At 31.2% G+C, this 285067-nt stretch overlaps 27 protein-coding genes across 42 annotated transcripts; 16 read left to right on the top strand and 11 right to left on the bottom strand.

The window, feature by feature from the left end:
- Window positions 1-300: 300 nt before the first annotated feature.
- LOC131852262 (large ribosomal subunit protein bL20m-like) lies at window positions 301-8220 on the bottom strand. 3 transcript variants are annotated; one of them, XM_059202921.1, is made up of 5 exons: window positions 7476-8220; window positions 6658-6782; window positions 3325-3478; window positions 2637-2909; window positions 744-832 (listed from the first exon to the last, which is right to left on the bottom strand). In XM_059202921.1, the coding sequence occupies exons 1-4, from the start codon at window positions 7620-7622 to the stop codon at window positions 2703-2705; spliced, it is 633 nt and encodes a 210-aa protein (XP_059058904.1). In that variant the 5' UTR covers window positions 7623-8220; the 3' UTR covers window positions 744-832; window positions 2637-2702. The 3 variants fall into 3 exon arrangements, with proteins under 3 accessions (XP_059058921.1, XP_059058913.1, XP_059058904.1); XM_059202938.1 differs by lacking the exons at window positions 3325-3478; window positions 6658-6782; window positions 7476-8220 and having other exon boundaries at window positions 301-832; window positions 2637-2725; XM_059202930.1 differs by lacking the exons at window positions 2637-2909; window positions 3325-3478; window positions 6658-6782; window positions 7476-8220 and adding an exon at window positions 935-1035 and having other exon boundaries at window positions 302-832.
- A 466-nt stretch (window positions 8221-8686) lies between these two features.
- On the bottom strand, window positions 8687-15185 carry LOC131852244 (succinyl-CoA:3-ketoacid coenzyme A transferase 1, mitochondrial). Of its 4 annotated transcripts, none has more exons than XR_009357916.1 (11): window positions 14809-15185; window positions 14527-14725; window positions 14220-14338; window positions 13722-13862; window positions 12754-13174; window positions 12442-12597; window positions 12103-12224; window positions 11761-11931; window positions 11036-11316; window positions 9969-10270; window positions 8687-9017 (listed from the first exon to the last, which is right to left on the bottom strand). XR_009357916.1 is itself a non-coding variant. In XM_059202900.1 (9 exons), the coding sequence occupies exons 1-9, from the start codon at window positions 14866-14868 to the stop codon at window positions 11155-11157; spliced, it is 1551 nt and encodes a 516-aa protein (XP_059058883.1). In that variant the 5' UTR covers window positions 14869-15185; the 3' UTR covers window positions 10405-11154. The 4 variants fall into 4 exon arrangements, 1 of the variants encoding a protein (XP_059058883.1); XR_009357917.1 differs by having other exon boundaries at window positions 8689-9017; window positions 10182-10270; XR_009357918.1 differs by lacking the exon at window positions 9969-10270 and having other exon boundaries at window positions 8690-9017.
- A 3279-nt stretch (window positions 15186-18464) lies between these two features.
- On the bottom strand, window positions 18465-36368 carry LOC131852981 (PDZ domain-containing protein GIPC3). Its single transcript, XM_059203757.1, has 4 exons — window positions 35789-36368; window positions 20492-20722; window positions 19997-20251; window positions 18465-19081 (listed from the first exon to the last, which is right to left on the bottom strand). The coding sequence occupies exons 1-4, from the start codon at window positions 36026-36028 to the stop codon at window positions 18842-18844; spliced, it is 966 nt and encodes a 321-aa protein (XP_059059740.1). The 5' UTR covers window positions 36029-36368; the 3' UTR covers window positions 18465-18841.
- A 2120-nt stretch (window positions 36369-38488) lies between these two features.
- On the bottom strand, window positions 38489-41245 carry LOC131852810 (large ribosomal subunit protein eL37). Its single transcript, XM_059203547.1, has 3 exons — window positions 41179-41245; window positions 40865-41000; window positions 38489-38664 (listed from the first exon to the last, which is right to left on the bottom strand). Exons 1-3 carry the CDS (start codon window positions 41179-41181, stop codon window positions 38525-38527), a joined length of 279 nt encoding a protein of 92 aa, XP_059059530.1. The 5' UTR covers window positions 41182-41245; the 3' UTR covers window positions 38489-38524.
- Window positions 41246-42998: 1753 nt separating this feature from the next.
- Window positions 42999-49391, top strand: LOC131853342 (GPN-loop GTPase 2). Of its 5 annotated transcripts, none has more exons than XR_009357985.1 (3): window positions 42999-43079; window positions 44600-46041; window positions 49154-49391. XR_009357985.1 is itself a non-coding variant. In XM_059204218.1 (2 exons), exon 2 carries the CDS (start codon window positions 45029-45031, stop codon window positions 45929-45931), a length of 903 nt encoding a protein of 300 aa, XP_059060201.1. In that variant the 5' UTR covers window positions 42999-43079; window positions 44873-45028; the 3' UTR covers window positions 45932-49138. The 5 variants fall into 5 exon arrangements, 2 of the variants coding, with proteins under 2 accessions (XP_059060201.1, XP_059060193.1); XR_009357983.1 differs by having other exon boundaries at window positions 44600-46737; XR_009357984.1 differs by lacking the exon at window positions 49154-49391 and adding an exon at window positions 46547-49137.
- LOC131852703 (proteasome assembly chaperone 3-like) lies at window positions 44611-45027 on the top strand. Its single transcript, XM_059203424.1, has one exon. It carries the CDS (start codon window positions 44611-44613, stop codon window positions 45025-45027), a length of 417 nt encoding a protein of 138 aa, XP_059059407.1.
- Window positions 49392-51913: 2522 nt separating the features above from the next.
- On the bottom strand, window positions 51914-65106 carry LOC131853369 (constitutive coactivator of PPAR-gamma-like protein 1). Its single transcript, XM_059204239.1, has 20 exons — window positions 64995-65106; window positions 64503-64723; window positions 62679-62857; window positions 62281-62394; window positions 62006-62152; window positions 61501-61659; window positions 61381-61419; window positions 61103-61298; window positions 60869-60975; window positions 60355-60552; window positions 59043-59325; window positions 58391-58550; window positions 56538-56663; window positions 55968-56079; window positions 55188-55409; window positions 54377-54586; window positions 53465-53670; window positions 53091-53179; window positions 52590-52720; window positions 51914-52436 (listed from the first exon to the last, which is right to left on the bottom strand). Exons 2-20 carry the CDS (start codon window positions 64648-64650, stop codon window positions 52362-52364), a joined length of 2901 nt encoding a protein of 966 aa, XP_059060222.1. The 5' UTR covers window positions 64651-64723; window positions 64995-65106; the 3' UTR covers window positions 51914-52361.
- A 344-nt stretch (window positions 65107-65450) lies between these two features.
- On the top strand, window positions 65451-72596 carry LOC131853359 (GTP-binding protein Di-Ras2). The gene is made up of 4 exons (XM_059204230.1): window positions 65451-65854; window positions 67495-67590; window positions 67889-68149; window positions 68401-72596. Exons 1-4 carry the CDS (start codon window positions 65717-65719, stop codon window positions 68533-68535), a joined length of 630 nt encoding a protein of 209 aa, XP_059060213.1. The 5' UTR covers window positions 65451-65716; the 3' UTR covers window positions 68536-72596.
- Window positions 72597-75236: 2640 nt separating this feature from the next.
- Window positions 75237-76787, top strand: LOC131853051 (integrator complex subunit 12). Its single transcript, XM_059203847.1, has 2 exons — window positions 75237-75994; window positions 76407-76787. The coding sequence occupies exons 1-2, from the start codon at window positions 75569-75571 to the stop codon at window positions 76704-76706; spliced, it is 726 nt and encodes a 241-aa protein (XP_059059830.1). The 5' UTR covers window positions 75237-75568; the 3' UTR covers window positions 76707-76787.
- Window positions 76788-80767: 3980 nt separating this feature from the next.
- LOC131853071 (doublesex- and mab-3-related transcription factor dmd-4) lies at window positions 80768-88497 on the top strand. The gene is made up of 6 exons (XM_059203870.1): window positions 80768-80953; window positions 83415-83586; window positions 86008-86181; window positions 86597-86691; window positions 87477-87645; window positions 88032-88497. Exons 2-6 carry the CDS (start codon window positions 83428-83430, stop codon window positions 88326-88328), a joined length of 894 nt encoding a protein of 297 aa, XP_059059853.1. The 5' UTR covers window positions 80768-80953; window positions 83415-83427; the 3' UTR covers window positions 88329-88497.
- A 908-nt stretch (window positions 88498-89405) lies between these two features.
- Window positions 89406-92134, top strand: LOC131852392 (protein THEM6-like). Of its 3 annotated transcripts, none has more exons than XM_059203073.1 (4): window positions 89406-89579; window positions 90432-90646; window positions 91212-91456; window positions 92020-92134. In XM_059203073.1, the coding sequence occupies exons 1-4, from the start codon at window positions 89432-89434 to the stop codon at window positions 92048-92050; spliced, it is 639 nt and encodes a 212-aa protein (XP_059059056.1). In that variant the 5' UTR covers window positions 89406-89431; the 3' UTR covers window positions 92051-92134. The 3 variants fall into 3 exon arrangements, with proteins under 3 accessions (XP_059059056.1, XP_059059064.1, XP_059059052.1); XM_059203081.1 differs by having other exon boundaries at window positions 92041-92129; XM_059203069.1 differs by lacking the exon at window positions 92020-92134 and adding an exon at window positions 91897-91986.
- LOC131852411 (protein THEM6-like) lies at window positions 92047-94530 on the top strand. The gene is made up of 3 exons (XM_059203093.1): window positions 92047-92276; window positions 93413-93627; window positions 94187-94530. Exons 1-3 carry the CDS (start codon window positions 92135-92137, stop codon window positions 94415-94417), a joined length of 588 nt encoding a protein of 195 aa, XP_059059076.1. The 5' UTR covers window positions 92047-92134; the 3' UTR covers window positions 94418-94530.
- Window positions 94531-96717: 2187 nt separating this feature from the next.
- On the top strand, window positions 96718-101352 carry LOC131853447 (glutamate receptor-like). The gene is made up of 9 exons (XM_059204342.1): window positions 96718-97415; window positions 97520-97644; window positions 97765-97858; window positions 98019-98178; window positions 98546-98770; window positions 99002-99110; window positions 99266-99450; window positions 99967-100071; window positions 100683-101352. The coding sequence occupies exons 1-9, from the start codon at window positions 96721-96723 to the stop codon at window positions 100788-100790; spliced, it is 1806 nt and encodes a 601-aa protein (XP_059060325.1). The 5' UTR covers window positions 96718-96720; the 3' UTR covers window positions 100791-101352.
- A 591-nt stretch (window positions 101353-101943) lies between these two features.
- LOC131852802 (carboxypeptidase E-like) lies at window positions 101944-111816 on the top strand. The gene is made up of 8 exons (XM_059203540.1): window positions 101944-102354; window positions 102455-102651; window positions 102731-102886; window positions 103239-103405; window positions 104724-104875; window positions 105625-105885; window positions 107759-107901; window positions 110613-111816. The coding sequence occupies exons 1-8, from the start codon at window positions 102135-102137 to the stop codon at window positions 110757-110759; spliced, it is 1443 nt and encodes a 480-aa protein (XP_059059523.1). The 5' UTR covers window positions 101944-102134; the 3' UTR covers window positions 110760-111816.
- A 2567-nt stretch (window positions 111817-114383) lies between these two features.
- LOC131852989 (uncharacterized) lies at window positions 114384-135664 on the bottom strand. 2 transcript variants are annotated; one of them, XM_059203778.1, is made up of 11 exons: window positions 135475-135664; window positions 120728-120849; window positions 120344-120452; window positions 119074-119186; window positions 118237-118349; window positions 117973-118051; window positions 117477-117607; window positions 116900-117013; window positions 116362-116501; window positions 115729-115805; window positions 114384-114569 (listed from the first exon to the last, which is right to left on the bottom strand). In XM_059203778.1, the coding sequence occupies exons 1-11, from the start codon at window positions 135529-135531 to the stop codon at window positions 114482-114484; spliced, it is 1143 nt and encodes a 380-aa protein (XP_059059761.1). In that variant the 5' UTR covers window positions 135532-135664; the 3' UTR covers window positions 114384-114481. The 2 variants fall into 2 exon arrangements, with proteins under 2 accessions (XP_059059761.1, XP_059059752.1); XM_059203769.1 differs by having other exon boundaries at window positions 115699-115805; window positions 135475-135662.
- LOC131852693 (synapsin) lies at window positions 135533-206850 on the top strand. Its single transcript, XM_059203411.1, has 15 exons — window positions 135533-135734; window positions 145057-145183; window positions 146232-146274; window positions 146653-146725; window positions 147831-148034; window positions 148611-148771; window positions 149561-149646; window positions 149910-150036; window positions 150562-150666; window positions 202908-203000; window positions 203243-203355; window positions 203699-203795; window positions 204132-204299; window positions 204818-205049; window positions 205659-206850. Exons 1-15 carry the CDS (start codon window positions 135533-135535, stop codon window positions 205874-205876), a joined length of 2049 nt encoding a protein of 682 aa, XP_059059394.1. The 3' UTR covers window positions 205877-206850.
- On the bottom strand, window positions 150768-193511 carry LOC131852372 (tissue inhibitor of metalloproteinase). The gene is made up of 7 exons (XM_059203048.1): window positions 193301-193511; window positions 155570-155696; window positions 154798-154880; window positions 153982-154090; window positions 153502-153623; window positions 152991-153109; window positions 150768-151886 (listed from the first exon to the last, which is right to left on the bottom strand). Exons 2-7 carry the CDS (start codon window positions 155679-155681, stop codon window positions 151823-151825), a joined length of 609 nt encoding a protein of 202 aa, XP_059059031.1. The 5' UTR covers window positions 155682-155696; window positions 193301-193511; the 3' UTR covers window positions 150768-151822.
- A 2099-nt stretch (window positions 206851-208949) lies between the features above and the next one.
- Window positions 208950-215311, bottom strand: LOC131852381 (piercer of microtubule wall 1 protein). The gene is made up of 3 exons (XM_059203060.1): window positions 215093-215311; window positions 213299-213385; window positions 208950-209301 (listed from the first exon to the last, which is right to left on the bottom strand). The coding sequence occupies exons 1-3, from the start codon at window positions 215253-215255 to the stop codon at window positions 209180-209182; spliced, it is 372 nt and encodes a 123-aa protein (XP_059059043.1). The 5' UTR covers window positions 215256-215311; the 3' UTR covers window positions 208950-209179.
- A 2347-nt stretch (window positions 215312-217658) lies between these two features.
- On the top strand, window positions 217659-228273 carry LOC131852526 (uncharacterized). Of its 2 annotated transcripts, XM_059203205.1 has the most exons (14): window positions 217659-217853; window positions 218723-218820; window positions 218903-218979; window positions 219308-219460; window positions 221495-221637; window positions 222302-222427; window positions 222729-222820; window positions 222911-223004; window positions 223079-223235; window positions 223451-223622; window positions 223961-224177; window positions 224322-224414; window positions 224863-225010; window positions 225359-228273. In XM_059203205.1, the coding sequence occupies exons 1-14, from the start codon at window positions 217659-217661 to the stop codon at window positions 228166-228168; spliced, it is 4575 nt and encodes a 1524-aa protein (XP_059059188.1). In that variant the 3' UTR covers window positions 228169-228273. The 2 variants fall into 2 exon arrangements, with proteins under 2 accessions (XP_059059188.1, XP_059059195.1); XM_059203212.1 differs by lacking the exons at window positions 217659-217853; window positions 218723-218820; window positions 218903-218979; window positions 219308-219460 and adding an exon at window positions 220364-220672 and having other exon boundaries at window positions 225359-228269.
- A 414-nt stretch (window positions 228274-228687) lies between these two features.
- On the bottom strand, window positions 228688-235455 carry LOC131852542 (glycine dehydrogenase (decarboxylating), mitochondrial). The gene is made up of 18 exons (XM_059203224.1): window positions 235164-235455; window positions 234802-234880; window positions 234583-234718; window positions 234256-234420; window positions 233946-234174; window positions 233549-233772; window positions 233288-233463; window positions 232753-232982; window positions 232501-232677; window positions 232193-232377; window positions 231659-231860; window positions 231248-231397; window positions 231028-231140; window positions 230372-230519; window positions 230019-230226; window positions 229253-229425; window positions 229083-229163; window positions 228688-229003 (listed from the first exon to the last, which is right to left on the bottom strand). The coding sequence occupies exons 1-18, from the start codon at window positions 235386-235388 to the stop codon at window positions 228893-228895; spliced, it is 3012 nt and encodes a 1003-aa protein (XP_059059207.1). The 5' UTR covers window positions 235389-235455; the 3' UTR covers window positions 228688-228892.
- Window positions 235456-240379: 4924 nt separating this feature from the next.
- On the top strand, window positions 240380-241183 carry LOC131852685 (uncharacterized). The gene has a single exon (XM_059203401.1). The coding sequence runs from the start codon at window positions 240380-240382 to the stop codon at window positions 241181-241183; it is 804 nt and encodes a 267-aa protein (XP_059059384.1).
- Window positions 241184-241365: 182 nt separating this feature from the next.
- On the top strand, window positions 241366-242804 carry LOC131852674 (uncharacterized). Its single transcript, XM_059203390.1, has 2 exons — window positions 241366-242215; window positions 242329-242804. Exons 1-2 carry the CDS (start codon window positions 241366-241368, stop codon window positions 242802-242804), a joined length of 1326 nt encoding a protein of 441 aa, XP_059059373.1.
- A 3924-nt stretch (window positions 242805-246728) lies between these two features.
- Window positions 246729-248471, top strand: LOC131853077 (uncharacterized). The gene is made up of 2 exons (XM_059203884.1): window positions 246729-247166; window positions 247433-248471. The coding sequence occupies exons 1-2, from the start codon at window positions 246845-246847 to the stop codon at window positions 247780-247782; spliced, it is 672 nt and encodes a 223-aa protein (XP_059059867.1). The 5' UTR covers window positions 246729-246844; the 3' UTR covers window positions 247783-248471.
- Window positions 248472-250902: 2431 nt separating this feature from the next.
- LOC131852338 (phosphoribosylformylglycinamidine synthase) lies at window positions 250903-265098 on the top strand. The gene is made up of 24 exons (XM_059203007.1): window positions 250903-251023; window positions 251140-251556; window positions 251659-251972; window positions 253808-253944; window positions 254133-254245; window positions 254325-254578; window positions 255143-255274; window positions 255394-255522; window positions 256311-256439; window positions 256750-256824; window positions 257046-257237; window positions 257736-257909; window positions 258431-258579; window positions 258744-258947; window positions 259327-259522; window positions 260127-260256; window positions 260907-261022; window positions 261109-261377; window positions 261655-261787; window positions 262126-262227; window positions 262528-262674; window positions 263192-263408; window positions 263715-263956; window positions 264421-265098. Exons 2-24 carry the CDS (start codon window positions 251279-251281, stop codon window positions 264615-264617), a joined length of 4029 nt encoding a protein of 1342 aa, XP_059058990.1. The 5' UTR covers window positions 250903-251023; window positions 251140-251278; the 3' UTR covers window positions 264618-265098.
- Window positions 265099-266303: 1205 nt separating this feature from the next.
- On the bottom strand, window positions 266304-268200 carry LOC131853022 (uncharacterized). The gene is made up of 2 exons (XM_059203816.1): window positions 267670-268200; window positions 266304-267459 (listed from the first exon to the last, which is right to left on the bottom strand). Exons 1-2 carry the CDS (start codon window positions 267980-267982, stop codon window positions 267086-267088), a joined length of 687 nt encoding a protein of 228 aa, XP_059059799.1. The 5' UTR covers window positions 267983-268200; the 3' UTR covers window positions 266304-267085.
- Window positions 268201-270496: 2296 nt separating this feature from the next.
- LOC131852866 (peptidyl-prolyl cis-trans isomerase G-like) lies at window positions 270497-279907 on the top strand. 3 transcript variants are annotated; one of them, XM_059203605.1, is made up of 14 exons: window positions 270497-270747; window positions 271601-271690; window positions 272677-272799; window positions 273743-273913; window positions 273993-274117; window positions 274507-274613; window positions 275049-275211; window positions 275584-275675; window positions 275763-275865; window positions 276235-276366; window positions 276701-276775; window positions 277583-277711; window positions 277864-277988; window positions 278364-279907. In XM_059203605.1, the coding sequence occupies exons 1-14, from the start codon at window positions 270733-270735 to the stop codon at window positions 279731-279733; spliced, it is 2820 nt and encodes a 939-aa protein (XP_059059588.1). In that variant the 5' UTR covers window positions 270497-270732; the 3' UTR covers window positions 279734-279907. The 3 variants fall into 3 exon arrangements, with proteins under 3 accessions (XP_059059588.1, XP_059059595.1, XP_059059603.1); XM_059203612.1 differs by lacking the exon at window positions 276701-276775; XM_059203620.1 differs by lacking the exons at window positions 270497-270747; window positions 271601-271690; window positions 272677-272799 and adding an exon at window positions 272991-273081.
- A 223-nt stretch (window positions 279908-280130) lies between these two features.
- Window positions 280131-284249, bottom strand: LOC131853297 (uncharacterized). Its single transcript, XM_059204157.1, has 3 exons — window positions 283886-284249; window positions 281433-281568; window positions 280131-280940 (listed from the first exon to the last, which is right to left on the bottom strand). The coding sequence occupies exons 2-3, from the start codon at window positions 281566-281568 to the stop codon at window positions 280498-280500; spliced, it is 579 nt and encodes a 192-aa protein (XP_059060140.1). The 5' UTR covers window positions 283886-284249; the 3' UTR covers window positions 280131-280497.
- Window positions 284250-285067: the final 818 nt, after the last annotated feature.

The following is a 285067-nucleotide window of genomic DNA, read 5'->3' as shown; positions in this document are numbered from 1 at the left end:
ACTTAAATAGGGAACAGCATTACTTAACTATTTCAGTTTATTTAAACATATTCTGAGGTATATTATACTGTTGTGCTTTCATCTGATATAAAATATAAAGAAATTAAGTATTAATTCATTGAAATGAATACCTATTATATTATTACATTTTACCATGTTTTAGAGATAAAATGCATGAAGGTGTCATTAGAGATATTGAACGTCAGCAACGAAGAAAAATAGAAAACTTATACTTATTACAAAAGCAAAATGACTTAACAAAACAAATAAAGAAGGAACTGGGGAATTCATAGACTACAAAGTTAACTATATACTATTTATTAATGTTATTAAAAACAATACAACACTATTTTTTGTTTTCTTTAAGCCATACATCTAACATTACATCTTTGAGGTTCAAATTTACACCAGTAGGTGCATTCTTATCTGTACCATCTATAAAGCCATCTAGATTTAATTTTTGCTTAGCCACTGCTGCTAAACATTCGAATGTTCGTGGTTCCCATGATGCCAAATCTGATATCGTTTTACGGTCAAGCATGATATTTGCCCGATCTAAACCTTCCTTAAGAGTGAAATATGTCATATTGTGTTGCTCGCAGGCGGCAGTGATTCGAGTCTCCCACAATGCTTTCATATCTGCTTTCTTTAGTTTCCTTGCTTTTGTTGCATAAACTAAAGCTCGATGGACATTTCGAACAGCTACTGAATAACAGTTTCTTCGACGACCGATGTAATGGGCAGATAGACGAAAAATTTTCCTTTTTCTCCAATATTCATCAGGGCCTCGACTTCTCACCCAATTTATTACTGACAAAAATACCATGTTAATCTAAAATGAACAGAACATAGAGGTTATGTCAATATATTCATTACACATATAATTCATGGAAAAATATAAAAAAAATATAATTCATATATTAATAAACATTACATTTTAAATAAATAAATATGTCTTAACAGTATATTTCTATCACATAATAATATAAAGAAAAGCAAGAAAGAAGAATAACACAGATATAGGTTACTTTTAAATTAGAGTTGTCCAAAAAATATCGATTAACCCATCGATATAAAATGTCAGAGCCGCAGACTTACCAACAATATTTCTTAGTACCATCAACCGCAGTCAATAACGATCAGCGAAATGAAATTCACAGAAAACTGATGGAATTCTAGATTAAACAGTAAAATAATACGTATATATGACATTCTAGATTTTAAGAGATACAATGTTGCTGCTGTTTTTGAGATTCTTTTAAATTGAATGTATTTTATTAATCTTTAATTTAATTATTGCTAAATACATAATTAACTTATAAAAAAGCTTTCCTTTGAATATGTCCCCAATAACAACTCTTGAGCTATTTTGTGTGCTAGCTATCAATGTTAAATACTCGATACAGTAACCGATACTTACAGGCCATATCAGATAATACACGTTTAATTATTAAATCTAGCAACACATATTTCCACTATTTTGTCGAATTAATCGAATGAATGATTGATACTATCAATCATTTATATATTATTTACCGCTTATTGAGAGAGAATTAGATATTATTACCATTTAAAAATTTTGCTTTTAGCTGTGAACCGAAACTAGTGATTCGGTTACATGTCGCGTACATACAATAATTCCTATAGTTATTATTGTTAACGTGATTGTTGTGTGTGTGTGGTCGGGTCAAGCGCACAGTGGTATATTTTTCTTTCGCTTCGTCTTTACTGGCCGGCCAAGCGAGCGAGATGGCAGATAGAAAATTTCCGAGTAAATTAGAGCGGGTGACACGAATAAATCCCGAAATAATCCGAACGGACACATGCCGTGGTATACAACAAAAACAAAAAAACGTAACAGTATCAATATATATACGTTTAATTTTCACACTTAATGTTATAGACAGACGTAGATCATAAAATAGAGCGATCGATCACTAATTTGGAGTCACAGGTACAAGCAGTGATTTTTGTAAATGCGTTATTTATTGGTAATAACGCATAGTATTAGACAAACAAAAATGATTGTACAGTGTAAATAAAAGTGCAAAAACGTTGGCAAAGCGTAAATAAACTATGAATATCAATCCTCATTTTATATACAATCAAATTAACTTTTAAATTCGCATATTAATAATTTTATTGAAATTATAGTTTCATAGTAAACACTAATCACTCATACATAAATACATTTAATGCAATTAGTTCTAAGCTTGAATAACTATAAGAAGAAGTTAATTTATTAATTTAACTGTATACAAACACTTAGTGGTCTAATTTATTTTCGTTTCGTATGTAACGGTATAGTTGGTGGAGATACACAAGTCACTGGTTTCGTTACTTTTCTTGAAAATCACGTAACCACCCACACCTACATTTGATAGAACTTTAAATGTCTTCTACAAACATAGGTTTGTAATTATCTTGTTCCCCATTGATAGGCAAATCAATAACGAAAAACAAAGCCCGCTATTTTATTCCGCTACCGATTACAATCATTCAATTTTTATACTGTTTTTGTGAAAATTAATCCAGATTAAACCAAATATAGTTTTTTTCCTTGAATACGAAACATGAAATTAATACGTTGCTAGTGTACTATTAAAAAATATTAAAAGGAGGCGCAATCTACTCACATTGTATCGGATTTGGTATCCAGATCATAAACTGGAATTAGATAGGTATCTAATAGGTATTGTAATTTATTTGAAAACATCCATTTTTAAATTTTCGACAATGTTCATGGATGCTTCTTCGTCATCACTTTCTTCGGGATCTAATTGACATGAACCGCTGGATGCATCAAATTTGTCGTTTACCGACATTATGTGCCTAACTTCTGCTTTTTTTTCAGATCGACGATATACAGAACGATTACTCTGTTTGTTTATAAACCTCAGAATCAACATCTATAACAAAAAGTACAGTATAGTAGCAGTCTTCGTAAAGTCTTTTGCGTGGGTGTCTCAGTCTATCTCAATCGCCAAGCTTCTTGCACTATAGGCCTTTTCGGTTAATGTGAAAAGATAGGGCAGGATAAGAAGCATGACATAACATTTTAGCACTCTAGAATGGGAACGTATAAGTCGTATTAGAGCCATAACATGACGTGAGCCTATATTGTGCTATTTATGTAGTAATAAATATAAACGACGGTTACCGTTTACCATCATGAGGACCGTCAGCTTATTCTTCATTCCATTTTATTTATTATTTATTACTATGAATACATCGATGCGATTTAGAAATTTGGTATGGCTTTGGTTCGTAGGGCATAAATACCAGGTACCTACAGAAAGAAAGTTTCCATTAAGAAATACTTACCTCAATAATTATTATTGCAAGGAACAATACTAGATATGCCGACATTAATACCATAATACATTGACGTACACGTTCACCGCAGCCTTTAGTATTTATTGAGTATGTGCCAAGCTCTGTTAGATAATTGGATATGCAGGAGCCACTTTTGCAGCAGCTGAGAATAAAGTATATGTTAGATTCTTATATACATATTCCTACAGTACCGTCTAGTTCCAAATCAACTAGAATTTGTATTATAATAGAGACTAGATTACTGATATAAATACTTAATACATGTTTGATGTTAATACATGCACATGAAAATACTCAGACTTAAGGAATAGGTGTAGATGTTTGTATAGTGCGAGAAATCCAACTCATGACCATCGGAAGTAAAACTGTGCATTAAACGGCTAGACTGCCAAGGAGGTCAATAGGCAAGTATATACAAAGCTAGTAGCTAATCATAAAGATACAAATACTACTACTACTAAAATCTCATCATCATCATCATCGCAGCCCGGAAGACGACCACTGCTGGACATAGCCCCCAAAGATCTCCACGACGATCGGTCCTGCGCTGCTCGTATCCAATGCCTTCCAGCGATCTTACCAGATCGTCGGTCCACCTTGCTGGAGGCCTTCCCACGCTGTGTCTTCCGGTTCGTGGTCGCCACTCGAGGACTTTACTGCTCCAACGGCCATCTGTCCTACGAGCTATGTGTCCTGCCCATTGCCACTTCAGAGTCGCAATTCTTCGGGCTATGTCGGTCACTCTGGTTCTTCTGCGGATCTCCTCATTTCTGATTCGATCACGCAGAGTAACTCCGAGCATAGCCCTCTCCATTGCCCTCTGAGTGACTCTGAGCTTGTTGATGGAGCCCATAGTTAGCGACCACGTCTCTGTTCCGTAAGTCATCACTGGCAACACACATTGGTCGTAAACCTTCGTCTTGAGACACTGCGGAAATTTGGACGAAAAGATATAACGGAGCTTCCCGAACGCTGCCCATCCGAGTTGGATTCGACGATTGACCTCTTTCTCGAAATTGGATCTACCTAACTGGATAGTTTGCCCTAAGTATACGTAGTGATTGACAATTTCGAGTGTAGAATCTCCGATTTTTACGGGAGCAGGTACGACATGGACGTTTGACATAATTTTCGTCTTGTCCATGTTCATTTTAAGACCCACTCCTTGTGAGACTCTACTAAGGTCTTCGAGCATTTTGCTAAGGTCTTCCAGGGTCTCAGCCATGACCACGATATCGTCGGCAAATCGAAGGTGATTGATGTACTCGCCGTTAATGTTGATGCCAAGCCCGCTCCAATCCAGAAGCTTGAAGACATCTTCCAACGCAGCAGTAAACAGCTTTGGCGATATGACATCGCCTTGTCTGACACCTCGCTGCAGTTGGATAGGCTTCGAATTCTGGTCGTGGAGGCGAACTGACATAGTGGCGTTTTCATACAAACATTTCAACGCTTCAATAAATCGATAGTCAATTTTGGCACCGCTGGAGAGACTGTAGCACAGCCCACGTCTCGATCGAATCAAAGGCTTTTTCATAGTCCACAAACGCCAAGCAAAGTGGCAGGTTGTATTCTTCGGTCTTCTGAATTACCTGCCGCAGCGTATGAATGTGGTCTATGGTACTGAAGCCTTTTCGGAACCCGGCTTGTTCGGGAGACTGGAAGTCGTCAAACCTGCGCGCTAGACGATTCGTGATGACTCTCTAAAACAACTTATAAACATGGCTCAGCAGTGTTACGAATCTGAAATTCGTCAGAAGCGATTTGTCTCCCTTCTTGAAGAACAGAACCACCACACCCCTTTGCCATGCTTGAGGCGTTCTGCCCTCGAGGATGACGGAGTTGAATAGCTTCTGGAGGATTCGTAAAACAGGTCTACCTCCAGCCCTCAGAAGCTCAGCAGTAACTCCATCATCGCCCGGCGCCTTGTTGTTTTTAAGTTGTTTAAGAGCCATACCAATCTCGTACAGGCTGACGTCCGGGATATCTTCGGTATAGTGTCGGGTTAATTTGGCTCTAGGGTCTTTCGCCGTGTTGTTAACAGGTGCCCGTGTTGTCGTGTATAACTGTCCATAGAACTTCTCAATTTCCCTCAAAAGTTCGGGTTTAGACGATACGATACTGCCGTCATCCGTCTTAAGTCGCGTCAGCTGGCTCTGTCCGGCAGCCAGATCCTTGTTAAAGACTTTTGAGCCCTTGTTTCTCTCAATAGCCTCCTTTACACAATATGTGTTTAAAGTGGCGTAAGTCACGAGTCAAGGACTTAGAGATCTGCCTGCTAAGTTGCCGATACTGGGAAGCGTCAGTCGGAGACTGCAGGACCATACTTCGCCTTTCATCCATCAGTTTGAGGGTAGAGATAGATATTTTCCGGTTCTTTCTGCGCGGCGGGTTTTGAAGTGCTTGGACCCAGCCGCACGGATAGTTTCTACGAACCTGTTGTTGTAATTGTCCACGTCAACGCAGTCACCAAGGCATTCGAAACGGTTTTGCAATTCTAGCTGAAAGCTTTCGGGGTTTTGTATCTGTATAGGTGTAGGGCGGAGCGTAGATTTCATCAGTCGGGATCGTTCGAGTTTCAGATTCAGATTCAATGTGCCTCTTACAATCCGATGATCACTTCCAATTTTGACGGCATTGATCACAGAGACATCATTGAAAATCTGTCTTCTCGTTGACAAGATGAAATCTATCTCGTTTTTGGTGGCACCATCGGGACTAATCCACGTCCATTTCCGGTGTTCCGGCTTCCTGAAGAAGGAGTTTATCATAAGTCGGCCAGCATTTGACCTCGGAAGTTCCGATCACCGATACCAAATTGCCCCACTCTCAGCTCATCACCGTTTCGTTTGCCCAATTTTGCGTTAGTCCCCCATGAAAACTAAAATCTACTACACTGTAACAAAACTAACGTGCTTATTCCCTGAAAGTACTTACTAACTTTTGAATTATCGAATATACCTACCTATTTAGCTACCTTGAATACCCTACCCCTAACCTAAAATTTTAACGGAATGAATAAACCCAATGCAAAAATTTGTGAGCTAAACTACTATAGACAGAATAGAATGTGCCAATGTACCAAATTGTACAGTATATCTGTGTACCAAATTTTATTTTACTTCATATTCTATTATAAATTAACACATACGATACAGGTCGAGTAGAAAAATAAGCCCTGAACATCAAGTGCCTTTTTCAGTTTACATAAGTAGGTACAGCTCACATAATACTAAGCATAAAATATATTTAATTCTCTAATGGCATGTTAACATGAATAGAAATAATAATGGTATGTCAGTATATAATAGATTAAAATACCTCAAAGGTACACTGTCAGTTAAAAATGATTCTTGTTTATTACGTCTACTTGTGGATGGATCCCACTCATAATCTTTTATTTGGTCATACCAATTATGATTGAACCAATCTTTGTATGAGTTGAACTAAAAATAATGTAACAACGTCATTAGTTTTGAAGTAGGCAAGAAATACACTGGCCTTCCTACTTTTATTTTGATCCGTCACACAGTATTATATACAGAATATCGATATTAATAATCCCCAGAACATTTCACACAGCGCCATCTAGTCTTAGCTAGCTTATGTTATGGCTCTCGCATAGTGCAAACATTTGTATCTATGAGTATGAGTTAAGGATATTTAAATATTTATATCAGTTGTCTAGTACCCATAACATAATGATTCTAACCCTCAACCATCGGAAGTAAGGTGGTGTGCTAAACTATGACCGCGAATAAAGGAAACAATGTTCCGGAGGATAAACGACAACAGACAACGCAGTAGCAATTTTATTTTATATTTTATAGCCATTTTTATGAAAAAAATAGTATCATTCTATATATAAAAATAGTATAGGTAAAAGTAGATACTGTTTAAATAGTAAGACTTCATATATATATATATATACAGTAAATACTGTTTATAAGATATAGTTACATAACTACAATTACATGAGTATTTATCTATAACGTGACGGCCTCGGTGGTCTAGTGGTTATCTAGTATCCATAACACAAGCTTTAGTTATCTTAACTTGGGTCTAGATGGCGCTGTGTGAATTGTCCTGAGATTATTATATATTGTTATTATTATTATAAAATGTTTCGCTCTACATACCCCACAGCATTTTAATGACCATTGTAAATTGTCAATAAACCGTTTATATTTTGAAAAATTTCTGTAGTTTTTCATACTGGCAGTCATGTACTTTGAAGTAGATGCTTCGCAAGAATAAATCCGATAAGCGCATATAATTCCAGACATAACGGCTATGATTATGATCCAACTTATAGATAACCATAATGGACAACAGAGGACTTTTGATTTGTGGCTAAAATACAATAATACTTATAAGAAGTGATAATTGTTACTAACTTATGGTACCTACAGTCCGTTTCATTAAGTTTTTTGGACTGATTGAAATGGCAAACAAGCTGTCGGCCCACCTTATGGTAAGCAATAACTGTCGTCTATACATGAACAGTACTACAGACATCACGTCATTATATGACACTCATGATTCATGCGTTTCTATTTTAGAGGACAAAAATACCACTGAACCTCTTATACTGTAATTTTGCTGCATAATCTGCATCATACATCCGAAATAAAGCTTACACACCAAACTGCTTGGCGTCTGAAATAGGTAAGACTGAGAAACGCAAACGAACTTTTACAGTCTATATCTGGCATCTATGTATCTGTGTCTGGTATGATAGATTAGTTTAGCGGATATAAATTCATTACCTTTTATATCACTACGCTCTGAAAACAATTACTACAATTCTAAACATCCAAAGTGATCAATCTTAATTATTAAAAATATAGTTTTCTTAGAATTAATCATTATTTTTGTGTAATCGGTGACTTTAAAGGTAAAGAAGAATAATTTCGTAGTTGTTTACAATATATTGATAATCTTATAAAATATTATACTCGCTATCAAAAATGATTAATTATACTGCCGGCCGGGACATACTGATATCACTTAATATAATTAATGTACGTATATACATATATAGGTATAGACAAATTTTCTTGAATCTTACAACCACGAATACTATCATTTATGTATGTATTCTAAAAAACTGCGTAGGTAAATATTTTATCATTACATTTATTCATTGACCTAATGGCTAACTAATCTGGTATTGAACTAATCGTACTGTACTGTACTCAACAAATAGGTACGTCACTATCTACGATAACTTATGACATGCATTTGTGTATGATATGATAATATCCATGGGTAACGTCATGCACTGTCTTATTGCTTGGCCAATTCGTGGCTAGTAAGCCACGAATTGGGCTTCATAAGGATATATGGTGTATATGACGGAGGTAGTAGATTTAATTATTATAAAACTAAACCTTTCGAAATAGGAGTGAAGTATGTTATTAAAAGAAATATAGTCACTCTCCGTGTCTATTAAATATGTAAATAAGTATTGTATCTACATACATGTATTAACAAACATGATACGTATTTTGCAAATAAAAAGAAATTTATCAATTATAAAAATAAACTACACTCAATTTTTTTTCCATTGGCAATAGAATACAACAAGTGAATATTAGTAGGAAGCATTATGATTCCTGAAAGTAGTAGAAACGCGTTGATCAAATCTGTACCAGTTATCCATAGCATGTCTCCAACGCCTGAAATAATATGAAGTTTCGTATACCAGAACGTATGATGAATTTAAAGAATAGTAATTTATATTTGTATGTAGGTACAGAGAATATCTGAATATATATTTATTATTAATTAAAAATACTTTTAATTAAAACAATAAAAAAATCTATTTTCTTTCATTTTAATATTATTATATTTAAAAAAACCTCAGTTATAAGTAATCTATCAAACCGATTTAAAAAATAGTATGCTGTTATTTTTTTATATAATTTCGCCCACGAGGATTTGGGATGGATTGGATAGAATGTCTTAATGCATTCCGAGTATTATTACTGTTTCAATCCAATTTAATTTAAAAAAACTTTTGAAATCAATTTACCGAATCTTGTACTTTGTAAAAAGATTATAATATCTAAATGCTACCAGTAGCATAACTAGCTGTTTAATCATGTCATATATATAGAACAAACAATGCTTGATAAACTTATTTATCGTCAGTCTTATTGTCTTTCTAAATACCTAAGATAAAATCTGTATTAATTATCAACGAAAAGCAATTAAAATCTATGTGTGTTATCATCGCTTGCGTTAGCTACAATATAGATAAGTTTTGTAAAAAAACGTAGATACTTGTGTACTAGTTCGGAGATCTAACTCTTTTGTTGGTTTTGTTTTATAAAATACTACAGAGGTGTAAAATCAAATATAAGGCAAAAACGCAAGAATACATCGCAAAAAGTAAAAGAACATTAGAATAGCCTAGAATTTGTCCTGACCAGGCGACTGCATTCATCTGACAGGAGTCTGAAGCGAATGAACTACTTCGCAAAAGAGCCGCGAAATAAATTAATCGCTTGGAATTGCGAGACAACAAATAGTTCTTTTATGTGTCAAATAATTGTAGTACAACCATATGTAGATGCCGTGCCATGATAGATTAAAAATTATAGTAATAGATATCTGTGTAAACTTACAAAAAAACAAGAGTAAAGACCATATTATAGCAAAAATGGATGTTAACCACAAAAAACATGAACCCCATATGACGATAGAATGATTTTGTTCCTTGTCTTTCATTGTATGTTTAATTAGTAATTACCCAATACAATTAAACTATTATAAATAGACGTCGCTTCTGACAACTAATGAATAAAAATGACAATGTGTATAATATGAAATCAACCTACTTGCATAATAAAAATATTAAATCACCGGACGTATACTGAATCTAAGGTCTTAAGGTATATCTTCTGCCCTTGTGGTCTTATGAGCATTCCTGTAATCGATAATTTACCAATGGTGCGATTAAACAACACATCATATTTACCAATTTAATAAATGTCGGTACAGAAATTAACTCGTCATTTGCTCCGCGAAATAAAATATACCTATATCAGTTACAAATAATACAAATTATATTTTATTATTCAAATGTAGTAACAAACAGTTAAATCTTGTGATATGTATCTAATTATAATACAACTTGCATATACATTTACTTACCTATTCCTACAGATATCACTTACATTTAATAAATTCGTTTATTGGTTGTTATTATAATTAATAATATTATTAAAATATATTATTTTAAAATAATTTTTAAATCCGAAAAATATCAAAAAATTATAATAATTACTGTTTAGATAGATATACTCAGATATATATGAAGATATTTAATTAGATTAATTATTTTGATATCGAAGCCAATTAACAATTATTTAATTAAATAATACGGAATAAAAATATAATTTAATAATTACTCATATACCTACATTGGATAAAAATGTATAGACGATGGCACAGCCCTGGTCTCAAAATCTACATTCCTTATATGTATTTGAATGTGGCTAGTCTTATCGAAAAACATCATATTAAGTTATCTGAATAGCGTCATAAAATATTTATATTTACACTAAAAGTTATGCGATAGTATACTTCTTATTTTATTATTACATGTATTAATCATTTTCGTACTCTAGATCATTATAAATTAAACCATAACACTATATAAGAGAAACACATAGTAAAAATTTCAACAGACCAGTCCCCAGAATTTTCCGCTTTATATTTAGGATAGGTATCCATTGTTAATTTTTTTCTGGTCAAGAATAAATCAGTCTATGTTCAGAAATTACATCCAATCAAATGTTGTTTGCATTATCATTCGACAAACGTCTCTGGACGGGTCACATCGCCCATTTTCTTTAAATTAGGTGAGACGTTGAATTCGCTGCCGGTGCTCACCAACACGTCTTCTACAGTAACGCCATCAGCGAGTTCAGATAGCGTTAGACCTTTCTCCTTATCCACTAAAAACACGCACTGGAAAACAAATTATTATGTATTGATTGTTTTTGTATTGTTTTACCATTTATTAGTCAATTGCAGTACTCCCATGTATTGAGAAATTTCAGGGATTTTTAGTGGAGTAAAACATAACTGACTTGAATAAAACTTTAAACTTTAAACATAAATCATGTGTAACATTTTATTGATTTAATAGATCTTTTTTACGTTATTCATGTGGAAAACACGTACACGGCCCACCTGTGGTAACCCTCTATGAACATCACATTATCTTACTATTAAGCGTATTAAAACTTTTATCCTGTAATTTAATTGCCTTATTACACCCTTCAACAAAAGCACATCTTGAAAAGCAGTTGCGGTGGCGGATGTAATACGTAAAATTGAGGTATCCAAGCAGACAATTTTTTATGAAGTCTGCTTATAAATAAACCTATAATTTTATACTACATTACTCACCTTTTCTGTTATGATCATATCAACACAGTTTTTTCCAGTGAGCGGCAATGTACATTCGGGTACAATTTTATGGCCGCCATTTTTAGCAGCATGTTCCATGGTAACTACAACTTTTGTTCTTGGGGCAGAAACCAAGTCCATGGCACCACCCATTCCCTTTACCATTTTACCCTGGTCGAAATAATTTACTTATTTAATCAAGTAGTATGTAAGTACTAAAGATGATATTGCAATAAATTCTTAGTTAACAAATAAATTCATACGAAATTCGTAGATAATTGAAAATTCAGTCTCTAATCTACAAGTTTCAATAGATATGTTTACTTATTATAATTAACTTACAGGTATCATCCAATTAGCTAAATCGCCGTACTGAGAAACTTGCATAGCACCCAAAATAGTCAAATCAATATGCCCACCTCGTATCATTGCAAAGCTATCATCGGACGAAAAGAATGATGCTCCTAAAAATATAAAAATATCGAAATAATACGGCGGCAAATTATAATTATAATAAGAGCATTTTAATTATTAACATAATTTTTTCACTCTCAGATATTGAAAGACATAGGGCTGTTTACAGTGGATACTAATAGGTGTGTATAATAGCATCCTGGGGTCACTAAAAAAATCTATTACAGTGTTCTATTTACTTCATAATATATCATAACAAATGCTCACCAGGAAGGACTGTCACAGTTTCTTTTCCAGCATTGATGAGATCAGCATCGACCTCTTGCTCTGATGGAAATGGTCCGAGACCGAGAATTCCATTCTCTGATTGTAACAGTACATTTACATTCTTTGGAATATAATTACTGGCTAGCATAGGCATTCCTAAAAAAAATTTTTTTAGTCATATGTTTATAAAAATATATACCTATAAAATATAAAAATAAAAACTACAATATTCTATTTTTCAAATAATTTTTTTTCAAAGATGTATAATAATATATATAAAAGTCCCTAGATAAATTTATAAATACAATATACCTATTCCTAGATTTGCATGCATTCCGTCTTTGAATTCTAAAGCTGCTCTCTTAATTATTCTTTCTCGTATTACATCTGATGCTTTTTTCTCTTTTTGTATTGCTGGTTTAGTTAAAGTTCTTTTTTCAATCCTCTTTTCATAATTTTCGCCTTTTATAATCCTATGTACATATATAGAGGGTACATGTACAAAATCAGGTTCAATTTCATCAACTATTTCTTCTACTTCAACTATGGTTATGCGTGCAGCTTTACACATAGCTGGATTAAAGTTTCTGGCACTTTTTCTAAATATTAAATTACCATATTTATCTGCTTTCCAAGCCTTTATAAGAGCAAAGTCACCAGTGATAGATTCTTCTAATATATAGTTATTACCACCAAACTGTAGCTCTTTCCTAGCAGTACTAGGTATATCAATCTAAAATTTCAGAATAAAATCAAATATTCAGAATAAATTAAAATCAATTATTTTACTATTTATTAATAAATATATTATTACTTAAATTTAATATTATTATAATTGTGGCATGTCATGTCATTTCTAGACCAACATGAACTTTCATATGCATGAAAAAAATGTTAAATAAAAGTACTAAAGTAAGAAGAAAGAAGATTTTGCCAAATAGAAGAGAAACATCACTATACATTCTATGTGGTTATGGCCCTCTCATGCATAAACGAAATATCTCCTTTAAAAAGTATACACTATATCCTAAGCAGTTAAAAACCATTGTTCCTAAAAGTATTCTTCAATTCTTGTCCCTTAATGGTCTAGGTAGCAAACTTTGATTAAGGGCGAGCACAATAGCTCTTCACAGGTCGCAGTGTTTTAGTCTCTTTTCCATAGCTCAAACCCCCTCAATAAAAAAATAAAGGTATCTGATGTTAGAGATGTGGTAAAATTATGAGAAAATATAAATAATTGTCTACTTAAACTAACAAAAACAAAATAAATTAAAACTTACTTTTCCCTCTTTAGTGTACTTAATAGGTGATCCACCTTCATGTATTAATGTACCAAAACCTGTTGGTGTAAAAAAAGCTGGTATTCCAGCACCACCCGCTCGAATTTTTTCTGCTAAGGTTCCTTGTGGGGTCAACTCTACCTAAAAAATAAGGCATATAAGGCTCAATAATTTTAACTCCAACTGACCAACCTTCATTAGAATACTCAAAATTAAAAGTATATAAGGAATCAGTCACTATTACACTTTGCAATATAAATAATTAACACTATGATTTAATTATGAACAGTTGTAAAACTATTTTCTAAGTTAATACATTATTTTTTAAAAGGAAGTTTTTAAATATAATTTCTATGACAATTTGGATAGGCAGTTTTTAAATATAATGTCTATGAAATTGAATATTTTTTACAGGATTTAACTTCTGTTTCATATTAATTTTGATGGAATTAATGTCTGTTTTTAAGCTTATTCATTTTATATATTATAATTACATACCTCTAGTTCCCCATTTAAAAACTGTCTCTCAAATTCAGCATTTTCTCCAACATAGGAAGCAATCATTCGTTTAATCTGTTTACTTTTCAGTAAAAGACCCAATCCGAAATTGTCAACACCTGTTAAAGACAAGCAAGTATGTTTCTTTAATACAAACAAAAGACAAAGAAGCTATGTCCTGCGTTTAACATCTGTATATCCCGTAATTTCAATGTATTTATCAGAATTTTTTTGATGACCAGACTTTTTTCATTATATTTTTATATATTAATCAAACTATTGAATTAAATCTCTAATATAAACTTACCAGCATTGTTAGAAACCACAGTGAGCCTGGACACATTACTTGCGTTCAGGGCTTTTATTAAATTCTCAGGAATACCACATAATCCAAATCCACCGACCAGAAGCTTTGATCCATCTTTAATATCAGCAATCACCTCTTTGGCATCCGTAAAGATTTTGTTGGTACTTTTTAATGTGCTATAATTCGCACATGATAATATCTGGGAATGATTAGGGTTCAGGGTTATGACTTATAATTTTATATGCTTATATGTAAAATGTTACGAGTATTTCAAAAACATACCTTTTTGTAGCAAAACTTGGTTTGTGAATAACAATACATTTTTACTATTTTTGAAATCATTGTGCTAAGTTTTTAGTGCGTTGTCCTTTTTAATTTTTGTATAGTTACTTGGTTATTCACAATTTTTTAGCAACTATAAGACATTCTAATTATATATTTAATGACGAAATAAAAATTTCAAAACATTGCAAACAAATATCTGTCAGATTATATGTCAATAGATCAGCTGTTTATTACTCAATATTGTAAACAAAATTAGGTCGCGTTCCCGTATACTCCGATTAAATAAATTAACAGAAAATATAACTGACAAGTATTTGCATTGTTACGAGCAACGTTAAAATGATAAGAATGAGATTTTGTTGTTTGTGCCGCGATTCACGAGGTCGACTAGGTCTCCGCTATTTACATAGCAACTTTATTTTATTTACGTTACAATTGGGTAAACACCCCAAATACCGTCATAATTATGTTTTAAATTCCTTTTTCATTACAAGCCATATATACAGTTTTTTAACATTTTTTTAAACTTATTATTTTGTTGTTCTCTACTAAAAGCACTCCTTCCTAATATTACGCAATCAATTTCACTTCTAAGCCTCCTTCTATTGAATTCCATTGCCTGAGGAGAAGGGGATTGTCAGTAATGTGGACTCTTGACCCCATTGCTAGCAATGTACTATGTCAGGTTGACCTCCACGCGGTTCCCCCTGGAAACTATCGTCATAAATTCTTGGTGAATTTATCACGGTGGGCTAACTGACCTGACCTCATGCTCATCTTATCATCCTCCACTGGTGCCCCGCCAGTGTAAACCGTTAGCACAGGCGGGTGCATCATTTCATTATCACATACAAAAAAAAACCCATTGACTTCACAGAACAGAGGATTTTTCTTGTTCTGCCATGGACTCGCTACATTCGTCAAAACGTCTCGTCACTCAATGCCCTGTTATATTTTTGGTGGTGGATGATAACTGAATGCGCTACAGGGTGCCAGTGAAATATGCAGAGATGATAATAAAATGTAATAACTAATTTTGTAAATAAATATTAACAAATTGTAGTGATTCTGCGAGAAATTAACCATAAGTATTTTTAAAAAACTCATGCCCGATTTACAATAAAGTAATTTAATGTAGGTAGGTATATTATACAGACATAATAGCTTTTGTTACATATATGGCTATTATATAAAAACTAGCTGTCCCGACAAACGTTGTTTTGCCTTAAAATAAAAAATAATAATTTAGGGGTGGACTACCCCTAACATTTAGGGGGATGAAAAATAGATGTTGGCCGATTCTCAGACCTACTCAATACGCTCACAAAATTTCATGAGAATCGGTCAAGCCGTGTCGGCTATGTGTTTCGGTATGGGAACGAAAACTGTGATACGAGAATTTTATATATAAGAATATCATTTTTTCAACAAGTTGCTGTGAGAGCCAACCAACCCAACTTTAATTATTCATCGGTACACTGACTGACATTAATCAGCACATCTACCCTAGAAGAAACTTGTTATAAATAAGTCACAATAACAACGTAACGCAATATCCATTAATTAATTATTATACCAACATATAACTACTTACCTAACATGACACAATCTTTGTTTATATTTCCAGATATAAATTGTTAATATTTTCATCAAAGGAATAAGCTGGTACTTTAAACACCTAAGGAAAATTGTGTTATATCTAAGTTTATTATGTCTTCTTATTATTTTACAGCAATAGCAACCTAGTTATATATAATATTTTATTATTTACCTCTTTTCTAAATGAAATCCTAATACCTAGAACCCATACAACCATACAGGTAAATTTAATAAAAAAATATAAATTTTCCATTTTCAGCGTCGGGTAAATAATACTGCTTTATTTATTAGGTGTAACTTTCCAGGGAGAACCGCGTAGAGATCAACCTGACGTATTCCAAATTACTAACAATTCAGTGTTTAGTGTGCTCATTTACGGCGACAATCACTTACCATCAGGTGTGCTCCAACTCGTTTGTCCCTATGCTATAAAAAAAATGTACGTTTTAATACCGATATGGTGGAGGTTATGAATAAAAATAAATACATGTATTGCAATATATAAATACATGATAGGCGTCCTGCGTGCGAGAATTGTTTTTAGAGCTAATTCTCTCGCCTGCGCTAACGGTTTACGCTGTCAGGGCACCAATGGAGCACGATAAGATGAGGTCAGTTTATCACGATGCTTTCCACAGGTTAACATGACGTAGTACATTGGTAGCATTGGAGCATCAGTCAATATTAGGTACTAACAATCCTCTTTCCCCCTAGGAGAGCTGATTGGAACAAAGTTTGTTGTGATATGTGTAATTATATTAACCGGCACAATTAAATAAATTACGTTTGACGGATCCAATAGTATAATGGAAGCAAGCACTACTCATAAACGAAATAGATGATATAGAGTTTGACTAATAATGCCAATAATGGCACATACTATTAGCTCTTCGACTGCTATGTTATGATGTAGGTACTCTTACTATGCTCTTCTACTGTTTGAGACACCGTAGTTTTGTAGTAAAATTATATATAATCGTAATTCGTCTTTGTGATTGTCACCTAACTCTAAATTTTATACGCACTATTCAAAGATTTACTAGATGGTTTGAAAACACAATTGAATCCAGTGGGTGTCGCTAGCTTTTCGGGCAGTCTGCTGAACTCACCAGTATAGAATAAAATATTATTTTAATCTCCAGTAAGCCTTCTTGGTTATGTTTTTACCTATTTATTGGCGGCACGCCATAATATTAATAGTAGATATCTATTAGTAAGCCGAAGTGATTACACATCGACTGCAGCATCAGACGGCGTATCAAGAGTATCATGATTCCTACGTATGAAATTAGTTCAAATGTAAATGGAAAATAATAACGCCCATATATATCTTAAACATACAATATATTTACATAATTTTTATTCAATACATACACAAGTAGGTATATCGAATTATTTACATTTAACATAAGCTATGTTTATAAGCAATTGTAACAATTTTATTCATTACAGCCAGACTAATAATTTATTAATTACATAAAACAAAATGTGTAACGGTTATATGACATTTCATAAATAACCCAAAAGACAGATCAGGTACCTACTTAGAAAGTGTAAGTTTTGTGTAGGTAAATACCAAAAAGCGAAATCATTTCGCGTAATCGAAAAGACGCCGCTTTTTGGTATTTACCATGAGATGAAATAACCACAAAAACAATGTTTTTTCATCATTATTACGCTACGTTTACGAAATGCTTATGCCACCTCGGACATATTTGATTTAAATGTAAAACAGTACCAACAGAAATTTGATCATTGCACCGATACTGCAAAACAAGAGATTTTCTTTAATGATTATTATTAAAATGTAATCCTATAAACTTAAAAAGAAAATTAAATAGGTACCTAAATTATTCACTGAAATGTTAATTAATACAATATGTTTCATTCAGTTCATTTCACAAATAGATTTGTACTATGGTTTAATTTTCGAGGTTTTAACCAGTTACAAAAGTATTACATAAATTATTAGGATATTGTATAGCTAATGGTTGTATTTGCGATAAATCTATTGTTTTGTACCCATATGCACAGAAAGTTTAGGAACACATATAAACTACACTCATTACACTTATAAAAATGTTTCAAAACCATACGCAACAATTTAAATTATTAATAGATGCGGCCAAATGTATACCCACTATCTTTATAATGAATCTTAAAGGAGTTCAATTCGCAATATTACAAAAATGAATTGAAAAGAATTTCCTAATAAATGCTACTTAAATTGAATATTGAATAATAAATAATACTATCTACGAAATTATCTACCTAATCTCATTGAATTATTTATGAAACATTAATTAATACGTCGCGTCTCATTTTTAGATCGAATCACGTGGAGCTTACAACATATTCATGTGTATAAAAGTTCCAACATCAATATGGCCGCTTCCTTGTTAAATATAATAAATTACTAGAAGTATAAATTCTATCTTAGTCTCCCCGATCTAGCGTCAGTGATAACGCCCCACAGCTCGATGATAAATTCATCAGTGAATCCAAATTCCTGAAGATCACTATTGTCGATGGCTTCTGCTAGTTGCATAGAATTAGTCTTGCCTTCAGCGAGATCCCACATTTGTGTTGCTAGTTCGGAGTCGTTAATTCCCATGAATGACTCCAATAGATGATTAATTTTTTCAATCCCGACCTTCGATCTTTCATCGTGCTGAAAATAAAGAATTTAATATTATGAATACTTATTACAGAAAATTATTTTAGTTAAATCTAATTTTTTTATTGACGGCCTCGGTAGTCTAGGATTGGCACACCGTCATACTTTCCTATAGTCGCGGATTCCATTCCTTGCACAGTACAATCATGAGAATGATTGTTTATGGGTATGTCTCTGGGTGTTTCCTATTTATATTAGATATGTATGTATTTACAAAAATGCTGCATAACACAAGCTCTGTTTACTTTGAGATTAGATGGCGCTAAATAATAGTACCTAGATAGACAACTTTCTAATAAGTCTTACTTTTTATAATTTAAATACTCATAATGTATCCAGTATCCACCACCATGAGCCCAAATAAGCAATAATTGCCATTAAATCACATATATAATAAATAATACTAGCTGTTACCTGAAAAATTTGTTCGCGTGTATGTTAAAAAATAAACTTATAAAGTTACTTCTTGTACCTATATAACATTAACTGTGAGTGAAAGTCCCGTCAAAATAATTTCTGACTGACAAGTACTTAGATACATATGTAGACAGATAGCCAAAATTTTTTTTCTTTTCGTTAAGTAACTTTATATACTTCCATATGTATATTGTGAAAATATTAAATTGAATTCTATTAATTTGAAATTACAAACAGACAGACCTTTTACTCACATTGACGATTGTTAATATTACAAAATTCATACATGTATTGCCAACATGTATGAATTTTGTAATATTAACAATAAATATTGTGTCCATATTAAATTACAAAATTATGATAAAAATTTAATTTATTTACATAATTTAGTTGTACTACTAAGAATAATAATTTTGTAATATTATATAACTTTTTGTAAATTTTGGTAATATATAACAAAATTTCTAATAATAATATTGCGTATACATTTACCTCATTTTCGATGGTAGCTGGTCCATTAGCCTTAAACCTGAGAGTTTCTTTCCCGGATCCATAGTTTTGCTTTTTACTAGATTTAGCTCCACCTCTGTTCGGGGGACCTATGGACGCAAATCCACTCTTAAGCGGTGCTACTAGTCGAATTATAAATGTTGTTCCTTTAGGAATGTCTTTTAATATTTTCGCAACTTCATAATGTCTCTTTCCAACCATGTTCTCTCCATTCAGCTTCTCTATGTGATCGCCGACCTGCATTAAAATGAACGATTTAATCATGTAATGGTTTGCTTCCGGTTTAAATTTATTTTCTCGACGAGGTGAATAACCCGATTGGAGTAAGTACCTAGTTACCTTCAACTCTTGAACTTTGACTGCTTATAGATCATCCAAAGGTTACATTTAACTTACAATTATGATCATATTACTTTCATTACTATAATATAATACATGCCTATATGTATTTATATATTTTAAATATAACCGGCTTACCTCGATATGGCTTATTTGAGCAGCTATTGAACCTTCTTTAATTTTTTTAATAAATGCATATCCTGCAGCGTTGTCAGTGATAGTTAATCCAAGGGCATCTTCTGTTTTGACAATCTCTATTTCTTTTGGTCTTCCTTTTCTATGTGCAAATATAAAATCTTCTAATCCTATTTGTCCTCCAAGAAGCTTTTTCATATCAACTTTGTGAGTATTCAGGGTACAAAATAGTATCTGTAACCATAAAAGAAAATCGACTAAATTGTGAGTAAGTCGGGACTACAGGCAGGCAGACTGCCATCGGAATAAGTCGGTTAGTATGCCTATCTAATTAACTGTCATAAATCTAATTAACTGACTACACCCAAACATTGCGTGTCTAAAGATATATTTCCTTACTAGTCAACAATCTCTTTTCTTCATTACCATTAAGGTCCAATTGATGACGCGTCCTATTATCCAAAGGGCGAGGCCGCATATCGAAAACTTTCCATGAATATTGAATACGCATCTATACTATTTCTAGAACGGTACGAACTCGTAGAATTCGAAATGGTTTAAAATCTACCATGCCACGCTGATTGGATAAATAAAAATCTAGTTGATGTACCTATACGGTCGAATTACTAGAGCGCTATAATATTGGAAGCCGTTGCTTTGAATTAATCATTGTGGTACGCTTGTTTGTTTGGATGCATCAATTCTGGACTTTATATCTAATTTGATAACGAAATTGAATATTATAGATTACCTAAATATTGCCTTCATTTGTGGCAAAACGGTTATCAGTGTATATTTGATATTTAGTTTGAATTAAATGGCGCTGTGTACAATATCGAGGGTTTTATTACAAGTATTGTATTATTAATCTTGTGACCACTTATAGCTCCATCATCAGAATATCTCCAGTGATACCTTGCATGCATATCATTCCGATATGTAGCTACTGTATCGTAATTACAACTCAATTCAATTAAATTACATATTAAGCAAAAATATGTATTTATGTATATTTAGAAACACTGACTACCTAGTTTAATATTGATATATATTTCAACTATATGACGTGACATATTTTACACCGTAAAATTTAAAATAATGTAGATATCGTACGTACTTACTCTGCTAAAAATAAAACTAAGCAAGTATGTTGTCTTACGTAATTTAATTAGTTAGGAGTTAGTTTCCATTTATTATTCGTACACATAGGCACGTACACACACAGAAAAAATAATAAAGAAACCACAACATTTTGAGGATTTTCGACTTTGTACCTAATAATAATAGCAAAACAAGTTATGTTAATTTAAAATTCGTTAAGTGATGTGTACGTATTGAGATACGTAAGTGCAGTAAGTACGTTCTTTAAAATAAGTAAAGAAGAAAATAACTGGTACAAATTATATTATCTATCTATACAAATTATATATCTTGAATCTCTTCATCAAATAACTATTATTTGATGAACTTCTGGTCCTTGACAAACATTTAATATCATGTAACTCAGCAGATTCCAGTGGTACTAATAACTCAGTAGATTAGATGAGTCAAAAATAATACGTAACCTACCTACAATTTACCTATCGACAAAGTTAATAAAAATCGAGATGTATTGCGAATATAATATTATACCGGTTAAAATTTTTTGCTTATTTTAATTAGGACCATAGAACACAAAGATTTTAGTTATTTTTATATATTCTTTATATTCGTCAATATTACATTATCTACTGATTTAAAATAACCATAGAAAAACCAAGGTTCCTAAAATAATATTTTAGATTGCATTAATTAAAAACACAGTCCTTATTTAAATAATGTAAAATAATAATAAATATAGTTTTCTTAATTATTATTTCAGGTAGTATTCGGGCATTGCTGTCTATGTATTTAACGAGAATCTTAAATACATACTACTGAATAGATTTTCATCCCTTGAGAAGGCAAAACTGGTAGCTAGTAGTGTCTAATTATAGAAATGTATGTTACATTGTACCACAGGTAAGAGAATACCTATATATTGCACCATCCCTATAACTCTCATGAAAGCGCGAGCAATTGCAATAGTTTGTCAAAATATTAAATCTGTCAATAAGATGTACGATATGGCGCTGTAGAAAATATTAACATGCAAATATTATTTTTTTATATATAAGGTTAGGAATACCACGTAGGAAGCCAGGTAACTAAACTTATTTTACGAAAATATAGAATGGAAAACTTAAATTGATCACGTGACTATGCAGTTTGTACGAAGGTTTTCAAAATAACAGGAAATTGAATAACTTTCCCATTGATAATAATATAATCAATGGGAAAATTATTCAGTTTACTGAATCACTATCATTTGTTTCAGTATGCATACAAGTAGTATGCACATTTATTACACAGAATTATAGATATGTATTTACGGCCTTAAGACCTATACACGTATATTAAGCATTATTATAATTAACACCAAAATATTACTTTGGAAAACTGTACAGAAAAAAATTAAGTTGAAGATATGTAGATTTACAATACAAACTATATTTGCTATTGTTCAGTGCGCTATCGCTATCCGGTCCTTGACCTATGCGTATTCTGGGTCATCGTACAGGCACACATGGCGGAGCATACCTGCCATGACAATTGAAGAAACAAAACGAGACCGTACTTGAATTAAAATCGAAAAATCACAATAATAATAAGTTTTAGTAACGAAATTGATTTTATTTCAACTTTGCTTTCTTCAAAGTCATTAAAAAGTCTTTTCCGTTCATTCAATGGCTTTACTACAGGACCTCAAGTTACACAAGTCCCAGTTTTTTTTATAATTTACTAGCGACTGGCTTGTTTCATACTATATCACGCATGTACATAACGCATGTATATAAAGCTTCCTATTAAATCAATCTATCTATTGCCGAAAACTGCATTAAATTCGTTGCTCAATTTAAAATATATATATATGTATATTAATTAAATTAAAATATGTATATCTATATCCGGACCAAAATTAATATTGAGGGTGACGCAGCTGTAATCGAGTCACAACGCGAGCTTCAAAGCGTTCGTGGCCCGGGTCCCAACACCTTCATGAAGGAGGACTACTGGTTGAAGGGGGTGGTCTATCGGCGCTACCGAGGCAAATTGCCTTCATCAGTGCCGTAACCATAGAGATCATTTTATTTACCATAGAGATTCTTTTTATTATTATTTCTTATGTACCTATGTTAGTCTATAAGGTATGTATAATATGGGCCATATAGCCTGTATTAAATTAATAAATAAAAAAAATAGACTACGGCGACGACTTTGTTTTATACTATGAAAAGATTTGTTCCAAAGACTCATATTGATGAAGAACATTATGATTAATTTTCACATTAACCTCTTACATCTTCATTTAAAACTTCCTAAAAATTAGATTTATTATGTAATTATGATTACATGGTGCTCTGAGGTCTAGATGGATTTCAGTCTGAGGACTAGACAGCCAGACTTGTGATCTGAACTCAGTTACAGCGCCCCTCGCTGTAACTGAGTTCAAATCACAACACGAGACAAGACAAGTATTGCTGTATTGCTAGTTTTTATACTAAAAATCGTATTGTGAACATATATTTATACATACAGAATTTTGTTCAGGGTTAAGAGATGTTACGGATGAAACCACAATAAAATCTCTTTCATTACATACAATATATAATACTCGTACATATAACTAGAAATCGGGTAAAAATATTCTATCTATCTGTACTTACGAGTACCAAATTTAAATTAAATCCTTCAAGTAATTCTCATTTGAGAGCATAACAAACATCCATACGTCGTTACAAACTTCTGCGTTTGAAATATTTGTAGGATAATGTATTATGTATAATCTAATATATGATTATATGATTCGCGCAATATTTTGCCTGGGTGGTCCAGTACATGAGAACGAGACTGCGCCCCTGGCCCAATCCACTTCCTGGCCGTTCAGCCGTGCGCGCTTCCGCACATGCTGACATTATAATCTCGCTTACATAAAATCAACATGACAATGAAGCGTATACTTTTTATAAACGATCTTTCAAAATGTAGTTTATAATAATGTCATCTCTATTTTTTACTTTTTGGTATTAAAAACATGGCAAATAGACATGATTCGCTACGTCACGTATCGTCCCAAGATAAACAGAGTTTTATGGGTACTAGATAACTGATATAAATATTTAGATATTTTTTGTTTAAAATAGACCACTAAGGCTGGCGAATTGTTGATATATATAGGTATACATATACCTAATGGCTCGGAAGGCAGGCAATCAAGGTCAATTAACATATCATTGTGAATTTATCAGGATTTAATCACAATAGTTTCCAGGTGTAACCACATTGAAGTATATAACGTGAATTATTTAATAAGGCCTTCATTACATACTAATATTTTTTTCCCTCAGACATATATTTGGCCGTAAAAAGTTCTCATGTTTGTCCTGCTTGAATGCTATGCTATGAAAGTACTAATTTATGCTGTAATTTAATACAAAATATAATAAATTTAAGCAATGCCCAAAGTTCTACGATTATAGCCTAGCCCAAGGTAGGTATGGATTGATAGATTGTGTGTTAAAATATTCTAGATATTTCTATACTTATCTAATTATATATAAAAAATATCTAAAATGGCCACATCATAATGTGTGACGAGAGGCATTTAAAACAAATGGTAGGTATATTTGGTCAACAGAGAAACTATAAAAAATATTGTTGAAAGCGAATAAAAACATTCACGTGTAACACCTAAGGTAAGTGCCTAATTATTTATTAATGTCTATTACTCGTATACAAGAGCAATGAAACTAATTAAAGAAATCGAGTTACGGGTATAACTAAAAACATACTTAATGGTACATTATTACATAACTAAGTATCATATCATAGATTTCTGAGACACGTATTCTACACACTACGTAATAATAGCAAACATTTTAGTTGCATATTTATACACAAAAAAGAAGAGTAAATAATTTCATTCCGATAAAAGAACTCAAGAAAAGATCAAATAATAATAAAAGAACCTTGACCTCAGCTATTGTACCTACCTACACCCAAAGCATTTTCACAAGCTGTGAAATATCAGGAAATTTGTCCGTGCCATTTTCGTCAGTGACCTTTTCGACATGGGCGCCTGTAGCGATCGTCCAAATAGTTTCGGGACAAGCATTGTAAGGCGAAGACTACATGTTTAGTAAATATTGTGAACCAGAGTATATATGTAGTTGTCCAGGTGTATACACACATGCATTTATGACTATCAATATGAATCGCGCGGTATTCCAATCTGTAATATATTGTAATGTACATAGACTACCTAATTAAAATAGGTAATCTTCTAAACAAAATAAAAAAAAAACACGAAAGGTATATTTCAAAATTTAAAAACCATACAAGCGTGGATATTTCATTTATTTTATTCATGACATTGAATGATAAATCTGTCTGCATCACAGTATACGCTGTATACGCGTACGAGTGGAGGATAATAGGTGAACATAAGTCAGAGTAGTTTACCTATAGAGGCGATTCACCAAGAATTGTTTCCAAGGGGACGTGGACGTGGGGGTCGACGGAACCTGGGAGATTGCTAGCAACGGCGCTGTTATCCTCAACCACTAAACTAACAATCCCCTCCTGCCCTTAAAACGCTGGGTTATAAAGGCTTTTAGTTACTTTTTTCAGTTGACAACAAGCCAAATTAGTGTTATATTATTGTGGCACCAGGTAATAAAAAAATGAAGGGCGCCTTTTTTGTGCAGAATTTTTTTCTATAACTTTTATTTGAAACATTATGTCATATTTCTTACCGTTATCGAGTTATTTTGAAAAAAGGAGTCTACGCATTTTTTCTTATTCCATTCCTTTCCCGTCAATTAAAATTAAAAATTCATTCTGAATTTTATTATTCGCGTATTTGCAGTCTTATTTTTATATATTGCGCCAAAACTGGTCACATCATGGTTTAAATCAAAATTATCTTGGACTATTATTATTATTAGATATTATTTGTAGAAATTTTTAGTGAGTATTAATGATTATCATTCGATGAATTTGATAATTATTGCTACTACTAATACTAAAATAATTCAATTATACAGTCTAAAAATATTACAAGACAAGAAGAGTGCCAGTAAATTAGTGCTATCAGTACTACTGGAAAATAATTGGTATTATTTTAAAGTGTTTGGAGTAATTTGTTAACACTAAGGCTATTATTATTATTAATTGAAAGTTTGCAGTTTCAATTGTTTTTTCTCGTAACATAAACTGATCAAGTCCTTCCAATCAATATCATTGTTCGTTTGGACATAACATTAATGCCACGAGTGTGATTCAAGCATACGTATACTTGCTCGAGTCGATCGAGTAATTATAATTTTCTTTGTTCAACCTGTTCTGAAAGAACTCAGGAAATTTAAAACAATTAAAATATATTTTATTCCATCTATTCATATATATTACCTAGTTACACGTCAGTACATATATCTCTAGATGATGGGTTATCATCTATAGTTAAATATAATTCTAAAAATTGTAATTAAATTATTGTTCACAGCCATTGTTCACAGAAGATATTCACGATCGAAGCCAAATTCTACATTTAATTGATACTGAAGTATGTCAAAGTCAATGTCAATGTCAATGTGTGATGTTGATTAATCTAAATAATGTTACTCTCTCTCTTGTTAATTATCTGTCATTGTGTAAGTTTATAAGCTTCCTAATAAATATTAAATATAAAATAAAGACTGCATATTATTTTAAAATATCATATAAAACATGGCGCAGTGGTATTTACTGTAAGTCTAAACAGTGTATTTCGGCTATAACGATATCAAATCTGAAGCTTACCACGGATTAAAATTTCAAACAACATGGAGCGTAGCTGGGTGAAATTGCCCCCAAACTTCGACATTCGAGCTCAATCTGCAGCAACTGAATGGAGAGCTTGGAAAAGCATGTTTATAGATTATCTAGTGGCTGTCGGTAGTGACAAGGCTACAGACCAAATTAAATTATCTCTGCTGAGGAACATGATGGGTCCTGAGTCGACGAAAATCATATTATCGTTTAAGTTATCAAAGGAAGATAGTGAAAACTACAATAAAGTGTTACAAGAAATTGAGAATTATGTCAAGCCTAAATCTAACGACGTTTTTGAAAGGTACAAGTTTAATGAAAGAAAACAATTGGAAGGTGAAAATTTTGAAAGTTTTTACACTAATTTAAGGTTACTGATTGTAAATTGTAATTATATAGAGTCTATAGAGGATGATTTACTAAGAGATCGTATCGTTCAAGGCATTTTCGATAAACAATTACAAGAAAGTTTACTCCGAGTCGAGAACTTGACGTTGGACAAAGCTACAAGTAGATGCAGAGCAGCAGAAGCTAGCCGTTCTCAAGTAATGGAAATGAATCCAACCTGTATTGAAGTAGATAGAGTAAAGAGTTACGGAAATAAAAGAACTGAGAAGAAGTTTCAAAGAAAAATAAATAATAAATTTGATTGTCGTCGTTGTAAAAGTCAGCATGGTCCGAGAGAGTGTCCTGCATATGGAAAAAAATGTGCAAAATGTGGTATGTTAAATCACTTCGCAGTGAGCTGTAAAGTAAAGAAAATAAGTGAAGCTGTGTGTAATAAATCGAATTCATCAAATGAAGAGTTATTTTGTGGAGTAGTGTTGTCAAATATAAAAAAGAATAGAAGTGAGTGGGAAGAAAATATACAAATAGAGGACAAAATTTTTAAGTGCAAGCTAGACACAGGAGCGGATGTGAGTATTCTGCCAAAGAGTGTATTTGATAAATTAAATTATAAGTTAAATTGTAAAATTCAGAAGACAGAGTTAACAGTACAATCTTTTACTGGAGAAAATATTAAGCCAATAGGCATTGTAAATCTTAAATGCAAGTATAAAAATAAAATATGTAATGAGAATTTTGTCATAGCTGAAGCAAGTAACATACTTTTAGGTTTGCCGGCATGTGTCTCATTAAATTTGGTGAAACGAATTCATAGTGTCCAGGTGACAAATAATGACAAAGATAAATTTGTAAATAATAATATAGTAGTTTTTGAAGGAATAGGAAGGTTGCCAGGAAAAGTTGAAATTCCTACCAGAGCTACAGAAGAATATATTTGTCATCCTTCTCCGAGATTACCATCTTGTTTGCTTGAACCTTTAAAAGCAGAACTAAATATATTAGTAGAGAGAAAATCAATTGTTAAAGTTAATAATATTAGTGAAAATGCATATATAAACAGAATGGTAATAGTAGAGAAACCAAATCGTAAAGTTAGGTTATGTCTCGATCCATTAGACTTAAATAAAATTATTGTAAAAAAACCTAAATGTTTACCCACATTGGAGGATTTAAGTTTTAAATTACAGGGTAAGAAGTTTTTCTCTGTTTTAGACTTAACTGAAGGCTTTCATCATCTAAGTTTGTCTGAGTCATCTTGGAAGTGTTGTTTTGCTACACCTTATGGAGTTTATAGATATCTTGTTTTACCATATGGTTTAATGAATGCACCAGAATTATTTCAGGATGTACTTGAAAGTCATTTTTCAGAGTTGTCAAATGTTATTATTTGGGCTGATGATATTTTAGTAATGGGAAACACTGAAAAAGAGCATGATTTAGCATTGCAGAGTGTAATCCAGAAAGCAAAGAAATTAGGTATTGTTTTCAATAAAAATAAATTTCAATATAAACAAAGAGAGGTTAAATATGTAGGCCAAGTTTTTAATGAATATGGAATGTCACTTGATCAGGATAGAGTTGAGTCATTAGTTAATTTAAAAGAACCAAGTAATAGAGATGAGTTGAGACAAATATTAGGATCTTTCAATTATGTACGAAGGTATGTGCCTGACATGGCAAATATAATGGCACCACTTTTCAATTTATTAAAGAAAAATTCTGAGTTTACATGGTTACCTGCTCATAGTCTTACTTTTACTGAGCTGAAAAGAAAAATATGTTCAGCACCATCTTTGACACCTTTTGACCCCAAAAAGAAAATTATTTTACAATGTGATGCAAGTAAAAGTGGATTAGGTTGTTGTCTATTTCAGAATAATGATCAAAATATATTAAAGTTAGTAGCATGTGCATCTAGATCTATGAATGATTCAGAGCTTAATTATAGTCAGACAGAAAAAGAATTATTATCAATATGTTTTGGTATAAAAAAGTTTCATAGATATGTTTATGGTTGTAATGTTGATGTTCAAACAGACCACAAACCAATTGTATCAATTATGTCAAAACCAGTTTGTAAAATAGGATCTCCTCGTTTGAAACGCTTAAGATTAAAATTATTTACATATAATTTGAATGTATATTATGTACCAGGAAAGTTATTACATTTCGCTGACATGTTATCAAGAAATTGTCTAAGTATTACAGAAAATGATAATCAAATGTCACAAATAGTACACTCTGTTACTGTACACTTGCCTATGTCAAAAGAAAAGTTTGTTAAGAAAAAGGAAATGGAATATAAAATAGGAGATAAGATAGTTCATAAGACTGATAAACACAAATTTTGGAGAAAAGGTATTATTGTGGGAAAATGTAAAGAACCTAGATCTTATTGGATACAAAAGGAGGGAGAAGATAGGAAAATAAGAAGGAATATTAAACATATAAAGAAATCTTTTTCAGATTATAAAAGTGCAAAGAAACTCAATCCTTTTTTATCTAATTATGATGAACATTTTGATCAGGAATCTGATATAAATCTAAATGTTCCCATTTCACCTAGACCTGTAACAACCTGTAGGAATCAAGTACCACTAAGTGTAACTACTAGATATGGTAGAACTACTAAGCCTAGAAGGGTGTTAGATCTGTAAGCTAAAGGGGAAGGTGAAGTATGTCAAAGTCAATGTCAATGTCAATGTGTGATGTTGATTAATCTAAATAATGTTACTCTCTCTCTTGTTAATTATCTGTCATTGTGTAAGTTTATAAGCTTCCTAATAAATATTAAATATAAAATAAAGACTGCATATTATTTTAAAATATCATATAAAACAGATACATTGTTTGTATTATTACCTTAGCCAGTTAATTAGTAGATTATATACAGATCCCCATGTATGTTTTTGTACTCAACGTAGAGTCGAAACTACTGAAGGTAGAGTCGTGTTCGGAAATCTAGTTCTTTGTCCTGTATAATCATACCTATATTTATCTTTACAATGATGTACATTAAAACTGATATCTACACGTATTACGAGTATGTTTGTATTTGGTTTTAGACCGTCATGGTTACATCTTTTTTCGAAGCATCTAATGGTGTTGGCTGTACTTGGCATTTACAGCTTCGCCGGACAAAAATGAGGGCGAGTGCAGAAAGCATTTCAAACCTGATGTATTGGAATTTATTATTTTTAGGCACCACAAAGGGTTCTAAGCTAGACTTAGGTCGTCGTAATTTCGATCCGACGGAAAAAAAGACAGTGGACAGGGATATATCTTTTTGACTCCAAAAGAAATCAATAACTCAAAAAATATACAACGTTACCTACGTTATTGTTACCGAAGTATAAAATAATTTGTCTTTTATAGTATCTTGACATTTCATTTTTAGTAGTAATGTGGTTGGACCGCGTCACGAGCTTTGAACAAAAGGTTAAAAGTATAAAAGTATATCTATTACTTAGACTGCTTCGACATAGTACCTACTACTACAACATTACCCTTTAGGACTGCATACGTATGCAGAAAACAATATTAACACATAAGTAAGCAATGAAATATTGATAGCTAATAAGGTAGCGGAAATCCTGATAAATACCTAACATAACAAATGACGTGTACGGAATGTACGGAATGTCTTTATATACGTATGTATTCATTTAATTACTTTTATAACAAAACCATTACACTATTAAAGTAGGTACAAGTACCTATATATCGTCTTTATGTTTGGATACTTGATTGTATGTGGCAGGAGCACTTAATAATCACCGTAGATACCATACAACAGATGTTTATTTATTTTTATATTCAAGAATTAAAAGAAATAGCGTATATATAACAAGCTACTCGCCCCGGCTTCACACGGGTGTACGTGTATTATAAATATAAACTTTCCTCTTGAATCACTGTATCTATTAAAAAAATCGCTTCATAATCCGTTGCGTAGTTTTAAAGATTTAAGCATATATAGGGACCGCGAGAGCGACTTTGTTTTATACTATGTAGTTATGGTGCAGCATTATTTTTATATTAATATATGCAGCATTACTTTAAAGACAAGCAAACTGACTGTCCACCTGGTGATAAACATGGCGACGGTGTACCGCGGACATCACGTCATATAACGTCCGTGATACCCCCCATGCATTGCCATGATTGCCATCAGAGTACTAAGATATTTCTAAACAATGTAACTTTATTGCTATATTGCACACTCTCAGCACCTGAAACATACACATGAGCACAACTTACAAACGTTGGTCCTGTGTGTTTTTAGCAAGCTGCTTTTGTCAACTAAAATAGGTGAAGAAGATGTAAATTAACAAAGGAGTGGTTAGTTAATATAAAATAAAAACTAAATTTGATTTAATTATTATAAATTCAACAAAGTTAAATTATTGTAGAATCTTCAATTAATATATATTATACCTTTTAGAAAATTAGTTTAGACTGTTATAGAAAGATATTACAATAGAAAGACCGAAATCTATAAAAATACAAATCGATATTGATCTATTTGCTGATAAGTCATAAACTATCAATAGCTCGTGATAACAATACATTTATTTAAATTACAATACACAATTAAAACTATGTAATATAGCAGATCTCAGGTACATCAGGTATAGTTATTTTAGTTAGTTTACATAAACTAATTAAATAACTAAGGCGGTGTGAGAAAAAGAGATGGGAAACCTCGGTGCAGGTATGTAAGTATTTACTGAATTTCCCGTGGAGACTATAATAACGGATTCCGAGAAAGTAGGGTAATCAACATGAAAACTGTGAACTTAAGGATTTGTATATATAAGTTATAAGAATAATTTCCCAAACTTCTAAACTTTTTGGTGAGCACTGTATAAACAAATATGTACACTTATAATAGACCAACGTTAGATCTATTTACTAATACTTGATGCATTTTTATATCACTGACCGGATAGTGAGATATATTGTCGGTATTGTACAGGGGTTTATCGTAAAGGTTAGGCTCAGGATTAACAGAGTAAGATTCTTTCGTTTCCATCTAGGTCATCACCATCATCAAATTGGAGTAATTTATAAATCTAATATTTGGATCATATGTTTGACAATGTAAACTAACACTGTATACTAATTATAAATGGCGCACCATATACTATTTTTCTTAATTTAACCCAAAGGCAAAAGAAGCAGGGAAGAAATCCTGAGGAAAGTCTAGAAAATACCCACATTCCACGTGATGAATGATGTAATTACATCTAGTATTTATTTAATAGTAATTGTGTTTGATAATGTGTATTTGTACATCCATCAACATATTAAAGACCCAAAACACCAAGAAATGACAAGCATAATCATAATAATCGCCGATGTACCTCGTATAAGTTCTACCTTGGGCACAATATAGGCTATTACTACTCAGATTATTGTTACTAGGTATTATTCCAGGTTTCTAATAAAAAAAAGTCAGTGGTAGTGTCAACTGTCGACCTCGTGATGAACGCAACACTTTACATGTTCACAAGATATATTTGAATTCAACATGACAGAGGGCGAACCCACCACCGACTTCTTGATGTAACAAGTACCAAAGGCCTAATACTAATAGGCCTCAACGCAAATAAATAAACAAAAGAAAATACACCTATCTACCGAAATACATGACTATAAGTATATATGAAATCATAAGGTCATTACTCAATTCATTGTGCACTATCGTAATGGATTTTGCCTGTAATGATAGTTCTAATCAAGGTATAAATAATTTTTGTTACTAATGATCATTAATCTAATTTGCTCCAATAACTGGTAAGTACATAATAGTATATATACAGTCATATACATGTATATAATATAAATTATAATCACTAGCAGATTTAATATAATATAGGTGCTAAAAACATAAAAGTAGGTACCTATCTAACAGATAGATATATAAAATTATATATTTGCATAATTTATATATATGTTGCTTCTCTGTGGTTTCAAAATATTAATAATAGATATTTGTACAGTATCCGTCCGTTCTCCTAGAATAATTTAGTATATCAGAAATATTTCTATAATTAGAGTTCTGACAATTTCCTCATAATACATAGACACATAAAGTAGAGCTCCATTTTGAAGCTAATTCTTCTAAAAGACACGCATTTAGTGTATTAGTAGATGTCAATAGCATTTATTAAATAACACGTACAAGTATGCTAGGATAATAAGGGCTGAACAAACCTTAATAAAACATTCTACCTACTCGTAAATCATATGTTACCTGGATACTTTTTATGTCTAGTAATGAATGCAAAGAAACCCATTAGATATAATTAGTACGTATTAATATAATTTCTAAAAACCTTTTTCTCAATTATTAGCATATCAAAAAATTTCAATAGCTCTTATACCTATACATACGATTGTAATCGTCAATACCTACTATAAATACTAATAGTGTCTAGGAATTCATTTGTAATCAATAAGAATAAAAATGAACTTCAAGCACTTCAAACTTGTGTAATAATAATAAAATTAAACCTCATCTTTAAACGTTAATTACGTAATTACTTTAAGTATATATTAGATAGCAATTTTATTTGTTTCAAGATCGTTGGTCGGTATTTTGTCAATGCTATTCAATAAACGCTCACGAATTCTTGAGAGAAGTGTATATAATAATCTAAATAAAATAACAATTGGTAAACGGAAATAAAATCACGACCAACAACTGTTATATTTTACCACCACCGAAGGCTTCATAAGTTTTATTAGCTCCAATAGTTTTAGTACCAAATTAAATAACACAATGGTTAGTCCTCTTTCAAGTTGTAAAATTTGCCGTAATTTTTAGAATTTACCAAATGTAATTTACAAATGGAATGTGTGGTTTTTCTCACTGTTGAATCACTTTTAGACCGATTTAGCTCAAATTTTACTGCATTGCGTCACTCAATGTGTCATCTATCATTGGTGAAAGTTTCAGTTCTGTAGCGGTACCGTATCAGTATTTTTTGAATTAACTGGATAAAAGTAGGCTATAAGAGTGGACTCCAATTCTGTATATAAATTTATTAGTATGATAATGAACTTCAAGCTTATGTACATATATTCAATGCATTACAGACATGTTTTAGTTTCAATGTTCAAATTCATCACGTAAATCTAAATTACCAAATTTGTAATAGGTAGGTAGTTGTAATATATTATATTTGGCAGTTTACGATTTATTGACGCGCCGAATAGATAAGTAATAATTTAATTGTGTAATATAAAAAATGCATAACTATTATTTATTAATTGAAGAATATAAAATGAAGACTGTGAATGAATCATTAATTTTTAGTAATTATTTACTATATAGATGTTTATTGCATTGCGGACAGTATTTTGTACAAGTGTTTAAACTGATCAACTGAAAATCACGAACCTAATATTTCTATCGTATGTCCAGTTACCTGAAAAAATATGTTTGTTCGGGCCTATTCTACTAATTCTTAACTCTGCTAGGACAACTTTGTTAATACATATTACGTATAGGTATATATATATACATAACAGACACAAAACATCGAAAGAATGTTTCAAGGCTAAATTATCTCATTCATTCATAATTGTATGTACTAAAGTTTATCTAAATGATTGAGTATACCAGTTTAAAAAGTACATGAAGTACTTATAATGGAAGATAGCACTATTTACTCTAAGATGGTAGAGTCACGTATAGAGAATTTCTCTTCGTCTTTTGTGGAAAAAAAATCCATATTTTAATAGACAGTACATTATGCATACTTTATTTAATTGATAAATTTATAAAAAGGATTTTTTTTAAGGTGTTTAGATATTGGGACTCATTATATTATCAATTACATTGCATCCAAACATATCATTAGGTATAAACTTGTTCAATGTCTTGCCAGCCTGAGGTATCTAATCCTAATGCTGCAACAAAAAGTATCTAGAAATATCTACCCTCATGTTTCTAGATACCTACTTTTTATTGCAACAATATTAATAACCTGCGTATAAGTATCTATAAAACGTTATCTAAAGATTATAATATGTATAAAGTAATTAGATCCTTACGTCTTCGGGTGGAAAATCGTAACATTCTGCTATCTTCTGGTAGAGCTCCTTTATATTTGAGAATCCGGAAATAAGACCCAGTGGACTACCGTGCGCCTGCTGACAGTGAAACACAAGCTGAGACTTCGGTGACCCATTGTTGTTATCCACACCATTAGGTTGAGTCTGTGGCTCTTCAACTGGTGCAGTAGGCGCCGGCAAAGGCGGATGCTTCGGTGTCTTTTTCTTAAATAACGACATTTCAATGAACACTTTGTAACGGTATTAAGATTTTCGTTTGAGAACGTCAGTGCGCGCACATTATACACCCGTTCACTGTAAAAATTTAATCACCACAGTCTCTTATCTTATGAAAACTTTAAAATGTACCGTCGCGTCATAGTACTCGATTATGTTATCACCCAATGGCGATGTTGGATAAGATTGTACAGTTGTTGAAGGTAACGCTGCAATAGCAGCGAGACGAAAAGGCCAGAGCGCGCAAGCGACGACCAACAACGAGTGAATTGAACTGAATGGTTTCATTTTATGGTATAGAATATAGAATGCGAGAATGGCGCGCTCTCGCTTCGACGCACCTCTCGTGACGCTGCCTTAGCTGACTAAGCGTCATCGATGGTAACACGACCAAAGGTGAATAATGGCATCACGACGAGTTAATAAAATATTACAAGATCATCGTCATTCTTTCTGTTAATAAACCAAAATAGTATTTAAGAAGAACAATGTAAATAAAAACAAAGCAAAAAAATTAGAAGATGCACTATTTGTACAAATAGGATTGCGAACATGCAATGTAAATATGAAATAGGTTTCTAGGTATTTAGGGTATTTTCTTTGATTTAGTAATGCAAATATTTATGCATTTAAGGATTTATGACTTCTCAAAAACTTGATTGTCAGCTGCAGAGGCACTGGATATCGTTGCATTGCGGAACCAGTGCTTCTGGACGTGGACACAGATAATTATATGAATTATGTGTATATCTCTGTATATTATAATTTACTAACATAGTTTATAAGTTGTTTACTAACACAATATGGATGTAATCCGAATTAAATAAATAAATAACAACAAAAATATAAGGTAACCTTAAATAAAGTTGCAAGTCTTTCATGTTGAAAAAAAATGCGTCAATTTATATTTGTAACTCTCTGATATATCAATCGGAAATATCAATTATAATATTATATCAAGTTGCCATTCATTTTATTTCAAATTTATTCTTCAGATTCAGATTATGATTCAAATATTTCACGGCGTAGGAGTGTATTAATAATGGAGAGAAATGGTCCACTGTACTCTATCCAGATCTCCATTCAATCACTTCTAGAAAGCGTCGTGGTCAATTCCTTGTGAATTCGACAAGATACGCACCCCTAAAAAGCAATAATAGGATAAAGAACAGATAGATTATAAAGTACAAAATTAAAAAAAAATATATTCAAATTAAAAAATCATTTATTCATGTAGGACCTTTTAGCCGCTTATGAACTTCAAATTTTTGTTATACCCAAATATATGTAGAGTGCTCCCTTCGCCGTCCGTCAGACATTATTATTGATGCCTCCGATTACCTCATTTGGGATATTAGGCATGAAGGCATATTATTTAAAATTAAAGATTTTTACTAATTTCTAACTGTCAACATATTTCCGAAGTAATACTCACACACTTATTTTTTGTGTATAATAAATGAATACCATTTATTATACACAAAAAATAAGTGTTATAATACTTTTTTTAAATTCCTCTGTAGGTATCGCTGTGAGAGCGCTGTCAATAGGACAACCTCGGTGGTTTAGTGGTTCAGTACACCGCTTTACTTCCTATACTTAGGTCGCGGTTTCGACTACTCGTACGTTACTAACAATTATATTAATGAACAATCATACTGGTTCTATGAGTGTGTTTTTTTGTACTATGTATTTTCTCAATAATTGAGTGAAATACCCGTCTGCTCCTCGGTTTACGCTGGAGTAGCACCAACAAAAGACGATAAAATGAGCATGAAATCAGTTCAATCCATTTTGGCTAATGGCAATTTTCCATGATGGTTCATCAGACATCATACATCGTACATTGCTAGCAATGGGGTTAATATGTAGGTATACTATGTATTTATAAAGACAACCATAACACAAGCTCTATAAACTAAACTACTAAATAAACTACATACTTGGGATTTAATCCAGTTGTGCAACCAGTATATGCATTATTATGAATAATCTATACATATAAATAAAATTGGTCTGTTTGTAATATTGAAATAACCAATTTTTACTTCATGCATATGAATATAAATACGATACATACACCCAAATTACCATTTTTTGTGTCCGTTTGGTCCCGCTAATCTCTGAAATGACTGGACCGATTTTGACGGCAGGTAGCTGATGTAATAAGGAGTAAACTATGTTACTTTTATTTTAGAAAAAATCTCTTATTTATCTTTACGCTAAGACTAAGCGTGATATAGTGAACAAAAAATGGATTGAACTGATTATTTTTGCGAACCTGATATATGAAGCTAACAGTTCTTACGAACATTAAGCTCTTAAAACGAGCATAGTCATGAGTAAAATAAGGGTGAATAATGTACCAGAGTGTGTAAGGTAAGTAACATGGTTTATACATTTTAATTGTCGCGCGTAATGTAGGGATGCGGATATAATATAGTCAAGCACAAAAAAAAGCAGTAATTTTTTTTCTTTTATTTGGGTTTAATAATAGGTCTAGGATGAAGCAACTGCCTTTTTGGGAGTAGGTCTGCCTTCCTTGAAGCCATTGCGGAAACGTCTCCTGACAATCTTGAGGTGACGCATGCGGCCTGTTCCAGTGGTCTTCCTACGTTTGGCTTTCACTGACCAATGATCTGCAACAAAAATATGCACATATTTAAATTTAGTGGTAAAACTTGAAATTGGTGGTGGTACCTATATAGAAATATATTGGTTGCAGTTTCAATTGTTATAAGCTCCCAATAGCCCTATTGATAAAAATATTTAAAGATAATTCTAAATATTCTTATGATTCACTCAACAAAATATGTTGGGCAAACTATATGCTCAACTACGAAACTTTATTGAACACTTGGAATAGTTAAAATTAATTTTCTTAAATAATAATGTAACAAAAAAAAATGTCTAAAAATATGTATTGTAATTACTTTTGTTTCTTCATCATAATGTCTAAATCTAAACATAAAACAGAAGCCAGTATTGGATATGGGAAATAATGGGTAAGTCAGCCTTTATGAAGAGGTATTGTGTAATGCTCAGAGCCATTTCTATATTATTGTTTTGTTTGAATAGAAACATAAAAAATTGAACAAAATAAAGTTCTCCTTTTTATATTTAATTTCAATTTCTGTACCTACATTAACAAGGGAATACATCATATACATATATCCCCTCAGTCACTGTAGGATCATTTTGAATATATAATATAATGACATATTATTCTTATTCTTCTTTTTTAATATTCTTTTTCATAAAATTTTAAATATAATAATAATAATAATACCTGTAAAAATACCAGCTTAAGATATCATTCTAGCATCCAAACAGGAGGAATAAATTTCAAACATTTCATTTATTTATAAAGCTTTAAATAAATTTTAAATATGAAAACTGAATAGGTTTATTATAGTAGTTTAAAAAGTGGCTTTGTTTTAAATACCAATAGTCAGTCAAGACTAAGTTTGTGATAGCTATAATGACACATTCTATCTCCTGTTTCTGGTTAATCATCAACTTTTGGGACAGTCTGTATAAAAACCCATGATGGGTACCATGGGTGTCACTTGATGTGAAGTCTGTGATGCTGATTATACCGTGATTTACTTAGGTAATAGATTCAAATTACCTCTTATGTGATGGCAAACAAACTTATAGTCATAAGTCAGTTTGCCATTCAAGTTACATACACTATTAAATTATATTTGGTATTTACTTGTGGTATGAATCACCTATTCCAGTACCCTATAACCTGAATAGCATTACAGATACCATATTATCAGTTGACGCCTAAGTACACATGGTACATTTAAATTTCAGTGGACTAAGGTGTCATCCCTTCACACTATGTAAACCATGTAAAGGCTTTGAACCAAACCACAGCTTACAAAGCAAGCTGCTTGGTAGTTTAAATAAGTTAGAAATAAATCCCTATGCAGACAACTCTAAATAGTTTGCTTCAGTAAAATGACCAAACCGAAAAGCATGCATACATTAAATAAACAATAATATAAATGATATTAGAAACATTCATTAAAAAATTGTGATTAATGTAAAGACATAAAGATGCTTTGTCCACCAGTCCTTATTCCGCAAATAACATTTACTTGGATGTTATATCTAATACCATTAATGAAGCAACATAATAATAGTATATGAAAATAAAATAGGAAATAAAACTTTAGTTCAAAAGGTTCTTCAAAAATTTGTTGAGGAATGTATTATTAAAGAATATTATTATTTATCAATATATTGAATAACTTATAAAATGTGTAAAAACTCACAGATTTTGAAAAAAAAAAAATTATTTTCTCCATATAATAGAATACCAAATATACAGTATTGAAATAATTAAATTTATTATTTGAATCAATTTGCTGTGAGGAGCTGGTGTCTGAGATAGGCATAACCTGTAATACAGATCACCAAAACAATAACAATGTATAGAATTAGGCCACAGAGATAAAAATTTGTACACCATTTTTAATAATCTCTAAAACTTGGCTAGTTTAATACATCATACTATTTTTACTCTATAAACTATAAACTCTATAAATTACTGTATTAATTATTAGTGGGTTCAGAAATATAAATGCGACAGTCAGCTAGGACGGCTTTGTTCTAAAGTTTTTCAGAATACTAGAAACAGGTTATACTATGCTTACAGATATAAAAAAAAGGTACAGCAAGCTTCATTCATTTATAATTTAAGAGGCATGTTATTGTCGGTCAAGCTCTTGCTAATTTCCATAATTTTGCATGGTTCTGTTTAAATGTTGATATGCATCAATCTTAATAGGTTATAATAGTAATATTGTAATCACAAATATTACTTACAAGATCGCAATTTGGCTGCAGGGTATCCACACTGAGCGCATTTTGATTTCTGGATGTGATATGATGATCTGCCACATCTTCTACATAATGTGTGTGTCTTATTACGGCGCTTGCCGAAGCTTGAAGTACCCTTCGTCTGAAATAAACATTGTCTAGGTTATATTACACTGAAGTTATACATATTCCAAAATACTACTTAATTCGGTTTTATAAATTGTATTATTTTTCATATACAATAAAACTTTAAGGAATAAATTATATTTAGAAAAGATTTTAATAGATTTAAACTAACTAAAAAATATATGACATATTACCATTTCGACGGGATTGAAGACGAAATGAAAGAGAAAAAAAAAAACAGTATTGCCAACACGACTAATACATTATGCTAATTGTTATAAAATATGTATTGCTAAAAAATATGCTAACTACTTTTAATATGCCAATGCTTTATCAATATCAAATAAAAGTCAATTAATTTTAAACCTTTAATAATATTTATTTTCTGTTATAATCAATTATGTTATCATGTAACAAAATTTATATTTTGGACCTTAGCCGATACTTCAGATAGTGTAGCTAAGGCAAATTGATTTGGTGAGGTAATAATTTTTGGTATAATGGGACTGGCATGTACTTTTACAAAAGTACATGAATAAAAAAAAAATATATTGGTCTTCATCGGACAGTCGATGCAGATCGACAGATTGCCAACAATGACAAAGTGAAATTACTCTGACAAGAGTGTTTTCCCTTCATACCAACTTGCAAGTGTGATAGGGGCGAACTTTTATCAGAGAAATTATTTCAGATCGTTTATTTCACTTATAAAATAATTTTATGGTATTTGCTAATCAACGAATAAATATGCTAAACAACGTAAAATATACCAAATCTAGTATAAAATAGGGTACACTAAAAGTCCTTTTTAGCCCAACATAAAATACAAAACCTAAAAAAAATTATAATTTCTTCCCAGTGTTAGAAATAAATTTATATAAAATCTTGAATAGTGCAGGCCTTGATAAGATCTCTTCTAGAGACTTCGGTACTTCATAAATCACAGATGTTGCCAGATGACTATTTACTACAATTTAACATTTTTGCACAGTTCACCATTATAATACAAAGTTTAAAATTTTAGGATTGGCTGTCTTAAGAAAATGTGAATTTACGGAGGGTAATCGAGAAACGACTATCGTTAAACTTATTGAGTAAATAGTGCTAAAACTAATTTTTTGTGAAGTACGAAGCTTTTTTTCGTGGAAGTACTATTAGGTATTTTATAAAATTTCCTTTAAAGTATATTTTAAATCACATAAATCATTACTTTAATTTATACATGAAACAATTTTTGACGGCTTTGGTGAACTAATGGTTTACAGATCACCGTACTGTTGTACTGATGTTGACCAACACAACTGTATTTAGGAGTATGATTGTTTGCATGCGTATGGGTACTTTCTATGTATATATGTTGTGTATATATTTACAAAAAAAGGTATTCATATCCAGTTATCTAGTATAACACAATCTTTAGCGTAGAAATAGATGCCGCTGTCTGAATTGTTCAGGGTTATTATTCTTATTATTTGAGTACATGTTTTATGACATCATAATCACAAATAATTATTATATTTTTTATGTATATATATATATATACTTAAATAATTTGTATAATTTTATATTTTACAATTTACTATATTTATTGCGAGCTTTGTTGCCGTTTCAATTTTCTAATAGTTGCATGTAGAACTTATATTTGTATAAAAATACAGATTTTGATTAAAAACGCTTCTTTTGGTTGGGTCCCGCGATTCGTTGCCATTTATTTAGCTAGTTTTTAGACGATATCGTAGGGATGTAAGTAACATTATGGAGAAGAAATCTGTTGTTTGTTTTAGCATATTAGAAAATATTTTTTTTATTGCATTATGTTTGCACGTATATAGTACACTTACTATTACTTTTGATTTTGTTTTTAAGAGTATTTAAATTTAAAAAAATGTATTAAAATTAAAAAAAAATATTTGAAGTATCCTTTTAAGTTATCGTTTTTTTTTAATTTTTGACATTACTAGTTGTTTGTATTGACAGTCCTACTGTAATGTATTTCTGTATTCTCATGTTGTCTAAATAATTATATTGATTGATTCCATCTTATTTTCAATTATAAATTTTATTGGATTATAGTTATTGTATAATATCACGAAATGTGAGTATTTATTTCCATATTTATTATCCAATACCAATTAGGGTCCAACGTAAATTTGTCATTCCTTATTTATCCGGATACCAAAATGTTTATTTTATTCTCGAAAAAAACCAGTATATATTTAGTATTTAAAATTATAACCTTGTGATAATGTTCTCCATTATTAACATACCCTTCTTAATAAATTGTACTCACTCTTGATATGAATTTGATATCACATGGGAGGAAAATAGGGGTGGTGTCATCTCCCTTATTACAAAGGAAATACTAAAAAATGTTGTACAGATTTTTTTATAATATATTAAGATTTATTTACTTTAATTTATATGATTAAATAAAACTGAAGTGTCTGTTTGTAATATCATATTAACAGGTTGTCACTAAATGCATATAAAAGTATATATGGTACATACACCAAAAATAATTACATTTATGGTGTTTGATTTTGTGACCCTTTTTGGAATGGATTTTCATTCGCATATAGCTCACATTATAAAGACTAATTTAGGTTACCTTTATATTTTTACTATGGCCTTCTACACCTATCTTCATTTAGAGAATAGAGGACAGATCTGAGATATACAATCTGTTAATAATACATTTTATGTATGCAAATTGTTATTTGCCAGTTCCTATATACTTTATTTACTTTTTTTAAATTTATTGTTTTACTATAGTTTTTCTACTGTCTGTAAATATTGTGATTAGGCACTCATTATTTGCAACATATCAATAAATTAAGTGCTTTGATTTCCTAACAAGTTATAATAATTTGGAAAGACACTTAGCTTTTTACCTAAAATAAAACAAATATTAAAGTCACCCATTTTAAGCTTATTTTGTACTCTCACTAAGTGCATTTTAATTATGTGCATATAATTTAGGAAGATGTTATAGTCTTAAAATAGACTTAAATAAAAATCTATCCTGGTGACAGGTCCAGTTTAACCATTAGTAATAAATAAACCAATAGTTCAACCTAGGACCTCTACCTAGCCAATGCAAAGGAACTCCCATTAAAAAAAGAATTGAAAAGAGTGTTCAGTGCTATATTATGTATACAAATATATTGATAGAATATAATTAAATAAGGCTTTGCAGCCATTTGGTGACACTACTCACACAGTAAAAGTCAAAAGTGTTGTATATTATTAATTACAACTCGATAGTAAAATATTATTTCTGTAAGTGTGAAGAATTTCAATCCAATCATGTCATAATGCTATAAAAGTTTTATGTTATGTAATATTATAAAACTTAAAAGGGAAGATCTACTTTCATGATAAGTTTCAAATAAAGCAACCACTTAAATGTACATTTTATTTTTTGATATCTCTGAAATAGGTAATTATGAAGTAAAATGTTAAGTAATATATACTCAAAGATATGAGTGAAATGTTTAGTTTCATATTAATTAATGTAAGATTTGTATCATACTTCTATTAGTTCCATCAGAATTTAATTATAAAAAGTATGCTTCCCATCTTATTAACATTAAATATTATTATCTCTTTTTTTAGATAACTGTGAAATGGAACTTCTAGATGTTATGAAAAATTTAAGTATAAAACATAGTTCAAATGAAAGTGAACAACAAATCTTTAAGTCAGTAGCTGCAGATATTGATGATCTTCCTACTGAAATAGTTTTTGCTGAGTATTCGGATAGAATATTAATTATTTTATCTCAGTATCAGAAAATTGGAAGTATGTTGTTGGTTCATAAGGATCAAGTTCCCAGTCCCCTAGGTACAAATGATATTTATACAACAAAAGTTATTTTTGGTGCCACAGGAGAAGAGCAGCAGGTTGCAGCAAGATATTTAGCTGAAGCAATCAACATTACAAAACCACTTTGCATATTCATAAATCTAAAATCCTATGATATTGAAACAGTCAAAGCTTGCAAAGACATAATATTAGATCTTAAGCAAGAAGAATCAAATTAATATGTCTGCAACAAGTGTTAAAAAGTTTAAACCCGCACATAAATACTATGGTCAACTGGTTCTTGGACCGCCTGGTGCAGGAAAAACAACATACTGTTCAAAAATGGGAGAATTGTTGAAGAAGTCAGGAAGGAAAATTGTTATTGTAAATTTAGATCCAGCCAATGATATGATGTCTTATACACCAGATATAGATGTCAGAAAATTAATTGATTTCAGAAAAGTAATGGATCAGAATAGTTTGGGTCCCAACGGAGCACTGATATATTGCATGGAATATTTAGAGAAAAATATAGACTGGCTTTTAGATCAAATTGAAAATGATAACTTTACAAATTTTCTATTTGATTTGCCTGGTCAAGTAGAACTTTACAGCCATCATGAAAGTCTCAGTAAAATATTTTTTAAACTAACAAATGAGAAAAATATTCAGTGTTGTGTAGTTCACCTGGTTGATTCTCATCACTGTTCTGATCCTGGCAAATTTATAGCAGCTTTAATGTTGTCACTGAATGCCATGCTAAAAATTGGTTTACCACATATAAATTTGCTAACAAAGGTAGATTTGCTTAAGAAACATAAGGACAAATTACATTTTGGGATTGATTTCTATACTGAAGTATTACACCTTGATTATTTGTTGGATTGCTTGGATACTGATATGTTCACTAGTAAATATAAAAAGCTTAATAGTGCCATTGTGTCAATTATTGAAGACTACAGTTTAGTTAGTTTCCATCTGATTAACATGATGAATGAAGTAAATTTGCTGGAAATTAAGAACTTAGTTGATAAAACTAATGGATATGTGTTTAAAGCAGAAGAAGGCAGACATATTAATAGTATGTTAGCATGTGCTATGGGGGTGGGAAAGCAAGTTAACAATGACCTTAAAGAATTGTAATAGTATAAGCAAATTTTTTAAAAGTATTTCAATTAGTAACAATTTTCATATCTAAACTTTTGAAATCAATGTCACCAACTGATAATATTGACAAAATGATAATGAAAAATGTAAGTTTGTTAAAGTGTTGAATATTATTGAATAGATATTAATTATATACGTAATTAAGTAATAATTTGATATGTATGTGTGAACTAGAATATGTACAAAGATACAAAATATTAAATAATATTCAGAAACGAGACTATCCTCTTTAAGTAAATATTCTTATTTACTTAAGCATCTACACCTATTTTTACATATAAATTTTCATAATCACTTCACAACATTAAGTATTTATTTAAAAAGTGGTCTTGTAGAGAACTAAAAATCATTTTAGTGTAGTTGTGTATAGTGGTTAGGATTTGGTAAGTTGAATAACATCCTAGATATAGTACTAAGTTTCTTAATATTTTGTTACTGTTTATTAAACACAGATTCACGTGATTATCATTCTAGTCTCATACATTATCATGTTTAAAATAAGCATTCTGAAATATTTTGGAACTCTATTGCACCAAATATTGTAATGAAATCTTAAAAATGATTCAATTACAAAAGATCATTATATTTCAGTATTCCTGGAACCCATGCCCTTATCAATTATAATTTCCACGTTTCAATATTAGCTTATAACATAAAACACTTCGGTGGAAATGAAGGCAGAAAAGGGTGCGTCAATATTGTTTCGTTAGGACAGGTTTTGATTTTTAAACTCTGATACAATATCATATTTTTAAATAACAGTTAATGAATTTATTTGACTGGTACGTATGAGTTTAAATGTAATAAAAGTATTACAGGTTAGTTGTAAATGAAATTAAGGTAGAAGTAAAGGTTAGTCGTAAAACGTATATATTAGGTGTACAACTTTGCTTCCGCCGTTTTTTTCCGAAATTCGAGGCTTTATTGTAAAAAACTGGTTATATATTTATAATTCAAAGTATTGTCCATCGCTGGCTACTACTTTCTCCCATCTTTCAGGCAGCGTACGAATCCCGAGAAGAAAAAAACTGGTCATCTTTTGAAGCGATCCACGAATCGATCGAATTTTATACTTTTTCATAAGAATGGAAGTGCTGGTCAGCCAGGCCGGGTGCCATTGATCAAAGCAAGTGATAGTCTGAGGGAGCAAGGTCTGGAGAATACGGCGGGTGGGGTAGGATTTCCCATTTCAACGTTTCTAAGTATGTCTTGACCAATTCGCAACATGGGGTCGAGTATTGTCAGGTTGTAAAATCACTTTATCATGTCTCTGGTTGTATTGCGGCCGTTTGTCTTCAATGCTCGGCTAAAACGCATTAATTGCATTCGATAACTATCGCCTGTGATCGTTGTAGTCGGTTCTAACAACTCATAATGCACTACGCCGAGCTGATCCCATCAAATACTGAGCATAGCCTTGGAACCGTAAATATTCGGTTTGGCCGTCGACCTGGAAGCATGGCCGGGATATCCCCATGATTTTCTGTGCTTGGGATTATCGTAATGAACCCATTTTTCGTCCCCAGTCACAATGCGATGCAGAAATCCCTTCCGTCTTTGCCTTGCAAGCAGCTGTTCACATGCAAACAAACGCCGTTCAACATCTCTCGGCTTCAATTCGTACGGCACCCAATATCTTTGTTTTTGACTCATTCCCATGACTTTCAGGCGTTTTAAAATGGCTTGTTGATCACTTCCAATGATCCTGCCACTTCTTTTTGCGTTTGACACGAGTCTTGATCAAGTAATGCCTCCAATTCTGCAACTTCGAAAACCTTCTCTCTTCCACCGCCATGCTGGTCTTCGACGTCAAAATCATCGTTCTTGAAGCATTGAAACCACTCTCGGCACGTTCTTTCACTAATAGCTGCCTCATTATAGGCATTTGAGAGCATATTAAAGCAAAAAATTAAAACCTCCCGCAAATGACGAGAATTTGGCTGGTAAGCTGACATGTTTTGTAGAGAATAATTTTGTGATGCAGACGCAAATCGACTAATATTTCGATGGCGTTATGTTTACAAATACATTAAAATTTGACGTTCATAAGCGGCTAAAATGTCCTACATGAATAAATGATTTTTGAATTTGAATACCTAAGCTTATTGTATGACATCTACGATCTATTTATTTCGACTACCATTTACCGCTACAGCCATCTATTTCAAAACGGCGGAAGCAAAGTTGTACACCTAATATTTTTAAACCTTCATATATAAACATAGATATTAGATCAATATATTATAACAAGTTTATTTTAGACAACTTTATTTCTGATTTTTTACTTTGTTTCTCAGTGAATCTCGATTAGTTTCCTGATTAATTTATCTCAGCATTTCGGTTTGATATACCCGTTGACTAACTTTGTATATTTGAATAAGGGGCGTCATTGTCGCTAGGCAACATCATGTTATGACGCTCGGTACGCAACTTTATAAAAGCGACATAAGCAGTTTATACACCAGCCTGCCTTCAACTATAATTGTATCTAACATAGACTTACCATCAAATGCTTAAGAGACAACACCTATTACCGTAAAAATTCCTTAGCGACACTTATTGATGACCACAATGATTGGCGTGGCTTATTAGTATACTAAAAAACGCTGTTCAAATAGATAAGCCAACAAAATGTGACAGACAGAAGTAATTTTAATAATGGCAATTTTAATTCTATGTCAAATATACGAAGTAATGCGCCTGAAATGTAGATTTTCAGTCTGCTGAAATTCCACATTTCTTCTACATTATGAGTATCTTGTTCGAATACCATTAAACACATATTTAAACATAATGAACACACAGGAAAATTTATTGTTGCGGATGCACAATAAAATTTTGGAAAACAAAAGGATGAAAGTTAATAACAGGTGGATTTTTCTGGTATGGTCATAGTATACTGGGAATAAAGCTTGTTCCTACCTCTATACAGGTACAAAGAGGATTGTTTGTTTGACTTCATTCATACGAATGCGTCAGCATCGAGAACGAAGCGTCAATTAGTTGTAGATAATGTATAATTTTTGCATGTATGTAACCACATTTGTCACCTCTTCGCTGTGTATACCAAAATCACTCTACAGATTTGAATAAAACTGTTGTAAGCCCATTGTTAAGATTCTACTTTTAAGATAATTTTAGGAATCCTACTAATAAATTATGAATTAAGTTTGAAAGAGCATTTTGATTTCTTTTCAGATGCCTAAAAATTTAAAAGCTGTGTATGACAACCTTTTGGAGACAGAAAAAGCTATTGATCACGTACTAGATGGTGATAATAAAGCAATTAGGTTATTGCTTCTGCATCAATACAACGATATTAAGGATGCAACACAGATTGTAATTAATCATATTGCAAATATTGAGGATACTACGGTAACAAAAGTACATGAGAGGTTACAACTCCACAAATAAAATAAACGGGTTTATATAATGATGGAACGTTTTATTTGAAGACAAATACAACTGTTTACAATTTAAAATTCATCAAATATTTTTTGTGTTCATAAACTGAAATAGTAATGAACATTTTAAAATTTTTATTTGCAGGTTTACATACACAAGTTATAAGTGTTTTCAAAAAAGCCACAGTTCCATGTTTGCTACTTCAATTACGAAAAATGTTATGTGTTACATGACAAATATTCTAATATATTTGGATTACATTATGTTGACAACAATTACGATTGTCAGCAAACAAGTTTATAAAATGTAGTAAAGGTATACTGTTGAATAATCTAAAACTATAGCGCATATTGGATTCAAAAGAAAACATAAATTCTAACCTCCCTTAAATCACGACTAACGTAACATTTTAAAACGTGAAATATCAAACAATTATTTCGAACAATTTGAAACAAAGGCCAAAATTACAGACAATAATGAATTATGTAAATAGTGCCTTGTAATTAAAAAATAACTTGATATACTGGAAAACATTAACTCCTTGTAAGATTACAATGAACCTTCTAACATGCTTTTTATTATTACACATAATTCTTAAACAAATCAAAATACATTGAAGTTAAAACTCTAAACTACATATTGTGTTTATTTTAATAAGCAAGCAATAATATACGTTAAAATGTTTAATATAATGTGCATGCCGCGCTAAGCGACAGCTAGCGAATACTTAGCAATGTGAGTGTTCTCTTGCAATGAGAATGCACTCTGGTATGAGGTGGCGGTCATCTAGCACCGTTGTTCAGTAACCGCCACCTATTTCCACCTAGGGTGGTCGTGTTACGAAGTCAGATGCTTATACTTTATTTGGCAATTAGTCACTGGAATTGCGCTGCCACATATGTGTGCAATGCGCTCATGTTCTGATCACATTTGATTATTAAAATCAATTATATGTTAATGTAGCAACATAGATCATCTATGTTCTGGCCTGGGTATAGGTAAGCGTTCCAAAAATTGTAAAGTCTTCATTTATGTAGTTCCATTCTCGACTGTCGTGAACTGTCCAATTACAAAAGAAAAGATCTTGTGCTCGTAATGGAATGTAACTGGTATTTTTATAATTGTGACAGTTTAACCATCAACCGAGTATCTGAGCAAGATTTATCTTGATTATTCTCATTAGTCATTCCAGCTAAATTTAAGTATAACAATATAACAAATTTACAAAAATACATATAAATGAAGAACATTCGCGGTCATGACTTTCCAAAAATGCATATAAATATATCACTAACAAATCTAAGATTTCCTATCGAAATAATACCCTATAGGATATAGAAACATCAATACGCGAATGTTCATTCACTTTTATTAAACGTCTATCGTTAGACTTAAATCTATGAGTTTCAGACTCGTTTCAGGCAGTCCTATAGATTTTAAAGCACCATCAATCATTCATTTAATGAGATTACTATACATATTTTACCATTCCTTCCACAATTACATGCTAACATTTATTGACTCGAATTCACATTCATAAATACACCACACTCACTGGGCGGGATTCAAATTGTTACAATCATTACTAACATGCTATAAGCTCACTATGACAAGCAATTAAGCCTGTATTAAAACACCAATGATGTAAACAGAAAAAAAAAATAATTGTGATGTATCGTATTGTGTATTTACCCAACTTATAATAATATTTATTGCTTTACATTTGGGTAAACACAGATTGGCTCCGAATATTCGGATGGGTTAACTTATCAATCAATCGATAAGACAATTCATTTTAAAACGAATATTAAAAATAATGTTGTTACGATCGGACTACTCGTGTCCCTCTCGGTGTAAGGCCCCGTGACTTCATTTTTGAAGTAACTCTCATAACAGACTGTCTGTATTAAATACTCGACTCCTATGCTTAAATAATATCAAGAAATCCCGAAAACAAGTCTGAAAACATTTGGTTTAATCTATGAGATCAAAAATGATTCGAATTATCCGTCATTGGCTTTCATATTACAATGACTTTGAAATGTTCGTTATTTTAATAGTATATTTCGAACAGGAATCTAATAGACCTCATAAACCAGACCAATCTTAAAATAAAAAATAATAATTTGGTAAATTGTAAATATACTATGTGTAAATAAATAATGTTGACTCAGTACCTCATATGTCTAAGAACAAAACATATTATATACTAAGTCATCTCACTTTTCAATTAAACATGACTTAACAATCAACATTAATTTATTAATATATATTTTCTAATTATCACTTGTCCAAAAAAGGGTGCTGTTGGGTTCTTACGTTTCTAAGAGATATAGTACAATACTACCTCAAGTCACAGAACCTATCCCTTTGTCAATGTTGATATTTGCTATAGATACATAAGATTTAGTAAGTATAACAGGACAACATTTTATGAGTTTGTCTCTTAAGCATATACCAATACATCCAAAGGGTATTTATTATGTCTCATTAGGGATTATGGAGACATTTAAATTCGTCTCAGTTGTTTGTCTTTAATATTATTATTAATTGAACACTGAATGTGCCAATTAAAGTAATATAAAATCAGTCTCAAAATTGGGAAGTCTTTTAGATCTTCAGGCACGTATACTTAATGTCAGATGGAAAATACCCACCTTACAGATAATAACTAATCTCTGATTGGATTGGTTATTTTTCCGTTTACAAATTTATTATGCAACCCAAGTACGTGCAAAAGTAATGGTATTCTGGTGTCATATATTACAAATTGGTGTTTATTTACTTCAATAAACGCTAGTGAATATTTGCAAATGTTGCTATTTATTTTATTACAAATCACGTAGCATATTGGAATTATTCTGTAGTCACTAGCAAATTAAGTAATATTAATCATGTTGTTTAACAAACTTTCCTCAAATAAAATAAAATTACTGGTAATTTAAATGAAGTTTTCGTATATAATTTATATACTAACTACAAATAAAAATGCGAGTTACCTTTAGGGTAAATTAGTAACAGGCGCGTCGCCTTGCCCGATTTGCTCCGTATCAGATTTGTGGCTTTGCTCCGCCACCTAAAATATATAGCAACGTTATAACTAAATATAAAAAGAGAAATTCTAACAGACATGGCGTAATCAGTTAACGTCGAGGAAAGCTTTACGTAGAGTCCTGTGGTTGCTGTTGCTGTTGTTGATATTTAGCGTACAAACTTATTCAGATGTCACCTTATTATTGTCATATAGCTCCAACGTTTGGGCACCATTCGCTTTTTGGTTGGGGCCTGCAGCCTTCTTTTTTCCTTTACCAACATTCTTTTTTAAATTTTTTGCAGTCTTTATTTTCTGACCCTGTGAACCTGTAAATATTCGACATATAGTTAATAAAATATATTTGTCGAGAATTTGATATATCTCACCAGATCATAGGGGCTTTTACAATTATGTAACTATAATAGGTATCATATCAACATTTTTGCATACACATACAGTTAAACAAAGAACAATAAAATTGTTTTACAGATGGCATTTTATCGCTATAAGGAATCTCTTACAGACAACTTGGTATTGACAGATAGTACTTACATAGTGTGTGTGTGAAAGAGACAGAAACAGAAAGAAGGTACGAGGCACACACTATTGTACAGTGCTACTCCAAAATGCAACGAATATATTCCATTTGGGAAAAAACTATAACAATGAATAATGTAATATGACTTAATATTTTACCATCTGCTTCATTGTCAACAGCGCCATTGTCCTCCTGTGGGCTTCCTTCGGCAACCTGTGAGGTCATCTCGTCTGGTCTCACAGTTTTACTGTTAAAATTAGATAGATTTATTCTTTCTGTCACCTGAAATAGTGTCACGTGCGCGCTGGCAGCAGTTAAGAAATCTTATAAGAAAAAATGACCCCAAGTATGGCACTATTTCATAAGTTATTTTAGATATCCTAAGAGGCTTAAATCCAGCCACCCGGTGATCGTGGCTCCGGAGTCGATGCCGGGGCAAAGGGGTTCGACCCGAAGCCTCGACCTCACCTTCACCTCACCAGCGGGTAGGGATGGTCAGTCATTAATTCGTAATTAGTGAGCGAGTACGTACCCGTTGAGCGTGAGCGTGGCGGGCTTGGCGGGCTCGTCGGCGGGGTCGCGGCGCGGGCGGCGGGGCGCGCGGGGCGCGGGCCCGGCCGGCCGCCCGCGGGGCCCTCGCGCCGCGCCCCGCGCCCCGCGGGCCCCGCGCCCGCCGCGCCATCCGCCGCGCGCGCCGTACGAGTTGCGCGGCGGCGGCGTGTACCCCACATAGCTCACCTGTACTCACACATCCACACTTACTTTATCCTTAATGCATCTCGATAATCGTTACTCAAATTTAAGTGTGAATCTTCATTGAGTCTTTTTTAATGTATAATTATGGAATGTATCACCCGCTAACGCTACCGGTCTACGCTGTAGGGGCACCAGTGGAGGATAATAATGTGAGCATGATGAGGTCAGATCAGTTGACCCATCGTGACAAATTCAACCGCAATTTATCATATGGTCTCCAGGGGGAAACAGCGTGAAGGTTAACCTAATATGGTACATTGCTAACAATGGGATTATTAGTCCACATTATTAGCAATACCCTTCCCCCTCTTTATTGGTTCTATACCCAATCCTCAAGAACCACTACAATTACTGTATACATGTTCTTCATGCATTCCTAAATCTGACAACGAAAAATGAATAAAATCTTAGTCATTCACTGGTGTCATTCTGCACTGGCGAAGTTTAATGGCAAAAAAGTACGTTATGCAGTCACAAATAATTAGAAATCGACTGTGAAAAATCTATAAAAATAATTGCACTACAGCCAAAGAAGGGGCAGATCGCTAGTGAATATTTTTCAAAATCATATTTAACAAAATCTTATGCAATTTTTGGTAAATAAAATAAATATAAATTGAACCGCCCTTCAAAAGGAACAGTGTTGTGATCGGATGTGTATTACTCGGGGTTATTAGTTTGGCCGTACCTGCGGGTAGCGCGCGTGTCTGGCGGGCGGGTAGCTGCCGCCGCCCCACTGGCCGACGACGACGCCGGCGATCTCGAGCCGCGCGGGCCGGCCGCGGCCGCGCGCCCACCCGCCCAGCGGGCCGCCCACCACGCCCGCCACCAGCGGCAGCGGCGGCATCGCGAACTCCACCTCCAGCCCCTCCAGGATCGCCTTGCGCATGCGCTCCACCTGTACGCGCGCGTCACAATATGCTATATACGCTAATATACTGATGTATATGTACTTATAGACTGCCGGTCTGAGAGTTTATCGGAGTAGTAGCGGATTGGACACACCGATTAATTGATTTGACAGACCATCATATGTGCAGTACTACTAAGTAACATATTAACGATAATGGACTATGTAGGTAATAATAATCTTAGGAAGATTCACACAGCGAGCACCAAGATCTATCTATACACAAGTTCAGCTAGCTAGAGGTTATGTTATGGGTACTAGACAATTGATACATATACATAGAAAGCACCCATACCGATATGATCATACTCATGGATACAAATGTTTGTGCCGTGCGAGGAATCGAATCCGCGACCGTTGAAACTAAGGTGGTGTGCTAACAGCTAGGCCACCGAGGCCGTCAAAAAATGTATGTAGTATTTTCAAACATACTACTTAGTTAAGGTGTGGTGTTTGTCGAAATAGCGCGGCACAGTGCAGGTCGCGCTGCAGAGGTCACAGTTCGCTGTACCTGGACGACGATGTCGAGGTTGTCACAGAGCTGCTCTAGAAGCAGGATCGCTGCAGCAGCTCGCAGCGAGTTGCGTACCTTCACGACGATGTCGAGGTTGTCGCAGAGCTGCGCGAGGTGCTTGCAGTGCGCGGCGCGGTGCAGGTTGCGCTGCAGCAGCTTCCCGTCGCAGTAGAGCCAGGGCGCGGCCACCAGCCAGGGCACGGGCGCGCCGCACGCGTCGTTGGCCAGCAGAGCCGCCTCCGCGCCCGCCATCACCAACGCAGCCAGCTGAACTCCGCGGGAGTTTATGCCGTTCACCTGCCGCACAGTATTCATTGGTTTCAGTCATGTTTTTAATATTGCAATAAATTTAACTAATTAATTATTATTATTTATTTTTTAGGGTTGTCCTAGACCTAGTCCTAAGATAGTTTTTTGTTATAAACATTAAAGATATAAGAAATTAAATTACTTGTAACTATATGTAATCATATATATGCACTCTTTACATACTATTCTAATGCTGTTAGCCGCAGCTGGCCTTTATAGCTTCACGGAATGATAGGTGATACGGATATATGGTGAGTAGATAGCACTCTCATGCAGGAATTTATGGTGTGGCTAGAGGCCAAGTCCTGCTTAATAATTGACTTTAGTCTAAATACTATGACTTTAGACAAATAAGTATGAAAGAGCCATATTTGTTACGTTTCTTACAAATGGGATTTCTTCACCTAAAGAGGGCCAAAGAATAATGAAAAAACATGTAAGTGTATGATTTAGATAACGGCATGATGTTCTGAGGAAAATTTGATGGTGCTATCATTTAGAATATTATATTTTTATACGACAATTAGTCCATAATTAACGACTTACGGTCATTTCCTGCAAATGAAGGGCATTCATGAGATCATTGGAAAAAGCTGTAGCCAAAAACGCATCCAACTCTTGTCGCCTCAAAATCTGAATTTGCGATGTCATTATGAACCTAAAGACAGATTATACAATTATTATTTACTAAGTTATAATAAATTAATAATATGAAAACTCCTTACTCCTCTGTTAGAAAAAGTATTATATAAGTAATAATAAGATAGTGAAGAAAATAATAATGTAGTAAAATATTTATAGTATTTATAGGTAATTGTTCATTGTTGCTTGTGGAGGAGTATATAATTTATTCTTTGGATTTTTTTTTCGTTTATCAATTTAATAGCGTGTGGGAGGTTATGGAAAACAAACCAACGAAACTATATAATAATAAATTATACTAGATAGAAAATAAATATAGTCCCTATCAACCTTTATCACATATCTTTTTTCCATGGACGTCATATTATGATATGATGTTTGTGGTGTTGTTCATATTTATAAGTGACGGACAAGTACATTCTACGATTGGGTGGACCGTCATATAGTTTCTAGTTTTATAAAAAATAAAATTACCTCATTACAGTTGCTAATATTAGCAAATGTTGAGGCACATAAGAAGTGTTCAACATCAGTGGCGTGTCGGATCGCATACAAGACAGAAAAGCACGCATACGTCGGCATTTATCATCCTGCGCCGTTCTGTAAAATATGTTTCAGAAATTAGTGCCCATATGCAATTCTTCAATGCTCCAAAGTCAGATCAGTGGTGTTATGATTGTCAGGTATCACATTTTATATTAAAAATATATTCATATTATATTAATTTTTAAATATATGTAAAATAAGTGTTGGAAAATGTTTAGTGTATATTCAAAATACTTGTTTGTTTTCGTAGAGTATCTTGAAAACTCCGGAGCACTGGTCAATAGTTATTTTAACCCAGCAATATCACTCCTATAGTAAATATAAAAAATAGTGAAAGTTTATTTACAAGTTTGATACTGCAGACACAAAGCTACTTTAAAAGATAACAAACGTACATAACTACATATAAGAAAACAAATTTTAGAACTTATATAATAATAATAATATTTATTTCAAGAAAAGACACTTCACATGAGACACAACTTCACAAATATAGATCTTAACTTAACTTAACCTATGACAGTTAAACAAAGTGGTCAGTTGTATTTATTTACAACGCTCTCTACACTAAGCATAGCTTTTATCACAGGGGTCAGACTATGTTTTACTTATTTAGTTTGTTTTAGGATAGTCAGTTCTAATACAGAATCTATATAAAATTTAAGATTATAAGGTAATTTATTAATTAAAATAAAAATTAAGTGTGTGTGTCTGTGTGCGTTTGGATGTGTTTGTTTATGTCTTTGGAGTTATTTATTTTGTGGGAATGGGGATGTTTAGTTTTGTCACTCAATAATGTTCTCCGTTTGCGAGTAGTCAAGTTTTAGAAGCCAGATCTCTGCAGTTTCCTTAGCCTGCCTTAAAGTTAGTTCTCTTATATCTATAAAACGACAGGCAGTATTATATATTTGTGGAAGAAGGGAAGTAGGGTGACGCTTGGCAAATTTTGTATGTACAAATGGGATAGGGAGCTTATATAACCATTTCTTTAATAATTGTTCAACTACGAACAATTATTAAAGAAGTGGATCTGAGGGCATAACTGTGCATACTTATTACAGCTTTCCGAATGAACAATTGTCGTACACGTAGGACTTTACATTCCTTGTATAAAAAATCTGTGGTGTATCGGAATGGTTTTCGTAACATTGTTTTCAGTACTGCTCGTTGAGCCCTTTCTGGGGTGGGACTGGGAAAACTTCTATGATGGAACTATCATAGAAGTTTTCCCAGCCCCACCCCAGACTCTAATACAATAGGTAAGTTGTGACTGGCAGAGTGCCTTGTAAACTAATAACAGTACCTTATTTGGGGCAGAATGTCGAAGTCCTCTCATGATGTAAACGATTTTCCTAATTCTTGCCGAGAGTTTAGATTGAGAGTAGATAGAGAGTTTATAGTATTTGATATAAAGTTTTAGAATAATCTAATAAATATATATATATGTGTGTGTGTGTGTGTGTGTGTAAACAGCTGTTTGTTGTATTTCAAAAATTGAAACATTGAATGGATATTAACATAATTTGAAGATAGATTATCATGAGGATGAACATAGATATCTGGAAGGAAGTGAAATAAGACTTGGAAGTTTGTGCAGACAAGGTCGCGGGTAACACGTAAAAATACTGACTTTCAAATGGCCTTAATTAGATGGGCCATTAGTTTGTTTACCAACACAATATAAAAAATAATAATCTAAAAGGGGATTATTTACTAATTTCATTACGATTAAAAAGTATTTTGGGGAATTAACACTTAAGTCTGAATGTTATAAAGCTCACCCGAACCAAAGCCGCTGAACCGTGGGTACTGGCCAATCAAGGACAACTCCAGGCACCATCTCAGGGCTCTTGCCAGGATTCACTCGGGAATAAATCCATTCAGCCACTTGTACGGTACAGACACGGTCGACGGTAGTAGAAGTACTGGTTGTGCCCTCCTCTGAAATAGTAGGCAGATAAAGATTGTTAGTGGATTTACACACGACACCTTTATAATACAAATAATATTTTTTCAGTATTAAGTTTATCTGACCAAAAAATACGTGATAACCAACGCTCATAAATATGAATAGCACCAATGTGAAAAGACGGCTACGTCTAAGATCGATTTCATGCATTGCCATTCCTATCGAGTAAGATGTAATGCCTATGCTGTTACCCGCGCATTTGCCTGCCTTTTAAGATAAAAGTATCCTATATCTGTTTTTGTGAAGCAATTTATTTTATTTATAACTCTAGTTGTGAAATAGTGATAAATAAACATACAGACAAGACACACTTTCACATTTATAAAATAAATCATAGCAGAAAATTGCAGTGGTAAGATTTGGCTAATTTACAACATACATAGTTCAGGAATCAGTGTCAACTATTGTACAATGCTGATACGACGATATTTTGTAAGTGTAATACTTTTATCATACATTATTACCTTTAGCCCTTTGGGCCATAAAGCGATGATGATGCATGTTGTATAGAATAGCATACACATTTTGCCTTATTGGTCTGTAGAAATGATGAATAGATGGTATTTCACGGTGGTTGTCGTCTTCCAATACAACATTGAGAGTGATATGGCGGTGCGTGAGAATTGAAAGCATGCTCGGATGCATAAGGCCGCGTGCATGTCTTTCTGCACATGTTCGCAACACTTCGGCTGGAGCTGAAGGACAGTTGTCGTCGTTTTGAATTTGTTTATTCACAGTCGGTCGGTTCTGAAATTAGTATTGGTACTTTTTAAACTTCTAATATATTAGAAATGTTATAATCACTTGGCTCAGTAATTCAAGGCCTGTAACAATGTCTACATCACATATCCATAAATTATGTCACACCAATTTATAGTATACATGTCAAACAACATTTTTTTTACTAACATTGTAATTTGATGTCACAAAATTTACCCCTCTTAGAAAGATGCAAGGGGTTCTTAATTTTCAACCAACTTAACTCCTTGTCATACAATTCCACACTTTGTCGATCCCCACCCCTACACCTAAACTAGTTAAGCACAATTAGCAGCCCATTTCACCGACGTAGATTGAATAATATAGATAGAGATAGGGGGGATTGTTACTAATGGGTACTAGCAGTCCCATTGTGCGAAAAAACAACTGGTGGTTAATTTATAAAAAAATATGAATACATATAATATTTTCAAGTAGGTGCGACGGTCCTCAACTAAGATGAATTTTGGGATTCTTTTTATAACTTTTCTTTTTATACATTAAAAATATAAAAATACAGGAAAAATGAATTTCTATTTTTTATTAAGTGGCTTGTCTAACTTACGAGATTATGGGTATAAAATTGGTGCAAAAATTATTTTTTCAGAAATTTTGACTCGTCTTCATTTTCCTTGACAGTATAGATGTAACCCTACATCAGAAATTATCAGTCACAATGACAAACAAGTTCAGTTGACATAGTTAGATTGCAATTGTCAATAGTGTAAACCAGAAAATATTAAAAAAAAATGCTTAATATAATAAAACAGTAAGATCCGAAAAATTTTACCAAAACATGCATTTTATAAAAAAAATTGCCTGGTGCGTGAAGATAGTTTTTTACAAATTTATTTTCCATAGTTGTCACATAGTCCAACAAAATACTGATATAATTTTGAATACAGGTTGGGGCAGCCTAACAGTAAAAAAAAACTAAATATAAAGGTTATTTTTGGTTTCTAAAAGTAAATCTAAATGATTAATGACGGTAATGACTAAATTCAGTTACATTCACACCTCTTTCATAGCAGGTTGTTTTTCAGTTTTATTAGCTTGTTTCTCCGGCTGCTGGGTGGTCGCAGTGTTCGCGTCGCCGCCGTCCAAAGAAAGCGCCGCTAAACCATGATTCACGTCGACATTCTGGTCTTCGATGCTAAAGTCCGCATTTATTGACGCATTTGCTGTTGCCAATTTGTAATCTTCCAAGCCTTTTTGCTGTAATTTATTGAGTTTGAAGAGTTTCTACAATCTCGAGTGCTTCGTGATATAAAATAAAATAAAAACAATAAAGTATAAAAAGAAAATAGTGAAATAATTAAATTGTGAATTATTAAAACCAATATAACCAAATGAACAAGTAAAACTCATAAAATACACTCCGCACTTGTGAAAAAATTTGTGTTTTTTTTACATCATGCAAGATGATATTTCTTTGTCTGCCAATTGGTGCCAATTATGATAATGAGGGTTTAAAAGGCGTGGATGACTAGTACAATGATATTAAAATTATATTATCATGAAATGCAAAAACCTCATGTTCAGTTGATTCAGTCGCCAGCTTAGAAGTATCCAAGTCCATAGATGTTGATTGTGGACTAATTTCTGGTTTATTCTTTTTGGTTGTCTTAGGGCGGCGACCTGGAATTTTAAAAATTTCTAAGAAATTAATGACATTCAATATACTAGAAATGTCTTCTAAATACAGTAATCAATTTAATATTCAGTAAATAAAACAAATTTCTAACAGGAAATATATTGTTCTTACCAGATGCAGTTCTGTATTTCAAAAAGCCATCTTTAGTTCCATTTAAGTAATATTGTACTGCTTGTTTAAGTTTGGCAGCACGAAGATCATTGAGATCACCGAAGATCTCAATACAAGCAGTATCAATATCTGATGAAGGCAGTTGGCACACAAATTGACACACACTCTTGACTAATGTCTCAGGAGACACTTGTTGCTACAATAAACAATATAAATGTAATAAAAATTAATTTGAAAAATACTATTAAATCGTTAGTAACATAGATATGTATACATACATCGGTATTATCCGTTGTGGTTAATTGCTCATTTCCAGGCTATTTTGAAAAAAGACCGGATTTAAGTCTGGTACATTAGTAGAAAATAATTAATTAGTAAAATAAGATACACTTATATACCTTTTTTTGTATTCCCAAGCGTTTGTAGAAATCTGTGAGACTGTGTTCGGAAAGTATTGTGCCGCCTAGAAGAGCCGCCATGAGACAGAGACGATCTTGTGGTACATCCAGCACTTGTGGCAAGTCATGCACCATGTACTCTTTTGTTTCTAGGGATGACTGAATAAACAAGAATATTATGTCAATAATATATGTAATAATATTTTTAAACTTTACTTATATTACTCCCTAGAAACTGAGAAGGATCTGCAATAAATATTTAGCATTTTATTGTCAATTACCAGACGATTTAATTAATACACTATTTATTAATTCAGCTAATTGACCATAAATGAAGAAAAATCACTTGTTTAAAAAATATAATTTAGTTAATGTAGTTCTTACAAAATGATGTACCTAATACTTTTATTTACTTGAAATTGAAATTATTTAGAGTACTCTGTATTTGCTTTTGGTGATGTTTTGACTAAATTAGAAAAAGAAGAGTATTATAAAACTAATTTACCCTGTATGTAAGTTTCAACAGTGATGAGCTAAAATATCTTGGAGGTTGAAATACTAAATATTCCCCGGAACACCCTATAAGGCCAGCATAAGTTTTCTCACGGCATAAACCAACGACTTCTTGACAATGATCATCTGAAGATACCATCTATATAAAAAATATATAAATTTAGTACCTATTGCCATTGATTATAATTTAATATATACAATGTGTATTTAGTAATGATACAAATCTTTTTCAAGAGATGTTCAAAGCTCCATTAGACCACTACTTACAATAGGAATATTGAGGTAACGCAAGGCAGTTCTTAGACAGGAGTGTAGACCTGTTGGTGGGACCCACCAAACCTTAGGTGGAGGCGTTCCCTTAGTTGCAATATGACGAAGCACCTATAAACAATAAAAATAAAACTTAATATAACTGAAATAAAATATGTAAAAATAATTTTGAAATTATGAAATTATATAATTCATGGGTTATCACAGATACAAGATGTACAAAATACAGTAGTTTATTACTGACTATGCCTCAATATATCAATCTATCAATTATAGGATATACAGAACCAATAATGCGAGATATTATATGAACATAGGATCAGCTGATAATATTATTGTCATACAAGTAAAATAAATTTAAACATTTATAACAAGGGAATAGAATCAATACTAACAAAATTGACTCTTTGTCTATACATTGCTTGAACTTGGATCCATTGTTGAGGAGTTGCTGGAGGTGTTGGATGAGCGCCATTAAAGCAAACACAGAGGGACACTTGGTGCTCAGCAAGAGCCTGTGCCAAGGTTGTCAAAAATTGAACACATCGGGCCCATTGGCCTCCACACGCCCAATCTGTGAAATACAGTGCATGTATTAATTATATACTTTAGCAGATATTTTAAAATTAGTATAGTAATAGGTATACATATATTGAATATGCCCCACTCAATAAAATAGAAAAATGTAAGGTTGTTTATTCAAGTAAAATCAAATTAAAGCATCGAAAAGTACTATTTTGTCATCTACATTAATTAATAAGTGAATTTATATCTATTCTTATTATCTCTGTGATCAATCATCATGAATTTGGTATAGATATGCCAGTTTATGGAATAGTCAATTTTGTTCCATAGAACTTTAGAAAAAGATAAACAAACTCCATCATAAATTCTCTAGTATTGACCAAAAGCAGTGTGAACAAAAATCAATAATTGTATTGGATATTTCAATTAATCTAGATTGGTAATTTTGATGGATATCTCTAATGGTTCTATAAACTAGCTATACTGTTTTTCGCAGTGGCATAGCACACTCATCTCAGATTATTAAATTACTTAATTTGGTTGTGTACGAAGCTGTATAGTTACTATAGATTTTTTACCTAAATGTTGTTTAACTAAAGTTAGTAATTTGTTTTATGGCAATTGTGTAAGGTTTTATAATAAAGTACCAGTCTGTTCTGAAAACAGATTTAAATGTCATATAAAACACTTACTTTGTAAAAAGCATATTATAAAATTAAAGAGTTTGTTAACAATAATGTTTTTTTAGAAAAACTTAAAATTCATAGAGCTGAATATATTTTCTGATTGCACTAAGAATATGTGTATAGCTGTTTTTATGTTGATTATTGTATATTTCTTTCTTGTTATTGTGTAAATATTTTTATATATTAAAAAAGACATCTATTCAAAAGAGCAACACACAAGTTTTTTGCTCATTCTTCTTGTGATGAATCTGCATTCTGAATCAGTGGTAGAATAAAAATATGACTATGCAAACATGCTTGTATCGAGTTTATTTCTCTAACTTTTTAATTATCCATAATTAAAAGTATCTAAAATTTTGAACAGGGATGTAGGGTAGGTATGGTGGTACCATGCAAAACTGCATTGAACATTGGTTCAACAGTTTCATACATTTATTTAGACAAACAGACTGAGAAAGAAAAAAGAAAAAAAAATGTGGATGGATGTATTTCATTTCTAACATCACCTCAACTCAGTTTTTGGTATATTTTTACATAGTGTACAGACATTGGATTATATTATCATTTTATATATGTATAGATGATATTCTTCAAAGCATGAACAGAATTTGAACACCTTCAAAATATATCCACAGTATTTGATTGATATTTATTATTATTATTTATATAAAATACATTTTTACATATTTATATATTTGACCCTTATAATTTGTATTGAATACATAAATAATTTTTTACTCTACTTTACATCCCCAAATGACCACAGACAAATAGTTAATAAAATTGTATTTATCCATTTTTGTCCCAAATTTTTAATTACATTTACGACACAATAAAAAAAACAATAAAATAACAATTTTTATGACACAACTAACGGAAATTTGAGTAATAATTGACATGAAGTAGTTACTAGAAGTGTAGTAGAATTATATTGGTTACAAACCAATATAATGCTTCTAATTTATTGTGAGCATATAACCGAGTGTTTAAAACCTGTGTCAATTGTACCTGAAAAATATCCTCCATAAAGCCGGTCTAGGCAGCCTTCAGCATCCAAAACTAGGCGGAAACCACCAGGTTGACTTCTGGCAATTCGAAAAAGATCAACACCTACTCCTTCTTTTTCTAAAAATGTTTGTAAGTCTTGAATGCCCATGACTAATCAAACACGATAGCGAAATAGCGACTCGATCTAATCGAACACGTTCGTCTCGACAATGTCTGATGGTCTGGAATTTAGAAAAAAAAACATTATCCTACCTATCGATCGAATATTCTATAAAATAATATGTAATGTACGGCATCATTATTTATTTAAACAATTTAATACTATTTAATATTTCTGATATTACAAATAAATTAAACTAATTTTAAATCTATAGGAATTCACCGGCATGAATTTCCAATGCAAAAAATATTAGCTGCATCTAGGGTAAAAACAATCAACTAAGAAGTGCGTAAGTACTATGATACGTTTCAGATGTAATAAACGCAACAAACCTTATTTAGAAAACCATTCCAACAGAGAATTATGATACTTTAAAAATTGAAAACGGAAGCCATTTGTAATTTTCACCCTTCCTCAACCGTATTGCTTTTGCTCGTCTTTAGAATACACCACAGATCTGTAAGATTATAGAATGGAAGAGGCTTAATGGCTGTTATTTGCAACACAGATAAAAAATAATTTATCACATCATGTGATAGTTCAGCAAATAATTTTATTCGATAGCATTATTTATAAATAAATAACTTATGTACCAGTTTCGTTATTCCATTGCAATAATAATTTAATAGTATATTAATTCCTAGAACAAGCATCATTTTGTTATTATATCAATAAAAATAATAAGTAGTTCCACTCAGTCTAACCTTTAGCCTTAGTCAACGCTTTAGCATAAATCAAGTTTAAATGTGGTCACACTGGTGACTTCATTCATGATTGGTTTTCGTTTTACAAAGTATCTATTTGCAATTACATACCTATTTATTTCAATTTCATAAATAACTTATTAATTATTTCTCTTGATATAACTGTAGTGATAGTCCATTTTGTTTTCAGTTTATTGTTGTTTGGATTGCTTTATACATCAAAATGATTTTGTATCTGCCTAAAACATGATAGCATTATATTTTAACTTCAAAATGTTATCTATAAAATGTTAAGTGACTTAATTATAGAATAAATGTGAATTTGATTTTATCAAGTCCAAGAATACGTTATGCCGGAACAAAGTAATGATTATCGTGTCGTAGTTTTTGGAGCTGGTGGCGTGGGTAAAAGCTCCCTTGTTCTTCGTTTCGTAAAAGGCACTTTTAGAGAATCATACATTCCAACGATCGAAGATACATACAGACAAGTAAGCTTATTTTTTAGAAACTTTTTCTCCGCCTTAAGAAACATTCGCATAATAAATTATAATATTCATAAATACAATTGTAATTCAAGATAGGATTAACAACTGTCAACGTTGTGGTTATTATTAATATTATTATAATTATTTTTTAAATTTTTTCTGCAATGAAAGAATAAGTGTCCTGTTACTAGTTTAGTTACAACCTATATGTATGTTTTGATATATTTGTAACTTACCTAATCTTTTATCAAATTGAAATAAAATTAGATATATAGATAGATTAAGAAAATGAGACATTCAGAATGGCAGTAAAGAAAATTTCGCTGATTCATAATTTTAGTAATCTTTCTTTAGTATAATTCTTTAGTACAATTTTTACTTTGTTATTCTTTAAAAACTGATAGATACCTAAATACCTAAAAGTTACATATGTAAATAAATACTCCTTATTTAACTAGTCAGGTATTAGATTTAGTTAATCAGAATAAGTGAGATACAAGCTAAGAAACTAACTTATCAAACTACCTACTTCCTTGACTTCTGTTGACTGTTATCAACATTTCATAGGTTTTAATAATCCTGTCCTGAAAGATTTAATAATAGTACTGTAAATGTTATGTGCCGCAATAACAATTAAATAAATATGTTAACAAGTAAGAATATTGACCAGGCTGCATTAACAAGCTTGGAGCCCCTAGGCAATACAAATCTTGGAGCCTCTCATTGTTTAAACGTTGGTATTGAAAAGATGGAGTTCAATCCTATTTTATATCTATATTATATTAGGTGTTTGTTTAATATATGGATTTAAGTAAAAGTTAAAAGTTTTGTTTGTCCTGAAATTCACGATATAAACCATTTTATTTAAAAAAATACAAATGTCCATGCAATTTGCATTCAGAAAAGTACTTTTTAATCTAACTCTTGATACTCTATTAGTTGGTATTATATATTTAAATTATATGTTTTGTTACATTAGAATCCAATTATAATTACAAAATACAGTGTATCCCTAAAGATTTTATTCCCAAATAATAATTTAAAATGCATTAACATAGAATATAACATGGCACTAATGTCCTTGCACTTATTGGTGGGATGCCAAAAGCCTTCACATGTCCATTTGGCTCAATGCCAAAATGAACCTTATGTTTCTACAAATAAAATATCCTAATGATACACAACTTCCAATTTTCTTTATCTTAAATATGGACTAAACACATTAATCTGGATTTTTCTGTGTATAATTTAATTTCTTTACAAATGTACAGCTTCATTAATTGATGATAATCAAAGTACAAGTATAAATAAAGCATGTCTATGACATCATCTACTATGAGGTTATTTCATTAATTGCAATTACAATGGCAGGTAACATTTAGAATTGAAATTTTTACAAAATTAATTCTTTGGTGCTGTATTTTTCATCATCCTAATTTAATTGTTCATACCCTTACAAGCTTTGATATACTCTCAATTTAATTGATTATAAAGAGGGGATGACATTAATTTTATAGTAGAATATATTTATTTTTTTATTGTATTCTGATATTAAATTACAACTAAGGATGGTTTTTTGTAACAAAAATAGCAAGGAGATTTTTTTACAGTTTCTTATTTGAGATTAATTTTTCTCTTTATAGGTAATAAGTAGCAACAAAACAATATGTACACTACAAATTACCGACACAACAGGATCTCATCAATTTCCAGCAATGCAAAGACTGTCAATAAGCAAGGTATTTATTAATTTATACAAAATTGGTACCCATATTAAATAATATAATATAATGTAATATATATATATGTATATACAACATATTTGCAAAGGCCAGAGCACAGTTATGCACAGATAGTTGTAGAATTTATTTTTATTCTACTGTGTGTACAGACTGTACACAAAAAATCACATTCTGGTGTTTTGTTTATCCTTTGTTAAATTTGTTATATTTAACTGTTGTATATATCATATAAGATTTTTTAAGTTTACAGATACCATATTAGATAATAATTTTAGTAATGTATTGTACTTTATAGGGCCATGCTTTTATATTGGTATATTCTGTCAGTAGTAGACAGTCTTTAGAAGAGTTAAAACCCATATGGCAGACGATAAAGGAAATAAAAGGTGCAGATTTGCCAAATATACCAGTAATGTTAGCAGGTAACAAATGTGATGAAAGTCCCGAAATCAGAGAGGTATCTGCGACAGAGGGCCAGGGACAAGCACAGGCATGGGGGGTATCATTTATGGAAACATCAGCGAAAACAAACCACAATGTTACACAATTATTCCAGGTATATATGCAATTCATTTGTTATTTGCAATTGTTTCTTTAGATTGATTCATTACTTCTTTTTTTTTTTTTTTAAATAGTGTAATTAAAATTCATTTTCTAAATTTAACGTCATTATTAGAATTTAATATTAAATATTTTCTATTTTATAAGGGCTATTTCATAAACAAAAAAAGAACATAAATTATCAAAATGTAATGTAAGTAGGCAACTATTTATTCTGTAATATTCATGACACAATTTTATTTCCAGGAACTTTTAAATATGGAGAAAAACAGAAATGTCTCTCTTCAAGTAGATGGCAAAGGTAAGAAAAAGAAAGACAAAGTGGTGAAGGATGGTGGTGAAGCGTCAGCCAGTGGGAGAGAAAAATGTCTTGTTATGTAATATGGTACTAATTAGTTGTGTGAGTTACCTGCAAATGTAAATCCAATACAATCATTTTGATCTAGTCATTAAATGCATCTCGTAAATTAAAGCACCGATATAGGATAAGTATTTTAATGCATTTAAATTAACGAAACTGTAGTACCTAATATTATTATGCCTTTTAAATAACTTTAATTTCCATTACAATGGAGCTTGAAATCATCAAATTGCATATTTAGCTATATATATTAAAATCTAAGTTATTTACACTAGTTACGTAATAAATAATGACTGACAATGTAATAGAGGTGAGGCAATTCCATATAATTGTTAGTGTGAAAATACAACGAAATAAAGTCATTCGGTGACTAAGTGTTAATCAATTTTGTGGTATTAATAAATCAACAATTATACAAGTTCATTTATTACTAGATTGATAAATTTAATAATTAAAAATATGTAATATTTTACATGTATTTATAAATTATTGAATTTCTCAAAGTTATTAATGTTATTTTGTAATCTACATTTTTGTTAGAAATGACGTCATGGTGGGAAATATTAATTGTGCCAAATTGTAGCCTTTGAATTATTATGGTAGCTGAAATTAGACATGTCAATGGCTATCTCAATGTAAAAAAACCGGTCAAGCGCGAGTCGGACAAATCAACGAAAAAACACTGTTAAGAGATTTCAATTATGTTAATATAATCTATAGGAAATCGACGATAGGAATTAATGTCATTATAAGTAGTGCAGTACCTGCCTACTTTAAAGTTACGGGTCCGCTTGCAAAGAAATTGATTAGATAAATTCTATTTTTTTTTTGTGAAAGACTTCGTTTCTGAATTCCTAACACCAACAAACATACCGATTTCCAAAATCCGTAGTAAGGGATTTTGGTACCCAAAAGAAACAGATTAATTATAATTTTAACCTTTGCTTTCAATATATTTAGGATCTCGATATGCAAATGATAATCATGGTGATGTTTTGACTCGGACAGGGCTTAATTCATTAAAATGTATATTATTATACAAACTCATATTTCAATCGATTGTAGGTACTTTTAAATCGAACTATAATATATCTCGCGATGACGTTATACATTTTTGTTGTGATTTTCAAACACGTATATATTATACGAGTGACATCGTAAATATTGTAAATTAATGTAGTCATTATTATAAAGTAGTGGTCGCTAGTTAAAATGCACTTTATTTAAATAATATCATTCACGACATATCCAATTAGATTTGTCCATATAATTATAATATAAACTCTTATCTAGTCTATATAACATTATTACGTCATGTATCTCATAGTGAGGTAATGTTAATAATTCGAGTTATGGCGCCACTTAGTTCATATTATAAGAAATAGTTTGAGACATTTATTACGAATATCAACAATATTGTTTTCGTTATATGTAATATGTCTACACAATATCGTAAAGGACATGGTAGACTGAGAATGTTTAAACGAATAAAATGGCCTTATTTTTATTTGGTCATATCTATTTTGGCGTATTTAATTTCCAGTTATTGAATATTAGAGAAACTTTATTTTGTAGTGTATTATATTAACTTATTTGCTTGTTAGCTGAATTTGTAATTATAATAAAAATTGTTAAACACTGAACTGTTATAGCTGGACCAAAGTTGTTTGATGTTAATTGATGTAAATTTACTGTGGTTATATTTTGTTTTGTGCCTGTTGTTATACTTTTCTAACCTATATTATTTTAGTCTATATCTATTCGAAACTATATATAATTGATTATTTACTAACTGTGTATTTGTACAGGCTTTTTAGAAAAACTACTACAGTCCTCTGAACTAGATATGTCATTAACAGAATAAAAGCAACTATAAATAAAATAATATTTATTGATTAAAGGAAGACCAAGGCTTAACTATGTACATGTTGAATTGATATAAAAATACACTAAGCCACTGACAGGCTTTCACGAATAACAACAGATTATTTGTATTATATTTGACTACAACACTAAATATAAAGGCAACAAGACATTATAAAATTATGTTTACAAATGCGCGATATAATTTATTTTTTATGTATTATTAATAATTTAATATCTCACAAAAATCTGTTTCTATCTGTAAATCATGCAGCTATGTAGTGTGAGTTACCACACAAGTTCATATTATTGATATGTTTAAGCATAATATACCATGTCACAAGAGGGATGTAGTGATTTCTTTAAAGCCAGTAAACTCAAGGCCCACTGATATTACTTTAATTTAAATCACGACCAAATTGTATGGAATCAGTTTGTTTGTTAACATATTTGGGAGTATTACCACAACTTTAGTTGGCCCAGCAACATAGTAGTTGTATTTTTTTTTTTGTTATTAAATTTGCAATAAATTATATATGATATTTTTTATACAATCCAATGACTTTGAAACTAAGGTTTATTTCAATTATTACATACATGTACAATCCTGTGGCAATTTCCTACAATAAGAACTGTAACGGCATACACGAAACTCTTTGAGCAAGGGTACAGGGTAGCGTTGCGAATTTTCCAAGTGATTATTACTATGAAAATTCGTAATACTGTTGTATTGTACCTACTGAAGGATCATCATATTTTAATAAATTTAAATTATTTCCTAATTATATCTTTTTAAATAAGAATGAACTTTATTATAATCGCACTAATTATATAACAGTTATATATAATGTATCACATATTAGGGGGCCTTGATCACTTCAATTGTCAAAACTGTTTATAAAATATTCAAATTATCTCTTGCTCTTTAACATGTTGAAATGGCGTGTCTTTCTAATAATTAATTATCCTTTGATATGGTGCCCATTATATTACATGGCAATAATATAGTAGATACTAGATTTCATCATAGCGGTCGAATGTTGTAGTTACCATGATAACTAATAATAGAAACGTTAAAGTTATACAATATTAAAATTTTGCTATTGTTAAGTAATGTTAATAATACCAAAATTGCGCGGGTAAAATAACAAATGTATTGTTTTGTCCATAATTTATTGAATAAGGTACTATACAAGTCATGTCCAGAAAATAGATGAAAAATCTTATAAGAGGTCCTTCCAAAATGAATGAATACCTTATGATTATACATTATTTATGACCACATATATAACGATTCTTGTATACAGTAGACTTCAGACAGTGTACTAAGAGAAATCTGTTCTGGATATATATTGTTAACAGTAACTACAGCGCATTCTGTGATACTGCAATATTTCTCATAAATGTTTAAAGCAGAGTTTTCTAGATCTACTATAGCTACACTTTAACTACTGGTACATACTACATCTGTTTCACGACCCTATCATTTCTGTTTAAAACAGAGACAATAGCGTCGTTCAAAAATTGTCGTTTTCATTAATATATCATAGACACGAAACTGCAGAAGTTATATAATCCAAACGGGCGCAGTAGAAATAGAAATTTGCCTTTGTATAGAAAACATATTAGATATAATTATTTTATTGATCCCCTACAGGGCTAAGATTTCTTTATACAAAATGTCGTTAATTTTAACTTATTAACGTATTATTATAAATTTGAACCAGTGTTTCACCATTTTTGAAAAATCATGGCGGAAGTTTTTTAATTTTTACTATAATAATTAAATACTGCAAAAGTTGATAGGTTGCGACGTCATTCTGTTTGGAAGGATCTCGATGCTCAATTGTAATAATTAGTTACTATGAAACGGTTCATATATTTTTCGTAAAGGTTATTTTACGCCTCACTTTACTGAACTCTTGTGTAAAATTGTTTATTGAATAATGTGCTTTAGAGTCAATCCGCTTTGCGAATTTACTTCGTGTTCATTAAGGTCGTGGTGAAAATCGCGCAGTTATACCATTTTTATTATATTCCCCACATTCCTTGACTGCTGTTTAGAACGCAACGGTGTGTAGAAATCAGAAAATATAAATTCGCAATTACCCCCATAGTATATTTCTGGACTGCATTGTACAGAAATATACTATGGGTAATTGCTAAACAGTAGAGAAGTTCATATAGATCTCTATAAATAATTTTGCACATGAGTTCTTTATTTGTGTAACGTACCAAAGAGCATAACTGAAATCAATGGGCGAAGCCGCAGGCACTGGCTAGTAATGTCTAATCTTGTATTAATTCACGCCTGTGTAGGTTGATTAGATTATGATAATATGTCATGCATGCAGTCCTATCTAAATTAATTGTGAAAATAGGATTAATACAGCTTCCCTTGGCAGGGCTAATAATAAGCAAGGGCATTTACAGTCTGCTTCATATAGACCGTAGCGTAAAGAATGAAACTATTTTTGCATACAGAGGTTTGCAACCTGTGTATGCAAAAATAGTTTCTTATATAAACACAAACAAAAGGTGACACTAATATCTTGCAATATAGGCTTTATATCAGTTTCAAAGGTATGGTGACATGGTAAAGAAATTAAATTGCATTTTCATTACCTACCACATAATAGCCAGGCATCTTAGTCTTCAAAAATGTAAGACGTGATAGATACCAGGAGGAATTCTTGTTACAAATACAAACAGAAAACATTCAACTTTAGAATCATTGATATCTCTGCAAAAAATTTTAAGTATTTCAAAGCACTAGAATGAAAGCTTGTTTGGTCTTAAGTGATTATCTTTAAATGCTAAGATACATTTCAAATTTCACTCCTATCACGAATCTTTATGAAGCTAACTGTATCTACAATAGTTCTAGTCATATATAAAAAAATGTTTTATCACGGCGTTGTGCTAACGTGCCTGCTTATTGCCTTTTTGTTGATCAATAAGAGTGCAAATACCCAAAACGTATTACGAAATTAAATTTCAAATAGAAATTGCTTGTAATCACAGCTGGTTCATGTTTTAAAATACTTATTGCTTAGAATTTTGAACTGAGGTTTTTGAATTATTGTATTTCCAAATCGATTTGTGACTACAGAATTAAAAGAAATTAAATAAGACTGGATTTTTATTTATTTCAATCTTAATATCCATACTAATGACTTTTAATGTGATGTAATGACCAATAAATATAGTGTCCATTGCCCGATTCCATCATAGAAATAATCTTTCTTAAAGAAATATACCTAAGCACTTTTTATTAGTCATATTTTTTATTATACCACTCATTCATTAGTTATAAAGTAGTTTTTACATATGTACTCATGAATACAAATGTTTGTACCATGCGATAAATCAAATTGAAATTCAAAAATCATTTATTCATGTAGGACATTTCAGCCGCTTATGAACATAAAATTTTACATTCAAATTTTAATTGTTTCCCTACCGTCCAGTTCGGTATATAGATCCAATTGATAAGAACTGGCAAGGAACTCATTTGAACTACCTTTTTTTTTAAAAGTCAGTTTATTTACAATGTATATTTATAGAGGTGTCTATGTCTAACACTAAATGAAAATCCAGTGCATGAACAACTGTTGCCCACACACATGCACACTCGTCATTCAAGTAATCGTTTAGCGTGTAATAGGCTTTGCTCAATAAATGATGATTTAACAGGTGTTAGGTATCTTATTGTAAATTTTTATACCTATTCCCATAAAAGACCTATTAACTTTTCTATACAATACTGGGGGACAGCAAGTTTGTCTTTAAATCTAGAATTAATATTATGAACATTGCTATTTTTTGGAAATAAGTCAAGATTTTTGTGAACATATAGGATATTTGAATTTATAAATTGAGAAGCAACGGTGAGAATATTTGCCTCTTTGCATTTCTATCTTAATGAGTCACGACTCTTCATACAGTAGATCGCTTCAATGGCACGTTTTTGTAATTTGTATATATTTTTAATATCTGCCGCTTTTCCCCATAATAATATTCCATAAGAGAGTAAACTATGAAAATAGACTAATCTAGCAGTATCAGTATCAGTGTACTGTCTAACCTTACGCACGGCAAAAGGTGCTGAACTCAGTTTCGCTGCAAGGCTTTGAATTTGTGCACCCCATTGTGTTTTATTATCTAGTGTGAATCCTAGAAAGACAGTAAATTCTATAAATTCAAGAGATTCCTCATTTACTTTTATGTTGCATTTAGTATTAAAACTATTAGACAGAAAAATGAACACATTTGGTTTTATTAGCGTTTAACATAAGATTGTTAGTTGTAAACCAGTACAAGAGACGCCGCAAAGCACTATTTACATATCAAACCCGCGACCATGTAAAACGTTGTGCTAAATCGCTAGACCACCGAATCACAGTTTCAATTGCAATACATGGCAATGACATTAAAAAATTTTAAAGGATGTACCTAGGCCGTTGTAATAATATGTCTAGTGAAATAAATACTTAATATATACTATTAATTTACACAGTCTCTACGTAAAATAAAAACCGATAAGGATTTTTAATGATATTAAAAGTCGTGTTCAACAACTAGTAAAAAAGATGGTGGAACTATGCAGGTTAATCTATATGGCGATAAGTATGCAATATGGATAATTAAATAATAGTTCCCTCTCCAATTATTTTTTTAAAGCGTAGTAATTTGCTTTTTGTTTTTTTTTAACTTCTCTAAAACTGAGAAATGATTTTATATTCCTATGTTCAAAACCGTAATTTTATACTAGAAACGCCGTAAAATTTACTTCAAGTTGGAAACATTGGTACTTAATATTGATCTGTGGTAACCATACTTACTCTGTTCTGTCTGTCTGTCTTTGTCATAGTACCGGGATTGGTTGTCGTAGTTCTCTTCTCTACCTACAAACTTCTCTGAATTATTATTGATATTTGTTCATTGATTGTCTTATTAATTTAATTTATTTTTTATATTTTTTGCTACATATATATGTGTTTTCATCCTAATTTTATCTTAATTGTTATATACAAATCCAAGTTTTTTTTTCTTTTATTGAAGCGTAATCTGAAAACTACTACAACTTAATAAACTTGTTGCTTTCGAAACATTTAATTAAGAAAAAATATCTATCAGAAAATAAATTAATGACTTTCATCACGTAAGTGCATCGTGTATATATCTGAAATGTCTTCAATTGATTTTGATCCTGCAATTAAGCTCTGCCTTAAGTACTTGCATTCAAGTTCTCCAGATTCTACGGAACAGTTAAGGTTAACTCTAGATGACTGTATTCGTCAAACATATGGTAGCGCTAAAACTCTCGGCAATGTGCTGCCTAAAAAATACCTGGCTGAAGAGAAAATGGAATCCACTAGGTCAAAGCATAAGAGTGATAAGAGTACCAGTAGTAAAACTATACCAATCCCACAACAAAGTCCACAACAGATACAAATACCTGAGCGGGAGAATGATGATGGGACAGTAATGGATGGCGAGTTGGCCTTTGATTTGTTGGAGGAGGATTTAACTTGTGTGGTGTGTAGACAAATAGCTGTACAGGCTGGAAATCGTTTAGTGGAGTGTGATGCTTGCCATTCTTTATATCACCAGGTACTTATGATTATTATCTACTACATTATTGCATCTGTGAGTGTCTTTACAATATAGGCTTTTCGTAAATGTTATATTTCAAAGTATGTTATGATAGTAAAATAAGACTTCTCTCTTTAACCTTAGTAAATAATGCCATTTTTATGCCTATTGTATTTTACACATGTACATGTAAACTATGCTGGTTGGAGACTATTTTTAATTATATTTGATTACATATACTAGCAGATCTGCTAGATGTTGTCCTGCTTGGTTCATTCTATTCTTTCTATTTATATAATATTGGGAATTGTTCAGCAAATAATGATATACCGTCTGCAGCACAAACTGTAGCACTACACGAACAAAATTCAAGTGTCTTTTTAAAACATTGAAATAAAAACAATTAATATAAAGTATTATTTGTCCACAGGATTGTCACAAACCTGTTATTAGTGATAATGATATGAGTGTTGGATGGCAGTGTGCTTCATGTTTAACATCTCAAAGTTTTGCAGTTGGATTTCCAACTAAAACAACATCAACCTCTAAGTCACCAACAAGAATATCTGGTTCTACTACACCAGTAAAAATATCTTCTTCAAGTTCATCATCGTCTTCACCTTCTAAAGTTGTCACACCCAGTATTAACATTATATCTGCTGATAAACGCTTGCAAATTATGAAAAAGAAAGCAGCCAAACAGCATGAAAAGAAGAAAAGCTCAAAATAAATGCTGTTGTTATGAAACAACAACAATATTTGTATTTTCAAATAATTTCAATTTCAAAGAAATAAATTGTGATATGTAATATAACTGTATATTTTATGCTTTTAATTTATTGATATAATTGCCTTATAAAACATATTTAGATTCTCTTTTGTATATATGCAAGAGTGACTTCATACTTTCACTAATTATTCTCTATAATCTATCTTTTTTTATAAGACTAGAATGGCAAACAAATTGACAACCCACCTGGTGGTAAGGTCAAAACTTCGCGTCAGCGTGTAGTACACTATGTGATAGGTACACCTAATTCTTTAATTCCAAGTGAATTTCCCACGAGGGGCAAAGTGACCCGAGTTCGTATTCATCTTGTCATCCTCTACAGAAGCCTCGCCAGCGTATACCGATGTCGGTATAGGCGGGTGCATTAGGTGCGAGAATATTTGTATGGATGATTATGATAATCAGCCATACAAATATTTTCGCATTCGTCGCTACTTTGAATGTTATTTTTAGTAATATACTGTGTTTTTGTTCCTCCTAATTTAGTTTCCATATCTCAACTATCTACCGAAATAGATACCAAAACAGACAGACAACAAAGAAAGTCACCGGACGGAAGAAATAGGTGACTGTTACCAACCCGGTACACACGCGACTTTGTACAAAATCTAAATATAAAATTGATTAATTTTTATTTTATACCACATAGGTGGCAAACAAGCATACATCCTATCTGATGGTAAACGGATACCGTAGACTAAGGACCTATAAGAGTCACACATCATCATCGAATAAAACAACTTTGCAGCTGAAGTCAATATTTTAATAATGTAAGTGAAACAAATAAAATGAAAAAAAGAATAAAACAATAGGAACTTTCTACTATTTATCCTTTTTGCTTTCAGTGAAAATCAGTGTGGAATATAATATAAGTAGTCATATTATTTATTTGAACTGACATAAAAAACCGAACTGAATAGATTTTAATAATTCTGGTTCCAAGCAGGCAAATAACTTTTACGGAATGAGATGTCAATTCATCTGCCTCAGATCACAATGATACATTATCTACTATATTGCAATAAAATAAATATTGTCCATAAGTTTGAATTAACTACTACGGTTTTTAGATAAAAATCATCGTGGTTAATCCTATAAAATTAGTCTCCAGATTAACAGTCTTACTATGTTCTTATTGTCATGTCGCGCCCTGGTACCTATACCAACCGTCAGAGCACCCGGAAACATGTTGTTATTTATAGTATGACAAAATCTTCATAGATATATTATGACATCTTACAATACTTATAATATTCACTACGATTTCTTTGAAAATTTATACTACACTTATGGCCTAATATTTTAGTCAATTTAAATAAAAAATACAAATTTTTCATAAGTCCTGACTTGATTAATAGCTATAAGATGACAATACCCATCTAATTTATTAGATTGGTTGTTCCTGGCATACTATATTTTTTTCATCACAATCCTATTAAATTAAAAGCCAGCCGCCCCTTACTGATTTTGATGATTCTGTTATAATTGGTAAGTCTGTTTTATGGATATTGAATAAAACTTTTTTTTATTTATGAATATACGGAATTCACCATTCTATGATGGTGAACTCCAAAGTCTATCGTCTGAGCGAGCGCTGTAACGGTTTTCCGTAGTGAGAACCCTGTTGAAGTAAATCTGTCGACTGTCGTAGGACACTGCTATCACTGGGACCACTAGTCCCCAGTATTTTAAAATAGCCTCCGTCCTTGTTAGGTATATATTGAATCACTTTGATCATCGTCTGTCTGTGGAAAACTGAATAATCAAAATAGGATTACTTCCTACCTTCCAAAAATAGATTGATTTGCACATTTTTGCAGATGTAAGGCTTGTTGTAGAATGATGCGGGGTACAGATAATATTTTGTCAGTTTTTACTGAAAAAGAACTGTATTGAGACTTTTGGAGGCAAATTCAATACAATTTCAAGACATAGTTCTCACATTTTATTATTTTACGAATACTATAAAATATATTGGCATATCTTATCGTACCTAATACCTATACTAATATTATAAACACGAAGATTTGTGAGTATAGATGGATGTTTGTAAAACTAACTAATATATATAGTATACCTAATATAATATAATATCTCAAGACAATTCACACAGCGCCATCTAGTCCCAAGATAAGCAGAGCTTGTGTTATGGGTACTAGACAACTGATGTAAATACATGGATACATTTTTTTAAATTAAATACATATTATACATAGAAAACACCAAGACCGATACAAACAATCATACTCATGAATACAAATGTTTGTACCGTGCGAGGAATCGAACCCACGACCATCGGACAGTAAAGCGGTGTACCTACTAAACCACTAGACCACCGAGGCTGTCAATATTGATTAAACTTTCCAGGAATAAAGCTCCTACATCCGAATAACACATAGGCAACACATATAAATTTCATGAGGGTGTATCCGCGGGCACAGCTTGTAGGTACCTAAATATACTACACAATAGAAGTGTTGCTCGTTTAAATAATCCTTGTAAGTACACATTTACAAGTCGAAACGTGTGAATACAAACTACCAACCAGCACTAATTTATTAGGGTCAAATATAAATATATAATACGATTAAATCAGTCGTAGTGATAAGAGCAGACCAGTCCCTACAAGTAGCACTCGTTCACGAGTATGACGGATGAACCAGCCAGCAATAACCCGGCCCACCACGCCACATGTCTGGACATTTTAGTGAGCAGAATGAGTAGTCATTCCACTGAAATGTAGACAATTCAAGAATGTTGTTTACATTGCAAAAACACAACTACTTATCTACAGGCAAGATATTAAAAATGAAATACTGTACCTACCTACAATAGCAGAAAACTATGATCAGCAATGACATGACAGTAGATTGCTTTATAAAGGGAATAATTTATTATATATCTCAAGAGTTACTCGTTTTCCTAGCGAATGGCGAAATTAAAGCTGGAATAACTTTATATGTTAGTTCACGTTCAGTTCACCAACCATTGTATTAAGCATAGCAAATATAAGTATATATATAATATGCATATTGTGGAATAATTAATAATAATAAAATAATTAATCGTCTGCTAGACATTACATATCTTTCAGCTAGAGTAGATATACGTCATCCTTTATTACTATTACGATATGATCTTCAATGACTGCAGGGTGTAAACAAAAGTAAACAGAAATAAAAAAAATAAGGGTGGGGATACGACTTGGTGGGAAATGGTGATGGTACGATTAGATACTTAATACCTCAATGTGATATATCTGAATGTCAACGTCTATTTATTCGTATTAAATATTATAAATATTTTTTATTTATTAGTTTCAGATCAAAATAATAGGACGTAAATCAAAATAAAAAGGATTCATCATCATATAAAGAATTTAACTTTTGGTCTTGTTTGTTATAAATATAATTACAATTCTAATAAAATAGTGTCTAATTTGCAGCAGCATTGCGGGAAAATTAAGGTCATCGTTCTAGACATCGTTTATTTTACTTCAGGATGGTACGTAATGTAAGACAATTAAAAATTCTACTTTTATACAAAAACATATAAATTAATAAATACCTACTAAATTCGCATTTGCTTCTGTTAATATTGAGGATAAATATGATAGGTATTTAACCTGATCAGACATATTATCCTATCTGTAAATGTAGCTTATATGACAGAAGACGTATACTGCTAACTGATTACTACGTAACGTTTTCGCGAAAAGAAACTATATTCAGCAAAAAAGCTTCCTGCTGAAATCTAATGTAACCAATCCCGAGAGTCTGATGTTACTATTGGCGGACTTCCATGGAAGGGCGTTTCGGTACAGCCCGGATGCTGCATCGTAATGTAGCAAGATAAATCTAAAGTGACATTTAACTGTATGGATATGAAGGTTAGTTTCGCATATAGGTCTCGCGTATTGAGGGTGGATTTTTTACGCCTTCCATCTTAACATTTTTTTTATCAACTCCGCTTTCATGATACTAGTTTCAGGGCGGAGAGATGCGTGGGCGGTATTATATAGTGTTGCAGTAATTTTAAAAGTGAAGTGACATAGTGCCATTGTATATTTTAAATGTATACCTACGTATAATATATATATGGACACATTGACGATTCGATATTTGAGTTGTACTGGAAGACTTGGACTTTCGTCATAATATTAATCGCCTCTGTTGTTTATGTATAAGGTAAGCCACTAAAGCATCTGCACTAATGCACTGTTTAATATTAAAAACTCTAATTATTGACGGCCTCGGTAGTTTAGCGGTTTAGAACACCGCCTAATTCCGATGGTCGCTGGTTTGATTCCTCGCGCGGCACAAACATTTGTATTCATACATATGAGTATGATTGTTTGTATCGGTCTGGGTGTTTTCTATGTATAATAAATCTCTGTATTTGTATCAGTTATTCCGTACCCTTAACACAAGCTTTAGCTAGCTTAAATTCGGTTAGATGGCACTGTGAGAATCGTCGCCTGAGATTATGTATGATTATTATTATAGAGCGCCGTCACCAAGTAATGGGCTAAGGGCAAGGCAATGATGATATATCTTTTAACGTTAACCACGACTTCATGTACATTTTCATTTACCTAAATGTAACATTGACCTTTATCACAATACCGACTAATTTGTTTTTCATTAGGATCCGATCAGCTGTTGTGACAAAGTGACAAATTTGGAATATGTACTTAGTCAAAATAAAACATTACAGGTATTTCGTGTTTCTACACTAAGGCCATGCAAAAAGATTCAAAATAAGAGAATAGTGCATAATTAAGGTATCTAACAATATTTCATGTGTACATTTCAAAATTGTTTAAAAAAATCTATTCAGCTTTGTTACAACAATACAAGTACTGAGTTATAGTAATAGGTAGGTAGGTACTGTTGTAATAAATTCTACCTTTAAATTTAAAATAATGTTATAGTTTCTGGAATACATTTACAGAACTATAAAAAAGATATTTGTAGCTATGTACTAGCTACAAATATCTTTTCAATACCTAAGTCATAAAAATCCTTCATACATTAGACCTATACCAACTTACCTTTACTTACTATATTATAAAATATTCTGAAACTACTTTTGTTGTCTTTAGGCAATTGTTAGGTACCACTTACTATAAAATGGGCTGCTAAATTGTTTTATTACAGACTTTTAAAAATACAATTGGTATCTACAAGGTACTAAGTCGCCTCTGTCTCGCCTATTTCAGCCGCCAAGCTGTTTACTGCCTAAAGTTATTCCCTAAGTAGTTGCAGTCAGGAATGTGCAAAATAGTTTACAAAATGATTTAAATAGAAAACAGCAATCATTCTTGTATTTTGCATTTTAATTGCAAAAAACATATTTTTTTATATAAAATACTAAATACTTAATCCGTATTTTCAAAATCCTTTATTAAAATAAAATACTTTTATAATATTGAACTTCCCTTATTTAAACGTATAATTAGTAAAAATCACGGGATCTTACCACGTTTTATATTTATTTGCTGTGTTCCCGATATTAAATGAAACGTGGTAAGATCCCGTGATTTTTACTAATTATACGTAGATATAAATAATGACCGCACAGAAAACAGTATATTCCCTTATTTAACTCTTAGTTTTTTTTACTAAAATATTTATATGTATCTAATAATTTCAACCAGCCGGTAATTTATGTAGGATGGTTGTCAGCCAATTTGAATTACAATAAAATGACATAATGTAGTGACAAAATGTTCCAATATAGTTTATCCTTTTTGACTATCTACTTATTTGTGAAGTTTTGGTAAACTGTTTTGATAAATAAATAGACGATTTAAGATTTTGTTACCTACTTGTAAGTTTTACAATATGTTCACTATAATTTTTTTTATATAATAATACACAGTTGATTATGAATTTTGACAAAATTAAAGTTGGATGAGGATAGTAAAGGAGATAAATTAGTGTTAAAACCAAAGCTTGTACGGCTTAATATAAGCTAGCCACTTTAAAAATTCTTATAAATGTCATATTCGAAGCCCGGTCTTCTTACAACATATTTTTACCATACGATCATTTTTACTGACATTAAATTTTTAACTGACTTTTTTAATTTTGTTTATATAGTCAAAAAGGTAGTAATAGAGAGACTGTTCCAAAGCGTTGGTTCAAATTTGTATAGATCACACAAAATTCGTTATTTGTTGTAAAACGATTCATAGAAATTGGATTAGTGTTATTAAAGATAACGCAATTGAATTAAGCATTTTGGAAGCCAATTAAACAATAGTAGATATACAAAAGAATAAATGATACTTTACGGAACATATAAAAACTGAGTCGAATTTAAGGTTGGTAAATAGGTACTACCCTTCCGCTTTCCGCTAGATAATGGAAAACGGTAATCATCGCCTATAAACATATATAGGTAAATCACGGATATCACAAATTTATTTTGTGATGCCCGTCGTACTCCTCTTGGCCGAGGTATGAATTCATATGATTGTAGTTGGTTTCTTAATGAATTAATTTTAAATTATGAGTGTTCTTAATAAAGTTCAAAAAGTAATTCGGAAATACAAAAGGAAACCGGGTCCATATACTCTGGATGATCTGCCCATTAGGGTTTTGGTATGAATTTCATTTAACACTAGATATTTATTATATTTAGGTGGCTAAATATTATGAACAACGGACGTGCACGAGTTCCGAAATGTGCACGATGCCGCAACCACGGTCTCATATCAAGCCTTCGTGGACATAAGAAGGCTTGCAGCTATAGACTGTGCCAGTGTCCAAAATGTGGACTCATTAAGGAAAGACAACGCATTATGGCCGCTCAGGTATGTATCAATTACCTATTTGATTCTCATAGTATCCATAATCGGTAAATATATATGTGTCAGGTACCTAAATCCCTATAGATATCTGTATAATATAAATATGTTATACATAGATATATAGGGATTTAGGTACCTGATTAATAATTTCAAAAAGTCGGAATGAAGCAAAAAATAAAGTTAATGTTTTGAACACTTTCTGACTATATCACGATTGATATCATGAACGCAACACTTGTCATATATCTCTGTAATTATTAGAATAGAGATACACTCTTCACCGAAATCTGTCATGCATTCATAAATTATTCCATCGTCACATCACAGTCTTATTTTAGACAAAATAATGATATTTGTTATAGTTTTTTTTGACTACTCTAATGTTGCTGGTCTACACTAATGCTCTACAGCTTTACTGGACGATAGGGGGCGAGTGCAAATGGCATTCCAAACTCGCAGAAGGACTTGTGGAGCAAATATATATTATAAGGATTTTTTATCGCCTAGATTTGAATTCGAGACCTACTACTAGGTCACTGTGCTATCGAATACTTTTTGAACAATACGTTCATAGTGACCATTGATGTTGACGTTTTTTTTATACAACTGTGATGGCAAACAAGCATACGACCCCATGTTGAGGGCTATGATAACGAGGATATAAGTGCTCTTTGAAATGGCAACGGATGTTATCATAAATTGTAAACTTACAGCAATTTTTTTTAATGGTAACGCCTATGTTCTATTTTTGTCCTTTTACAAAAGCCGACTTTGTAGAGATGAAAAATCCCAATATGGACTCTTACCTACCGCATAATAAAGACAGCGATTAAAATACGGAAAACTAATTCTAAAATAACATGCAATTTAGAGGCGTTAATGTGTTCTAATGTAGTGAAATCGAGAACAGCTAATGCGGCGTCTCAGTTTATTTAAACAAGTGGCACGTGTTTACCGTAGACGCCGGATGAAGCATCGATCGGTTTACACTGTAATGCATCGCTGTCGATGTCCCAGCACTTTTATCCCGAATTTTAAACGAATTATTAAATTATGCCCTTATATCTCATATAATATCTTATAAATAGCGAACAAATTCGTTGAATCAAAAAAGTAAACAGTATTTTTAATGCAGTTAATCAGTAAAATTGCATGTCTGCATTATGATACTGTAAATGATACCTAATTATCATGTCTAGTGCATATTATCTTTAAAAATACTATCTATAATAAAACAACAGGTACTACATAATATTTACATATAGTCTATTGATTCTTATATATACCTATACATATTGTATTATATATATGTACCTATATCTTATATTGATAGACTCTTTTTATTACCATTGGATTATCGTAGTACATAGATTGTAATTTGTAGGTATGATTTTAATTTATGACTTAAATGTACTATATACTATTTATCAAAGTATGGTAAAATAGTGAGTGTAATACTAAAGGAAAATATAGATACAAAAAGTAAACATTTATTTTGATTATAAGTAGGTAAGTAGTCAATTAATTTATAATTAGTAATAACTTTTGTAAATGAATTATATATAACATTTATATGGAGTATTTTAACCATAAGCACCTAAGTAAAATAAATATGCTATTCAGTATTTTGTGAACTGGTATACAGTTGTTATTTATTGTGTACGCGGATCGAGTTCTGTTTGTGTTATCAATGAAACGGGCGCGACGATCTCGCCTGGGGACCTAACAGAGTCCAACGTGGAGGCCGGAGGCTATCTAGGGGTGGCTGCTCAGCGCAAATACAATTACAACCAATGTTTGTCATTGATTTTCCACTAAATTAATTTATCAAGAGTATACTATTCCATACAGAATTAAGTAGGTACCTATAATATATTAAAAGAAAATACCTACGTCTCTTAAAGTAGATATCAAGTAAAGACAGAAAAACTTTATTCAGTTTAAAGTTTTATTAAGTAATAGAAAACGTACCCCGTTTTCTAAACCTTAACTTTATAAACGTATTCCTAGGAAATATTATGTAGATATATTTACTACTCGTAACCTTCAAACATATAGATATATATATGTTGGGGCACATGCTCGGCAAGTAGAGTCTTGTCTTATATTTATTGTAATAAACGTACGTCCATAGTTAATTACTGTAATAGGTAGTTTCATATAGGCACATTTTTTATGGATAGTGGTGAAAAAGTTATTTCCTTGAGTAAGTCGTTGGTGTAGCAGGACTTCAGTAAAGAATGAGTAGATAACATATTGAATCAGTTGAATGGATCAATTAGCTATCGTGGCGAATTATTATGAATTATCCACTCTCGATTCCAAGGAGAATGCCGTGGAAGTTATCCTAGCAATAGCCATTAATGTCCAAGTAGTACCTATTATTTAGAGTAGTTTCATGTAAACTATTTATTTTATGATTAGGTGGCATTAAAAAGACAACAAGCGGCTGAAGATAAAATTGCCCTACACTTAGCTTCTGTTGAAAGTGGGACTCCATTGGAAGCACTGCCTCCTGGCCGTATATATGGAATGCGCGTGACTGCGCCATGCCCTAGCCCTGGTCCTGAGCCTGACTCCGCTGCTGATGATCAGACGGTATTATTATTAAACATATAGTATATATAGTATCTGTACATATAGGACAAACTTATTTTGGTTCTCATAATTTGTTGTATTCACATGATTATGCGTTAGATTTACTGCCACAGATGAGTACAATAAATATATCTAGGAAGGAAGTTGTGTATTTCATATTTGAATATAACGGAAGCGCAATTTTTATTTTTTTTACTTAGCGTGTAAAAAAATAAAAATAAATTGACGGAGTGCTTAAATTCAAAGTTAATGTTTCAAACTAAGATATTTTACTGGTTAAAACCATGTTTAATAATTTAGTAGGTTATGGTAAATGTCGCCAATATCTGTATTATGCAATAACATATGTAGCAATATCTCGCAATCGTATTCTAATATAATATGAATATTGTATTTTTTTCTTCTTTTCCAATAGCCAATACATATAGATAGCGAGACAAGCGACTCTCTACCCGATTGTTGCAGTACGTCTCCAGATTCCGCGGGAAATTCTTCTGCAACTATACGAAGGTATGTTATATATTTTTAAGTTTACAAACTGTGTTCTGTTTTATAGGATGAAAATTGGTAGTAGTGACTTTATAGGGTACAGATATATTATTGTATAGGAATAGCAAGTTATGAGAGATATCTACCGCAGGCTAGTCTATACACTGTTTTGTGATGTCTGTGATGATGTACGACGTTGTATAGGCGACGCCGCGCCGCGAAGGTGTAGGTGTAGGTGTATCATACGCGAAACCAATAACTGTTCGTTATGTCAGTTGTATCAAAAACATGATATTATGTATGATGCGAAGAATAAACTCAGAATCTTTTTTTATGAATATCTTAAGATCAAAATGAATCTTGCCTCCTAGCTGTATACTGTGTTGTTGTCGGAGTGGTTTTTAGTCTTTGTTACACGCTGTCAATGAAAGAATACAATCAGTCTCAGTAGGTACTTTTTAGTTTCATTAATTTTATAATTCTACTTCATTGCAATAGCAAAAATGCTGACGACCCTCCTGATAGTAAGAGGTAACCGTCGCCTATATACTTACACGATTAGCATTACAACATTATGTTATCATATGACGCCTGTGACATCATTCATGCGTTGCCGTTCCAGAGCCTTATCTTACCTTTCAACCAAAACACAGCTTTCATAGCAATACTTTTTACAACGTGTACCTACCTCGATGAATAAACAAGGCCATTACAAAAAAAAATATAATATAATAAATCATTTCTCTTTACAATATTAGTAGACATGGATATAAGGAGTCGCTATATAAAGTATTTAATGTAAATAGGCCTGGTGAAAGTGAAGAGATTGCTGAAGCTGAAGGAGCGGTAAGCACTGCCGGTCTTGAAATGTTAAGGAAGCTGTTTCCGGGTAAAAAGAGGTCCGTCCTCGAATTAGTGCTGCGCCGCTGCAACCACGACTTACTTCGCGCCGTCGAACATTTCAATGCGACCCATGTAAGCACTACATTAAAATAATTTATAACAAGTATTTATACGTAATATATATATTAATTATTAGTGAAATTAATAAAGAAGGGGCTTCTTTGCAATATATATTTATGTCTATTTTAAGTAGAAAACGTCTGAATGAATAATGTACCTATACGGAAATAGCGAGGACATAATTATTAAATTTAAATTTAGATTAGATTATGATTAGATTAGAGTTCAATTCTGTAATAATCCTTTGTTAATTTCAGTATTTATGAAATAGTTTTTATGTCGAACATAGTTGTATATTACACTCATATCTATTATTACTTATTATTTATATCTCATATTATAAAATATAATAAAAAAATAACGTTTAAAATTAACTACAACTATGTGCATTGTTATAGGCACATAGAGAGAAACCACCGACACCGTTCGGCACAAGTACAAGCTTCGATGCTTCAGTGTCAAGTACTGAAGAAGTAGAATCTAGGTGGTCTGCATTCCGTCCTGTGGGGCCTCGTGCTCCTCTATTACCCGCCCTAGTTATGGGACGAGTATGCGGCTCTGAATGGCTTGTACCATTGCCAGCACTACCAGCCTTATCCGCGCCGTTACTGTTGCCACTGCAGCATCCACACCAGGCTCCAGCGCCGTGTAACCCTTGCACACCCGATTGTCGCCAATGTAATTCACATCACTAATTTAAAAAATTATAAGCATAGTATTTTATGTGTTCACCGATATGAACGTTTTTGTTCTGCAATAAGTATATGTAGCTTATATGTACATGTAATACTTATATGTACCTTATTATTTAATTGTATTCGTCCAAATCGAAATAAAATTATCTTTAATATCAAATGCTTTGCAATCGCGTCTTTATATTGTTGATTTTAAGTTAATAAAATTTAGAGCACAATGTCATTTTTTATTCATATTTCCTTCACTATATTCATCTAAAAATACAATGTACTCGTAAGTGTCGAAATTACTTAGAGACTGAAAATGTATTTAATTCTTTCCTACGTGAAAAAAGTTCAAGTAGAGAGCTACAGCGACAAGTTTGTTAAAATAAGTTCTATATGAGTTAATCAAACAAACATCATGACCCCTGCAGCTATTATCACAGACAGTTACAAATCCGTGACAATACTCTAAATTAGGATCGAGTGGATCGTATTATATGTTTTCTCATTATGAAAGGAGATTCCATCCCCCACCCAATTCTTATATTAGATTAGAATTTATGAGCTACTACTGCTCTGGATATCTTTGGAATGTCAGTGTAAAAAAATGATGCATTATATTGCAAGACAAAAAAAAAATATTCAATATATTTTGTTTTTAAGTTGTACAAATGTACCACTACATCGATTCTACATTTTTTTTGCGAAGAAGAGAGTGTTTAAAATAGGTAAACATTAAAAATAAATAGTATTAAATATAAATAGTATAATAGAATATTTTTTTAAATATTCTTTTCAACAAAATCATCCTTAAAAATTTGTTTTAACAGAGACAAAAATAAACATAGTGTTATATAATAAACAAAAATAAACATTAAGTACTTAAAGGTAAAAAATACCATTAAGCATTTCTGTACTAAGCTACTTAATAGTGGCTTTATGTTACAATATGCTGTATTCAATTTGGATGGATTGCTATTCAGTAAGTGTAATTGTACTCGATATACATAAAATTTGAATTCACAGGTACTATGCTGTTGGCCATACTTACTGACTACTCAAATCAGTACCTGTTTGCTTAATGAAGTAAGTACATTTACTTACACTATAATAACACTATGGACTGTTTTATTGTTATTCTATATTTTTTTATAGTTATAATTAATATTTTTGACGTCAATTATTTTGTGCGTACATATTTCACAGTGTTAAGTGGTAGAATATATCAAAAGACAATATCTTTAAATGAGGTTACGACCATTTATGGTAAGACATAAAAATAACTTTACCTTTTTAGTTCTTTATTAATTACTAGATGTTGCTCGCAACTTCGTTTGTGTTTTTCATATTAAAGACATCCTATGTTCGCCTTCGAGGTGCTATCTATTTTCTCGCCAAAGTTTATTAAGTTCAGATCAGCTGTGCAGTCGTGAAAGGGTAACAGACATATAGGTAACATACAGAAAAGGTATACACACACACTTCTGAATTTATATTACACGATGAGGATATTAGGATAGATTAGTTTCATTTTTCATGGCTGGGCAATGTGAATATTTAAGATATATACTGCTTCAACGTTATATTATGAGGATATTAAAAATTCGACCGTGTGTGCTCAATTAGTTTGAACATTTAATTAACAGAGATATATTCCGTGGGAATTTAGGAAACTTTTGTCATTAAATATTTATATGATAAAAACACAATAAAAAATCTCACAATCTACATCTGGGTATTTAGCTTAGCGTATTCGACGGACATTGGTCCAAATTGGTTGGACAAATTCGTCACTGAGGACAAGTATGTATTATGTAATATTATTTTATCTGTGTCTATGAAGAAATAGATAGATTTTTTTATTGAGGGGTTTGGGCTATTGTCACGTGCTTAGATTTATACGTACATAGATCTACTGTGGGCGAGCATCTTACAATTTGCTACCTAGACCCGTCAGATAGATAGCTACCCACCTATAGACAGACCTTGATAGAATAAATAATTAAGCGAACTTCGTTAATTAAAAATATCTTTATTCAACCGATTTTATTAAAAATATCAATTAAATCGTATTTTTTGTGAAGGAATGTCACACATTAAGGTAACTTTATTTTCCAGGTTTTTGTAGTTTTCACGACTGCGATATAAGATTTCAGAATCTTCGTTTGGCCAGAATACTTCGCGAGATAGATTTTGCGAGATATCATTTTTATGACCGTACTGGTATATATCGTAAAAGTAGGAGCTTGAAAATAAAGTCTCTACAAGGTTGTACCCACACAATATGCATGGACCCAGTGAACTTATTGGCTTTTTATAAAATAAATACAAAGGTAAGATTGGAGATATGAACTGTCGCCAATAATTGTATTGAAAGTAATAAAATCTATGCCAAGCATTTCATTACAATCTCTCTAAATAGACGTTAGTTTCGAACTGTGAAGAAATACGTTTTAATTACTAATGTTTTAAGATATGCGGTTGCAAAATTGCAATATTTTTAATTTGGTGCTCTAGAAAATTAGGCATGGCTTATACCTGTATGTGCTATACTACAATAGCATAAATATATAGTATTGGTATACATATTCTTATATATAAAAAATACGTGTCACGTTGTTTGTCCACGATGGACTCCTAAACTACTGAACCGATTGCAAACTTGATTTGCACATTGTGTGCAATTTGATTTAACTTGAAAGATTATCCTATCTTTCACTCGCAATATTATTTTATGTAAGAACCTTAACCACAGCAACTCGTGGCAGGGTCTGCTAGTATATATATATATATAGATGATACATATACAGTATGTATGTATACAATGATGAAATATTGTTAAAAATAAGCAATTGCTTATAATTGATGAACAGAATTTGAGAGATGGTGATGTTACAGCTTGTTTATTGGGACGAACGATCATTATTTCTTGAACATGAATTGGCGACAATATCCGACAACAAAATACGATACTCAATAATATCTCGTCAGCATGCTATTGGAGAAAACGGGGAATCTTGTGAATATCTTCTGGAAAGCTTGCCTGGCTTCAATAAAAAACCCAACTGTCCAGACTACATAAAGATCTGGCTTCACAGTATGAATATAACAAGCATTAAATTAAATAACAAGAAGAGGGATAGGTATACATTTTAAATGTTAATTACTACGTATAGGTCTATATGACTTTTTACAATTAGCTGTAATTTTTTCCAGTTCGTAACAATTATATAAGCTATATCTATTTCCTCTGTTCATTATTACCTTATAATACACTACACATAATTAGTATAATTAACTAACTTATAAGTTAATGAAAAAATAAACACAGAATGTATTATTTCCAAAAAAAGCAGTTTGGAGAATGTCTGTGTAGAAAAATTTAGTACTAGTTACCCCGTCACTCGCATCGCAAGAATACTGAATGCATTTACAGTAGATATTTTACAGTAGGTACTTTTTGATATAATATTATACGATCTTGCATTCAAATAAATATAATATTTACAATTGGTTAGCTTAGTAAGTAGATACAGTGGACAATGATATAAAACAAAGATAGTTATAATTATTCTATCCTCAGGTGCGTAGGTAGGGTCGAGGTTAATGTTTAAACTTGAACTTGAATTTTGATTCGAATTGTTTAATGCTGCTATTGTAACAGACTTCAAGGCAGTAAACCGGTTCAGTGACACCTTACTTACAGCAACATTCATTGCATTCATAGTGAATATTGAAGGCAACAGACGAGTCAAGTGGCAGTCACTTACTAATACTCGTATTAGACATAATAAACAAATTTATATAAATACAGAGAAGAAATGTATTGCATAGTTGCGACAATCATTGCTATCTTGTACATACTATGGGATGTGAATTATTTTCTACGCATCCTCTTTACGATAGGAATCGGAAGACTGTTTTCAAAGAAGTGTGGTGTTAATGACACTACAACCATTTACGGTAAGTTTCCATTTTATTAATGTTCATATTATACACACTAATCCATATACATAGATATATTTAAGAAATGTAGGTATCTCCTGTATTATTTTGACAATCTTAGCTATCTCGTATCTGTTAGAATATACCTATATATAAACAAATTTATATACATCGCTTTATACTACTCTAAATTAATATAAGGTTTAATAGACTACAATTACTAATACATATTATGTTATCTGTGCTAATACTGTACAACTTTTTGATACAATATTAAGTCTAATAAAAACAAGTTGCTACCCACAATTTCGTACCACCTATCTTTAAGTTAAATTTCACTGGATTCGGTTCAGCCATATACCCGTGAACATATAACAAACAAATAGATATTTAGACAAATTAACATAGTTTCAGATTTATAATAGAAGTATTGGTAATAATTAGAGGAATGTCCGTGTATTACATAGGATGATTTCTCTGAGTGCTGACGGACTATTATTATATTTATTACAAACTACAAAAAAATACTATAAATCTTCCATGGAATTTTGTTACCCTATTAATGAGGTTTACATCTATAAATAATTATATAGCGAGTCATAGCATTCTCTTCGTACAATGTTAGTGGAAAATTAAACTAGGTAATTAGCATTATTGAATGTAAACAATAAAATTATGAATTATGCAATCAACGTCCTACAAGTGATAGACACAAAATGTAGGTACCTACATATAAGTTGCTAATGTATTTTATTTAATTTGTTTTGATCGTAAGTTAATATATTTTCACCCGATTATATTGTTCAGAAATTATAATTTTAATAATTCTAATTTTAAATAGAGTTCGGTCAATATTCTTTACAATAGATAGGATCTAGACCCATATTCAATATTTATTAAATACTTGCAATATTTACAATAATTTAATTTATGAAGTACCGTATTAATTCAAGCATCAATTCTGTTGTTTTATTTTATGAATAAAGTTTATTAAATTGAATATAATGAAATAAGATATATTATATAATATATTGATCGGTGTGTTAAACAATTTTTTTCTAATGTAACTTGTAACTTAAGTAATATGTAAGGTCATAAGGAGGCAAAGTTGTTGCTGACTAAATTAACTTTTAAATTAAAATATAATATTCCAGGTTTCTGCACAACACAGGATGTAGACATATTCCTCAGGCACATGAATAATGCTCGGTATGTACGCGAGCTGGACTTTGCAAGATTTCATTTTTACGACCGCACAGGCATCTATGCCAATATAAAGGCGGTCGATGGACACGCACTTCAAGGAGCCTCGAGTATTCGATACCGAAGAACTATTCCTATTTTTACAGCGTACAAGGTGGAAACAAAGGTATCCATATATTTCTTTAATGGACAATAATGATATGGTGTATCCTCCTGCGCTAAACACGTGGAAGTCGATAGGAGTCAGATCAGGCAGCCCATCGTAGCGAATTTCTATAGGAAACCGCGAAGTGATCCCAAACATTGGCACTAGTCCCAATTATAAATCGTGACCTACCCCTAGTTACCGTGGATGAAGTAAGAGTTTATGATGATATAACTAAATGTCTTTGACGCTTTTTTATTAACCTCATACAGTATGGAGGCATGAAGTGCAGTAATTAATAAATAGCAAATTTGATCATATTGTTAAGGTTTAAGTTTGATATTTTATATCATAGTTAATGATGAGACTGAGGAAGGTTTATATACATATATAATACTTATACACTCGTGTGAAGCCGGGGCGAGTAACTAGTTAGATATAAACCTGATATTTTGTACGTCAATACAAATATTGTACCTGTACAAATCTTACCTTACCTACACACAGTATAGTGACTTAGAGAAATAGTACTTCGTATAAAGTAAATATGTATATATATATATATGTATTTTATTTTCAGTTAGCCTACTGGGAAGATAAAACATTGTTCATCGAACAGAAGTTTATAACATTAAGCGACGGTTTTGTGCGGGCCATCGTTCTCTCTAGACAAAATCTTATTAACGTAGATTCAGCTACACTCTTCAAAGGTATACCAGGAGCAGATAAAAAACCACAATGTCCTGAAGAAATTAAGCATTGGCTTCAATCCATCGAAGTGTCAAGTGCCAGACTTAGGAAGACAGATTAACTATACATATACTTACCCATAAGTATGATACAGTTAATGTATTGTATATGAAAATTAAAATTGACATTGTACTTAATTATGAATAAATAAAGGTTGCGGCTTTACCATTGGCATTACTTATTTTGTTACATAAGACCTAATTAAAAATCTTCTGTATACACATACATATGTTTGAAATGTTCAAAGTGATATTATGTCTCGTATTACGCTTCGTTGCAGCACTCTCCCTTGACACTGCCACGACTAATGTTACTGTTTACACAACCTGCACATTAAGAGTAGGGTATGGGTTTATAAACTCTGCATTTTTTGTATATATATTATATTATTTGACGATTATAATATTTATCTAATTATATTGCTAAACATACGGATAAAATATTAATTGTAGTAATAATTTCATGTTCAAGTGTAGCAAATAAATGAAAAAACAATTTATTACATATGTTATAAGCAACATTTCTCATTATCGATTTACTATAATTAATAATAGATGTGACAATATAATTAAAGTGTATGAGGCTACACACAAATTCATTTTGTGATGTTCATGGTGATTTTTTCTACTCTTCGTCAGGTACGCCATCAGCTTATTTGCTATTCTACTTAAAAATAAAATAATATATAAAATAATTAAAGACATAATACTACTTACTTAATATTTGTTTACGAAATCACAGATAGAAGATCAATATATAATATGTGACACAGATAAGAAAATATACTGCCGTGATTAAATTACCAATGTTCATCCCTTATGGATTGTTAGGTATCTATAGAATACCTATCTATAGTATAATATCTTGCAATGGGCACTGACAAATATCCAAAACGGAATCCATTGTAAAACCAGTAATACAGAATTTATTATATTAATCACACCTCGATAAGAATCTGTAATTTATACAAATATAGATTAACCTTCTAAATTGCACCGGTGCCGTATGGGCGACGAGGAGTCGGAATGCGTGTGAAGTAGCTACAGATTTTTTTAACGCTCCTTTATTAACCGTCTGTGAGGAAGCCCGGCGACCACACACAATATTCAAATAGCGCGGTTATATTGACTGAACAGTCTTGATTTCTTACTTTTGACGAAGTTAGATATCACGGGTCATTTAACTTAATTTCATTTACTTATATGAACAGTACGTTTAAAATATCTTAGATTAATACTAATGTAATCTACAAGAAATATTTTATATTTATAATATATAAACATTGTTATGTATACCTAGTACAGATACTGTTTTGTATCTTTTTTATTAAAAGTATTGGGTCTTTTCAGCACATATCATCGCCATCATATCTTAACGTTAGTCTAATTTAATAATAATAATCAGAAATGTGAAAGTATCTAGATTTTGTAAAATAAATGGTTGAATATACTCAATACTCAATTTAGTTGAGATGATACTATATATGATGATATCATATAAAATATGCACTATATAATAAAATTAAAAAATAATGAGCTATAATATTAAATAAGGAGCAAAATTTATAATTGATAATAATTCAAGTATCAAGATTACGAACTGAAAGTAGAGACTGGTGGTGGCGCTAACCGCGTGTGTCTTGTCGTGCAACAATAACAAAATATCCATTAACTGTAGTGTTTTCTGTTCTACTATCGTCCCGGAGAAAGCATCAATAAAAAATAAATATTTACCAATGTTAATTTCGATGTGACACAGACCTGTGGCACAGATAACATAATATTACATACCTGTGGTTAAAAATATATATATTAAATTAATTCCGAAGTTATTTATCAGCGTAAATACAATTCATTTAAATTACAGTGTAAACTTGGTTAAATTACCTAATTGTAGCTGGGTTATAATTTTTTCAATAAACTATTATAATCAATTGAATATATACCTATACGCTGATACCGTAATTACTAAAAACCTTTGATATACCTACTACTTGAACAAACTATAGTTATCCGTTATTTAATCAAACAACTTTTTGAATACGTAATGCTAGCATAATTTATGTGCCAACATAATTATTTGAATGATCTTTATGCATTTATCAAAGAAAAAACTACGTCAGTAAACACTTTTATACTATTTGAAAGGCTTTTCAACATTACATGTTTCCGTTATATGATAGATATCTAATAATCAGAAATTATATAGGTAAATATGCACATCGTTGATGTTTATAAGATAATAAGACGGTGACTAAAGTCATTGCAGTTATTGTCGTGATGATACTCATAAAGGATTAACAGATAAAAATCCAAAGTTTCTATGTATTTTTCTATTTTATAATAATTTAGTGTAAACAAAGACATGATGTTGCAAATGGTAACAAATATGCTGCCAATCGAAATCTTGTTACAAACAATTATTAATGAATATCTGAAAAAATCATACTGCTTGACTCTTGTCTCTGAAACACCTATCGATATAAGTTTGCCCATGACCATTACATCCATTACTCCATATGAAAACCTGACGAATCAAATTCTGCAAGTATCGGAAATGGGCTGTTCAGATTATGTAGTAAGAATGCGAGAACCACGAGATTTTATGATATCTTTTGACGAAGTTAACCATTTAGGAAACACAAGAAGAAGCGACAAGAGAGTGATATTTTTACCATATAATGAAAATCAAGTTGGCTTGGAAAACCTATTAGATATTTTAAACATGAAACCGACTAAATTCCTCGCGAATTTACTATTGGTTCTTCCTGTTTTAAACAGCATATCAGACTGCATATTCTATGATCTAGTATCGCATAAATTCATTGGTCCTGATCACGAATCTAATCAACCGTTATACATAGATCGCTGGAACTCTTGCACGAGTAGTTTTGATAACAATTATAATTTGTTTCCTCACGACATGTCTAATCTATTTGGTAAAACATTAAAAGTTGCTTGTTTTACATATAAACCCTATGTTCTATTAGATCTAGATCCCATCATAGAATCTCGAGGACGTGATGGGACTGAAACTAGAATTGTAGAAGAGTTTTGCAGGTATTCTACATAAATATGATATTTAAATTTAAATTCATAAAGAAGCAATTGATATTATGCAGCAGAGATAATAACAAATAATTTTATTTCAAATTTCTCCTTAGGTGGTTGAACTGTACAATTGAATTAGTAAGGGATGATGAACACCAGTGGGGAGAAATATATGAAAATAGTACTGGAGTAGGTGTAATAGGAAGTCTTGTCGAGGACCGTGCGGATGTTGGCATCAGTATGTCCTTAGTATACATTTGTACATTAATATTTTACAGACCTGTACCTACTCTTATATTTAATACCTTTAAACAGATATTTGTTTATGATTGTAAAGCTATTTACTTTTGTTTTCTAGCTGCCTTATATTCTTGGTACGAAGAATATGTAGCACTAGATTTTTCTACTCCGTGCATTAGGACGGCAGTAACCTGTGTTGCGCCTTCACCCAGGTAACTTATTTAAATGACTTAGATAAAAGTATATTGTTACTACCCATACTCTTTAAGAATATATGCATATAATTTATACATTTCAATCGTCAACCAATTTCTCTTCTTTTTCGTACTTTTATATGGATGTTTTTATAATAAGTTTACAATTTATAATCAGGATATTAGCTAGTTGGGAGATGCCGCTTTTGCCTTTCACCTTGTATATGTGGTTGGCACTTTTGTTCACTCTAATTTACGCATCTATGGCTCTGACAATAGCACAGGGATGTTCATCAGATAGAGTCTTGCTAACCACGTTTGGAATGATGATTACACAGGTGGGTGTGTAGGTTATTTCGAATTTATTTGAAAACTCATCTTTAAGTATCTACTTAAGTACTTTCAATCTTTTTTTAGTAGGTAAGTATCTAATTAATTCATGATTGTCTGTCTATGATGATGACCTACGAGTCCACAATCGGTTAATACTTTAGAGCTTTAGGTTTTCTTTCTAAAAGGTTTGTTACATTTTTATATATTCTCTGATTATAAACAATTCTCTGATTATAGTGATTGCCTTAGTCCAGAAATATTTAACGGTAAAAATATATGACATGAATTTAATGGCAATTGTATGTCATATGAAATAAATCTTTTTATAAATTCACTTTGTTTGATTTATCACAGCCGTTTTCTTTCTTTTAGACTCAGCATTCAGCTGGCTCAACATGGCGTATTCGAAGTGTTACGGGTTGGCTTTTAATATCAGGACTGGTATTGGACAATGCATATGGCGGTGGTCTCGCTTCTGTGTTCACAGTGCCCAAGTATGAGCCATCAGTTGACACTATACAAGACCTAGTGGACCGACAGTTGGAATGGGGCGCGACACATGATGCTTGGATATTCTCAATCTCACACTCTCAAGAGGTAATAAGATATACGTAATAGGGGCCTTACATATCTACGACCTGGCACGAAACTATTACTAAGTATAACTACTACTTAAGTATGCGTATGATTATAATTTTCAAGATATTAAATTCACGCTACTCAAAATTGGTACTGCTTGCATAGATAGATACAATATTTACGTACTCATTGTTATTGTAGAATCTGTTAAGCAGATAAATTTTCTATATTGATAGTACTCCTTTTCAGCCTTTGGTCAAGCAGTTGATAAGTCTGTTCAAAGTAAAACCAGCAGCGGAGCTAAGGCGAAATAGTGTTACAAGAAGTATTGCGCTTTCTATCGAACGATTACCTGCAGGTAGAATTTATTGTTTTAAACTATCTTTGATTTCATAGTTGAATTAGTCGTCATTTCAATTTAACTACATACTGATGTGTGGACATCCACGCACACAATTATTGCGAAATAAGTAGATAAATGTTTGAATAAATTCTATAAAAGTATTTTTACAGGTTATTTTGCAGTTGGTGATTATATTACAAAGGAAGCAATGCTAGATTTGACAGTGATGCAGGAGGATTTCTACTATGAACAATGCGTTGCTATGTTGAGGAAGAGCTCACCGTATACTGAAAAACTAAGTCAATTGGTGGGACGATTGCATGAATCAGGTCTTATGATAGCTTGGGAGACTCAGGTTTATACTTATACATAACATACACACACAATTAATTAAGATATATTGTTATTTGGTGATGATAATGTTTATATATAGGTACAACGATACATAACTATGCAACAACAATTACTGTTAAAATGTTGTTCTGAAAAAATGCTTCTATTGTTTCTTATAAAACATATTTTAGCTTAAGAGGTTGAAATATACAAAATAAACAATAAATGCAAAATAAACAAAAAAAAATTTTCAAATACGCTATTATATCTTTTATTTAAAGCTATAGATATGCGACATAATGATCTGTATGTAGCAGGCATTGTGACTGGTTGACTTCTAAAATAGAATGAATATTATTTATTTCAATACTTTTTCAGTGCTAGGGGGTAAACCTTGATAAATTCTTCCTGCGTCCGAGATTTAACTATAATAAACAGAAATTAATACCCGAAAGTTTTTATTAAATACAAATTATTAATTAAATATAATTATTTAATAAATACTCACTATTGATAAAACCGATTTTTATGCACACAGGTGTCGTTGAAATATTTGAACTTCGAAGTGCAACTAGAAGTTCGATTGTCACGTTCTAAAAGAGATATTGAAACTATAGAGCAGCTTAGTTTTCGACACGTTGTGGTAAGATTGATTACCTACAAAAATAAATGTAGTCCTTATATATTTATGTTGATGTATTAGCATTTTCAGTTCACTTAGCCCATCATGGCGAATACGATTAGGTTAGAAAATAAGCTTAATTGTTAGCTATTAATGAGTTGGGGTAGTTTAATCGGTTTTACAGAAAATATATTATTAGTAGTGGTTACTGACAATCCCCTTATTATAATCTATCTAAATTCCTAGTGGTCATTGCCATAATAAGATATATCTAAATTTTCATCTTATTGTCCACTGGTTCATCATCATCGATTAGAGTGTAGCCACATTATAAAAAAGGTATCAAAATGCACATATTTCGATAAAATGTATTTAAATATATTTTATCGAATTTGGTATTTTTAGCGGAAGTACATTTTATTAATTCTTAGTACTCTTAGTGCTATTAGTATTATTTTGTTTAAGTCTGCTACCATTCGGCGCCCAAACTGCGACTCTGCCGAGCAGTCAACAATAGGCTTTCAATTAGCTTTAATGGAATTTTATACAAAACAGATGATGCCACGTTAAGTAGCGTAGCGGAATTAAACAAAATATTATAAATTCATTAAGTAATCTATTTACCATTTCAGGGAGTCTTCATTATATACGTCACAGGAGTAATACTTTCAGTTTTAACTTTTACTATGGAAATATTCCTAAAAAAGAAGGAGTGTAGAGGAGAATCTAATGTAGAATAAATTTCTGGATACGTATCAACACGATTATTATTTTTACTCAACAAATAATTATTATGACTATTTAGGCATTTTCATTTCTTTAATCAAGCATTATAAAAACAAATGAAATTTCGATTACCTACTATAAAAATAATTTTCAAGATATTAATTTCGATTCTATATTTACGCTGTTTATAATTTTGTGTTACTAATAACGTTTATCTATTGTTTTATAATAAATAGCAAATAAAATCTACATACAATACCGTTGCAAAAATAGTACGTGTTCTTAGTTATTTTTCCGAGATTCTGAATTTCGGTATTGTTAAATTTTGTAAATAATCATATTTCTAGTTTATAATGTATAATAATAGCTATCTTGCAGTAAATATTCCGTCAATCCCTTTCAGAGATTACCAAGAACAACAGGCAGAAACAGATTTTTTCATTTAAATTTTTGGTGTAATTATCGTATTTATTTTCATGTACATTAATTTGAAATTACAGACAAATAGTTCAATTTCATTTATTTGTATAGATTTTTAATACATGAACTGTAAGATACGTTATAAGAAAGTGGAGCCACCTGCACAAATTTTTATTAAAGTCTTCCAAAAACTTTATTGAAAAATAAACGATTGGCTTCAAATGTTTCAGGTTTTTATTCATTTATGCGTTTCAAAATATATGTTAATTTTTGATCATGTAAACTATAAAAAAAAAAAAATTATTTATAGTTTTCGAAATATAGACAATTTTGATCATATAAAATATGTGAAATTTTCTTTACGTGAACTGCACTTTACATTATAGCATAGTGGCGCCACCTACTTTAATTTTTCGTATGCTTTTCAAAATAGCTTTTGAGAAGCTTCTACTTAAAATGGTTATTGCGTAAATAAAATGTACTCGCTTTAAAATATTTTAAGTTAATATTTATCCAAAATTAACTTAATTTTTGAAACGTATGAACGTTTCAAAAGTTAAGTTAAACTTTGGATTATAAATAAATCCCACATATTTATTCAATAACCATACTAAGTAAAAGTTATTATTTATTCTAAACATAATTGAATAAAACAATAATGTTGGTAATATTTTGCTTACAGGAAAATGTTACACATTGTGTTAACATTTTTTTGTAACTGTTTTAAAATGTACAGTATTATTTTAGTATCTCCGTAATTTTGAAACAAGAGTTGTAAACACTGAAGTTACGTCAATAAACCTACGTACGACGCGCCGCGGGAAAATCGATCGATATTTTGATCTTTCAAGACGTGTTCTTTGTTATATAGCATTTGTGCTTACAGATAAAATTAGTAATGCGAATTTATATATAAGTAAAATCCTGAAAGTGCAAATATGGTTCCATTAATAGTTTTGTGGTTGCCTTTAATTTTAACAACATCAGCTGAATTTGTATGGAGGCATCATAACAATGAAGAACTAATTCAAATATTGGAAGAAGTTCATGAAAAATGCCCGAATATTACAAGAGTATACTCTTTATCCGAACCTTCTGTCCGCAACGTTCCTTTGTATGTTATAGAATTTTCCGACAATCCAGGATTTCATCAAGCATGTGAGTAATAATACCCTCAAATAAATATTTAATGTATCTTTTAAAGAACAGTTGTTGTATGTCGTGATTTGTGTTTGCTTACTTTATATATGTTCTGCAGACAAACCTGAAGTAAAATACATTGGAAATATTCACGGAAATGAAGTATTAGGTCGGGAATTATTATTGGGTCTTGCAAATTATTTATGTGACCAATATCTGCGAGATGACCGCAATATCAGAGCTCTTATACATAGCACACGAATCCATTTATTACCAGCAATGAATCCAGATGGATGGCAACTATCAACAGATACAGTAAATAAATTAATTACTTTATTAAATAAATAGTTTCAACATTAAGGACATTAATTTTAAAAAACTTCTTATTTTTTAGGGCGGCCAAGACTATCTTATTGGTCGTAATAATAACCATTCAGTTGATTTAAATAGGAATTTCCCTGATTTGGATGCAATAACATTTGAGTTTGAGCGTCAAGGTGTAAATCATAACAACCATTTGTTAAAAGATTTGGCTCGACTCGCAGAACCAGTAAGTTCCCATTATGTCATTATTTTTCTACTACTTAAATAATGTAGGAGGATCCATATTTAAATATTAATTTTTATATTCTGTATATCTTTGTGGTTTGAACCGGTTTTTTTAATTATTTATTTTGGTCATGTACAATCTTCTAATAAAATAATTATTTTTAAGTATTTAAATAGTACTTGCTGGTTGATTCAGTTAATTTTTATATTGCTCAATTAAATTTTTATATTATATATATAAAATTATCATAAGCTAAGCTGTAATAGTACAAATTAAAAAATGAACAATCTTGTTATCATGTTAGTGCATGCTTAATATAATTTATAATTTAAAAAATACTCATATATAATAGTTGGAACCTGAAACACGGGCAGTAATGAGATGGATCATGTCGGTACCATTTGTACTGAGCGCAGCAATGCATGGTGGAGATCTTGTCGCCAACTACCCTTATGATGCAAGTAGGAGTGGAGCACCAGTGTCTGAGTATTCAGCAAGTCCTGACGATGATACTTTTAAGTATGAATAACTCTCTACTTTGAACATATATACATATTGTCATGCCTGTCTGCCATTGGAGTAGCTAGATACTACAGAATGCCAAATACTAAATACCACTTTTATTTTTCAATATCTTCTATTTATTCATACAATTTCACCAGTTACGGGGTTATTAGGTATTTGGTCTTTTTGTAATGATAATAATATTGCAGGACGATTCACACAGCGTCATCTAGGTCAAAGCTAAGCGGAGCTTGTGTTAGGGTACTAGACATCTGATATAAATACATAGCTATACATTTTTTAAATAAATACATAATACACATAGAGACCTACATTCATACTCTTAAATACAAATGTTTGCATTGTACGAGGAATCGAACCCGCGACCATTGGAATTCAGGCAGTTTGCTAAAATGCTAGACTACCGAGTCCGTCAGATTACATCGCCCATATCGTTGATGTTTGTCCGGGCGTCCCCTAGTATTTGCATTTATGTTTTATTTATGATTACATTACTGCTTAAATATATACTTATATCTAATGCAATTTATTATATTTTACTGAATTCGGAGAATAAAGTACTTGCACTGAATAAAATTTTATTTATTAAATATTTATCTAGAAAATTTGGTTTCGTAACTAAAAATGTATCCCTTACAAAGGGACAATACAAATGTACTTAGTCATTTGTTTAAGTTTAAAATTTTTTAGTACTTCTTGTTTCCGACTTTCGATATTCACAAAAAATACTATTTTTTTTTCTATTTTTGTATTAAATATTCCTAATTACTTATCTTATACATAATATAACGAATAAAGTAGGTGTGTAGTGATATAGTGTAATGTATACACCAGGAATTTTTGCCACATGGTCGTGTTTTAAACACTGCACGTGCTTATTTTATGCGGATAGGATTTTTGTTTAAAGCTCGCAATATCCTCAATTTTGTTAATGATATTATTTTCACATATTTCATAAACACGTTGTAGAAATCAGTTTTGTAATAAAACCCGTAATATTAGCAACAAATTGCTCAAGTCTTACTTTGGTGTTTAATTTATTATATATAATAAATAGTAAAAATCACTGCTACATTAGTATAATTCCAATTTACTAATATAATATTCTTTATATTCAGTATAAGACTCGAATATCTTCTTTGTTTTAATTTAATTTAGGGTGGTTTTTGGGTTGAGGTTGAGTTGGTTCAGACTCGTATCAGAATGATTTATTGATCTGCATCTTTATTGAGACCGGTCAAGGTCACGAAGGCCAAGTGGGTTGACAACCCACATTTGAAGTTTAAAAGATTAATGTAATAATTTTATTTAGGGAACTGGCTTTGTCATATTCTTTCGCTCATGCTGATATGGCATCGGTGAATAGAAGAGGTTGTCACTCTACCAACCCGGATGGAGAGGCATATAATTTTGGAAAACAAGGTGGCGTAACTAATGGAGCGGCTTGGTATAGCTTGAAAGGAGGTAAATGCTTCTGTTGTATTTATGAGGGCTCAGACAAGTTTTACACGAATTTATCGATAACGATTGGTTAACTGTAGTTACGCATGACAAAAACCAAGTCGATAGATGTTGACATTTGCCATATCGTTCTATCTCATGCGTGTGTTAATCGATTAGCGATCTATAGATTTGTTTGTGACTTAATCGTTGATTGTTATGTTGTGTTATAAAAAAATCACATGTAGGTAGTTCTATTTTTATACCGTAATTACATAGGTATATACCTACATGTGTGTTGGTTAAGGAAGTACTCAAAGCAGGAAGCGTCAGGAGTAAGTGATTTGCCTTCCATTGTGCTCTGGCATTTACGTATAAGTTATGACCGTGAGCATGAACTGGCTTAGTGATGCTAATTACAGTAAGACTTGTCCACTGTTGTGTCCAATATTTTTTGTGCAATCAAGTAGATGGACATTCGTTCATTTGTAAAATTATATGCACCATAATAATGTTTGAAACATTATAAAACTTTAATTTATATTTATCGACAAGAGGACGAGAGAACTCTTAAAAGTTGCTATATGGTTCATGAAAAGACCTATTGAAAAGTAATACTTTAATAATAACTTATTTCCCGGCAACACTGTTAATTCAAAAGACGCCCGTAGGCTAACCAACCGGCTTTGTGTAGTATTGTCAATAAAATGTGTGAGTTTATAATAATAATAGTAAAATATAATAAATAATTTAATAGCCTTACGGTTTTACAGGAATGCAAGATTTCAATTATTTAGCAACGAACGCTTTTGAAATAACATTGGAATTGGGCTGCGACAAGTACCCACCGGAGAGAGAATTGGCTAGAGAATGGGAGAGAAACCGCGCTGCTTTACTAGCTTACTTGTGGAAGGCGCACATCGGAGTGAAGGGAATAGTGAGCGACGACTCTGGTTTCATTCAAAACGCCGTCATATCCGTAGTGAATATAACCGGACATGTGCCACGACCCATCCGACACGATGTTACCACAGGTTGACATTTATATCTATATCATATCATGAATATTAAGTACGACTCATCTGAGCGTGTTTTTTTAATATTTCACACATAATTTATGCTAGATTACAATAAATGGTTGACCAATACCGGGATATGGTTTACGATGCTATGTGGTTTGATTTTGGGGTTCCGAACACAAAGGTAAAATTAAACCCTTGTATAGAATTTTCTCTCTACTCAGGTAGTACTAGGAATGTTATCGATTTAACATACTCGTAGGTAGTTACCAATCTAAGGTATAATATTTTTAGTTGTTTTACTGTTGGTCCAATCATAATGTAAATTAAAACTTAAAAAATACATTGGTTTTTCAAGATAGTACGAAAAAGCAACTCGAAAATTTATCTCATACCCATATTCTAAGTGGGAGATTATATTAAAAAATAAGCACCATTTTAAAATCGGACATTGATAATTAAGAATAATAGTATAAGAATAGTTTATTTCAATGAAAATTAACAATAATCAGAAAGGTGTATACATAAAGTATAACGTGTTTACATTAAGTATTTGTTCGGAACCTTGGGTGTGCGACTCTGGCTTATATTTTACCTGTTTATAGTCACAACTTAAGTAAGATATAGATCGAATTCCATTCAATTTTTATAGTTGAGAATTTTGTTACATATTTCAATTTTATAATATTTCAAACAAGTTCTAAGGTCCTGTCATAAAAATATGTTATTCACATGTACATTGCTTACATTATTGTTTCTAAGTAGGTATATATATGTACGCAGTTATATAAAGTAGGTAAGTCATCTAGAGTTAGCAGTTTGTTGATATTTAACGACGATTAAAGAAATTCTGAACATTAAAAATAATGAGCCTGGGAAGCAGTAAATGGTCTTCAAGACAATTACGTGACCCTGTTCCTTTATGTATTGGGACGTAATCCTGTATTCTATGTTGCTTTTTTACTCGTGTGTTTGATATATATGGTGACCAAATTTTTCTGTTATTTTATCGATTAATTTAATGAAATTATTCGAAGTAGTAAACACGTTAAAGACACAGCTGATGCCTAACTACAATGTTTTCTATTGAAATTTCATCTAAGTTCTCTAAATTGGCAACGCAAGAATGGTATCATTAGCGTGACATGATAAATTGATGTTCCTAGTCCTGTTCGTAAATGATAGTTACCGGTTACCATGAAGCGGACTGTCAGCTTGTTTGTCATTCAAATTATATAAATAAATATATATGAAGGATAATATACGAGATGAAGATTACTCTCAGATACCTACTACCACACAGCATTATAATTTAAATATATCTTGTCTCAGACTCTTCAGTATCTATTATAATATTCTGTGATTGGAAATAGATTCACGGTTCGGCCTATTCGGCTACTGATTTTTGTTGTAGTGATATCTGTCGCTTTCCTTGTAGCGACATCCTTTTGGCATATGTTTATTCCTGTATGTGTATTCATCAGTTGTCTTTTTTTACCTTTTTTATTATTTTAATTTTATTTATTTTTTTAATAAATATATTTTTTTACTCTACTTATTGTTGGATATACATTGCACGCTTAAAAATTTTGCTGTATTGTCACTCTTTTTAAAATATTTGTCATTCTCACCATTATAATTTTTATCAACTGTATGAATGACTTCTTTTTCTTATAAAAGCATCGTTAGTCTGAATTTCCAATCAACGAATGAATCGCCCTCCCGCAGAATCGGCAACAATTTTTCAATTTTATTTCAATTTAATTATTTTATTATATTTACTTTTATTTTATCATAATTGGTTGGCTACGCAGTGGAAGCGTGCTATTGGGATTTTTTATATCCAACACTTATTATACATTACAGATTATAATATATATTTTTATAGGCATGTACGGCGACTACTACCGTTTGTTGACACCGGGCCATTACGAATTAACTGCGAGTCACCCCGGCTATTTCCCCGTGTCACGTGTCATTACAGTTCCGCATTTTCAAAATACCGCAACAGTATTGAATTTTAGATTAGAGGTAAGCATTCTTTATATATTAATAGATATCCAGACACGACTCTTGGTTTACTTTTCAGGATAATTCACAGATTACTGTCTAGTACCAAGCTGAGCAGAGCTTGTGTTATGTGTACTAGACAACTGATACAAGTACACAGTTATTTAGTTAATGGTTTAGTATATATAAATCAAATTGGTATTATTAATTAACAGATATGGTAATTTAGTAGTTAATTATTAGTATAGAATTTAACAATCAGTAAAATTATTATGCTGTTTATTTGGGCTTTATTTTTAATAAGCATCCCCAATCATTCATTGTCATTCTGGGTAACGCAAAAAAATGATAATATTACTTTAACAAATATAATAAACTTTAACAAAGATAACGGCTTAAACTACTTAATTAACTTGTCAATTTTACGAAACTACTAATTCAATGTTAATACTAACATTAAGTCTTACAATATCTTTCTTAACTTCGTAATTATTTAGTGTCATCATTTATCTCTTTTGCCGCGTATTTAGAGCACCTCAATATAAATCCATTATCAGTTTTGATACATGACATATTGCTTAGATACCTTTGTGCTGTTATTAGGTATGTATATTTTTTTTTATTTAGGATAGAATAAATTGTATAAACTAAGTGTTGAAATTGCTATAACATGTGTTTATAACTTGATTTTACGTGTACCAATGCTTGTGTAAGTTTGCTTTACCTAACTTACTAATTTTGTATACGAAAAACGTTCGGTCGCAATCATCTGTGTTAAGATTTACATAATGTTGCTTGACTTTGACCCTATCTTGCGCGAAGAGGGGGAGGAAGATTGTTAATAATATCAAGTATTTCGACCCATTGCCATGTCAAGTTGATCTTCAAGCGACAGAGGGCCCCCTGGTAACATGAAATTCTTAGTCAATTCTTGGTGTATTCGCCACTATTGGCTAACTGACTTGATTTCATCCCCACTCAGACATTCACAGATCACCCTTCGGTCATACCGTTAGCGCATTCATATATTCAAAATAAAACCTCTATTGTACCCATATTTTATTGCAGTAATGGCATAAAATACTCCGGAATTCCAATTACAAAAAAAATACATATTATATTTACGAGAACTACTGCCGTATACAAACTTAGAGAAACCTTTCGTTCAGTATGTGGAAATTTAATTTCCAAACGGTTACTAGACCATTTGATATATCAATGTGACGTAGGAAATAAATTTTACATTTCGTAACTTTAGAACAGTTTGCGTCAAATGTTTTTTTGGTGTCGTCATGCAGACTAACTAAATACATAGAGCCGATTTTAGAAAGAAAGCATATAAGAATGAACATACAGACGTTCAAAACATATTATTCATATTTCTAATATACTTTAAGTAGACTTTTCAAGAAAAAAAAAATAACTTATGCACAGAATAAAATCTATCTAGATTTTTAATAAACTATCAGATTATAAAATTAAAACAAGACATGTAATAAGGAATCTAGTCTCACACGGCGCTCTAATAATATTTTTAAATAGGTGCAGTCTTATTTTTAATAATCGGCACGACCCTGTGCATAATGTTGAGATTGTACTATTGGAATATTTTAATAGTTAATGAGAAGATTAAAACACGTTTGTGACAAGCAGTTCAATCGTGTATAATTTGTCTGGTGATGGGTTTGCATTTTGTCTTTTGTGAAAGGAATTAAATTGCTCCGTGAAGGTACTATGACATCACTTAATGCATATATTGCTGATAAGTTTAGCTTATCACGCTGTTGGCTTGACGTAAAACGCCCACGGATTTTCGCTCACGCACGTTGGCGGAGGGTGTAATTTACGTATGCAAACACCTATAGCTTTATGAATACTATAGTTATAGGTACCTATGACATTAATGATTTTTATTCTTTCCTGTGTGTTTGTGTTTATTTACTTCATCCCATGGATGGACTTTCTTGCGTAAGGAAATAAATTTTGCAACATTTCTCTTAACCACACTATTAAGTTTGGCATTTATGAAATGAAAATGGATATACAATATTTTTTATTCAAATACACTTAACATAAACATTTTTTAATAGCCATTTTTTTTATTTTACCACTCATTCGGAACACAGACTCACTGATGTACATATCAGTATCAGTACCATTTGATGTTATCAGTAAAAATGCCACTTATTTGACTATATACACTGGTGAGATCAAACAGTATTACAACTTAACTCTGCTGCACCCATGGTTGACTAGTACTTGTCGTAGTTGACCCATGGTAGAATATGCCACTAGATGTTAAATCTGCCATATTTTAACTTTGATAAATACTCGAAATACTTAAATAAAAATAAAAAATATTACAGCAATTTATGAAATCGATTCTGATAAAACATACATACTTATGTACGTTGGGTTTTAGTGATATTTTTAGAAGTTAATTTCATGTATATCATCGATTTATGTCTATTACTTATGACTCGGTTATTACTGATGGCCTCGGTGGTCTCGCGGTTTTTAGCAAGCCCTTCCAAAAGTCATGGGTTCTATTCTTCGCACGGAACACGTATTTGTATTCCGGAGTATGATTGATTGATTATCACAAGCTTTGCTTAACTTGGTACTAGATGGCGCTATGTGAATTGCCCAGAGTTATTACTATTATTACTAATTATTTATACTAATTACTTTCATAACTAATGACTTAATAATATGTGTAATTATTATTTCAGCCGACGACAAGCTGGTTTGATGACTTGACAAACTTCGGTCAGTATCCGCACGGAGTACCCAGTCAAGACACTCGCATTTTCAAGAGATCTCTCTATAAACAGGTCATAAACACTATGCTAGAAAAGAAAGAGTCCGATAAACAATAAACAAATATTGCCAATCACATTTACCGATGACTAAATTGTAGTTCGTTCGTATAGTTTACCTGCAAATATTTACATATCTAATGCAGATTTACTCACGACGCGAATCGTATTTGCCACGCACATGGTTAATAGTAATGACATTCGATTATTCGTTATACTTACCCTAGTACTTAGTACCTAATAAGAAAATCATAATATGTTATCTCTTATAGGTCTGTAAAATATTATAATTAAATTGAGAAAGTACCAAACTGAAAAACAATCATATTAACCGAAATAATTTTATACATATATTATAAAATATTTTATAATAGTACAATTTATTTCATATTAATATTGTTGATTTAGTCGTCAGGCTTATGTGGTGAGAAAATTATATAATATGGTATGAGTAAAAAAGTGTTAGTAAAATTTTGTTTAGATAGTTACGATTTTATTTTTTGTTTTTGTCATCAGTGCCATGGAAACAGATTACAATTATTTTTGGTTATTGTCTATTAAAATTATTATAATTGAAGAAAATAATATTTCTCTCAGAATTGTAATTAAAGAAATCTTTGAATTTGTTGTTGGTATGATGTTGTAACATGGTCACATTTTTCTAGTCCAACTTTACCTGTTTACCATGTAGACTGCACTATCTGTATATATGTCATAGTGTGTAGTCATATCAAATGTTTTTACTAAATTAAGATTATTGTTCACAAATCTAGTTAAATACTTCATTTAAAAATTTTAAGACTCAAGACTTAGACTAAAATATTAATAAACGCGGGTAAATTAATTGAAGTAATTCCAGGACCCGCTATAATAGATTATTACTTGATGGATACTTGCATGTTATTATGATTTTTTAAGGAAGTATTAAATTAAATGTTTAGAGGCAGTGCCCATAAATATAGTGGAATTTTAGTTTTGGTTATACATAGATATGATTGTAAAATTATATATCAATAGAATATAAGTAATGCCAATATTATTATTATCTACTGTAATTAACGAGTGTATAACACTAATAATAAAGTATTGTGGTTTGTGTGCATTGAATTTATTTTTATTTTCCAATCATATAATGAGCTACACACTATTTCAAATCTACTTCTTTATCAATATTATCACAGATAACATAATATTAAATAATTTTAATAAAAAAATGTGTAACGGGTTAACATCGCAGATTTTTTAAAAAATATATGAATTTCATATAATACATAAAGTTAGTATTTTTTAATAAAAAATATAGAAAATTTCATTCAATCTTAAATAAAATAAAACATCAATTTCATATTTTTTTCTTTGTATATATTATTTTAGTTTGTATTTTATTCTACCAATAAAATTTGGTACATGACGTGATTGAACAAGTTATCATTACTATAGAATGTCTTATGTTGGAAAGCAAAATATTGTTTAATCCGATGGGTACGCATTCGTAAGAATTTAAAAAAAATACCAATTGTTGAGTTAAATAGTTTATTGATATCAGTCACACGTCTATTTAAATAAATGACCACAGATATATCTATGTAAAGTTATCCCATAATGGTAAATAAGCCAATCCTACATCGGCTACTGAACTATTTTGTCCTTGTTTTGTGAATTTTCATATCTTAAAGCTGAAGAAATGCGACAAAATGTATAAGTTTCAGTTTCTATTAACAAGCCAGTTAAAATAAGCCTATTAAGTCATTATATATTTATATTAATTTGACTTTTATTAAGTTTATTTCAAATTACATATATTTTATCTCAGTATTGGTTTACTGGGTTTTTTTAGCAATGTGATTAAACATGTTAATTTAATATTGATTATTGCAATACACACTTTCGTATTATAACGTTATATTCTCAAAAATAACTATATATATAACATATAATAGCAATGAAGTTAGAACCCTCAGTTGTTAATATCTAACTATAGGGTAAGTACTTAATACAAACTAATTGTGATTTCACAGTTGTGATGCGGTATAAGAGTTTTTACATATTAATTGGCAGTCGTCAAAAGTTCCACATGTTCAAATCTATACAATATATACCTACGACATATAAAATATTAATACTACTAATATACACAAAATATGTAGATAGGTATAAGACAGTGTATCACAATGGGAGATATTTCTTATAATTAATATGATCAAAGGAACTTTTGCAACAAATAGGTACATTGCTAATAATGATGTCACGGCCAGTTTAGATATCTTGTACTTTATATATAAGTATTTTTCCCTGTTGTTTACCTACTTCAGACTGCTTGATAAGAAATGTGAGATATTTAGTATAATTTTAAAATTCGTGTAAGTCTAATATTTACTTCTACAATTTTAGAGCCATTCTGTAGGTAAAGTGAACTGATCACCGAGATCACCGATTTTATCAGATTTGAATTTGGCCAGTAGTAGGTCTCTGGCTGTCTAATAAAACTTTTATTTGAAGTATATCCTAAACAACTATAATTATAGCTACTAAGTTTTAACTATAGTATATGAGCAACTTAATATCTTAAATAGGAATACACGATCTCTTGGACACTTATGACATTCCGCGCCTACCTATTCTTAAGTAGGAGTAGTTTTAATGCCAATCTTTAGATCATGTAAGTGCTGTAGTATTACTATTTCATTCTATCAGTAAAATTGGTACCAGCTAATTCATACACGTGACGCAGAATGTGTTATGTGACACATTTATTCTAGTATCTTTTTTATCACAATGGATTCTGTATTTAAGTTAGTAAAACTTAATAAACACGGTTTTACCATGGACATTGCGGTCTGTCTACAATTGCTCTTTTGCTTACAACTAATTTATCTGTATAGGTATATATATGTATATACTAACAATTTCGTAGTAAGTATAAGGTAAGTATGTATTGTTCATATTATTGTTTGATTAATCTATGTTTAAAATAATACAAAAAAGACTACGTATTTGATCACTCATTTCTTCTTACTCTGTTTGGTAGAATAATATCCTATTAACTTTTTAATTAAAAGTATCAATTTAATATACTTCACATATTCCTTTTAAAGTGTAATATAACAAACTTTATATATACTTATATCTAAATTAAATAGGTAAGTACCAACACTAAAATTGGACGGTTTCGTTGCAATAGTCAGGTATTTGTATACAAATATTATCTAAAAGGCATAGAAGCCACTAAGGTACGTAGAATCATAATGGCACTTCTTAAATTCATTATGCGGTTTACTGGTGCATGCATCTACATATTACAATGTTGTAATATATTATAATATAACATATTAACATAATTTATTAACTTAGAGTTTACAGCACCATTCGGTTGTAGTTTGTGTTCATTATAAGATATAGGTAATTAAGTAATCGTACGAATTCTGTGATGCCTAACACCGTCATAGGTAGACACTATTTACACAAACTAACTTAATTTTTACAGGCATCAGTTTTTTTGAAGTGAAAACTTCTTTAGGCACGTTAATAATTTTTGAGTTAGGACACTGAATTCATTTGAAAATAACACTCAGATACGATATACAAAGAGCACAAGAGAGATACAAAAACTTAAAAAATATTTCTCACAACTCAAAAATAATGTTTACAAGTTCGTGAAGGTAAGAAGTTTTCAGTTCTGACGTGTAATCCGCAACTGACAGTTTTATTCGTTCGTAGTTATAATTGATAAGGGCAATATTGTAGTGTCCCACTTTTAAAGTACCTTAATCGTTACCTGTTGTTCAATGTCTATTTCGATGCATGCCAGAGTGACGGCTGCCAGGCCTTGATTGCACTATCGCGTAGTGATCGCTGTTGTCCGATACGGATCTGGTAATTCATATACAATACAAGGAATAAATAAGAATGTTTTTTCTTAGTTAATTTTCATGCATATGTGTAGTTAATAAGTTAGAGGTTGATCAAAAAAGCTTCAATTAATTATTTTATTTGTTAATAAGTTAAACTATGATCAAAAACAAAATTTTGATTTATTTTAAAGTACGTAATAAATAATGAAAGTCATTTTTCATTATTCTTATTTCTTCAACTGAGGATCCCGAATTATATAATATAATGCTAGTAATGTCCCAGTCATTTACAAAGAACTCCGAATGTCGAAGACTCTTAACTCTTAAAATATTTATTTATTTATATATCTTCTATGCACAAAATACCAAGGTAAAAGTACATATGGCGGACTTAACGCCTTATGGCATTTTCTACAATGTGCATCCATTTTGTACAAATATGTGTTTTTATAAACTATTGTTAAAAGTTTTAGATTTTGCTTAAGATTCATGAATGACTTTTTTGATCTTCCCCTGTATGACCATAAAGCATTGCGGAGCGTATTATTAAAATGTTTTGCATGAATTATTTTGTTTATTATTAGATATTATGTGGTGAGTAGATAGTAGTATTGTATTTTAAGACACTTTTTCATTGAGTATTGTTATAATTTCATTATACATCAATAGAACATCCGAATATAAAGGAAAACTCTTTTATCAGAAACGTATCCTGTATATATAATAAAATTTGAAAGAATTATTTCGAAGATTTTTTAATAACGCGGTTCATTAAAATATCTAGCACTGAGCAACTATGCATAAGGTGTCATAGCAATTTGTAGTGCTATTCTCTAAAACTAAAAAAATATTAGTTTCGGTGTAAATAGATAATGGTACACCGTAAACTAAATTAATGCAGTCAGTTACATTGTTTTAATTAGAACATCTAGTTAATACTAGTTCTTACAAGGAAATGTAAAATTTTAGTTTTAGAAACAGGTTTAGAGGCTCTTGAGAATCGATTTTCCTGTCAAAGTTACAAAGATTTCAAGGTTTACAAACCATTATACAGCGTGCTCTTTGTGTATGTGTATACTGTATATTAATACATACATAGGTATGTCGATTAGTATACGGTTATGTAATGCATGGCGTATGAATGTTACCTCGCAGAATGTATAGTTGATGACGGATACCTGCCGCCGTACTGGCTGCCGTGCCAGCTGCGGTACGGGTCGTAGTCCTCCACCACCGACGGGTCCTTCTCGATCACCTGCCAAGTTAATTTATGAGTGATACCATCATTATTTTAATATTATGTTATTCTGATGTTATATTATTGTAAAGTTTCATTAAAATACATTTAATAGTTTTGTGCGATAGAGTAATAAACAGCTATCCATCCACATTTTTATAACTTATAGTAATAGTAAAATCAAGATCAAGATCTAGTTAGTTTGTATAATGTGTCTATAAATACATTATATGTATTTATAAATATGACAACAGCCTCAAAAACTTCATATTAATTAAAAATAATTTGCTGTTGATGGAAAAGGCATCAGCTACTGCTTTTAGTTCTCTTTATATTTTTAGTGCGCAATAAAGAATTATATTAATAAGTTAATTATAATAATTATATCATTATAATTATTATAGTATGGACGGAATAAGACATGTGTGTAAAGGCAACATATCTGTTTTTAATGCTGTTATTTCTGTCATGCAACTGGTAATAGTCTTTATACCCCGTTGACTGTCAATTAAAAGATGTACGATGGTCACTATCAGTAATTGCAACTGATTGTTTTTAAATAATTAACACTTACGTCAGTTCTCGCGCAGGAACAAGTCATGGCGGTACAGAGGAAGCAGTTGATAAGTAGCATCACGAGGAACATGACCCCAAGAGCGATTGCCAAGTAAAGCAGCCACAATGGACGTACGCCTGTCTCTGAGCACATGACAACTGTAAACATATGATTTGAAATAGTAACTATTTAGAATTAACAAGATAGTGTAGAGTCGCGATCCTCTGTAGTGAGGGAATGATTAAGAAGAAGAAAGAATTAGGATTAATGGAAATTAAATTAAATTACTAAGTATGCATTCATATTAGGTATCACATAGATATATTCGGTTATATAATATCGGAGTAGTAATTCATAGATACGAGTTTAGTTTCAAATTGGTGTATTCAGTTAAATATAATAATACATTTATATAAATGTGAAGGAAAGAAAGTAGCATAATATGTATATACTACTATATATTATGGCTTATGGGTTTTCTTCTGTACTTTATTACCTCTCAAAAATTGTAAAAAGTGATTAAGTTTATGTTTGAATGATATACAGGCTTTCTTACCAGCATTATCATTAGGATCTAGAACAAATACACCAGTGGACGCTGTCACAGTGCCTTCTTCATCTCCTGGGTCTGGGCGGCCGTCTGTTGTGCAGTCTATTGCGTTACATTTTCCTGTAATTTAAATAGTCTATGTTGACACACGTATATTTGTATTTATTTAGGTTATAATGTAAAAACAGAAGTATTCCATCATCAGTACATATTAAACTATATTAATATATGATACATGTTAAAAAAATGTCCTGACTGACTATCTCTTAACAAACAGCCAAAATTACAATTTTTATTTATTAGTAGATATAATTACTTTAAAAAAATTTGGAACAAAGTTTAGTAGTAATTAGTAGCTAAGAAGTATTGTTAAAAATAGGTACTTATGGAAACGAAAAATAAAAGGTGCCGTGCATGTAAGCCTGAAAAAGAGTTATAATTTGTGTGTGTGTGTGTGTATTCTACAGTATTTCAGGCGGCACTTGGAACTATGGGGAAGTAGATGTAAGTAGGTACTATTGGTTAAGTACCTATTTATTTATACATTTCTATATATTTATTGAGATCTGTAGAATAGAAATACCTGAACAGATGGCGATGTCACATTGAAAGTTGACTTGAGACGAATCAGGAAACCGGATCATTTGTGGTAAAGTGAGCTCTGCTACGTCGTTTTCAGACTTCGTTACAATTGTATCATGTTTCAGTGGGCATCTATATAAAAGATATGGTATTAAATTAATTTAAATCAATAACTTACGTTTTTTTTTACTAAAAGAGTATCTATACTCTTATCTAATATATCGTGGCATTAGTAATAATTAATTTCTTAAAAGATTTTATTAAAATTTTATTAGGATTTACATTTCATTTTATTAGGATAATACAAATTTATTATAGTACAAAATATTTTAATCTATTATATATTTGATATAAATTATTATCATATCAAGTCCTACAAATTCAGATTAAAATTATAATTTTTTCGTTATTGTATAAATATTTAAATGAGTTGTGTCTTAAATGTAATATAAAATTATAATCTCGTATAAATTTAATGCAATTGTCTACATATTTACCCTCTACTATCCAGCAGCTCTACAGTGATGTTACGCATATTAAATGCAAAACAATTCTTTAACCTGATTCCATGAGTTCCTGTAATAACAATAATAAAGAATTAATCTTTATAAATACCTTAATAATAACGTAACTAATATATTTCTTCCTGTCGTCAACGTTAGAACTGATAACAGACGATAAACATTAAAATAAATATTATGAATAAATCTATAGAATTTGGTGGTGAGGCCGAGGCCGATAAAGACTTGTGTATATAATACCATCTGATTTGCTCAGTTCAGCACGCAGCGTGTATGGAAGCCCGAATGCAGCGTTCAATACTTTAGCCCCTTGTGGATTCAAGATTCTTAGTGACACCAGTGACGTTTCGTTTCTGGAAGAGACAATTAAATATCTATTTTAATACTATAGTCTCTAAAGTCATTAAGGGAGAATTATCTATGCCATCCGATCATCTCAGTTTTCAATCATTTACATTGATGTGTAAAGATATTTACCACTAATTTTAATTTGACCGTAGATGCCAACTGATATATATATATATATGTTCATTTTGTAGGCCTAGTACTATAGTTATAAATAGAATAGAAATGAATATAGCATAGTAATATGACATTATGATTGTAACAAATAAAATTAAACACCATACTAAATCCTTATAAGAATTGTGATGATATTTTACTTTCATTAATTAATATCATAGAACAAAACTGTTACACTCGATAGAGCAATATATAAATATAAACACTCCATTTGGTTATTCTTCACCTGTATAAGTTTGTGGATAAATTATATAAAGACATAATGCTTGCGAGTGCATCTGCCTAGATTTAGTATTTCGGGCAGTGTATTTTTTATTTTTACAAAGATTTTTATTAAAATCCCATACTTAAGAAGTGATTGATTCGCCATACAAACTTTCATTCCTTATTTCACCTCATCAAGTTTTATTTTCGTGACACAAAATAGGTAAGTTCTACCTGTACTTAAAGTAAAATTCATCGAAATCGATTTAGTGGTCTGGCCATGAAAATTTAATAGAAATATTGACGGTTACTAATACATTTATAATATTAGAGTACGTTGTACTATAGTACCTTGAATTTCTGAATCCCGCTTTGCCGCATGTAATAACGAAGAATTTGTCATCAGCCAGCTCTAGAGTCCGGTGCACGCGAACCGCCAGAGGCAGGGATCGCTCGTCCGTACGCTGAAGAATAAAAATAAACGAAGATATTTTCATATTTAGAAACCTATAGTTTAATAAATTATTTAATAAAAGTTTTGACTGAATTATCACTGGTCCTTTAATTTTATACTTTTTAAAATATATTCCAATAATTAGGAAATAGATTAAATTTTATTTGACAAAATAAATATTTCGTTCATCATACTATACGTAACAATATATATATGTATGCCTGTATATGCATGTAGCATATACGTTATAGGCATTGCAAAAAATTAAACCTTTCTCCTATTTCTAATACTCGTAAAAACAATGATGTTGAAATTTTATAAATAATTTATTACAACTAATCTGATTAAAAAACGGACGTTCCGTAATAATTTTGGTTAATATTTCCGATATAAAATTATTATCTTGATTTAGTTGACCTCGGTAGAGTCGGATTCACTAAGTACTTAATAGAATATTGTTAATGGGCAATTTACCCATATAATAATAGTAGTCTAATTGTCTAGAGAATATTGCATGATTATTAGTTAATCTGATAAGTTTGAAACTGATTGTGTGAAAGTACTAAATATGTATCAGTACTTCTTAACTGAAGTAGCTATCCGAACTGAAGAGATAGTGATAAAAAATTATGCCATTCATAAGATACCAAAATTCCTACACGAATAAATATTTTGTATTTGATGATATAATATTGGAATTAAACATTAAGTAACTTGAAGTTAACAATATTACTGGATGAATTTGTTTTATTATCCTTATAACTATTAAATTAAAAGAGTTTTATTGTTACTTATTCATTAAAATAAAAATAGGTGACATACTGAAAAAGGGCAATCTAATAGCTCAAAAAAACACTCTATCGTAACTGTCCTGTATGAATGTATTTAGATTTTAAGTTTTATTGGATCGAAGCATTGGAGGAAATGTATGAAAAGTAACTATAGATATGTAAAAATATTTTTGGTACTGCTGATTATATTGTTTTCTTTAACGAAAATGTAATAGCATATACTATTTGATTTAAATATTACTTTATATTTTTAAGTAAGCTGTATATCTTGTGAGTTCTTAAATAGAAACAACTCCGAACTGAAGATAGATTTGACTTATCATACGTGTCTGTTCTAATGATTAAAGGTATTTTAATGTGATATATATGTACTAACATTGTTCCAAAAAACTCCGCAATAATCCGAAGAACCTTGCGTCGCCATTAAGTTGATATCAAAATTAAGATTTTCTGTGCCGTTACCCTGCATCATGCATGATGGAGTTCTGAAACAAAAGCAAAAAGTTAGTAAGTTAATATACTTTTATATAGATAAATATTATATACTGCATACGCGACTTTGTAACGAGTTTCTTTTTACTCTTATGAGACCATTTATCATTGTTTTGATCCATCCATCGAATATCATCAATCATTTCCTTTCTACTTTATTTAACTTCCTAAATACTTATTTTCACGCCCTTAATAATTGTACATATATAATGTAAAATATTGTTTTCTACAGGAACAATAATTGATAATAGTATCATTAGCTACGTACCTGAATTCCCTTGCATGTATGATGCCGTTAAATGGTTGATTAAAGGTTACCCTGATCGACATCACATTCGATTTACATGTCGCGTTAACAACAGGCGAAAAATCAGCAGTGCTGTCTGCATTCTGAAATTAAAAGAAAAAAATACGATTAGATTAAGCAGAGACAAATTAGGCATTTCTGTAACAAATTGATGTAAATGAACAAATTAAAATAATGTATTTTTGTGATATGCAACCAAAGTCTAAGTTATATATAATTTATTGCATTCATCATATTATCATTGTACTCATGTAACACACGAGTACCTACAAGGCACGGTAATGTAATCCTCGCATAACTTCCTGGTTAAGACAGTCGCCTCCAGCTAGACTTTCCATCTAGGGACGATGCACGCGAATACCCGTACCTTGTTGTACCGGCATTGTTTACTTAAACATTAATTTGTAACATAATTTTTTTACTCTAACAAATTTTTATTGCATACTACTTATTCCTAGATATACAAATATGAGAATCAATTTTGTTATCTTTCGCATTAACGGTTAAACTATTGGTAAATTATAACGTCATTAAAATTGCCTTGTATATGTATTGTTAAGTATTATATAGTATATATATATTATATATGGGATGGAAAAGGATATTTGTTGATGCATCACTGATGTAATGATTTGGAACGAACGAGAAAAGCTTTAAATATATCTTTTATTTTCAAGCTTCGAGTTTTGTTACTTGAATGAAGCCTAAAACAAGATTGTAAGTTAGTGCTATAGGTATGCTGTAATCTCATAAATTCTTGGATTTAAGACATTGAATACAAAGGCGTGGGGTGCTTGCGTGGGGTTTAAGTTTGAGATCAATCAACTCAGTCAGGTAACTGCCTAGTCAGTAATGTGTCAATGTGTTAGATTTACTTCAGAATTATTGTTTTAATCCTTACTTTTATTTTTTCGGAATCTACTTCAATATTATAAAAAATATATACGCTCGGATTTAAGTTCGTAGATATGTAGTATTGTAACTAGGCAACTACGAAATTAAATTCAAGCTTTTCAGGTCATAGTATTGTTTGTTGTATTTTTATTGACCCCTTATTAAAGTAAATAACAAACCGTTAGGACACTAACAGTGACACTACTGTGTATACATTTCAGACAAAAGCTGCTCTTTACGAGTACAATGCGGACAATTCACAATGCCGCGGGCGATATCGTGATAATAAGAGAGAACAGATCAGTAGTTAGAGTACTAGGTACAATACCTTGTTGTTATTGCATAATCTACGTCAGTTTGATTTTTAAAATAAAAGTATTTTTACTTTACATGTATGCTAAAACTCGTCTTTTTTTATTTATTTTTTTTAATTTATTACACTGTTATTTATATATTATATAGAATAGAAATTAAATATTTGCTATATTGTATTTCGATACAGGAACTAAGCTTATAATGGCGGGTGCATTGTCTATACAAGTGGATGTCACTGGAAGACATGTAGTAAGTACCTATTGAACGTCATTTTAGTACAGAATAGTACCTCATACTTCTTTACAGAATGGATAAAGTAACCACGTATAAGTAAATCAGAATTGACTATTCTGATTTATTTATAATCAACGTCTATTAAATATTAGCTAAAATGAGTTCCTTTGGCGATATACTGCATCGGTCCAGGAAATAACATAGCAAAGTGGGCAAGCATTGTGCCGACACAAGAACTATAGGTCGCGCCCCTGGCCAGCTAGCGCGCACGATTGCATCCAATTGCATCCACAATCCACACGACCTGGGGCTTCGTAATATTACCTTAAGTACGTACAGTACTTAAAAAACTTTATATATTATAAAGTTTTTTAAGTACTGTACGTACTTAAAAAACCAATACCAATTTTATTTATAAATTCTGAAAGTACTTTAAAGGTAACGCGAGACTATGGTTTGAGTAGGCTAGCAGTCATAGCAATAATGCCAATGACAAACACTATATCTCATGCATCCACTGATGACTCTGGTAAATGTTCACATACTAAATATCGTTACTTACTTATCATTTCGTGGTTTCGAAATAATTATAGCTAGGTACAAAATTGTGTATCTGCACTAGATACGGGTATTACCAATTTTGAATATAATTATGATGAATATACCTACATATACATTCTATTATTTTGTTAAACTAAAATTAGACATCATTTTCTTTTTGATCTAAGTAGGTAGGTATATAAATCTTATAATGATATATATCAATGGAATTGCTCTTCATATTTTTTTCGAAAATGAAATCGTTAATACGGTACCAACTACAAATGCCTATTATTAGTAGTTGGGTATCGGAAACGTACCTTATGGATATGAAATACACCTAGTATTCAGGTAGGTGTATTTCAGGTATACACAGACTTGCGTTATAGTAATAAACTCATATTAAATATAACCTACCCTACTACTGTTTGTGCGCGTTAAGCAAATATTTTGTATTTGTATATCGAATTTAATTTCCTTTTAGGACTAAGTAGAACGAAAGATACTTATATGTGAGTCAGTGTTGATAAAAACTATTCAATTCAAGGTGACATATACAAATTTACAATTCAATTTGAAATGACGCGATTTTTGGAGTAATTTGAGTACGATATTCTTTATTTATTCGCAACATTTTGAGAGATAAAGGCGCTTGCTTATAGGTAATACATAGGTAATATCAATATAGGTATAACTAAAAATAAAACTAATATATGTTAGGTAATTTACTCTAATAAACGAGAAACTTCTATACAGCGATGATGATCACCATTACTGCTAATCACTAGTAGATAATAAAAATACCTACCATATTTTTGCAGGCTTCTATTTCGAAAACTATATAATGAAAAATATTATAAATACGTAAAAACACAGCTCTATAATTGGACCTTCAGAAATATTTTTAAAAGACAAAACAGGCAAGTATAATTAGTTACCTAGAAAATTAACATACTGGGTTTGGTTGAAAACGTTTCATGAAATGTAACAAAAGAATTCAACACAGTTTGTGTCACACTTAATTGAATTAGCCTTTTGAGGTTCAAAGTGAAGAATACCAATTGAAAATTATTTATGTTGTCAAAAAGAGACATAATAACATTCATTTATGAGATCCAAATTAAAAAAAAAGTTTAATATATTATTACATAATATTTTGTTCGTGATTGTGTTTTTTTCATTTGCTGATGATCGTGGTCTTCATACCTAAAAGGATGAATATATAAAGAACTAGCTGTACCCGCGACTTCGTCCGCGTAAATAATGAAAAAATATTTAACTTAGGTCATATGAATAATTTCTTTGTACTAACAGAAATTTGGACATATTTTCTTTTTCTTTATTTACATTATTTTGATAGACAAATATAAAATGCTAAACGAAAGAGGTAATAAAGATTGGGAAAGAAGATTCTTCAATCTCCAAGTAGTACTGGTAAACGCAATACCTACAGGGTGACCCCGCTTTTACATAGAGCGACGACCTCTCAAAGGTTGCTGGCGGTTAAAATGGATACAAGCTCAAGACCGTTCTTTATTGCGATCCATAGAAAGCCATATCCAGCAATTGACAATAAGCTGCAGAAAATTTGAACTTCACAATCATCATATTTTGTGAAGTTCCAAACTGTTTTGCCAGAAAGTTACAACCAATGCCTGATAATTTAAAACAATAACTTAATGATATTTTCTAATACGTTCACATAATCAAGATGTAATTGACAATATTTAACAGTACTTGATATGGGAATAGATAAAATTTTAAGTGTTAGAAAAAAATTAAAGTCGAATTAGCAATAAGTTTGCTTACATGTTTGTATATATATTTAGTTTTTTTAATAGAGGTAGGTAGAGTGGCTCGATATAAAAATCATGACTTCTTTTGAGAACGTACAGAGGTATATTCCTAAGTTCCTAGATTACTTCTACATGTTACATTAAAAACAATGTAGGTAGATAATATATAATTCATAAATTGGAAATAGTTGTAAGTTATTTCGTATAGTTTAAAGCGTCCTCAGCGTGGAACCTGTTACCTAAACAATAGCCGAGGCGAGACATGAAGGCCAATGTTTTACACCGTATCCAACAACAATATATTTATTATTTTTTTAGATATATATTTTTAAAAGAATATAAGTTATATTATTTTTAATTTTTTTTGTTAGTGTAAAAGATTTCTACAGAAGAAAGATAAGCACTCATAAGCAATCCAAGGGTGTCGGCCGTTGCTATATAACTACGGTGTAGTTTGTCTAGATAGCGTCAGATTGTTGGACCTAATATCATGCTATCGCACAAATGTATAATATATGGTATATTTTTATACAACGAAAGAATTGATAATTTTATGATTTTGAAATAATTTGTTGCTCAAATACAAAATCTTAATACATTCTAGCTTTAATTTCTATATTCTAGAATACTTAGCGATTGTTGAATTTGCTCAAAAAATTAATATATCTATTTAAATCGGAACCTTTTAAGTAATGAAAATTTAAGAAATCGACATAGATATAATCATAATTTTGAGCTTGATTTTACTCCATCAGCATGACAAACATACTCGTATACAAAATGGAATAACAATATATTAAGCGGAAAGAGGTAATAAGTAAATAAACTCACTTTCTTGCCAACTTTTTTTTAAAGAAATACAGTATATTCAGGTCTGTGAAGAATACTAAATAGTATTTTAGAAAAATGAACAGTATTTTATTTATTTATTGTTTTAAATACATATTTTTAGAGCTTCTCGCATAACTTACTAATTTACAATCTTTTTTAAAAACTTCATAGGGTTCACCACAATTATAATTGAAATTAACATATGAGGAGCTCATTTTTTATTAAATTAATAGATGCTCTATTTCTATCATCCCGCCATTTAGCATTTATTACTGAAAAAATTTTTTCAGTAAATGTTGAGGATTTTACGTTGAAAACAATATTTTGTATACTTTATTTTTGTTCAACAGTAAAAAGTACAATATATTGAAAAACAGTATAGTTGGCAACCCGAGCTATATCCCCCATCGCTGTCTACGTGAAATAATTGGGATTATTATTTATATAGATATTATATTATTATTTAGATATACCTACTATTTCTTTCTAGATAAAAGAATATCGTCAGAAGCATCGAAATATTGAAACTTTGACGTTTATAATTAATTACTAGTGAATATAGGCAGCATATATTTAGTAGAAAAAAAAGTGAAGATGTAGTATGTAGTATCAACTTATTAGCGGAGCGTCGGTAATGAATGACATAACTTTGAGTTTGCGCAACATGGCTCTAACATGATGCCCTCTGTGCCGTCTCCGGCAGTTTATTTAACGGTCTCTCTCAAACTCGGATACATTACGAATAGTAATTGCAACAAATCTAAAAAGATTGCTAGTCTATATCAATATAACTGTCTATTTCCTACTTTAGTTTGTTGTATGACCACATATCAATGATACGCATAATCCGCATTATTATTTTAAGCGAGTCGTTACAAAAACGGTAATAATTGAACCGTTTCATGGCTTCGATTTAGGTGATCTCACATGACTCCGCCATTCTTTCATGGAGTGAATTGAGTTGAATAGATACGTTTATTTTCAATGGGTTATAAGTTCTGTATACAGTTAGTTTAATTGAATATTTAATGGAGTACGGCAATTTATTGTTACGGTTGCTTCAAATCATATAGAATTACAAGAGTAATAGACAGATATGGTTTCAATGACCGAAAGGCAACTGACTAAATCTTGTAGTTTTCAATCGAAGTAAAGCCATATGTTGCTAAATGCATTTGAATTACATATTAGATTTTTATTATTCAAAATATTTTATTTGAATTTCTGCCTTAATATCTATTTTTTTTTTGGTTTTAATTCCTTTATAATATTTGTACTTGCAAACTGCATTTCGTCTACGTTGATGAAAGTGAGGTCCATAGTGATCACAAAGGGTAAGTAATAACTTTGTTCATATGATACAATAATTGGGAGACAAATTTATATGACAAAAGCAGGTAATTTATAATCAATATTCGTATCAGAAATCAATATCATAAGAAGATATGACCTATGAGTACCTATTTGTTGCATTTCCAAAGACCTAAAAAACCTAATTACTTAATAACCATTAAAGCTGTTATATTTCTTGTGAATAGAGTAAATTTATGTAGATTATTGAGAAATTGCAACAGTCAATTTTCATAATATTCCTAAGAAGTACTTTGAATTAAATATTTTTAACTTAATTATTTAACAATAATATATCATTGAATATTAATAATGTACACTACTTGTACAAATCTGAATATTATGTAAGGTCAACTGCGGGCCCATTCCCATATACAATCGCGCTTGATGTAATGGACTAATAAACCGGTCAGGCGACCCCAATATTTTTTCTTGCGATCTCATCGCCACTGATTCGTTGGTGTGCTTTACTTCTCAATACAACTTCTTGCATAATAATTGTAGTAATATACTATACTAATAACTATATATTTCTTAAACATGATTGTTGAATTTTAGAGAAAACATTAAACAGTAGAATACCAATTCGCAATTGTTATACGTTTCTTTAGAATGTGTTATTCCTTTCAGTTTTCTATGGCCACTTTTGAACATATTACCTCCATATACTTACTAGCAAAGCAACGACACTGAACCACCTACCTTACCACACACTTGATCTTAGTAGACCGGCGCTCCTTATATGACTAGTAACTATATTTGTATATTCATCTCGTTCGTTCTTATCATATTATGTGCTTACAAAATAATAGTAATAAAGGTAGGTAAATACTCCTATAGCAATACTGTTTGGTAAAAATATTAACATTCACAATAATCTTGAAACAAGTATAGTTATATTTAATATGCTCTATAATACCTAAGTATCGTTGCAGTTATTAAAATAAAATGTACTAAAAAATATCAATGGATATCCATTCCGAAAACTAAGAAATTAAGTAACTATAGAAAATATATATTGTAGTAAACAAGTTAGTACAATAAGTAGGTTGGTGGATAGTTTAGCAGTAAGTAGGTTACAAATATATTAATGGATATTTAAGTGTTGCTACTTTAATTTAGTTCAAAACATCCCACTATATAATTTGCAATTCCATGCTAACTGTTACGCCCAATCAAAAAGTAAGTAACACATTTTCCAGAAGTACCTATGCTGTTCCAATCAATTTGTTGTTTCTCACGGAGACCGTACCTAAGTATTGTTGTAGTTGGTACTCAGATTACTCAAGAAGGAAATGTTCAATGATGATGATAGTAGCTTTGCAGTGATCGGTTGATCCACGAATATAATGACATATGATTTGCTTCGTAAATTCCATTCTAAAACCGACAAATTACATATGTATGTATGTATACTTTTTTACAAATCTGCAAAAATGTCGTAAAAATTAATAGACACGACAGGATATTTTGTCATGCAACAAAAGTTGTTACCCCATAATTGTATATGTATGGAAGTACTTGGCTTCTGATTTGATAACAAGAATACCATGTAACTATTACTTACTTATTTTTTTATACTATATTATTGATATGTTTATGCGATATTCTTGAAATATTTACGCAAATTTATGCAGCATATTATAGTTGTTATTGTTTCTTAAAAAAACTCGCAAATCTTACTATTTATAAATTTACCCAAAGAACAAGCCCATACATTTAATTTAATTTGTTTTTTATTTATGTACGTTATGGATACGTATACGTTCGCAGTCCTTATTAGCCAAGATATATTATAACCATTAGTAAAGGTTATTACATTATTTAACTTTTTATAAATATCTCGAGATTCAAATATTTAGAATTAAGCCTTATTTATTTCAAGTATATTAAGGTTTCTAATTTTGAATTTATGTATTGAAAGTTATATGAAACTATTTTTATGTTCTGATGTAGTACAGTATGACGTGCATTCCTTTGCCAAAGTTGAAGGTAGGATTGCTATGTGCAACTTGACGTTAACTTAAAGAGCCGTTAAGTGATTAATAATACTGTCTGAAGGTACCGTCATTCAACTTATCTGCCAAAACTTAAAAACAAAATTCGTAATATATTTTCATTTTGACATGCCTATGTCTATATTATTCCCGAAGATAAATGATTTTTAACATTTGTTATACATATTCGTTTATTTTGCTGTGGTCGAACCAAAACAATATGTTACAGACACGCCTGCAAATCAGATAAGTTGCGACGTTAAAAACAACTTGAACATGGCATGCATGACGCAAGAGTCCTATCGTGACTAAATATCTGAATACACTTGTACATTGTTTACGCATCAATACCAACTTGTCACGTTTCCTGATCAACATTGACAAATATTCCGCAAATGGCGCAATTGAAAATGTTTTGTAGAGATTGGTTTAGTTTATTTTAATGTTTCATGATATTTAGCAAGTATTAGCTTTTTATCACATCTTTTATTTAAAAGTATGGCGTCACTTACATCGATGGTTATATTATTCCTATGTTCTTAGGTACTTCCTTGCGCATCGCTATCACATCACGATCAGGCTGCGTTACCGGCGAGTAATCAGAGCGTTGCATACACCGCGAACGCGTAGCAAATATCAGATACACATACATAAATAACCAAAATTAAAAATATCTCTCTTACGTACATACCGAGTGTTATAATGTATTTAAATACATCATCTACTCGATAATGCATGAGTAGATACGTATGCATACTTACTTTTTAAGAGTGCCGATACAAGCTTGGTCCTCTAAGATACTTACTTCTTGCGTGATCACTTTTTATAGTAGGTGCATACATTTTTTAAAACGAATAAGTCCACTTTATTAATAACTAGCTGACCCGCGCAACTTCGTCTGCATTTCATTTTACAATACTTTTACAATCTTTTTCATTGCAGCTACGCTTCTATTAGTCGTAGCATAATGCTATAGGTATAGCTTAAAGTCTTTCTCGACAAATGAACTATCCAACACAAAAATAATTTTTAGTTCGAACCAGTATTTCCTGAGATTAGCGCGTTCAAAATTCTTCAGCTTTATAATATTATGTATATATATATATATATATATATATATATATATATATATATATATATATATATATATATATATATATATATATATATATATATAGTATAGATTAAAATATTGAAATGAAAGCACTAGTTCGTACATAAGTAAATAACAATATATATACAGAATACACATGGGCAAAAATATTTCGCAACATATATGATTTTCAATAACTTTATACGTTACATCTGAATTTACAATTTACATACACATATATAGTATTATCTATAATTTTATTGTAATTACTTAATAATGAAATTATACAATCGTAAATTAAACAAGGCAATGAATAGAGGAAGATGTGTAGCCTCGGTCTGCCATGGAGGCCACAGGCCACGAAGCGAACCTCACCGTTCTTAACTTGAACACGTTAAGTTGTTTAAAGCGCTAACTTAAACCTCGGCGAGTTTTTGTACACTGAGATAGTAAGATATTATATTATCGCTAAAAAAAGAGGACAGTATTTGAGCTCGCGATTTCGTCAAGTAGGTACCTAACGATTACTTACACTTTTTAGAGTAAACTTTTCTTTCTATTTTCTACATTTAAACCGATAAGTTGAAAGTGCTAACTGGAACATGAACTGAATAACTTTTAATACATCTTCAAAACTTTTAGATCTATTTTACTTCTTAGTAGTGTTAGGTAGGAAACCTATTATAATTATATTCTAAGTGATATAAAAATGCGTAATTCAATGTCATATAGCAACTGCCTTGAATGAAGCATATTTATGCAATGCACGGTGCGGGAGTATCACTCACTACAACGGTATGTTTCATGTACCGATTGTTTTTGAGTGATGTATTTTTATGTAGATACATACCAAAGATTATTTTATAATTTTGGACATACGTTTATAAATGGCGGCGCTTTATAATATTCTAATTCCTTGGGGACAGATTTATAACAAATCTTTTTTTTATGAAAGTGGTCGATTAATTATTTAGATTGTACTGTATTATTATGTTACAAATATCAATCAGGTCTAATCAAACAGTCTATTCTTAATAAACCAATTTAATAATATTTCAAAGCTGTCAAGTTTTTGTTGCAGAACATCAGTCTTAGTTAATAATCTGTGATTAGTTTACGGGCCATGAATACACACTTTACCGGCGTTTTTTTGTCGATCAGATTTTATCATTAAATAGAGCATACATGATATTGAAGCCGATTACAAATTGAGTAATTTAACTTTTTGTTCCAACACCGAAATGTGGTAACAAAAAGTAATGTTTTATAAATAAACGTCTAATAGTTATATAATATTATATATGAACTTTCGTACTTTCAAATAAATATTTTTTTTCAAGATTATAAGATACCCAAATAAAAGTATGTTTCGTTATTTATATTCATCTGATTCATTAATGGGACAAATGTATATATAAACGTGAGTCAATATTCTTATAGATTGACTCAATTGATGTTGAGTCACTGTACAATTCTATGAATGGATACAAGAATAAGGTATATATTATTGTATTTGTATTTATTGAAAGTACATACAAGACTATGCATGTAGTATGCAAGAATGTGCAAGGTATGTTTAGTCGGTTTGTATACTTTGAAGTAGTGTGGTGAGTACATGTAGGTAAAGGTATGTGTATCTAGATCTTCTCTTTTGGTATACGCAATTTTATTTAGTACCTAATATTCGTATATAGATCTGTAATTTTTACAACATATTTTGTTTTCGAAGTATATTACGTTTTACTATGCAATAACAAAACAGTTTTTTGTAGAATGAAAAATCCAGGTTATTTGTATGAGATTTTAAATGGTTTAGTACATTTATGCAGTGCTCTTATTGAACTTATTTTTAGTGTGTACAATACAGAATTACATTATTATTATTATTATTACCGCAGAGATGACTGAGAAGATGATAGAGAAATGCCACATTAAGAGAAAACACATGATGAAATCATAGGTACTTAAAGGCTATCAGTGTTGAACTATATAAATACACATAAGCTGTGGTATGCAGGCATGATGTGATATGGACAAGAATACGGTCCAGTTGTTAGAAAAAGTGGTTTTATATAAAACGTGATAAAAACCCACGGAATTACATAGGAAAACTAAAATATTTGTACGTATCATGAGGTATTTTTATCGTCATCTATCAAAACGACGGAAATAAAACCTGTTTAAATGATTCTCAATCTTATTCAGTGTATGTCATAATGAATATATTGCTAGCACTTGTCACATTATGAGGCTCGGTACTCTTTGTTAGAAGTACAAGTTTCGTTTATTTATTATCATATTACAGGAAATATTAGATATGGTTTAGTAGTAAAGTTTAGTGTAAGTATGGACTTAACTACGATTGTCTACAAACAGTTGAAATAAGAACGCAATTTTAAGTTATTGGGAAAACAGATAATACGACTACTTAATTTATAGGGTAATGATAGATAATTTGATTATTTCAAATTAGTTCTTAAAATAAAGACATGTCGTGCTGCTCGGAACAAATATCAGACATTTTTAATATAACATTTGTATTTAAATATCGTTTTTGTATAGGCTGTAAATAATAAATAAAGTCCGTTTTATTATACGTGTTATATATCGTAATTGATTATAATGATGCATTTCATTATAGCTTAAAGATATCTTTAAGTACATTTACAAAATTTATATAGTAATAATAATTAAAGCTTTTGTTTGTAATACTCGTACATGTTTGCGTCTATAAATGTATTATACCAAGTTCTATAGTAGATTTATTAAGTGCATGTAATAACGATACCTGATATATAAGTAAAACCCTCTTTGCAAATTAGTATTTTTTATTCATTACGTACTAATATGTATATATATCTGTTTGTCAGTAACCAATTATTAAATAGAATGTTGGTGCACGCGTGGGATGTGTAGGCGCGGAGTAGCCTTGCAATCCTGACATACTGCCATTGACGACGACTGGCATTGGTTGCATGACAACTCTATAAATATTACGTGTTTGAAATGGCTCGTGTCCTGAATAAAATATAATTATTATAATCCTATAATTTTGCGTCTAATGTTAAATGTTTAAGTTTCTATAATTTAACGTCCAAGCAAATATATTGAACAAAACTGATTGGGTATATTTTATGGAAGTTCATTATTATGAGTACATATATGTTACTACATACTTAGCAATATATGTATATTGCTAAGGATGTGCCTACTTAATCTTTACACATTTTGTCCTTCCTGTATATTAGATTTAATTCAAGAGTGGAGAATGATTATGATAAATAAAGTTGATACATATTTGAAAAAGAAAAAATAATTGTGTGTAGGAATTATTTCAAGTTTTATTATTCAGAAGTAGTTCTTAATCCATTTAATCAAAGTCTATCCATTTAATTTCGTGAGTTATATTTTTCTGTTTATTACAATTTTTATGTGAGTACTTACTCGAATTATTTCTAATTTCTATTTATGTATTGTTTAGAGAAGCCATGTAAATATTTAACAAGAAAGCCACGCCAAAAAACAATGGAGTGGAGAGGCGTATAAAATTGTGATGTTATTTATACAGCTGTAGCTCTGATCATTTTAAGTATTCGAGTTGATTTACATAAGCGTGCATAACCATACCATCTAATTCTATAATACACTGTAACTCCGCAAACACAATGCCTCAAATTATGAGTATACTCTACTGAACAGAGCGCCATCCTTTTGTAAATTCAGAACTATGATTAAACAGTTGAGTTCATCATATTCACACCATTTTATGTAAACGTGTTGTAGTTATTTCAATCTGTACAAAATTAGGCTAGGTATGTATGTGTTGGGCTGAATGTAAACCGAATACCATCTATTACGACTAGCGTAATCAGAATAGGCATACCAGATTATATGTGGCAACATATTACTTATTAGTAGTGCCCGCAACGTCGTGCGAATTTTCATAATTTTGTTTTTAGATACTAATATAACTAATCTAACTATATATAACTAATAATATAACTGACTCTGAACTGTTGCTAACTAGCTTAGCAATCACCGCGTACTTATTTATATTTGTAAAAAGTACCACTGCTCGTAAAAGATAGACAGACAGAATGTATCATTTTGTGGTATGTGCCGATCGAATATCGTCCCCCGTTAGATTTTATTGACAAATATTTAATGTACAGACGAGGTACCTCTGAACTAGTCCGAAGACGTCATTGAGAAGATTACTAGGTGTCTTAAAAAATTGAGCAGTAAGACGTGGTCTCATTTATCCGATGCTTAAACGTGTCTACTGATCATTTGATTTACTTTTTTGCCTATAACCATAAATAAAATGACATAAGAAAAGAAATAACCATTGACTTTTTTATATTCCATTGGAATTCGCAAGCAAGTTGACGGACCGTTGATATGAATGGTAGTCGATCTATAAATATGAACCATGGACAATATACGTATTGTGTCGTCTAACTTACTTAAGGCTTTGCTTAAGCAATTCCTATAGGGCAAACGTTTGTTTTAGTTATGACAAGATAAGTAATAAATAACCTTCCGAAGAAATTGTAACAAAGCAGGCGTATTAAAATTATATAATTTGTTTTATTTTTAAATAATAATAATAATATTTATTTACGGAGTACCCAACTCTGTATCATCATTCTTTTTATTAGCAATCTGTTTGCGTTGGATGCTGTACTTCACTTTAGCAAGCTAAAATTACTGAGTTAGCAGCATACTTTTCTGAAATGAATATTTGATTGTTATTATGGGCATTCCTGTATTCGTCTGTTCCAGTAGCACGATCGGGTTTGTTCTTAAAGGTACATCATTAATTACGAGTTATGTAGTATATAATAAAAATATAAGATTTACATTTGTCATTTGATTTACCCTAAGTTCTTTAAGTTTTATACACAGGGATCAAGTCCATATTTTAGGCTTTGAAAAATTATTACTCTTATTACTACGGATCAACAAAGCATTAAAATTGCTAATTACCTATGTTATAGTTTCGTAAGGTTATTTGAAGGTTAGTTTTTATAAATAAGAACTTGTAATGAACCATGTTTTTATATTATTAAAATCATTATGTCTCCTGTTATAATTAAACCGGATTTCTCATATTCGTGTAGATATCAATGTTAGAGATACTACTTTATACATATAATGGGAATGAGAAAAATATTTTCATATTAATATTAATCCTTATTATTGTAGAAATATTTCTTTGGTATATTAGATGATAAAAATAATTTGAATCAGTAACGTTGTATTCAAAGATAACGACTAAGTAGTCATTACCTATATAAAACTGTACGCGACCCACCTGGTGGAAAATAATGCTGAGTCGTGGTTATACATTAGTTCAGCACTTCAGAATTCATAGTAGCAATCCGATATAAAATGTACTTACAAATAAAATGACATTGAAAACAATAAAATATATAGACTTGAAATAACTGTCATATCTATATTATAATGACCTTTTATTTGATACGTATAGGGAAGGGAATAAGGTAATTTCGTAAATGCTGTAGGTAGATCAATAAGTCTAAATATGTGCATGTCATTGAGTAATCATTACGAATTCTGAGAAGATAATAAAGTGGAACTTGTTGAATACTAGTCTATGGGTAAAAAATATTGTATTATGACTAGTGAATTTACCTGCGCGCTGGTGGCCAGCAGATAGCTGGCGAAGAGACAAGTCCATAGGAGCCACATTATGGATCACTTGACAGCTGTCACGGATTTTCTGACACTTGGTTACAATAGATGTGGGTGGCGCGGCGTCAGCGCAGCATGGCGTACCGGTCGGAGCGCGGGACGCAGCGACACTGCCGCACCAAGCGTCCACCACACCAAGTTACGAGAACAACAAACTTTACTTTCTGTGATCGGCTGTGTCTACATGGTGTTTAACAATAGTATTTTAATTCACTTCAAAAACACTTTAGTACATTATTTTACTCCACGCCCCCTCTATACTTTGTTTTTACCTCTATGGCGCTATGGTAGAGTCTTTACAAAATATCTACATTTTTTGAACTGAAGTCTATTATTGTATACTTGGAGTAAGTCGAATCTTATACAATATGTTTACGTGTTCTATAGTATCTCGTCAAAAAACAGACAATAGAGAGGGTAATAATATTATTATGGCAATATTTATTCGTGTACATAATTTTTATTTATAAAATATTTTTAGTAACATAATACAGTGTGGACGAGGGCTCGCTACGCAACACTGCGCCGCGTCGCGTCGGCGGCCTGCAAGCATTACAACATACGCACACAGTTGTCTTTCACCTGTTATAATACACGCAACCATACACACCACGCCAGGTAAAGCACTGGATCCTTCCGATAATCCTTCTGTCTGACACCTTATTACTTTTATTGTACGCCGCTACAGTTCGAATATATAAAAGCTCTGTGCAATGTCTACCTTTATAAAGGTCAAATCACTTACCCAGCTATGTTACGAAATTTATATGACTATATATAAACAATGGTAAACTTAATTGCGTAGAAAATGCTACGACAGCGTACATATTTGTAGAAGAATTCAACGCGCATCTGACAAATATTTTTAAATAATTAATAGTAAATAACGTTAAAAATAAAGATATTTTTTACCTTAGCAAAACAATACATGATTAAAACGTAAAAAACATCGAAGAAAGAAAAAAAGTATTCATGACATAGAATAACTAAATTTAAACATGTATGCAAAAATACAAATATGCATGATAAAGAATATGCTTGATTTACTAAAATGATATTTCTACCATTTTAGTAACACAACCATAATATCAGTTTTTAATTCTGTTGTTCAGTTACCCTTCGTGACCTGAATATACTATATATTATACTTAGAACTCTGATTAGTAATGATTTTTTTTGGAGGCGTATAAGGTAATTTGAGTAATAGCTTACTAAGGGCCTGTCAAATGAATAACTATAATTTAAAATAGAGTTCAAAAGCTTTTAATATTTTTTTCTATTGCACAATAAGTTAAGGAAGCTTATAGGGCAAAACTACAACCTTGTAAACCGTTATAAATCAGTTTTTAAAATAAAATTTTTGATTTTAGATCTACCTTGACTTGTCAATAAATAGTACGTTAAATGTAAATTATTAAAATGCATTCATATTTTATGAAAGCTCTAATAACATATTCAAGATAGCATCGATCATCAAACCAAAACTATATACCTATTACTGACATTATTAGAATCGCGTTTGTTTTTGCAATTAATGAATATCCTCATAAATAGATTATTATAAATTGCTTGTTTGTCACTGACTACATTTTACTTAGTGATTGAATAATCTATGATATACATATGTACATATAAATAAATACGTACTTATCTTAGTCACGGTCATCGCGGCATCACGCATGAACGGCTGTACCGATTTTGGCAATTATTTTTTTATTGTTTTTTTTATTAAAGAATTTTAAAAAGTAAATAAGGTCTTTAATATTTATGTATATATTTGCCTACTATGTACAATGCAAAGAATTAGTATTCAAGTACCATATTTTTGAATTGCAGTTAATTTGTAATATATTTCAGAAACATTCTGAACCTGAAACTGAAATTACTGATATGTGATAACTTTTATTCCCTTTCAAAATTAAACATGGTCTGGAAATAAATAAAATATATTTATGAAACTTGTCTTCGTTGTTTTTTAATTATGTTTTTAAATTGATAGAAGGTATTTATAGAATTTTGCATTTTTTTTTTATTCTTATCACTTTAGGTTTTCGAACGAAAAAGATAAAGGTATTGGAGTCTTAATAGTTTTCATTTGTTATCATTTCGTCTGTTACAGAGTTGTATGTTAAAAACTACTTTTTACTATCAATTTAAAAATTGGTTTTAGTTTTAGAAGAAATAAAAATCAAAGAAGCCATTTAATATGAACGTAGGTAAATGAATTTCTAAAAGGAATCAAAGAAGATATATCAAATTAAGCGGATGCTTTAAAAGGAAGATTGACCGAAAAAACATTAATGGACTATTTTAAAGATGATTTGTATAAAGAAAGAATAAACTCAGTAATGCCTCAGTAGAAGAACACCGTGCTATGTTGATCCCAAGTAATAGTATAAACTCAGGGTATAATGGTGATATAATGTTAAATATTGTTATATGTATCTTAATATTTTTTTAATATTGAGGCTGTCTTTGTAACATGGCGTTCACTTAATTTCTAAATATAGATAGGTAAGTTCTAAATTGTTTTTGTATTTTAGATTTGATTGTGTTTAGTTTACCTTTATACTTGTTACGGAAAATGAAATTAAAAAAATATATTTTCTTCGTCTCCTAAATATCAAAAGCTACTAAACATACAGTAAAAACACAAAATTCTTTTAAAAGTAACTTGTTTTATAGGGCTATTAAGTTTAAACTGATACTCCTAATCTTAATCACATCATATACAAATGTCTTGGAGATATATATAAAACAAATTTCATATATATCTCCAAGATATATATGAAATTTGTATGCATAACATATAGTTGTGCAGAAGCTCTAAAGTTAGTAATTTGACAATAAATAAGCGATGCTGATTACATACCCTATGGGAAATGGTGACTTATAGACATCAATTGGATACCTGAATATTACAAAATACATTGTAACGCCTATTGTAGTCCCTCCCGTGTGTTGCGATGACTAAGATGTTTCCACATTCAAATCCTCCTATATGCATGAAGTTTTCTTTGTAAGCTGTCTTTCGGGTTGAGGAAAGTTTGAATTAAGGTTGACATAAGTCAGTGCATTTATAGGATGCCGAGGCATAATATCTCAGACAGATAAATTGTAACACAAGCGTTGACGTGATGTTCCCGGTACATTTCATGTATATTAACGACAGATGTTTATTATCAGGTTGAGCCTGATCCCACCAATGCCAATGAATATTAATATATATTTATATATATAAAATATTAAAATATATAGTATATATAATATCTATGTAATGAAACAAAAAGTGTAAGAAAAAACCTATTTCTCGCAATTTCAAACTAGAATATACGTGTGTATAAGAATCGATAAAATATCTAAAAGGATTTCTTACAGTCCACCCAGATTATATGTTATTTAAAAATATAGTATATTTTTATACGTCATCTGTCGTAGAATGGAGAAAGACTATACACACTGAGTATAATCACAACTACTTACAATTAGGTGCAAAGGTGGCGCTGGCAACGCATGGCACGTTGCCGCCCAAAATCAATATCCAGCTGACGTGCGCCGTCCCGCCGATTTTCATCAGTCTTACAAACGGTACTCCCTACTAACGCCATTTCCACATTCGGTTTCGCGCAACCAGTGCTCGGTACTTGAATTGTACCATTTTCGGAAATATCTTCATAATTCGTAAGTATAATTCAAATAACTTAGTCACTCTTTTAATTTTCAATCTTTTCTGATATCACGAATCATTTATGAGATTAATTTCATTCATAAAGCTTTACACAAACCGCGTGAACCTCAAAATGGCTAGAATTATAGTATTACGAAATGGATTTTGTTGCAGTAGGTAGGTATATAGGGCGGAGATTGACCTCATAATGGAAGCTAAGCAGATTTCTTCATTTTGAATTAAATTATATAATGTTAGGTAGGTTATTTCAGAGTTAATTTAAAATATTAGTACAATTTTATATTTTATCTTGATTTATTATATATAAATAGAGAGACAAACTCATTTGCTTATTTTCATTTATCTAAGTACTAAAAAAGTGCAATCTCGAAATTTACTCATTAGGTAAGTTATTCCAAATTGTTGATTGAATTTATAGAAAACTTTTATATTTTACCTTGATTTACTATACATAAATAGAAAGACTAGCCTTTTCATTTGATTACTCTTATTTTACATGTAATAAACTTATTCTTAAGTGTACCTAACTGTAGTTGTGTATAAATGCTATGTGTTAATATTTTACAAATATAAAAATTTTAAAAAGCAATATTGAATATTATTCGTTCTCTCTAACTAAAATTTGTAAAAAAATTGTAGAGACAGAATGAAATATAAAAAGATCTATATTACCAAAATGGTATAATCGTTCCAGATCTTTGAAAATAAGTAAACTACATCACTACGACTTATATTTCTGTAGTTTCACTGGCAATACACATTTTATAACAACATTTCCCATCCCAGCAACAAAAAGAGTGTATTAAAAGTTTAAAAATGTATGTAGATGTAACCATTGTAAGTATTTTACTTTATTCTGTAAGAAAACTTGAACAACATCTCAGGAGAATTGATTGTGTAATGGGAAAAGTAAATTGATATTTTATGTAACCCGTGGATATACGAAAAAATAGATTTCAGTTTATTTAAATATCTACCGGTTGTAAAGAAATTTATTTGTGTTACAAATAAATAAAATAATCTATTTGCGAAAATCTATAACATGGCGCCGAAGCAGTTGGTATTTACTACTGACCTAAAAGTTGAATCACTTAATTTTTTTTTAATTGAGTGAGTACGCACAATCATGTTTGAGAATTGTAAATAACATCATTGATAAGTGTAAAGAATATAATGTATTCATAACATTTATTGTTGTGATGTTCGATGTTATTTTCATTTATGAAATTGTGTCTGGATATTGTACTTTCTGTTTACGAATAACCTGGATTAAAAATTAGCTCATGTAATTAATTAACTTATAAATCTTATTTAAGTTTCATCTATTTTTTTAAATGTTAATTACTTTGTTGTTTATCTCGTAAGCATCACCCAGTGCAGTTAGAGTGGTGCCGTTTTGCATAAATACTTAGATATGAACTCATTATAAGTATTATGTAACGATCTTATATGAATACATCTTTGTTGAGATTAAGATTAAATCTTATAATTTTATGTTCGTGAACTTTGGTGTGACAGCTGATGTAAATCATTGGTAAAAAAAAACATGCGCGAGTGAATTATTAATTCATATATATTTATTTTTCTACTCATATAGTTTAAAACTTATATCACTGCTAACTTATACAAACTACTATGTCAGTGTTATTAGTTTAGTGCAGGACAATGCAATACCAAATTAAGAACAAACTCTACTTAAATTTTCATACAAATTAAAATCATCTATTAGTTAAAGATGCATAACATAATACACTAGTATTTTTTATTACTATTAATTAAATAATAATGTTACATTGTTAATTATCGACTGCAGTAGACTAATGATGCTAAAATACAGATATACAGAAAATATAAAATATATACCAAATTCTCATTTTTATATCAAGATTATAAATATCACTGAAATTGATAGTGAATAAGTACAAATAAATAGTCACCTTTTAATAGTACTATATAAATACAGTAGAAACCTTCGTAATCTCTTCTGTTCATAGAAAGCGGTAGTCTCTTGAGACCATCCGCATGACCACATACAATGAATCACATCACGACCGTCGTGTGATTAATATCTAATACTATTCACCAAGTTGTTACTTACCTACATAGGTATATGACTATTGTAGATATGGTGAAGTATATCGTAGTATTTCGCAGACATTAGATTAAACCCTTTTATATATATCGCAGTATATATCAGGCAATACGAAATATAAATAAATTAAAAAGTTACAATAAAATGCAACATCAGAAGATAATGTCACGTTTTTCAATTTTTTTCTTCCTTGTCCTTCCATTCCTTTCGATCAATTCCGAAACGGTTTTTCAAAGGGAATTAGGTGAATAAAATATTCATTTATGATTATAATAAAAATTCTTAATAACTGATAATTTTAATTTTAATATTTAAAGCGTATTGTCAGTCGTTTTACACGTGCGGCCTATGGTTTGGGTATACGCAGAGGGCATACAACGCTCTTCGTATACAGTATAATAATGGGTTTAGGATGTTGTTGGGGCTCCCTCGGTTCTGTAGCGCATCAGAGATGTTTGCAGCAACGCGGGTAGATGGATTTGAAGCCATAATGCGTAAAAGAGCTGCATCACTGATGTCTAGAATTCGGGGGAACTCAAACAGCATCCTAAAAACTGTTGCTAATATACCTGATTGTCCGCTCCAGAGGCACTGGATAACGTTGCATTGTGGACCCAGTGCTTCTGGACGTGGACACAGATATATGAATTAAATATATCTACGTATATTTATATTATAAGTTACTAACATAGTTTTATAAGTTTTTACTAACACAATATGGATGTAATCCGAATTAAAATTAAATAAATAAATAAATAATTATATCGTGACAGATATAAGTCGCTTACAATGTCTCTTATATTGATAAATTAAAAAATAACCGATTCCTTATAGAAAAACAAGCTTTCTAAGGATATTTTTACATTTATTATATATCCTATTTTTGTAAAAATTCTGTGAATTCCTCAAGAGGAGGAAGAGTATCCAAATAAAAAAATTCACATAATTATCTCTAAAATAATGACTGATACGACACACATATTTAAGCTGTTTATTACTTGTTTCAGAGACAACTAGTATCTGTTTAATTATTTATTGTAATATTTTTTGTAATAACATTACCTACTATAGATGTAATCTAAAAATCGATTTTCATAGGGAATTAATTACAACAAAGGTTTGGCTGAGTGCCAGTGGATATTTAGCTAGAGTCGCCTTTTGTCTGGTCTGGAATATATGATTAAAGATAAAGGACAACGATAGTTATTTTTTAATCGTGTTATGAATGTATTATTTGGAATTTGTATTAAACATCCACATTTATTAATAATAATTGCACGTATATTTTATTCAAGTTTATGAAGTTGCATTGGTGTTGGTGTTATATTAAATTTTTAGAAAAGTTTTAGTATGTAACTTTTATTTAATTAAAGTCAATATCAGTATTTTAACATATATTTTCTTGAGTACTGTTTATTAGTATTAACCGTTAACTAAATCTTAAGCATATTTCTGTATCAGTAACTGTTAGAATAAAACCCAGGCAAACTAACACTTAGATCGATCGTTGGGTAAGTTGGTAATTGATTTGACAGTTGTTTCTTATTTATGATTGATTGATAGGGAGGAGGAAAAGCAACTGTTTACGTAATTTCTTTTATTAATTGTACATTAATGAATTACTAGTTACAATACTGTATTTAACACTTTTTTTTGCAAATAACACAACAATAAGCTAATAACATATACATACGTCTATGAAAACACGTATATATATATATATATATAAACATACATACACGAGTATACCATATATAAATATTGGTAAAAATAAGTAGACTCGTATATACACGTCTTATAGACGTGTTTTCGTTATATGTACGTTTAAAGGTGTGATTTAAAATATAGGAAGGCAGCAAAACGCGAAAATGAATGTCTATGGCGGTGAACCGTGGTAGAGTCTAAATGGGATACGTGGCTCGAAGCTACCACCCGAGATTATAACTCACACTTAGATATTTATGTTTCTATATTAAGAGATTTAATCTTTAAACGCACGTAAGTCACATATATGTAATATGTAAAGAAACAAGAAATAACCAGGTAAGAATTCTTTTACCTTTTTCGGGAAACAAAAACGTAACACAATCTTATGTGACTTTTTAAAGTTAACCGTCGTGCTTTGGTTAGTAATAGTGTTCATTCATCATCAATTCGTTTTAAATATAACAGTATTCAATATTACCTACTAATAAATATTTACTGTTTACTATTAAATGTTACTGTATTTCTTAACGTTTTTTTATCGGAGATAAGAGGCTTTTCAGTGCAATAATTTTTCGTACCGTAAATCTAAATCCTCTTTAAATTAATTTCCTCGGACTCTTCATGGAGTCGATCGTCTCCGAGAATGCTTACACAATATAATATATTTTGATAACATTATTTAATAATACAAGCGAATACTTCTTCATTAATACGAAATATGAGTACTATATATATATATTTCTGTATGCTAAAGAAGTATAAAAACTTATAGCTTGTAAAGTAATAAAAAGTATCAACTTCTTAATATTGCGAAGAGGTCCCCAAGTTTTATTTGGATGAACTATATATAACTTGATTTCATATTACGTGGACTACAGTAATATATCTCAAAAATTCATTGCTAAAACTGTCACGTTGCTCTTGGGTCTAAGAGAAGGTATTTCATTTTTTATTTCTACAGAATATAAATAAATAAATTATTAGAGAATGGTAAAGAAAACTATTTTGATCTTAAATGTTGATGGAATAATGGATTAAACTATTGTTAAAATATTTTTTTTTCCAAATATAATTTCACTTGTTTAATTTTGTCAGAAAAAAAATAAATGAAGCTAGTTTTATCCTCTTAGTTTTACGAAAATAAAAAATTCTAATTACATTAGACCTGCGGACTAACTGTTATGTTTGTTGGTGGTTGGACTCGTTTTCTGTTGTTATAATGATCGCAAACGAACTAACCGCGACAAAACATACACATTGTATAATCTCCACAGTTGAACACAGTTAGCTGAATACTTTTTTAACTATACCTAATACTGGATTCTATACGTTGGACAATTTGAAACCGTCTTCCATATTGAAAGTTTGGATATTTGTAAATTTCTATAGCGTTCCCATATATAATATTTTTATCTTATGAAATTACATCTAGCCAGTTTATTCAGTGTTCGCATTCATGGTAAATATATCGGTTATATAATTTATATTATTAACCGGGTCTTAACAAAATTTATGGCAAATAGTATGGTATTTACGAGTACCTCGTTTTAACATTAAACTCTAATGTTTAAAAATAACGGTTAAAAGTTGAAAATATAATATGCCAGTTAATTTTCTTATGTCTACCTGTAATACGAACTATGTTTGATTGGGACTAAATGGGGTTGTGTCAGTTGACCAGTATTATTTATTATTCATTAATTCAGTATTTCATTCAACAGGTAACTTCGGTTCTCCACCCATTTAGATTGTTATAACATCACTGCTTAATCCACTCCGGTTATTGACTTCTACAACACTTGCGAGTAATTTTCCAGAGGTGAGTCTATAATACGATACTTCAACCCACTGTAAAAAGTACGAGTTATTTTTTAATGTTATGCGATTCCATAATAATTATTATATATTGTGGAGACGCAAAATACGTTTTATTCAAAGCAAGTTAATACTCTATGCATTAATAATAATGAATAGATACAAACATATATTATTTGTAGAAATATGAAACAATAATACATAAATAAAATTAATACAGGCGGCATCAAAATAGAGCGGTCAGGGTGTCCAGGAATCTGTGGCCCGCAGGCCGCGACCACATCAACCCTGTCTTTCTCAAGCTTCCGTAATTCATTTACCACCAATGTCAATTACCTGAAACGAAGGTATGTCCTTGTCTCTGTGTCGATGTTTTTTAGGTTTGTTGTAAAAGCATGGCAGGCTTAATACGAGCTTCCAAATATTTATTTTATATTTCCAAATATTTTTCATGAACATTACATTATTTTTTATTATTACGACTTATGTATATGTGTTCTTAATACCAATAATATTATCTCTTATGTATTTTCTTCTTATTTACAAATAATTTTGTGGCAATTTCAAAAATATAAATAATTGTCAAGAAATTAGTTCCATATCATTTTAGCTTTTGATTTTTAGTTTATCAGTAATTGTAAGTAGGTATATTTTTTTATAAACCATTCAGACATTACGTATGTTATAAAAATACTTTACTAGTTGTTTAAAAAGAATCAGAACACCATAAAAAGGCCAAAGCCGCTTCACGTCACCGCTTCCACGTCCTGTCCGCACTCGACCCGCCCAGCGTCCGTTACCGTGCCTGCCCCGCTGCCCGCCCTATTCACATACCGTGTAGCACCACTCATCAGCTCTAATGTTTATTTATACTCCACGCCGCGCTGGTCATAATGTTTGTTGTCGCTGGTTTCGACTACGATCCATCGTCAGTGCATGGCGCTTTATCCTTTCAATGTGTTGTCGTTATTTAATGTCGCTTATGAGGAGCAGTTACATCGATCTTATTTGTTTATCGATGAATACTTTTCAGAGGTATAAGACATTTAATATAAGTTTGGATATTTATCTGAACATCTGACATAAGGTGCGTAATACCTAAGTTCAAAGAAGTGACAATACATGAAAGATGCCATGAGCAGTTTCAGTGATGTTCGTGGTATTATTTATAATTATTCATGTTTATACGCTAGAGTTCTTTATTCTGATGGCCGTTAGCTATGGTTACCAGTATGAGAAGTATAAAATAATTGGCTCAGCACCGAAATTAGATGTAAATGAGTGGCTACATCGTGTGTGTGTCGGTTTCGTCCCTCCTGTACGTGTCCCTGTATCCCGGTGTGGCGTGGCTGTGCTACGGCGTGCGACGAGTAGCTCAGTGGAGGCGTTGCGCAGATTCAGCTCGGGGGACCTGCAGTCCGAGTGCGATGAGGGCGAGGTGGACCCCTACACCGGCCAGCCGGCCACCACCAGCCAGCAAGTGGAGGCGTTCTTGTTTTTCCCTCGTCTTTAGAATTCCCATCCCTACAACATTCTAATCTAAATAATTCACTTTACTACTAAGAACTGTTTTCTAATGAAGGAAGTTTCCCTATTATATCATCCCATTATATATTTTGTCTCATTCAATTGAGCGCTAATAAGTCAGTCATTGGGTAATAATAATCATATAAAACGGCATCATAAAAGTTCTAAAAATAGGTTCTAATATTTAACATAGGTGTAGTCCATTTATTCAAATAAACCAATTTAAGCACTTTTGGACCAGTCAGTGGACCGAGTGGAGAGTAAAAAATTTATATACGATGAGGGCGAGGTGGACCCCTACACCGGCCAGCCGGCCACCACCAGCCAGCCGAAGCCGCAAAATCAAAGGCCGGCCTCCCAGGGTGAGTCGCTTTTTATAATTTGATAAAAATAATTTGTTCTTGTTTTTCCCTCGTCTTTAGAATTCCCATCCCTACAACATTCTAATCTAAATAATTCACTTTACTACTAAGAACTGTTTTCTAATGAAGGAAGTTTCCCTATTATATCATCCCATTATATATTTTGTCTCATTCAATTGAGTTAGAAATACGCTAATAAGTAGATACGAGAATAAGTGGTAGGCAGTAGGTAGCCTTTTCTATACATATTATATACTATTATAAAATAGATAACGCTAACTTATAAATAAGAAGTAATAGCATTATATTGTCATTGGGTAATAATAATCATATAAAACGGCATCATAAAAGTTCTAAAAATAGGTTCTAATATTTAACATAGAATTGTAGTGTAGTCCCCGAAAATGTTGGACGCCAAGTTCATTATGAGATAATTGGAGAGTAAAAAATTTATATACTTAGTATGTTTGTCGTTCACTTATTTTCGTTATTTTTATGCCTAATCAATTAGATATTGTACGTATGTAATTTATTATGTGGCGTATGGTATATATATGAATATCCTAGGCTACCATGGCACATAAAATATTTAATGGGTAGTCCATACTACAGATTTAATAGAATTGACAGGTCAACATTTTAAAAACAAATTGACTAAATGGCTGTTAGTGCACTGTTTCTACTCTATAGATGATTATGTAAATTATAAATATTGTGAATAAAATTTAATGTAATGTAAATAGAATTGACGTAATAATAATTGACTAAATGTAATAATAATAATAATTGTAAAAACATTGTATAATAATCATTAAATATTAAATTAGAATATAATTGTTATAACATATCTAATTTGTAAAAAGGCATATTACAGCTGCCTGCTGATATCATCACTGTGGTTTAATTGTTTACTTGTCTGTAATGCAAATAAACGACTTACTACTACTACTACTACCATACAAAAGATCTGACTAAAAATTATTCGTTATATTGATAAAAATGAATAAGTTATTACAAAATTATGTGATTCAAATAATTTGCAATACACACCTAGTTCACTTATTAATAATAAAGAACATAGGCTAATTAGTATATTACTCCCTAGCAACTGGAGGGAGCATTGGTAGCGCGTCAGGACCACCCCCAACGGCGGCCGCGGCGACATCTGGAGGAGATCTCTCTCTGAACTTGCGAGGTGGATCACGTGGCACCTCCGCTCCATCCTCTCCGGCTAAATCTCGAGAGTCTTTACTACAACGCGTACAATCTCTCACCGGGGCAGCTCGTGATCAAGGAGCCAATTTATTAGGTACGCACTTTGTTTGCAAAAGCTTTTATTGTCCTAAAGAAAACCAATATGTGGCAAGTTTTGATATAATTTAAAGCTATCTTGTACCAACATTAAATTATTTTAATTAATCTTACTTCGAGTAGTTTCAGAAGTTGTTTCAATTAGGAGTTACATAATATAAATTAATATAGGTACTCAAGTAAAAGGTTTTTGTCAGTTTAGTCATATTAGGTACATATATATATAGCCTACTAAGACTTTAACCAGAAATTAACCACGAGTTAATTTCTTGTTAAAGTCTTAGTTTCTAGAATATTACATTATTAACATTAGAATGATCTTTGCTATTACTATTATTACTAACAATCCCCTCAAAGATTATTGTAATTATACCGTTTGCTGTATGTGAATTGTCGAACTTATCTTATATTTTACCAAATATGTGAGTTATTCTTATATGTATCCTTTATACATTCATTATTATCTCCCAACTCTTTTTAACAGATTTCTGCTAAATAGAGGTAATACTCTTTTGAAGTATAGAGGAATATTTTATACTGATCTGCACTAAGGTTTTAAATTAAATACATTTAGGAAGCGTTACATCAGTTGCTTCTGTGGGTCGTGGCTACAATCGTGATCGCTGTGTCACACTACTGGTGGTAGATGACCAGAACACTGACTGGTCCAAGTACTTCAGAGGTCGGCGGCTGCCTGGTGAATGGGATATTCGTGTGGAACAAGCTGAGTTTAAAGTACGTTAATTCTATTTTTGTAACATACTATATGAATATGCTTGTATAAATGGTAGTATTGGCATAATTTATTTATGTATTTTTACCATATTTACCATCGCACCGTTCGGCATCGACAGGGATTTCATCCCCACACCTACGCTGGAACCTAAGTGGTCAGTGCGGTTTCGAGGAGCTTCCTCCCACATATACTTAGATTCTGGACCGTATGCTTGTTTGCCACCTACGTGGTGTAAAAGAAATATCGTTACAATTTCTCAAAATAGTATATACGGAGAAATAAATGTTTAAAATAATTAATAGCTGATTCCGATCTTAATCAAAAATGTTCTTATGAGTCTTTAAAAAAATAGGTATATTATAATAGAATTCACGCATATTTGTGTGCACAATATGTATGCTGATATCTACTTATAACTTATCTCCGAGATTCAGGGTAGGCGAATACTGTCAAAAGATTTAATTACTTGTTCGAGCCAGTACGTAAATAAAGTGTGAGCCAGCTATTGGATTAATTATGTAAGTACACGTGTACAAACTAGGTGTCGTGTTTGCCATACAAATTTATGAGCAAACTATTTTAAACTGTAACAATCCACATATATATATATATAATTTACGTGAACCTAATACAAGATTAGATATCAGTATTTGTGTAGTGAAATCAACCCACGACTTTTAATGGATATACTTATACCGTTATGTTACTATTAACCAAACTTTGCATATATCTTGCAATATAGTTGACTATTTTATTTAGGTGTAATTAAGAAAATTATTATTTCTCAGGAATTATCAGTGACAGCCAATTCGGATGGTGCCAATGTATCTATGGCGGTATATCGAAGCGGCACTAAAGTGACCCGCTGTTTCAAGTATGTATAAATTTTTAAATATTTTATTTCTTAAATCTTATGAAACATTATTTTTATATCTTTAATAATATACTTACATATTTTATTAATTAAAACAATTTAATTTTTCCTACTAATAAGAAAAGAAAGGATCAATTACATTCTATATATTGAGTATATTTAGATTACAAATACAATAAGATTAAAGCGATTTGTAATATATAAATAATGAAATGAGTTAGTTTGAAATAATAATATTAATTAATAAACTTGACGTTTTGTAGGCCAGATTTCGTGCTGGTACGACAGAATGTCCGTGACGCAGGTGCAGACCACCGTGCCCTTCTGCTTGGTCTCAAGTTCGGCGGTGTGCCTTCTATCAACAGCCTCAACTCTATTTACCACTTCCAGGTAATAATTTAGAAACAATCACAAAGGCTCAGTATATTTTGTAGAATAAGTCTGTAAAACTTATTAGCAGTATGAAAATGATTGGTTAGATACCTCTACATCGTAACTTCTAATACCTTAACGGTTTGAATAATCAACCTATAATTTATGTTTAGCAAGGGTGAAGGACATGAGCTTAAATAACCACAATATTGTACGATATTTTTATTGAGTTTTAATAAAGTTACAATTTAATGGAAAATCGTAATAGCTGTCTGTAAATAATATGTAAAGATATGAGTTCATTCATGTATTGCTTTATTTGCAACATTAGCGAAGTATTATTCTATTTGTTTCTTAGGTGGGCTTACTGACCCTTCGGAGTCAAACGCTATATATAAAGCTCACATTGCACTTTCTGATTACTTACAGATATGATGAAATGATAGTATTTACCTAAGCGAGATAAACAAACTTATACACAATTAAAAAAATATAATTACCGAATGAATAAAATTTATGGAATAAAATGTTTGCATTCTTTAGGACAGACCATGGGTATTTGGCCATCTTCTTCAACTCCAACGCCGTCTAGGAAGAGAGAATTTCCCTCTCATCGAACAAACCTATTATCATAATCATACGGATATGGTAAGTACTCAATTGCCTATATTTTTCCATCAGGCGCTGTGTTTCTCCGCAATTTTCGTAGTGATGAACTGTTTGCGAAGTGATATAGTTATATAGGATTGATATAAATGTTAAATATGTTTGCCATATTATATTGAGTTATATGCGGTTTTAAACTTTAATTGCAGCAACATGAATTTAATAGATAATATATCTACCAACCAACCAAATAGATGAAATGCAAAAAAATAAACTACGTATTAGTCTTATAATTTATTTTAACCTAATACAGTAATATCACTATTTTTGTTAATTTACAATTCTTTTCTTAGAAACTAAATAAAGTAAATATAACGTTAAAATTTTTTGCCTCAAAGGACAAAAAACAAAACAACAATAAAGATCATCAAAAATACAGAGAAGAATAATTTAAATACAAATTCGTTACAATAAAATTTTGTTTACATTCACTCCCTTATCGTAACTATATAACTTGTTTAACACTATAAAAGTGTCTACGTCCATACAAGGCAAAATTTTAATTCTCACGACGGTCCATATAACCTCAAATCAATAAGTATGTGCTACTGCCGCCATTTTGCTTCGATAGACGTATTATCAGGTCCCGCGGCTTTTCAATTGCCTTGCAAAGCAAATTACAATTTAGTGTGTACTACAGTTTTTATTGGTACGTAAGTAGATTAGTTATTTGGCAATACAATAGTTATGACTTCTATTCAGACAAAGCTTAAAACCTCTGCAACCTTGATTTTGTCAAGTTTCTGTATGTAACTTAGAAACGAAATATACTTTATGGTTTTCGTCGTTGTTACTTTTACGTCACATATTTTTAGGGCATCTGCCATCCCTTATAAGTATACTTTTATTTTTCACTTATTACGTTGCATTTGTTGTAGTTTATTTTCTGGTACTTATAGGTGTATATTGACAGTAGTTATAGTCAACTACGTTGGATGAGCCAGTATAATAATACCTAACAAAATATTATTAAAATTGATGGATTTTAATTTAAATGGATTTACTGTAGTGGTAATAGCTGCTACTGCTTTATAAAAAAATATAAAAAATTGTATTTACGCACTCATCTTTCTGTGTTCATTTATCTAGATCAAAATAGGTATTTTTAAGTTAGTCGAATCAGTATCAAGTTATTCAATCATAGTATCGTCATAGTTGTGTTGAAGTAATTTGCCTGCTTGCATCTGGTGAGGGCTGGAGCTCTGTAACGTAAAACATTATAGATTTTGACAAAATGTCCGAAATAGGAGACATCGATAAGTTAATGTTTGGTGTTTATATGATTTGATCGCTCTTTATACTATTTTCCATGTAATAACAACAGCGTGGGTTAACTCGTTTAGGCCTATTCGCTCCGTTTTATTGTTATTTGGTGTCCGAGTTTGAAATATGAGTGTCGACCTACGTATCATTTTCAATACAACAACTGGGTGCATACATATTAAACCTCATAGCTAAGAAAAACTAATAAACTACAATGGTTAGCGCCAAGACTATATTATTTATTCACGAACTGTTGCCTCCAGCCATGAATAGCTACGGCGGATGAGAACATGTCACTGACATGAACAGCGCAATGTAAAGTTTTTTTATACTTAGGACAGGTTTTGTCACAGAATTTCCTATTATTTCATATTATCTGTAAGTACCTGTGATTTCGTCCTCGTGATAGTCAGTAAAATTACTCTAGTGTAGACGGTACAATGTATGTTTTTTAAAATATTCAATAGGAAACATTGCGCTGTTTAGTTATAAAAAGATTAAAGTTAAGTAATACTTTTATTTCTTTCTTAAATAATATAGTACAAAGTATAAATACATAATTATTGTAATTGAAGAATCTATGTGTTGCATTATTTTAGATAATAAAGTACTTATAACTGTCACTCGGTATCACATTGATATGTGACTCGGTGATATCTAATTCAGTATTTTTATGCTTGTAATTGGAATGGCAACATGACGGACATCATTTTATCATGTGACACCCGGGTGCCACTTATGCGCTGCCATTCCACAGAACTAAGATCTTATGCCTCTTATCCTGTAATTCTACTGCCCAATCTGTGCCAGATTGAATACAACTGAAACACAGCTTACACAGCAAGATGCTTGGGGAATGAAATAGAGACTGAGGTACCGACGCAGATGATTTTTTACAGTCTACCTCTGAAGATACATGGACATGAAGAGTATTATCAACATCACAAAATACAAAGTGAGTCCGAGTCATTGGTAAACCTCATACGTAATGTGAAATTGGGATATCCCAAAATTGATCTACAAGTCGGAAATAACGTAATTACCTTGTCCAGCGACAGCGTCCTTCACGATCATGCAGGCAAATACCATGTCGCTCGTAACAGTCGTTGAAGTTCGCTACGCACGTGTTTGGTGATTTAGTGCTTCTCCTCGTCATATGTATCTGAATGTTAAAAACATATTATATATATATATATATTATATAAATACATACACTTCTTAGTGATAATTAAAGTAATCCTATTGCATTGTGCTAGATTTTTTTTGTCTATGTAATGGTATACAAACTAACGTCCAACTTTATCTCCTTCGTTAACATGTGACGCCCGTGATACCACTTGACTGAGACACTTTACAACTTTTTATAAAAATATCATACAAAGCAAGAAGCTTGGCGACTGAAATAGGTGAGACTGTGGTATCCACGCAGATAGCTTTTTAGAAAACAATCTTCTACGATTCTAATGTCTATGTCGTACTTTATTAATATTTATCTATTATATTTTAACGTTTTACATATTTTTTAATATATACTTTTTATGTATATTTACTTACTTTGCACGTGCAGCCTTGTTTATATAGAAGTCTGAAACCTTTCCGTTGCCGCGGCGTTACGTCACGCCATTTTTTTGTATACCCGCAGAGGTTGATATGAGCTTGTAAATGTCGTACATTACCTGCAAAACATACAATTTAAAATCATCAGCTGATTATAGAAGTTGTGATTAGTATCTTAACGTAGTATGTTTAACCAGTTTTCTGTACTATAATAATCAATGATGTTTATGAAACTGAACTTAATGGATCCTTTACACACTACTTATACTTAATATCCTTTAATGTCAAAGAAAAACCAATTGGATATTGCAGATTACAATATTGCAATACCCAACAATTTTATACTTAAACACCCTTAATATTTGCTCTATTCAGTGAATAGACACGTCTATAATGGAGTGCATAAAAAATTAAAGATAGGCGTCGTATGTAATGTTTATACATTTTGAAGTTGAATGAGGTATATATAATGTTTACCTGTAATGACATAGGTTTCTCTGGGCTGGAGGGAGATCCCACACATAGAGTCTTGGGATGCTGTCAACAAGCGGCCAGATTTAAGTGCAACGGTTGCTTTTGGTGTACTCTGTCAATAAATAGATGAGAACATTAGTTTATGTTACCTACCTATATTTCGATGAAGTGTTAGGTATTTGTAATTGTTGCAAAACTCGTTAATAAACATTCTCTTGAATTTTATTATAACCTATCAATATAACTGCAAAAGTTACCAGGTGATATTTCCCAGATTTTATAATAATGAAAAACAAATATGATTACGTTACATTCGAATTCAAAATGGAGTAGCCTGCCGATATCATGTGATAGCGTGCTTCTTTTTCACGGAGTTTATTTATTCAAAATTAAAGATTAATCAAGAACATCTGTATCTAATCAAATTATTTTTGGAATTATTAATTAAAACGTTTATTATTATACAATTCAATTGGGAAAAAAACTTAATAAGTACTACTATTATATGGTAGTACTACTGCTACAGAAAATTTATGTCATTTTCCTTCAAGTTAGTTCACGTAACAAACCATTGTCCTAATATTGAGTACAGGTTTAAACTCACAAGAGGCAGATTTGGCTTACTATTACCACGTTTTATTTGGGATTTTCCATCTCTAGTACTGTGTAGTACAATGCAAATGCTCATTGTTCACTTAGTTACCTCTTACGATAACCAATTTGTATTTTTACTTCCTCAACAAATTATATTAATACTAAAATGTTAAGTTAACTAAGTATATAAAATTATACAATTTCATAAATTATATGAATACTTACTTTGAACGTGTTTCGAATTTTTACTTTGTATGAATCATAGAAATCGGACCCTTTGAAAGTTTTCTGTACTCTACCCACTATTACTGAAAAAAAAAAGAAATTTCATTAAAGACGACTGTATCTTTTTTCTTTTGCACTCTTATGGCGAAATATATGGAATTAATATTATTATTTATAAAAGGATTAATTAGAGCAGAATACAATATATTGCCAATATATTGTGAAACATACAGATATATCAGATGAATTGTGTTTCTCTTTGATCAAATATTCCAGTATATTATCCCACCCTATATCAATTGTTACTTGTGACATGACGACATAATACATAGGTACATTTAGATCCTCTACTTACATGTAAGAAGAAGCCTTTATTTGTTTGGCAGTTTAAGCGACAGTATTAGTATACTGATGTGCCTTTACAAGTTAATTAGTAGTAACTTGTAAAGGAATATCAATATCAAAGAACATCTCAATAATTTACGGCTATTTCTTTATTTTTACCGAGGTAGACTATTTGAATGTCAATCAACTTGCTTTGTAAGCTGTATTTCGGTAGAAGGGTGAAAATAAGGGAGTGTTTTTTGTTGTGTTTTTTTGGAATGGCAACTCATAAGTATCCCGAGCGCTACATAATAACGAGATGGCCCTGATATTGTTCGTGTATCTAGGCGATAGTAACTACTTACGAACAGGTGGGCCGCCAATTTGTTTGTATTTTCAATTATATAAAAAAATGGAAAAATAAAAATATTACAAGTTGTTAATTTACCAAAATCACTAGAGCAGAAATGGGTTTGTGGATGGTCGGGTGCACATGTACAGGCATCTGTGAGCCGCCAGCTAACCGCCACGAGCGCAAACGGTAACCACCTTGTCAGCATGCTATCCACCGTATTCTGTAGACATAAAACATTTATTATTATACAATTCAATTGGGAACAAAACTTAATAAGTACTACTATTAATTCATGTTTGTTGTACTAAGGAATACACCCATATGTATTTATCTATTACACATAATATTATTATACTATGATATTATATGATTAGCTATTGAGAGTATAATTCGAGTATCGTCTCCAGGTTATTTCACTAATTTTATTGTTTATGATAGTTTATACGGGTCACTTAATCAATCATCATCATCATCTCAACTACATTTTTCCACTGGCCTGCCCTAATGCCTTCGAATATGGCTAATCTTCCGCTTTCTGGGTTCTAGTATAGGTATAGCTAGGCTACCAAGAACGGAAAATATGAACCACTTATTCCATACATAATAGTAATACTGCAGTAGCCAATAGATGTCATTATTTAACTGTACACGTCACTTAATTGTGCAATAGATAGTGAGATATGAGAGTATTGCAAAATACACCGACATAATTAATAAAGGATAACAGTTGACCTGGATTTATTGATGAGTCTATTATGAAGTGTTGTTACTTATCTCTCTATAATATAAACGTAATAATACATATAACAACAATTATGATAACTCAATAGTTTATTAAGATAATTCTTATTAATTGAGTCGAAAATACTACAATACAACCGGTGTTCGTACAATAGCCCATATACCTATGTCGTAACATCAACTCATTCGAATTTCCAAGGAATTTCGTGCGAGTGATATTGTTGTCGATTTGTATTCTCGGCATGCCGCATCCGACAAATTGAGAAAAACCGAACGTTATAATGAGAGTAATTGAAGGTCTAATTTGATAATTTACCATGTTGAGGCCTAATTTTGCTTAACAAAAAGCTCATTCTGTTGTTCTTTGTACTTAGTACCAAGGGTAAATGTGTATTTATATTTAATAATAGTGTATACAGTAAAAATAATAAAACTGTCATTTTACAGTTTTTATTATTAGACACTTAATATAACTAATGATAATTGATTGATAATATAGCTAACGAAATTCCTAATTAAATCACTACACAATCATAAGATTACAACTAGGAGTGTGTAATTTTGTATAAGTGATACCAGATCGATATTAAAATAGAAATTGTGATAAAGAATTATTATTATTTTATTATTACATGAATTATTGATTTATTAAACTAAATTAAATGTTATTATGATTCCTTATGTTGACTTTATTATATAAAGGCCAGTATCAGTACTGTTCTCGTCAGGAAACATTTTAATTAACTATTAAACCTCAATATGAGGGTTTACATTCTAAATTAATTAAGTTTGACAGTAAACTCATCAATTTCTATCATGCCCTTCGAAGCGGAAGGATGTCACAGATAATTAATTTATCGGAGACTAAACACACTATAAGATTACCTACTTTATATAATGTTGCTGATATTTATGTTTTATGTGGGACTATTAATTGAATAATAAAAAAAAATATTAGACAAGCCTTATCGTATCCTAACTAAGAGATTGTATAATGTCGAATAAATAACAGAAAAAAAGGAATGTAATCTCTTAATAAACCATACTTATGTATATTTCATTGATTCTTATTATCTATCATAATAAAAGTTATTAATAACGATTTTGACAGAAAAAGGGAAGTTTAGTCACACATTATCATTTTACGTAACACAAATCTTTTATATATTATTATAAAAAACCTTAAAGTACTATATTATAGTATAGTATCTACACTTTGGTCGGTGTCTCAAACCGCATTTCGTTGTTAAAAGCCCTGTGATGTAAACATATTTTAAAGCAGTGTTCTTTGTAAGTGTTGATGTTAATCCGGTTTGGTCTTATTATCCCACGTACGTTTAATAATACATTCATGTTCACAGCGAGGGTATTAGACGAAAACAAAACAACTCGGTTTGTGCGGCCATACAGTCAGTTACCGTCTTTAAAATATCCGCCCATTGATGCTCCCATAAAAGACTTCTTCACAAATTGGAAATGCCATCACAGTGAACTTAAATCTTGTTCGAGAGTATTGTATTTCATTGTTCTTTTATTTATTTCACAACACCTATATGAATATGCATACAAATGTTTTTATTTTTATTCAAACCTTGCTCACTGTTTTCTATATAACTATATATAATACTTAAACAGTTATTATGTAACTGTGTAATACAATATATACATTATTCTCATTCAGATCATTACTGCAGTTTACAACACCAACGATATACTAAAAGAGTATTGTGAGGTATATAGATATGTGAAGCTATATTTGACAACAATGTTGTTGTACAACATTGATGTGATGTCGTTGTAGCTCGTTCACCATATGTGGACCGTAACGTCTGCTGCATCAATACGAAAAGCATCCAATTCACCAAAACAAGATTGCCCGACAAGGTTTACGATCGGTTTAAAGCAATTCTATACAAAAAGAGGGACAATTACTACTTATTGTCATCCGCCTTTTCAGGTACCTAATTGGATTGGAAGTATTGAAGCCAATTTTGTTTTTAATCATTATAACTATAACTACTGAAATTGTGTTTAATCATTGATACATACGTTGTTTTATGTTCGTATTTTGATTTCGATTGTTCTTACGTAACTAAAATATAGAAAAATGCACCCTTTTTTATAAATTACACTTAAAGAAATCGTAATCAAAATACAAAATGTAATTACATATGTGTTTCATATTAGTGGCAGTTACATATAAATCGTCGCTATGATATGCCACTAAAACGGTATAAACAACAATTAAATTTTATTACGTTAATGAAACTGTCGTAATGGCGCACTAATAACCCATGCTTATTGTACGTAGGTAGATGCTATTCCGAAACGATTAAACAAATTAATAGAACAAATGTAACCATGCTAACTATATACCAAATTGAGTATTGTAAAGATTGACATGTTCTGTACTAGTTACTGCTATTGAAGTAGATAATAGGTAGACCAGTCAATAATAGGTCTTTTTATTATTTTGCTCTAGACCTCAAAAGGGACATATAAACAGCAATTTATAGAGTTATTTGCTAACACGTCTGAAAACGTTACGGTTATAAATCGTCGTAATGTGCTATATGTATTCCGTAATTAAAAAGTAAATATTCCATTTAACCGTATATGCCTATACTGTTTCCTGTTTTTTTGGGTTAGGTCCTAGTTTTAGCTGAAGATCAAATTTCATTAAGATCCATTCAACTTTTTTGTTGTAAAAAAGTAACAAATAGACAGACAGATACACTTTTTTAATTATATTATTGGTATGCAATCACTTTTCCTAGTATGATATTTCATAACAAACACTAAATTTATTTCTAGTATTATAGTGATTAATAATATCTACGTGGGAACAAAATGAAGTATCTAAATTTACTCACACAAAAGCCAGGAGTTCCGCTTTGCGTCGTAACGGGTATCCGAGTACCAATTCGTGCGGGCTGCGCAGCCTTTTTTAAGGTTTAAATGCAGCGGTAAACAATTCAGTCTTATTATGTGTTTTCGGATAAAAATCACAATGCGTAAATTTTATGGGTGCATTCCCATAGACCCGCCTGCAGTTTCGGAACGTCGCGTCGAGTTGCAATACAACAATAAGTCGTTCGTCAAGGTTCGACGAGAAAACTGAGGTCCATGTTGACATTGTACTTTATATTATTACTTATTGAAGTCTAACACTTGCACATTCGGTAAACGTGGATTATTTTTATTAAATATTCGATTTAACTCATAACATCTAAACAAACCAAAAACAGACTATGAAATAAAATAGATTTAATCAAAATATTATACATATACGAAGAAAGTTGTATTGTTTTTATGTGAATAAATAGAACCCTTATTTCAAAATACATATATAAATACTAATACATTGTATGTGTACGTACATCAATAAAATAATATGCATTAATTTTTGTTTCTGACTCATAAATCACAAATTATCTACAATATTAATTCATATGACATGTGCGATGATCTCATGAATGGCAGAATAAATTTTATTTTACACAATTATGATGTCATAAATTATAGTAATTGTAATGAGTCAAGGTTATTAGTTATATATACACAAATAATTATAACAGAATGTTGGTAAAAAAAAGTAGACATAATCTACAGTAAATAAATATATTTTGAATGTCTTAAACCTGGCCTGTCTGGCGTGTTACCATCACGATGAGACACTATTATGCTAACAAGTACATCCATCAAATTAAGTAGAGTTTTTTGTAAAGTTAATAGTGTAGCGGCAGCAGTATCGAATGAAATTGGAACACGTCCCTGTTCCTAGATAAAGGTCACGTATTTTCACGTAATAAGGCTCCTCAAAATACGACACAAGTAGTACATACCTATTTTATATACATCTTCCAAATAGTTGTTTTATATGGAAACTAGCTACCCACCCCGGCTTTGCACGGGTGTACATTATACATATAAATCTTCCTTTTGAACCACTCTAACTATTAAAACAACCGCTTTAAAATCCGTTTTAAAAGAGTTAGGCATACTTAGGGACAGTCAGCGACGCCACTATGTTTTATACTATAATAATGTTAATATTTATAGAAACAAATAGTCACTCTTTCTCACTGCTATATGCTATAATATGAAATAAAAATGTAGAAAACCCGTGTTTAGAAATCTACTTATGATCCCATTATGGTATTTTTTTTTGTATGTCATTATTTTATTTACAAGACGATAAATACTATAAATAAACTTAAACAAGTTAAAATACACAAACACATGGAATTAAACTGAGTAATTAAAATAGAGTCTCGATGCTAATAACACGAATTCATGCAAATTAAACATGTTACATTGAATTTCCAAGCTTTATTGAAATTTTATTTTACACATTATAACGAATCTCCCGTCAATTGCTGTTCATTTATAATGGGACCATCATGACGTTCTATCCGGCGTCAAGAGTAACGACAGATGGTATAAATCCATTGGTCACTTGATTCGTGACACCTCCATTATACCAGTAAACATGTCAATCAATCTCTACGTTGATCAATCCATCATCTAATCGTAATGCCATCTTATTTTAGGTCAGACACGCCAGCAAATTATCATATGAAAATGTTGTTAACTTGTAAATATGTAAATGGAATATACTTCACGACTAAAGAATTTAATTATGATGTTTATATAATTATGAGTCCATAATAGCACGGACAATAATAATGTATCTAAACGATTGCTATCCCAGAGGCGTTGACATCGTAATTAACGTAATAACATGACATACCATTGACTGTTTCGGTGGTCCAGCTGTTGCATAATGCCTTACTTGCGATGGTTGCGAATTCGATTCTCGCAGTTTACAAATATTTGTAGTCATGAGTATAATTGTTTTGTCTATAAGTATTATGTGTATATATGTATTTAGTAATATATATCAGTCATTTAGTACCCATAGTACTAGCTTTGTGTATTTCAGGACTAGTTGGAACTGTATGAATTGTCCTTGACTATTATTATATTACAAAATATTTTTTATAGTTACATTATTATTTGAATCTTACGTGGGAGTTGGTGAGCCTACCGTCGTCTCTTAGATTATTTGTATATGGTGCTGTCATCACCGGAGAATCAGTCAGATATATAAATTGGTGCAGGATTTGTTTTGTATCTATGTTGAAAAAGTAAAACACTAGCCGACGACACTCTCAATGAAATTGAATCCATAAATTAGTCAATAATAATTTATGTACTTCCATTATAATACGTATTTATTATATGTAAATAAACACCTTTATAAATACAGTTGAAACATAGCAATTAAGTGTTTCCAGTCTAGGCAACTTGTTTAAGTAAAACCCACCAACCGAGTAATCAGTCCAGTAACAAGAAAACGTAGCTCTCGAGGAAACTTTCTTATCAGTATTATAAACAGCTTCATTATTAAATTAAGAACGAAAACTAAGATTTCAATTAAAGTTCTTTGTTTTCAATTTAAGTGTATTATACTGATAAATTAGATAAATTAAGTGAGTACTATTTCATTTCCGTCTCTCAATAAGTTAATAAATAATTATATATATTTATTTATTGAATGAAGGGAACTATAGGATATCCACATTGATATCCCGTTCATAGATTGGATAATTTTTATATTTTCTGTATCACCAAAATAGTCTCAGTATGTCATTGCTTATCTTAGTAAATCTTTTTATTCACTTAGGCAATTCATTAACATTTTTATAGTAGTTTTATAATACCTATTATATATATATTATATATATATGATATATATATATATATCAAATATAATGTGTATATAGAAAATATAGATTATATGCACACTATGGATCAATATTTGATATGTTATTAATATTTAATAATTATGGATTATCCATTTTAATCTCAAAGTCTAAATTATTCTACTAGTAACTTAACACACAAAAAAATACATTAAATAATTAATGTTTCTTAACTATGCAGTGATGTATTGTATTATATTTACGTAAATTATGTTTTTTTGTTATTATTCAGCATAACCATATAATGAATTTACAAACAAATGGCAAATTATAAGACTTTAAATCTGAAGTGTTGACAAAAGATGTCTTCACCACCAACGTTGTGCCCAAACATAAATGCGTGATGAAAGATGAAATGCAAAAATGCATTTCGTTGAAATGTTTATGCCGTAAAACAATAAATGTAAAGACGTATGTGATTCGTTGAGAGCATCGTTGAATGATTTGTTGATTTATAAGTACAAAACGAAAAATATTGTAAACATTAGGTAATATAGATCACTTTGGACTTACAATATTAAATATAATTTTAAATATTTTTTTAAGATCTAAGTAGTAGTATAACTTAACTGAAAGAGAACAATCACGCATTCTAAATATCAACAATCGAAAACATCCCACACGTCTACCTACATCAAACTGGAAAGGCCTGATAAACAACTCCACACATTGTTATCCATTCTAATACTAATAAAAGTACCTAAGTACCAAGCAATATTTAAAAATATTTGATTCATAATTTAGCACGTTACTTTAGGAAAATACATATATAATTGAACATAAATGTTATAGTAAATGAAAGTTAATGTAAATAATAAATGTACTGGATATAGAATAAGTATATACATATATAAAAGAACTATGTTATAGATTTATAGTGGTTACAATTCGGCCATAATAATTTAAACTTCAAATTTGAACGTTACTAATAATAAGCTAAAATTTTATTAACATGTAAAGTATGCAAATCACCATTATTTATTGGAACAATAAAACGAAGTCCAAGATTATACTACTTATATAACTATCACAAACACGAAATTAATAATTAATTATAATGATAGATAGTTAAGAGAAGCGACTACCAGATGAGAATCAAACAACCATAGATACCAACTTGCGTATGATTTATTATACGTAACCAAAACAAACTATTGTCACCCAATCACTACGATGTGAGTGGGTGAATGAGCCTCGGGTGCTTCACTTACTGTGAACGAGTCGTTATTTTTTCTGATCTGTGAGTAGTACCTAGTTAATGTTCTCGTTGTTCATTATCACCTACTATAATTGGAAACACTTATACAACGTTAAACCTCTCGTGGCTATTACAGTATTTTACCAGCAGCACATTTACGTACGGAATAATGTGGTGTATATCAAACATTGAGTAGTTTGTAATTGTAGTGTAGGTGTGTTTGTTAGTTTATACAATTAGGTAACTTATTTGTTGTTGTTATGTTGACTTTTATAGATGTTTACTTAGCTGTACATGACCCTATCATGTGTTATATAAATAAGATTATGCCTGTTAATTAAATATAAGCAGGAAGCATCACGTACATATGTATTTTCTAGAAATACTTTTTAGAACGTACACCTATTTTATGTTTTATTCATTATTGTGGATGCGTATTTGTTAATACGCGATGTATATTGAAATAGCATTAATTATAGTTAAGTGCTAAAATATATTCACATTTTTTCTTAACTCTAATTATCATAATATAAGCATACCTACAACAGAATATTTAGATATTACTGACTAAGATGAATCAATAATTCTACTTATTACAATATTTTTTGGTCATTCTAAATATTCCATAGAGAACATATTATTGAATGAAACCATTTAAACAGTGTTCGAAATCAATCTCATATCTACTGTGGCTAATAAATACAAGAAGTAATTTAGACTGGAAATAATTAGTAATATATAAGTATATTCATCATATCATATAACGCTATAACCACACAGTAGGGTAATGTGACTTATTGTTTGGGTAGAGTTCTAAATTGCGACATACCGTACGCTGTCACCACACCCTAACATTGTGAGACTTGCTTTTTGGATAGATTCTATGTATATTGCAACATATCGTACGCTGGAACCACGTCCCAAAGAAAATACTTATTTTTTGGATAGTGTTCTGTACCCATATCAGTAATCATAATAATAACATATACAATTTCATGAAAATAGCTTTTATATTTTTTGTAATATTAGTATATAGGTCTGTCTATTTCTGTGTTGTTGTTGTTATACCTTGTTACTGATAGTTTCTTTAAATTCCGTTGATATGTTAAAATAAAAAAACCAAAGAAATACTTTCAAGTTTTTTAAATTATATTTATATTGTTGAATTTTTGTTGGAGTCTTTATGGTAGAGTTAGGACAACTAAAATATCACTCTTTCTTTATGATTACATTTTATATATAAATATATTTTGTTGATACTATAGTACTAGTTTCAGATACTAAGGAATTAAATTTCATGGTATAAATTCCCAGGAAGTTTATAATACGAAATTCGATGCGACGACAGTTAATTTGCTTTCGAATCGACCATTGCATATCTCGACACATGGCTTTAACTTTATATACTTAAATTGTAAATAGAGAATAAAGTATCTTAAAGATAGTAGATATTCCACTAGATTCTTTTAGTTAATTGTGTATAAATCTTATATAATATTAAAAAAAAAGTAAAAGAAAATTTGTTTAATTATTATCTCTTCCCAAAATAATAACTAAACTCCAACTTAAATTGATGATGACAAAAGATGAACAATTTAAGGTGCAAAAAGATACAAGTTACTTATTATTCGGTAAAACATACATATATACGGTTACACGTTAAAAACGATCGCGACAGAAACCTATTAATAACATATTAACTTATACACAAATAGCCTCATAAACTGATATATAATATGTAAATATTGTAGTTGATATTGCAATATTGTTTGTATTGATGATTACCGACAAGTCTAATTTCTGTTCCTTATGAATAAATATCCATTATTGAAATTATTATATTAATATTGTAAGTAACAAAAGTTTCTCATTTGTAATCAAAAATAAAACATTACATTATGTTTAAACATTGAAATATTTACATCCGCGTGTACACACGCTGCAATGAGTCGACAACGTAATGAGAAATATTGTATGCTTTTGGTCTGTGGCCAACTCACGTACTGAGAGTGATGTGGGTCGCCCCCGTCTACTCTTGCCGCTGATCAGCGAAGAAGCGCGTGCCCAGTAACAGGTATCTACTGTATGCACCGACATGAATAGCTTTATGTCTAGTTACAACACATTACAAAAACACTGCAATAAGTTATGAACAACAAAAATAAATGAATGTTTGCTAACACTACGCAAACACAACCGCTTGCTGCGGACAACCAAATGTAATTGATATTTGTACGTATTTAATTCCATAATAGAAAACCCTCGTAATATACAATATTTCTATTTGCCTAATAATAAATATTAAACTAAACCGCATACTATAAGCAAGACCACCAATTACTAAGAAATGTGCACAAACAACCTGTTGACTACAAAATAAATTTAATAATATGAGTCACGGGTGCTTCAATTTTCTATGGGGCGTCATTGAACTGATGACCCCAGGTGGTTCTCAGCGAAGCATTGCTGGCAAACATGACTTGCCCACCCACATCAAGCACTTTCCGACATTTCATATTAGGCATATCTTAATGCAAAATTATGGTCCTCTGTAATGCAAAGAAAATGTACGAAAATTTAACATTTAAATAATTTTTTTGAGTAAAATCTTAAGTCTAAGTAATTTTTATATTACAGGACGATAAGGTACAATATCACTAAATCTTCTTGATATGAGAAGCCAATCTATGTAGCTTAAGTATATATAGCAACACATATTACACTACAAACTTTCAACAATATGTATTGAAAGTTTTATCTCATAGAGATATATTTTCGCCAGCAGTATATTCTTTTCCATTGAAATAACCACATGTTTTAAATTTATCCTATAAGATTACTTAAATAAACAAACATATTGCTTCATTTTGTTACGAACGGATACTTGCAGCTCATCTGCATATATCCTGTTAACAAAATTAGCTGCACTAAATACACCGATCAAGGAAATATTACACTTTTCACAAATTTTTCAATTATCCATCAAATTATAAAGATAGCGGTTTCTCAGCATGGATAAGACTTATCGATTCTGAAATCGAATCATTACATGGATTTATGAGGCGATGTCTAACTTAGCGACACGTACTAAATCTTCAAGCTCGTTTGACTGTTGTCGAGAGAGAGATATAAAACTTTCAAAAATCAAAGATTATGTTGTATTGTAATATATATCGCTTATTTAGATACTCGTACTTACAGGCTCGTATACAGCTTAATAACACGACAACGACGACGACATTGTAGAACTTTTTAGTGTATGCATTGTTTCCCTTTCCGATAGTCGTAAGTCGTGCACAATATAAATAATTGTGTATAACTGTTTGTATCTGTTAGGGTGTTTTATATATACTTAAAAATATTAAATAATAATTTACAAAAAAACATGTATTCTTTAATTATATGTCTGCTACATATTAATACATGCTATGCCTAGTTCGTGACCAGATGGCACTGTATTATATGTCCAAGGTCATTTATTTATTTATTTATATCACGTACCTATTCACATTAACAAGGGATTACAATAAGGTAAAAACGAAGAAGGTATATAAAATTATTAACATATTACATTGAACAAATTCTTCAGTGATTCGATTTTAAATGAATGTAAAGTGTTTATGCACAGTGAATCAGAATAGCGGTATATTGTTTAGGTGTAACAAAAACAATGTAATAAAACTATTAAACTAATAAGGTAGTTAATTGACACGGTGTAGGTACTATTAATCATTTGCATACCTTTATTATGTTCATAGACTAAAATTATTTATGACATTATAACACATGTACCTTCACGACTATTATTCTAGAAGAGCTAGTCAGAGATATTGCCAACTGTCAAAATAGTGTCGAACAATAGTTGTCATGACCACATTTTGCTCGATTTCATTTTTGAATTTAAATGACAGGAGTCGAGTCTGTCGCCATCTTTTGGATTAGGTATTTGGTTTGTTATTTATCAGTATATAGCACTAAAGGTCAGTCACACATATAAATTAATAGACAAAGTCACGATCTTCGAGTCGGCCAGTTAACCACTGGGCTACGATGCTCTACATTATTATATTATTACGACGCATACATTTGATACATTCTCGTTTGTTTCGTTGAAAGGGATGGAGATTATACAGCCGAGCTACTACGTTTATAGCTATTTCTCTGGCGAAAGCGGCCTGTACGAACACACCGTTAATCTCTTGCTTTGCAGTAAAGTTCCAATGTTAAACTTTCCCATTTAGCTTGCATTCTGTTGTGGTACGAACGATACGATACAAGGACAGTTTAACGCTATTAATTATATTTACCATAATTGTGGAGTTATATTAGAAATAATGATTCGTTTTTACAGAATAAATGGAGCTATTTCTAGCAAGTTGAGTTCATGACTATGTGTATATGGGTGCATATTTGTTGAGTCAACTAATTAATAATAGAGGACTCTGAAAATATAATAATTTAACTCTAACTATCGATGTTTGGGTCTATGTATTTATTTCTATAAATTTTAAACCCAGACCCATAAAACTTGCTTATTAGGCATGCTATGAAATATTATAGACTATATGAGATACCTTACTTATCTAGTCGTATTATTTGTTTATTAGCAAATAATACGAGTAGGTAATCTATAACATGAAAGAATGCCTTAACTACCCTATTCCGTTAACACTCGTGAAAGTATATTTCATTTATATTTAATGTTGTAAGTTCATTACTATAAAATACAGCGTCTCTCGACTTAATTAATGTTTAGTCTGTGCCACCTGATCCTATCTGACCTTATGTACCTAAACACTAAAGGGGAATACTAATGAAGAAAATAAATTTATATCACTAAATTACAAAAATATGATGGCTCAATTTCATATTGATTATTCTAGAAAAGCACTTCCAGATGTTACTTATTTAACCACCTGTGTGTATTGTGAATACGTGTTTTCAGGTGAAATTATGTATTTTGACACAATAATGTCATAATAATAAAGCTTTACTATGTAATATTATCTTATCTGTGGCTTAGTAGAGTACAGAAAAACTATTACATGTATAAACATGGTAACTCACACACAGTATCTACAATCCTTTTTATATTATGGTAGAGCAATATGATTAAGAAAATAATGCTTAATAATTTATATATATATAATAGGTACCACATAATACAATATTATGTAACTTTGCAAGTGAAATTCTAACCGTTGTAATACATTGTGATGCCTTTCATGTTAATAATTTCGTACGCATTTATCGTCGCGATAAGAGCTATAAAAGCTGCGTCACTCAATTCCATTTCTGAATGGGCTATGTGTCATTGCGAATTATTTTTAGTGCGCTGTGGTATTCGTGTAATTTACTACGAAATGTATGATTCTCACGCCCGCCAATAGGTAGGTAGGTAGGTATACAAGTATTCCACGCGTTGTTGCATATTCTGTGCGACAGATGACATTTTTACTTGTAAGTAAATTTAAATTGAATTTTATTAGTCGTATTTGATCTATATTCGCCATTATACCTGTCAGGTTTTCTTCTTCACGTAGTATATAATAAAGACGCTGCCGCTTGTATTTTTTACATTATTCAAAGGATTTTAATGCAGTTTTCAGTAATAGATAGAGTGATTAAAGAGAAAGGTTATATGTATAATATACAAGTAATGAATAAGAACAAAGAACACAAGTATTACTGACAATACACTTGTGAGTAAAATACGGTGCATTGGATACATGAGTGTTTATATATATATAAATTGTTTAAGTTTTTAAGGCACTTTTGTGAAATAAGTTTACAGGCGTAAAGGTAAATAGTCGTAATTGCTATATCTTCATTATCAACTATTTACTGAACTCTCCACATCAAACATTGCCTATATTCTAATGACAACTTGTAAAACATACAAAAAATATTTTTCTTACTGAATATCAGTATTCAGTAAGAAAAATATTTTTTGTATGTTACGTCGTCATAATAAAACTAAAATATAAGATGTGCTTTTTGATACATACTTACAGTCGCCAGACTTCAGGTTGCTATCTTTTTAACTTAATCCTATGTATTAAATAAATAAAAAATAATAAATTATAGCAATCTTAGGTTGTGTTAAAGAGTTGAATTGTACATAACTGTGATGTAAAATTTATATATATAAATATAATTGTACTATCTCAGCTCATATACCTTTCTAGGGTGCATTATTTTATATCAATGAACATATTTGTATTACATAAACATATTCATATTAAGTACATAAAAATATATACACAAATGAATCTATTACTATACTACAATAATAATATTTTAAATGTCTCTAGTATACATTACGGTAATATATATTGTTAATACAGAAATAAAAAGAAACACATTTATTGGTAAAGGTTAAACCTTTTTATTTATCATACTGTCTGGCTCGCCCTAAAGTATTGCAAATAAAAATAAACTGTGCCCTATGGTGGCTACCTCCCTTATAGGTAGGTTATAATGTCAAAGTTATTGCTCGCTTTTCGCATGTATTATTCATGAAGTTCCAGTCTCACATATCCTGCATTGTCTACTCGTCTGCAATTATGAAAATTATGCGTAAAGCCTTTAGGCAGATTCCCGCATTAATGATCTGAGTCATCGATACTGTAAAATGATCATGCTTGTCATTGTAATAGGCTAAATGATGCTGATTTATTGACTCCAATAATATTGATAAATGTGTCTACGAATAATACCACATGAAACAACCAGGTGCGAAAGCGATAAGACTCATTACGATCAACATTTTGCCTTTTTTTGTACATTATTTTATGTCACTTCGAACACATTATAAACAGGTTAAATGCCGGTAGTGACTGTAAATATTCACCAATCTTTGTATTTGTCCACAAACTAGTGACCTATACATATGTACCTACATATAAATACTATATTTCACATATAATTATTTCGTAATGAAACGTCATAATATTTTCCAAGTTGATGTATGATCTTAAATTTATTATGCTGAGTGCCTATATTAGCATAGAAGCCACGACGTACCAGATTTGATCTACTAAAATCAAACAATCATGTATAAGTAAACAATTCTTGTGTACGTAATTAAGCCACTTGTTCGTTTTAATTTGTAATTATTTAATATAAATTAGTGATTTTGTACACATTTAAAAATCTAATTAAAATTGTTAATCTACTGTTAACAGGAAAATATCTTTTGACATATTTTCATCACTGATGTTTCTCAATAACGATAAATTTTATAAATTGTATTATAAATATAAAAAATACGTTTAGGTCTATAGTCTCATTTTTCTTATAGCGTTCTAAAGTACGTACGTATGTAAGTATTCAAATTGTATTTAATTTGTTTCATGTTTTAGTCTTTGATTCATTGCGTACCTACCAAACGTTTTTAAATGTACTTGAATTTATAAGTCCTATACTCGTTCCAGCATTTATACGATATTTTTAATACTTCTGTATTAAATTTTGTAAATCATTAACGAAAATTTAGGCGTATATTTTTAAAATACTCTAACTCTAGATAAAAATACATTCAAGAACATCAAGTGATTATGTATTAATCAACCGATTGTTTATTTCTGGGAAATAGATAAGATGTTCATGCAAATGTTTGTTTGTGGATAAGTAGATGATAACAATTTATACTATAGTATAGCTACTATTTATAAAATATACTAAAACTCATTTTATGCATAATATACAATACAATAACAATTATTCAGTTCGGATTGGCAAGTGTAGAGAAGTATTTATTGCAGGAATTCTAATTAATTTTACTCGCTAATATATTCCATATTTGGTTAAGTATTTTTTTTTGTATATCCTTTCAAGAAAACGAATATTTACTCTTCATAATATTATAAGCTCAGAATAATGCAAATTAAACTTTTTAGCCTAGACCAGTTTCCCCGGACGAAAATGGGGTTGCCCCAAACTAGCCGCGGGACGTACAGAGTGGATGAAAGCTAATTCTTGCCTGTTAAAAATGTAACCTTTAAAATATACATATTCAACTATAAGCCGCTTTAGCTCTTTATTGGAAGAATATATAAATATAAAAATATCCATCAATAAACAGTAATAATTTGAATTAATAATTTAAAATATATCATTTCATTATTATGGTATTATATCTACTAGATAAATCCAAAAAACTGCTGTGGTATAGCAGTACATCATGTGATATAGTGATTTTTTTTTTAATAATTGACTAGGAAAATTACATTTTTTTTACATTGATTATTATTATTAACAATCTTGCAATGCACTCATAAATATTTAATTCATTAATAAAATATATCTAGTTATGTAATTCAGTAAGTATAGTTTCTAGAAATTGCTCAGGAGTACAACATAACTTTATGAGTCAGACACTCAAAATACATACTTTATATATATTAATGGAGTAGTGTTGAGTACAGTGGTTATTTTTTAATAGTTCATTTCAGTTACAGCAGATTGTTTATTTTTATTGCCTGCAAGTAATTAAAAATTATCAGAAATACGCAAGATAAGTACCCATAGATAAAGCAGTTTGGTTAAATTATTCTTAATTGAATGTGTAGAACTGCTAATCTATTACTTTACTTACTTTACTTTTACTTTTACTTTACTGTACACCTATTATTGTATTGGTATTGTTATATACTTTCTAATAATATAGACAAAGAACAAAACTAAGAAGATTTTTCAGTAAATAACATTAAATTAATAATTTCAGTATTTTTAAAAGTGGGGTTATTATTTAAATTACCTTGTATACATAAATTATTAGTAGTCACCAGAAATAATAATAGTTTAATGTAATATCCCTTTTTAGGTTACGTGATCAAAAATGGAGAAGTTCATGCATGCTGCAGATAATACATTGTTACTGAATAGATATTACAAAGTTAGAATAAATTACAAATAGTTGCTTTGCTGAATGCATTATTGTTTCGTGTTACCGAAACAGTCGTAAAGATGCAAGTTTCGTGTCGTTTGTCTTCACTCATAAATCACACATTTAACAAACCACCGCTGTCAAGCCAATAAACCATTATTGGTCATGTACGGTCAACTGTTACATATTATCACTGTAGGGTTACCTAACATTATTGCTTATGACTCTAAGTCTTATATTACCGTATATAAAGCTTAGAATTGAATGTCAATTGTATGGGTTAAGTATGTAATGTGTATGATCATTGTGATCGAATATAGACTAAAAATAAATTACCATATGTGCTCAGAAGAAAAACTATATCAAGGAAGAAAACAAACAATAAATGTGAAGTCTATTTGACCTAATGATTTTATTCATAAAAATTGTTCTTAACACCACAACAAAATCAATTTTACCGATAACATATAAACATGATACATTTAAATAACTTCCCTTGTACATTCGTATTGCAGTTTATTATAATCTTTGTTGTTAAAAAACTTCGTTGTTCTATAAAATTAAAACTCTTTACGTACTTATTACATTTGTGTATATTGAGCACAGTAATCACAAATGCCCGCGTGTCCATGAATACTGCGACAAATTGAATCAAGCATGATGATAGATACTGATTTATAGCAAGAATCGTATCAATTACCTAGTTGCTCGCATACATTATGTACGTTTTATGCACGTCAGTTATAATATACATACTATAAACTATTCTTTCTATTTCGTAGTTATTACGTATAAGTCCAGTGGGACTTTATTTACTTATGATTTTCATAACTATAAACTATTTTGAAGAAATCAGAATATTTTTAACGTTAAGCTTAATGATCTAGAACTGCCTTAATTCTAATTATTTTTCTAGTTTTAGCTGTTCTGTACATATTAAACATTTTTCGTGTATATACATTTTATAACAATATATAGGTACTTTATATGAATACTTTTTATTACTAAAGTGATTACAAGTTATATACTAATAAATGGATTTCAGAATTAAGACATAATTCTGAAATCCTAAATATAAATGAACTGCAATAAGAAATAGTCCTGGTTTTAAATCCCCCATCATGTTTGAAGCTGTTAATAAATACCAACTCTCAGTTTTTTTATATATATATATATATATTAAACAATGATTAAACTTTATAATAGAATTGATCAAATCTGTTATTAGATTGCAATAAATCTAAGTTAAATAGTTATAGCTTTTTTTGACAAAGGATGAGACTGTCAATACTATCTGTATCATGAGATAAAATTTTAGACCTCACAAATCAGTGGTCATGCTTGGTTTATCCCACCGAAACTAGGTTTTACTGCCGAAACGGTAGTAAACGAGAGAAACGACCTTCGGCATGATATAATTCTCTCATTTAGTCGTAAAATATTAGGTACATGACAGTACTATTACTATGTAAAGAATAATGAAAATTATAATATACATCACGATGTTTTTCTCAAAGGGGTAGACAAAGCATAGTCGACTGTCGATATTGTAGTAACCGCAATACAATAGGACATGCCTACAATACGCTGAGTATATTTTTGAATTCATATACAATACTACCGTTTCTCGGATTTATTTGTTTTCGTTCGAATTCGATTTTTGGGTCTTAGTCAACTTCTGGGCAATGAGAATTTCTGTAGTAAGTTAACCTACACTATATAAACAACATTATCACTCTTGTTGACTTAATAAGTGTATACAGGTAAATGATGAAATTTAAATGAAATTTAGGTTATATAACTTCTAAATTTAAATGCTATGGGTTCCAAATGTGCCGACATAAAATTGGATTTATGATCGCTCACGTCTTTAAAACGTAATTCAGACTATTTCATAATCGAATGATTGTAACAATATAAAATTTGTCTGAATATGTACCTACAACAAAACAGGTAGGTATATGAAAATAGAAAACGAAGTCGCGATGTTGGGAATTTGTTTATACTTCTGCTTCAATAAAAAGTGAATGCGTTCGGTCTGACTTCTGACTGTTATACGACCTCACATGTTCACCAACAACGAATTCAGTACATATTACTTGTTTTTCCTCCAGCCCGCCCTTGAGCATAATTTTGCATTGTTTTTTCATTATTATAAATTCTATGTCGATTTGGTTATTTTTCAGTATTTTTTGTGTATTTTAGATAATAATAAAACTGGTAAAGCACTAGTTATACTCGCACAGCAAATGATGTAAACAATTATCTATAATTCATTTAGACATATCCATATTCACTCACAAGACACTGGACATAAGTAATTACAATGTTCTTGGTATGGACAAAATGTAGCAAGTTTGAAAACCTGAAAATGAAATGTTTATGGTGGTATCATCTGGTATCTGTCTGAAGCATGAGAATATGTCTATATTCTCATGCTTAGTGAACTATTATATACATATGAATATATATATATATATATACAAATTAATAATATTAGGTAATTAATACTTATTAGTCCCTTGACATTGCTATATAATAGTTACTTCTATCATGTTTTTCGAGTCAAATATGTAGGGTAGGTAGGTTAGCATAGTTTCTCTAATTCGCGACGCTCTATGGATACATGCAGATATATTACAACACGCGGTTTGTTTAGTTGCGTGCTAAACGAACGAGACGCTGCTTTCGACACGGGTGCAGTTAGCGGCCCTTCATATGGAGATGTCACACAGAACGCCCGCCTCAGCTTCCACTAACGACATACTTCACACGATTTTCACTGCATTCTTCACTAAATAACATCACTTTGTTGGCGCTAAGTTGTGTTGTTAAACTTTATAACAAGCTACGTGGGTAAAGCAACAGCCAGTGTGCACGTTGATATAATATATACGTACCTATCTTGAGACAGGTTAGGTTAGCATATCATACGAGTACATACTTGTATAATAAAATCGTAAATGAGCTATGTCTATACGTTAAATACTTTTCATAACAACACTTTGTACATTTTGTAGGTATTATGTATTCGAGGTTTAATAATAGTTTTTTACTTTGCATGTGCTCTAGTGTACGCTGATTTAAAAAACAGCTTAACCGATTTGAATGAGGTAAGTACTGATATATTGTAGGATATTTCCCGTAACATTCAGTGTCTGTTTCATTCTAATCGTTTCATAAAATAAAATTTATGGTACCTAATGCATACGAAGTATAGACGCGGTTTTCCATTATATCAACTATTATAACAATACATGTGTCCATTAATATATTGTTTATACCTTTTCTGTACTGTATATTGCAAATAAAGTATATTCTATCTATCTATTTTCAAATAATTACCAATATTATAAAATTATGTAATTCTATCTCTAATGGTCCTTTTATTCTGTATATATCTGATAATAATATCGATGTGAACTACTAATTAAATTAATTAGATGATTATTCAGCTCATTAATATTATTCTGTAACAAATCATTAATCAATTTCACATAAAATAAAAATGTTTTCAGATCGATCTTCTTAATCTTCAATGTCTATGAAAATACCGTACGTGACCTTACATGTATATATAAAATAATGCGTCTAAATTATCACAATCATTCGTATTCGGATTTCTTAATATAATACGACCTCCCTTCCCCTTCATCCCGCCCAGGAGTCGCGATATCTAGGTTCAGAAAGCATGATCTAAATAAACTCACTGCTGTTTTGCTCATTATACAAGTATCGGGTATACGTATATTTGTACATTTGATCCTAATTTTAGTATATGCATTGCATCGCCGCAACCGTTTGTTTGTCTAGGTCAAATAATGAACTCGGCCTCGACCTATTTTTGAGAGCATGACGTCTAATTTAGCTATTGGGAACAATCATTTTCAATTCCTACAAAAATATTATTGGCCAATAAAAACGTGTTGGAATTGATTTTTTTATCAATTGATTGAACAATAAATTAATAGAAAACCCATTCATTCCTCTCCAATTTATGGTAATTATATTAGCTAAAATGAAAATTATACTTCATCATCATCATCAGTCTTATAAAATTCATTTTTTTATATTGGTCATAAGGTATTATAAGCTCACGTATATAGATATTTCTTGTATTCGTAGATTTAAGGATTTAATGACAAGATTTTTCCTTGGATCAAAACGATCAAACAAGAAGCATATTTAAAAATCTAGAAAGTTTTGTTCAATACATTAAGCATCCAATAGCCATTGAATCTACAAATGCAAAACCAGACAACTATAGAGCTAGTTCATCTGCTATTATAGTGATTCATGTAACAAAACTTTGTAATACCTACTGCGTTTTACAAAGTAATCAAACAACCGTCTTTAGTGGTAGGCACTTATTATTCATAGAACTGAACAGAACGCTTATTACGTGGAATTCGTCAACAACACCATTACTTTTTATATACAGGTGTTAGTGAAAGTCTAATAATACATTTTCCTGTTTAAAGTTTATTAACAGAAATATGACGATGTAAACAATATCCCATCCAATTATGTAGTAGTTATAGATCAATACTATCGATAAATGAATCCATACTTATAATACTATATCTCTTATATTATTCTCATTTTCAATATTCGACCCTTCAAAGGTTAGACTTACCAACAGATTAATCAATTTCAGTTACAACTATTCCTTACTCATATTCGTGTCACAATTTACCGCACACAATATTTATTACTTTTACTTTGATTACAACGCGTCCCGGGATTTATTAGTAATAAACTGCATTAATTTTTCAATTATATTACGTATGGCTTATCTGTGGTATGGCACACATATTCAGCCTCTTTAGCAATTAAAATAGATGGAGAAAGAGAGGTTAGTACAATGTGAATGCTGATGATGTTTTGTAAGACATTCTCATGTCTTGCAAAATTCGGACTTGCTCTCACAAGTGTCGATAAGAACAGAAACTGTCTATGTCTATTGTAAATTTATAAAGGAGCATTATCTACTAGATTCATAGGAAATTTACACCTCATCAAGTTTTGTCTATGATTATTATATGTATGGGTAGGTAATACATAGTAGAGTTTAGAATAAAAAAATAATTAAGAGGCGAAAATCGGTTTAATCACAATACACCGTAACTAATAATAAGTATTGCTTACATCTGTTTACGTATTTGTCCAAAATTTTAGAGATAATTTAGAACGAAATTAAATTATTCCGAAGGTGTTTTGACTGGTAGTGTATCTTGAGGAATTTGTGCCAACTGTCTAAATATAAAACTGCTAAAGTTTTTACATAACACTTAGCTATTGGTTATAATTTATAGTTGCAGTGAGGAGCTATAAATTATTCCAGCCCAATGATACATAACATTAACACAGCGATCGCAGATTGACATCCTGTAATGTCGAACTACTCAATGCTAGATATGGTGAAACCATTCGTTATATTATCTCGATTAATGATTCGATGATGTTCAGTAATTTACGGCTTCATTGAGTCCTGCGATTGCAATATACATTAGCCTAGTTTGCTGTAGTACTAGCCATTAAATTATTATTTTTAACGGAATATACTTGTTTATTACTTTGCAAGACATACTTATTTATATATGCTTATTTAGAAGTTAGCCAGTCTATTATGCATCGATATTGTCTTGTATGTAGAGTTTACGGCTTATTTAATACCAATTTGAACAGGTCTTTTTTGCTAAAAAATTTAAAACAAGAAATGATAATGTTAAAATGCAGCAATGTAGCAATATTAGCTAACACTTGGTTACCAGGGTTCACACTTTGAATATTTGACCCCAAAGTGATAAAATTAATCATCCTTAGCACCTATTAAAAGATTAGAAGAAGATTGATGTCATATAATGCCAGTCGTGGTAGTTATTAAGAATTTATATAATCAGTATATATTTAAAAAATCAGTAACATCCGTGTATTTTATGCTCGTATATATAAAAAAATATAGTAAACAAAATTCGAATATAAATTATCTCTAGAAATTTCTAAGTAGTTCAAATTGCTGCATAGTAATGTAAACATTATAAACACATCAAAATATATTTACTAAAACTCGCAATTTGGTCAGTGAATATCATATGTATATATATTCTGGCAAAAAAAACAAACCAGCTCGGCGATAATTTTAATCAAAATGGTTTAAAGCGTAAGTATAAACTAAATTTTTTTTTTTTTCGTAAACCAAAGACACTATAATACAAGACGTCATTGCATACCTATAGCCAGGAATATTCTGACAATAGAGTCTCTTGTTGACTATATTATATTATTAAAGTGCTATGCTCTTATCATATTAAATTAATAACTATCTCTCACTTGCGCCTTTACATTTTTGTTTTTCATGTGACGTAGATACACTCATTGTGTTAATATTACTTTTTGTGTAAAAAACAAGTATTTGTTTTTGTTTCCATAGTCGCCTTTTCCAACATCCAAAAATCCATGTAATGGTGAGATATTCGTACTTCATCATCACAAAGGAAATAGTCAAATTTATTTGAAGTGACTGTAAATTGCGCAATATTTATCAATTATAATTTAGACTGGCCAGTGCTATAATTTTTAGGAGTACACTAATATTATATCAGTTTAAATACAAATCATTCATAATTTAGTAAATAAATAATTTTGCATCTAAATTGATGATATGACTAGGTCCTTTATAAAACAAGAAACGGTATGACATTTATTCATTGAAAAGGTATTATTTCTCTTATCATAATGTTCTAGCGATAAGAGAAAAACTGAAATAATGCAAGCAAGGTTACAGGACGCAAGAGGACCTAGAATATACTGAATATACTAATCTTTAAGTGTGAAAGGATTACAACATTACATGATCGTAAAATTCACAAAAAAACACATAGATAAACTCATTACTCCTGAACTCTGCTGCTCCAGCACCTATTTTGCTAATTCTTTTTTATACGCAAACATTATTTTTTTATTTTTATATAGCCGTCTGTTTGTTCACGACTAAACGGGAAAACGGATTTCTATAAAATTTGACTTTAAGATGGATTATTGTATATTATAAGTCAGACTCGCATCGTATAGCAGGTATGAATGGTACATGTAGGTTTAAATGTAAATCATTCCAAGTGATTTATCGTAATTGTAAATCGAAACATGTAATTTTCCTAAATGACTATCATAGCTTTCTAAACGCAAGGTCCTATATGAACCCAGTTATTTGTTGGTGAGGAGTGTATGTATGTGTGCGACCACGACGCCGGTGGCCCACTTATATAATCACTGTGATTAATTTCACCTAACCAACTGCCTATCCCGGGAGTGTTCTCATTTTGAAACCAGAAGCTACTTTAGTAAATAATATGGAAAGTTATATTTATCCATCTCAATTACTTAACAGAGAAAGAACATAATTTTTTAAATATTCTGCGCTGTAATGTCTATTATTAATTAAGAATTATTTATCCCGTTCTTAACCAAAGTAAGTTAGGTACAAGTAGATACTTGATTTAATTTATTTGACTATATGACTAATACTTTAGCCAAACTGATATTATAAATACGAAAGTGTATGTGGGTTTATTTGCTGTGTTTTATGACTAGTAGAACGGAACTTAGTTAAATTTGACGTAAGGATAGATTACGAGGTCAAAGATTATCTTTTAAATTAAAAAATGAAATGAAGTCACGGCCTACAGGCATTATTAAAATATTTTTGACATAAGTATCTAATATATATTAAAGTCTTCACAATGTTAACAAACATCGAATTCACATAAAGGGTTAGAATGCCATCTAGAGCAATAAATATTTGAAAGCAACGTAAGCGAATGAATTCTTATGAATATAATGACACCAACGTGTCGTATCGTATTGCTTTTTGCCCCACATAAATGTATTACGGATATGTCGCGTCTGTAGACGACAATTCTACAGCACAATTGTAATGTGACATGTAAGCTTACAGTAATGATGACATCTGATTATACGTTTATTTTTATTACAATTGTTTGTTATTACTCGTATTTACAACGACATACGTTTTAAGAATGAAAAGGAATATAAAGCCTTATATGTATAGTCTTTTATTGCAATATAACAATCTACCTAAATAATAAAAACTGACCAAGAGCATGTGAGATATGCATGCAAGATTTTAAAAGAGTCCGGTCAAAACCATTCGTCGAATGCTCGATTTTCGGCACAATGCTGTAAGCATTGTGCCAAAAATCAATCGTAAATCTTATGTACGTAGACGGCGCTCTAGAGTTTCCTGGTTACATAATTATAACCTGGACAATTCAGACACATCCATCTAGTCCTAAACTCACTAACCTAAACCCATACTACACCATGAGTTTGGTATGTTAAACAAGTTATAGACATACTGTCTTGTAGGGTATAGGTACATAATTATACAAGAGAACACCCAGACTAACATAACACTCATGAATAAAATTGTTTCATTGAATTCTGTAAAAATCAAAACCGCAATAATCGCAATAAACTAATATTACTCATATTAGTAGTATATGACTACAATAATTGTTAGTGGCAAAGGAATATTTAAAAATTCTATTTTCCACATATATGGGATTAAGTTATTATTTATAGTACTATTTTAATATGTCATTCAAGAGAAAATATTTACGAGAATGCAATGTCGATATACAGTACAAAAAAGTGTATGAAAATTAAATAATTGTTCATATTACTAAATTATAATCATTGTCACTGTACGTATACTACCTATATATTATTATTATTATAAAAGCGAAGGTTTTTGAGTATGGATGGATGTTTGTATTAGGCACATTGATTGAAGTAGAAAAAGTATAATCCATCACATTTAAAATAAGTATTGTTGCTAAATAACAGTTTGTATGTAACGTGCAACTGCAATCGGAACGAAGTAAATTATATTTACTGCTATATATGTAATCCCAAATAATGGGATAAAGGCAAGGCAATGATGATGATGATATGTAATCCACTCAAAATATCTCTATCAGTTTGTTACTCAGATTGTTTACCTTTCCAAATACATAAAAAAATATTTTAAAAAGTTGCCACGACATTAATAATTCCATGACAAAATATACTGCATGTACAATATACATATTGTTGAAAAGAAGGATTTTCCGAACGTGTATTTGTTTTTACGAGGAAGTTGTGACATATATGAATGGATGTCCAAATGTATAGAACTGCAAAACAACAATGGGAATTGTTTTGGGCAGATACAATTATTTAATATTAAATTGAAACAAATACTTCTACGAAATATATATATTGGTAGGTATCTACAGACATGACTGGGTTATGCACAATTATTCATAGTTAGTAATATTGTCTACTTGCATAGGTCCTCATATCCTTTGAGCAATTATAGCGCCCAAAAGTTATTGACCTTTGTTTTTAAGCCTTTTAAAAAGGTTTCTTGCAACTCATGATCGTCATCCGACAGTTGGTCTTAATTGAAACGTTGCAGCTAACATTTTAGAAAGTTTTGGACGGACGCCAATGACTGCTCTGCATCAAATGTATTCTTCAGCATATTGGTATTTTCGCACTGTGTGCACTGTCAAGGTCGGCTGTGGGCCGTTATTTATTTATTAACTATCAATTATAATTATTGATGGTGCATACGATATAAAAGAAATAAACAGATATGACTACTTTATTTAATTTCCAAGTTATAAAAATATAAGAGTTATGTTAAGAAGATAACAAATAAATATTATAACATCCTAATTCTTCAAAATGAAAGCTTCAATTAGAACCCGAACGGAAATCTTTTTAATTTAATTAACTTGCTAGTTCATTTACGTGAAAATACCTGTCTATAGATATATCTCTATAAAAGACTTGTACTTGTACATGTATCTTAAATGTCAATTTAATGTTTTATGTTATGTTTTATAAGACATGTCATAAATATTAAAACATACAAGTAACCTACACTAAAATATAGTAATACTATTTTAATACATTTGAACAGATGGGTACACAAGTAAATGTGCTCATGGATTAAATACTAATATATGGAAAAGGAAACTATTTTTTTTTAATATCGTGTCTGATATTGACGGATGTACGTGCGAATTAACCTTTTAGATTTTATCTAATGCATTAAGATAATACGAACGTGTCACATATAAACTTAAAATATATTAACTTGGTGCCTACATCCAAGTCATGTAGTAGCAATAAAATGCTTCATTACTTTGGTTAATGCTGTCATAAACTCTCCGAATAGGATTGAAAACTTCCCAACCTGCATTTTCTAATGGTGGATAGGTACTACGTGCTGTATTATCTACAGACTTTAGATTAAAATCTGCTTGTTTAAACTAATTTATAAAAAAATATTCTTATTTACCTTTACTTTTAGGCCATAACTTAAAAACTTGTCTGTTTTCATTTATTTTTTCATTATTTTATAATACTTTATAGAATTATAATTACGGACAAAAATTAAGAAAGTTGGAATATTTTAGAAAACGTAACAATTATGTAAACCGCATTATTTAAGACAGGGCAACGTCTCTTTCGCTCTCTCATCTAGTCTTTTATTGAAAATGATCACTGTTATTTTCTTACCATTGATTAATAATATTATAAATAAATTCCGTACTCTAATGAATTTAGGATTACCTCATAGTGAACTTATGTAGCTAACGATGGCTCGTAATAAATATAAGATAACCAGAGGCAATGTGCATTGTGCTATGCAATGATGAAACCCAGAAATTGTTCAAGAATGACGCATCTGTTTAAAATTTGGTACATATACTTAAGTTCTTGTAAACAATATTGCAATGTAAATATTTTTAAACCTACCTACCATTCTATATTCGAACGCAGTGTAATATTAACTTTACTTATCTGATAATAAACTTTAATGTATACCTATGTCGTCCTGTGTGTAATGAACGAATAAAAAGTTTGAAAAAGAACAAGAATTCATGACCTTGGCCGACTAGACAACCTGGAACTTGTTTTTCAACGCTCTAACATCCAATGTTTACATTTATGATCATTTCATTGAGGAGTGTGCAAACTGGCTAATATCGATGTTTTACGATCTCGTAGGCATATTTAGCTCTATTTCAACAGTATGTAGATATCTATTAATTTACGGGATGTAAATGTCATCCTATTTTTGTTAATGGGTTGATATAATTTCCATAATCTAGAATAATAAAGTTTACTTTTACATCGTAATATATGGAACAATATTGCATACATACATACTTACTATTTTATATACATGTAGTATATAAAATAGTAAGTATGTACTTATATATAGTTAATCACGAAGTGTGTATGTGATATAATTTATAATAATCATAATTATGTTTCTGTTGACCTTATATGAAGGTCTTGCAATAGGACTGAGATGTCAAGATAGCACTAAAAGATCACTAAAGTTATTGTTATTGTAATAGACATATTTGAACGTAACTTCTCTTTATAATGATTACGTCATGGTACAACTTTGCCATATCACCGTATCAATAAAGTATAACTACAGCGAGCACCAATTCGACACTGCAACTTGACCGTAATTGAGTCTAGATTCACAGACATGATTCCATTGGAAAAGATTTTTACGACCGTGTCACTTGATACAATAATCACAAACAACATGGAATATACATATTGAATGAATTTCTGTATGAATGAGTTATATATACCGAGCTTAAGTGTGAAAAGTGCTGATCATTTAATCCAACTGCTGAATTAATGTTCACGTTGCAGTCATATAAAAACGTGGCTGCGACCACAATATCGGCTGGTGTGACGCCTTTCTCGAAATCTTCATCGGTCACGTTTATTTCGGGAGTTACAAACATTAACTACCAGTACCTACATACCATGACCGTACGCATCAAAACCGATAAATAAACAAAGTAGCATAAAAGCAGTATCATTTGCCGGGCATCTAATTGTTTCGGCTTTTTATTATGCATTAATAATTCATTCTAAGGACAGTAAATTGCCCATTCGTAATCCTTTAGGGGTCATTTATATATGTACGTTTTGTGATAAGGGTCGACCAAGTCGAATCTTGACAAAATGTGACTTCATTCAAATTTAATGATTATAATCATTCATTATTTTTATTTCTTGTTTTAAATGTCAATATTTTTACTGGTATTTCCAAGTATACCAATATTTACAGCATTGGATACTTAGTACTAGTATTTTTATCACAGACCGCCTTTAGTATTTAACTAAGGGAGAATCTCAATTCGAGTTTTATTATATCTGTGTGTCATAACTTATTTTGATTAAATTTTTAATCAAATTTATGATTTCTTCTATTAATAAGTATTCTCCTAAATTTATCACTATTGAAGGTTTATTGTATATTATCTAACATGTAGTTGTACCTAAATTATACATATAGTTATATTTAAGTATTATTTTTAGTTTATTACCTGTTACCTATTCGTTTACTCGTCATTATATATATACAAATATACATACATATTGTTAAAATTTAAAGAACTACATCTTTTTTATCAATTTTATGTTCTTAAACCTATTTTTGACTTTTGAAATCAATCTATTCGTTTAAGGCTTTGGTTACAAATATATTAATATCAAAAAATAGAATAACATTTAGGTCTAGGATAATATTTTTATTTTATCAATTTAATACAAAAATTTAAATTAAAACTTATGTATACGATTTAAATTTTATGTAGAATTAAAAGAAAATTTTTAAGGTTCATTAATAATCTTCAAACAACGGATATATATATATAGTATTAAATATATCATTAGGCTATTATTAATCAGGATGCAATTGTAAGTATTAAAATTGCACTTAAAATATCACTAGTCGGTGTTGCTTAGAAATGCTTTGAAGTCATTTATTATCATTGAATTTGCTTATCAGTTTGAAGATGTAACAGCCGGAGCGAGTTGAATTCACATGAAATGAGATGAGACGTTTGAAAATACCGCAAACAAAAGCCACGTACAAATTTTATGAGATTTTAAATTAAGACTAAGGTATAAAAGCTTACGTTTGTTGGTATAACGAGTGTTGTTTTGGAGTCGGGCGTTTCATTGCCCTGAATTTATTGTGATTACGACATACTGAGCCGTCTGACGCCTTATTAACCCAGATAAGCCTACTGTCCTATATTTAGGACAGTAGAAATAAAAAAAAATATCAGAATACCCTCTTTATCTAAGATTATTTAGTCTTATGATTTGCAGTAAGAAACGTGTCAGCTTTATTAGAAAAAATAAAAAGACAGTTATTTTAACAGTTTTTACCTTATATTTTACCTTATAAGTGTGTAATAAAAGTGCGTTGCAGACATGGCAAATGACAGGTATGTATAAAAAGTTATATTTTATTCGTGAGTTGTTTTTTTCTGTGTTAATATCTAGTTGATAACCTTAACTTTTGTACTAAATAAATATTCTAGCAAAATAATATAAATAAATTACGTATAACTTGTTACAAATACTAGCGTACAATATATAGGACAGTAGGATAATATACATGATTTTAGTACAATAATACAACTTTTTCTTTACAGACCGTTAGCTGCGCATGAAATTTTAGATGCTTTAGAAAATGTTTCTGATAATGAAGAAGATTATAGAGAACGACTGATATGTATTCTACCTCCTCCTGTTGATCCTGAATGTCTCACTGACGAAGATTCGGGTGCAGAAGATAATGTAACTTTGAATAATTTGCCACGAAACATTCTGCTTCAACCGGCTGAAGTAATGATTCAAGGGCAGATTATAATAATAATAATAATAATAATCTCAGGACAATTCACACAGCGTCATCTAGACCCAAGTTAAGCTAGCTAAAGCTTGTGTTATGGGTACTAGATAACTGATACAAATACATAGTTTTTTTTTTTTTTTTTAAATACATACATATTATATATAGAAAACACCCAGACCGATACAAACAATCATACTCATGAATACAAATGTTTGTGCCGTGCGAAGAATCGAACCCGCGACCATCGGTCGTAAAGCGGTGTACTAGACCGCTGGACCACCGAGGTATTCTGTATTCTTCTGTATCACTCGCCATTATGGTGAGTGATACAGAAGAAGAACCTTCTGATTCTACAGGTCGAGCTAAACGTAGGCGTACCTACGCATGGAGAAAACGGGACTTGGCAAAAAATCCCGTGAATTGGCCAGATGTTCAAGGCGCTTGCCAAGATAAGCGCCCAATTGAGTGGTTTGAAAACTTCTTAGATGAAGATGTTATTTCGTTGTTGGTGTCAGAGAGCAATAAATATGCTGTCAAAAAGAATTTGAATGGAGACATAACCACTGAAGATATGAAATGTTTCATCAGCATATTGTTGGTTAGTGGTTATTCATGGCTCCCCCGTAGAAGAATGTATTGGGAAAACTCCCCTGATACAAAGAATGAATTGATCAGCTCGGCTATGACTAGGGATAGATTTGACTTTATTTTTCGACACCTTCATGTCAATGATAATCTGGATTTGCAAGACAAATACACAAAAGTACGCCCCCTAGTTACATTTCTAAATAAAAAGTTCTTAGAGTTTTCTCCTCTTGAAAAGCATTACAGTGTAGATGACATAAAACAGGACATAAAACAGGACATAAAACAGGACATCTAGTTGTCCTCTGATTACATCGAAGTTACTGAAAAAAAAGGAACGCGATGTTGTCGATTACAGAACGACACATGACAACACGTTCATTATTGCTAAATGGCATGACAATAATATATTCAGTATTGCTTCAAATGCTGTAGGAATAAATCCTAAACAATCTGCCAAACGCTTCTCACAAAGTGAAAAGAGAAACATTGTCATAGAAGAACCACATATGGTGTCCATCTATAACAAATATATGGGAGGAGTGGATCGGTCTGATGAAAATATTTCACATTACCGAATTGGTATACGAGGTAAGAAATGGTACATGCCGTTGCTCACACACATGATTGATCTTGCCGAACATAATGCATGGCAGTTATATAAAATAAATCATGGAAAACTGGATCATCTTGGCTTTCGCATAGCAATTGCTTTGATTGAATCAAACAGAAAAAATGCCAAAAGAGGGCCTAGCCGACCCTCCCATCATGAACATGCTGATAGTCGTAAAGACCAAATGAATCATATGGTTATTCCTCAATCGAAGCAAACACGCTGTCGTCAATGTCACAAAAAATGTTTGACACGTTGCAAGAAATGTGATGTTGGAGTGTGTGTCAAGTGTTTTGAAACATATCATTCATAAATAGTGTTAATCTAGTAAATTACATATAACAATGGGTAATATAATCAATAGTTATCTAATAAACTACACTTTTTGATTACATTCTGTTTTGTCATAAATGGTCTTATATTTCCTCTTATTATCCTACTGTCCTACATATAGGACGGCTGTTTCCCTGAAAGCCTTACACTTAATTTTTTTTTTCATAATTTTTTTATGTTGCATAAGATCTAATAAACTAAATAATGTAACTTTTTTCAAAATTTTCAGAAAATTTTAGTTTCAGGCTTATCTGGGTTAATAAATGAATACGTGACTGTTTTGCAATTATCAGTTTTGTTCGTTTCATTTCTTTTTACCAGTCAACCTGGTTCCTGTATTCTATTCCACAAATGAAACCATCAATCAATAAACTAGGAATAAAAAAAAATTACGAAGATATCGGAAAACCGTTGAGGTAGCAGTCACCTCAAACAATCACTTGGAAACAGGAATAATTGATACTACTTTAAATGTATTCAGGTTGCCAAATTACCTACATATTATGTAGGTATAATTTTCGGAGGAAGGCTACGATATTTCGTTCGCGTATTGATTTTCAGATCTGGCATTGATGGTCTAGACTAAAATAAGCGTAAGCCTGGCATCTTGTATTACCGTTAGTACTCCTTGGCGCCGTCGCCTATCTACCTACCAGGACGTGCCATGTACTTATTAACTGAGATCATATTCACCGTGAGAAATAAATTAATTTGAAAATGTATACGGTAAAATAAATCTTAATTACATAGCTCTATCTATCTACATCAGTAATGAATAGACTGATTATTAACAACAAACATGTTATGATTGTCACGTTGAACTGTTAAATAGGCACGATCTCTTGCTAATTTTATTAGTAAGCCGGTGCTAATTAAGCAACATAGATTTGTAAACTTTCATATTGATCAAATATGCATAAATGAAATGTATCTACATACTTATGCTAAGAATATTGCACTCCTTTAAAAATACGAGTAGATATAATTCTATATTATTTTGAAATATTAATAAATAATTACTTTGAATAAGTTATAAGTTATTTACTTATTTTATCAAAACATTATTATGTAGATAAAAATTTAAATGACAAAATAATAGATTTTAGTCTTCTATTAGTTTTTGCGATGTCAGTATATTAGTACTTGTATTTCATTGAATCAAATTGAAAGAAAACTTCATCTCAAAGGCAATCATTATAATCGCTTTAATGTTTGTGCGTATTATGATAAACATATTTAATAGCACCATAGATCACTCTTTGACATTGGACATCACGAAACTAAGTTACGTACGCACAAAGTTTCATGATGCCATAAATAATATCCTTTGAAGGGCAGCTGGTTTCCTTTTATGAAACGATAACCAGATTCTCAATAATCAGATTCACAGCTTACTTTTTAGTAATGGACATTAAATCCATTATTATTAGGAAACAGCACCGTAACAATAGATCGGTATAGAGGTGGTAAATATAAATACGCTATCTTACAAGCAGGTGTCGCGTGAAAATAGCCTTGAACTGGACAGATACATAGGTTTTAAAATGCATAAAGTACATACTTACATCAAAAGCATATGTTCCAAAATTTTTTTGCAGCATTCAATCTTTTGAATATTTTTTTATGTTGCCGCATATTTTTTTTTATATATATATTTTAATATGAATATAACAATGTATATAAAATATACGTATTTTTTTAGTTTTCTTTAATATTAAATTTCGAAATAAATATTATATAGGTATATTGTTTATGGAAATGAAATACGAAAGAACATTTTTTTATATAAGAATATAAAATTAAAATATGGTAGCCAAAAAGTTATTTCAGAGATTTTTATACAGTAGATTAGTTGGCGCCCCACGTCCCGACCTACCTACATATAAATTGTCAGATTATGTGGGCGAACACAATCGTCGGCTTTCTCTGATAAACGGTAGAGATGACCTGGCGCCGCAGGATTATTACTAGCGTGCGAACTACATACAATCGGGATCTCTGTCAATTATTTGGTATATCATTGACAGTATTGTGGTTTCTTATAATTACTTTGTAGTATTAAGAGTAGTTCTGTCGTATATGAGAAAAAAATTGAGAAATATTTTAGAGATAGGCGAATATATAGGTTGCACGTATAAATTCTTCTATAATAACCTTTCTTTTGTATATATTATATACAATTATATTAAACCTATCCTTCTGATCTTGCGATCAATTAATTTTCATCACTGGTAAGTGTTTCAGCGACGTAATTACAAAATTGTTACTGACTTGATTAAACGCCATCGAACATAAATTGTAATATTTTCTCATAGCGTAGGAATACGAGAAGAAAATTATATTCTTTTGATAGGTAAATATAAGGTTGCATAACGCGCCTTTGTGGATGTTTAAATTGATGTCAGTGAAATGCAAAGAGCAGCGGCTTTTGTCACCTGCATTCTATACATGGTCACATTGTTTTCATTCCAGCGTTGCAATGTGAGGATGTAACTTGAGCTATGCTTGCACTTGCGGTTTGAACGACCTACGCGCGCGATAACACTCCTACCACAGTGAATTTTTCTTTACTAAATCAACATTACTATAGCTATGAAATTCAGTGTATCAAAAATTTGCCTTAACCTGTTTGGCTGCATACTAAAAATCGGGAAATCAACAGATAAAATACCGGCTTTGGCCAGCGCAGTATTAAGAATAATTGAGATAATATTTTTATTGACTTTTTATTGAATTTCCAAAATCTCTCTGTTATCTTAATCATAAACCATTTCCGATGTTAATGCCGCTTTCACGTTGCAACATTGCACAGACAAGAATCTCCGTCTGATTCTCAGTCCCGAGACCAACGTGAACTTGGCCCATGAGCCCACGACATTGGGTCAACGAGATGGAGTGGAGGCTGGATATTACGCCGCAGAATTCCTATATCTACTCACTGAGTCAATTAATGGTAAAGTGCAATGAGCACATAGCTATTTCTTGGTCGTTCTGCGCTCGACGCCCATTTATAAATTCTTTTATTATGATCACAGATAAGATTATATTTTCAAGAAACTTAATAATATAAAATATTTATTATAGATATAATAGAATTTTAATAATATAAAAATTAAAAGTTGCTTTTTTGAAATTCTAAAAATAGATATTTTTATATCAAAACATTCGAATATAATAATAATTCCGTTAGTATTTACATTTGTCAATAATGATCATTATTGTTTTTATAAAAAAACACACGTTTGTTTAATTAATAAAATATGTATGTATTTATGAGTCACGTGTAAATAGCGTTCAAAAAATATGTATTTATTATCACTTGATATTTGGAGAGTTAAAGTATCGAGAGGCGTAGTTATCAACATAACTCATAGTTACAAAGCCGGTGTGAGTACCTCGGGCCGGGTACATGATTAACTTCTTCCGCGAGCAGGGTCAACTAGGGGGTCATTGTTTAACACCACAGCCCTTACCTCTTGGCATAACTTTCTAATATATTACTTCTAATATTTTTTATCCATTATCGATCTTTTCATCTATAATATATTGTCAATAAATCCCTTTATCTTTATTCCATATGTATATTCTTTGATAATAAAAGATTATTATAAAAAAGTAACAAAAGTATATTGGAAATTTGAAATGAAGTCTAAGTAGTTCTAATTCATAACAAAATGTAAAGTGTTTTACTGATTTTGAATCTCATAATCAATTTACACCGATTTATAATTTAATCTATAACGTATGTATGACGAATTCATAATTGGGGATAACGAAACTTGTTTTGAGAATTAAATATAGTCTATGTTCCGGTACTATGTTATTCCAAGAATATAATGTCATTTAAATCTTGAAAAATGTAATCTATCAGATTACGAATTATAGATCATAATAGTTAGTGTGAAAAAACACATTGTAGAGACTACTTACAATTATTTTCGTTAGTTGTAATAGTTTTTAACATAGTAGATAACATTTCAAAAGGTAGAAAATAATTAATTCTTTAAAATATAAATGTTTAATCAAAATATAAATAATTTTGACTTCACTCAATCACATCCGGTTCGTTTAATAAATATATCTAATAAAATAAATTTAAAAAATTCATTAAGTTTAGAGCCAGGTAAATATTGTTATGATGATATTAATAGAATTTCATATTTATTAATAATGACTGAGCGGAATATATTTTATACAGAGACAAGATGTACGCTTATAAATTAGATCTGATATTACCATATAAATGCGCATTTGTCACTTTATATATTGGACATTTTTTAAGTTATTATGATTATATTTCTTACTTCAAAAGATAAAAACATCATGTAAATTGCATTTTTATTAGTTAGTAGGTAGTAATTAGTTTTATTACAGTATCAAATATAATAGAAATTTTACTTATTTTGATGTTCTCTTCAACATTGGATGAGTTTATACAAGAGGAGTATAGAAGTAATAATTACTTTTATAATATTATATTCTATAATTATAATACCTCAACTAAGATTCTAAATATTATAGGTAGTTCCTTGATAACTCGTGGTTAAAAAAAATCTTTTTTGTTGACTCAACTAAGGAGATCAATTAAACTTCATTTTATTTCGTAGTTAATAAAATGTAATGTATATGTAATATTTCTCTTCCCATATTTTTTTTATCGTCAGTATACGGAACAAAATATTGAAAATCTTTTGGATATAGTAGGAATAAATATTTACAATAAATAGTAACAAATTGAAAACTTTTTTCAAGTTGTTACTACAACAAGAGTACAATGTTCTATTCACATCAAAGCAAATAGTCTGAGCTGCTATTATGCAATAAAGTCATTTCATTAATCAATAGAGTGGGTACGCAAGTAATGGCAAACTTCCTCCACGCTGCCACCAGCACATCCTCGGTTTCGCACCCAATCACTTTAGTCCAATTGGAGTCATGTTTATAAATATAACACTTCATTCTAATCATTAATATAGATAGTAGAAAATGTATTATTATTTGTCTAAATTTAGACACCGGCACGTGCTAAGTCCGATAATATATTAGGTAATAACTAAACGATAGTTTCAAAATTCTATTCCCAGAAAGCAATTTTAATAGTAATATTGTATAATAGATAAATAGGTATGTGTTTTATTTAAAAGGAACCAGTAACTAGCAATTATTTTGCACCCATATCTATTTTGTGTTTGTCTAAAAATAATATGTAATCTATATAATCATTCTTAAAAAGGATTGATCAAAAATATGTAGATACCAACTATATTTCTATATCTAAATAGATATGTCAGAAGTTAATAAAATAATCGTATATCAAGACCATGCTAAATAAACACTAATAATGTTTACCAAATGTGTCACGTTTGCTTGGTTAGCTATACATACATGCAGTCAACAAATGATCCAATACCTATGTTTAACAACTTTGTAAAGGTTATGTCTTAACTTATCTGAAATAGGTACGAAAAGAATCCATGAAGATTTAAAAAGAGATACAATACGCAGATTATGAAAGTAACAACTCTTTCACAATAAATACATATATACATAAACAATATGTATTTATTGTGACAGAGTTACTAATGTTGATAATAAATATTAATTAAATATATATTCCATAATTATTTACAGTTGCATTTAATTGATTTGTGGTCTAATATTTATAGCCTACTATACTATACCTAACCTATGTATTATCTAAGAACTCTATCTACATATTATAGATATTTAGTCATTAAAATAGGATTGAAAAACAAATATCCATACATGTAGTCATCCCAACATATTTACGAACTTTCACTATTTTTTATTTTTACTAGAAAACGAAATAATAATAGGATATTATTTTTATCGATATTTAAAAAAATAATAGTGATATAATAAGAACTAACCAACATGCATAATGCAGCTAAAATAACAACTATTAAACAAATGCACCTGTACTCGAAGATTTTTAACTTTTCTCTCTATGTTCGCTTCTCAGTATTGTAGCACTTACACTGCAACTAACACCAGTACATGCCTGATTTCAATAACAACTTTTTAAAATATCGATCGTAATTAATTTATCGTGTATGGTTACGCGCAATGTTCGGTTAATGTAGAGACGACAAGCGTACTCTTATGCAGACAATCGCTCACTGAGTGAGTGTTTGCGTTCGAACCAGTTATTATGCGCCCACTGGTGCCATTTTTCCACCATGAACCACACGTGGCTTCGGATTTCTGTGCTAATACGATGCTCACAGGAACCACGCTTATGGTGCATCGCCCGTAAAAGCTCATGATTCATCACATTTAGAAATGACAACTGATGTCACCAAGCATTTCGGCTTGCCTGCTATAATTTCTTTCAACACTGATGCAATGCATTTTTAAATAAGTTGCATTACTTTGCAAGTAAGTTAGTAAGTAGTAGTGTATCAATATTTTTATAATTACAAACTAATATGCAGTATATTGATTATTTTTATTAATAAAACCTATCTATTGGTGACATTATTACATCACTTAGAAACAAGAAAATAAGTAGTTTTTTATTAATATCAGGATGGTAATGTACTGTAAATATCTTTCATATAATGTGTACAAGTAAAGAAAAGAAAGCAGTAAATAGAGTAAGAATTAATAACAATGATTTCCAGCAGAGTCCACTTGACATAGTACAGAGCTAGCTATGGAGCCACTAGTTCCCATTACTAACAATCCTCTCACTCACTAACTACCTATTACGTATAGCATATCCCAACCCTAAAATCAGAGTATTGGTAGGGACTTTCCTAAATTAATCCCTTGAGCAAGCGAAAGCAGCGAAATCAGGGTTGATTTTTATAGCGTACCCGCTGGATCGATGTCACCGCCACTACTATTAATCCTATATTGTCCTTGTTTTAGTGGCGTATGTAAACCTCTTAAAATTACCAAAGTCACACACAACTGATATTATCTAGGTAGGTACGAGTATGTGTCCGCCAAGTAACATGAGCAAGAGTAGGTATGAAATAGTATGACCACAGTCTAATATAGATAGATAGATAGATATATCGTTTATTTGTTTGTTACTAATCACACATAACATGTTCATAAGAATATAAATACATAATACAACATAAGATTTATAAAATTGTGTTATTATGTGTGATCTGTAGCAATACAAAAAGGTCAAAGCTCAGCGTGGAACATAGTTCAGGGAACAAAACATTGATTTTCAGCATTAACCCATTTGAGGGTACGTGAAAATAATAATTAAAATAAATATAAAATAAAAAGGAGCAATATTATTGGTGATTGTCTGTGCGGTGTGTGTATAATAAAAATAATGTAAATAGTTCAGAGTATAATTTTATATAATTTTAACTGATCCTTACCAAGGATCAACAAAAAGAAAAAAAGATAATATTAATAAGAGTAACATAGAATTTTTTTTTATTAAAAATCATTACGTGAGATTGCAACCGCTAGCCAAGAAATTTCTGTGGAATGCCTAAAATTTGTTTTTCTAATAAGTATTCTTTGTGATGTTTTTTAAAACTGTGTACGGTAGTCAGATACCTAAATGGTGGCGGGATGTTGTTCCAACATTTTGTTGCTTGGTAGCGGAAGCTGCCAGTAAATACCACAGTTCTGTGTACTTGAAATGATAATTTCGAACAAATGAATCTGTATTCATACATACGTGAAGAGAAATTTAGTTGTTTAAAGAGATAAACTGGCTGTTCACTTTTTATTACATCGAACAATAGACTGGCCAGGTGTAATATACCAATTTATTCAATACAGTTGAGCAATGAATGCACTAGTGCAGAGCAATGGTGGAATATTTGCAGTGAGGCTCTGAATTTGATCTGTTCTGTAGAGTATATATTCGGTCCTTTCGATTCTCCAGAAACGCTTTATTTATGGCACTGAGAGCAGAGTGTAGACACAAGACACTGTTCTCTGAGGCAACGGTATTTCCCGACATTAATGACGTTACCCAACTGTAAATATTGTAAATTTAATATTACAGTAATATTTAGTATTACACATTGTTCAAACGTAGATATTACGTTATCAATGCTTGAACACTGTGAATCATCCTGAAATGAAAATTGTACAGAATTATGCTAATCATCGAGATCAGGTTCTGCACAGTAAGTATATAATACTCATACTGAGTATCATTTCACGGCTCAATTGCAATAAGGATACTTAATTATTTAATTTATTATTATGATGCAGAGCTTAGGTCTTATTACATCATAATAAGTTTAATAGGGCAAGGCTAAATATGTAACATTGACCGCAAATTTATGTATTACAGACTTTATTTATTATATTTACGGGCTCATTATTTTAATTAAACAAATATTAGGGGTACTTAGATACTACTAAATTCTCGTCCAATCCTGTTTATTTATACTCGTATTATATCTGTATTAATGTGCTCACATGACATTAATTCGTAAAGTTATTTAGTAATTTAGTGAAAACCTTTGATACGAAGTCTACCTTACAACATTAATTGATAATAATGACTTATCCCAGAAGTATGAGAAACATTCAAATTAATCTAGAATATAACAAAACCGGCTTAAATTATTACCATGTGGGTATTAGATAGCGAGACTGCTGAAATGTATATGAGATAATGGCTTGAAAATAATATATAATCCTTCTAGAGCCCGACTATGGCATACAACCTGATTGCCACCAGATGACACGCGGCATCAGTTTCTGAAGTATAAGAACCATACTACGGCCATCACGTGATAATAGTGATGCCCGAGGCAAGACATGTTAATATTTCAGAGTACCAAGATGTCTTTGCACCCTATAACTTACCTATCAGTAACTAGACAGCTTGCTTTAGCATGCTTTGCTATGTTTCTTTTAAGCTAACCCTTAAGGGTTAGCTTCAAACAAACGAGAAGTATGTATATTAAATACGCCTCACTAGCGAAACAGGTGAGACATAGTGTATATCCGTGAAAAATACAGATGACTTATATAAATTCTACTTTCATAAAACTACATAAATAAATATAAGGGTATGCAAATGTTGGCTGGTTTTTTTTCACTCTATATCATTCTAACATTACTCTTCGTCAATTACCATTACCACAGGTAAGAAAGATATTACATCCATTACTGAGGTATATCTTTCTGTAGAACATTTATAATACCAGTAGTATCTCGTTTTGAATGTATTATATATGTTTAAAAATTATTATACAAAAATATATATATGCACATTATAATGTCAATTTTTATAAAAAAAAAATTAATATATCTAAATTGCTATACATGATTTTCAATTAATTTTCTCGTGGCCATAAATCAATATAGGTCAAAACATGCTGTTGCGATATTTCCTCTTTTGTCTTTAAGAATTCTTTAATTTAGGTATGAAATCATACGTGCTATGCAACGTGCTATGTAATTATTTCGTTCAATTATATTATATTATATGAGTATCATAATATATACAATAATATATATACACAAGTTTCTATAAAAAAAATGTAAAAAAATTGCTATACATTTTTACTATAAACTATTTAAAAAAATGCTATAATAGGCGTAACATGCAACGGTAAACCTTGACACCTTCTGAATTTAATCCGCAATCCAACCTAGGGACTCTCGTCAAATATTGATTAAGAAAAACTCTTCACTATGAAGTCTAACATCGTTAATGTCAAGAATACTTAATATCCCTACTTACTTGTTCTGATATAAAATAACTCGACCATTTTGTATTTACATGTAGAAATAAAGAACTACAATATTCTACGTGACGGTAAAGCAAAATGTAACAGTCACTAGAGGGAAAAAACAATTTGATTCTGAATCATTTGACAAGTAAATAAAATATTATATATATAATAGTAAATAAAATATTATATACATAATTGTAACTATTTAACAATGGTATCGACAAACCATACAAATTAAAATGAAGCAACAATTATATTATAAACAAAAGCTATTTAATAAATAATGTATAAATACTATTATTTAGTTCCAATAGGCCGAGCACAGTAAAATAGGATTAGTGGAAAACTGTGACTTATTTTATATACTGTCATGTGACATAAAAATCAGACAAAAAACTTCTTCATTGCAAGAATAAACACTATATGTATTTCCCATATACAGAAACATGTAACATATACAATGTAATACAGACGATTAGACTCTATATTCCAAAAATGTAAGTAGAATAAATATGAAATGCCTTTATGTACATCAGTTATCTGTTAGTATTAAGTACTGTAGTCCATACAACAATATTCCAATTAAAACTGTCAAACTATTATATCGAAATTGAGATACTGCGGCCACGTTCATTCTTCAGCGCGTGCAGGATCTGCTCTTCAGTTGTTTTCAGTAGAACTGCGTATCGCGTCTATAACACGCTCCATACTTTATTCCTAATCTGGTGGATTAATAAGTAGTCTTTAATACATTGAATAATCGGTATATACGTATATCATTCATTAAATACTGGCGCCGCCTTAATTAGCGAGGTTATTATCACTTGATAGATGAATACACAATAATATCAGTGCATTTAAGTGCTAATTTCCAAAATAAATATGTAAATCTCGTTCATGTCTACATTTTTTAACCTTGAACGATATCTATGATGCATGTATAAGTTTAAAACCCTTTACATTACAAAATATTAAGATAGTAGTATACTACGTAGTTAGATATTTCTTTAATATTATATTATATTATAGTACATTTATTTTATATGTATGTTATGTATATATGTTTATATCATGTGTATATATATGATATAATATTAAAGGCACAATAAAGCGTTATAAATAAAATACAATTTCGTCTGCTTATATCGTATTCTAAAAAATATGTACGGAATCCTTATTACATGGACGGATCAGGATAAATGAAAGATTACGTATCATATTCCTGAAATAACATTACTATCCGAAACATGTTCCTAAAGCAGATACGTAGCCAAGAACGAGGCGATGGGATATGTCAGGACGATAATAACGTTTACGTAACATTACGTTTTGTAGGTACCTACCAAACATAATACAATGATAAGGAACAATGGTACAATAGTTAATGCGTATGGTTTATTTATACACTAATTAATATTATTGTAAATAAAATATAAATAAGTACTTGAATATGCTGAGGCTGGTAATCCCAGATGAGTTACTCGAGATTTATTTTGTTAACTGTTATCATTGTGGTAAATATAACAGCACATACGCACACATACACACACACACACACACACACACACACACACACACACACACACACACACACACACACACACACACACACACATACACAGACACACACATGCTCAGATTTTACCACATTATATTTGTGATTTTTATTTGATAGCAATATATTTTAAACGTTAATAACGTTTTTTTAGACTCAATGTCTAACTGAGAAAAACAGATTTTTAGTTCAATGTTACTAAATGGTACAGAGCTTAGTACACTTCTGACCTAGAAACTGAACGTTGTTCTATAATCTCCATATTTTTGTCTGAATATTGTTATGTAATAAAATATATGTATACGAAGCGAATTTAATATATATTTACTCCGCGTATACGATAATAACTTGTTCATCGATTATCACTGAATAACATGCAGGTTAATTGAATAATTTAAAGTAGATCCTTAGAACCGCACGCTGTGATTTATTATCACTTACGAACCAACGCAGATAACGTGCGACTACAAAGGCGGCAATTAAAGTGATAAACGACAATTGTCATGTCCTTTGAGAACAATAAATACACCATCGAGACTGGTGGTGTGATATTATTTCTTGTTTATAATCATTAAGACCTATTGTCAGCAACTGCATTGATATTTGAATTGAATGCTCCTGTAGTTTCCACTAAGCTATCTTGCCGATTAATCTGTAGATAACGGGTAGTGTTATAGTGCAAATAGTTCCTTAGACTATATTCCTTTTAGTGCTTATGTTCTGTTAAATTGAACATTTTGAACAGCAAATGCACACACATATATATGTATTTATATAATATTCTCATTGTGAAGTTTCTAAATTTACACATATCATTCCTGAAAGTACTAGGATGACGTCACTTGGTGTATTTATGAGTCAATAACTTAATAAATTTAGGAACCGTAGTAAAACTGACGCAGATTTGAAACGCAAACTGCAATGGGTTTTCATGACGAAACTCATGAGAATGCGACTGTTTGTACCCCAGTCACAAGTTGTCATATCAGAACGCAAACCATAAATAGAAATACAAATACATGGTGGTCTTTCTAGCGATTCTGCGTCATGAACATAATATACCTACGCGGCGTCTTTATGGTTGTAAACACTTGATTCTGTGCCGCCTACGAAAACTCTGCCGCCTCCACCACAACCGACCGGCGCCGGCGCATCGAGTTTCATAGAAACACGGTTGTAATGTAATGACGTTACTGACCCATAATCAATAATGACTCAAATTTATTATGTACTAACTGTTCATATCCTCTATCACCCTAAACTCGCTATGTTTCGTCCCCATGGGAAATTTAAACATGACCTACCTGTATGCAATACATAATGTCGGCATTTGTAATACTTACTTTTAAACTTCCGCGTACGGTACGATTTATTAATAGTAGTTTTCACTAGGGCATACCTACTATATAATTTTTTAATTATTTTTATCTTACTACCAAAAGGTAAAGTTATACCCTAAGTTCAACAGTACTTTATGTATGTATGTTTAAATAATATTTATAGTTTTTTCTGCAATTGATAAGTATTTACTCCCTTGTACAGTCCCCAGTACATAATTTGTATTGGACCTTTAAACAATTTTTATGATATTATACGGGAGTTCAACTTTTTGTGTAGGAAATAATTTTGTTGTTTAGGAACTATACTAATATGTTCAATTGTATACAAAATAATACATAAGTGATGTGATAATGTCGTGATGTCGGTATTTTGAAATTATTTATATGTATAATATAATAATTGTTTTAAAATGTCAAGTCACTTTAGAAAAGAAATTGTATAATTTTTATAAATTTTAATATCAGCAATTTATACATTATCCAGGGTTTATGTCAAAAATTGCTTTAAGCGATAAATCCGCATTTTTTTTTAAATATTTACGCAAAGTTTACTTTTTGTATTTAATTTATCAGTGACAAATAAAGACTTACATTAATATCATATAGAGTGTAGAATTTTATAGTACTTTCCCTCAATCGATTTTATTGAAAATGTTTTGAAAATTTTAAACTTTGGTCTGCTTAAGAGAACGATGTAAATCGTATATAGATTTTTTAAAGCTGATTATGGAATGGTGCTTTTATCTGCGATAACGATTTACGCTGGCAGGATGCCAGTGGAAAATGATACGATGAGCATGAGGTCAAGTTAGTTAGACTATCGAGGCAAATTTATTACGATGGCTTCCAGAGGAACAGCATAAAGGTCTAAAAAGGTATAGATGTATGTCATTTGTTGTAATTCCACAGCAGAGAATCAGATAAATTCGTAGCATATATCTGGATACAAATATGCAAAAATAAATATATCTTTGCCATTTGTGTAAATTCAATTGGTGATATGCATTTTCCATATACGTGTACTGTGTCGTTTAGATTAACAAAAGGAACCACATTTAGAAAATGATTGTTTATTGAAGGCGTGCCAATTTCTTACTAACTTTCTGAGGTGAACATAAGTATTCTCAAGAAGTCGTATAATATTATTATTTTAACGACTCTATATTAATTTTTGAAGTAGATTGTATTTTGGCATGTTAAATTTCACAAGAAGTCAAGTTTCAAAGTCAAGAATTATGCCCTCCTGCACGGCACTGGTGGTAATTTTGTTATAGGGGGCCAAAATCTTAGTACAGTGCTAACGCGACTCCGTGACTTCGAAATTGGAGTCTTGTTATTATGTGGTTTTTTAGGGGTTAAACTTGATATACACTCTATTCTAGCCTCTTTCGCCGGGTGGATTGAAATGACGAAGAGTTTTCCATACGATTAAAAAGACACAAATAAACCAGTGCAAGTGTGACAGAAAGAAAATTGACAATAAAATGCTATTTTAATATGGTCTGCCCAGAACTATAAACATAACCTAAAATAAAAAATCCTGTAGATGACACCTATGCTTAACTGTAAGGGTTATTTAGATTTAGTTAAACTATTATTTTATTACCGTTAAAATAATAGTCATATATGTTGTTTGCATAATTATTTAAAATCACATTTACCGTGCTGCGCAACTATTAAGATTCTTATCGAATAACATAAAGTTAACTAACACCATGAAATACAAATAGGGGAGATATTTTTATATTAAATTTTTATAACGAATCTACATTTACATTTATATAGTGAGACTTGCTTGTGTATACACAAGTACCTACTTACATTAAGAGGAAGCTATGAAATTAACAATGTTCGGTCTGAAATCACATTATTACGAAGTTCGCTTATTTATTTATTTTCTAAGAAATAAAATATATTCTAAGATTTAGTGCTAAACTTATATTTATTTACCTAATAGATGAATAAATGATCTAACATTAACAGGAAAATTAGTACCTATGTTAATAAGTTTATATCCCAACATTTATCTATACAATAGTCTCCTTGATAAGTAGATCTATTTTGAAATATCAACCAGAAGTTAAAACACGAATATACAAAGCTGTGTTTGCAGTTTCTAATAAATTTGAAAATATATTTTAGGTGATACAACTACTAACGAATATACCTCTCTATATACACTAGTTCATTTATTCTAACCGGAGTCGAATGTATAGTGCACCTTGAGGTGCAGAATACATACTACTACGTTTATCTGTGTTATCTGTGTCTTGACCTACCTAGTGTATCATGTGCCATCCATATGCGTGGATGTGTGTGCCATCTACTTGTTTACCGTTTTCAATATACACCTGTAACTTTGTATAGTCTATATATTTACCTATGCAGATTACAATTTTGAAATATTTGGCATATATACAACACTGCTATGCGTCATTGGTTAACTGCGCTTCTTTATTGGTTATTGCACACGTAAAGAAATATACGGTATGAAAAAAGTCTTTAACAAAACTATATCAGAATTCACATGTTTCTGTTTAAGGAATAAACTGAGAGTAATTGATAGAGATTGACTGGATTATTTTAAAAACTATAGTAATTTTATTAATTTTTGCAAAAAATAAAATAACATTGAATAATATTGCACAATAAAGTAAAAGTAAGGGTATTTATTGTGTTTGTATTAAAGGAAAAGTAGGGGTATTTATTGTGTTGGTAGTGAAATATGAAAATAATGAACTTGTAATACATAAAATAGAAAATATTTTTTTATGTTTTACCGGTTCATTATTTTATCACCCGCCTGTATTTGCTTTTAAAATTAGTATACGAGTACATACTGACTTCAAAAGCAAATACAGGCAACATTATAAGCTTCACATATATTAAGTTGTTCAGATAATAACACTACATCAAAGTCAATCATTAATAAAGGTCAACTTTTGTTTCAGGTCACAGCACCGAAGTTCCCAGTTGTGATCAAGATAGGACACGCACATAGTGGCGTAGCCAAGGTGAAAGTGGACTCTTTGACCGACTTCCAGGTAACTTCAAATCAGTTTATTTCAGATAAATTATATAAACATCTGTTTAATTTCATCACTTAGGTACTACATATTTATTAATATAAATAATCTACTGGTTACAACATAACGTTGATATGGAACAGTGTTCTTGGAACACTTATTGTATATCTTACGCTTTATGTAATTATTACTTAATAAATGTATTTGCATACAGACGAATGAATAAGAAATCGATAATCATACATTATTTTTTATTTCAGGATATAGCAGGAGTAGTGGCGATGTTGGGTACTTATTGTACTGTTGAACCTTATATAGATGCGAAGTATGATATTCATATACAAAAAATTGGTACTAACTACAAAGCTTTCATGTGAGTTGCTAAGACTTCATACTTATTGTATTATTGTTGTAAAATTGGAAATAGGTGAATAATAGCATAAGGAAGACACATAATTGAGATAAATTATTCATTAATTGGTCTAAAAGGTTGATGGCTAAATTGCCAACAAGTGCCTAGTACGTATATCCGATTTATTAAATACAAACATCCATACATTCATAAATTTTAAATGGTTAAACGCCTACGAAACTTTAATTATTACTATTAGTCAATTTCATTCATGTGTACACGTAAGGCGTTACGGAACTACATTATTTTAGTTAAAGCAATTAACATAATCAGTAAAATTATTACATGAAATACCTTTTTCCAGGCGTAAATCTATATCAGGAAATTGGAAGACCAATCAAGGCTCTGCCATGTTGGAAGCTATCGGTATGAACGACAGATATAAGATGTGGATAGACGAGGTAAGAAACACGGAATGAAAAGCCATCACAATAATGTCGACTTATTTTAAAAATAAAATGTATCAGATTTTTACCTTATCCAGTCATCTAACCCCTGTATGGCACGCACTATTATTATCTACCAATCATCTGACCCGTCAGAAGTTTAGTGTTATACAGTACACAGTTATTTGAAAATTTTTCTTGGTTAAGAATCTTCCACAAACTACAATTTTTTTTAACTTTCTAGTTCAATATACTTTATTAATATTATTATTCTATAAAATACATTCTAAAAACATTATATAGCTACCAATATATACATTCTTTAATATATTTCTAATTGTATTGTGTTAGGTGAGCGAAATCTTCGGTGGCTTGGAAGTATGCGCCTTGGAACTTGTAGTGGGCAAAGATGGCCGCGAACACATCATAGAACTGAACGACTCGGCCACGTCGTTCATGGGCGATTCTCAAGAAGAAGATAGGCGATATCTCGCTGAACTTGTACTGCAGCGTATGCAGGTAACTATCATAGAAAGAACACGTGAACGAAATATATATAACTGTAATGTATTTGATATATATTTTACACCTATAATGTTCCTTTTACATAATCCGGACTAATCAGCCCGATTATGAAACAACATATGTGACAAAAAAAAATATGTACATAAGATAATTGCAAAAATATTAAACCCCTAAAGCACAGTGGTAGTATATAATTTTTCCGTCAGGAAGGCATGTTTTGCGCTATAGCAGTCATATTTTTAAACATATTGTGTTATTGTATAATAGTCTAAATTACTATTCAAATTTAATTTTTTTACAAGGCTATCATGGGTATCATCACGGTTGTACATATTCTAGCTACTACACAGTATACATGACATATGGAACAATTTTATAGTTTTCAATTGTACAAATTTATAATTATTTTATAGTTAATTATTCACTTCCTCAAAATAAAAAGTAACCAGATATTTTGGTACAGTGAGCATTTGAATATCAAATTAATACTTTAATAATATCCATAATTGTAGTCGGTGTGTCGACCCGGTATCACCAAGACGACATCGCGATCATCCGTGACAAACAGCTCAGCAGCTGCTTCACCTGAGGAGCGATCCGTTTCGCTGCCGGGTTCTGGACCACCAAGCGCACCGCCGCCCGCACCACTTGCTTCCGCCGCCAGCATCGACCGTCCGCTGCCGCCTATACCAGCCGAGCCTACTCAGCCACCGCCGCCACCGCTCACCAGGCGCGACTCGCAGGGTACGTTGTGATAAAGTTCAAAGAAAGATATAAGATATTCTTATTATTATCAATAAAAATAATAATAACTGTTTATTGCCCACACACAACAAATAAAGAATTTAAAAAAGTATTTGTGTGTTGCATTGTATTAGATGAATAGTTTCCATTAGAAGTTTTATTAAGCTATAAACAATCTCATTCAGACAACCAAGTAAAGTACACACTAGATGCTATATTTAAAACACACGTATAAATTTATAAACTTACATACTAATATGTACTATACAAACAGTACATATTGGAAGAGAACAAGAGGAAATGTATACTTATATAATAATTATAATAATAGGTACTTACATTACAGAGAGAGTTAATAAGATTTTTAATTGCATGTGATTGTGCCGATCGAATGGGGAATAGCAAGAAGTTCCAGAGAATGACTTGGCAGGGAAGGATTTGTAATCAAATTAACGTAGATTTGTATTATTAAATTATGTAAATTACCTAAGTATAAACTATAAGTGGTAAATTATAAATAATCTACTATTTTTCTTGACATTTTAGATTCAGTCGTATATTTAATATCACTATATAAACTTAATTGTAAATATTATTTATAATATTCAGCTTCCCAATCGTCAACGGTATCGTCTGCATCGGCGGCACCCAGCACTACGAGCAACCCGGCCGCCACTGCCACTGCCGGGGCTCCAGGCACCGGATCTGCCTCCGGACGCGGAGGTTTCGCTCGTCAGGGTTCTCTTAGTGCTGCCCTCACAGAGGACGCAGAAGATACAATGAAAAATCTGCGAAAAACATTTGCCGGAATCTTCGGTGACATGTAATATCTTCATAATTTTTGTTCGGACAACAGACAGTGTATTATCTTAACGTATGCGACTGTTACAGAAACGATATTAAAGACCAATATAACTTTAAATAGTGTCACATTACTAGACGTCTCTTGTCCGAAACAAGAAAGTATGGCTTATTTATTTGATATAAAAATACACTTAATTACTTATATAGTTCATGTGCAAATAAACTCTATTTTTGCTTTTGATGAAGCAGTTTGCATCATAATACTCAATTTCAAAATATGACGTTTCCAATAGCACCTGTTTTGAAGGGACTACCCCTCGAACCGAGTGTACGAAGCGCAACTTTTTAAACAAAATGATAAGCATAGATTTAATGTAAAATAACTATAGATTTTTTACAGTAAGTTTATAAATATGAAAATACGAATCAACTGAGCTGCATTGTGATCGAACCCGTTGGTCACACGGCCGTGTGCGCCGTGCATTGTAGTGTTTCTCTCTCACAGTTTCTCAAACTCCTTCTACACTCGCTGCACTTTCGTATGAGGTCACTAAGGATGGAAACTTCATAAATGTTTGTTGTAAAGTCAACTCATTTTTATCATTGATATTTAATTATTGAAGACAAATAATATTTTGTGGCAATAAGTAGATTTGGACATATTAAGATTATATTCTAATTACCATCGACGAATTTATTTTATAAGATACTGGAACTTTCCTTTGGTATTGTCGTAGTTTTAATATCTAAACTATTGGTATGTGAGATGTGAGCAATGCTATTTAGGACAATATTGTTGAATGCAAGTGTTGATCCACATTTTATATACAATAATCGTAGTTAAATCTACTAGATAGTATTAAGCACTTCTTGTTACACGTTTATGCTCATCCGAGTAGTAAGTTAATATTGTTTATAATTGCATTTCATATTTATTTACTTATTTTATTATTACTGTTAATGCTCTTAATAAATGTAGTGATTTCAAGCATTCGTCTTCGCAATATATATATATATTATAACATTATAGGTAACAAATTGTTGAGTGGTCAATATTGGAGTCAACAAGTCTGATGATTCTTCATATCAGAAAGAATCAATGTTATCCATTTCAAGTAAACTGCGCTTTCATATCTTATTAGTGACTTTTAAATTAAGCTATTATAGTAATGATTCGTTCTTTAGCTAATGCAAAGTAGATACTTTATAAATGTGTAGTCAAAATATAATACGCATAAATTTGTTAACATAATAATCTACAAAAATAAAGACATTTATATTATAATACAATATTCAATAAATATATCCCCCAAAGCCCTTTTCTTACCGTAGATTTTACAACGAATAATAGCTATACGTAATTTAATAATTTAAGATTCTCATTGAGATAGGCAATTGGACTCTGAAGATTATTTTCATAAGCCTCTGTAATGAGCCTCCGAAAAACCTACAACATGGATACAATGAATGTACTGTTGATGACACTGTTGTCTCACTTAATATTAATATTATGAAATTATAAGAATATTAGATTAACTGGTGTTGTTGAGGCCTTGGCGCCGTGACACACCTCCAAAGAGAACAATGGTATGTAATGCTTAGATTGTAATTATATTGCACCTGTAGCTAGATTTTGACACGGAATATCTTTATATTAATAGCCAGGATAGAACTATTTGTAATTCATTAACGATACGATAAGTGTCTATATAAAATGCGCAATTATAAATCTGACATTAATATAAAATATACCTAGTTATTAATTGTTTAGTTCAATTTTGTAAATTTTGTAGTAAATGATGAATTAATTTAATAATACAGAATACGTTTTAACTGATTCAGTTAACTTTGTTTAATGTATTAAGTAAGTATAAAATTATTCTGTTTGTTAACTATTAAGATAATAATTATTATGAATATTAAAGTTAATATAAAGCTGTTGTTGTTGTTGCTAAACAAGTTATACAATTATATACTCATAATTGACGAATATGTAAGTGTTTTCAAGATTCATCACGATAAAACTATTATTATAATAAAATTTATAACAGAACTACGTACGTTATATCGATGACCTTTTATCGTGGTTTATTCTTGCAATACGGCTGACACGGTTTGTCACAGTTATTGTTCATGTATACCCAAGCTCAACACAATCCATAAGATATAATCTAGGAATAATATAATCATCAGTCATATACGTAGTTATGACAGCTAAAACTACAAGTCATTTTCTAGTGATGATTAATAATAGTTATATACTAAGTGGATCACGGTACAGTAACTGTGACAACAGTGTCTGCGAAAGGAATATGTTATTGGAATTTGAATGCATGTTAATCTATATAATAATAATATAATACCTCTTTTGGTAAGTAACTACCGAAATACTAGAGATTTTATTTTTATCCCACCATTTTCTTTATCAGATAGAGCCGAGCATCAATCATACTTAAATATACATTTATTGTGTACGGATGAATAATATCAGTTCAGTTAGCCCATAGTGATATTTCACTAGGAATTTAGCAGGATGTTATCCATGCCGACCTGACAACTATGTCGATATATCATAGTACTAACATTGCTAGCAAGGAGCCACTCCCTGTTATTAAAAATACCCTTTCCCCAATATTTACGAATACTATAGTCACTGTGCAATTTATGATGTCTGCAGAGGATTTAAAATCTGTACTTATATACAGTTAAGATTTTCTTTTGGGTGGATGAAGAACGTTTATTGTTTGTCATTTTAATAAAAAAAATCCAACCAGTTCTAAATACTTTTTCAGACAGTACAAGTAGACCAGGCAGACTCTTTCAGTTCCCATTAGAATAAAAATAATATAGGTATATAAAAACAAATGTAAATTCTTTTGAATATTTATACTTATTTTTTTTAAACTACCACTCATTCAGAAACCTGGTTCATCGCAAGAAGAACTCATAAGAAACTTGAGTGTTGCTCTTTTAAACAAAACTTTTGAAGAAATGTTAAATATTGCGTAAGAACACGTGTACACAATAATTATTTATCTACACTTATTTTTAATAATAACACATGTATAAGTACATATAGACATATAATATTGCTGTTTATTTCATTACATCAGATCATTGTAAACAACCTAACGGATTACACAGTACTGAGTAAATGACATACAAAATTTCGATAGATTAATCAACACACACACAATTTTATATAGCAATACACATCGCGGAATTTTCCTAGATCGATATAATAGACATTTGCAACATTGCTACATTTATAAAGAAAATGTATAAATAAGCGAAATGTAGCTGCCTTCACCTTCTAATGTTTATTATTAGTAACCGGTAGGATCCATACCAGTATTAAGACTATAATTTCTGTACATCCCAGCTGCAGCAAGATGGTTTGTAAATGTCTGACCGGCTGGGAAGAATACACTTGGAACTGAATGGATTCCTGTAAACCCAAAATATTTAGATGGGAGAAATTATTACAAAAATCAATGCATGCCTGGCAATTGTAGTTATGAACATTTTTTATATGTAAAGTAATGGAATACCGTAATCGTTATTTCGATGGGGAGGAATAGCGTGGAGTTCAACTTGATAATGTTAATAGCAAGGCTTGCTAATTTTATAATTAGTCCCTATTACCACAGATATGATAATATTACATACAATTATAAACAAAGCCATTTCCTCAAGCTTTGACTTGTTGCACTACCAACGACTTTTCTACCTATCCCTGCAGTAGAAACTATTGCTCTAGATATTAACATATTATAAATGGCATCATAACACTTTTATACTATTCAGCTTAAATACTACTACCAAAGTTATTTATCGTTTGAAGAAAAATTTATAAATATAAATAAAAAATGTATTATAAAAATGAAACATAATTAGAAATTAAATAATTACGTTACGCTTGCTCGTGAATTTTTTGGAATGACAAACAAGTTTACAGCCCACCTGATGATAGGTGATATCTTCATCTTTAGACATGAATAGAATTACAGGCGTCACGCCATCATTTGCCACTCATGGAACCCTTTAAGCGTTATTCAAAAAGAGTAAGAAATCCTTTATATAAAAAAAACATATAAAGTCACGGGTAACAGCTAGTGGAAAATAAATGGTTGTTGTGAATAGAATAAACCAAAATAGCGATTGCAAAGTAACATTTATTAATCTTGACAAATACAAAAAAACAAATTTATTATAATCTGTTTTCCTTAAAAGTAAATCAATAAATGACAATTGTTATTTTTAATAAAAATAGAAGTAACAAATGCAAAATATGTTTATATTGCACATGTAAAATATATTAATATCTACTTTAAACACTGTTCATTAAACAATTAAATAACAATTAATCTGTAGCGCGCATATCAACAAGGCCATTTGTTTATATATAGTTATATTTCAATTCAAGGCGGTAGTCATAGTATGTCATACTATGACTACCGCCTCGTTCAGATGCGCATTCATCTCAAAACACTTTATTTTTATTATAGCCATAAGTTTTATATTAATACACTAAAATTTCCACTCATATAAAACTAGGGCTGATTCTCCTCTCAACTAAAGAAATGACACATAATTATAGTAAGTATTAATCCCCATACATTCTAATTCAAGATCCAAGTATTCTTCCTATTAAGTAAAAGTTTTATAAATTTCAATATTTTATTTTCTTACACTAACTTTACCATCGTACCTATTATGAAGATATACATATGATAATGATACAATACACGTGCAAATAAATTACTTATTAATTAGTATAGGTACTCGAAAAAATTGACTATAATAACTATATCACTATGTACATTAAATGTCAAATAGGTACATGATATGTATAGAATAGAATAGAAATCATTTATTCAAATAAACTTATATTGAAGCACTTTTGAATAGTCATAACATTTATTTTTTAATCTACCGCTCATTCGGAATGCAGTCTCATCACAAGAAGAACAAGCAAGAAACTTGTGTGTTGCTCTTTTAAATAATTTTTTTCTTACTTACAATTTAAGTTTGAGTGTGTGAATACAAACTACCGATTAGCACTAATTCAATGAAATAATAAAATAGAAAAAACATTCAACACACTGGTTAAACAATTAATAAGAGAAAATAAGTCATAGTGATTAGAGCAGACCAGTCCACACAAGTAGCACCCGTTTACGAGTATGACGGATGAGCCAGTCACCACTGCGCTCGACCATATTTTAGAGAGCCCAATGACCCGGCCCACCACGCCGCCACAAGTCTGAACATTTTAGTGAGCATGACTACTCAAAACACCAGACCACGTCATAGCTACTCACAATTGCCATCTGATGGTTATAGTATTCACATTTCACATAAGAATGCATGCGGTAATCAATACAAAAACGCTACGCTTTCATATTTCTAAACTAATTAAATCAAGAAAGCAATGAGATGAATAAATTATAACGTTGTATGCTAATAAACTAATTATTTACTTGATATGTTGTCATCTATGAATTCGTCTATCTTGTAATAGGCTTTTTACACAAAAATTGTTTAATATAAGATTTGATCTGCCTCTCTGACAGATTTAGTGCAGATTCTGGCAGTTTATTATAAAATCTTACGCAATTACCATAGAATGAATTACTGACTTTGTGCAGACGGCATTTAGGTAAAATTAGCTTATTTTTATTGCGTAAGTTTCTATTTGTACAGTCTTTAAGTTTTTTAAAACTCTCTAAATTCTTCCGTGTATACATGATATTCTCATAAATGTATTGTGAAGTAACGATGAGGATATTTGAATCTTCAAAACACTGACGTAATGTACGTATAAAAAATACGAAAAAGAATAATTAAACATTGTTTAAGCTTAGATATTTCTATGTATTTATTTGTAAGTTTGAGGGTCCAGCTTGGTATTGAGTGAGTAATTTCGATACATACCCGACAGCGATAAATGATTCGAAAATTCTTGATTCTTGGGGAAAAACACAGTCGGTACCGAATGTAAGCCTACAATATTATCAAAAATATTGCTTAATATAATTCATACTTTATAGTTAATATTCATTCAACTACGGTTGGAAATACTAAAAATTGTGATATATAATCAATATATATATATGAATAAAAATCTTAAATTCTATTTTCGATTATAATATTCTAAATGCACATCACATTAATAAAAACTTAAGTTTACATCCCGTCACGCCGTAACGCCAATTAAGAAAAAATTAGGAACCAAAGTGAGAATAAATCCTATCGATTGTAATAGAACTTACTTGGATTACAAATCGAGATTGTTGCAATATCGATATATCGCAAATCATGTTCTTGAATTCAGAGCTTCCTCGTGATACTCTACTTGAAACTGTATGTTTTTAATAGGAATGAGAAATCATCCTAATTGTAAGTATCTATTATGGACTAGATGAGTCTGCAACCAACCGTATTCGGAACAACAATAATATAACAATAGTTTAGATATAACACAATACATTGGTAAAAACCAGAACCAAGATATTGGCGCGCAAAAACACACAGACAAATATTCCATCAAAATTTTTTTGGGTTCTGTTGCTTTATCTTCCACTAGCTGCTCGCCCCGGCTTTGCACATATGTACATGTACTATATATATAAACCTTCTTCTAGAATCACTCTCTCTATATATCTCTCTATTAAAAATCCGTTTAGTTTTAAAGATTTAAGCATACGTAGGGACAGACCGCGACTCCGTTTTATACTATGTAGTTATGATGATATAGACAGCAGTGATTTATATTTTTATTATATTACTTTGTATAAAATAGATATTTACTATCTTTCGTATCTATTACAACTGACAAATTTATTAACAACATTGCTGACCTAAATCTATAAATATGGGAATGGGTCAATCATTTTATTAAGAAAAAAATTGTATGCTATACCTGTCCATATTTATTACTTTCCTGATAATAGCTAAAGTTATTCATTAGATGCTTGTGACAAAACTGTGGCATTATGAAAAAGTACAGATTTAAATTTGATTTGATTTACAATACTTACTACCAATGTTTTAACTGTTTGTCCCTATTCGCATTTCAACTTAGTGAATGTTTTTTATTGGGTACTATTAAACCTGTGCCAAAGGTTTTGTTGCTGCGGAATTAAAAGAAAGTGCCCTGAAAAGATGTTACCTCAGGCATGTAGGTATGGGCTACTGCGAAACGTTCGTGCTTTTCAACACCCACCTGACTTTTCAATTACATGAAAGCATTTATCTTTATTGAAAGTTTTTTGAATTTATGACTTAGACTTAATTATAATTTATGACGTAGCGGGTGTACCGCTACGTTGCGCTACGCGCTGCGCCACTGGCGGGGCACCAGTGGAGGATGATAAAATTAACATGAAATCAAGACAGTTAGCACATCGAAGCATGATTACAAATACAATAACAACACTTACCAGGTGGATACCATCCATATACACTAGCAGACGTTCTATAAAATGGATGTTGTTTGCTTACTTGACACCCGTACCCATTAAACCAATCTGTAATCAAATTATAGAATTACGTCACCGTATATTGATAACATCGTATGACGCATTTTGTATGATTAATTCAGCATCCGTAGGTACTTATTTATAGAGTTAAATACAAACATATTATCATAAATAAGATCATATAAATTTTTAGACAAAATAATGTAAACAAACGCATGACTATCAAATAATCCTGTGCACATATATGGACATGACTCAGTTCATTTATAATGTTCCAGAAGACCTAAATGCATGATGCAATTACAATATTTATACCAGAGTTTTTTTCTTTATGTTTAATGCAAGGAATATGCAATTTATATGAATAAATCGTATCCAGACATATGCAGACTAATTCTGAACTTGATAACCCCGAAACCATTATATACATATGTATGGTATGTCGCTGTTTTATTATAGTAAATTTATTAACTAAATCACTCAAATATACCTACCTTACGATTTAGGTACTAGATATTAATGTAATTAGAATTTACTTGATTTTTACTTTTTGACCAAGTGCCGAAATTTATTCAAGCAGTATTATAACTTTGAGTACAATTAACTCCTTTTCATATGACGCTTCAAAATCTAAATAATTGTTAATATAACTAAATGCAGTATATTCTGTAACTATTAATAAATACCATCAGCACCTTTCAAGGATTTATAATCCTGGTAAATGGCACTCACCAGGATTGTGCAAGAAATTTAATAAATTAATGTAACAGTCTCAACAGAAACTATGTAAGTACACAAATGTGATTCACAATTAATCTATTCATTGGATAACATCAAGTCTTCCTTTATTGATTTGAACCTGCTCTACAACCCGCATAATACAGCAACCAACAAGTTCATCGACCCCGTTAGGTAAGTTTGCAAATAATTAGTGTGCATTCTATGTTATGTTAATTTGTTTGCTGATCAGAGACTAGTTATCTGTGGTCTTGGAATAAAAATGCATTATACATCTTGAATAAACGTACATCAGTTACATCATCATATAGGATAAATTGACGAAAACTTATATTCCAAATCTTTTTATATCTATCTTTTTACACACGTCTTTTTAACAAAAAGGTATGTGAGAAACAATCTACATCTAATTGTGTAATCGAAAAAGTCTTGCTGTATAAAGTTAGCATTTCTTCTGATTTATGACTTTAGACAATATCAATCTCTATATACAGTGAATATATATAATAAAAATAATATAGAGATAGCTTATAATATAAAAGTAGTTACAAATTTCTGTCTTCAATTTCTGTATTTTTATAATACTGACTGAGAATATACAAACTATAATGTTTTGCTCAGCGACAGCGGTTTTAAAGCAATGTTTTTTTTATTTATAGCCTTTTTCTTTGAAAACATTTATAGGCACCAACAGGACGCACAATGGATAAAATGTTGAAAAAACAAATCAGCAAACTGAAGTACGAGTACTACATATTTAAAATTTACTACTTTTTAATGTAAAATATTCATGACTGCATCAGAAAAAGAAAAATTAAAAGAAGTTCATTCATTCGTGTGGTTGAGTATAATATTCACTACACATTGACAACAATCTTCTAAGGCTCTATTTACGCCTACATAAGTAAATACGAGTATAATAAATATAATAAAACTAGGTATTAAATTTTATTTGGCATTATGACTAATTTAAAATAAGTTTTATTCACTGTACTCTGTAGAGAATCGATTACGTACGTGGGTGATCAAATCTTTTAGGTAGATTGCAAGTAATGAACACATCTGAAGTCTTCTGTTCAGGTTGCATGATTTCTTTTTGAAGGCTAGCTCTATCTACACAGGTAGCGGAACAAAATCCTGGTTGTGTTTTTTGTTCTTTTGCCTCTTGGCTGTTGCTCATTGTGTGGAAATAAAATTAAAAAGGAAATAAGGAACTACGATATCCCTCAACTTGTAACAAACATACAATATCTCCTTGACAATGGATCGTTATTACCATAGAAACAGAAAAACTAAGCAAACTTTAACATTATCTATACATATAAGTAAAATTGGAATGTCTGTTTGTAATACTGAAATAACCGCTTTTTACTACATGCATATACATTTTTTACAATTTTTGTCTGTCTGTTTGTTCCGGCTAATCTCTGAAACGACTGGACCGATTTTGACGGGACTTTGGCAGGTAGCTGGTGTATTAAGGAGTAACTTAGGTCACTTTCACTTTAGAAAAAAATAAATTCTATGCGGACGAAGTCGCGGGAACAACTAGTTATATATATAACAAAGTGTTTTAAAAAAAACAATATGCAAATTCCGCGGACGATGGCGGATCACGTCATCGTGTGACGACCACAAAGACTAAGATTTCATACTGTAATTTTATTGCCTTATCTCAATCTTCAACAAAAACACATCTTTACATACCAAGTAAGCTGCTTGGCAGCTGAAATACGTTAGACAAGCTCACGCAGACGACTACAAAGTTTTACTTCGGTAAACGGTAATAATAATAGACATTTATAGGGGGAAAGGGGTTTGTTAGTAATGTGGACTGATGATCTTATTGCTAGCAATGTACCATGTCAGATTGACCTCCACGCGGTTTCCCTGGAAACCATTGTGATAAATTCTTGGTAAATTTGTCACTAAGGTCTAACTGACCTGACCTCCTGCTCATCTTATCATCCTCCACTGCTCCCCGCCAGCGTAAACTGTTAGCGCAGGCGGGTGCATCATTCCATTATCATCCATGAAAAAAATAGACATTTAAACGTTAAAAAACTTCTGGCGAGTTCTGTATGTGAGACATATGTGGTGGAATAATTAAATTCACCAACTTGTAACTTTATCTATTTATATTCATATTATTAACGTAAGGATCAACGCTCACTTGCGTGTTATTAACAATTTTTTATATATATTTTTAGTTAAAACATTTCTTTTTCAAAAAACATTCATTTTACCATATGGATAGCCTGGTGCCATCGGTTAAATTACAAGCTGTTACGTGTCATTACTATACACCGTTATTGTAATTAGGTAGAATATTATGTATTATGTTCTGTTAGCGTCTATATATTACACTATATAATATATTACTATACATTATTTATTTTTAGTATCGACGATTGACGTTAATGCAATATTTGTCGTTACATGTCTTCATCATACAAATGAGATTATATTGTTTTTTAGATAAAAAATATCTGAAAATAAAAAATATGTATATGTATATGTATATAATAATATACCTCTGTATAGTGTAATGCATATCATTAAATAGTATAAAATAAAGTCGCTGTCGCTTAAATCTTTAAAACTACACAACGAATTTTGAAGCGGTTTTTTTTTTATAGATAGAGTGATAGCAGAGGACGTTTTATATATATAATACATATATACCTGGGCGAAGCTGGGGCGAGTAGCTAGTAATAAATTAAAAATATAAATTCAGTAACAATAAGAACTTATTTTCATTTCTACAATCGCTATCGCTGTAACGATGCCGGAATTAGTACTAAGTACTACTGGTTCTGTGGAATCAAAATCTAATCAATATGATATTATAATTTATAATAATACTAATCATTATGATATTATATTGTAATAAATAAAAAGTTTTTATATTAAAATAAAATATAGACATGACTACTGATGATTGCTGTTTGTATTTTATTTTTTAAATTAAATAGTCAATTCCACATAATAATAGCCTAGCTATCGTAAGGAAAATTCCCATACATATAGACATAATTTAAATCCTACGATTTACTATCAATAATCCTTAAGATCTAAAAACTTTCTAGTGACTCTTTATTTAATAAAAATAAATTGTTCTGCGTATAATACCCGTCGAGGCTTAGCTCATTGGGCATGCATTCGAGTGAATATATTAGTCCTTATCAAGAGTATCAGGACGACAACCGACAACAAACGAGTGGGTGACTATCACAAGCCATGCTGCTACTGTACACTACCACGCATATTCGTTCATTCGTCAATAATCCCAGTCAGTTTATTTTTACTCCTATATAAATCAAAACACTTTAATTTTAACACCACAAGCAAGAGGCCATTCGTGATGCTTTAAAACTTTTTAAATCTAGTGACGTCAAATAAATTTATAAATTTATAATAATTCATAAATTATTACAAATTTATAAAACTAATCAAAATATTTTTGTGTGTCAAAAAGCATGTCACATTGTAGTGAGATTGAATACCAGAAAACTTAATAACCTGTAATTCCAATAACCTATAATTTTATTGTATAAATAATAACGATAGAATCAAAACATAAATGGAAACGATAAGTATACATCAACCAATAAATTTAAAAGTAGTGAAATTTGAATTGGATTTTACTACGTTAAATTCTGGACCGAGACCTGTGAAAAAGAAGAACGCAATAAAAGTACCACAATTAAAAGATATAAAGAAACCGCCGAAATTACCACCACCACATCCACCACTGTTAAATAAAGACTATTCGCAGGTAAAATACTCAATATAATTTGTTTTTTATATACTTGTAGAAACGCCGTCCACTTATTTTTTTATGCAATTAAAATGACAAACAAGCTGAAGGTAAATGGGTGATAACCGTCACTTATATACACAAAGTACGGACATACCGTGATATCGCTCATATATTGTCATTCCATAGGACTAACATGTCATGCCTCTAATCCAGTATGTAACTGCCTAATCCCTACAACCGAAACACAACTAACAATGCTGCTTGTATTGTAAGTTGTGTTTCGGTTGTAGGACTTGGCGGCTGATGGGTGATAATGACGTACTCATATAAACAATTGTTTTCAGCATACCTCTAAAATCTACCTCTTTAGTTCTCATCCGAAAATCTTTCAGAAAATATTAGAAATCCACCAGTTTGATTTATTCGAGCTCTAACAATTTATACCTAGATATATATACTATCATAGAATTTCACACCATCGCATGCAGATTTAGAGATATTGTAATACTAATTTGTCACTCATTTAATGTATTTATGATAGTTATTGTATATATTTAATTAGTATACGAATAATAGTAATAGCCACATTAACTGTAGTATGGTTGTCACGAACAAAGTACTGGTGACAATGATCAATTTGCTAGGGAGCATATTCCAGTGCTAAAGTTATCAGAGACTATAAGTTTTGCTAATACTTTAGATTCTAAGACATGTATTTAATGATGTCCTCAGTGATAGAGAGTTGCTTCGTGAAGCTTCAACGAACAGTTCCTCAGAACATAACTCTAACATACATACGTTATTTTATTCTTATAGGTATATTTTTATTGTCTGCGTTAATGTTTCACTTCACTAATTATAAAATATTTAAACAAATATTACAGAAGCAGAATGTAAAAAAGCTAGTGGAAGATTTGCTGAGTGAGTTATACGGTGACCAACAAAACTGGAGTAACGATAGCATTGTCGATTATAGCCAAGGGTAATATTTTATGCTGTAACAAAATATAAAATATATGGTTAGGTATAACATTTTTTCAAATTAACAAATGTTATAATTCCAGATCAACGTCAGCTGCATCCGTGACCTCTTGTACTGACCAAACTGATGCCATCGAACGCAATTATCTAGAATCATTAGGTAAATAATTATCAAGATATCATCATTACCGTAAACCACTATTTAAAAGAATGATTCAGATGCTTTGCGTATGCTTATTGGTGCAGAGTAAATAGTATTGGGTATTATTTTTCTAGATATGTAGAATTCTAAAATCTGTAACTATAGTCTGTCTGTGAAAATATGAAGTACAGAGAAAAAAAATTGTGTTCTGTTCTGCGATATCCGTGACTTTGTTCTGGTATCACTTTCCATAAAATAGGCCCTCAGCTTGTTTCTCATCATAACCGTAATCTTTATACCGTAAGTATTTTGACTATATTATGTTTTTATAATTATTTATTTGCAGATATATATGAACTTAAAGAACAAACCGAGGAATGGGAAAATAGATTGAAAATAACTGGTGAACGTTTGGCAAGGAGCGTCCGAGTCAGAGACCGACTTCGACGACAACAGAAGAGGTTATGTGCTGCATTCACTGTTTTGCTTCGACACATCAGTAAGAAAATGTTATATACAAATCTTATCGGTATAAATTTTATCAAATATTTAGTATATTGAATATTGATATATACTTTGCCTGGAATACCTGTACAAAGTAAAATACAAACCAAGAAAGAGCTCAATAAATTTCTTCTTAAAGGAGTCAGGGATTCGAGTTCAGTACATGGGTTTTCAAAAACTGTTTTCATAATATAGGCATAATATTGATTATTATATTTGAATTAAAAAATATTTTTTATTTCATATATATATGAGTCAGTTCATATACATACATTGAATTATATTATCTAGATTACAGTAGGTATATTGCTCTAATTAAAGTTATATTTATATATCAAGCCTTTTATATATAGCCTGAGGCTTACTTTTATTAAAATTGTGGATAAGCTATTTCTATTATCTCAGCACTGTGTATTAATTAAATTTGAAAATAGAATTAATTTAACCATTAATATTCCAGGCGCTAATCGTTTACTGTCTATCTTAACATTTGATTTGTAATAAAGTAGAAAATTGTGTGATTTGTAAGAATGTATCATTACATATTATAATCAAATGATTTCATTCATAAGGGGTCAAAATAACTTTATCCGCACTAAAGGAAAATAGTCAAAGGTGGCTATTCTCGTCTATTCGTATCCGATACTGACGTACACAATGGCGCTAAATCGATATATATAACACACACAGACAACCCAGGTATCCTCTGCGCATGTCCATAAGCTTTCACCACGAAACGTTTCAACGACATTTTATCGTGACTATGGTCGATTTTCTGTATGTAAAGTGTCTAGATGTCGACGCAATCCAAATTTCTATGCAGTGCCGTAGTAAAAGGCGAAGGAACCCTCCGTTCCATTTCGCGACAATCCCAGTAAACATCGTATCAGCTGGCCGACTACGCAGTCTCAAATGCCATCGAGATATGGCATATAATAATTCATATTTGTGCTTTGAGTTTTCAATGATACTGAGTGTTTTACCCTCTCGATATGCTAATAACGGGCTGCATTCGTAACCCAAGGATGCACGCACTCACCAGTCCGCAGTAACACTGCAGCGAATTGGTTACATAGGTTGTTAACACATTGGCTGGTGCAATTTTTACGGTATGCGTTCATTATCATATGAGTACAGCGTGCTGGACAGATGAGCGCTATTTTGAACTCCCTCCGAAACTTAGCAGCGTCATCCAGGGCTGGCACAGGTGTGTAGTAAACTGTAAAATAATAGTCTGATTGAGCTAATGTGCAATGAACATAATTTTCAGTGCCTACTATTTAGGTAGGTATTTCTTGTTTCCTTATTTCGTACCTGAACTTATTATAAGTATTTTTCTTTCGCAATCCAATGAAGATTTGAATTAGATATTCTTATAAACTTTAAATAGTGAGGAAAAATATAGTTATACAAATTCCTTTGTTACATTACTTATTTCAACAAACTAACATCTTAATTTAATTTATTCCGAGGTAATAATCTAATATGTTAATGATCGTGTTTCTTCGATAGGAAGTTATCCCGATTAATTTGTGATGTAAATATCATCGGTTGTAATTAATATCTTTGAAAATATCTGTAGATTATATTCATAAATTACGTTGACTTTAGGTTATTTCTGGCTATCTGTTCTTATATATATGAATGAGTTTATAATAGTTAAGATGTAAAATATTGGCAAGACTTTTATAGAAATAATAATAGACAATTCATTTCTTTTTATATTCAAATACGGTTTGCTGTCTACACATATTATTTATAATATACAGATAGATATTTGCAATTATTGGAAGTAACCTTAGCCCTCACGAATAGCACATATAGAACGTTATTTTACAACATTCGGCTGTTCTTCTTATTCCAATCCACATCTGCGATGATTTATAAATTAAAGTTACGTAGATATTTATTATGTAATGGTTAATCCTTTACAAAATTAATGTAAAAAATATTTCATACATCGTCAAGAAATCTGATACCTTCCTAAACTTTGTCATACATATGTAGTAAAAAGACGTATTTTCTTTAGCGGGCGAGAGTGGCGCGCGGTTTGGCGTGTGTCCAAACGACGGGGGCGAAGGCCCCGGCGAGGGCGGATACGCTGAATGGCTGCATGCTATGCGGCTTGTCGCCCGCCTGCCTGCCGGCGTTCCGCTACATTTTCGAAAGAAGGTACTCAATACTCATAATATATATTACAACAATGAGTTTGTAATGCATGTGCACATCTTTTGTCTTTATTTACATGTAATTGTCAGAATACTCAGCTATTTTACAAAATATTTAAAACCATTACTAGTTTCATTTATAAATTTATAGTACCTATATTAGAATAGTTTTATTGAATAATAGCTATCTATAATTTACAACGCTAACGTCTTACCTTTACAGGTATATTTTGCAAAAGCCTTGTTAAATGTACTACAATATTTTATACGTTATATAGCTTTTTGCATGTCAACTATCTTGGATGTCTATGAAAAACTTTTGAAATGAATTGAATAATCCGATGATATTTTAATTAAAATATGGATCTATCCAAGATTGATGGATGGATGTTTGTTTGTTACTCTTTCACGCAAATATTACTGAACGGAATTTGATGAAACTTTACAGTAACATAACTTATACATCAGATTTCTTATATATTATTATATTCTTATTTCTTCTTACTAACATCGTAAACATAGAGATTCTTAAATTAAATTCTGGTAAACAAGTTAACATTCAAATTTCAAACCTCACCCGATATCTTTTTCAATACCAATAAAAACAAATTTAGAATAAGTTTGAAATATTTATTTAATATTATGCGTCAAAATATTTTGATATCCAGTTATGGCTGACATTAGCAGAACGTCATTTGACTGCAAGAGGTGTCGACTGGCCGACAGCGGAACGGGCTTCATTTCGCGGCACTGCTCAACCCGATGACACTGAACTGGGAGCTCAAATTCTCAAGGTGCTAATTATAACCGAACTAAAACGTAATAAGAAATTCAAGTCTCCAAAACATCCAGTTTTAATAATAAATTAAATTATTTTTACCAAATTATTAAATAACGAGCTTATTTAGATACTCCATTTCTAATTTACTTACACACATAGTGTATCTTGTTACAATAGATTTAAATTTTAGTCATTTTCTATTATATATGTATTTATTATGTACATTTTAATTATAGATGTATAAAACAATATTACATTAAATTCTGTATTACAACAGAGATTCATACTGGCGATTAAGTTGTTTTTTTTCTTAGGATTTACATCGAACTGGTTGCTCTCTATTTTGTGGCACAGAAGGACGAGAAAATCAAGCCATGCTCCGCAGGGTATTGTTAGCATATGCAAGGTTCGTTTTTAAAAGTATTAAATAATCTTTACTATTGTTTCATGAATTTTATATAAGCTTAATATTGAGACTGGAATTGCACTTTTACAGATGGAATAAAGACGTAGGTTACTGTCAAGGCTTCAATATGTTAGCAGCAATAATACTGGAGGTTATGGAAAAATCCGAATCTGATTCTTTAAAGGTATAAAATTTACCTGTTTTGTATATTATTTTAAATGATTTTGTAATCTAATATATACTTTAATTTTGTCGTAGGTCATGATATACTTGGTAGAAGCCGTGTTACCCGAAGGCTATTTCGCAGATGATCTTCGTGGACTGTCCGCGGATATGGCTGCATTTAGAGATTTATTAAGAATACGTTTACCTCGACTTGCAAATCATATGGACCATTTACAAAGGATATCAGATGGTGAGCATTCGTTGCAAAAAAGCATGAAATTTGTGTCTCTATTTGTGGATGGTGTATATCCTCTTCTTATTATGAAACAGTTCTAAAGTTTTATCACACACATCGCGTCTAGACTAGACTATTAATTTATTACAGTGTTATGTCATTATTGTTATTTGTTACTTAGCCATATTTGTTTACGCTGTCTATCTAATATTTGTTTATTTGCGTTATAGGTGGAGGTGTAGAACCTCCTCTGCCAGATGTATTCACCATGCAGTGGTTTCTCACTCTGTACGCTACTTGGCTACCGCGGGAATCATTGTTGCGTATTTGGGATCTGATCTTACTAGACGGAAATGAGGTTTTATTGCTCACAGCACTCGCAATTTGGGACATGTTGCAAGAGTAAGTATCCTCCGTAGATATGTACTGTCCATTTGATCATCAATAATTCTTACAATTCATTACTATGTAAAATTGTCGTTTACTGCAGACTACAATTCATTATTGTTATTTCTATTCTGCAACTTATAATGGTTTATCTGTCTAAGGGTCAGTCCCTTGGACATATAAACCGTCGTCGTTAGTTATCAACTACCTCAATTAAATTACATAGAATAGCATGGAATATGGAAATTAAATTTTTTAACTATAAAATAATAACTTGTTTTTGCAAAGCAATAAACAATTTCGATGTCATTGAAGATGATGAAGCTAAAAATAAACACAATTAAAAATTTCAGCCGTATATTATCTGCGCGCTCAGCAGACGAATTCTACAGTTGTATGGGCGGCGGCGCCAGTGCAGTGTGGGCAGCTGGTGATGGTCTTGTTGCAAAAGTGGTGACATTTGGATCTGTACCAGAGTTACCACGACTTCGGAACCTACATAGATATAGAGTAGCTCCACCAACTCCTCCTAATGTACCACCAGTATATCAGCCGCCTTTACATTCTGCGGTAGGTATAAGGCCCTAGAGAATTATTGTTATTCCTCAATTTTAAAACCATAGATAGTGGAATATATATACAGCGCTATCTTAAAATAATAGTCTATTACGTATTGTAAGATCACTCGATTACTAGCTTCTTATCTATTTTCAGATGCATTCAATGACTAAACGAGGACTCCGTTTATTTTATTCTGAAGATGAGGGTGATTCAAGTGATGATGGGAATAAAATGGCATTAGCTACGGTAATAAAACTTAAACTATAATATATTGTTTCCTAGACATAAGAAAATTTCAGTGTGATTTTACTTAGTCTTTAATAATTAAACTAACAAAGACATTATGTTTAGGAATTTTATTTATTTATGCGGAGATAAGTATAAGTACATATATAATAAACATAACGTTGTAACTATTAACAGTTATACAAAATTCTAAGAAAAACTATACTGGCAAAAGAAATTTAATACATGTATGTAATTAGTTATTCATACAATATTGCGACTTAACTTTGTATTTTGTTTCTCAAATTTGTAAAATGTATCAAATTGCATTTGCATTTACCTAATATTAAATTTATAGCTTTTGTAGTCGACAGCCTTGCTATAGTTGATTCTCAGTTAGAGATAGAAAAAACTATTATTTTTCATGTGTGTAATAAAATTGTTTATAAATTCAAGTTACTCATTACAGGTCGTACCTAGACGTGAAAATCGTTTGGGTGCTGGTGACAGACTTTCATTAGATATTGGAGCTTTAAAACGTCAATATGCTCGTTTAAGAGAACGGCAAAGGCAAGCCCATGTTATTTTAGCAGCTGCTTGTGCCCGACATGCAGCAGGTAATTCATTACTTATTACCGAATAAATATAATATAATGCTATAACGATTAAGTTAAAATTAATAATTTACCACATTTGAGGAACTACGATAGGTATATTAGTAAATTAATTAATACATAGGCATATTTCACGACGAACGATTTAGAACTCTTAAAAATAGATTGATAAGTATAAAAATTTCTGAAATTAAGAAGGATTCTATTTTAGTCTGCACAATTGACATGAGTTAAATAAATATCAGCTTTATATTCATCTTATTTTAACACTCGCTATATATATGTATATAATTGTTTTATAGATATAAATAAAATTACGAAATTAATAAAATATTTTATTAAAAATTTCAGTTGGTGTTCCGACATCGCCCACTTCTCTTACGGTAAATAATTTATTATTAGGGAAAAGTGCAATAGTTAGTTCACGAGGGCGCAGACTTGGGCCTCCACCAGGGGCAGTTCCACCGTCCCGACAACCAATATCACCTCGAGAAAAAACTGAATTACGTCCTCGAGGCCGTTCAAATGACACTATCAGTTGGAAAGAAGAACAATGTCGTAAGTCACTTAGTAGAAGAAATTCATTGAAATGGAAAGATGTAAAAAAGGAAAACCCTAAAGACAAAAATAGAAAAGCTTCAATTGATTCTGATGAGGCAGGAGATGGAATTATCGTATCTGAATTGGAAGCCAGTGAAATGATTGCTTCTTTGAGGTCACGTAGCTCAAGTGAAACTTCTTCATATTCATCTCGCACAGCATCTAGTACTGATACTAGTCTTTGCGATGATAACGAAAAAGCTAGCGATTCAGAATCAGAATTAGTCGATGATGACAATGAAAAAGTAACAAAAAAACATCATGATAAAAAGATTTCTCCTGTTCCAATTTTCAAAGAAAATAAACTTCCATTAACCGTAACATCACCCGTGGTTAAAGAAGCAAGAATAAAAAATACACCTGATATTGGTTCTAAAATAATATCTCCAGAAAAACCAGTTAAAGATATCAGTGACTATTTAGAATCTGCTGCAGGTGAACCACTACGCACTTATATTGATGGATTCGAAAGTAAATTAAAAGATAGTCTGATTTTAAGAGGCGAAAGTGAAATATACAAACCTATAAGTCCATATAAAAATATGCCTCCTTATTCTTCTTTAATGTCATCCGAAAAATGCGACATACTACAAAAAAATACTGAAGTTAAATGTGATGATACTTTAAAATTCAGTGACACTGTTAGGCCTATGAATCTTATAAAAGCTTCTAAAAATTTTACCGAATTAAGTCCTATTGATCTATCTCCATGTGACTGTAACATTGAATACAAATCTCCTTATGATTTTAATTTTGAGTCTAACTTTAAGCATACTTCTATTTCTAAGGTAAACACAACGTCAAGACCTCCTGATTTAATAGACAGTTTTACAATATACCCAAACTTCGTTCCAGACATAGATTTATCGGATAAAAATATATCAGATGTTGATAGCCCACCAAGAAGTCCTGGTGCTGATAGCATTATTGTAAGCGAAGATGAACCTCCAATACAATTAAAAATCGACAAATACTTCGAACATAGTCCGGAATTTTTTGGTGCGCGTGTGACGGATCCCAATAATTCTGATATTCCTAATAGAAGACCAACGAAGCGACATTCTAGGTTGCCTAGAAAGCCAGACTCATTGACTATTCATGTAAACACCAATGAAAAATTAATAAAAACAGAAGTAGAAAGAGCATCTTCTTTACCCCAAAGTCATAGTTTTACAAGCAATCCTAGTCCAAACATAGAACAAGGCTACTGCATTGGAGATAATGCAAAGGAAGTTTGTGTAGCTCAATCGTTGATTTCTCCTAAATCCCCGAAAACTAGACAAGAAACCAAAACAGATGAATGTTTTTCTCCTAAAGATTATATTCTACGTTCGGGTCGAAAAAATAGTGAAAGAGCATTACAAATTATACAAGAAAACTCTAAAATATTGAGTAGAATTTTAACAAAACAAAATATACCAGAAACTAATAATACAAAAAAGAATGAAGATTTTAAAATTTATGAAAAGTCACTAGAGATGCTGAAAACAAAGAAAGATGAAAGCCTAATTGATAACAATATTGAAAGTAAACAGATTGATTCACCATTACTCAAAGAATCAACTTCAGATTCGTTGATAGGGTATAGAAAAAATAGGGTAAATAGCGTAACTACAGAAAAAAATGAATTTGTGCGAATCAGACCTATATCAATAGATGACCCATTTTCTTTAGAAGTACACAATATTGCATCTAGAAGTGAAAATTTTCCCCCAAAAACTTCAAAGACTCCCAGTACTGAATGTTTAGGTAATAAAACGGATTTATATGGATGGGAAAATAAGGGATTTTTAGCAAAATGTGAATTTAAAAGCTCGTCAATGAAACCGGAATCCAAATTCGAATACGATTATAATATCAAGTTACTTTCTGAATCTAGACAAGATGACTTGCACAGTAGTGAATTAAAGCCTACAACATCCGAATGGTCTCAACATTCATTCTCAGGTGAATCAAGAAGTCCTATTCCGCCATTAACAGAACCGAAAGACCTGTCTTTATACGATAAACCTTTTATACAAGGAGATTATGATTATCAGCTCTCTACTAAATATAATGATTTTATTTTATCTAAAGCAAGTGATATATGTAGTCAAACTGTCGACCAGGGCCCGAAAGTTTGTGAGAATTTATCGAAGACTGAAAACAGCCAAGTTAGTGATTTTACTAATGTAGTAACTTCTTCTATTAGTTTCACTTATGAACGATCAGTAGACGATGACTCACCAATGGGAGCCAAAAGCAACTCTAGCGATACATTGTGTCAAATTACGTCACTTGACCAGGTATCCACTCCAATATCGCCCAAGGTTTTTCCTAGAGATACTCCAAAGGACATGTTAGAAATAAGTGATAAAACAAAAGTGGAATCGGATGATACATATAGTGGTATCACTTCGGTTTTAGAAACAGATCCACTTTCATCTCTTTCTTATCCACGTAGTCCATCATCAAGTTCCTACCATCCGTTCCCAACGCGCCCATCTATACGTCTGCCAAAGGAACTTGGCATAAAATTAGGCATGTATCCAAAAGATACCATGAATTCCCCATCTAAATAAAGTATACTTTTGTTGAGAGTTATTATTGCCTATTTAATTTTGACGATTTTTTTTAATAAATCTTTTTATTTGATCTAGTTAATATATGACAAAGTATATTTTTATTAATTATGATATTTTTATTAGTTTAATGAAAAAGTAAAATAATTATGATTAATGTAAATTAGTTATTATCATTTCTTAAATTTATTGTAAATAATTTTAATTATTACAATTTTAAATTATTTAATTTAATGTTGAATCTTAATTATGATTTTTTTTTATTGATACTCTCGGAATACGTTAAGCTCAAGCAATGAAAATATTTATTTACATTATTAACACACATTTCATAAGCTATCGTATTCCAGAGTAAATATTTGAGCTAGAAACAAGATTAACATGTTGCCTTTAATCCAATTTAAATGTTATAATGTAATAAATAATGCATCGCAATACAATGTAATTATAAATATAAAATAGTTATAGATACTACTTGTTTAAAGTTAAAATACTTTATTTCAAAATAATTACAAACTATGCTATAGATTTAAAGTTCTATCTTTGCCAGTTGATAATGATTTTGTTGTTGGAAAAAATTATTTATTCTACGACAATATTGACGAAATATATACAATATGCGATTACTGACAGGTTTTTCATTAAAAGAACCAGTAAACAATAAAGTGTATACCAGTAAATAATGATGACAAATATAATTAATTTAACATAAAATAAGATACAGTTAGAAATCATCGATCACAGGAGGACAGGTACACACTAAGTGTTTGTCACCGTACATGTCATCAATTCTGCTCACTGTTGGCCATATTTTGGACTCGCCCTTTACGAATGGCTGAAAATGAAATTAGGTAATTACTGTTTACATTATAAATAAACAAATAAAAAAATACAAAAGTATATAGATTACTTACAGCGGGAAATACAGCTTGTTCACGTGAATAAGGCCGGTTCCAATCTTCTGCCATAACTTCTTCCTGGGTATGAGGTGCCATCTAATTAAAAATAGAGTGTTTTTTTTATATTTTATAAAATAGTCACTAACACTAATTATAAAAACAAAAAGGTAAGTTTTAAAATTCACCTTTAAAGGATTTATACGCTTATCAATTACACCATCCTCGATGTCTTTAATTTCTTTCCTTATTACAATAAGCGCTTCGCAAAACCGATCCAGTTCTAGAAGATCTTCGGATTCTGTGGGCTCAATCATCAAAGTACCAGCCACCGGCCAAGACATCGTTGGTGCATGGAAACCTATGTAAAATTATATTATAATTATGGACTTGAAGTACATAATATACAGTAATCCCTCCTATAACAAGGCACTCTTACAACGTATTTTCATATTCGTATAACGCGGGAATTTCCCATATTCATAATTAATTATTTTAGTTTATATGCGATAGTTTTTTTTTAGAATAGTTTAATTTTATCCAAAAAATAAAATGTTAGGGGTGGAATCTGGAAACTCAACGAGGTGCGTGAATGTATTCGTTGTAAATAATTATAAAACACCTAATTGTAAATTAAATCGTAATTATATATATTTATTAAAATGTCGATATAATTAGCGGTGTAACAAAATATTGAAGCACATTAAAAACAAATGACAATCGTAATTATTAGAACACAGCGTTCTATATTTAAATATTATGAAGTAAATAATTAAGAAGGTTTTAATACCTATTTTTGTTGGAGTTATGATATAAAAATGTTAGAGCTACTGAATATATATATAATATATACACAAGTAATCAGGCCTAAACTATAGATATAAAACACAAATTACGTAATTAAATTATTACACATTTGAATAATTCTATAGAAATAATTTTTAATACACTAACCAAAGTCCATAAGCCGCTTAGCAATATCACTTGGCTCAATGTTCGCCGTTTTCTTGAGATCCCGTACGTCTATAATGAATTCATGTGCAACTAACCCACGTTCACCTTTGTATAAAGTTTTATAATAATCTTCTAATCTTTTTGACATATAATTGGCATTAAGGATCGCTATTTGAGTTGCACGTTTTAGACCTTTAGGTCCCATCATCTAAAATCAATAAAAAATCACAAGTATAACATACCACCACAACGTATTGAAATTAAGGACGTATCTCTTGCCGTTTGATCACTGGATACAATTTGTATACTAATGTTCGCTGCTTCTATTATTAATTTAGAAAGTGATATATTACCTTAATGTAGGCCCATGAAATGGGAAGGATTGCTGATGAGCCAAAAGGCGCAGCACTGACCGATCCGAAGCTGTGTGCTGCATCACCCAAATCTGCTAGAGGATCTACCACTGGGTGTGATGGTAAGAAAGGTGCTAAATGTGCTTTTCTAAAAAAAGAAATGATAATAAACTTACATTTATAACGAACTTACTAACGGAATAGAATACCTGTGAACCTGCGAAAAGCATCGAGTAAGCCCATTTTTAAAAAGAAATTATTTAATTTTCTTTTGAATCACCAAAATGAGTTATAACTGTATTGCATTGTATTAGTATTATATTTATCTATATTTAGCATTAATGTATGACATTATATAATATCAGGTATACTATATATATTATTATATGTATATATTTATTTGCATTTCATATATATTATATAATATTTATTAGTAACCTTGTGATTGTTTTTTGAAAGAACTGCCTCATAATGCTTTCTGTATTCCTAAAGGTTAGCTGGTGGAGAATGCCATACGGCATTAAGCTCGCCTTTGTACAAGTTATATTGTGCATTAAAGAATAAATAAATAAAGAACTCTTAAAAAAATATGTATATGTACCTACAAAAAGATGTTATAGTTACAGTCAGTTAAAACAACTTTTTTATCGACTTACACTCCTATAGGTCCCATACCAGGACCACCACCACCGTGAGGAATACAAAATGTTTTATGTAAATTTAAATGTGAAACATCACTGCCGTAGTCACCAGGACGACAAAGTCCCACCTGAAATATGTATCATAATTATATTATAAATCAGGCATTGTTAAATAACATTAATTAAATTTTAAAAAACAATTAGTTTTATTTTATCAAAAAGAATTTTATCTAACCTGAGCATTCATATTAGCGCCATCCAAATAAACTTGACCACCATGGGCATGGACTAAATCGCATACATCTGCGGCACGTTCTTCAAACACGCCGAAAGTACTAGGATATGTTAACATTAAACACGACAGTTTTTTGCTGTGTTCTTCTACCTGATGAAATTACAATAATCTAAGTAATCCTGAGGTAAGGTTTATACTGACAAGTTGTCTATACGCACTATTAAAGTAAATACCGTACAATATCATAATATACATCGTTTTATAAAATAATTCATCTACTTCTTAAAGGACGACGTCACATTATCTACTAAATTCACTTTATTAAATACCTAAAATTAATTTATTTACAATATTAGCAATAGTTTTAAAAAGGCGCTTTTATTACATTGGAATTTTATACAAGTTTCTTACCATATCTTTAAGGTGTTCCATATCAATATCACCCGAAGGCGTAACTCGAATAGCACAAACACGCATGCCCGCCATATGAGCAGATGCAGGATTTGTACCGTGAGCACTTACAGGGATCAAGCAAATATTCCTTTCAGTATCACCTCGAAATTCATGATAGCGTTTTATAGTTCGTAATCCGGCATATTCTCCTTGGGCTCCACTAGAAGTTAACCGAAATTAATGCTTATATGTTCTTATAAAAATAAAATTCCATATCTATATATCATAACTTATAACAATATATAAAGAATTAATTTACGATTTTAATTATTTAACTTTCATCTGTATCAAAAATATCTTTCAACGGTATTTAATAATAGTTCCGCGCTACCAATAGAGCTGAATATGAAATATTATCAGTACAAATTAAAATAATATAAATCACTAATCTATAATAAAACAATGTATCGAGTTCTAATTTCAGCACGTTCGATTTTATTCGAGATGAGACTGAAACATAAAAGGTAATTTGCAACCTAATTGTATTAATACCTGTTTGGTTGAAAAGAAACGCGATCGTAGCCGGTGATCGCGCACAGGTCGTTGGCTAACTCTTCAAACAATGTATGATAACCCTGACATTGTTCTAATGGAGCAAAAGGGTGAATGTCAGTGAATTCCTTAAAAGAACATGGCATCATCTCTGTTGTTGAATTAAGTTTCATTGTACAGGAGCCCTGAAGCCAATATAATTTTATAATAGAAAATACACATTAAATTGGAAATAAATACATATTTACTTATTTTCCTAGTTTTTTTGTCGTGTTCGTGTAATATTTGAACTCATATTAATTACTCACCAAAGGAATCATAGAGTGTACGAGGGATATGTCTTTATTTTCTAATCTTTTCATATATCGAACAATTCGTGTTTCTGAGTGATGCATATTGAACACTGGATGTGTTAAATATGGTGAAGTTCTTCTGAATGATCCCTTCAGAATGCTTCGTGATCTTACATTATCAGATTGCATCACCTATAACATTTAAATCATAAATAAATAAATATTCATAGAAAGAGTAAGCGATGTAATGCTAATCACCATACATACTTCTTTAACATTTTTACAATCAAAAATCCACAAAAGGTCATCAACATCTTGCATTGTTGTGGTCTCATCAAGAGCTACCCCTACTGCCCCATCATCAAAATATCTTAAATTTATTTTCTTCTCCTCCGCTCGTGCTTTGATAATGCTAGTATCGTGGTCTGACAGCGGCACTACATGCAATGTATCGAAGTATATATCGTTTGATTGTTTATGACCTCGTAATCGGATACCTATAAATAATATCATTTTATAATTACCATAATTTGTTCATTATACTATTTAGGTACATTTTATTATATTATTTATCCCAATTATATTAATTTGTACAATTTCGTAGACCTCTGATAATAATAGTTCTTTAGTATCTAACGTTCTTTAAAAGTAAAAGAAAAAACAGAGAGCATCCTTATTAAACAATGCTATAAGAATAATTGTAACAGATATTATGGTGACTAAATTTAAAATCGACTAATAAAATTGTTGTTGTTTTTGGTTTCATATTATCAGTAGCATAATTAATTTACAGAACTCTTACCATGGTCAAGAACCAGAGTAGCATTATGAACGCGTGTTGCAATATCGCGCAGTCCTTGCGGACCGTGATATACAGCGTACATGGCGGATATATTTGCAAGAAGAGCCTGTGCTGTACATATATTCGAAGTTGCCTTATCTCGTCGAATATGTTGCTCTCTTGTTTGAAGAGCTAACCTAGAAATGAATATATGTATTGATAAAAAGTTTGTAAAAGTTCCCCTAATATTTTATTACCATATTCTGAATTTATTTACTTTACCTGTAGGCGTCTCTTCCAGCTGCGTCTCGAGTTACACCCACCATACGACCAGGCATAAGCCGTACTAGCGGATGTTCGGCTGCAAAGAATCCAGCATGTGGTCCTCCATAACATAAAGGCACTCCCAAACGCTGCGATGTTCCTACCGCAAGAGCAGCGCCGCATTCGGCTGGAGGGCGTAACAGGGCCAGAGCCAAAAGATCTGTTGCCACTACTACTAAAGTCTGACAAATAAACGTAGTAAATTACGATTGTTGATAAAATACGTTCCTAATACTATACTAAAAAAATTACGGAGTTCGTGTATTGACCTTTTTATGCTGGTACAGTATAAAAAAAGATCAAGATTGTTGTTTAATACATTATGAAAGAATGCAAAATGATTGTATTAACTCACCCCATGTTCTTGAGCTGTAGCAGCTAATGCAGAATAATCATATACTAGTCCTCTTGTATCAGGACATTGTAGAAGGACAGCTGATATGTCTCTTTGTGCAAAATCTGCTTCACGCACATCCGGTAAAACAATTAAATCCAAACCAAATGCATCCAGCCGAGTTTGAACTACTGCTAAAGTTTGAGGATGAAGACGTTCCGAAACAACAAATTTTGTTCTTTTATTGTGCCTATAAGTTTATGTTTTATGACTTTCAACATTCATGTATAAAATTTAATTATTTAAGTTTTATATATTTTCTGATTCGTACCTGTGGCATAATGAGAGAGCTTCGGCGGCTGCTGTACCTTCATCAAGTAATGAAGCATTAGCAACATCTAAACCCGTGAGGTCACTCACCATCGTCTGATAATTAAGAAGACTCTCAAGTCTCCCTTGTGCTATTTCTGGTTGGTAGGGCGTGTATTGAGTTGTCCTAAAATTTTTTATTTTTTTTATATCTATATAGATATACGATTATAAACAAAATACCTTATATTACATTGGGTATGGAATAATACATATATTTTTTATTATTCAGTTTTGTTATTATTTTATGGAATGAATTAAAACTAAATATATAAAGTCTAATAGTTACCATCCAGGATTTTCGAACATATTTCGCATAATAGTGTGAGGTACACAGCAGTTGTGATATCCCATTCCAATGTAAGACCGCCATATTTGATTTTTTTCAGCAATTTGTCGCACCCTTTCGATAAGGTCATATTCACCTAAAGATAAAATAGGTAAGTACATAAAAAAACATAAAGAAACATGTCTTACAGTATCTAGAAAATAGTAAACTAGTACTTACTCATCGGTTCACTGATATTCATAAGTTCTTGTAATTTAATTTTCTTAGGTACTGCATCATTAGTCAATTGATCCAAACTCTGAAATATAAAATAAGTTACCTACATTGCTGACGTTTCCACAGAGGAATATAAGCTTCTAATAACTTCTGAATTATCTTTACGTAGTATAAAATGAAGTCGCTCCCGCTGTCTGTCCCCTTAGATCTCTTGAACTACACAACGGATTTTAATGCATTTTTAGCAATAGATGGAGTGATTCAAGAGGAAGGTTTATATGTTTAATACATGTACACCCGTGCGAACCAGGTGCGGATAGCTAGTTTCTAATAAGTCTAAGTAAGTCAGATTAATATCAACTTACCTTGTAACCTAATAAATCCAACATAGTCACCACATCCTGATCTCTGGGTCCAATATGCCTACTTGGAAAATCAACTCTTTCCGGGAACAAATTATCCGATTTAGAACTCAGAGTAGTCACACAACGGATTTTATTTTTACTAAATAAATTTTGTTTCGTCACTCCAATTTGTTTCTGAAACACTCCACTTTCTGGCCATAATCGATGTCTTAAAACCATATGCATTATTACAATTTTATATTATTACACTATTTTGAAAAATGTGGTCATATTATTGTCCGTCGGACAAAAGCGATTTCTGTATACTGATTGATAGAGGGGTCAAGAATTCTTTAAGCAAGATAACATACCTACTTACATATCAATAGTAAGTAAACATAATTAAACAAAATATGGTACTTATTTAATGTAATCTTAAGAATTGTGATGGAAAAGTATAGATAACACAGAATACAATAGTAACTAGTGACTTAAAATATTTGTTCTTAAAATCATCTATATAGGTATATAGTTTTTAGAACTAATATTTTAGATTAAGGTAGGTAATTATACATCCTAATGATAGTAACTACACAGTAGAAAACAGTTATTCTACTAATGTATTCATTAATGCAGAATTAACATTGCTATTTTTTATAATGAATGATAATAGAACGGTGTATCTGGCTGCGGTAATGTTATACGATGGCGGGGCACCAGAGAAGGATAATAGGGTGAGCATAATGTCATTGGTCCGTCGTGGTGAATTCACTAGTAATTAACCACGATGTTTTCTAGAGAGACGTGGGAATCAACCTAATATACTACATTGTTAGTAAGGTGGCCCCTAGTGGCAATCTATCCCACTACTGGCAATCTTGCCGCCCCAATGATAATTATTAAGTCTTCTTATATATTATTTTGTCTTTGAAGTAAGTCTCCAGCACGAAGTGAAAAAGTTTGAGTTTCTAATATAAGTAGGATCATTAAATATGTTTCTGTAGGTAACTATGTTAATACTGAATGCTCAACTGCAACAACATACATGTATTTTTACTCATATTTCTAAATTCTAGATAGATATATGAATTGATCTAAACGTAGACCAAATTCAGAGACTAGACATGTTATTATGACATCCTCGTTGGTCTAGTGAGAGAGTGGAAGTGCAAAATTCATCATATAGCAGAAAGAAAAACTTCAACGAACAGATCCTGAGACTTGTAGCATCTCTGCCCCTTTTGCTCCTGATACACATTACACCTTTTACTACTCGTTTTATCCTTCCTGCAAATCTGGTACGAACCTACTAAATGCAACATAATCGTTTTGAATACATAATTTACTCCCATTCTGCCGGACTAGCCAACATCATTCGACAGGTTATAGAGAAATTTCTGTTATAACTTACTCCTACTTCTACAGCGTAGACTGTTTTTATAATTTTTTTTGGAAATTTCGTTGTAAGGTTATACTCACTTTACTGCGGTCTCTGCGATGGAATCTTTGTTTTCCATCATATACCTATAGTATTTTAGATTCGTAACAAAATTTTAAATATTGTTACTTATTATTATAAGGTAAGTATTCAATCTAGTTGGTGTAGTTCTCTATTACGGTGACCAAAATCACCATCGCCTTTATACTTTGTGGCCTATTTTCTGTATCTATTTTTATGCATTTTAGCCAGTCTTCAAGTCAAGTTGCTCTTATATCTTATTATTATTATTATTATTATATACGCGATAGTTTGTGAGTATGGACGGATGTCCGTTAATCTTTCACGCAAAAACTACTGAACGGATTTTGATGAAACTTTACAGAAACATAAGTTGTACATCGCGATAACATATAGGTTATAAATTTTACGCGGGTGAAACCGCGTGCACGCTAGTGTAAATATACACCACTTACAATTGGCTACCTGACAATTTTCTGAAATATATTTTATAATTTTTGTAGACTTATTTAAAACCCCTACAATTATCTAATTTTTAAAATAAGCTTTATTTGATAGAGAAATCATGAATTTTATTTCTCTTGGTTTGAAATTCGCGATAAAACACTATGTTACATGACATTTCCAAGCTATGACGTCATATTTCAATAAACGAAATAAGGCTTATACGGCGCTCTAACTGTTTTGAGTGATAAGTATACAGATTTTGTTGGAATTGTGAAAGTGCCAAGCTACAATACGTATGCGGTGCTTATGTGTCCTAACAAATTGTTTATACACGTTCCTAAATGCCCAAAACGTCGAAATCAATGTTTACGTCTGATATGTCTGCGATATTCTTATGTGAATTAACGATCACTTTGATGTAAGTATTTAGAACTTAACAAACTTAATTTCTACCTAATGACACTTTGTTTCTCTTTATAACTACCTAATCATATGGAAAATTACATCCAATACAGTATAATTGGTTCTATTGGTAAAATAAACATTAATTAATAAACTCGGCAGAACAAAAATCATGAATACAAGCAAAGAGATTTCCGATTATAAACGAATCTAATCTGTGCAGATTAGCATTATCCATTTCAATATAGCCTAACTCCACTTAGTGAAACTTTAGACAACACAAATAGAAATATTTGAGCGATTTTTCTCAGCAAACTATAGAACAAATGACATGAGATTACTTAGCAACGTTTTATTTATTGAATTATGACGTCATACGATGACCAATCATGGCCGCTCCATGTAAACCACAGATAAAAAACTCAGATTTATTTTCCAAAAATAAAATATTAATAATGTTTTTTAATGCAAAAAACATATTGTATGATTACTGTTTAGTAAGAAGCTACCATAAAAAATAGTTTTCATTTTATATTTCTACAACTGTCAAATAGCCAATTGAATTAATTCAATAAACTGAGAAAATTATAATGTCGCATCTGGCAACTCTGAGTGACGTTTCATGGGTATTTTTTTTCTCATCTCTTGGCATGGGTACTTAGCAAAACTTAAAACTTCAAAAAAACTGTTCACCTTTTAGTGACATTAATACTACGAACTATTTTGCTTAACAGCGCCCTCTGAAATTCGAATCTTTTAACTTTTAGTACAGTTCGGTAATTATCTCACCCTCTCGCAAACATAGAGTTTTGAAATCGTTTAATAATGACATTATCAATCAATAATCAGGTCTATATCGGGAATTTCTATTAATCACAAAAGTATTCATTACTACGCGCGAATAATTCTAAGTATATATTAGAAACATGCTTTAAACATATTTATAGATATTGTCATTTTTATTTAAATTATTTATTTAAGCCTTCATCAGTGTACAGTTCTATGCAGTCCTGACTCCCAAACTAGCGTGAGCTGTATATCAGCTGGCAGTTCCTTCCCAAAACAAGGATAACAGTTTTAATTTACATGTCGACATAAACTTAATTAATTTTATACAATTTAGCCAGTGTGTGTGTGTGTATGCCTGTGTGTGTGTGTGTATTATAGTGTCTAGTATATTACATAATATACATATCTTCATACAAATATAGAGATATAATTATAAATACTCTTACAGAAACGTATATTGATTTAGTGTCACTATACTCTGCTTACTTCAGTCTCACTGTCATTTAATTTCTCTAGACATATTTTAATTTTTTGTCGAATTTGAAAGTTATTAAGCACACTACAATTAAAATCTGCCTTAAATATTATATATTATACATAAAACTTAGGAGCAAAAAAAGTGTACTGTTGTACTTCTAATATTAGGCAAAGGACAATGCGGTCGTCTCCCAGTTCCTATTAATGGGAGTGCACCTCTATGATACTTACGTATACATTGATATACAAAGAGTTTACGAACTGTAAGAACTTTAGCCTTTAAGTAAACCTCAAAAGTCGAGTGTCTCAATGGTAAATTAGCCGGCACATTAGGCTCCCTGAAATATGGTCGAGCGCAGTGATGGCTGGCTCCACCGTCATACTAGTGAACGGGTGCTTGTAGAGACTGGTCTGTTCTAATCACTACGACTGATTTCCTCTTATTTAGTTGTTTAACCAGTTGGTTGTACATTTAATATTTTTTTCTATTTGACTATTTAATTGAATTAGTGCTAATTGGTAGTTTGTATTCACACACACTTAAACTTAAAAATGTAAAGTAACAATACAATTATTTAAAAGAGCAACACGCAAATTTCTCGCTCATTCTTCTTGTGATGAGACAGCTTTCCAAATGAGCGGTAGATTAAAAAACAAAATGTGATGACTTCAATGAAAGTTTAGTTGAATAAATTATTTTCTATTCTTCTATTCTAAACGCATCATTACTTTAAATACTGCCCTTTGGGTATTCTTAAGTTTTAAAAGATATGTTTTAGCTGCTGCTCAAGACCATCAAGCTGCCATCAAGGCTCTATAAACCTGAATCACGACTTTATGTTCTAAGATTCGGCGTAATTATTTAAATATATATATAAATTTACTAATAATCCCTTATTAGTTTTACTAAAGCAGACGTATTTTGTTTTGAAGACATTACCTGTAAGTAAACTGTTCTCAAGCCAGGAAGTTACAAAGCATAATCCTGTTTCAGCAAGCTAACGAACATTACACCAAGAGGTGCCATGAAATAGTACTAATACTAATACTGTACTACAATATCAAATAATTTTCATGGCACATCTTGGTGCAATTATTTCAAGGTCATCAGCAAACATTTGGATATCTGTCCCAGGTATAATCAACTTACACAATTCATTCACACAGATTAAAAACAATGTTGGAAACAAGCGTACTGCCCTGCGGCACGCCGTATGTATTTGTTCTGTAGTTACTACAGCGACCATTGACCGTAACACACTGTTTCCTACCTGTTAGGTATTCCAAGGAACCACATAAAAGCATTACCCCTTATTCCGATGTTTTCAAGTCTTGTTAATAATATTCGTGCAGACACGGAATCAAAAGCCTTCTGTAAGTCCAGGGACACCCCCAAACACTTTTCATTTTTGTCAGTGTATGTTGCTATTTTATTGATTAAATGCAGTATTCGCAACTTCAGTTGACCTTTTTGTTGAGGTTTTATGTACAATTCTTTTTTGTCAATATTTTAAAAAGAGAGAATGTCGTATTTTTTTAGTATCAATTTAGATATTTAGAAATTTTTGCAATAAACATATTTTTTCTATTCAGCTTTTCTATTAGTATTTTCGTTTCCTAAAACGAACCGTCCACGTGACAGGACTGTATACTGGTATTTAAAATGGAAAAGATTAAGGCAGAGAGGACATTAGCGCGTCGTAGGTTCTCATTGTGTGCTCAAAAGTTGGAAGGGCTATTGGAGAGCAACGACGAATTTATCCCAGCCGAGTTTGAGAACCTGAATAAATTATTCGACATACTTACACTGACGCAGAATAAAATTGTTAGTGTATGGCTCGATGATGATAATCGTGATGAAGAACAATTCAATAAAGATATCGATGAAGCTGATATCTATGACTCACGTTACTATATGTTGAAGCAAAAGGCAAGTAAATTTTCTATTTCTCCACCGAAGTCAGCTGTCAATAAAATAGAAGAAAGTCAGTTGTCGTCAAAAACAAATGGCAATAGACACTTTCACCTTCCAAAGCTTGAACTTCCGAGGTACAATGGGGAGATCAGGAATTGGTTGAGGTTCTGGTCCCAGTTCAAAAAGATACACCTTGATGACCAGATTGATAATGATGACAAATTCCACTACCTGCTTCAATGCATGGAAACAGGGTCAGTAGCGAGAGAATTCTTAGAAAGTTTTCCACCATCAGGCGAGAATTATAATGTAGCCATAGAACAACTTAAGTATCGGTTTGCCAAAGATGAAATGATAATAGAATACTATGTGAGAGAGTTACTTAATCTGGTTCTAGCACAGGCAAAAGGTGTACAGAAGGGGTCAATTCGTACATTATATGACGCGCTGACGACACAAATTTTGGCACTCGAATCTATGGGAGTAACCCAGGAGAAGTACTCATCTTTTTATTACCATTGGTGGAATCCTCATTACCTGAAGATATATTGAAAGCATGGAATAGGTCACATATTAATGAACGAAATAATAAAAATATTAGTCCATTATCCAGGCTTTTGAATTTTGTCAAGTCGGAGGTTGAATCTGATGAAAGGATACGTTTGTCTCGTTTTAAAACATCTAATAATTATATGGGACAGGATATTTCTATGTCTTCTGCTGCATGTTTGAATATGACAAATAGTAAGGATAAAAAGAAAAGATCTCCTGATAGGAATCACTTTAAGCGTAAAGAAAAGATATGTGTGTGGTGCGATAAGAATTCACATGCCAGTTCAGAATGTGCTACTGCTATTTGTAAAAACTTGGATAAGCGGAAAGAATACTTAAGACTGAAAAATGCGTGTTACATATGTCTTAACATTGGACATACTGCAAAAAAGTGTAGAAAGTACCCGAAATGTGTTGTATGTATGAAGAGACATTTTCCTATAATGTGCAGTGATGTCAATAAGCCTAATATGGAAACAAACACCGCCGGCACGTCACAATCAGTACCCAACCAGGGTGGTATTCCTAATAAAACAGTTTTATTGCAGACTTTGAAAGCAAAAATATGTAACGGAAATGAGAATATTACAGTCAGAGTTCTTTTAGACAGTGGTGCTCAACAAACATTCGTCACTAAGGATGTGGCTTATAAATTAAAACTAAAGGCATGTGACATACAAGAAATGAGTCAAAACTTGTTTGGTGGAACTATTACTCAAAAACAAATGCATAAAATTTACAATTTAACAGTCAAAAATTTAGATGGGACATATGAATGTAAAATGAGAGCATTTGAAAAGGCGACAATATGTAGTAACATACCTATGATAAAAAAGAGAAATGATATTTTGTCTGTTTTAAAAGAAAAAGGTGTTTTTATTTCAGATCCTATAGATGATGTTTCTAAAATAGATTTATTAATTGGTTCTGATTTTTTAGGTACCTTGTTAACCGGACGATTAGTGCAGGTGCAGGACTATCTCTTCGCAACTGAAACGAAACTTGGGTGGACTATACAAGGCCACGCGTGTGGTGTGTATTGCTCTTCGTATTCGACTTCTTCTTCAGTATCTGTAAGTGCTCTTACTTGTTCGTTCAATATAGAGGACTTTTGGAAGTTAGAAACGTTGGGTATTATATTATAGATAATGCACAAACCAAAACGGTAACAAGACGCGAGGAGGAAGTAGGGAATTTTTTTAGGGACACCATATGCATAAACGAAGAGAATAGATATGAAGTTAGATTACCATGGAAGGAGACTGGGGATATTTTATCACCTAATTATGAGGTGGCTCTAAAACGGCTGAACACGATGACTGCAAAACTTAGCAAAATAGGTTTATTATCAGAGTATGACCAAGTTTTTAATGAGTGGTTAGAAAGCGGTATAATAGAAATTGTAGAGAATAGCAGTCTTACAACCAAAATAAGGCCAGTTTTCGATGCTTCTGCTTCTACTAAGAAAGGTGTCAGCCTCAACTCGTGTCTTGAAAAGGGTTCTAATCTAATTGAAGATATACCTCGCTTACAGTTTAGAAAAGGTGCGATAGGTATAACATCAGTTATCAAAAAGGCCTTCTTACAATTAGCCTTCATCCTGAAGATCGAGAGTACTTGAAGTTTTTATGGTGGAAAGACGTTAACACGTGTGATAAAAAACTTAAGTTTATCGTCATGCTAGTTTTCGGAGTAACTACAAGTGCTTCTGCAACCATAATATCATCTTGATAAATATGACAATATCACAGCTAAACAATTGAAAACAAGTTTCTGTGTAGATAATTGTATAGTTAGTGTTAATACTGAAGTGAGATGAAAGAAAGAAAGAAAAAAAAAAAAGAAAAACATTTAAACCATTTTTACATATACATATATACATACATACATACACACTTAGAACAATTACAATAATAATTTATCTTATATTATTTCTATATTAGGTTGGCAACATGGCTGACACTCAGCATATGCCGTGACAATTAACTGTAGAAAAGGTGCGTGCCTGCCATTAGTGACAACACGTACAGCTCGATATCATCCTTTGACATCTGTCAATGTCATTATTGTTACTGACAAAAATTTTTACACGTGTTCGAGACCTGCCACGTACACAATTACAATTTTAAAATTAATATTAAGGAACAGAAAAATACTAAGATACTAAAATACTACAAGCACAACAAGAAAAAACACAACACAGTTTTCTCCGGAATCAAGACCATAACACCGTGCCCATCGTGCAGATCGGTAATTTAATTTAGTTAGACAATTTTTGACTATTAATAAGATGTTCTCTAAGACATTTACTAAAACTATATTTTGTGGTTTTAGCACGTAATGGAGGCGGAATATTATTCCAGCAAGACCATATTATATCAAAGACGCAGTTCTATGATAAATATGACAATCATCAGACCACGACAAACAATTGAATTTGTTTTAATGATTCAAATAAGAGAGTTTAACTGTCTAGATAATCTTCAACATATTTCCTTTGTTGAGATAAGTTGACATGTGCACGTGAGGAACATGATAACAAAAACGTGAGATGATTCTGAATTTATTGATCAAAAGACAAGGTCCAAATGTTGCATCTGCATTAATACAAGAGACTCAAGATGATAGAATTTATTTCAAATTCCAAGGCAATTATGAATGAAGGCAAGTTCGAATTACGATGTTGGGTAACGGGACCTATTATTACGGATGAAGAGGTAACGACAACATCAGTTCTTGGTCTTATGTGGTATCCTATGCATGATGAATTTGGCCTAAAAACTCCTTTCAAAAATATTTTGGGGACAAAGATTACAAAAAGGACCTTATTATCATTAGCACAAAGTATTTATGATCCAATAGGGTTTTCGTGTCCTACGACTTTAATCCCCAAATTATTGATACAAAAATGCTGGGAGAAAAATATTGACTGGGATATTGAACTTCCAAAGGATATTGAAAGGGGAGTCCATGACTGGTTACAGAATATAGATATCCTAGAACGATGTAGGATACCAAGACGTTTAAGTCAAAGTTTAATTGAAATCAGTGACAATTCACTACATATATTTTGTGATGCAAGCCAAACCGCGTACGCTAGTTGTATATTTTTGCGATCTGAATATAATGGTGTCATTACAGTACGATTTGTAATAGCGAAAACGAAAGTTGCTCCAACAAAACCCATAACTGTGCCTAGGCTCGAATTGATTGCAGCATTAATGGGAACTAGGCTAGCTGTTACAGCTAGTGGGTTTACAGCTTGAAAACTGTCCAGAATATTATTGGACTGATTCGAGTATAGTTATCGCTTGGATTCGGAGACAGACAGGTTTAAGCGTTTTTGTTCATAACAGAGTGAATAAAATTGTTACTAAAACAGATGTCAATGACTGGCACCATATATCTGGAGATTTAAATCCTGCTGATTTACCTTCTGTAGGGATTTTTCTTACTGTAGGGATATTTTCTAATATATTACTTTATTTTTCTAAATATTCAAAGATTGTTCGAATGGTCAGCTGGTGCTTAAGATTTTATAAAAATAGTAGTAAAGTAAATAATAGAAAAGACCAAGGTGATATATCAGTTACTGAATATATTAAAGCTGAAAAGGTTATACTGGCCATTATACAAAAAGAAAGTTTTAATAATACAAATTTGAATCTTAAATTAAATACATTTAAGGATGATAATGATTTAATAAGGATCAAGACTCGACTTACATTGTCGAACGATACAGAAAATTTTCGTACACCAATCCTGTTGCCAAGCAACAATGTGATTGTTATGAGACTTGTCATTGAAACACACGTAACAAATTTACATTGTGGTTCTCAAACATTAATAAGTATTCTTCGCGAAAATTATTGGATTGTAGGAATCAGAAGAATTGCGAAGAAAATTGTACGAGAATGTGTTATTTGCAAACGTTATTCTGCGAAAGCTGGATTTACACCACCAGCTCCACTTCCTTTTAATAGAATAACATGTGGTTCTCCGTTTGAAGTAACAGGTACAGATTTTGCGGGACCATTATTACTGAAGTCAGGGGAAAAGTGCTGGATTGCTCCTTTTACGTGTGCAACATATAGAGCTGTGCACTTCATTATCAACTGAAGATTTCCTTTTAGCATTAAGACGTTTTTTAGCACGAAGGGGAAAAGTTAGAATAATTTATAGCGACAATGGGACAAATTTTAGAGGCACTGCGAATATTATGAATCAGATGAATTGGCAGGAAGTTTCTTCTTTATGCCTCACTCAAAAAATTGAATGGCGATTATCGCCACCCTCTGCGCCGTGGTGGGGAGGGTTCTGGGAGAGAATGGTGAGAACTGTCAAAGAAATTTTACGTAGAATGCTTGGAAAGGCGTCACTTAGTTATTGTGAACTCGCTACGATTTTGTGTGAAGTTGAGAGTATAGTTAATAAGAGACCATTGACTTATATAAAGGAAAGTTCAGAGATTTTGGGAACTTTGACACCCGCAATGTTTCTGAAGCTAGATATGGAGGAAGATGAAACCAATGATTTGAGTCACATAGATGGCAATATTTTGACGTCTCGTTGGCGATATTTAAAAAAGTTAAGCAATGACTTAAAGCAACGATTTCGGGATGAATACTTGTCACTTTTGATTCAAAGAGAACAGAAACATCGGAATCAGATACATAAAGTCGGTGATGTAGTTTTGGTGGGTTGTGATAATACCAAACGTCTATATTGGCCACTAGGTTTAATTGTAGAGATTTATCCAGGTCCTGATGGTAGTTGTAGAGTAGCTAAAGTTAAAACGGCTATGGGTGATCGTATAAGGCCTGTTCAACGGTTGTATGCATTAGAAGTTAGTTCAGGAGATTTTACGGATACTAAGAGCAATACACATTGTGTCGAGACTGATAAAATGTGCGAGTCCAATTACACGCACTGGTCGTGTCGTAAAAATACCTCACCGCCTAAACTTATAGGTTATTTTATGTTTGTGATTTTAGAAGTAATGTGAAATTTATTTTGTTTGTCTGTCTTGCGATATAGTCGCAAGGGGCGGAGTATGTTGAGGTTTTATGTACAATTCTTTTTTGTCAATATTTTAAAAAGAGAGAATGACGTATTTTTTTTGTGTCAATTCAGATATTTAGAAATTTTTGCAATAAACATAATTTTTCTATTCAGCTTTTCTATTAGTATTTTCTTTTCCTAAAACGAACCGTTCACACTATTTGAACGAAAGCCATATTATCCGCCAATTTATCCGTTACGTTGTAATTAATTACATAAAAAAAGATTACATTTAGTCGTGACGCAACTAACTGTATTTTATTTTATTGCAGCCGAAAAATTACTTCAAATTTAAATTCAAACACTGATTCATATGTGATAATGTATATGATGAATAATATATGTACATAAATATAATAATACAGCGTGTGAAGTAAACAAGCGATTAATGTTTTCGGGTTTTATTTATAGATGGCGGCACGTAACTATTATAATCTATATTTGATTCTATTATTGTTATTGCTTATCAAATATCAATCTGTCACTTTTGTCATTTGAAAAATAGTAATTGTATTTGGTGTCGTAATATCTTTTTATTTTATTTGAAATCTGTGTTTATTGTGACGTGTACTAATTTAAATTAAGTGCTTATAATAGAAAATGATCGCAACTACATATTCAGAATTAAAACAAAAAATAGCATTTAGCCTAACTTTGTTTGTGAGCAACTTGTCTCATGATCATGAACCACTGAATAGTTTGAAAGAATTTTATAAAGATCAAATAAATTCCCCTAGACGTTTTGAACAGATAGACACATTGGGAAAATTGCTAAAAATATTGGAAATAAGAGATGTATTGTCGGAAGACAATATAGAACCCTTGAAAGAAATGGCTCGAAGAACAAATAATAGCAGTGATCTACTGAGAACAATAACCGATTACGAATTAAGAAATAACCAACACGATTATCACCACTATTGTGAGTTTTATTGAGTTTATTATTATCATTTATTACAATTTTTTTCCATGTACATTCTTATATATATTGTACATTCTTATATATCTTATATGTGTACCTTTAAAAACATTGTTACAAGTAGCTTATATCTATGATAATATTATGAAATTACTGATTCATAAATAAATTCAATGTTGTTGAGCTTCTTCAAATATAAACCAATCCTCAACATTCAGTATTTATATCCTTAATTAATAAATTTCTGTAATTACCATATTTTATTTCAGATCCTGAAAATATAACATTAGAAAAGAAAATGGGTCATACTTTTAACAATCGTAACACACTGGACAACAGCTTGACACAGAAAGAATATAGAATATATGAAACCATTAAAGAACAAATTGGGTCATACTGGTGTATTCTTGGTAGAAAATTACAAATTAGAGAATGCACTATAGATGAAATTAATAAAGCTAATGATGATCTTTATATGAAGGCTTCAAAAATAATGGATTTATATAAAGTAAAGGCAGATAGACAAAATTGGTTCATTATTCTTTGTCATGCTCTAGACAACGCCAAGAGGGAAGACTTGACCAAAAAGATACAGGATATAATGATGATGAACATATAATAATAATATAAAATAATAAATCTGACGAAAAAGCTGTGTTAATACTTATCATAATAATCAAGTTAAAAGTATTGAAAGTATAAAGTTTTTAAGGATACATAAAATATACTCTAAAGCAAGCAACAACGATTCTACCTAATCAGACAGACAATCCTATAACACAATTTTAATTGCCATATGGAAATTCCTAATATGTATTATATTAATTTTCATATGTATTAACAAATTGAAATAAAGGACAGTGTAACCAATATCAGTTAAATTTTCAAAGCAATAATGATAAGGAATAACTCTTACTGTATGTGTGTCTCTTTCAATATTGTATTGTTCACTCTGTGAAAACATCCTCCCAGGAAGACAAATATATAAAATCTTGTTTACTTTACCTGTGATAATTGTTGATGAATTTATAATGAATAATGTATTTCATTACTATTTTGTAAAATAAAATCATTTGTATTAACAATATATCTTTAATGTGAAATCTCCAGTGAGACAGATTCCTACTATCAACAATAATCTTCAATAACTGCTACCATACTTTGTCAATTGCTATTTTTATGTTGATGCAGAAAATTCTCAGGTATCCCTATAAGGGTTATGAATTGTCCAATTTAGCAACCCTATAACATGCACAATATAAACAAGCACACATTATTGACTGAATGTGATTAGTACCTATAAAAATAAAAATCAACTGATTTTCTTATTTGTATATAATGTTTGTATGTATGACTATATTATATGCTTCCACTCGAAGCTGAAACAGCATCCTATCCACCAGTGCAGGTGTTAGAATTTTATTCAAACGCTTCTGTTCTATATGATCCACTAGATCCTCAGAACCTCAAAGAAATATTTTAATTTCTAAGTTCATCACATTCTCGTGACCTTCCCTCTTCTTCTAATCTCCTGCTCTATACTCCTCATCATTGTAATTTCTCAAATCAATCAGTTACTATTTCTGCCATCAATCTTTGGAATGCTGGCCTCACATGATGTCGTACCAAATTCACTGTGTAAAGATCTTTGCGTCAACATTATTCGAAATTTCTTTAACAGCAAAAGTCATGTCGGAAGATATATTCTATGAGTATAGAGCATAGCATAGTTTAATTTTAATATAATATATGTAATCCATGAGCTTATATATTCTAGTACATTAGTTTTTGCATATATATTACTTTTCTATATTTGTGTTTTATACTTCAATATTAGTTATTAACTTACACCGCTTAATTATCTTTGTAAAGGCGACGGTTGGCTGACAAAGAATGCAGGCATTAAGTCCACAATGTATATAATTTTGTGCGCAAAAGAAACATACATTATTTTTCATTTTATAAAAACCATAAGTTTTTGTATTTTGATACACAGCAAATTGTTCTAAAAACATTCATTATTTGCTAATACCACTAAGGTGTTAAGGTGGCAACACTATCACAACTGTTTCAAATTCAAATTATTAACCTTACCATAGACAATGTAATAACGAATTCTAATTCTAAGAATTGATTTATAGATTCGATCAATTCATCTAGGTATTGAAATCATTGCAAATTATTAGGATATAATAGCATCTAGTAATAGGGTCTAGTAATAAATTTATCTATTGCTAGCTATGAATCCATCTCCACGCGGCGCTCCCTGTAAATCAATTTATCTAATTCCTAGTTTCGACGAAAGACATCTCGTGCACGTTCTATAATCCTTTACTAGTAGAGGACGTAGGTGAGTACACTATTCCGTTATCCCTACAAAATAAATAGCAATTATTTATCCTATATTATAAAAGCGGGGTTTATTCATTCTTGACGACACACGACTTATATTTATTCAGACGGTTGGTCTGAATAGATTTAAATGAAACTTGACTTGAAGTCAAGTTTGTTTGTCCATGAATAAGAACAGATATAAGCACAAACTAAATAAATGATACTACGTAACATACGGCGTATTACATAGGTGAAAACAACGGACAAAGTCGTGGGTAACGTATACACATATCATTTATAGTTTTGACTGAACACGTTATTTTTTTATCATAACTATACAATTAGGTATTTTCCGATTCATACAAATTTAAATCACTTCGATACTGCTCATATAAGTACACACACATATAAGTTTTAAATTTGGTGCCTTACAACTATTTAATATTACTTGAGAACCTGTGAAGGTTCTTTTTTATAGTCATCGTATCAATTTCTATCTGTTTCATGCATTCGGCACAACTAAGTAACTTTGTAAGATTTTCTTATCTGTTCTATCTACAACAATTTTTTTTATGTTTAGAACTTTAGATGCTATGTCGTAAGATTGATTCGATACCAAAAGTATCGAACAACACTATCGAGTATTTGTATTTAGGTACTTGTTTCGCTTGCACATCCTTATGTTAATATTGCATTTTTGACAATAAAGTAAACAAGCAACGAGCTATATATACGGTATTCTGATAACCTTACTTTTTAAATAAGTTGGAAATACAATTTATATCATATTAATCAAGCCTGCAAAATCGCTGCGAATAGTACGAAGGTATAAAATGCAAACTTAAAATTTGGTTAAATACTTATTTAATAGTTCTGTGTTAGTTTTTATAAACTTATGTTTACTTTTGTACAATTGTATCGAAAGTAATTGAAACTGAATATATTAGTAAAAGTCAATATTACAGACACATTAGCTTTGCTACTTATGCTTTAGACTAGTAAATTTATATTTTTATCTAATACTACCTGCGACTTCGTCTGCATGAAACTTTCATTTCACCCCTTCTAGATATTCTTTGAGATAAAATATAGCTTATATCCGTGCACGTGATACAACTTGTCTTAATTTAAAACTTGTTTAAGATCCATTCAGCCAGATAGTCGTTGAAATGTAACATACTTTCTCTTATTTGAATAAATGTTTTGAGACTACTTACGTTGTAATATTAGTATAAACCCTATTATGTATCATATTATCATATCACCTGATTTACCATGTACCTAACCCTGTTTTTTGTTCCAAAATTACTACTAAAGAAATATTACTTAATAATATTACCATATTAATATTAATCATCTTGTATAGCTATATAATTTTTATGAGTACTGGTTTTTAGAGATTATGTATGTATTTACTTATTCTATATAATAAAAATATTTGATGTATATTGCTGAAGACTCTTGACATATCCAAAAGTGATGGAAATGAAATGGAATGGAACTTTCCTTAACTTTGATTGATGTAGGTATGTATATGTTGACCCACTGGGAAAGAAGTTCATTGTATTACTATATCTTATTTAAGTTTATGCTTAATTTAGTTTCTGTTGTTATTATTGCATAAGTTGTTTGTCTGTTTCAGATATAGTCATTGATACTATTTGATCTTTGACATTGATGTAAGAGACTCATTTATCTACTACTTGCCTACTGTATCTTATATTATTAAAACTGACAGTTTGTTAGGAACCTTCAACTGAGTTGTACAGTAAATTATCAGGATGTGCATTATTAGATTTTTTTCCTCTGATGGATTTAGTACTCATAGAACAAAAGAAATTTTGCATAAATTAAAACAAATAGATTCAGATGTAACAGAGTTATCAACTGAACTTTGTTATCATGTGGAACTTGCTGAAGGGTGTGAATATCTGAACATAAACCAGATAAAAATCTTGAAGTGGCTACTAAGTTCACCACTTCATCCTCAAGCATTAAGAAATGAAACAGTTTATAAATCTGTTAGTGAAAGGCAACTTGTAATTGAAATTGGACCCAGGTAAAATTTGTTCAAGTTAAAAGTAATAATTAAAACCATAAGTAATAATTAAAACCATATTTTTATAAAAATTATTTTAATCCTCATGAAAATATGTTTCAGGTTCAATTTTTCTACAGCGGACTCTAGTAACTCAGTTCAGATTTGTGAGAGTGTTGGACTCAGCAATATTGTTCGTGTTGAAGTTTCCACTAGGTACCTCATCACATTTGCAAAACTGAAAAATGTGTCTGAAATCTTAATTGAAAATCTCGCAACACCCTTACATGATAGAATGACTCAATGTATATATACAAAAGAGAATCTTCCGCGACACACTTTTAATGAAGGACTACCAAAAAACCTGGAACCTTGGTATGTGGTACCTTTGCAAAAACAAGGCAAGGCAGCAATGGAAAGAGTAAATCAGAAACTAGGTTAGTTTTTTTTTTTTTATTGGATTGTTTGGGCTATTGTCAGATGTGTAGCACCTGTAGCACTGCGACCTACATAGATCTATTGTGCTCGCCCTTTTCAGAGTTCGTTACCTAGACCCGTCAGGGACAAGAATTGAAGGATATTCTTAGGAGCGATCGTTTTTATCTCCTCAGGAAAGAGTGTAAACTTTCCAAAGGAGATATTTTGTTTATGCATGAGTGGGCTACAACCACATAGGATGTGAAGCGGCGTTTCCTCTTAAGTTTGGCAGAATCTGCAGATACTTGTCGTGCATAGGCCTAGTTTAGCCATATGCTTGTTTAATTTGCAGTGTCCTGTGAGGGCCCTAGTCATCATGCATATGTTGTTTTTACTCAATAGCAGTAGTCTATTGGAGTATTTGGTCGAGAAGCCCGATATTAGGTCTTTTGAATGTGTTAATCCTGGCATTTCTTGCCAGTGATTCAGTGCTTCTCGTTTGGTTATTAATTTGAGATGTCCCAGTTTTAGGCAACGAGGCACACCACAGTAGGGTTCGGGGCCCAGTGGGACGGTTTTTGCCCCTAACTTTGCCAGCTAGTAGAGCAGCTTGACTGTCCGAATAAATGTATATGTTCTGATTAATCTAGTTGAGGCTTAGGATTACTTCCAGACATCTAATTAAGGCGTAAGTCTCTGCCTGAAAGATTGAGGCGTATTTTCCTAAGCCTATATAGTTGCAGATTTTGGGTTTTACACCGCATATTCCACATCATCTCACATCATATCCTACATCATCTCCTATTTTGGACTCGTCTGTAAACCAGACTAGGTCATGCTCTGAGTGAGTCGGTGTATGGTATCTTTGCCATTCGTCTCTTCCAGATATTTCGATTTTGTAAACTAGGTTAGTTAACAGTCTTACACAATTATTGAAAATTCACATTGATATTCTTTTATGAAAAGTATCTTAATGGCATTAAACAATATCCCGCTTATTTAGAAAATCTTTTAATAAATCTAATTAAAAGAAATACTACAATAGTTAAAATGAAATTCTGGTAGATAGTCTGGTAGTTGGTCTTCTTGAAATTATTTAACAGGTAATTTTTTAACTAGCTTTTACCCCTGACTTCATCTGTTTTTTTATAAATGATAGCCCATCCTCATGATACTATACTATAATAATAAAGGTTTAAATATGTACTTAAACCTCTATTATTATACATATAAACCTACCTCTTGAATTACTCTATTGCTAAAAACTGCCTCGAAATCCAATGTACAGTTTTAAAGATCTAAATGAACAGACTGCAGAAGTGACTTTAATTTATATTATGTATTGAATATGTATTGAATGAATTATGTAGCATTTTATTTGACCTCATTCTGTTGCTTATATATACAATTTTGTGTTCATTTTGATAAACAATTTTATTCAATCATAACAGGGAATTGCAATATTGGATTCATCATCACTACATTTTCAAATACTAATTCAATAGTCAAATTACCCATGTACAATATGTATTATGTAATCATAATAATTTTATCCTATAGGACGTAATAAATGAATCGGCTGATTGAGTTACAATAAAATTTTATCATGGGCTTGTAATCAATCCTTTTAAAAAAAATTTTACTTAACCAACCTTTGCTTGTTTTGTTAAGTTGTATATCAATGGTATGGTATGTTTTGCAGTGTTAATCAATAACTCACTGCAGAACCTTAACATATATATATCTTCACAGGTAGTAAATAGTACCGAGCAAGTTACCTAGACGGAAAGCACTAATTATTTATTAATATATGAATCTCATCGTATTATTAATTTAGGGTTTAATTTTTTTTCAGGTCTTGCATTTGATGTATGGGATATGGATTTTTATATGGATCTGTTTGTTAATAAGTTGAAAAGGGATCCAACAAGTGTTGAACTTTTTGATCTCGCTCAGAGTAATAGTGAACACTCGCGACATTGGTTTTTCAAGGTACGAATAAGATAAAAATAATATAATTAAAACCAAAACTTCATAAATTTAAAACAAATCATTGTTTCTGTTGTGATATTGTTTATCAGATGTCAATATTGAAATCACAGATTATAAATGTGTACTTTAATAATTAAAATAAATAATTTATTCTGTTGGGTAAAACTTAAACTTGTATTCTTTTTCAGGGTAAATTAATTTTAGATGATCAAGAGATAAGAGAATCTCTTATTGATATGGTTGCAAATACACAAAAAACATCAAACGACAATAATGTTATCAAATTTGGTGATAATAGCAGGTGATAAACAAGTTAATAATATTGTATGCATAGGTATATACATCTTTGAGGATTTACTGAAAATTTTCATTTGTTACAGTGCAGTCAAAGGTTTCAAACATATAAAACTACGACCCAAAGATGTGAGAGCTCCTTCTCAGGTGTTAGAAGAGATAACTGAATCTGATATAATATTTACAGCAGAAACTCATAATATGCCCACAGCAGTGGCTCCATTCAGTGGTGCTACAACTGGTACTGGGGGTCGTATAAGAGATGTGCAAGGTGTAGGTCGAGGGGGTCACACAGTTGCGGGCACAGCCGGGTACAGTGTTGGCAATCTGTACATACCAGGTTTGTAGATTTGTTTTGAATTTTTCATTGTATGGTATACTAACGTAACATATTTTATATCACATATTTAATATGACCGTAGCATTTAGGCTTGAAGTTTTCACTCACTACCTGAAATGTGATTTAACATACATATATACATCTTAATTTATACCCAACCCGTTTAAAATTAATTCAGATTATACACCATATTTTGATAGGTGAATTTAAAGAAACCTTGAATTGTAATATGTTATCCGAACTTAACACATTTCGTAAGGGAAATTCGGAATCAAATACCATACTGGCCGTGACTCATCCATTACACTTACAAAATAGAGGCGTATGTACATCGTGTGACGAGCTGGCGTGCCCAGCTCGTCACACGATGTACATACGCCTTAGTTTTGTACTTACTACTCCTTATCTATAAATGACACTGAAAATAATCATAAAAAATTGATTTGAAAACATTTAGATTATGTATTACGTCAATACACTAACACTGAACATCTGACCTGACTAAAGCAAGTCAATATTTTGTATTTGTGTATAATAAAGTGACACAATAATTATTTCTTGTAGGATATGATCTCCCATGGGAAGAAAAAGGATGGGAGTATCCGAGAAACTTTGCAAGTCCATTACAAATTATTATTGATGCTAGCAATGGAGCCTCTGACTATGGAAATAAGTTTGGAGAGCCAGTAATATTAGGTAATATTATAAAAGATACATATAAAGCATGACAATAATAGTGTATAATCCATTGCCAAAAATTTATAGTCATATGTATGTTTTTGTCATATTTAATGTAAATATGTTTATCACAATAGGTTTTGTACAATCCTATGGATTGAAAAATGCTGATAAAGTGAGAGAAGAATTTATCAAACCGATAATGTTCAGTGGTGGTATTGGATATATGCCTCACTCTATGATAAAGAAACAGAATCCAGAGAAAGGTAACACAAGTTTTAGTTTCTTCTGAGTTAAGTTAGAATAATATTATAAAAAGAAAGTATTTAAATTTTTCTTTGTATTTAAATCCATTACTCAAGAAATACACAACTCCTACAGAAGGCTTACATTATCAGCGAGGAGGGAAATGGGATGTTCTTTTTTAGAAAATAAACAAGAAACCAATTTTACTTTTATCTGAAAATAAATCAAATATCTTATTTCCATCCATCATTCACGTATTTCTTGTATTCCGTAATGTCGTTTCCGTTTTTATTTCATTTCGTTTAGCTAGTGTTCTATTCAAATGTACATACATGGTCCTGTGTGCTGTCTAATATTGTATATGATACTAGCTGTTCCCGCGACTTCGTCCTCGTGGAATTTAACTTTATTGTTCTAAAATAAATGAATTTTTCTAAAATAAAAATAGCCTAAGTTACTCCTTATTACATCAGATACCTGCCGAAAAATATACTGTCAAAATCGGTACAGCCTTTTCAGAGATTAGCAGACACAGACAAAAATTGTAAAAAAAATATTATGGTGTATGTACCGCATTTATATTCATATGCATGTAGTAAAAAACGGTTATTTCAATATTACAAACAGACACTCCAATCTTATTTATATGTATAGATTAACATTCACAACTCATATTTTCTTATATCATTTTATACAGGTTGTAAAGGTTTGCTTATTATTTTTATTTATAGCCCTAGAGCACTTTACAATATTTGTTGTATTTCTTTGCTCTTCGATGTTTAATTAATTAGAATATCTATAATTGTAGGTATGTTACTGGTAAAGGTAGGTGGACCAGTATACCGCATCGGAGTGGGCGGCGGTGCTGCTTCGTCAGTGGCAGTACAAGGCGGTGATAGCAGAGATCATGCTCTAGACTTCGGTGCTGTACAAAGAGGTACATAATTAGAATGTACATAATTTCTAAATGCTTCCATTATTTAAGATTAAGATGCCCTGGATCGTACATCGGAATAACACTCTGCCTCACCTTTCAGTGGTCGGCGGTTCAATCCACATATAATACAGATATCTATTTCCATGGGTATGAATTTTTGTATTAGTCTAGGTGTTTTGTGTGTGTAATATTGTTAATAGCTACATATTACGTAAAAGCTGTAGTGTTGTGTCCTTGTAACCCATTGGTATTATTCAGAATAAAGTAATATGCAAACATACAACTTTATTATTTTGTATATTGTTAATAGGTGATGCTGAAATGGGAAACCGTCTCAATCGTGTTGTACGTGCCTGTTTAGAAGCAGAAGTAAATCCAGTAGAATGTAAGTAAATTAAATATGTTACTCTAACCATTATAAATAACATATGTATATTAACAAATATCTATGCATATATTAAAGATTAATTAATATTAAGAATAATTATTAATACGTAAAAATTTGAGTAGTATTAAATGAATTGGAAATATACTTAATATGTTCATTTGAGTTGTATGAAAAATGTATAATATATATTTTTAATTTTATTATTAATTAAATTGTAGCAATACATGACCAAGGAGCTGGCGGTAATGGAAACGTTTTAAAAGAGCTTGTGGAGCCAGAGGGCGCAGTAGTGTATACGAAGGAATTTCAACTGGGTGACCCCACAATAACTACCCTCGAGTTGTGGGGTGCCGAGTATCAGGAAAATGACGCTCTGCTTTGTACCAAACAGAATAGGGCGATATTAGAAGGTAATGCATTAATATTGATCCATTATATATTTTAAAATTTACTTGTAGGTATTTACTTTACTTTATTTTGTTCAATATAAATTATTGTGATTTTGTCTAATATTTCTATTATTATATCTCTACCATGACAAGACAAACTGTCAGAACAAACAATTTGTTGGGAATAAAATAATAGTAATTTATATATGTAATAATACCTCACATGTAAAGTATGTATATACATGTAAAAGAATATAAAAGAATAAATCCGTTAAAAATAATACCTGTGAAAAGTAATACAAAGCTATGAATTTTTAGCAGTTTTACTACTTAATGATTTATATTATTTTATTTAATTTCGCTACAATTAGCATCTGAGATACTACAAATATTCAGTGCGGAAACTTAACTACCATTATGACCTTCTCTAATGGTTATAGAATTCCGACCATTATTGAGTCTACACCCATATTACGACACATGTTTTCAGATTAATTGGGTGTGTGTTATTTTTTTCAGATATTTGTCGGCGTGAACGTTGCCCTGTTTCATTCGTGGGTGAGGTTACAGGAGATGGATATATGAGTCTAATTGAAGACTCTTTCTCAAATAAGTACCTCGATAGAAATGTCAGACTAAGCTCAGAAATTAAATCTAAGTTGCCCTTTGATTTGCATTTAGAAGCAGTATTAGGTATGTATGGATATATTTTCTTGACATTATCAATATTACAGTTGAGTAAAGTTCCCATTGTGTATTTTGGATGTTTTGTAAGTCGTATAATATTCACCTGCACACACATATATTAACACATAAAACACCTGCTTTACCTCAAATAAGTACCTCGACAGAAATTCGCCTTATGTAAACAAAATTGAAGTTGTATAAATATAAAAGTGAAAAGGTCTTGCACCTTTCATACTTTGAAGTAATTTTGGTCGTTGTCGTGCCTATTTGCAATTTTTTACACTACTACAGAGGCAATCTAGTATACTGCCCATCTGGTTAACGTTTACAGTTGTAGCCTATGGACGCACGTCGACCCTTTATGTAGACAGATACAATAAATTAAACTTAATGTAACACTCAAATGCACATATATTTTGTTCGGATTTGTTTGCTTGTTCTTGTCTAATATAGAGCGACAAACTAATATTAGTAAGAAAGGAAAGAGTATGTGTGGCAACTTATAAAAATTTTGATACAATTTTTAGGTAATATGCCAAGAAAAACATTTGATCTGAAAAGTGATAAAAGAACCAAAACACCATTATCACTGCCCACCGATATAACTGTCAAAAGTGCATTGGATAGGGTTTTAAGGCTCGTTAACGTATCTAGCAAACGATACTTAACTAACAAGGTAATTAATCTACTGTTGTGTTTACACTATTTTTATTTAGTATTTAAGCAATTATTATTATATATGTCATTAAAATCATTAGCTTAAAATCCGTTGCGTAGTTTAAATTTTTTTAACAGACAGTGGAAGCGATTTCATTATTTACATAAGCTATGGATGTTCAGGTGGATCGGTGCGTATCGGGCCTTGTAGCTCAGCAACAGTGCGTAGGTCCGCTACACACGCCGCTAGCGGACTGCGGCGTGGTGGCGCTATCGCACGCCACCATCAACGGCGCCGCTACCTCGCTGGGTACACAGAACATAAAGGGGCTGCTTTGTCCAGCCGCCGGCGCAAGACTCTCACTCGGGGAAGCTCTCACTAACTTGGTTAGTATTTTTGGCTATACTATAGTATCTAATTTTAATAGAAATAGTTTTGTACATGAGTGTAATGTAACACAGAAAAAATATTAATGAAAAAAGCTTTAATAATAAACGATCATAAGCGACTGAAATCTAATATCTTTCATTATGATTTGATATAATCACAAACTTAGCAAACTTTTATGTGTGCTAAAGAATAATGGGACCATGACATTACAAGAACACAAATTTTACATATTGAGAAGAGCGTCCATACAAATTAGTTAATTAGAAATTTATTGAAGTCTCCTAATTCTCTGTATGAATAATATTAAATATATTTAATAGCACTCATACAGAATATAAATAATCGATTTATACGAGTGCATACCATACAAACCAGGTATTCGTCGTCATATCGGAGTTGGAAGACGTGAAGTGTTCTGGAAATTGGATGTGGCCGGGCAAGACGGGGGTGGAGGGAGGCACACTGGTGGAAGCATGCCAGGCACTCTGCGCCGCTATGGCGGTCCTCGGCGTCGCTGTCGATGGCGGCAAGGACTCGCTCTCTATGACTGCACAGGTTGCTGCCGAAAAAGGTTTGCCAAATAAAAGATATCTACCGAAATTTATTATGCTGCTTTCTACATCACGCAAATGTATGTAGTAATAATAGATCTAACAAGATTATTTTTGTGTAAATGGAATTGCATGGAGCATTTGGCCCATCTGTAAGAAGCAACCATATGATATGAATGTTATGCTTCCATACACTGTAATTTCACTGCCATATCACCTTTCAACTGAAGCATAGCTTACCAAATAGCTGAAATGCATAGGTGAGACAGAGGTACCCGTTACGATTTTGTGCTATGTTGGCATTATACAAATAAGATATAGCAAAGATTTGCAAGTGGTACTGTTGCAAATCTCATTTAGGTATGTAATCATAAATTTACAGATTTGTATTATGATAATAATACAAATCTAACCATAACATTCACACTCTGTAACTGTAAATATATATGACTAAGCCCTGTACACCATCAATCTGTCCTTGCACAACCGCAACATAATTCCACATTTCCACCAGAATATACAATGTGTGTTCTACATGTTAAAATGTTATTTAATTCATATTGTTGAGTTTTTACTACAAATATTTAGACGTTTTGTGTAATAGTGTCATTTTTTGTATGATAGTAAAATCTCCGGGAACTCTGGTAATGTCAACATATGCTCCATGCCCTGATATTAGAGTGAAAATAGAGCCAGTTTTACAAAGAGAAGGCTCTGCACTTGTACATGTTCCCGTCACTCCAGGAAAGTATAGGTTAGTAGCATTCAGATTACGTTCTCATACATTTGAAAATTGGCAAAAACATTAGCCAATCACTTTCTGTATTTGTTTTAAATTTACTTTATTTTTTAACTATTACCTCATGTTTAACTTTTATCTCAGCCAAAAATGAAAGTAATTTCAAAAAGCAAGCATTTTACGATTAGTTGTTTAATATACTCATTGCTAGAATATAACTAACTATATACTATGCGAGAAATTATTATAAATTTTAATTATATTACATCACCTTCAAATCATACAACAATGCAAGATTTACATATTATGTATCATGTATTAATTTAATGCTTTTATATTTTAATTAGAAATTTCTAACAATGCTAGCATAGTTGATGATAGATAGATAAATGAATTTTTTTATAGAAATTAAAGACAAAAAACAACTGTTAAAACAACTAAACTAAACAACTGTATGCCACAACACAAGTATCACGCAATGCGTGCATGTTACTTAATTCTGTGTGCTGCTGCGCAAAAGCACCGTAGGGCAGAATTATTTTAGCCCTGAAAGAAAAACAAGCAGTTATAGCCTTCAGTAGGTACGAGTAGACTGTGCAATAGTTTTAATATATAGAACTTAATTTACTGTTTTGTTTCTATATCGTTATATTTTATTTTTGTAGACTTGGAGGGTCCTCTCTAGCACAATGCTACAAACAATTGGGTGACAATCCGCCTGATCTTGATGATCCACGCGTTCTTAAATCACTATTTAAAACTACACAAAAATTAATAAAAGGTAATTTATATATATTATATACAAATACATAACTAGTATAATTAAAACATTTTTTTTTTGTAATAAAATATTTTATTAAATTACAGAGAATAAATTGCTGTCGGGCCATGATATCAGTGAAGGAGGCTTTATTACTACAGTACTAGAGTTAGGCATAGGAGGTATACGTGGCTTAAATTTAGATCTACAAATAGACAGTAAAATATCTGGGATAGAGGCACTGTTCAATGAGGAACTCGGTATTGTGGTTGAAGTTGATCAAATCAATTTGTCTTATGTTCTTAATGAATATAAGAAAAATAATGTAAATGCATATTATATTGGTAACACAGGAACATATGGCATGAATTCACAGGTATGATTTTAATTTTACTTTTAAGTTATGGATACTGATGTAATATAAATTCGCTTGTTTACTTATGATAGGTATTAAAGTAAAACAAGACAATATTTTCAGGTTTATCTTACGCACCAGGCAGTTCTGTTTTGAAGGCTATGTTACACATTGTTGTCCTTATATAACACCTTAATCCTCTGGAGTTGTTATTATTGCTATTCGTGTTAGGCGACGGTTGCTATTCCAGTTATGTGATAATTGTAATTGTGTATCAATTTTATAATTCCTTTTGCAGGTGCTTATTAAAGTGAATGGTGAAAAAGTACTAGACACTGAGCTCATAGATATATATAGGATGTGGGAAGAGACAAGTTATCAATTAGAGTGTCTACAAGCTAACTCTGACTGCGTGAAGCAAGAATGGAGAGGTAAATATAAAATGGTACAGTTGATTCTAGAAACAAGTTATCTATACTATATTTCCAATCTTTCTCTTACTTTGCTGCTTTACTATCACAACATTAGTAAAAAAAAACATTAAACCAATCTATCTTTCTAGCTATTGATTATTGATGATATTTAATTTTATAGGCAATTTAATTTCCCTTTTTATTGTGTAGTGTTTGACTTCTCTGATTACATTGATAAATGAGGACATTTCTCCATGAAAGTATTTTGATTTAAAAGACTTAGTCACAATTTTAAAGTATTCGACACCTATGTAATGAGAAAGTAATATTATACAAATAACGAGCAATTTTTTCAGATCTCGAAAAGCGTAGGGGAGCAACATACAAGGTCACCTATGACCCTTCCATAGCATTAATAAAAACAAACCCTGTGAGAGTAGCTGTTCTCCGTGAAGAAGGCAAGTAGAGTAGTTATGTTATAGGTAATTGGATCAAATAACGTATTTTTTGTACAAGTCACACATTTTACTTAGAAACAGCTAAGTATAATGAAGTTATCACAAGACTTGTCTTGGAAATAACCGCTTCACGGTAATATTATGTGTAACATTAAAATACAAATTTTCTAAATTTTCATTTAAACTTTTGTGGTGAGTCTTATAGTTCGAAAAATATGGTATACAGTAGGTACAAACACTGCATAGAAAAGATGTATTATGTATAAAATCTTGATATACTATATTATCTACCCATTACAGGAACAAATGGGGATCGCGAGATGATAGCATCCTTAATAATGGCTAATTTCGATGTATTTGACGTGACAATGAGTGACTTGCAAAATAAGAAGATTACCTTGGATGCTTTTCAAGGCTTGGTATTTCCCGGAGGTTTCAGTTATGCTGGTAAGGAACAATGGCTTTGTTTGTTTTTTATTTTTCTGTGTTAGGCTAACCCTTGCACAACACAGATATTATTCCAGTCCATATAAATATTTTTGTACACATAGTCAATGTATTATACAATTTAATTTTTATATAATACAAATATAAGAACAAAAAATTAAACTGAATTCTTTAGAATGGGCATTATGCTTAAAAAAGTGTCAACGACGTTAGTATATTCACATAAAGGTATAAACATATTCTTAATAATGTACCGAGACCACCAACTTTACTTCTCATAATGGGGCTTCGTTATGAACATTATGTACGTTCAATAGTAGACATTAAACATTTTTTAAATTGTTTTCAGATTTTTACATATTTCTTTCACATTGTTTCTAATGTATCGTGAAATTGCAATTTTCACGACACTTTAATGTGTACTATTGAACATACATAAGGTTCATAACGAAGTCCCTTTTATAGGAAGAAGGAAATAAATTTATATTATATGTCATTTTTGTATTTACATCCGCAGACACACTGGGATCAGCAAAAGGTTGGGCTGCGGGAATTCTCTTCTCGGAGTCCTTACGATTACAATTTTCACACTTCAAGAAACGAACAGACACATTCTCACTTGGTGTTTGCAATGGGTGTCAATTAATGGCCCTCTTAGGATGGATTGATCCACAAGAATCTTCCAATACAGCCAACCAGACACAAATATTTCTTGATCATAATCTGTCAGAAAGGTATTTATTTTATTAAAATATTCTGTGAAATGTGAATATAAAATGAATGCAAAGTGAATGGAAAACAAGCTGTTGGAAAGAGTTAACTTGTAATTTTACTCCTATACTAACCTTATCCTTCAACAGAAATACAGCTACACAAAAGGCAGCTGTTGACCTTACCTTATTAATGAAATAGATTAGACAGAAGTAATAAATACATATTAAAAAAGTAAATATCTACAGAAAGAAAAAAAAATTGTGATGAGTGCTTTAATTATTAGACATTTATATTCTTTTGCCGATGGGTATTATTTTTATCGCTAGGTTTGAATGCCGTTGGAGTACCGTGAAGATTACTGAAGATACAAGTAAATCAAATGTATGGTTCCGTGGCATGGGCGGTAGTGTATTAGGAGTGTGGGTAGCTCATGGAGAGGGACGGTTTACGACGTCCGAATCTTATTTACTCGATAAAATAAGAAAGAACGGCCAAATTGCTATGCAGTATGTTGATGATGATGGAGTTCCAACGGAGGCATATCCGATGAATCCAAACGGAAGTCCTGGTATGTTGGTTTGAAGTTTTATAAAAATTAAATAAATCTGTTAAAACATATTTTAGATTTTTAACTTTATATCTTAATTAAAGTAATCTTGAAACTACATTCCTTCTAGTAACTTCTTTACGCAAAGATATTACACAAATATTTAAACTTTGAATGAATTTAAATATGCGATTGCACGGAAGTGCAGTGTGAAATTTTATACAAGCTTTGAACATTTACTAAAATTAGCTATTTTGTGTCATGTGCGTAGTTAAAGTAATGACTGGCGCCAGCTTTGAAGGCAAAAATAAATAACTTTATGAAACATGTGATGACACTAAAATGCTTCAGCGCTTTTACTACTAGTTTGGCTGGCTACTCTAGTAGTCTCGGTTCTACAACATAACACATATATGCACTGAAAGAACCCAATTATGTAATTGTGTTTTATGAGTAGCCTATTATTAGTTTGTTTACATTTACAGAAGGAATAGCGGGCGTAGTGTCTCGTGACGGACGGCACGTGGCCATGATGCCGCATCCCGAGCGATGCGTGCTGCAGTGGCAGTGTCCGTTCTCGTCGTCTACTCACAAGACACCGCAAAACCCACAGTCACTTGCCTCACCATGGCTTCGACTCTTCCAGAACGCATATGTATGGGCATCGCAGCATACCAGCTAAATATAATTAACGGCGTTAGTATCGAAATCAAGTGATGTCTGCATTGCCAATATTGAATAACAATGTATAAAATGCAGTATTTCCACAGTATGAAAACAAGTTTGGCAAAAAAAGATCAGGTTAGAATTTAAATTATTAATAAATTTAAAATGTCCTGTTAAGGAATATTTTACTGTAAATCAGTTGTTGTAGTTATATGTACATATTTTTAGTGCCTTAAATACATAAATTTAAGTATTTTGTATTAATTATATTCCCAAATGATTTGCGAATATCATTTATATAATGAATGCATTCTGCTTCTTCTTTATTAATACAAGGAGGAAGCAGAATAGCCATATTCTGCTGATGACGATAATAATACATTAACAATATTATTAGTCAATAGCAATATCCATTAATAATATACTTCGACATTGATCAGTAGGGATCTTTGTTCTGGAATAAGGTATTCTATATATACTATATTTAGTAAATGTTTTCTATTTTATGAGTGAAAATTCTTATTAATCATTTAGATTAATAAGAATTTTCAATAGAAAATGGCAACATCCATCCAATCACTGAGATACATAGATATATATATGTATATAGATAATCTATTATAATTGTGATAAATATTTAAAAAACTGTACTAGGTACTAATACTTAACCATATTTTTCTAAATCAAATTGAAATTATAGTTTACACAAATCCACTAAGTGTCATGTTTTTTAACTTATGATAGCTGAACATACATAATGCTACAAGTGTATAGGAGAGTAAGATTTTATATATTTTTTATTGCTAAGAAATGTAATTATATAAGTATATCAAATAAAATATTAATAAAGTGAACTTGTTTTTAATACTTATTCATCATCATCATCAGCCTACTGCAGTCCACTGCTAGACATTTACCTCTCCAAAGCACACCAAGGGCACAATCTTCAGCCCTTCTCTTCCAATTATTACCAGCAACCCTATATATATTGTCGCTCCATATAGCTGTGGGGTGTCCTACACTATACTTGCCAATTCGCAGTCTCAGTTGAACATTCTCTTGGTTTTGTCCAAATTCATCCAAAGGCAGATGTGTTGAGATGACTCAGGCTATTCAGCATCTGTTGTAAGTCCTACAGCGATTCAGCCATAATGACAATGTTATAATAATATCCCATGACAATTCACACAACGCCATCTAGTCCCAAGCTAAGCAGTGCTTAAACTGATGATATAAATATGTATTTTACATAGAAAATACCCAGACCAATACCAACAATCATACTCATGAATACAAATGTTTGTACCATACTACATACATACCATGTTATTGTACAGTGAAGTGGTACACTGAACCACTAAACCACTAGACCACCGAGGCTGTCAATTGCTGTTATAATATATACCTGTTGATTTTTTTAAAGTTAATGCAATAGTTCATGTATAAAATATGAAAATGTTATGCATTGAAACCAGCATGGCAGACTTGATTAGATTCTAAACTTGATTAAAACCAATTTTGAATATGAGCAGTTTTAGTTGAAGATCACAATGAAAAAATATTTCTCACATTTTTCTCATATCATTGAATCAAACCAAAGTTCATACTCATTGGAAGTAATTGGTATCTTATTGGTAATTCCCTAATAAAGGGAATGACTAACAAATAACTGAAATCCCTCTATCAATTTATTAAGTTATTTTATTAAATTGTTTAATAATATTTAATTATTTTATTTTATGTACAAAATTTAAATAAAATCTTGTAAGATTACAATACACAATCCATACATATAAATAAAATTGGAGTGTCTGTATGTAATATTGATATAACCGTTTTGTACTATTATACATGCATATGAATATAAATATAGTAAATACACCAAAATAACATTTTTTACTATTTTTGTGTTTGTCTGTTTGTTCTGGCTAATCTCTGAAATGGCTGGACTGATTTTGACGGGACTTTTATTAGCAAGTAGGTGATGTAATTAGGAGCAACTTAGGTTCCTTTTATTTTGTTAATTTCCACACCGACAAAGTCATGAGTACAGCAAGTTTACAATAAAATATCTAAGTACAGTGGTGGGGATTCTATGTTATATATGTATGTATGTATATGCACTCTGAAGTACAGTAAAGGATTCGTTATGATTTAGGCAATCTACAATACCACATGTTTCTTTAATTGTCAGTGATATGTGCTTTCGCTTCTCAGCTGATTTATAATACACAATGTATAAACAGTAAATAATGAACACTGCACCACTATCTTCATCACATGTCAATAGTCGAATTCAAAATAAGCAATCCTAATCAAAATAATACCCTATTCATCGAGTACAACAGTGGTAAATGCATACAAGTTCAAACTTGTTCAGTCATGCATTAGCAAAGATTGTTAAAAAATATTCAATAATAAACAATAATACACCATGTCGGATTACAAGGGGGGCCGGATTACCTCAAGTCCACTGTACCTACATTAAATATTCATCATCATAACATCTTGTATTGATTTTGTCAAATCTCTACGTCTTGCTCGTTCTAGTCCATTACATAGATCACTGAACCATTTCTGGGGATCTGCTCTTTTTTCAAATAATTCCAATAACTTTGATGCCTTAGAGTAAAGTGAATCACATTCTTTATCAATTTCATCAATAACACATTCTCTGATTTTCAAGTTTCTGGCTAAGTCACGCCAGAAAATACCTATTTGTTCAATAACAGTTTCAAGAATTCTTTGTTTCTTTTGTTTGCTCATGTGAATGTATGGATTGCCACCATTAATAGGTATATTTTCTAAACCTTCATTTTTATGTTTAGGTTTTGATTCTGGCAGAACTGTTTCAGAATCTGTTAACAAACAAGTTAAAGATTTAATTATGTGGTTCATAGTGAGATGATATTTTATACATAGTACACAAATGAATAAAAAAATTAATTAACATAGAATTACTAAATCTTATTTCAAATCTAATTAGAACTTGAAGTTTGAGGTTATCAAACTTCAAGTTACTTAAACGGAAATAAAAATAGTTTTAATAAGTATTTAATTTCACCTACCATAGTGATTACAGTATTCTTTCTTAATATGAGTATTCTCATACACATTAATGCGTCGTAGAATTTCACCTCCGTCATTTATAAATTGGGCTATCTCTTTTAAAGGTTCTATGTTATTTTCCGTTAGTACATCTCTGATTTCTAAAACTTTCAATAGCTGTCCAACAGTAGCAATTTTTTCAAATCTTCTTGGGGAATTTATAACGTATTTATATATATTTTTTAATAAATTTAATGTTTCATTTTGTTTGTCGTACAAGCCAACGCCTAATATTATTTGTTGGATAAGTTGTGGATACTGGGAATATGTCATTTTGCAATTTATTACTCAATTTAGTATTTTTATTGTTCACCAAATTTTCTATACATGAGACGCTTTATAATTTACTTCACTTTTCTGATTAACAACGAGCAATTAAATAGCTTGCACTAGTTTAGAACACACAAGTTTAAATAGAAAATAACATAATTAAAACGAAAACAAACATGATATATGTTAAAAATGAAAACTGAAAGACTGACATTAATCATCCGTGGTCTGACATATAGTCGTATTTTTAATTAGACGAAGCTAGCTGACAGTAGCTAATGTCACTTTGTAAAATAATGTTGCCATATTTAAAGTAATAGTGATGCGTTCAGTTCTCAGTTAGATGAATGAACAATGAGTGAGAATAGTTAATCATTTCAAAACTACAAAAGAAAATTGTATAAAAGTGATCTGATATAAGTTACTAGTAACTACAATCAGTTTTTTGACGGCTTATTACAAAGCGCGCGGCTACTAGTGCCAACACAAATCAACGTCGCGAGCGTCTGTCGCCATTTTGTTCGTAATTCGGCTTCTAACCTCTGGTCTGAGAGCACACGCTGTTTTGTTAAGTTTTTCCTCATGTTGTGTTTGTGGTAATTGTTGGGTATATTGTATATTTACTATATTGTTTCATACAGACAATATGGATGCTCAACCAAGCACGTCAAGCCAAAGCTTGTCTCCAAGAAAGACGTTACCGAAAAACTTATGATACAAAACGTCTACAAATACGTATTTGAGAAAGCTGCTTCACTATTACCTATTGAGGCTCCCAAAAAAACAAATGTATTTCGAAAACAGCTGACATTTTGGGAATTGGTGTGACCTCAGTCTACAATGTATTAAAATAATACAAAGTGAACAATTTAAGTCTCCGGAGAAACGTGGATCGAAACACTGTTTCAAAGATAAATTATTATCAATTTTTAGACAGATTTATAATTAATGTCACTGAAAGCAACAATGATTTTTTTATCTGATGATGAATAAAAACAAATTTTGTAATAAGCGCAGTTTTTTATTTTTATTACCTAACTATATTATGTTATATATTGTTATATTTTATACATCTATAGTTTCAATTACATGATGAATTGTAAATAGGACAGTCTTAAAAGTTTCCACGCAATTTTTTCTTTACGTTTAAAATACTCGGTATTCAGTATAGGTAGATACAATAGGAACATAATCGTCGTAAACTCGTTGGTATGTATAAAGCACGGCTAAAATTCAAACCCCGTACCCGATATCGGCAGTTCGGCACACTAACTATTCACTAGACAATCGAGGCAATTCCATTAATTCAGGAGTTTTTTCAATGATTCACTTTGTCACAACACTATTTTTATTTCATCAAATACTGACAACACAGTAAACGTCAGTTGACTTCGTCTAATTAAAAATACGACTATAGACTAACAATACTGTTTTTGGTTTTGTTTATCCTGTAGGATAGGCAAATGGATTATAAAGCCATATGTCTTTATTTTTCGATTCTTCATTTTACTTCGGTTATGGCTCGTGAATATCAAATATCGATTCCTTGTCCAATTTAAACAAGGATTGAAATTACGCTGGCATGAGTGAGGTTCTAATCTCCTCCTCCTAAAGACGTATGTCATGATCCTTAGACTAATGTCGTATGTTGCCAGGCAGGAGTTAGCCGCTCCACAGGTACTTTGGTTTGGAGGGATATTTTCACTTATCTAATAACGTAACTGTAACAATCAACTGCAACTTCAACTTCCAATACCATTAGAATAGTTCGAATAAAAAAATTTTTGTTTACTTGGTTGAACACGCAAACCTCAGGAATGATTAGTTCATTACAAACTGTATTTTATGACGAATACCAAATATACCAATTATAATTAATTGAGAATGAGGTAGTTTTTCATGAGATTAAGAGGAGTTTCAAAGAGCAAAGTAGTATCGAAGGTAAATAGTGGCTTCACTTAGAAAATTGTATCGAAGTGTATCAGTTACTATTACATCAGTAATCACTACTTTGCTATGTATCATTTACGATTATAATGTTTTATACTGCCGTATTTAGTAATAAGAAAATACTTAAAATTTGTTAATTTATTCCGTTTGTGTATTTGTGTACAATGATAATGAGATAATGAGAAAACAGCATATTAATAAATAGTTAATTTCAAGTCGATATGATAGTGATCTTAAAATTTTAGAGAATTAACTAAAATTTTCTATCACTATCATATCGACTTTGACAATTAACACCATCGATAGATTCTGTACGTGGGGCTTTATAATAACTTAGCTATTTTATTTTCTATGACTTTTAGGTTAGCTCAATAGTGATTTTATACATCATAATTATTGTGGAAACTGTTTCAATATATCATTCGAAATTATAAAATAGTGCATCTATGCCAAAGAGTAAAGTAAATATATCAATATGCTCTAAATGTTTCATTCATTCCATCATTCAATAAAATACTTATTTGTTTCCGTCCGACTCCGTTCAATATTCATTCAATCGTTCTATCATTCAATCAATATGGCTTCTATCCGTTTTGGCCGTGTTCATTACATATTTTTGTGAAAACTATCTCAAAACACTATCGCGTGTTTTGTTACTACGCGTTATTATAACAGATGCTGTCTTAAATTGAAGTGCAGTAAATATCTTTGCCTCACCTATTCGCAGGACTGAGTTTCCTGAAGGTGACGGCTGGGACTATTGATCGGCTAAACGTGAATGTATTGATTTATAATTCTTCAAAATGATGATGTACACGGTAAGTTAGTAATGTAATATTTTTCGTTTTATTAAGTTACAATCCACAAAATATTGAAATAAATAATTCTTAAGTACCACGCTTTTAGTGATTCGTGTTTCAGGTGCTTTCAATTTACTTTTTAGGTTAATTATTTTATATAGACATAATTAAAGAAAGAATGTGTATGCCGTCCAAATTAAAATGCCAATGCACATTGGTGTTTTTAGATTATTTCATAATTTATATTCTATCACTTTTTAAATTTTATATGGCTAATAAAATGACGGCCCACATGATGGAAAGTGGTAAGGTATCATACTTGCACATGACGCCCATTTCTCATTCCTAAGAAACATGGTGTCTTACCTTCATACCCTGTAATTTCACTACCATTCCTTGCATTGTTTAAAGCCATAGTGAGCATACAAAGAAAGCTGTTTGGCAGCAGAAATAGACAGAGATAATTATGCTAACAACTATGTACAATACACGGTTTAGCTGTTACTCTCAGTTGAGAATGATTGTCAAGATTGTTCACAATATTTTGCTTCCTAATATTATTAGGTTTTTTCTTCCGGAAGTGCAGTTCCTTTGATTTGAGTTTATTACTATATCTAACCTTTGAATTTACAATAACCTATTCAAAAGCCTATCCATTGATTTGTCTTGCCTCATAAGAGTAAACATAAGCCTTTTGTTATTGATTGGATACCCTATAGGAAGTACACCCAACCATGGCGTACTTCCTTGAGTTTGTTGATTTCTAAACTTCTCTCTCTCCACCTCATTAATAATCTTAAGACATTTCGCGAGAAAAAGAATGGGAAATGTTTTTTAACAAGTATGTTTAATAAATTCATCATGTTCTTAGGGAACTAGTACTGAGCAAGATACACGCTTCAGCGACAAGGAGAAGAAACTAATGAAGCAAATGAAGTTTGGAGACTGTTTAACTCAACAGGTATAATGTCTAATAAAATAAGGGTATAATTAATGAATTGAAAACAATCTGAGAAAAAGAAAAATTACTTCACTGCCAATGCCACAAATTGATTGAATACAAATGCTTTAGATCAGGGTTTGAAAAAATCTGATTGTTATAATAAATATAATAAATCCGATTTATTTTATATATATCCGATATATATCTTGGTTAAGAGAAAGAAGAGAATTTCAGGGAGAATGTAAGGGGATTACACGGTTAAAAAAGTGAAAGGAATTTGTAAAATAAAATAAGTATCAAATTATTACTACATTTAATATTTAAAAAAACTTTTAATAAGTAACAAAAGAATTGCTTAGTGTATATTTGAGTAATATATTTTTAAGGAACAATTAAATAAAACAAGTAACTATTATTATAATAATAATCGTCATTTATTTGTGAGATAAATCAACAATTTTTAATAATAATTTGTAATCATTCAGCTTCAGGCCTTTAGCATAGATCTATGAGTCAGACATCATCATCTTCGTAAAATAAACCTTATATAATTAGAAGTTAAGGTATGAATTTCAATAAAAAACCAGCCAGCCTGGTAAGTTAAAGGGTATTTCCCCAACTTTAAATGAGGTTGCCATTTTGGTAATCACAATTATTCTGAATTGTAGTTTTTCACTATGTGTTGCCAGGGTAAACATTAAACTCCAAAATTTTTAGTTCAGATGACAAGAATAAATCAATTGATATTTATCAAGATAAAAATCAATCTGCTGATATATATCCTTGAATCCTGCTTTAAATAGCTCAAGTATCAAACTTTCACCATTTCATTTATAGAATGATGGATCCTATACACATCTAGAATAATATAGGATATTTCATATTTTAATTCACACACTCAAGACTTGTCTATTGCAACTATAATTTTAAATTTTCTTGTCTTGGTTCCATGTTTTGTGTTATATCCACAGATTTCTATTATAGTAATAATAACTTTTATTTAGGTGGACATGTCTAAGGTGAAGCTGGATGTTCTGAAGCCATGGATTACACAGAAGATTACTGAAATACTGAAGATGGAAGATGATGTTGTCATTGACTACGTTAACAATCAACTTGAGGAAAAGGTGGTTATAACATATCTTTCTTCTGTTATACATATTAATGTAATCATTGCAGTTTCTTTACAGTAATTTGATATATAATTTACTTTATTGACAACCAAAAATGTTTATTGTGCTAAAGAAACTGCAATTGAAGGATGGTGTCATATGTATATTGATTGCGTATGGATATTTTTATGGTCTTCATCGGTTAGCGCGCCGTTGCTGCCCCTCGCCCGCCGCTGCCAGCTAGCCGTCGCCGCCCGCGTGCTCCACTCTTTCGGAGGCCCTTAGCATACTAAATCGGTATTTACGGGGAAATTAAATACTTACAATGCTAACTCATTATAAGTGAATATCAGCAGTGGAGTTCCCTAGTTTGAAAACACTAAATGTATAAAATGAATTTTGTGAAAGCCGTTAAGAGATCGATTTGACTCGAGGTAGGGAAGTTCCGTGCGTAGGCTTTGCGTTCAGCATAATGGTTGTGTTCGCAAAACCCTTACAGATGCAAGAGTATGAAGAAAGAACAAAGAAACGTCAGCAGTCTCGTGATAGGAGGTCGCACCGTTTGCTGAGCGTCGACCGGCCGTCGGCGTCGCAGCCTCGTGTCGCGGCCATCGCGGTGTCGTCTCCACCAGCTGACTCCACTGCACGAAAATAATCCATCATGTCATGTTCTATGATGTATAAAATATCTGCTTCCCTACCAGAGTCATTTCAGTGCTGTACGATTTTCAAATTGTATTTAAACACAGAGCGCTCTTAACGGCTTTTAAATTTTATTTTTTCTTCCATTACTTCTTTGTAAAAGAGAATTATGAAAGTAAAATATAAATAACAAAGATAATGAAATATCTGAGCAATATGGGAATGTACATATAGGGTGTGGTTTCATTAGAGTAACACTGATAATAATATGATGATATTTTCTTTCCCGATCCCGTACCCTTGGTTCCCGTATCAGTTCCCTTGCCCTAAGAAAATGCAGATCAACCTGACTGGATTCCTGAATGGGAAAAATGCTCGTCTCTTCATGGGTGAATTGTGGGAGCTGTTGCTGAGTGCTCAAGCGAGCGAGACTGGGATACCAGAATCCTTCACACAGCAGAAGAAAGAAGAAATCAAGAAGAGAATGGTATGTAATGATATTTCACTAATTATTGAGTTTTATATTGAAAACTATTATGGTATTGATTGGAATTATTAATGTACAGGAAGAACAAAAGGACAAAGATAAAGATCGTCGTAGGTCGCGATCACGCTCGCGGTCTCGTCGCCGGTCACGGGAACGTCGTCGCTCATCGCGCTCCAGATCTCGTGATCGATCTTCTGACAGGAAGTCAGTATTCATGTTTTGCAAACACTTATGTTATGGAAATATTCTGCATTATAGATTTTGCATTTTTAGCCTAAATCTATTATAAATTTCTATACCTATAGAAACCTTTAAAAAAATCTGTGGATAAATCTACACTATCAAATATGCTAGTATTATCTTGAACAAACAATATTTGTATTGGGATTAGAGAGTTGTAGATTATTAAAATGATCAAAAATAGATTGAGATAGAATTGAGGTCAATGTTATGATAAATAATTCATTCTCATTGTCTGCAATCTACACCAACGTTACTATTCTTATAAAATGTATCTTATAGTAGAATTTACTTTATTTTTTTTTTTAATCTTTGGATTACCGTGTTTCTATATAATATATTTATTTATTAAGACACCGCAACGGAGGAAGTCCTCGGCGTTCCAGACGACGCAGCCGGGAAAAGAGCAGCCCGGTAAAGCCGTCCCTTGTTGAGGAAATTAAGCTACCTGAACCCAAAGGTAACCTTGTGTCTATAAATACAGCAGTATATTATCTTATTACTATTCATATCTTAAACATATTCCTGTTTCTACACACTCTATATTTTAGATCTTTAACTTTTAAACGATATATGATATTATTTTTAAAATATTTCAACTTCATATTTGAAGTCTTATTATTTTGAACATTTAATATAAGGGTAATAAAATCTTATTGATATTATGAATGTTACCTGTTATATTAATTTCTATCAGGAATGTTAAAATTTTCTGTGACTACTTTTTTAGAAATTAAAAAAGATTCATTTTTGTAAATAAAAATGCATATAGAAATTTAAAAAAGTAGTTTTCTTTTAGTAGTATTTTTTTTCTTTTTTTACATAAAAATTTACAAATTACTCCAGTATGCGGGTCTAGTGAAAATTTATAATGATATATCAGCATTACTTATAGAAAATGGCAAATCACCAGAGAAGAAAGAAGATGAAGAAATTAAGGAAGAACTAAACCACACAGCTAATTCTCAGGATGTAAAAGAAGAAAATAATGATACCACTGTGAAAGAAGATAATGCAGAGGGAGATGGTCATAAATCCAGATCTGCATCGCCAGCAAAGTAAGAATAATTAATAAATATTATTAGTATGTATTGTAACTTTTGTTTGTCTACAAGGGGACTATTCATAGTATTTATATATCTAGCTGCATAGAGGCATCAATAACATGCTACTGGATTCAGCACATGATGGATACAGGTCTGTGGTACCCAGACCTGTAATATGATATCTAAGCTGTGCTATAATATAGTGCAAAGGTGGTGTTACCATTTACTATTAATGGTAAATGGTAACACCACCTTTAAATTTAGATGGACAGCTCGTAGTAACAAGCCGACAGATTTTATGAGTACATTGCATAAAAAAATAAAAGTAATATTAGAAAAGTATTTGATACACACTCATGGCAGAATCATTATTTCACGTCGTAGGTCCACCGCTGAGAAGGAAGTTGAGGAGAACAAACCTGCAGAGAAAACCCGTCATTCGTCAAGTGAAAGACGTTCCTCATCGGCTTCGTCGCGTAAGTTTTTAATTTAGTAATAGCAAAATTATAATAATATATTAACGAAAACCAGGCCTGTATTTTTAATATTGTGTTTCTGTTAAGGCGGAAGTGCAAAGAAGAGATCATCACACAAAAAACGTCAATATCGCTCCAACCGTGACTCCTCTACCAGTGTTAGCCCGAGACGCAGTTCTCGCAGAGAAAGGTACTAATAATTATTTTAATATGTTGATAAAATTAATTTTTTTTTGTCAGGCACTGAGATATCAGTCACATTTCAGTGCTCAGCGTCAGGTTGCGACCTTAGTGTCGACATTATGTTATTCGTAGTTAGCTTTTTTATTGGTGATCTTCATATTAAATTGACTTCTTATTGTAAAGGTTGACATTTATATTAGTTTCTACATTACCTGTGTATTTTGAGAATACCATATATGTGACTCTTCAGAGATTGTATATTCAGATCCAAACAATCAATTATTTATTATAGTAAAACAATGCTCTTGTAACTTCCAATTGTCGATAACCATAATAGTAATAATAACTCACGACAATTCACACATCGCCTTAAAAGGAGCAAGTCACGAAGACGCAGCAGTCGTCGTAGATCGGTAGACCGCCGTGATCGAGAGAGGGAGCGGGAACGAGAACGCGAGCGCGAGCGGGAGCGAGAGCGCCGGCGTCGAGAGAGGGAAAGAAGAGAGCGGTCAGTTAACTCTTCATTGATATACCTTAACAAATATATAGATATTAAAAATAATTCATTCTAGTTCGTAATTTCAGATATAAATGTGTCTTTGCCATGAAAAGTGACAGTATTAAAGTACGGAATATTCTGAATAAATTTAAAGTATTAATGAAAACAATAATTGTTTTCATCAGTTGTGTCAAATATAATAACTATTTCAATTAAATGCTGAATTCTTAATGTATATTTATTTATATACACTTTTTTACGGTCATCTGTTATTGAGTTTACTTCTTTTTTATAATTTCTTTTTATCGTTAAAGATATTTAGTAACAAAATTTACTATTAAAGGTCACGAGAACGTCGCCGATCGCTTGAAAGACGTAGACGATCGCGTTCACGCTCTCGACGACGTTCAAAGGACAGGTAAATTTACATATTTATGTTGCGCTTGCATGAAATTTTTGGCTGTGTATTGCTGTGTGTATAACAAAACATTCTCTATTTTTCCCTACTCTTTTTTACTATTCTGTCAAAATAGTTGTTGTAATAAGCAGTCACTTAAAATATTACCACATATATTATTTGTTTATAATAAGAATGTTTTAATAATGAACAATTGATAACAGTTGAAAATTTCAACGTGGACGGAAAAGTAATGAATAGTGATTTTGAAATATGTAACCTTGTTTCTACTATCACTGATAAATGTAAGCGGGATGCGTTTATAGTATAATAATTGATAATTAGATACTGCGATTATATGATTTGAAATGAACTTGAGGCTGCGTGATATGTTTTCAGTCTTGCAGGCATACCACGCATACATAAGTTCATAAATAGTATCAACTTAACATCACTTGCATGATATTGAATTTATTGCCTTGTCTGAAATACAATAAAAAAGTCTGGTCTGAAAGTAAATATTTACATAGAAATGCCTTACTTAGATGTTTTTCCCATTAATATTTAATTTTACGGGAAATAATGTTTAGGATGTTATGATGCCGGCTTATCCTGCTAGTCAGGCCTTTACCAGGGTCTTAAGCTTGGTATATTTGTCCATATCATGACTTAAAATTAGTTATTATAAATAGGTAATTATAATAACATATATTAAATAAATTAAACTTAGATTCAATAATATCAAATATGTTGAACTAACTGTACTATATATTAGACAATACAGTTAATGCGAATTATCTATTAATACCAACGACTATGTTTCGTCAGGTCTCGCGATCGTCGTCGGTCAAGATCTCGCAGGCGCTCTCGTTCGAGACGTCGCTCTGGAAGGCGATCTCGCGACCGTCGTTCTAGAGATCGACGTTCTCGAGACAGACGTTCCAGGGATAGATCCAGGTTAGAGATAAATGCTTGTAGAAATCGTAAATCTATACATTCGATATAATTAAAATTTTCTGTTTCACAAGATTGGATATAATTCAATATATGTTTAAAAGAATATCCGAACGTACTGAAAATAAATATATTTATTTCATTTTTCTGAACAGGGACAAAAAATCTAAAGAGCGTAGTACCAAGGATAGAAGATCAAGAGATAGAAGGTCACGCGACAAAAGATCCAGCGATCTCATTAAAGAACGCTTGGAGAAGTCTGTCTCAATTCCGAGAAAAGGTTAGTAATTCTTTTTGTTGGCAATTATAATAAATATACTACACAATATGTTATAGAATTAACAAAATCTCTGAAAGTTAATGATACATCATCTTATGCGTTTTTTATTAGTTTTTATGTTGGGCTTTTATACTTATATGTATGTATTTGAAACAATATCAGATCATACATGGGTGGCAATGTGTTTAATTTTCTACAGAAAGAATTAGATTGTTTTTATAATGTAAATAATAATAATAGTACTTTCTTACATTATTTCATTCAATTGTGGATTTCAATAAATATGTTACGAACATTATTTTAGCGGTGTCGGTACGAAATGTATTAATGCGACATTAGATACACCTATCACTTATATTTATATATTTTTTTAAGATAACGTGGACAAAATCCGCAAGAAATCATCAGAACGTGTATCTGTATCTCGAGAAGAAATATCTAAGGAACGTGTAATTTCAAGTTCAAGCAGAGAGTCATCAGTAGCTCACGACAAATCGACGGCTCAAAATGAAACGCAAGCTAAAGCTCAGTCATCGGATGATGATGAAAAGGACGACTTTATATCTATACCGACGTTACGGGAGTATTCAAAGAGCCTTTCCCGTACTCCATCGCCATTCTTAAGAAAGCATGAGATAGAGAATAATAAGAAATCTGACAAATCTGGAGATGATGCTTCTGGAAAAGAGCAAATTGAAACGGAAAATAAGAGTAAAGAAATTAAGAAAGGGAAACGTAAAACGCATCAATCCGATTCCGAAAGTGAAAGTAGTGAGGAAGTCTCGAAGTCAAAGAGTAAATCAAAACTTAAACGTAAAGAGAAAGTTTCCTCAAAGAGACCTAAAAAACCTAAGAAAGAGAGCTCATCTAGTGACAGTGAATCGGATGACTCCTCTTCTAGTGATTCAGAAGAAGATAGAAAGAAGAAAAGCAAAAAGAATGCCAAGAAAAAGTTGGCAAAAAAATCTAAGAAGAAGAGAGCACGATCATCTAGCTCAGAATCAAGTTCAGAGGAGGAAATTAAACATAAGAGTTCTAAATCTAAACAAAAGAACATTCCAGAAGAATCGGATAGTGAGAAAAAGTCGAAGAAACGTGGTAAAGATATTAGTATCGAGCGTTCAAGATCGGAAAAACTTGATGCAAAACAAGCCAAGTCAAAGAAAATTGATAATTCGGAGGATTCTCAAGATGATAGTTCTGACAGTGATGAGAAGTCCGGTAAGAAGAAGTTAACAAAACGAGAAACTTCTAGTTCTGAAAAAGATACAAAGCGTAAAAAGGTGGAGTCATCTAAAGAAAAGGTAAATTCTCCCGATTTGGTAAAGTCAAGAAAAGTAGATGAAAAAGTAGTAAAAGGCAAACACCAGGAAGAGACGAAAACAAAGTCTCGTGATGAAACAGAAAAAAAAGCAAAAAAGCGTGAAAAAGATGAATCATCATCTGATAGTGACCAAGTGGCTAAGAAAAAAGCAAAAAAGAAGGTTTCTGAAACCGAGTCGGATTCAGACAGTGATGAACCTAAAAAGTCAAAGAAAAATAAGAAACACAAGAAGCATTCAAAGAAACATAAGAAACACAAAAAACATAAGAAATCTTCGAAAAAGAAAGATGATTCTTCCGATAGTGAAGAAGCTGAGGAAGAGGAAGAGGGCAGAGTAAATAACGAAGACTTGGAGAAGAAGCTTCGTGAAAGAGCACTAAAGTCAATGAAAAAGCAAACCAGTGCATCTGGTTCAGATTAGCCCTGGCACTAATTTATCCCAACTGATTGTGAAAATTTACAATTAGTCAGTTAGGGGTAAATATTTTCATTTTATAGAAGGAATATTTCTAAAATTATTTCAGAAATGTAATAGAATGTACTTTGACTTAAGTTTGTGTAATGTCACATTGTTAGTAATAAAGTTTTAAAAATATGCAATATGGTTTTTATTTGGAACAATTTTACAAATATGTTACAGGTTTTAAGCTACACAAAATAAAAATATATCTAATTAAAGATGAAGCACTTATAAATTATTTTATTCCTAACTTTGGAATTACTTTGGTTATCTTATGTTTATATAATATTAACAATATTTTAGGCATCTTTACTACTTAATTAAAATGTTAAAGAATTTCGTACATTGATTGATCCTATATAAAATTTAGTGATGAGGATTTTTTAAATATGGTATATATATAAAGTTCAATTTAGTTTCTAATATGTTGATAACAGTAGTTAATAATATGTAGACAGTTTTAATACAATAATAATTTCATTGATTGTAATTGAGTTTTGCATAATAGCTGCCGTAACTGTCGTGCTGTAACTGCGTTTACAGTAATCAGAAATGATAATGTATCAAATTTATTATTCTGTAGCGTTAAACGCTACTAGTATGTTATGTTTTTTTTACAAGTAGTCATTATTATAGTGCAATTTTAGAAGAATCGGAGCACTAGGTACTGGTATGCAGTGCAGGACTACGTATAGTAACTTGTGTATTTTCGTTTACACTAGCATTTATCTCCTAGAATAGCCTCTATATCCTGTAACCAAGTTAGGGGTGATGCCGCTGTTGTAGATATTCCCGGGCTTTTTGTTGTAATATCCGTATCCCAAATGATATGCGCCTTGATTATATGGACTGTTGTAGCCATAATAAGAGATTAAACCGCCATTGCCGCTGTAGCCTCCGTAGCCACCATTGCCCCCGTAACCGCTTAATCCGTACCCTCCATAACCTTTATATCCATTATAGTTATAGTCATTGTAACCGCCATAACCTGAATTACCGGCGTAACCGTTATATCCACCACTGTAGCCATTATATCCATATGTATTGTCGTAGCCACCGCCGTAATAGGAATTATACCTACTATCAATAATACCATGTCCGGTTACGCCGTAACCGCTGTAGCCACTGGCACTGGGATATCCACCCCAGTCAGAATATCGACGGTCGTCTGAAATATACCAATTGTAAATCATACATCAAATGTAAAAACAGACACTTCAAACTTATAAGTAACATACCTTTTTTGTCGGGTGTTATAATAATTCCACTGATCGACATTTTTTTTTAAAGCATAGTAATAGTAATCAGTCATTTAAAAAGTATTTTATTTGTTCTATGAACATAAAAATAAATACATCTTACTAATATTATGAACGGGAAAGTTTGTGAATATGGATGCATAGGTGGATGTATATTATAGTTTCATGCAAAAATTACGGATTTTAATGAAAACTTACAAGTAATATTATAGCTTCTGCATCCGAATAACACAGGCTATATTATAAAAAAATATGTGAATCTGCCGAAATATAATGATAAATTACAAGTAAGAGTGATTCAGACGAAGATGTACGGGTAAGTTACTTGTACATAAAGCCAGGGGATGATTAATTTAAATTGAATTAAATTTAAATAATAAGAAATAAAAGAATATATGTACATGTGCTGGCGTCAGTTTTCAGATCATCTTTGTTTAATTCTTCTGAAGCTACTGCTGTTTTTACAGCTTCACTCAGTGAAACACTACACTTGTATCCTAGGATCATCAACAGGAAGAATAATGCACGCATCGCCATCTGTAAATGGAAAACATACATGAAATGCATATGGTCTACAAGTTGACGGCTCACCTGTATATATACAGACATCACGTTAGCATGTGACACCCGCGATAGCATTCATACGTTGACATTTCGGAGGACCAAGGTGCCATGGCTCCTATCCTGTGATTTCATTGCCTTATCTCAACTCTTCAACCGAAACCCAACTTACAAAGTAAGTTGCTTGGTGGCTGAAATAGGTAGCCAGGTACCGATACAGATGAGAGAGAATATTGTATTAATGTTCAGTTAAATTGAATGTTTCAGTTTAACGGAACTGTGTTTATAAGACGAGAATGAACAGCAACAACCAAATGTCCACTCTGTCAACCAATTCCAAGGGTGGGTTGAGGACCAGAACTCTAGGAAACTTTAATCATTTTAGAAGTCTTCAACCGGGAGGAAATGAATGACGAAATTAGGCCCTGGTTTGGGGTCTATCAGGCCAATGTGCTGATTTCATCAGGAATTAATCACGATGGTTATTAGAGTGGACCACGTAAAAGGTCAACTTAATATGTAACACTTCTATTAATGGGGGCACCATTAATTATTAGGCCCTCCATCAATCCCCCGAATTTTCTGCTAGAATCACTATGTCTACACTAAGTACAGATCTTGAACTACGATAATAAATTCTTGAACACACCCATAGTAGCAACTGTAGGTCAACCCATTAGCGTGAGAAGAAACTAACAAACTGACTACTATTGTCCGAAATAGGATTACTACATATATACTTACAGTCTTTAACTAGAGTTAAGTTACCTTCAAACACTAATGTTAATTATATTTACTTAACACGGAATGGGTGCACTGTTGTGTGAATATTGGCGTTCTATTTCAAAGTTTGGCCAAGGTAAGATTAAATAAGTCATCTCAATTATTAGGTACCAGTCATAGATTCTAAAGTCTATTTTAGTTATATAAATAGTTCGACACATACTTTTATCCGATAACTTAAAAGGAGTTCGTTGTTTTAGTTTTTAGGAAGCGACTTTTGGTTCATGAACTAATTCACGAATATTCCGTCTTTTAGTGGACACTGTCGACAGCCTATATGTAAGTTTTTCAGTTTTACAATCAAATCAAATCTAATAAAAAAATATTTTGTTGTAGGACATTTTAGCCGCTTACGAACATAAATATTTTCGTAATATATTTTTTCCAGTTCAGTAGATATACAGACCTATACAGATTCAATTGAGAAGAACTGGCAAGAAGATCAACTGATTTTTTTTAAAGGAAATGAGTATTTACATTTTGTTCTTATGTCTAACATGAACTGAAAAGCCCGTGCAAGGACTACTATTGCCATGTACGTTTGTCATTCAAGTAATCGTTTAGTGGGTCGCTTAATAAATATGATTTGAACTGATGTTTTGAATTCATTTAAAGGTAATTCCAGTGCTGTCGAAAACACAATATTGAATTTCTGGATATTTATACAGGTTTGAAATAAACGATTGCAAAAAAGGATCGTCAGCAGTAATCAACACTCGATGTCGAATTGGGTTAATGTATAGATTATATACACGAATTGAGAACTCATATATATGTAATAAAAATGTAAGTGATCGCTGTATATACATAAGAGTTATATGAGAATAAATATTAATGAGGAAATTTATCATCATAATAAAATCCAAAACTATTATTAGACTTTTATTTGTTTTGTTTGTGCATTCATTCGCGCTAAATTCAGAAACGGCTTAACCGTTTTGGGTACGATATTAAATATTGTACTGAATACCAGTAGTACCAGTAGTACCCAAAATACCCAAAATTTTAACTGCAACATACCATATGTTGCAGTTAAAATTTTGGGTTTGTTTTGAAGGTTATTATTTCATTATTACCGTATATTTATTAAATTCTTTTATTTCTATCATATATTATATCTTTTATATATTATGGCTATTCATTTTCACGCCAGGTCTCATACGAGATATACCATGAAATTAATGATAACTTTTAATAGTTACTAAAATACCATTAAAATCAATACTACATAATATTTACTATTCTGTAATTAATACGTTTGAATTGAATTGTGATTGTTTATTTTTTTCAATCCATGCTTCTTTGAAAAATATTAATTTGTTTAGCTTGTATGTTACGCGATATCTTCATAATATATTGAACGGATTACGATGATTCTTTTTGTTTCCTTGTTTATAAAATACAAATTACTCCTGGAGTCATTATTTTATTACTTAATTAATTAAATATATATACTTTTTATATCATGTTCGGTAAATTAATATATTATGGTATTAGCTAATGTACTTACTTTATAAAAATATATTATACAGCCACAAACAATAGCACAAACACAGGTTGTGTGTTGTGAGCGAAGATGCGCTCTGCGTGTGCACACGTACGCTCAAACCTTTATAAACCGTGGGAGTTTTTGTCTTATAATTGACAATGGTCACTGGAGAGGTAATGAGTCCGTTTGTAGGCAACCCGTCCTTCTGCCGAGGCGCAGTGACGCAGTGCGCAGGCCGCACTTATTGTCCGACAACGGATTTGTTCTCTGGGGGTCTATGTGATCTCACACTATGCTACAATCGACGGAAATATGCACCTAGGTTACACACGCGTGCAATTGATATTTCCCATTGAACTCTTTGCTGGTACTACCTATTCGTAAAGTTTTTATTCGCAATCAACTTATTAAAAACTTAATTTCATATATAATATATAAGACTACTTTTTTTACTTGACTTTTTTGACTTTGACTTTACTTAATTTGTCAATAAATAAATATTTTTTTATGTAATTGGAATATCAAATAAGCTGACGACCTACCTGTTGGTTACCGCATACCAACCATCGCCAAAGTGACACTACTGATATCACGTTAACATGCCTCTTATTCTGTACTTTTTATTGTTCTTTACTCTCCTTTCGTCCCAAACACATCATACGAAACTATATACCAAATTCTACATCTGTATGTACGTAAATTTTTATTAGAATAGATTTTCTTTTTAAAGCAAGATCGTAAGAACACATAATTACATACTTTTAAAATACAGGTGGAAGTACGTTTTGTACATTTCATTCTTACGTTTTTATGATATAACATTACAGAAATGCTATGTGTGTTTAATATATATCCATGTGCAAAAAGACTATCTGTATAGATGTCTTATATAAACGCTTAAAAATTCTGATACAATATTTTCACCTATTGGTGTCTTCACATATCTATTTGTAATTATAGAAAATAAATTATTTGTCATTTCCAAAAAAATAATAAAATACGTGTAGGTAATGGGACTACTAGTCCAGCTCAGTTGTGTCTTATTTTTCAGTTTGTGGTTATCTGTTTACACGTTACTACGTAATCACACGTATTGGGTATACACATAATTATAAATAATATAAGTACCAATGGCCTATTATGGTAGAAAACGTATAATCATATTATTTTAAAAATTAATTATTTCGTTAAACAATTTTTTTT

Source organism: Achroia grisella, unplaced genomic scaffold (genome assembly GCF_030625045.1).
Source record: "Achroia grisella isolate CSIRO2021 unplaced genomic scaffold, CSIRO_AGI_Agris_v1 utg1179, whole genome shotgun sequence".
Classification (NCBI taxonomy): Eukaryota; Metazoa; Arthropoda; class Insecta; order Lepidoptera; family Pyralidae; genus Achroia; species Achroia grisella.
This window is presented reverse-complemented; position numbering and strand designations above follow the sequence as displayed.

Bases quoted from the DNA above. Each gene is read 5' to 3' on its own strand.
- LOC131852262 (XM_059202921.1), bottom strand. From the start codon at position 7,622: ATGTCTGGAATTATATGCGCTTATCGGATTTATTCTTGCGAAGCATCT. The intron at 6,783-7,475 runs GTATGTAGAGCG...CATTATTTTTAG, and splicing joins GGTCATTAAAATGCTGTGGG to TTCAACTCATACAAAGATTG. The intron at 3,479-6,657 runs GTATTTTAATCT...CTTTATTCTCAG, and splicing joins ACTGACAGTGTACCTTTGAG to CTGCTGCAAAAGTGGCTCCT.
- LOC131852244 (XM_059202900.1), bottom strand. From the start codon at position 14,868: ATGATTTCAAAAATAGTAAAAATGTATTGTTATTCACAAACCAAGTTT. The intron at 13,175-13,721 runs GTAAGTTTTAAT...CTGAAATTTTAG, and splicing joins AGTACACTAAAGAGGGAAAA to ATTGATATACCTAGTACTGC. The intron at 12,225-12,441 runs GTGAGCATTTGT...TTATATTTTTAG, and splicing joins AACTGTGACAGTCCTTCCTG to GAGCATCATTCTTTTCGTCC.
- LOC131852981 (XM_059203757.1), bottom strand. From the start codon at position 36,028: ATGTCGTTATTTAAGAAAAAGACACCGAAGCATCCGCCTTTGCCGGCG. The intron at 20,252-20,491 runs GTAAGCCGGTTA...ATTTTAATGCAG, and splicing joins CTCAAATAAGCCATATCGAG to GTCGGCGATCACATAGAGAA. The intron at 19,082-19,996 runs GTAAATGTATAC...CTTTATTTTCAG, and splicing joins CAGCTACCATCGAAAATGAG to CACGATGAAAGATCGAAGGT.
- LOC131852810 (XM_059203547.1), bottom strand. The intron at 38,665-40,864 runs GTAAGTAATATT...TTTTTGTTGCAG, and splicing joins TGCAGCCAAATTGCGATCTT to ATCATTGGTCAGTGAAAGCC.
- LOC131852703 (XM_059203424.1), top strand. From the start codon at position 44,611: ATGGAACTTCTAGATGTTATGAAAAATTTAAGTATAAAACATAGTTCA.
- LOC131853342 (XM_059204218.1), top strand. From the start codon at position 45,029: ATGTCTGCAACAAGTGTTAAAAAGTTTAAACCCGCACATAAATACTAT.
- LOC131853369 (XM_059204239.1), bottom strand. From the start codon at position 64,650: ATGGGCATTCAAGACTTACAAACATTTTTAGAAAAAGAAGGAGTAGGT. The intron at 58,551-59,042 runs GTAATAATGTAT...CTACTATTTCAG, and splicing joins TATGGCCCAAAGGGCTAAAG to AGGAGGGCACAACCAGTACT. The intron at 52,721-53,090 runs GTAAAATATTAA...GAATATTTACAG, and splicing joins TGTTGACAATGAAGCAGATG to GTTCACAGGGTCAGAAAATA.
- LOC131853359 (XM_059204230.1), top strand. From the start codon at position 65,717: ATGCCGGAACAAAGTAATGATTATCGTGTCGTAGTTTTTGGAGCTGGT. The intron at 67,591-67,888 runs GTATTTATTAAT...TGTACTTTATAG, and splicing joins AAAGACTGTCAATAAGCAAG to GGCCATGCTTTTATATTGGT. The intron at 68,150-68,400 runs GTATATATGCAA...TTTTATTTCCAG, and splicing joins ATGTTACACAATTATTCCAG to GAACTTTTAAATATGGAGAA.
- LOC131853051 (XM_059203847.1), top strand. From the start codon at position 75,569: ATGTCTTCAATTGATTTTGATCCTGCAATTAAGCTCTGCCTTAAGTAC. The intron at 75,995-76,406 runs GTACTTATGATT...ATTTGTCCACAG, and splicing joins GCCATTCTTTATATCACCAG to GATTGTCACAAACCTGTTAT.
- LOC131853071 (XM_059203870.1), top strand. From the start codon at position 83,428: ATGAACAACGGACGTGCACGAGTTCCGAAATGTGCACGATGCCGCAAC. The intron at 83,587-86,007 runs GTATGTATCAAT...TTTTATGATTAG, and splicing joins AACGCATTATGGCCGCTCAG to GTGGCATTAAAAAGACAACA. The intron at 86,182-86,596 runs GTATTATTATTA...CTTTTCCAATAG, and splicing joins CCGCTGCTGATGATCAGACG to CCAATACATATAGATAGCGA.
- LOC131852392 (XM_059203073.1), top strand. From the start codon at position 89,432: ATGGACTGTTTTATTGTTATTCTATATTTTTTTATAGTTATAATTAAT. The intron at 90,647-91,211 runs GTAAGATTGGAG...GTGATGTTACAG, and splicing joins TTTATAAAATAAATACAAAG to CTTGTTTATTGGGACGAACG. The intron at 91,457-92,019 runs GTATACATTTTA...CCTTACTTACAG, and splicing joins AATAACAAGAAGAGGGATAG to CAACATTCATTGCATTCATA.
- LOC131852411 (XM_059203093.1), top strand. From the start codon at position 92,135: ATGTATTGCATAGTTGCGACAATCATTGCTATCTTGTACATACTATGG. The intron at 92,277-93,412 runs GTAAGTTTCCAT...ATAATATTCCAG, and splicing joins TGACACTACAACCATTTACG to GTTTCTGCACAACACAGGAT. The intron at 93,628-94,186 runs GTATCCATATAT...TTTTATTTTCAG, and splicing joins CGTACAAGGTGGAAACAAAG to TTAGCCTACTGGGAAGATAA.
- LOC131853447 (XM_059204342.1), top strand. From the start codon at position 96,721: ATGATGTTGCAAATGGTAACAAATATGCTGCCAATCGAAATCTTGTTA. The intron at 97,416-97,519 runs GTATTCTACATA...ATTTCTCCTTAG, and splicing joins ATTGTAGAAGAGTTTTGCAG to GTGGTTGAACTGTACAATTG. The intron at 97,645-97,764 runs GTATGTCCTTAG...TTTGTTTTCTAG, and splicing joins CCGTGCGGATGTTGGCATCA to CTGCCTTATATTCTTGGTAC.
- LOC131852802 (XM_059203540.1), top strand. From the start codon at position 102,135: ATGGTTCCATTAATAGTTTTGTGGTTGCCTTTAATTTTAACAACATCA. The intron at 103,406-104,723 runs GTATGAATAACT...AATTTTATTTAG, and splicing joins CCTGACGATGATACTTTTAA to GGAACTGGCTTTGTCATATT. The intron at 105,886-107,758 runs GTTGACATTTAT...ATATTTTTATAG, and splicing joins CCGACACGATGTTACCACAG to GCATGTACGGCGACTACTAC.
- LOC131852989 (XM_059203769.1), bottom strand. From the start codon at position 135,531: ATGTGGCTCCTATGGACTTGTCTCTTCGCCAGCTATCTGCTGGCCACC. The intron at 117,014-117,476 runs GTATTTCTATTC...TTTAAATTACAG, and splicing joins TGACATCGCCATCTGTTCAG to GAAAATGTAACGCAATAGAC. The intron at 116,502-116,899 runs GTAAGAAAGCCT...ATATGTTTACAG, and splicing joins AGATCCTAATGATAATGCTG to TTGTCATGTGCTCAGAGACA.
- LOC131852693 (XM_059203411.1), top strand. From the start codon at position 135,533: ATGGATCACTTGACAGCTGTCACGGATTTTCTGACACTTGGTTACAAT. The intron at 150,037-150,561 runs GTAATAATTTAG...TGCATTCTTTAG, and splicing joins ACTCTATTTACCACTTCCAG to GACAGACCATGGGTATTTGG. The intron at 150,667-202,907 runs GTAAGTACTCAA...CTTTTGTTTCAG, and splicing joins ATCATAATCATACGGATATG to GTCACAGCACCGAAGTTCCC.
- LOC131852372 (XM_059203048.1), bottom strand. From the start codon at position 155,681: ATGCTGACAAGGTGGTTACCGTTTGCGCTCGTGGCGGTTAGCTGGCGG. The intron at 153,110-153,501 runs GTAAGTAAATAT...TTTAACATTCAG, and splicing joins AACAAGGCTGCACGTGCAAA to ATACATATGACGAGGAGAAG. The intron at 151,887-152,990 runs GTAATTACGTTA...TTTACGTTACAG, and splicing joins GGACGCTGTCGCTGGACAAG to AGCTCCAGCCCTCACCAGAT.
- LOC131852381 (XM_059203060.1), bottom strand. From the start codon at position 215,255: ATGAGCAACAGCCAAGAGGCAAAAGAACAAAAAACACAACCAGGATTT. The intron at 213,386-215,092 runs GTACGTAATCGA...ATTTGATTACAG, and splicing joins TAAAAGATTTGATCACCCAC to ATTGGTTTAATGGGTACGGG. The intron at 209,302-213,298 runs GTAAGTGTTGTT...TTGGGTTTACAG, and splicing joins ATATGGATGGTATCCACCTG to GAATCCATTCAGTTCCAAGT.
- LOC131852526 (XM_059203205.1), top strand. From the start codon at position 217,659: ATGGAAACGATAAGTATACATCAACCAATAAATTTAAAAGTAGTGAAA. The intron at 223,236-223,450 runs GTGAGCATTCGT...TTTGCGTTATAG, and splicing joins TTTACAAAGGATATCAGATG to GTGGAGGTGTAGAACCTCCT. The intron at 223,623-223,960 runs GTAAGTATCCTC...TAAAAATTTCAG, and splicing joins ATTTGGGACATGTTGCAAGA to CCGTATATTATCTGCGCGCT.
- LOC131852542 (XM_059203224.1), bottom strand. From the start codon at position 235,388: ATGCATATGGTTTTAAGACATCGATTATGGCCAGAAAGTGGAGTGTTT. The intron at 232,378-232,500 runs GTGAGTAATTAA...TATTGGCTTCAG, and splicing joins TACACTCTATGATTCCTTTG to GGCTCCTGTACAATGAAACT. The intron at 231,141-231,247 runs GTTAGATAAAAT...TACATATTTCAG, and splicing joins GCGCTAATATGAATGCTCAG to GTGGGACTTTGTCGTCCTGG.
- LOC131852685 (XM_059203401.1), top strand. From the start codon at position 240,380: ATGGAAAAGATTAAGGCAGAGAGGACATTAGCGCGTCGTAGGTTCTCA.
- LOC131852674 (XM_059203390.1), top strand. From the start codon at position 241,366: ATGACAAATAGTAAGGATAAAAAGAAAAGATCTCCTGATAGGAATCAC. The intron at 242,216-242,328 runs GTGTGTATTGCT...ATTATATTATAG, and splicing joins TATACAAGGCCACGCGTGTG to ATAATGCACAAACCAAAACG.
- LOC131853077 (XM_059203884.1), top strand. From the start codon at position 246,845: ATGATCGCAACTACATATTCAGAATTAAAACAAAAAATAGCATTTAGC. The intron at 247,167-247,432 runs GTGAGTTTTATT...ATTTTATTTCAG, and splicing joins ACACGATTATCACCACTATT to ATCCTGAAAATATAACATTA.
- LOC131852338 (XM_059203007.1), top strand. From the start codon at position 251,279: ATGTGCATTATTAGATTTTTTTCCTCTGATGGATTTAGTACTCATAGA. The intron at 253,945-254,132 runs GTACGAATAAGA...ATTCTTTTTCAG, and splicing joins CGCGACATTGGTTTTTCAAG to GGTAAATTAATTTTAGATGA. The intron at 255,275-255,393 runs GTAATATTATAA...TTATCACAATAG, and splicing joins TGGAGAGCCAGTAATATTAG to GTTTTGTACAATCCTATGGA.
- LOC131853022 (XM_059203816.1), bottom strand. From the start codon at position 267,982: ATGACATATTCCCAGTATCCACAACTTATCCAACAAATAATATTAGGC. The intron at 267,460-267,669 runs GTAGGTGAAATT...GTTTGTTAACAG, and splicing joins AGAATACTGTAATCACTATG to ATTCTGAAACAGTTCTGCCA.
- LOC131852866 (XM_059203605.1), top strand. The intron at 271,691-272,676 runs GTATAATGTCTA...ACTTTTATTTAG, and splicing joins GAGACTGTTTAACTCAACAG to GTGGACATGTCTAAGGTGAA. The intron at 274,118-274,506 runs GTCAGTATTCAT...TTATTTATTAAG, and splicing joins GATCGATCTTCTGACAGGAA to ACACCGCAACGGAGGAAGTC.
- LOC131853297 (XM_059204157.1), bottom strand. From the start codon at position 281,568: ATGGCGATGCGTGCATTATTCTTCCTGTTGATGATCCTAGGATACAAG. The intron at 280,941-281,432 runs GTACATATATTC...GGTATATTTCAG, and splicing joins GAAAACTGACGCCAGCACAT to ACGACCGTCGATATTCTGAC.